The sequence below is a fragment of the Lagenorhynchus albirostris genome, chromosome 7 (assembly GCF_949774975.1).
Source record: "Lagenorhynchus albirostris chromosome 7, mLagAlb1.1, whole genome shotgun sequence".
Classification (NCBI taxonomy): Eukaryota; Metazoa; Chordata; class Mammalia; order Artiodactyla; family Delphinidae; genus Lagenorhynchus; species Lagenorhynchus albirostris.
In genome coordinates, this window is record NC_083101.1 from 79,771,151 (window position 1) to 79,988,586 (window position 217,436).

A 217,436-nucleotide genomic window follows, 5' to 3' on the forward strand; every position below is an offset into this window, starting at 1 on the left:
ATAATTTTGACCTCACAAACCCCATGAAAGGATCACAGGGACTCCCAGGGGCTCCCAGATCACACTGTGAGAACCATAACCTTGGAGAAATAGCTAATTTCAGGTTCGAGTTAAGAAATATAAAATAAGCCTGGAACAGCTTGTCTTAGCAGAAAGCAGGGAAGTTTTTAAAGACTAGTAGGGTCATGTCAAAAAGATTCAGGAGAGAACTTCAATAGACTTACGTTGGTCAATAAGTATAGTGACTTCAGTGGAATGAAAAATATCAAATACATTCACATACATAATTTCATGATTTTTTAAAAACTTATTGATCACTTCTTGATAGTATTAGGGAACCAACTCATTATTTTGAAAACTGATAAGTACAGGAAAAATCAAGCATTTTTCTGTCCTCTTTATATCTTAAAGTAACATCTTAAAGTAACAAAATAGTTGATGAGGGGAAATTTATTCAAAGGAACATAAAAACCTAATAAAAGAAGAATGGATGCAGTTAGAATATCACTGTTTTGCAACCGTTGGTTTATTAATCAATCAATGCCCCTGATTATCTGGAGGTTGACATCCCAAAAAGAGAGCAACTGCGCCTCCTGGTGGAAGACTGCCTCACTGCCTTGTGAAGTAGCCTTGCCAAACAAAAAATTGAACTTGAATCTGATCAAGTTTCTCAATCTAACCACTCACTTAAAGGAAATATAGGGGAGAGAGAAACTCCTTATATGACACCAAAATGATACATTCAGACAAATCTATATTGTAGAAACTTTAGACACGCAGCTTAGTTTCTTAAACAAAAATATATGGAGGGGAAAGAGAGAGAGAGAACCTATAGATTAGGAGAAAAAACTTAATAAGAAAACAAACAACCCAATTTAAAAATTGGCCAAAGACCTTAACAGACACCTCACCAAAGGAGATATACAGATGGCAAGTAGGCATATGAAAAGATGCTCCACGTCATATGTCATCAGGGAAATGCAAATTAAAACAATGAAATACCACTACACACCTATTAGAATGGCCAAAATTTGGAACACTGACAACATCAAATGCTGTGGGAGAGGGATGTGAAGGAACAAGAACTCTCATTCACTGCTGGTGGGAATGCAAAATGGCACAGCTACTTTGGAAGACTGTTTGGAGTCTTCTTCCAAAATGAAACATTCCCTTATAATAAAAGCCAACAATTTTGTGCTTTGGTATTTACCCAAAGGAGTTGAAAACTTACATCAACAAAAAAACATGCACACAAATATTTACAGTAACTTTATTCATAATTGCCAAACTTGAAAGCAACGAAGATGTCCTCCAGTAGGTGAATGGTTAAATAAACTGTGGTACATCCAGACAATGGCATATTATTTAGTGACAAAAAGAACTGAGCTCTCAAGCCTTGAAAATACACGGAGGACTCTTAATTTCATATAGCTAAGTGAAAGAAGCAAAGCTGAGAAGGCTACATACTGTATGATTCCAACTCTATGACATTCTCTAAAAAACAAAACTATGGAGACAATAAAAGATTAGCGGTTGCCAAGGGGGTGGTGGGGACACCAACAGGCAGAGCACAGAGGATTTTTAGGGCAGTGAAAATATTCTGTATGATACTATTATAACAATGGATATGTTATTATACATTTGTCCAAACCCATTGAATTCACAACACCAAGAGTGAACACTATGGACTTTGGGTGATTATGATGTGTCGACATAGGTTCATCCTTGTTTAAAAAAAAAGTACTATTCTGGTGAGTGGTGTTGGTAATGGGGGAGGCTACGCATGTGTGAGAACAGGGGATATGTGGGAAATCTCTATACATTTCTCTCAATTTTATTGTAAACCTAAAACTGCTCTAAAAAAATTATTTTTTAAAAAAAGGAGACAATGAGAGAAATTTGAACACTACCTCAATCTTTTATGATATTAAGAAATTTCTGTTCATTTTTATGGGTGGTGATATTGTGGTTATATTTTTAAAGGGGAGTTCTTATCTGTTAGAGATACCTTCTAAAATACTTATGAAAGAGAGGGTATGACGCCTGCGATTTCTTCTAAACGATGGAAGGGGGAGGAAAGAAGTATGGCGAAAATAAAATTAGTAATGAGTGGTAATTCTTGAAGCCGACTGATAGGTAAGTAGGGGTTCATTATTCTCCTCTCATATACTATTTTGCATATGTCTGAAATTCTTCCAAATAAAAGAATTTTAAAGATTTATGCAGCTGACTTAGGTTAGGCTCTCAACTCTGTCATGATGAGATCCCTACTGAATACACTGTAATGGCCTATATGGGAAGAGAATCTAAAAGAGTGGATATATGTACATGTATAACAGATCCACTTTGCTGTACACCTGAAACTAACACAACATTGTAAATCAACTGTACCCCAATAAAAAATTTTTTTAAAAAAGAATTAAAGCCACAAACAACAACAGCAAAAAACAAGTGTAAGTCCCTGAGTGCTAATTATCTCCAGAAGGGCTGTGTTTAGGTCCGCAGTGAGGCATTTGAGAGCCCAAATAAGCGTTTCCATTGTGAGTAGAGTTAAAAGACCCCTAGCAGTTTCTTGAATCTGGGGCCTTCATGCTGACTTGCTCTGGAGCCCTACCACACTTTCCCCCACTTTCCACCATCACCACATTTAAAAAGGAAAACAAAGAAATGAAATCAACATTGTTTTGGAAAATATATTCCTATACCACTGGCTACTGCCTAACATATTTCCACCCCTTCCCATTTACCTATGGCTGTGAAATCCATCAAGATGAGTTTAAGAAAAATAAAGCACAATTGGGGAGCATGTCCAGCTCAACACACCTAGGAAATGGACTCACAAAATCAGACGGTTGGCAGCACCTGGATTAACTACTTGATATTCCCACAAGAGGTCACTCTAACTTTCTGAAAAATCATAAAATCAATTAAATTAGGTTTTATATAAGGTCTAATTAACCAGCACATAAAACTTGGAAAGAGCTAAGGCATGGTGGACAGGGAAAAGAAGGGGCCAGGGGATAAAGCGAGAAGTTGTCTTCTGTCAGTAAACTTACCTCTTCAACATTGGATCTGTCTAATAAGGGTCTATACTTCCAGCTATGTTTTTATAAGCCAGTTCAGTTTGACCCCTGCAAGAGTGCACTAGTTGGGGAAGAGATGAGATTGAGGCCATGGATTTCAGGTGATGTGGGACAGAAGGCTGAACTGTGTGCAGGACCTCCGCTCCCTCCCAACACGTACACACACACACACACACACACACACACACACGAGTCTGAGTCTGCCAGCAGGAATTGAGATGAGCGTTCCACATCAAAGTTCCCTTTCCTTCCTTCAGTCAAAATTTAAAAACCCTTGTGCTGTCTTCACTTTAAGTACTGCTTAAGGCTACTGTTGAAAAAATATTTAATTTCCCTACAAATTCCTTTATCTCCCAGTAAGATTCTTTCATCTTGTACTTCTGCTTTAAAGAAAAACACTGTATCATCCTACCATACAAGGCATCATTATTTCCAAAACGGCAAAGGGGAAAAGGATGCTTGCTTATGTTGGTCAGAAAAATCTGTGAAGCTGCTTAAGAGGGGGCATTCTCCTACAAATCCCTATTCTGAAGCTTTTTTTTTTTAAACCAATGTTTTAGGGGTGTACAGAAACTAATATAATGAGCAACTTCATGGTGAAGTTCATTACTAACAGAGGCAGAATATCACACACCGTGTGCCACAGATAAAGATCAGATCAGAAATAAATGAAAAAGAAATGAAGGAAACAATAGCAAAGATCAATAAAACTGAAAGCTGGTTCTTTGAGAAGATAAAAAAAATTAATAAACCATTAGCCAGACTCATCAAGAAAAAAAGGAAGAAGACTCAAATCAACAGAATTAAAAATGAAAAAGGAGAAGTAACAACCAACACTGCAGAAATACAAAAGATCATGAGAAATTACTGCAAGCAACTCTATGGCAATAAAATGGACAACCTGGAAGAAACGGACAAATTCTTAGAAAAGCACAACCTTCTGAGACTGAACCGGGAAGAAATAGAAAATATGAACAGACCAATCACAAGCACTGAAATTGAAACTGTGATTTAAAATCTTCCAACAAACAAAAGCCCAGAACCAGATAGTTTCACCGGCAAATTTTATCAAACATTTAGAGAAGAGCTAACACCTATCCTTCTCAAACTCTTCCAAAATATAGCAGAGGGAGGAACACTCCCAAACTCATTCTATAAGGCCACCATCACTGTGATACCAAAATCAGACAAAGATGTCACACAAAAAAAGAAAACTACAGGCCAATATCACTGATGAACATGGATGCAAAAATCCTCAACAAAATACTAGCAAACAGAATCCAACAGCACATTAAAAGGATCATACACCATGATCAAGTGGGGTTTATCCCGGAAATGAAGGATTCTTCAATATACGGAAATCAATCAATGTGATGCACCATATTAACAAGTTGAAGGATAAAAACCATATGATATTCTCAATAGATGCAGAAAAAGATTTTGACAAAATTCAACACCCATTTATGATAAAAAATCTCCAGAAAGTGGGCATAGAGGGAACCTACCTCAACATAATAAAGGCCATGTATGACAAATGCACAGCCAACATCATTCTCAATGGTGAAAAACTGAAACCATTTCCTCTAAGATCAGGAACAAGACAAGGTGTTCACTCTCATCACAATTATTCAACATAGTTTTGGAAGTTTTAGCCACAGCAATTAGAGAAGAAAAAGAAATAAAAGGAATCCAAATCAGAAAATAAGAAGTAAAACTGTCACTGTTTGTAGATGAGATGATACTATACATAGAGAATCCTAAAGATGCTTCCAGAAAACTTAGAGCTAATCAATTAATTTGGTAAAGTAGTAGGATACAAAATTAATGCACAGAAATCTCTTGTATTCCTATACACTAACAACAAACAATCTAAAAGTGAAATTAAGGAAACACTCCCATTTAACATTGCCTCAAAAGGAATAAAATACCTAGGAATAAACCAACCTAAGGAGACAAAAGACCAGTATGCAGAAAACTATAAGACACTGATGAAAGAAATTAAAGATGATACAAACAGATGGAGAGATATACCATGTTCTTGGATCGGAAGAATCCACATTGTGAAAATGACTGTACTACTCAAAGCAATGTACAGATTCAATGCAATCCCTGTCAAACTACCAATGGCAATTTTTACAAAACTAGAACAAAAAATTTTACATTTTGTATGGAAACACAAAAGATGCCGAATTGCCAAAGCAATCTTGAGAAGGAAAAATGGAGCTGGAGGAATCAGGCTCCCTGACTTTAGACTATACTACAAAGCTACAATAATCAAGACAGTATGGTACTGGCACAAAAACAGAAATATAGATCAATGGAACAGGATAGAAAGCCCAGAGATAAACCCACACACATATGGTCACCCTATCTTTGACAAAGGGGGCAAGAATATACAATGGATAAAAGACAGCCTCTTCAATAAGTGGTGCTGGGAAAAGTGGACAGCTACATGTAAAAGAATGAAATTAGAACACTTCCTAAAACCTAAACTTAAAGTGGATTAAAGACCTAAATGTAAGGCCAGACACTATAAAAATATTACAGGAAAACACAGGCAGAATACTCTATGACATAAATCACAGCAAGATCCTTTTTGACCCACCTCCTAGAGAAATGGAAATAAAAACAAAAATAAATGAATGGGACCTAATGAAACTTAAAAGTTTTTTCACAGCAAAGGAAACGATAAACAAGAGGAAAGGACAAACCTGAGAATATGAGAAAATATTTGCAAATGAAGCAACTGACAAAGGATTAATCTCCAAACTATACAAGCAGCTCATGCAGCTCAATATCAAAAAAACAAACAACCCAATCCAAAAATGGGTGGAAGAACTAAATAGACATTTCTCCAAAGAAGACACACAGATTGCCAACAAACACATGAAAAGATGCTCAACATCACTAACTATTAGAGAAATATAAATCAAAGCTACAATGAGGTATCACCTCACACAAGTCAGAATGGCCATCATCAAAAAATCTACAAACAATAAATGCTGGAGAGGGTGTGGAGAAAAGGGAACACTCTTGCACTGTTGGTGGGAATGTAAATTAATATAGCCACTATGGAGAACAGTATGGAGGTTCCTTAAAAAACTAAAAACAGAACTACCATATGACCCAGCAATACCACTACTGGGCAAATACCCTGAGAAAACCATAATTCAAAAATAGACATGTACTATAATGTTCATTGCAGCACTATTTACAGTAGCCAGGACATGGAAGCAACCTAAGTGTCCATCGACAGATGAATGGATAAAGAAGATGTGGCGCATATATATAATGGAATATTACTCAGCCATAAAAAGAAATGAAATTGAGTTATTTGTAGTGAGGTGGATGGACCTAGAGTCTGTCATACAGAGTGAAGTAAGTCAGAAAGAGAAAAACAAATACCGTATGCTAACAGATATATATGGAATCTAAAAAAAAAAAAAAAAAAAAAAGGTTCTGAAGAACCTAGTGGCAGGACAGGAATAAAGACCAGATGTAGAGAATGGACTTGAGGACACGGGAACAGGGAAGGATAAGCTGGGACGAAGTGAGGGAGTGGCATGGACATACATACACTACCAAATGTAAAATATATAGCTAGTGGGAAGCAGCCACATAGCACAGGGAGATCAGCTTGGTGCTTTGTGTCCACCTAGGGGGTGGGATATGGAGGGTGGGAGGTAGACGCAAGAGGGATGAGATATGGGGATATATGTATAGTTGATTCACTTTGTTATACAGCAGAAACTAACACACCATTGTAAAGCAATTATACTCCAATAAAGATGTTAAAAATAAATAAAGGACTCCTTGTGTGTTAAACGTGTGCCAAGTACTGCTTCCACTAGTGGCTCAGGTGAAGGGTTTTCCTATATCCCACTCTGCCCAGCCTGAATATACCTGGAACACCAATTACTATATGGAGTCAGGCACATAACCACATCTTGTAGGACATCTTGGAAAAGAGTTAACTGAGAATTTTAATTAGCCTGAAACAACACATGATAACATAAGTAAATGCCTCGTGGCTAAAGCTGACAAGCCCTGTTCCATTTCTCATACTGTAAACACTTCACACTGCAGTCACCATGTCTCAAGCTGTGGGGAGCATCTCTGTCCAAGCTTCATCATCTCTATCCACAGCCCGCCTTTCTGACCCCATCACCTCAAACCCTATCTGGAAGCACTCTGTGCTTCTCCTTCCAGCTGTTCTGCTAGATGTTTTCAGAACTCCTCAACCATGTGCTTACTCTGAAACCTGGAGAAGAGTCAGACTGCTCCCCAGTGTCTCTGAAGGAAATGTGGACCTTATTGCCCTTCTCTCACATCATCTTCTTTCTTTCCTCCATTGTTTCTTCTCTCCTGTATTTATCAGGGTAATCAACAAAAAATCCTCAAGTCTCATTGGCTTAAAATGATAAAAGCATATTTCATGTACATGTCACAGTTGTTATAGGTTGATCAGAGGGCAGGGGTAGGCTCCACACCGACATTGAAGTACTCAAGTTGATAAATGTTCCTGTTGTCCACGGGGGCAATGACACCCACCAGATGGCGATTGATAGGGAGACTAAAGAAACATGGAGGTTGGTGCAGGGTATCTTAAGAGTCAGGACTGGAAGGGCTGTATATCTTATCCATCCACATTCCATTTGCCAGAACTCAATCACAGGACCCCATTGAATTGCAGGGGATGCTGCGAAATGTAATTTAGCTAAGTTTCCAGGAACAGAACAAAATGTGTTTGGTGAACAAACCCTCCATCCCATTTGGTTAGGGAGAAATTTGTATATACCTCTCCTTAGGGGCCTGTTCTCTCCAGTCAGTCCAAGGAAACACCCTTTGACACCTCATACAATTCCAACAATGTGTTTGATCGTTCATCTGCAGTTACATTTGTAACAAAGGTCTTTATCACGTCATACACTGTCTTGTATAATTCTCAGACTGTCTCACATTTACATTCCTTAATTCTTCAATGAGATTTCCTGGTGGAAGGGGTGGAGGAGGTGGAGGGGTGGGGAGGCATGAGAGGAGGCTGGCTAGAAGGGGCTGTTTTTCATAGGAAGAGAAAAAAGTAAACAATTTAGAACTTTTAGAAACAATTGAATGTGTACCCAAAGATTATGATATCAAATTAATCAACACAGGAATTTGAGTGTAAAGATATTTATTTCTGAGCAGACTATTTATATAAGGAACAGTTAATTTGGATTTAGAGGCGTTACAAAGAATTTTTAAATTTTTATTTTGAGATTAAAAAATTTTTATTTTATTTAAAAAATTTGAATGTAAGATCTTAGAGGATGCACCCATTTTTTCATAGTTAGAGAATTCCACTAGATGGCCCTGTTTCAAAATATTACAAAGCTGGAGATGAACGGCTTCCTGATGAATTGTAACTCTCATACCTTTTCAAGTATTTAGGGCACTTCATTATCAATTGTAGCTGGTTTTCCTAAAATACTATTGATGTGGCAAATCTCATCTTTTAGTATGACATGTAAACTATTTTGGTGAAAGAATTTAGCCCAAAGTTTTCTTAACAGAGCGTATTTTGTTCTGAACAGATCATTTAAAATGAACAACCTGGCAACACTGAAATGACAACCTGTTCCCCAAAGTGCAGAATCAGCAGTGATGTCGGGAGAGTCCACAAAGCAGCCCAAGCTGTAAATTTCCTCTGCTCCAAGTGGATTTTAAAACCAATACAGATTCTACTCCTTTTTATTCCAGCTCTATTTTGAGACACACATTTCAAAATCCCTAAGGTTATTGTGCTATGTTATATGGATTCTGACAACTCCAAATAAGTCAAAACCATCCAATTAGAATATGCTCTGAAACTAAAATGGGATGATTATACTAAAAAGCTGCAAACCCAGTATTTAGCAACCAGAGCCTGGTAGTTGCCATTATAAGGCATCTCCAGAATTGCTGACGAGAGAGAACTAGTATCTCTTTTTTCTATCTGAGCATCCATTAAAACTGGTGTCCTTTGTATCAGGAGCTAGCTCTCAGTGCAAGAAATGAGTTCATCTGATTAAAAATAAAGAAAGTCAAGGAAATGGATAGTGGTCTTTGACTCTCTCCTTCCTGCCCTTCTCCAACCTTCAGTCTTGCTCAAAGGGACCAATGGTGGGGTCTCCTACCACTTCAGCTCTCATAATCCCTCTAACAAATCTAATAATAGCAACACTGGTTTGTTCCCAGAAACAAAGGAAGCCAAGACCAGAGCCTTCTTCCTCCCCTGCTACCATCCTTCAAAATGCTTCCTATACGTAAATGGTGCTGTCACACTACACTCAACATTACTAAACCATTCTAATATATATCCACAATTGTAGACAAGAAATCAGAGCAGTACATTCAGGTTAGAGTAATTTCCCACCAGTACTGCAGTCATCTGAGTTATTTTAGACATTATATTGAAAACATTTCCCATCCTGGTTCTTCCAAACTTATGGCAGTCATATATATCCTTAACCATTAAATTCTAGACCACAAAAAATCCACATTTGTGTGTCCAGAGAGTTGAAGGATTAAGTTTGGCCAAGCTAATGTGTATGTAATTCCACCTCTGGCCACAATGAAGTAACAGGTACTGGATTTACCTTTCTGCCTTAAACAGAAAATCAGACAACAAAAGTAATGGTTTTCAGACATTGGACACTAGGCAACATAGGACTATAATCCCCAAGAGAAGGGAAATGAATGAGGCGAGCACTACAATTGCTCCAGTTTTCTGCCTGGAAGAAGTTTCTACGTTGTACAACACAAAATGATAATCCAGAGTGCAGCAGTCTCACTGAGTTGAGGAGATAGAGATTGAAGTCTGCGGAGGCCAAGGCAGCTGGATTTTCCTTCCAAGAGGAGGGGGCTAGCGGAGAGAGAGCTCTGAAGTCTTCAGCTGGGTAATGATTTATGCATGTGTGAGGGAAAGAAACCCAAGGAAGCCATACACCAAACAGTGCCTGCAGCTCACACAGTTCATGTTCCCTACCAGCAACAGTGAAAACATCTCAGAATACAAGAGACATCAGGTAATGACCTGAGGAGCGTATTGCCTTCTTGGTAGTAGGGCTACTCTGGATTCATCCTAACAAAGCTTTAAAGCAAGCCTTGAAACAATCCAACTAATTCCAAGTAACATAATTATATATCAGGAAAAAAGTCCAACACTACGTAAGGCACACAACAAAATGCATCATCCAACAAAGTAAACAACATGATGTACAGAATTCAATTTTTTAAAAAAATCACCAGGCATGCAAAGGAGCAGAAAAACTAAGATCTATAATGGGGGGAAAAATAAGTTTCATCACCAGAGCCAAAAATGACAAAAGTGGAATTAGCAGAGAAGGATGTTTTAAAAAGCTATTGTAAAAATGCTCCATATATTAAAGAAGGTAGAAGAAAGTTAAGAATGAACAGGAGGAGACTGAAAGATATAAATAAAGAACCACAGAATTTCTAGAAAATAAGACAACAATCGGTGAAATGAAAAATACAATGGATGACATTAGCAACAGCTTAAACATTGTAGAATAAAAGATCAGTGAACTTGAAATACAGTAATAGAAACTGTCTTAAATGAATAACACAGAGAGAAAAATACGGAAAGAAATAAACAGAGCATCAGTGTCCTGGGAGACAATATCAATATGTGAAACTGGAGTCCCACATAAACTGTAACAGTATAAACACAAAGACACAGATAGATTAAAAGTAAAAGGATAGAAAAGATAAACCATGAAGACACCAGTATTTTCAGACAAAGTACATTTCAGAACAAGGAATAATATCTGGAACAAAGAGAGACATTTGATAATGACAAATGTGTATGTACCTAATAACAGAGCTTCAAATACATCAAGAAAATATTCATAGAAGTGGAAGAGGGACTTCCCTGGTGGTCCAGTGGTAAAGAATCCGCCTTCCAATGCAGGGGACGTGGGTTCAATCCCTGGTCAGGGAACTAAGATCCCACATGCTGCCGGGCAACTAAGCCCATGTGCCACAACTACTGAGCTCACGCGTCTCAACTAGAGCCTGCGTGCTGGAAACTACAGAGCCCACACACTCTGGAACCTGCGTGCCACAACTACAGAGCCCACATGCCCTGGAGTCTGCGTGCCACAACTAGAGAAGACCCGCACACCACAACTAGAGAGAAGCCTGCACACCACAATGAAGTGCCCGTGCGCCGCAACGAGAGATCCTGCATTGCCTCAACGAAGATCCCGTGTGCCGCAAACCAAAAAAAACCAAATGCAGCCAAAAAAAAAAAAGAAATGGAAGAAAAAACAGATAAATATATAATTATAGCTGGAGACTTCAGCACTCCTTTGTCAGTAGTTTATAGAACAAATATCAAGATAATCAGTGAGTACACAGTGAGTAATCAAGTACCAAACAACTTGATCTAATTGATATTTATAAGACATACCATGCAACAGTAGCAGAAGACACATTCTTTTCAAATGCATGTGGAATATTTACCAAGATAAACCATATTCAGGGTGACAAAGTAAGTCTCAAATTTAAGAGAATCAAAATCATACAAAATATATTCTGTAACTGCAGTGGAGTTAAATTAGATATCAATAACAGAAAAAAAATACTGGAAAATACCCAACTAGTTAGATACTAAGCAGCACATTTTTAAATATTCCATGGATCAAGAAAGAAATCACAATAAAAATCAGAAATTTTTTTTTTGAAAAATTAAAAAACTAGGAACACTTTTCACTGAAAGTAAAAAACAAAACACATCGACCCAGCAATCCCACTACTGGGTATATACCCTGAGAAAACCATAATTCAAAAAGAGTCATGTACCACAATGTTCACTGCAGCTCTATGTACAATAGCCAGGACACAGAAGCAACCTAAGTGTCCATCGACAGATGAATGGATAAAGATGTGGCACATACATACAATGGAATATTACTCAGCCATAAAAAGAAATGAAATTGAGTTATTTGTAGTAAGGTGGATGGACCTAGAGTCTGTCATACAGAGTGAAGTAAGTCAGAAAGAGAAAAACAAATACCGTATGCTAACAGATATATATGGAACCTAAAAAAAAAAAAAAGGTTCTGAAGAACCTAGTGGCAGGACAGGAATAAAGCCCAGACATAGAGAATGGACTTGAAGACATGGGGAGGGGGAAGGGTAAGCTGGGACAAAGTGAGAGAGTGGCATGGACATACATACACTACCAAATGTTAAATAGACAGCTAGTGGGGAGCAGCCACATAGCACAGGGAGATCAGCTTGGTGCTTTGTGACCACCTAGAGGGGTGGGATAGGGAGGATGGGAGGGAGACGCAAGAGGGAGGAGATATGGGGGTATATGTATATGCATAGCTGATTCACTTTGTTATAAAGCAGAAACTAACACACCATTGTAAACAATTATACTCCAATAAAGATGTTAAAAAAAAAACATCAAAATTTGTGGGATACAGTTAAGGCAGTGCTCAGAGGGAAAGTTATAACATTAAACAATAATATTTAAGAAGAAAGGCCTTAAATCAATTATCTAATTTTCCACTTTAAGAAATTTTTTAAAAAGAGCAAATAAACTAACGTAAGCAAAAGGTGAAAAAAGAGCAGAAATTAATGAAAGAGGCAACAGAAAGATAGTAGAGAAAAATAAATGAAACTAACAGTTGGTTCTTTGAGAAGATAAAAAGCAAATTATAAATTTCTAGCCAGACTGATGAGAAAAACTATAGAGAGGTTACAATTCACCAACATTAGAAATGAAAGCGATGATGTCACTACAGATCCTGCATACATGAAAATGAAGATAACAGAGTGTAATGAACAATGCCATGCCAATAAATTCAACAACTTGGATGAAACAGAAAAATACTTTGTAAGACACATGCTCCCAAAACTCACACAGTAACAAATAAATAACATGAATAGCCCTATATCTATTAAGATAATTGAATTTGTAGTTTAAAAACTGCCCACAAAGAAAATTTCAGCTTAATATGGCTTCACTGGTGAATTCTATAAAACATTTAAGGAAGAAGTAACATCAGTTTTATGCAAACTCTTTGAGAAAATAGAAGAGGAGGGAACACTTCCCAAGTCATTCTATGAGGGATAACAAAACCAAAGACATTAAGAAAAAACACCATTATAGACCACCATCCCTTATAATATAGATACAAAAATTTTGAAGAAAATTTTAGCAAATCACCTCCTCTAGTATATATTGGATTGGCCAAAAAGTTCGTTTGGGGTTTTGTACCATCTTATGGACAAACCCAAACAAACTTTTTGGTCAACCCAATAAAATGATAAAAAATCATGATCATATAGGGCTTATCTCAAGAATACAATTTTGGTTTATTCTCTAAAAATTGGTCAGTGGAATTCATCATATTAACAGACTAAAAGAGAAAATCCAGGGACTCCCCTGGTGGCGCAGTGGTTAAGAATCTGCCTGTCAATGCAGGGGACCCGGGTTCGATCCCTGGTCCGGGAAGATCCCACATGCCACGAAGCAGCTAAGCCCGTGTGCCACAACTACTGAGCCTGTGCTCTAGAGCCCACGAGCTGCAACTACTGAAGCCTGCGTGCCTAGAGCCGACACTCCACAACAAGAGAGGCCACTGCAATGAGAAGCCCGCGCACTGCAACAAAGAGTAGCCCCCGCTCACTGCAACTAGAGAAAGCCCGCACACAGCAACAAAGACCTAACGCAGCCAAAAATAAAATAAAATAAATTTATTAAAAAAAAAGAGAAAATCCATAATCACTTCACTAGACAAGGAAGAAACATTTGACAAGATTTAATGCCCATTCATGATTTAAAACACAAATACACACACACACACACACAAACACACACACACTCTCTGGAAACTAGAAGAAGGGAACTTCCTAAACCATATAAACAGCATCTATGAAAAATCTATGACTAACATCATACTTAATGGAGAAGGACTTAATGGTTTCCCTTAAGATTGGGAATAAGGCAAAGATACCCACTCATATCATTTCTATTCAATATTGTACTATATTGTACTAAAGGCCCTAGCCAGTGCCATGGCTAAGAAAAGAGATAAAAGGTAAACAAATCAGAAAGGAAGAACTAAAACCATCTTTATCTGCAGCCTAATAAAGCTACTAGAAATAATAATTTAACAAGATTGCAGGATACAAGGTCCTATCACTTGTTTTTCTATATACCAGAATGAACAATTAGAAATTTAAATTAAAATCATGATTTATAAGAACACCAAAATCTTAAATACTTAGGCATACATCTAATGAAATAATTGCAAGAGCTACACACTGAGAAACTACAAAACTTTACTGAGAGAAATTAAAGACCTATATAAATGTAAAGATACAGCATGTTTATGGATCAGAAAACTAAATATTGCTAAGACGACAATTCTCTGCAACTTGATCTATAGAGCCAACACAACCCCAGTCCAAATACCAGCAGATTTTTAATAGGCATGGCAACTTTTACAACTCAGTAATAAGAACACAAAAAATCTGATTTTAAAAATGGGTATAAGATCTGAAACAGACACTTCACCAAAGAAGAGTTATAAATAATAAAATGCTCAACATCATTAGGCATTAGAGAAATGAAAACAACAACAACAGCAAAAAACCCACAACACAATGCAATTTAAACAGAATGATAATGCCAAATGTTACAAGGATGTGGAGCAATCACAACCTCATATGTTGGAGGTGGGAATGCCTAATGGCATAGCCACTTTGGAAAACAGTTTGGCAGTTTTTTAGAAAGTTAACATACATTTACTTTATGAACTGGCAATCCCACTCCTAGATTTACCCAAAAGAAATGAAAACATGTGTCCATACAAATATGTATAGCAGCTATATTCATAACAGTCAAACCTTGGAAACAACCCTAATAAATCAGCTGGTAAATGGATAAACAAATGGTGCCATGTCCAGGTAACAGAATACCACTCAGCAATAAAAGGAACAACCTAGTGATACAAGCAGCAACCTGGACGAATCTCAGAAGCATTATGCAGAGTGAAAGAAACCAGACACAAAGACTAAATACTGTATAAGTCCACTTATCTGAAATTTTAGAAGAGGTGTAATTATAGGGATAGAAAGCAAATCAATGATTGTCAGGGGCTAAGGGCTGGGAGGTGAGGACTGACTGCAAAGGGACACAGGGAATGTCTTGGCGTGATGAAATGTTCTGTATTGTGATTGTGGTAGCGACTGCATAACAGTATGTATCTGTTAGTACTCAGTAAAGTATATACTTTAAATTGCTGGATTTTATTGTGTATAAATTATACCTCAATGAAGTGTTTTATTTTTGATTTTTTTTTTAAATATAGAGAGGTGAAAAATCCACAAAGTCCACTGCATAGGGATGGTGACAAAAATATACATACATCCTTTGGAATTCCAATGCTGAGTTCCCTAGACAATTGGAATCTTTAATCTGACCTATGCTGGTAGGAAAGGAAAGTGTAGAGCGAACTAACTAAGGTACAAAGGGTATCCCGGTATGCGACCTACTTTAGATGCTTGAGATGGGGTGGGCTGGGGAAGAAAGAGACGTGAATTTGGAATGCAATGCTAAGATAAGCATCTCCCAGCCAGCTCTACAAAGCAAGTTAATTTGTGGTTCCCATTTAATCAACATATACACCTAGAGCACCTACTATGAGTCCGGCAGTGTCAGTCTCTTGGCAAAACATAAAGATGAATAAGACAAGGCATGTGTCTTTAAAGGCAAAACCAGGATTACAGTACAAAGTCATCAGCGCAAAGTGCTGCTGAAATATCGAGAAGGATGTATCTACTCATCTAAAAAACATGTATTGAGTCCTAATTATATTCCAGGCACTGTATGAAGGGCTTTGAACACAATGATGGGTAAAATAGCCACAGAACTCCCTCTCCCACAGATGAGTCGGCCATTAATAAAGGAATCACACTGCACTACTCATTGGGATTCTTGATTATAAACATGACACTGACTCTGGTTAAGTTAAGCAGAAAAATGACCTCCTGCAAGAGTATCAGATGACTCACAGAATTGATAGAAATGTTAAAGAGCCAGACTAAGGCAGGAACCAAGAGAGGCTAGGCATAGTCAAGACTCTGCTACAGGAACTAGCATCTGCCTCTAATGACTGCCACCCATGGGTACTTGCCACCACGACACTGAACTCTCCCTCTGCCCAGCCTCTAATCAGCCCTGTGCTTTTTGCAACTTTCCCTCAAGATTTATTTGCTTGTCCAGGCTTAGATCATGTGCCTGCCTGGATGTGGGGAGAAGAAATGGTCTTCTCCCCCTTTGGTTTTTTGTACTAGGGGGCAGAGTCTTAGTTAATGGGTGAAAAGGATAGAAAAGAGTGCGTTAACAAAAAAAAAAAAAAAAAGCACAACCTAAAAGTTGAGAATTATGTTTTATTTGGCAGACTTTCAGAGGACTTCAGGTCCGAGAGGCAGCCTCTCAGATTGCCCTGAGGGACTGCCCTGAAGAGGTGAGGGAGGAGCCAGGATTTATAGGAGTTTTGCAACAAAGACCAGGTAGTGGGAACATCAAAAGATTACTGTTAATTAAAGAAAACCAGACATCTCAAGTTAATGAATTTAGCACTTTTCTATGTATGGGAACATGCAAGAGACTGGGCTCATTGAAATAATTCCTTTGATATACATCTTAGCTATCTAGGGCCAGTATCCTTTTCTTTCCCATCCTGAGTCCCTTCAGGATGCACCGTTGGCGGTGGCTGTAGTGGCTGAGGGCTTGATGGTGGGCATCCTCTTTGTTTCCACCCTGAGTTCCCTCAGGTTCACCATGGGAGGCAGTGGTAGTGGCTGATGGCTGCAACATTCTTTGTTTACCGATATGACAGGCAACATTTTGCATTCGCCAGTGTTCCAAGAAGAGGAAACTTCATGTTCTGAGGTCCCACGGTAGGAGGGAGCATGATGCATATCAGGCACTGAAAGTAGGGTGGACCATTCAGCATCTTGAGGGCCATGTTTGAAGGTTTTGACTTTTCCAAGTGCAATGAGAAGCCATTGTGGGATGTTAAGCAAGGAATGAGATAATTGAATTTGTGTGTCTAAAAGATTACTTGCACTCTGGAAAAAAAAATGGAAGGAACAAGAAAAGGAAGTAGAGTGATCAGTTACTTGGCTACTCCAATGATCCAGGCTAGAGGTTGACTCAAGTGGTGGCAGTAGAAGTGGAGAGACAAGGATAGTCAAGAGTTCTGTAGAAGGTATATAGGACAGGCTGTGATGGTAGCCAGATGTGGGAAGTGAGAGAGAAGTGGATCTAGGATGACTCCTAGGTTTCTGACTGGCATAACTGGACTAATGGTGGTACCAACCATTGGGAAAGGGAACACAGCGAGAGGACCTGTTTGGCAGAGAAAATAATGTGTTTTAGTATTCAACCTGTTTACCATGAAATGGCTTCAGACACCCAAAAGGCAATATCAAGTAAATGAGAGAATCTCAGCCCAAACGAGTTAAAAAAAAAAAAAAAAGGATAATGAAGGGTTAGTAATGCACAAATTGCAAGGTAAAAAGAAATCATGGAGGTAGGTCATCAGACACAACTGGAGTCAGAGTTGAAATAATATTAAGGTGATTCATTTTCTCTCCTCATTGCTCAGAAAAAGTAATATTAATCCATTCAAATGAAAAATATTTCTTAAAAAAAAAACTATGACCTCAAAAAGGTCCCAGAATCAAGTAAGAAAGAAAGATGGATGGACTGAATGACCTTCAAAATGCCATCCAGCCCTAAGGTTCTATTATATTGTCTAAGTTTTGAATTGTCTAGAGTGTTGATTTATTCCTATTCAAACAAATTGTTTCCATTTTTTAACAGTAATAGCTTTATTATTACTATTACTATTATAATTATTATTATTTCAAGCAAGCTACCTCCATTTCCCTGATGTAAATTTTCAGAGGCCATAACGAAACATTAGATAAAAGCATAAAGTTTGAGGGCAGAGGGAATTCCCTGGCAGTCCAGTGGTTAGGGCTCCACACTTCCACTGCAGGGAGCATGGGTTCCATCCCTAGTCAGGGAACTAAGATCCCGCATGCCATGCAGCACGGCTAAAAAAAAAAAAAAAACAGTTTGAGGGCAGAGAGTTCTGGGTTCCAATTCCATCAAACATTAATCAGTTACGCAAACCTACACAATATATTTCACTTTTCTGAGCATCAGTTTTCTAGTTTTCAAAATGAGAATAATAATAGTGCTTATGTCATAATTTTTATGAAGATTAAAAGTGTTCTTGAATATAAAAAAGGCAATGTCAGGTAGGTGGTTGTATATATGAGCCTGGAACTCAGAGAAAAAGTCTGTGTGAGAGATATAAATTTGTGGATCATATTTATGCCAATAATTGAAGCCTTGTTATGAATGACATCACCCAGGAAAAGAGTAGAGATAATGGGCAAGGCCCAGGACTGTGCATTGTGGAACTCCTGAATTAGACTTCCTGGGCATTATCAGAGTAGAAAACTTCTTAATGAGGTTTGAAATTATGAGCAATTATCTAGGTGAAGAAGAAAGGAAAGGGTATTTTGACAAAGTGTGAACAGGAGGAGAGAGGCCTGAAGCTACATGGAGTATTCTGGAAAAGGAGAGATGTTCAGTGAGGCTGGAAGGTACATGAGAGAGTGATGGGTGCTGAGGCTGATATGGTAGACACTGAGTAATTGTGCATACCAGGAGTTTAGACTTTCCTGTAAGGCATCCATGAAGTTTTATGATCAGAGTAATAGGGTTTGTTTGTAAAAACAAAATTTACCCAACAATGCAGAGGCCAGCCAGGAGAAAGAAGAGCTTGGAAGCAAAAAGAACCAGTCAGGAGGCAAGTACAACAATCCACCCACAAGGAGGTTAAGTGTTCCTCTAAGGTAAGGAGACATATGTGTGACATATGTGTGAGATGTTTTGGAAGTAGCACCCACAAGACTTACTAATAGACCGTGTGTGAAGGAGAGAGGGGCATTAAGAGGGGCATCCAGGCCCCTAGAAAGTTAGGTTAAAAGAAATGCACACATCCAACAATAAGTATCATTTGTTAACAGGCTGCCAAGAGAATCACAGCAGAACCATCAACTCTAATTAGGTGAGGTCATCCTATGAAGTTAGGCTATTGGTAGGTCACAATCTGTGGTGCTGTGAGATCCATTTTACCTGAAGTTCTTGGATGATACAACACAGGTGGTGAAAGCAACAATGTTGGGTTATAGCCTGTATGATCAGGTGGATGGTGGAGCCATTAACTGAAACAGGGAATATGACTGCTAGCAACTCAAAGAGCTGGTGGCCACTGCACAAGAACTTTGCCAATAAAGGAGACATGGGGAGTAATTAAGATTTCAGGAGCAACCAGAGGAGGAAACATACACATGGATGTTTAGGAAAATAGAACAGTGCCTGTCTTGGGAGAATTGAGCCAGAATACTGGTAGGCAGGGGAGTCAAAGAGTGAATTCCAATACTTTTTGTTGGAGATGTTGAACCAATGAGCAAAACAAATTTGGCAATGTCTAAATGTTGAGGGGGGTTGGGAGCAAGATGACAGAGCAGGGTTACATTAATCTATATTTATATTTAAAGTAGGTTTCTTTTCATGACAAAACTACAGCTAACATCATACTCAATGGTTAAAAACTGAAAGCATTTCCTCTATGATCAGGAACAAGACAAGGATGGCTGCTCTTGCCACTTTTATTCAAGTCCTAGCCACAGCAATCAGGCAAGAAAAAGAAATAAAAGGAATCCAAATTGGAAAGGAAGAAGTAAAACTGTCACTGTTTGCAGATGACATGATAATATACATGAAAAATCCTAAAGATGCCACCAGAAAACTACTAGAGCTCATCAATGAACTCAGTAAACTTGCAGGATATAAAATTAATACACAGAAATTGGTTGCATTTCTGAACACTTACAACAAACTATCAGAAAGAGAGATTAAGGAAACAATCCCATTTACCATAGCATCAAAAAGAATAAAATACCTAGGAATAAACCTACCTAAACAGGTAAAAGACCTGTTTCCTGTACTAGGAAAACTATAAGACTCTGGCGAAAGAAATTGAAGATGGCACAAACAGATGGAAAGATATACCGTGTTCTTGGATTGGAAGAATTAATATTGTTAAAATGACCATACAGGGCTTCCCTGGTGGCGCAGTGGTTGAGAGTCTGCCTGCTAATGCAGGGGACGCAGGTTCGGGCCCTGGTCTGGGAGGATCCCGCATGCCGTGGAGCGACTGAGCCCGTGAGCCACAGTTGCTGGGCCTGCGCATCTGGAACCTGTGCTCCACAGTGGGGGGGGCCGCGATAGTGAGGGGCCCGCATGCCGCGATGAGGGGTGGCCCCCACTTACCGCAGCTGGAGGGGGCCCTCATGCAGAAACAAAGACCCAATGCAGCAAAAATAAATTAATTAATTAATAAACTCCTACCCCCAACATCTTCTTTAAAAAAAAAAAAAAAAAAAGACCATACTACCCAAGGCAATCTATAGATACAATGCAATCCCTGTCAAAATATCAATGGCATTTTTCACAAAACTAGAGCAAATAATTTAAAAATTTGTACAGAAACACAAAAGACCACAGATAGCCAAAACAATCTTGAGAAAGAAGAACAGAGCTGGAGGAATCACACTCCCTGACTTCAGACTATAATACAAAGCTACAGTCATCAAAAAGTATGGTAATGGCACAAAAACAGCCACACACAGATCAATGGAACAGAATGGAGAGTCCAGAAATAGACCAATGCACTTATAGTCAATTAATCTATGACAAAGGAGGCAAGAATATACAATGGAGAAAAGACAGTCTCTTCGATAGGTGGTGCTGGGAACACTGGACAGCTATATGTAAAGGGATGAAATTAGAACATTACCTAACACCATATACAAAAATCAACTCAAAATGGATTAAAGACCTAAATGTACGACTGGAAACCATAAAACTCCTAGAAGGAAACATAGGCAGAACACTCTTTGACCTAAATCGTAGCAATATTTTTTGGAAACATCTCCCAAAGCAAAAGAAATAAAAGCAAAAATAAACAAATGGGACCTAATTAAACTTAAAAGCTTTTACACAGCAAAGGAAACCATCAACAAAATGAAAAGACAGTTTACTTAATGGGAGAAAATATTTGCAAATGATATGACTGATAAGGAATTAATATCCAAAATATATAAACAGCTCATACAACTCAACATCAAAAAAACAAACAACTCGATTAAAAAATGGGCAGAGGGGCTTCCCTGGTGGCGCAGTGGTTGAGAGTCTGCCTGCCGATGCAGGGGACATGGGTTCGTGCCCCGGTCCGGGAAGATCCCACGTGCCGCAGAGCGGCTGGGCCCGTGAGCCATGGCCGCTGAGCCTGCGCGTCCGGAGCCTGTGCTCCGCAACGGGAGAGGCCACAACAGTGAGAGGCCTGCGTACCGCAAAAAAAAAAAAAAAAAAAAATGGGCAGAAAACCTAAATAGACATTTTTCCAAAGAGGATATGCAGATGGCCAACAGGCACATGAAAAGACACCCAACATAGCTAATCATCAGGGAAATGCAAATCAAAACCACAGTGAGATATCACCTCACACTTGTCAGAATGGCTACCATCAAAAAGGACACAAATAACAAATGTTGGCAACAATGTGGAGAAAAGGGTACCCTCATACACTGTTGGTGGGAATGTCAATTGATGCAGCCACTGTGGAAAACAGTATGGAGTTTTCTCAGAAAACTAAAAATAGAACTACCATACGTCCCAGCAATTCCACTCCTGGGTATATATCCAGAAAAGAAACGAAAACACTAATTCAAAATGGTACATGCACCCCAGTGTTCGTAGCAGCATATTTACAATTGCCGAGATATGGAAACATCCTAAGTGTCCATCAACAGATGAATGGATAAAGAAGATGTGGTATATATACATATATACATTTGTGTGTGTATACACACACACATACACACACACACACACACACATACATACAAAGAATACTACTCAGCCATAAAAAAAGAATGAAATTTTGCCATTTGCAACAACATGGATGGACTTGGAGGGTATTATGCTAAGTGAAATAAGTCAGAGAAAGACGAATACTGTATGATACCACTTATATGTGGAATCTAAAAAAATACAACAAACTAGTGCATATAACTAAAAAGGAACAGATATAGAGAACGAACTAGTAGTTACCAGTGGGGAGAGGGAAGGGGGAGGGCAATATAAGGGTAGGGGATTATGAGGTATAAACTATTATGTATAAAATAAGCTATAAGAATATATTATACAACACAGGGACTATAGCCAACATTTTATAACAACTATAAATGGAGTATAACCTTTAAAAATTGTGAATCACTATATTTGTACACCTATAATTTATATAATATTGTACAACTACTATACTTCAATAAAAAAAAATAATAAAAATTCAGGTGGTCAAAAAAATAATAAAGTAGGTTTCTTTTCAACAACATATAGTTGGGTATTTTTTTTGATCCACTCTACCAATCTTTACCTTTTAACAGGTATACTTAGACCACTGACATTTTAAAGTGATTATTGATACAGTTGGATTAATATCTGACATATTTGTTACTATTTTCTATTTACTGACCTTATTATTAGTTCTTATTTTTGTCTTCCACTCTTTTTCTTTTTGTGGTTTTTTTTAATAAATTTATTTATTTTTATTTTTGGCTGCATTTGTTCTTTGTTGTTGCTTGTGGGATTTCTCTAGTTGCAGTGAGCGGGGGCTATACTCTTCGTTTTGGTGCTCGGGATTCTCATTGCGGTGGCTTCTCATTGTGGAGCATGGGTTCTAGGCTCACGGGCTTCAGTAGTTGTGGCACGCAGGCTCAGTGGTTGTGGTTCGTGGGCTCTAGAGCGCAGGTTCAGTAGCTGTGGCATGCAGGCTTAGTTGCGCCATGGCATGTGGGATATTCCTGGACCAGGGATTGAACCTATGTCCCTTGCACTGGCAGGCAGATTCTTAACCACTGTGCCACCAGGGAAGTCCCTCTTTTGTGGTTTTATTTCAGCATTTTATATTATTCAATTTTCTCTCCTGTCTTAATAATTATATCAATTATAATTGATATCAATTTTACTTCTTTTTTTTTTTTTTTTTTTTTTTTTTTTTTTTTTTTTGCGGTACACAGGCCTCTCACTGTTGTGGCCTCTCCCGTTGTGGAGCACAGGCTCCGGATGCGCAGGCTCAGTGGCCATGGCTCACGGGCCCAGCTGCTCCACAGCATGTGGAATCTTCCCTGACCGGGGCACGAACCCGTGTCCCCTGCATCAGCAGGAGAATTCGCAACCACTGCGCCACCAGGGAAGCCCCAATTTTACTTCTTTTTTATTGTTTTTTTTTTTTTTAGTAGTTGCCCTAGAGTTTGTAATATACATTGACAACTAATCCAAGTGTACTTTCAAATAGCACCATATCTCTTCACGGGTAGTGCAAGTACCTTATAATAGCACAATATTCCCAAATCCTCCCTCCCATCTCTTGTATCATTGCTGTTATTCATTTCACTTATGCATAAACTATAATCATCAAATACACTGATATTATTTTCTCAAACAAACTGTTATCTGTTAGATAAATTAAGAATACAAAATTAAAGTTTTTATTTTACCTTCACTTATTCCTTCTTTAATGCTCTTTCTTTCTTTATGTAGATCTCAGTTTCTGATCTATATCATTTTGCTTCTCTCTGAAGAGCTTTTTCTATTTCTTGCAAGGCAAGTCTACTTGCAACAAATTCCCTCAATTTTTATTCATCTAAGAAAGTATTTCTCCATTTTTAAAGGATAATTTCACAGGATACAGATTTCTAGGTTGCTGTTTGTTTGTTTGTTTTTTCTCTCTCTCTCACAACACTAAATATTTCGCTCCTCTCTTTTTGATTGCCTGGTTTCTGAGGAGAAGTTGGATGTAGTTCTTATCTTTGCTCCTCTACCGGTAAGGTGTTTCTTCCCTCTAGATTGGTTTGCTGCAGTTTGAATAAGATATGCTTAGGTGGTTTATAGGCAGACGGGGGAGGCTATCCTATATGATGTTTTCTGAGTTTCCTGGATCTGTGTGGTTTTCTGTCTGACATTAATCTGGGGAAATTCTCAGTCATTATTGTTTCAAATATTGCTTCTGTTCCTTTTTTTTCTTCTCCTTCAGATTTTCTCATTATGTGTATGAGAGAGGCAACCCAGGACTGAAACGTAGTTCTAATGCCACATGATTTTCGCCATGCTGCTTTATGAAGAGTTTGTTAGAAAATACTTAGTGTTAAGCCATAAATTACTCAACCTGGAAAACTACAGTGGCATAATATAAAGTGAGCCTGAGTGAACAAACAAAACAAAGCAAACACCTGTGTTTAGGGCTCTGAGAAAGGGATGGGGGTGGAAAAGAGATTACAATTACTGAGCAGTTAGAATACATGAGGTTCTGTGGTCTGGTCTTTACAAACTTTTTCTCTTTTACTCCTCCCAACAGCCCTGTGAAGCAGAGATTATTATTTTCATGTTACCAATGAGGCTATGAAGCACAGGGAGGGTTAATTAACCCTTGGCAAAACTGTCAACTTAAAGATTGGCTCTTATGCTTTTGTTCCTTTTTACCTATTTCCCACTCCCTTATCCCCAACATTTTGATCCTCCTCCTTCTTGATACCCTGAAGTAGGTGAGGCTTCCTTTGAAATTTGAAAATATCATCCTTGACAATCTCAGAAAAAAAAAGTTGATAGAAAAATTAGGTGCTTTAACCTTATCTCTTGATTGGCTTGATTTTATTGTCAAAGAAGTGTGTGTGTGTGTGTGTGTGCACGTGTGTTTAAAATGGGCTCTATTTTCCTTGTTTCCTTCTTTCCTTCCTTCCGTTTTCTTCACACACACCCCTCTTTATTTTCTTTTGTGTTTAGAAATGTCTGCCTTTTGCCTTGCAACTCGAAAGACAATTTGCCTTGGTATAATATCATTGGGTCTTACATTCTTTCTGGCAGAAATTGTAGGTACCGCTCACCTGTCTTTTGTGGAAAAGTAGGGGGACAGCCTGACCTTTCCCCATTGTAGGTAGATAGGCTTTTCTGCTTGAATGCCTCAGGAAACCTTTCTTTATCCCTAAAGTTAAATATCTTATTCAATGTCTATTGTTTTACATCAAATAATCTCTGGGTATATGGTGTACCACCATTTCAATAGGAGATTTCATTCTTTCATTTCAGGGGAATTTTCCTTCATTGTATTTCTGAATAATTTTTATCTTCTATTGTTGAGTATGCTATTTCAGGGACAATAATTATCTGTATTTTGTATCGTCTAGATCTGAACATCTTATTTTGTCTCTAATTGTTTTAATTTCTTTGTAGTTTTCTGCTGTGTTCATTGTGATTATTTTAAGTCATTCTTCAATGCCAGTAACTCTTCAGTTGTGTCTAGACTGTTCTTTGATTTCTAATTTATTTGTTAGATCTGCAACAGTATTATTTTGGTTCTGATGGGTTTCCTCAGCCTTGCAAGTCTCTTTCATCTCTTTCTGTTGTTTCAGCATTTTGTCTTTGAGTTCTTATTTATTGATAGCATATTTTAAAGTTTTTCTTTAGCACAAGACAATCTGGGGGAGTTTTCTTCTGTTTTGGGGGTTTTGTTTTCTTCCAGGCTGTTTCCTTTGTGTCTGGTTCTGTCTCTCTCTCTGGCACATTTACAAGGTTGACATGACTTTTTTTGGGGACATGCCATTTATTTTCATTTTGCTTAAGCTGCAGTTGGGCAGTTCTGTATACTCTCCAGTCTCTCTGACCTACTGTACTTCTCCTTGACCTTCTTTGTACCTTTCCCGGAAACTATCAGCCCAGTGGATAGCAACTTGGGGGCTGGATGTCATTTTCTATTTACTTTCCTGCAGCAGGAGACTTGAGAGGGGAAGGAGAAGAGCTCCTCTGGACCTGCCTGCAGCCCTTGCTGGGATCTTGGACTGCATTCTCTCTTCTGAGTCCCAGCGAATGTCCTTTACCAGGGCCAGTCTTCCCAGTGAGGGCCAGGAATCTCCTAATCCATGGCCTCTGGTTGGCTCCTCCAACTCAGCAATGACCTTGGAGAACTGGCAGACCCTGTCAACCCCTCTTTCCTCAGCCAGGATTTGCGATGGTGCAGAGTGGCTCCTATGCTCAGAGTTTCCACAGTAACTCACCCTTCTGGCCAATTCTCTTCAAATCAAGGTGAATTCAGAGTATCAGAATTTTGTTGACTCACCTCTCTCAGTTCTCTTTCTGAGGAGCGGGCGTGGTACGCAAGGTTAAGAGCTACTTTTCAAACTTTATTACATGAAGTTTTATCCTTTTTCAATTTTGATTGCTGCTGCTGAATTTTTGGCCTTTTGAAAAACAATATTTTTGTTCATTTCATTAGGTATTGAGGGAGAAATGTTCTCTGATCTTATTTCCTTTACCCCAAAGTTTCAGAACAACTTTGCAGCAAGCACTACTGGTGATTCCAAGTGGATGGTTCATGAACCAAACTTAGAAAAAAAACAAAGCATGAAATTCAGAGTCAAGGTAAAAATAAAATTAAGGATGGGGTGGAAAGCAGAGAGCCTTATTTTGTATTGGCTTTAAATAGTGAGAAGGTTCCTAATATCATATTTACTTAAATAATAAACTTATTATACTTAAGAGCTAAGAAAAAAGCCAGGACACTTTGCTTTTACCTTTCCCAATGTTAAAAAGCACTGAAGGTGAATAGGGGCAGGTTAAAAGCTTCATATATTAAATACATTTAAAAAAGAAATTCAAAGCATTTTCACAATCACATAAGGTATCAGAGTGGCATTAAAATGTGTCCCAAGTACACAGTATCCTTTCCCAAGATGTCTCCTTCTAAAAGCAGATGAGCTGAGCACCTCTGACTTTACCATACTTTGCATTTATTTATCTTACAGAGTGAAACTAAGTCTTTTATCACTTTAAGAGATTAATTCTGTGTGCTTACTTCAACAAGACTTGATGTTTCCCATTTGTGCTCAGCCACATTTTAAGCAACACCCTGGGAGACAGTCAGTGCTGTGTACAGGGATTTCACTGCACAGTTCACATAGAGATAAGCAAAAGGGTGGATAAATCCTTAGGTGCAGCTTTAATTTTGTTGCCAGAAAAAAAACCTCAAAAAACCAACCAGTGTTCAGAGTCCATCAGGCTTAGCTTCTCTGATGTGCCTCTGCGAAGTGCATCAGGCAGCAAACAGCACATATTGGGGCTTGACCTCCCTTGAATCACAGCTGCCAGCCAGACGCAGGAGGCTTGGTCCTTGGAGTCCAGCGACCACGCTGCCCAGTGTTGTAGGTCACCGGTTCTTGAGAGCTGCTTATCCTCCTTTCAGCACTTGCCAGATGTGCTTCACCATTAGCTCAAGTCTCCCTGTGTTCCTTAGATGATTCACAATGACTGCTCCACATGTCACCTTAACCTAGTGAGCACATTTGCAAGAGCTGTTTATTCATTTTAAAGTGTACGAATGCCTCCTAGTCACAGTGACTAAAGAGACTGTGTGAGCCAATGGCCAATAAATACCATTGATTTCCTCATATGCTTCACAATGACTAGTTAGGTATAGTTATGGGGGCAGGGTGGCAGTGGTTGAGCTCCTGTCTCCACCACTAAGTTTTTTTTTTTCCTTTAATTTATTTATTTGGTTGCATCGGGTCTTCCTTGTGGCGTGTGGGCTTCTCTCTAGTTGTGGTGCACGGGCTTAGTAGTTGCAGCACATGGGCTCTCTAGTTGTGGTGCGAGGGCTCTAGAGCGCGCGGGCTTAGTTGCCCCGCGGCATGTGGGATCTTAGTTCCCTGACCAGGGATCGAACCCACGTCTCCTCCGTTGGAAAGCAGATTCTTAACCACTGGACCACCAGGGAAGTCTCTCCACCACTAACTAACTGCATGACAGAGCTAGGTACTTATCCTCATCGGGTTCCATATCTGTGAAATGGGGATAATAATGGCACCCATTGGGAAGATTTAAAAAAAGCTAATCTACAGGGAATTCTTAGCCCTGTGCAAATGACACAGCCACTGAACATGATTATCATCACACTATTTTATTAGAGAAGTCTGGTACCAAAGGTTCAAGATTATACATTTTAAATTTCTATTGAGTTGCTTTAGCAATGAACACGAATATAGTGAAGTACTTCTGAAACCATATGCCCTTTATTTTCAAGTTTTAAAAATTTATTTTTAACTGTATAAAACCACCACCTGGTTTTATGGATGAGGACTCAAAGAAATACAGAGACCTCCCTGGGGTCACAAAGCTGACTAGAAGTAAAGTCAATACTAATAAACCTCTAGTAACCTTATTTTGAGTCCAGTGCTCTTTTTAATACATTACCTTGACTTTCTTTGTGTGATCATATTCATCAGTGGAGGCTCTCATATTGTAGCCATGTTTCTATAGGGACTTTCTAGATGTTAGTAACTTCACATTTTACCTGTTGTAACAGAGAGCCTCAAAATAGCCCTGGGTTAAACAAGACATTTACCTCTCTTGTTAAAGTTCAGCTAAGCAATCTGGGCTGGTATGGTGGCCCTGCAATCATCAGAGACCCAGGCTTCTATTTTGATGCCCTGCCCACTTCAGCAGATGGTGTCCATCTTTGGTCCAAGAGGGCAACTCCAGCCTTTACCATCATTTCCACTTTCCAGGAAAGATGTGGAAAAGGGTAAAAGTCGGCTCACTACTTTTTTCTAAGAACACATAACATTCTGGCTCACAATCCATTCACCTGAACTTAGTTATGTAGCCACATCTAGCTGCAAAGGAGGATGGGAAATGTACTTTTTGGATGTATCCACCCGATAATTCTATTTCTATGTAAAAAGGGAAGACTGGATATTGGCGTATAATTAACAGTCTCTGATTCACACACACAATGAGCTTTAAGTAGTTTGATGTTTTTACAAATGTACGGAAGCTTCTAGAGTTTAATACAACAGCTGGAAGGTATACATAGGTCCTAAGTGCCTACAAAGGATAATTAATCTATTTCTTAAAATATGGTTCAGGACTGCAGCTTCCATGTAAGGATCTAAGAAGGTGGTATGGGGTTCCACACAGCTTTTACAATATTTACAAAGCCAATAGATGAAAAGATAGATACTAACAAGTGTTGGTGAGAATGTAGAGAAACTGTAACTCTTGACTCTGCTGCTGGCAATGTAAAATGGTGTAGCCACTCTGTAAAACATCTGGCAGTTTCTTAAAATGTTAAACATAGAGGTATTGTATGACCCAACAATTCCAATCCTATTTATCTGCCCAAGAGAAATGAAACATCATGTCCCATAAAGATTTGTATGTGAATGTTTATAGGAACATTAACATGGATAGGAATATCCAAAAAGTAGAAACAACCCAAATGTCCATGAACTGGCAAATGGATAAATAGAATGTGGTATATCTATGTAGCGCAGTACTATTCCAGCAATAAAAAGTAACCCAGTACTGATATATGTTCCAACATGGATGAATCTCAAAAACGTTGTGTTAAATGAAAGAGGCCAGATACAAAACACCACATATTGTATAATTTAATTTATATGAAATACCCAGAATAGGCAAATCTATAAGGACACAAAGTAGGTTAGTGGTTGCCTAGGGCTGGGGGTAGGAATGGGAGTAGGGGTAGGGTGGGGTGGGGTGCGAGAATTCTGACTGCAAATAAGCTTGAGGGTGTGTGTGTGTGTGTGTGTGTGTGTGTGTGGTGATGGAAATGTTCTAAAATTTTGATTGTGGTAATGGTTATACAACTCTGTAAATTTACTAAGAATTATTGAATTGTACAATTTTAAAACGCCAGTGGAAGAAGCATATATATCCTTAACTGGCAGGCACAATAGGCTAAATGAGCAAGGCCAGGCTGGGCCAGGGACAGTGTAGGTACTGGAGGTACCAGAGAAGAAAATACTTGTTCTCAGCTTGCAAAGGGCTCAGATCTTAGGTTCGTGATTTTTTACTTCTCACGTGTCCATCCTCATAGCACAGCTGCCTTCTAATTTGATAACTTTACCTCAGATGAGGTCTTTTGTTTTCTGATAACCACACTCAGGCCTCTTGAAATATACTCTTAAATAAGTCTTGCTCCTACCAACAGCTCAGCAGTTGCCTCCAGCTAGATGCAGCCTTCCATGCGTCTAAGCGTGTTTTTCACTTGTTGTGTAGCCTGAGAAAATCTAGAATTTGAGGACACACCTGATTCGTGGCTGGGGAAATTAAGTGGTTAAAAACAGCCACAGCCTGTGCCACACTCAGGGATGGGAAAACCGAGAGTCAGTCATGCTGGACTTCTGCCTGGAGAATAAACATGTGACAGCTCCAGGGGATGTGGGGTAGAGTGAGCCAAGCATGCAACAAAAGCATGAGGCAGAGTATATTCCCAAGGTCTCTGATGGCCACTCATGATCCTACAGTTTCCATGAGACCAAACCATGCTGATATTCCTAATCTTTTATTCATTGATTCATCCTTCACATATTCAGCAACTAATATGTTTTTGTCCCCCCTATTGCCAGGAGTAAGGATGCTCCTAAGAGCCTTGACTTGGCTTCTTGTTCTGCCTGCCTCTCAAGCTCAGGTCTCATCTCAGTATCTTATAAATTCTCCTTTCATGTTTTTTTTTAATTTCAAGGAGTCTGTATCCCCTTGAATTTTATGAAAAAAATAAGATGAGGGCTAAAATTAGCTTCTTGTACCTGCAATATACCAGAAGGTACTACCTTCCCACATTTCTTGAGCACTTTGTTCCCTTCCTTAATATTACAAAGTACTTTCCAAGTTCACATACAAAGCCACAATGCACAATTTTAGACTTAATATGAAAAAAACATTAAATGACTGTAACTAACTCAGTTATCCAATCTGCATGCCAATAACAAAATTAAAAAATGATCAGAGAATTCTTTCCAATGAAACCTCCTGGCCCAGATAGCTTCATGAGTAAGCCTTTCAAATGTTCAGAAATCACATGATTCTCATCCTTTGTAAACTCCTTCAAAGATAAAAATATGGAAAACTACCTAATTAATTATTTTAAAAAAATTACCTTGGTAGCAAATTACCTTGGTACCAAAACTTAAAACAATAACTCTAAACAACAACCAATCTTATACATCAATATGGATGCAAAAACCTTGGGTAAAATACTTACAAATGAAATTAAAGAACATTTTTAGGGACTTTTCACCATGTCCAAGTAAAATTTCCCCAAGAAATGAGAACATACTAATAATAGCATTTGAGACAGACTAAAGATGGCCACAAATTCTTTGACACTCCTCCCAATGAGAGGTAGGGTCTATTGGGCCTTCCCTTGAATCTGGGACAACCTGGCCACACTGACCAGTTTAGAATGGTGGACGTGACACTATGACAGTTATGGGTCTAGGCTTTGTGAGGACTGGCAGCTTTCATTTTGGTTTCTTGGATACCTGAACCACCTGTAAGAAGATGGACTTCCCTACTGGGGAGTCCACATAGAAAGGCTCTGAGAACTACATGGAGAAGAACCAGGGTCTGGCTGCGTACACCCTTCTAGCTATCCCCACTAAGAGGCCAACAATTAATGAAGCCATCTTGGACCCTCCAGACCATCCCAGGCATGGCTCCATACCATCAAGTAACCCCCCTCAACATCATGTAGAGAGAAGAGTCACCTGACTGAGTCCTGTCCATATTCCTAACCCACAAAATCATGACATATAATAAAACAGTGGTTGTTTTATTTGGGGTAGTCTGTTAAACAACAATAGATAACTGGAACAATGGCTCAGCAACATGTGAACGGACATTCCACATAAAAAGAAAATATCTAATCTATACATAAAAATGAATCTTCAATCTTGCAAGTAGAGCATAGGGAAACCAACATTGCTATACTACTGTTGAGTGCAGAGTCTGTGTGACCTTTTTGAAAGGTAATTTGGCAATATGCATCCAAATATAAAATTTTCAGACTCATGATGTAAAAATTTCACTTCTAGGCATTCCTTCTAAGGAAATAACCCATTAAGGGCACGATGATCTATGTACAAAGATATTTTCTGTAGAGTTATATGTAACAGAGAAAAATTGGTAGCAGTCTAAATGCTCATCAGCATAGGACTGGTTAAATAAAACACACGCATCCCTCCAATGGCATTACACCAGTTATTAAAAGAGATGCCTGGAAGATATAAACCAAGTTGGTTATATGTCTATCCCTGAGGCCTAGAGTTAGGGGGGGACTTTCACTTTCTGCTTAACATTTTCCCCTTCCCCCAATCATATATTACTTTTATAAAAGAATAAAGAGAAAGTATTTAAATTTGAAAAAAAACAAAGATACAGTATTTAAAAGGAGTCCTCCATATGGTTCAGCCTAACTGGACTTCTGCTCTGGGGCTTGGAACTCACCTCATAGTATCTGTTATTTCCTCTTGGGACCATGCAAGGACCAGTATTTGGTAGAGACTAGGATTCAATCGTTCAGCATCTGATATCCCAGCCATCTGCCTCTCAATTTATAAATATCTTTTGGCATCCAGAGATATAACTATGTACGTATACATGCCCTCTACAGTTAGAATTTGTAAACAGAAAAATTTTGCACCCCTTAGACAGCCCTGGAATTAACAACATAATATGAAGACTTTTTCTTTACCTAAATTTTGAATCTATATCATTAAGCAATGTCTTCACCATCTTACCTCTAGCTCCTTGATTTTGTTTCTCTTACGATACCAGTTCCCTGTCCCTTACCTTTGTGTCTTCCTTTCCTGTGCTTTACACATGATGCTCCTGGAGGCTCTGACTGGAGACACCCCACTCCCTTGTCAACTCCTATGGCTTCAAATCTCATCTCTATGTTAGTGAGTCCTGTTCTCTCCATTGAGTATCTCTAACCCACTTCTAAGAATTTGTCCTACAGCTATACTTTCAAATGTCACAAAGACATATTCAAGAATTCTCATTACATTATTTCTAATAACAGCAAAAACAGTCACAAAGGTAGAAAAAAATTTTGTTATTGTTAGATGAGTCAAGTAAATGATGCTACATTTATGGAATGTGATACAATTCAACCATTAAAAACAATTGATTTACATTATGGAAAGCTATCCAAGACCTATTTGTGGGGAGAAAAATAAGATGCAAAGCAATATACACAACATTATCACATTTCTGTTTCTAAAAAATGATAAATAATATACATACAAACACATTCAGTAAAATTCCACCTTAGTATGATAAGTAGAGTGTAAAAAGTTCAGCAGCCCAAGATGTGAGTTTCCTTTACTGTGAGGTTAATAAAGTGATGCCATCTGGAGCTGAGGTCCAGTTTCGAGACCCAAATCCAACCTAGTCCTAACTTCAGTTTGGCGCCACCTGGTGGCAGAAACCGACTCCAGCTTAAATATTACCGGCCGGCAGCTTCTAGAACAGTTGGCAGTGCTTCCAAAAATCCTCAGATTCATTGGCTCCCTTACTTAGGGGAGATTGGGTAGGAGCATAATGAAGGTATGGGAACCCATTTTCGCCTCTCCATTTCCCTAGATAGGGTGGCTTGTCACGTGGCCTTCCTCCTACCTCCCCACCATGTCCCACCACCTCTCCCAGAGCCTGGGCTGAGCAAGAACAGGAGGTAACCACATTTATGTCAGAATCTGAGCTCCCTGGGCCATTCTGCCGGTAATAATAATATATAAAATTATATTATAAAATATAAAAACCACACAGGATGGCTATCAAAGTGCTGACCCTCCCTGAGGGATGCAGTGTTGCCCCCGGGGGGTAGAGACTGACAAAAAGTTTCCCACAGTCATAACTGGAGGCTGTCAACCTTCTGTGATGTCAAGTGGTATAGGAAGGATATCAAGTGACCTTACCAAACAAGCTAAAGGAAGCATTTATTGACTCAGAGACTCTCATCCAAAGATGACCCATGTCCCAAGCTTGCCAGTTATCATCTTCACCTCCCACTGGACATCAAGAACCAGGGAGATATGAGGGAACTAGAAGTTCTCGGTGATGCAGGAATGTGCCTGAAATCACATGCACAATGGCCACCTGGCTCCACATTGGATACCCGGACCACAGTTACTTCATTTTTATTTTTAAAAGCATTCTTTTCTTTAATGGTTAAGGCAGATGCAGAATGCATGTTTAAAAGACTACAAAACTGGCTGTTCTAGTTAGCATAAAGTTTAAGCCAAATCATGTATAAGCCAAAATGACTTACCCATATCTCAATATGTGAAAATTGCTTCCATCAGTCTTTTTCCTCATTTATTGTACTTGTAGAAAAATTTCTTTGCTTCTTGTTCTTTTGTGCTTAACAACATATTGAGAATTGCTTCTCCTTTTCCTTGTTTCCTTTAGGAAATTAATAATATGTATTAAATCAAATGACCTACAGATGACTTAAAAAAATCATCTGTTAGCAACAGTTAATCATGAAAATAACTCTTTAGACAAAGTAGTTAGTTAGTTTAGTTTTTTTTTTTAAGGTAATTAGTATACATATACCATGTAAATAGGAATTCATAGGGAATTCTTTCTGGAATTCTTCTGTTATTCTCCACAATCTTATTTCTCATAATTTTTCTTTATTGCAAAATTCCATTTAAAAATATAAATATCATCCATTAGAGTGGTGTTAATTAATCCATAAATAGAATCTATTCTTTCTAAAATCACTCACGGTTTACAAATATTCACATGTAAGTTGACTATACATTTGTAAGTCATGTTTTACTTCTATGTATGGGGAATAATTGATTTTTTAAATTATTTTGTTTAACTCAGCTCCAAAGTATGTTAGCTTCCTAATCTATAAATTGAAGCACTTCCAGAATATTCAGGAAAGTCATCTTCTAAAGCATATATATGCATTATTAGTGATTATTTGCATGTATCCCATGTGTAAATATTTTGGGATGGCTAATTGATATATGTATAATGAAAGCAATTTCTATTTTAGATTGATAAGCAAGAACTTATATCTAACTTTATGCATAGTCAGTATTCCTCACTTTGTATATACATTAAAATTTTATTTTAATAACAGCAATGAAAATAAGAAAAAAGCATGAATTACATTGAGATTAAAAACTCAGAAAAAGCTTGCCTGGGCTTTTTGACATGAAGTATGCAGGAAGATAAAACCCAGAGATATTATTAGTGAGCCATGCTGCTTTGTTTTAAAGAGGCATTCTTTTTTTTAATATAATAAGAAAGTACTCTTAATAGCAACTGACTGTAGGCTGCTAAAGAGTTTTTAGAATTAACACATTTTTTTTTCGATCACTTAGGATGTGAACTTTCTTCTGGAATTGCAGAACGATTGGCATATATGGAACTGAACACTGAATGGCAAACCAATATAAAGTATTTTCGAAAAAGAATAATAGAGACAAAAATTCAAAGAAAGTTCAAACTCCTAGACTAGTTCCAAGGATCACACATGAGGCACACAAAACAAGCAGCCTCCAACTTTGAGAAATGGAGATGGCTGACCCCTTAGGCAGGTAAATCAGAGCCCCGCTTTCCCGCCCCCCGCCTCCCAGGTGGAGAAGTCTTGAGGATAGAGTGGCAGAATTTCTTTCTTTACTTAATAAAATAAAAACTTACACATCTCCAAATATAATTTTAATCATTTTTTCAACAATAAAGTGCTTACCCCTCTATTTATCCAGTTGTATGCAGTCCATTTCCCTTCTATATGCTAATGCTTTCATTAGCACTGAGATTTCTGCAGGATCACATGCACATGTTGGTTATCTGAGTGCCTGTATCCTTTTCTGGGTCATATAAAAAAGTCTACTTGACCCTGTGACTGACTTTTTATTGATTAAACTTCTATATAGATCCTCTATTATACACTAGTTTCAGACAAAGAAATGTACCAGCAAGAAGGTCATGTTTCTGGGACTTCCCTGGTTGTCCAGTGGGTAAGACTCTGCGCTCCCAATGCAGGGGACCCAGGTTCGATCCCTGGCTGGGGAACTAGAGCTCGCATGCCGCAACTAAGAGCCTGCATGTTGCAACTGAAAGATCCTGCATGTCCCAACTAAAAATCCCACATGACGCAACAAAGATCCCACGTGCCGCAACTAAGACCCGGGGCAGCCAAAATAAATAAAATAAATAAATAAATATTAAAAAAAAAAAGACGGTCATATTTCTTTGCTTTTCCAAATCAAGATAAATTGAGCTTGAGAACCTCATTCTCTAAGAAGTCATTATTAGTCATTTAGGGGTGATTGAAGAACCTCTGGCTTACAGGATCCAATAAAAAGGAGGATTCTGGCTTGGTCCTTGAGAAGGAACCTGGTGATCACCTGTGTAGTGTTAAGAAAGAGAAGTGCAGAGTACTGTGAGGGCAAATAATATAATTGGTGAGCCATCTGAGGGGTCAAGGAAAGCAGCCCTGAATAAGCGGCATTTAACAAGAGACATGAAGAAGAGAAGGATTTAGTTGGGCTGAGGTAGGAGATGAGGGAACAAGGAGCACATTCTAGGAAGAAGGAACACCATGTGGGAGACCTGGAAGCAGAACAGAGACTGGAACTGAGAGAAGTCCAGGGTCCTCTCAGCACATCGATGTCACCCAACAACCAACATGAACTGAACCCCCCAGGGCGGGCCACCCCAGACTATAAAGACACAGGAAACCTGGCTCCTGCTCTCAGTCTGGGCATGGAGCTGGGAAGAAATGAGCTGAGGGTTGTAGAGAGGTAAGCAAGCAAAGTGGGAGACATGAGGGAGTACCAACGCATTCTGAGAGGATTTGGACAAGAGGGGATGACAAGTTTGACTAGGAAAGGGCGTTCCCAGGCAAAGGGAACCCCACATGTGCAAGGAAAGGCCCACCAGGTCAGGGAACTTCTTGCAGTCTGAAATGCAGGATGGAGGGTGCATGAATGGTGGGAATGGAGAGGGAGACAGAAGCCAGATCAGGAAGGATCTGTGTGCAAAGCTCAAGAGTCTCAACTGTAGCCGGTAGGTCAGTGGTTCTCAGTGGAGGTGACACCACCTCCCTGGAGGCATTCTGGACTTTGTGTGGGGGATGTTTGGTTGTCAAAATGATGGGAGGGGATGTGCAACTGGTATTTATTTAGTGGACAAGAATCAAGGATGCTGGGCATCCTGAAATGAGAGGGACACTCGCACACAATGAAGAACTCTTCTGTATTCAGAAGGATTCAGGAGGATTCACATGGGCAGTACATCTGTTTATAATGGTCTGAGCTGAGAACCTAACTCCTCTTTTTGTATAGAACCCCAAATTTGTTGTGGTGATGGTGGTGGTTGTGGTTTTGTTTGTTTTGTATGAATTTCGTACACTAGATTTTTCAGGAATGAAACTTCCTTATAAATCAGGGAACTTTGTTTTGTCTAGAGCTTTACCAAGACTTGTCTCCATTTTGGAAAATCTTGTCACCAGTGGCAATGCTTCTTGTGGTATCTGAGCTGCCAGTAATACACAAATGCTCCGCTGTATGTGTAGCTGTCACGTCCACGGCATTTTGGCATTAGCCCTTGACCACTTCACTATGTCCTCCCATGTAGTCGTGGGCAAGCATTTGTGGTTGAAATGCATACAATTTTATTTTTCTTATTAGTCATCAATTTAATACACATCAGTGTATACATGTCAATCCCAATCTCCCAATTCATCACACCCCCCTGCCACTTTCCCCCCTTGGTGTCCATACGTTTGTTCTCTACATCTGTGTTTCAATTTCTGCCCTGCAAACCGGTTCATCTGCACCATTTTTCTAGGTTCCACATATATGCGTTAATATATGATATTCGTTTTTCTCTTTCTGACTTACTTCAGTCTGTATGAAAGACTCTAGGTCCATCCACCTCACTACAAATAACTCCATTTCATTTCCTTTAATGGCTGAGTAATATTCCATTGTATATATATACCACATCTTCTTTATCCATTCGTCTGTCGATGGGCATTTAGGTTGCTTTCATGACCTGGCTATTGTAAATAGTGCTGCAATGAACATTGAGGTGCATGTGTCTTTTCGAATTATGGTTTCCTCTGGGTATATGCCCAGTAGTGGGATTGCTGGGTCATATGGTAATTCTATTTTTTAGTTTTTTAAGGAACCTCCATACTGTTCTCCATAGTGGCTGTATCAGTTTACATTCCCACCAACAATGCAAGAGGGTTCCCTTTTCTCCACACCCTCTCCAGCATGAAGTGCATACAATTTTTATCATAAATCATTTTAAGATATTGCCTTTACTTTACAGTTAAGGTACTAAGCTTAGTTTTGTGTTTGTAGAATGGTTATATTACCTACAAATTTTATTTCTGAAGAGTAGATCGTTTGGGAATATATACTTGAGAGAATCATTAGGTAGGTAACAAATGAAGCTATGTGTGTTGATGAGACCGAGCAGAGACCACATATAAAACAGTGGTCAGTTTTTGTGGGGTTTCAGACACCTTTGAGAATTTAATGGAAGCTATGAACCCATTTCCCATGAAAACAAATAAGCACACAGATCCCAAACTAATCACACAGTGTCAGTGGTGTACTCAGAGGTCAGGGGAGCCTAAGCTCAGCATGTAGCTGGAAAGGAGTGTTTCTGGCATGCTTTCTTCTCAGAGATGTAGCGCTATTCTGCCTGTTGTATACATTACAATACAGAGATCAGCTTACCTTCCCAGAAGGAGAATCTTCTCCCTACCCACATGAGCAGATATATTTTGTTGAATGAATAATAATTGTAACTGAGCCCTATGGGGCCTTCCCAGGACAAACTGTCCCCCGTGAATATCGCCTTCCTCTTGCTTCCTTCCTCACAGCGCCATGGGCCAGCAGCACCTGGTCGGTGGCAAACACTTGGGACTGTCCCTGAGACAAAGGTGCTCAGGTTGCTGCTGGACTGAATCCAAGAGCTGCCACTGGCCAGGAGCCAATGTGCCATGGGTGAGGTGCCCACTCGGGACTGCCATCCCATCTGGGGTGCCAAAATTGTTACCCAGCCAAACTTGGGTCCCTTCACCCACAGGCAGTAAAGCCAATCTATTGACAACAGGCTGTGGTAAAGGAAAGGGTACTGTTTATTGCAGGGCGCCAAGCAAGAAGTTCAGGCCTTTTAAACATTAGCTGCCTGAACTCTGCTTGGCGCCCTGCAATAAATGCTACACTTTTCTTCATCACAACCCAGCGTCAATAGATTGGCTTTACTGCAAGTGGGCAAAGGGACCCAAGTTTGGTTGGGTAACATAATCACCTTGAGTGAGGTCTGGAGGTTCGACTCCTCCTGGGGATGCTTGAGTAGCAGTGGATGGCCGTTAGAAGGCTGGATTCCAATGACCGAAAGCCTACTGCTTCACTAATTGGCGATTCCCCATTCAGTGATCCTCAGAAGACCCACCTCACCTCTGACTGCTGCAGCCTTTTTTACTGGCCAAACTCATCGCTGGTTTTGCTCTTTCCTTAGGACTTTTTTCTTCAGGAGGCCCCTAGTGCACCGTGTTAACAATCCTCCGGATGGAAATACCGCAAGTACCTGAATCCCAGCAATGAACACCACTTGGGCTCAATCTAGAACGTTCCCTCCATTCCTCTTTTTTCCTACTGTGCGCTCCACAACCACCAAGATCATAGCTGTGATATGTTAAAGTACGTATGCTAGTGGAAACTAGAATATTTGGGGGAGATTTATAATGGAAACATACAAATTTTTGTTTTCTGTCATGTTACATTGTCTACTCTTTTTTCAAGTGAAAACAAAATTTATCAACTACAAAATTTATCATTCTCCAAAGTGATTCAGTCACCACTTAGCATCAATAAAAATGAACGTGATTCTATCATCCACATGCAAGTCTTTAAACATTGTTAGATGTTTCATTTCTGTGGAATCCCAACCATAATGTTATTAAAAATCAATGCCAATACCCCAAACTAAACAAACCAAAATCAAATCAAAACCATCAAAACACAAGAAGAAAGAAGTACTTGCATTCTGGGGAGAGGGAGAGAGGGAGGATGGAAACAAACTACAGTTAGTAACAGACAATTTAACTGTATTATCTTTAATCTCCTGAATTCAGTTACTGTTTAAATGAAAACATGAAGTAGCAAAAACATGAGAGTCAAACAATAGAATCTTTCCCACTGAGAAAAAGAAAGTAAATGTGGGAAACTTCTTCCCTCAGAACAAAACAGATACTAAAAAAAGCTGATCGTCACAGCGTGGCGGCGGTAAGGAGGATGCAGCGGGAAGGGTTGGGGGTGCTGGATAAGTAATTTGGAACTACACAGGCTCCCCTAACTCTCCTGAGTTCTGATACTTCACTCCCACCCCCAACAATCTGCCCATATTTAGATACCCCATGATGGAAAGCTACTGTTACTCACAGAAATGAACTGACTCCTCTAAGCATACTGGGACAGAAGAGACAGCCACCAATCACTGTTCCAGGGTATCTGTGTATAACATCTACTTCTTTCCTTACAGGAAAAAAAAAAAAGAAAGAAAAGGAAAAATAAATTCACCAGGAAGCAAAATATGCAAAGACCAATATATATCTTTGAAACTTGTAATTAACAGTTGATTTTTGTTCTTGGATATGTATCCCTTTAACTTAAATAATTTGGCATAGCATCTAGGACATAGTAGATGTTCAATAAATATTTGCTGAATACACGAATGAATGAAAATATATTACATAGCTGATATTCTTAAATTGAGGACATCAAGGTTATTATTTCTCTTCCAATGAATTAAGTATGACTCCTGCCAGAGTAATTTTAACTTGCATTCAGTACACTTGAGGACGCTAGGAACTACATTTAGTATCTTTAAAAAAACCAAATCTGTACACAAAGCAAACATGTATTGGGCACCTACCACGTCTAAGGCTCTGTGCTTGGCCATGGTGGGTCACTACAGAAGCGCAAGACAAGGTCCTGTCCTCAAGTTACAAGTCTACTTCTCCCTCCTGCTCCAGGGGATGTAAAACATCAGCCAAATTAGTGAGGCAGCTGAGCCCACGGCAAATGCCCTTCATGTGAGAACATCCTTGGCTGTCTGGCCATATCAGAGGGGACCATGAGCCCAAACACGGATGACAGCAGGAAGGACCAAAGGAGCACTGAATCAGATGAGGAAGTAAGAGAGCCAAATGGAAGGGAGAAATGTGAAGTGATAAGCCTTCTGCCTTCCCTGAATTAAAGGTCCATCATTCTCTGGCTCTCAAAAAACTTCCATATGTTCTGTCAGCTGTCCACAGAGGTGACTGAAATGTCAGACCAGTGCTGAAAGGGTCAATGTGGCTTTTTAAAAAGGAATTCTCCTTTTAAAATAAGATATAATATTAATACTTGTTAAATATTATACTTATTTAATAATTTAATAATACTTATTAAATAATATACTCAGCAAATATTAGAGTACTATTTCACTGTATGTTTATAGCAGTTTGTTTATCCATTTACCAATTGATAAACATTTCCATTTTTTGACAAGTATGAATAAAGCCACCGTAAACATTTGTGAACAGGTTTTTGTGTGGGTATATATCTTACTTTTTCTTGGGTAAGTATCTGGAAGTGGGATTTCTGGGTCATATGGTAAGTGTACATTGAACTTTTTAGTAACTGCCAAGCTGTTTTCCAAAGTGTCTGTACTGTTTCACACTAATACCAGTGATGCACGTGAGTTCCAATTGCTCTGTATCCTCACCAGCACTCAGTGTTATCAGCAGCTTCTTTATTTTTTATTTAATGGGCAGTGGTATGTTGTTGTGGTTTTAATTTGCATCTCTCTGATGTCTAATGATGTTGAGCACCTTTTCATATGCTGAGTGGATAGGTGGTTTGGAACTACATTAGTTGGCATTTGTCTTGAATCTTCATTTGTTTTATAACCTTTGATACTTTGCTGGACAAATTAAAATTACATTTGGTGATAATTTAAGACCTAGAATGATGTTATTTTCCTCCACAGTGTATTTTCCCCCTGCAAAACACCTGAGTAGATTAGCAGTCTAGGACCAAGATTTGAGTTTTTGTGCAGATTGGGCTAAAATCCAGATCCCATGCCTCCAGGATGTAGCCTTTGAGTGTTTCAAGTCAGAAAAAGGGATATTATACTACGGCCTCTCTGTTTTTGAAGGAGATGAATGCCAGTTTCCAAATCTTCACGCATCTGAGTCCTCAAAAGCTTAGCTTTGTGTCTCAACTGCTTCCAGTGAGTTGCCAAAGAGTCTCAGAGCCAAATTTCAGCTCTTGGCCTTTGGGTTACAGAGTGGGTCATTTCCCAAGGTCTCAGTGAACCTCTGCTTTTCAATTTTCTTCTCATCATCAGTAAATCATCCTGTCCAAAGAGGCTTTGACTCACCTCTTTAATGCTAATTGTTTCCTTGTTCTAATCTCTTAATATCTCGGTAGGTCTCTGATGCTTGTAAGAATGTGTGTGTGTGTGTGTGTGTGTGTGTGTGTGTTTCAACTTTTTAAATTGCCTTCAACTGGGAGGCTTGGTTGGAATCATCTAGTATGCCAGTCCTGGAATCTGGAATATAGGCTAATATTCTAATGGGGAAAATAAACAAGTAGATATATATTGTGTCAGGTGGTAAAATGTGCTATAGAGAAAAATAAGGTGGAATAAAGGATACAGGAAGACAAGGGAGGAGGGAAAGAGTACTCAAGAAAGATATTTCCAAAATGATAACATATGAGCAAATAACCTTGAAAAGTGAGAGAGGTATTTGTTCTAGGAAATCTGGGGTGTGTCTGGAACAGAATACGTACAAGGAGGCAGGCAACAAGAGATAAAAGTATGAGGTAGCTGAGGGCAAGGTCATGTAGGGCCTTGCAGGTCATACTGCCTTTGGATTTTACTCAGAATGAGATGAGGAGCCATTAAAAGTTTTGAGCAAAAGAGTAACTTGATTTTACCTGCAATTTAGATCATTGTTGCTTCTATGTGGAGAACAGACTGTAGTGGGGGGGAGTCCAGTTGGGGAGTTTTTTTTTTTTTTTTTTTTTTTGCGGTACGCGGGCCTCTCACTGTTGCGGCCTCTCCCGTCGCGGAGCACAGGCTCCGGACGCGCAGGCTCAGCGGCCACGGCTCACGGGCCCAGCCGCCCCACGGCATGTGGGATCTTCCCGGACCGGGGCACGAACCTGTGTCCCCTGCATCGGCAGGCGGACTCTCAACCACTGCGCCACCAGGGAAGCCCCAGTTGGGGAGTTTTTGAAATAATTCAGGTGAGGGAGTGAAATACAGTGGAAGCCTAGACCAGGAAAATTAGCAATGGAAGTGGTGAAAAGTGCTCAGATTTTTGATAAATAGTATTTTCAAGGTAAAGCCAATAGGATTTACTGATGGAGGTGGAGTGTCAGAGGAAGACAGAAAATAAGGTTTTGGCAGCTAGAAAGACAGAGCTAGCATTTCCTGAGATGAAGGATGTCGGTGGAGAATCAGGAGTTTGATTTTGGACAGGTTGAGTTTGAGATCCCTACTAGATATTTAAGTCAAGATTTGAGTAGATGGTTGACCATGAGACCTCAATTTAGGAAAGAGGGCTAGAAATGTAAATTTGGGAATCATTGGTGTATAGATGCTTTCAAAGCTAAGAGACTGGGGATGGTATTACAGAGGGAATAAATAAAGAGCAAGAAATGAAAAGGTTTTAGGGCTACACCCTGAAATTTTTAACACTTAGCAGTCAGAAGATAAAGGGGAATTGACCAGCCAGTGGAATAGGAGAACCAAGAGAAAGTGATGTCTCAAGCCAAACGAAGAAAGTGTTTCAACAAGGAAGCATGGTCACCAGTTCTTAGAGGTACCAGTAAAGCCATGAAGTGAGCAATGTTCAGGTCATTGGGCTATTTCAGTAGAATAATGAGATTAATAAAGTGAAAATGGTTCTTCTTTTTTTTAAAGAAATAACCTTTATCAAGCTTAACAGAAAAGGTGCTATTATACCAACATGAGATTTACTAATTTTCCTCCAAGGCAATTAATGTGAATTTCATTGATAAGCCAGTTGCTCAAACATGCTTTACTTATTTGGAATAATCTCATCATCAGTTAAATTAGGGCTTTTAGCACAAAAAAGAATGAAATAATGTCATTTGCAGCAACATGGATGGACCTAGAGATTATCATACTAAGCCAAGTAAGTCAGAGAAAGACAAATACCATATGATATCACTTATGTGTGGAATCTAAAATATGACACAGATGAACTTATTTATGAAACAGAAACCAACTCACAGATATAGAAAACAAACTTATGGTTACTAAATGGGAAAGGGAGTAGGGGAGGGATAAACTAGGAGTTTGGGATTAGCAGATACAGACTACTATATATAAAATAGATAAATAACAAAGTCCTACTGTATAGCACAGGGAACTATATTTAATATCCTGTAATTTATTATTAATTTTTTCAACCATAATGGAAAAGAATATGAAAAAGAATATATATATATATATATATATATATATATATAAAAAAAAAACTGAATCACTTGCTATACACCAGACACTAACACAACACTGCAAATCAACTATACTTCAATAAAAAAAAATTACGGCTTTTAGTATCCTAGAGAGAGACATACCTTTATTTAAGAAAGAGAGGGCAAATTTTAGAAAAGTAAATCTAAGCAATAAATGTCATTTGACAATATTGGCATTAGAATGGCATTTGTTCTTTTGAGCAAAACCCAAGAAAAAGAATTCTAATAAAACCCTCTTGGCAGCAGTAAATAACAGCCTTGAATGGTGTCAACTCAACAGATAGGAGTGCCTCCCCACCCACACCATGAAAAATGCTCAATTATTTGAAGTACTATTTCTTTGGCCTCAGAAATAGCTTTGTTTACTTTAATTTCTGAATTTTTTTCATATTCTCAAATTTCTCATATTTATCTAATATTCTCATATCTTGTGATATGAGAGCAGGTGAGTATTACGTAACTTTTGAGCTCTTATACAAAAGTAACATTTGGAATCTTAAAAGAACACAAACAAGCTTTCATGTCTACAAAATCTCGAGCATTTTCATAAACCTTAAGTACTACAATTATTTCTAAATTGTGTATATCTCTATAATTAGTTCTTTCAAACTCTGGTTTAAACATAATTTATTTTCTTTTCTCCACAGAATTACATTTATTCTCTAAATGTCTATGGAGAATAAGAAATTCAATTTTCTTTCATCAAAATGACTTCTTGATTGTCTTTCCATTAAAATTTTTGTTTCAATAAGATATCAAGTAAGTTTAAACTATAAAAGATATTTAAAACTGGGAAGAGTTCCTTTTTCACGCACCCTTTATACCTTTTGTGGACACAGAAAATCTCTTGGTTTGAGGAAAAATGAGGTGAACTAGTAGCATGGATACAATATAACATAGTGGTTAAGAATGACAGTGTTGGACTCACACTGGGTTTAAGTCCCAGGTCTTCTGCTACCTAACTTTATAACCTTGAGCAAGCCACTTAATCTTTCTTAACCTCATTCCTCATCTGCAGATGAGGATAATAATACCTGCCTCGTGGGGTTATTATGATGATTTTATGAGATAATATAGGAAAAGCACTTAACACAGGGTAGGTACTGAATAAAAGATAAGTACTCATCATCATCATCATTATCACTACCACCATCATTAAAAGTGAACAATCTCCAAAGTCAAGTAGTCAAAAAAAAAATCTAGAGTAAGCATGATCATCACCAAAGGTTGGAATTTGGTTTCACAAGGAAGGTACTTATTTATATTAAGGCTTTAATAATAAAACACACTAAAGGGGAAAAGTCGGAATGATTCATTGCATTCCTTATGCTGGAGGCCAGGTGTTTTTACATGCACATCTCAGTTAAGCCTGACAACAACCCCAGAAGGGAGTTTGTATATGCCCATTCAACAGATGAGGAAATTGAAGCTCAGAGGGGTGAAGTGATTTGGCCAAGATCATGCAGCTGTTAGCTTGAAGAATCATGGCTAAACTTCAATTCATTTGACTACAAAGCCCTGCTTCAACTAAACTTCCATATTAGAGTTACTTTGGGGACTATCCAAACTGGACCACTCATCCTCATCCAGACTAGATCTGAATCAAAAGCATGAGCTTGTGGGTAGCACAGCCTTTATCAACCGTCAGCTCTTATTCTTTTATCCACAATCCAATCACACCAGAAGAACCCCAGAATTCAGAGGGCTAGTACCACAACTGCTGCCTGCATAGCCTGCCTCTGCCGGCTCTTCTCTGCCTGGAGTTGAAACATTTCAATACCCTGGACTGAGCAAATATGGTGGAGCCGGGTCTGGGCTCGTGGAACCCCCTGCAGTCCCATGAATGCCACCATGATAATTACCAGTCAACTTTGGGTTGAAGAAGTTGCTTGATTCAGCAAGGCTGGCATTTCCCCTGCACAATTCTTTCCAGCTTGTTGGCAGTGGTATCCAGGAGTGGCTGGAGAATTCTGATAACCGCTTGCTGGTTGATTCCAGGAGAAGAGCTCGGATTCTGCTGAAGCCTCATCAGAAGGTGGAGAAACACTGACAAAAAGAAGTTAATGATGACCACTCTGGAAATTCTGACTACCTCCACAATGCCCTCACAACTATTTATAAAGCATCACCTTGGAGCTAACTGAGACACCTGAAAATGAAACAAATTCCATGAATGGAAATTAACAGTCAGGCTGTGACCCATTTAAGTAAGTAGTTATGCCTCTTGCCAAAGGCCTGCCAGAGAGCACACCCTGCATTTTAATGGCTTGGTGCCTTTGTTTTCATCGCTTTTAGATGGAAATGATACAACTGTCTCCTAATCCCCTTGCACTACTGGGCCCTCTTCTTTCCTTACCTTCATTCTTGGTAGCTTTTTCCGAATATTTAACTGCTTCATAAAACACAATAAACAAAGAACTGAAAAAGGTGACTGGCTCAAATAATTGTGGATGTTGACACGTCAAAAGTTATACTTACCAGGCAATATAAAAGCCGTGAACCTTGAGTGAAGACATTGTATATTTCTATAAGTTGTGGGCAAAATTTGGCACTCTCAGGGTGATTTGTAAATGTTCTTCAAGGCCTTCCAAGCTTAGGATCCAATCAACTTCTCCAGTTGCATCTCCATTGTTATTTAATCCCTTGTCTAGCACTGTCCAATAGAAACATAGTGGGAGTGGCTTATGTCATTTTAAAGTCTCTAGTAGCCATCCTAAAAAATTAACAGAAACAGGTAAAATCAATTTTAATAATATACTTTAACCCACTGCATCCAAAATATTTCAACATGTAATCAATGTAAAAAGTTCAAACTTAGAAGTAGGTAGTCTGCACAGTAGCCTAAATCATTGGCTTTGGATTCTGAGAGACCCTGGTTCTAGTTCAGCTCTCCTAGTGACAGGAATTGCAACTTTGGAGAAGTCTCTTAAACTCTCTACACATCATCTGCATGATGGAGATAATAATATCTATCACCCAAGCCTGGTGAAAGAATTTACTTAGATAATGTGCAAAGCTCCTGCAAAATTCTCCATAAATGTTGGTGATTATACTTGCTATCACTACTTTGGTGTTTTGATCATTCTAGCGCAGCCATTCCCATCTATTAAAATATTTAGAATGGCTTCTTCATGTCAGTGGAAATTTTCTTTATTGCCACAGCCAAACAAATGGCAATAGAGAATAGTATTTCTTCCAACTCCAAAGGGCTCCCTCCCAAAACAGCCACTTAGAAACAAGAGCTGCTGAAAAGTGATGGTGCCCTCCCTTCTCAGCCCATAGCAGGAACTGGCTTGTGTAGCAACATCAGTGTGAACTAAGAAGAACCAAGCCCCAGACACATCCTTTGCCAGGGGGCTCCCGGTGGAGTTCTTGCAAACTGTTCTACAATGTGCTGTGGGTGAAATTCAATTCTAAGCTCTAGTTGTGTGACTAAAAGCCTAAAGAAGCAAAAAACTAAAAAACAAAAGCAAAAACAACAACAAAAAACAAAACAAAAAAACAGCCTCAGAGTCTTGCTTGCTTTGAAAGACTTGTTTGCTTCTGGCAACAAGATATGTATGGCTCCAGGAGGGCCAAAGGGGCCAAGAGAGGCATTTCCATTTTGTAACTTTCTTACTAGCCAAACATAGAGGAGAGGTTTTCAAATAAATGTACCTTCATGAGGAATAAGAAATCACAGTAGAAAGAAAAAAAAAAGAAGCACACGGTTGATTGGCCATCTCTGCTCAGCAACACACATTTAGATCAGCAGTTCCCAACTTTGTTGGCACCAGGGACCGGTATCATGGAAGACAATTTTTCCATGGATGGGGTGGGGGTGTTCAGGTGGTAATGCCAGCGTTGGCTCGCCCGCCTCCTGCTGTGCAGCCCGGTTCCTAACAGGCCGTGGCCTGGTACCAGTCTGTGGCCTGGGGTTTGGGAACCTCTGATTTAGAGGTCTTGTCAGAAAATGGTATGTGCTCATAGGACCCACCTTCCTCGAAGTCACACCTTTACATGATAAGCTTATTCTGAAAACAGTATTGCTCATTTCCATGCGGGCTTTGCTATCACACTGGTCAGAGCACTTGGATAAGCTTCATTGCTCAGGATCCTGGATCCTTGACTGATCAGGTGTCACCCAAGGAACTGGTGCACAAAATAGATAACTTAGAGGTCAAGAGCCTGGCTTTGAGCCAGACAGACTCACCATTAGAATCTTGGCCCTGGTTGTAATTAGTTTGTGATTTTTTTTTTTCTTTTTGGCTGCGCCGTACAGCATGCAGGATCTTATCAATAGTTCCCCCACCAGGGATTGAACATGTGCCCCCTGGATTGAGAGCACAGAGTCTTTTTTTTTTTAATTATTATTCTTTTTAAAATTATTTATTTATTTATTTGGCTACGTTGGGTCTTAGCTGTAGCACGCGGGCTCTTCATGGTAGCGCACAGGTTTCTATCTAGTTGTGGTGCACAGGCTCCGGAGCGCACAGGCTCAGTAGTTGCAGCGCACGGGCTCAGTAGTTGCAGCACGCGGGCTCTAGAGCACACAGGCTTAGTTGTCCTGTGGTATGTGGGATCCTATTCCCCGACCAGGGATCAAACCCGCGCCCCCTGCATTGGAAGGCAGATTCTTAACCACTGGAATGCCAGGGAAGCCCTTAGCTTATGATCTTGACAAATTATTCTCTAAGCCTCAGTTTCTTCTTCTATAAACTACAGAATAAAAGATATCTACTTCATAGGATTGTTATAAGAATGTCTATAAAGTGCTTAGCATAGTGCCTGGTACATGGTAAGATTTCAATGTTCAATGTTTTCCCATACAAGACTGGTGGGAGTATGTCTTACCAGTGTCCAGAAAATGAAACTAGAAAATTGACAAATGACAACAATCTATCCAATCCCCAAAAATTATACAACCAGAGAAGATTGCAGCAAGACCACATCCTGGCTCCACACAAAGTTCCTGAAGAAGAAAAACACCTATGCTGAAGAAGCACAGTCTGGTAGAGCTGGAAGTGCCCTTAGAGACCATTTAGTCAAAGTGTTTATTTTCCAGATAAAGAAACGAAACCTCTGAGAGGTAAAGTAACTTACCCCATGTCAAGAACTAGACGCAGGGTCAGAGTTCAAATCCAGATTTCTTGATTTTTAATTCTGTGGTAAGTTCAGGTGTTTTTGTGGTTAAAACAACTCCTAAACTGGCAGGACATGAATCACCATCGTAAAAACCTCCTGTATTTCTAGTTCATCCCATTAACTATTCATTTGAGATTGTATAATTGTATTCCAAGATGCTCTTTCAATAGCAAACAGAGAGCAAGTGCTTATAAGAAGGCACCTTAAAAGGAAGTGTCCATTCTACCGACCCTGCAAGCCATCACCATCATGGCAAAAATAAATAACCAATACAAATGTAGACAGGGTTGGGATATAGCACCCCTGAACAGAGGGCTTGATGCAATGGTCCCTCAAAAAGCAAGTATCTTTATGCTCATTACAGACAGTCCAGAAAAACACCAACTCATTTTCTGCAAGGCTTCTCCAAGGCGCTATGAAATCAGACAGCTATATCTGTGGATGATCTCAGTGCTATTGTCTGGGCTGTGAAAAGTGGGAAAGTTGTTTATTGCCATCCTCAGTGCCTGGCCTCTGTTGGCTCTCTGTAAATATTCACAAGTGAATGAAGGAAAGATCCATCCTAATGGCATAACCATGGATCTTCACCAGTGTCATGGGGATAATGTATGTTAAGTATCTTCAATCATTTCCTCAGTAACTTCTGAGTAATCCAGGTGTTATTTTCTTTCTTTCCCATGCATCCATCTGCCGTAAAGATAGGTCAAGGGTCATATTGTCCTAGGGAAGGAGGAGGTCAGTACCACACCAACAAAAGTGTTTTTAAAAATTTAATAGTGATAAAGACTTGAAAGCCAAATGTTGCAGAGAGAAAAAAAAATTATAAATTCTAAAATCTCCTTTTTAAATAAGAGACAATGATTATATGTCTGAAAATACATAGTTTTTCTCTAAGCTGTGGGTAGAGTGGACTCAGAGGTAACCCAAGGAAAGTTCCTATAAGACAGGAATAGAAAATAAATTTCTTAAACCAAAAGAAGAAGAAAAGATAGGCGAGAGGTCAGATGCTAGGGCCCTGGCTTCCCCTACCCACCTTTGCTTCAAATTGGCACCTTAAAGGCTGTGCAAAAGAAAACTCCAGAAAGTTTGTGAGAAGGAAAACCAGAGGCATTTGTGCCCCACTCTGAATTTTGGGATTTGGAAGGAGATTGCCTCACAGAGTACACCGTGTCAACGGGGGGGTATGACAGCAGCACAGAGGAAGACAAAAGAGAAGTTATACAAAATAAAGGAGCTATACTTGTTGCACTGCTCAGTGTTTATTTTGTTAAATTTTAACCCCAGTTCACAAGTAGGTCCGCTTAGGTTTGACTGGTTTCAGGAGTGCCCCTGAGGCCCAGGTTTAGGGTCTGTAGCCTGTGGGAAGGATTGCTGTAGATTGACACTTCTGTTCCCGATGGACAAGATTCTGCCCAGGATCGACTGTCTCACAGTAGAATTAGTCAGCCTGTTCTTCCTTTGCTGTCGGTGTTACCATGTTCACCTCCCTTTTGCAGCAGCGTGGTATAATCATAGGCAGATAGACCTGGGTGCTCAGCCTGGCCCTACCAGTTAGTTGTTAATTGTCTGACCTTGGGCAACTTTCTCTGAGTCCCCAATTGTTATTATAATAAAATAACAAAATAATCATGAATAATTATAACACTTCAGGGTTTACTAAGTGAAAAACCCTTTACAAAGCATATAATATACATTATGTCATTTAATTCTCACATTCAGCATGTGCGAGGTAGGTACTATGTTTAGCCTCACGTTACAAAAAAGAAAACCTGCCCAAAGCTGCACAGCTAATAAGCAGCAGTAGGAATTGAATCTGGGTCTGGCTGACTACAGAGCTTGGTGGCTATATAGGAGGACCACATGACAGGGCAGATGTCCCAAGCACCTCAAAGCATAAGGACTCCTTCTATGTAATTTCCCTGCTAGTCTGTGTCAGTAGTTGGTCCTGAATAAGATCAGCATTGATCCTTGTGTGATCTAGGTAACTCTTTTCTGTGTGTGTATACAACTTTTATACAAGTCCCACATTTATTCTGACAAAAATATTTGGATATGTATCTATGACTTATCACTTTCCATTAGGCTCCATATTGGGGCTGAGGTCACATCATTGCAAGCTCCCCTCGATCTAGAGTCAGATGAATGCGTGCAGCAGTGTACCTTAAAGCCCATGACAGCCGGGCGGTTTCCCAGCTGCTGAAATTAGCCTGCAGGATCTTTGCAGGCAAAGGTGTTACTTCAGGACAGCAGTATGGCAAGTGATCAGAACACAGACCCTCCCATCCTCTAACATCCAAATAGCCCATGCTCCTGTTTGACACTATTGCATAGGTGGCCTGTATAGAACGCAAGCATCTATTTATTTGCTAAATCAACAAATATTCATACAATACAATTCAGGAACTGAATGATAATGACCTTCTTTTAATACATCTAAATGATAATAAAACAAATTATCTTCTTCATAGGACTGTACCACATTTTAGTTAGCAAATCATTTATTGTCAATGACTTCATTACCTGCTAAATTCTTCTGTGGGAATCATTTAGAGTTACTGGTAATAATGCTTCTTAATGAATTACTATGAGCAAAGGTATGACTCAATAGCCCAGAATGGAAAGAACTTTCTTTTCTACCTTGGGAATATTCAAAACAGAAGAAAACTTAGAATGTATTTGTTCCACACCACAAACCGCCCTGTGGCATAATTTACAAATCAGGAAGTAGGCTCAGAGAGTCAATATCATTTTCAACGTCACTCAGTAGGTTAGAGGTACAGCCAGGGTTCCTGCCTTCCTGGGCAGCAAAATTATGTCACTTCACCACACTGCACAACTGCAGCAGTAACTGTGAACAAGTAACTCACTACTCCACATTTGGGGAAATGGAACTTAGAAGTTATTACTCAGGGTATATTCACAGAAAGAATTCAATTTATTGAATAGAAAGTAGAGATGTGCTGGAATCCAAATTCAAGAGGAATTTATTGAACCTTCAACATGCCAGATACCCAGAATCTCATTCGACTGTACCACAGTTCATGAGATTGATATAATTGTCCCATTTCATAGCAGAGGAAATGGGCTTAGAGAGGGCATGAAGTGACCCAGTTCACACAGTAAGTAATGGACTTTGTGACTGCAGCCCAGGTCCTTTCTACTGCCTCACAGTAACAGTTTATTAAAGCTTCCATAAGCACTCTCAAGGGGGAGAACTCAGGAGCTCCTTGGCTCTATAAATGTCCAGATACTACATCATGCAATATATCCACTACCCCTTTAAGGTAAAGGCACAGCATTCAGCTCATGGCCCTTACCATTGAGGAATTAATCTTCCTTCTTGTTGATGAACTGAAATTATTCAGAAAGCTCTCGGATAAAGTGTGACTGCTGGCACGAAATATAATGCTAGGTGGAATAATAGCAAATTACAAACTCAAGCATCTTCCCTACTGTTCCAGCTTAGAAAGCTTATTACGACACAGATAAATCCTCCAACTAGCTCAGAAAAAATATAAACATCAGCTCCTACATTTTACCCATATTGATAGCTGGTCTCATGTCAAATGGGTTTGCAATTTAGTGTGCAATAGTAAAACCTCTAAATCTACCATCTTTGGCTTGCATTTGATTCCCCTCAAATGCTCAAAGTCTCCACCATTCATTCCCATGCCAGCTGGGAAGCTGTAACTTTTTATGAATCTCCCCTGCCTCTTACAGATCAGCTTCTTTTTTTGCATTTATTGTATCAGGTTGTTATGTATGCTGGAAACCTTTAAATATTTCAAGTTGTAATTTAGCAAACTATAGAGAAGCCAGAAATAGAAGTTGGGATTTAAAAAAATTTTCTTATAAGAAAGAGTTAGAAATGCACTAACCCAAAGAGGAAAAGATTGAATCTCCTGCACAAATTTGGGGACCTGCTGGATATACTGTTCTTGCGAGGTGAACCCTGTTACCCATAGCATGTAGCAGCAAAGGGCATATCATAGATATTGCCCCGTTGTCCCTCCTTCAAAGTTTCTCCTGCCAGAGCCAATGCCCTTCTCTTCTGCTTTTTTTCCCCTAACTTCCCATTCCCTCTGCACCTCCAGTGCAGTACAGTTATGGCCGTAACCCCAGCCACTGGTACAGCTCTTCCCATGAAAACCAATGACCTTCCAGCTGCTGAATCTATTGGACATCCTTCAGTCCTTATCATACTTGACTTCTAGGCCATACTGTCTATTGTTTCCTCCTTCTTAAAACTCTCTTCTTGGGCTCCCCTGGTGGCTCAGTGGTTAAGAATCTGCCGGCCAATGCGGGGGACACAGGTTCGAGCCCTGCTCCGGGAAGATCCCACATGCCACGGGGCAACTAAGCCCATGCGCCACAACTACTGAGCCTGCACTCTGGAGCCTGTGAGCCACAACTACTGAGCCCACGCGCCTAGAGTCCGTGCTCTGCAATGAGAAGCCACCGCAATGAGAAGCCTGCACACTGCAAGGTAGAGTAACCCCCGCTCGCCACAACTAGAAAAAGCCCACGTGCAGCAACTAAGACACAACGCAGCCAAAAATAAATTTATAAAAATAAAAACCTCTCTTCTTTAGGTCAATAATTATTATTATTGTCATTATCGTTATTATAAGTTTGCATCAGTAGAGTGCTTACAATATATAAGGTGGTGTGTTAAACATTTTACGTGCATTCTGTCCTTGAATACTCATAAGCCCATGGGGTAGATGTTATTATTATTCCTATGTTAAGATGAAGAAATTGAGTCATTGTCTTAGGTGACACAGCTAGTAAATGACAGAGCCTGATTTTGAACCCAGGTTTTCCTAATTCCAGAACCCATGTTCATAAGCATTATGGTACATTGCCTCATAAGGTTTTCAAGAGAGTAAATATATGGAGACCTCAGCGCTATTAAAGCTAGCTCTAGATTGCAATTAGTTTTTCCATTTTTGAGCTGGAGCAATGTTCAGAAAATAAAATCTCTTTTTTTGTGGAAAGAAAACTAGATAATCCTGTATCAAAAATGATAAAATGTGAGAGTAAATATAGACTGTAAAAGTAACATCAAATGAATTCTAATCTTTTAGAAACAAATTAAAGTAAAATGGAAAAGAGTTTCATTGTCTGCAAGACTTTTCCCCACATCTTGTTTAAAATGGTATTTGGTTTGCTGTCTATGGCAGACTCTGGAGATGTCTGTCCACACCCCTTGCCCCATGATCCCTGCCTCTTGGTGTTCACATCTTGGGTAATTCTCTCCCATTGAGTGTGGGCAGGACCTGTGACCTGCTTCTAACCAATGGAATATAGCAAACATGATGGGATGTCAGTTCCATGACTAGATTACATTTTATGAGACCCCATCTTGCTAGCATACTTTTTCTAGAGATTCTATCTGCTGGCTTCGTGAAGTAAGTGGCCATGGTGGGAAAACCCGTGGGGAAACTGAGGGTGACCACTTGGAATAGCCAACAAGAAACTGGAGCCCTCAGTACTACAACTACAAGGAAATTAATTCTGCCCCAAATCTGAGTGAGCTTGGGCAGATTCTTCCCTAAGCAAGCCCCCAGATGAGGATGCAGCCCAGACGATGCCTTGATTGTAGCCTGAGCAGAAGACACAACTAAGTCAAGCTGTGACTCACAGAAGCAGTGAGATAATAAATGTATATGGTTTTAAGCTGCCACCGTTGTGGTAATTTGACATGCAGCAATGGATAACTAATACACAGCCTCACTCACGGCCTTTCCCAAAATTCCACAAAAATTATTATGGAACGACAAACAAAAAACTGGAAGAAAAATATAACAAGACTGAATGTCAATTTATTCAGAATCTGGAAGAGACTGTCTCTAACTACAAAGCCAATGGAACTAGGTTGAAAAGAATCTGTTCTATGTCAATTGTTCTATGCACTAAAAGAACAGTAATTGTTATCTATTCCTGCATAATAAATCACCACACATATTGTATGATTCCATTTATATGAAATGTCCAGAATAGACAAATCCATAAAGACAGAAAGTAAATTAGTGATTTTCAGGGGATAACAGGGGGGAAGAATTAGGAGGTACAGGATTTATTTTTGGGGTGATGAAAGTATTCTGGAATTAGGTAGTGGTGATGGGTGCAGTTCATGAATATACTATTAAAAACCACTGAATTATACACTTTAAAATGTGAAAATGTAAATGGTATATAATATTAATTTTATCCCCCCAAAATTAATAAAAATAAATAAAATAAACATTTATTGTTTCTCAAAGATTCTGTGGGTCAAGAATTTGAGAGTGAAAAAAAAAGAATAACATACAAAAATTAATCATAAGGAAGAGAAAGCTTTGTAGTATAAATACCAGGTCATGAAGAGATGTGACAAACAATAAAATATATGTCTATCCATTTAAAAAAAAAAGAAAAAGAATTTGAGAGGGATTGGCTGTGAGATTCTGACTTGGGGTCTCTCATAAGTGGTCAATATGTCAGCCTGGGGCTACAGTCATCTGAAGAAGCCTAGACTCAACTGGACTAGAACTAGAGAATTTTCTTCAAAAGTAGTTCACTCACTTGGCTATCAGATTGGTGCTGGTTGTTGGTGGGAGGCCTAAGTTCCTCTCAATGTGGTTTTTTTTCACAAGGCTGCATGAGTATACTCACAACTCAGCAGCTGGCTTTCCCCAGAAAAAGTGTATACAGCAGAAACCAACAAAACCTTGTAAAGCAATTATACTCCAATAAAGATGTTAAAAAAAAAAAAAAAGACAGCAAGGCAGAAGATGCCACATCCTTTATTTCCTGCCTCAGAACACACATCCTACACTTTTGCAGAAAGTAAGAGGTTTTGTTTAGATTCTTACCACTTTTCTTTCCCTGTTAAGAAAGCCAAGGTCTTTACCAACTAGAATACTGAGAATACACCCATCTATTGTAGGAACTATATATATATATATATATATATACACACATATATATATACATATATATATACATATATATATGTATCTATATACATATATATATATACATATATATATATGTATCTCCAGAATATTATCCTCTATCACCTGTTTATTCTACTTTTTCTACATTGTCAGCAAATATAACTCCCATGAACCGTGTAAACATGAAGAAGTGGGGAATGGAAGAGGTTAATGGCCCCTTTTGTGAGTAAGATTTCCTCACACATTGTTCAAAATGCATTGGTTAATTCAAAACCAAAACCAAAACCCAAAGTGTAAAAAAGGAGACATTTTGGCCAACTTCTGCAAGCTTCTGATGACTTCAGGCTCCTCCATGAAATAATGCTTTGTTTCAACCCAGTGATTGCCTCTATCCTTGGAATTATTAGGAAAATTTGATGAGAAATAAGATCTATGATTCACGTGAGTCTGCTTTGACTTTTGTGTTAGTATAAAGATTGAAAGGGTAAACCATGTTCCAGACAAGCCTAATAACAATAATAATATCACTTACTATGGGTCAGGTATTGTGCTATGCATTTCACATCCACAATTTCATTGAATCCTAACAACAAACCTAAGCAGTAGAGTGCTATCATTATCCCACTTGATGTTGAGGAAACTGAGGCTAGAGAGAGTCACTTGACTAAGGTCTCAATTCAAGAGCAGAGCTGAGATTCAATCTATGCTATTTGATTTCCAAGCTTGAGTCCTTAACCAGTATGCTTCTTGCCTCCTTTTTTTTAAAAAAGATGCAGGCATAGACATATTCTGAAAAAAGTTTAGAATTATATGGATATAGAAAAAAACCTTACAGGTGTTTAGTAAAACAAACATGTTGTACATAATGGAACCAAAACCAGGCTGGCATCCCCCGTCTCTTTTGCAACACTAAGGGCCAGAACACAATGGAATAACATCTTCAGAGTTTTTAGGAGAGAAATGCTCCAACCCAGATTTTAAAAATTCACTCAAATAGATGTGAAGGCAATCAAAAGACAATTCATGTCTGTGAGGGCCTAAAAGATTTTACTTACCTATCCTCCTACAAACAAGCAAGCAAACAATAACCTTTAAGATTAAGAGGTGAGTCAAGATTAAAGGGAAAAAATAAAAGATGTAAAAGAATTAGCAACAGCATTGAAAACATTTTGAGATAAATCTAAAGAATTGTAAACTTCACTACAAAATGGAATATGCTTATTAAATTGTAATTCTGGAAGAAAAAAGAATATATAATATAAAAACAATTTCATTAAATTCCAGATTACATGAACAAAGACTAGAAATGGAGATGAGAAAAGGAAGTGTTAATTCTTCATTCATATACAGAAGAAAATCTGAAAATACCATTTCATTTCTTACTTTGATAATTAGAAAAAATATAGGTTAACACTGTTTTTGAAAAAATTAAAGGAGACCTATTAGTGATCTTCAAAAACAGAAGATAATAAAAGGAAATTATAAATGACAAAAGACCATAAATATGTACATGCTGACTAATTTCTCTAAGACTCATTCCCTCATCTATAAATGGGACTAATAATACCTATCTGAGGAGTTGTGAAAATCAAAATGGCTAAGGTATATAAAGCATTTAGAATAATGTCTGGGTATTGTAAGTACTATATAATATTAGTTGTATTATAGTATTATACTGTATTTTAAAATATTTTATAGTAATACAGTGTTATCATATTAAAAGTCCTCTACAGTAAGCAGATGTTAATTTTTAAACTGAAAGAAAAGATAAATGTTACTTAAAAAAAATTAGACAATAAGTTTTAGGGCAAAATTTCCTTTCCTTCTTCCCCTTTACTATACAAAAATAATCAACTTTAAACACTATATATGTTAATGTAGTGGCCTAAAATTTGGGTGTGGATTTTAAAAGAATCCTTTCCCATTGCAATTGCAAACCCTCCATTTACTTCTTCAATGTTTCTACATTGCCCTTGGTTAGATTCCATTTTTCTTCTTCAAATTGCTCCCAAGGGATTAAAGGCAACAAATGTGACCTCGTTAGCTCCTAGAATTATAAAATATGCGTTAGTAATTCCGACACTTTGGCATTATGTTAGGGTTCCTCCCCCCAAAATGTGCCATCTCCTAACATCAACATTACTCAAAGAGAGTCTGAAGACTGTGGCCCAGGAACTCACATTGTAGGGTAATTATAAATACTTGGAGAATCAGTTTGATAGCAATAATCATGACATAATTATTGTATTTTCCACACATTTCTTTGTCAGATTAGGTGCACAGAAATAAAGTAGGGGAACGTTCAGACAATAGGAATACAAATGTGTGTGTACCTACACTCCACCCTACCCAGTTAGGACCTTCGGATGGAGACAATGAATACCTGCAATGTGAATCCAATCACATCCTCTCTTCTGGCTGTGTTGCACACTTGGAGTTTTAGTTTCCAAAGGATATAAAAGGAGAAATGATGGGGCAGGTGTGGGACAGTTTACACAACTCTGCCTATCACAGAAAACAGCCCCCTTGCAGAGAGAGGTAGCCACCTGTTTCCCTAGTAAAGACATCTCAGAATTATGGGGAAAGAGAATAAGGGGCAATCAAAGCCATTTTGTAACTTTATCCCTGGGGGCACATGCATCAGTGTTTCTTTTCACGGAAATTCTCTCTAGCAGAAATTCGCACTAGACCACAGCATATGGTCTTTTATTTTCTGGTGGTGTCTTTTTTGTGCCTTTTCTTAGGCATTTTATTGGAAAGCTTTGGGAGGGCATATCAAGTACGACTAACATGGAATCATGGAAACTCATGACGTCATTTCAAACCCTTTTTTCATGGGGCTAAAACTTTAAAAGACACAAACTAACTTTAAAATTGTGGTTTAGGAGACCTCCCTGGTGGCGCAGTGGTTAAGAATCCACCTGCCAATACAGGGGACACAGTTTCGATCCCTGGTCCAGGAAGATCCCACATGCCACGGAGCAACTAAGCCCATGCACCACAACTACTGAGCCCACGGGCCACAACTACTGAAGCCCACACACCCTAGAGCCCGTGCTCTGAAACAAGAGAAGCCACCGCAATGAGAACCCTGCACACCACAACAAAGCGTAGCCCCCGCTCGCCGCAACTAGAGAAAGCCCGCGCAGCAACGAAGACCCAATGCAGCCAAATAAATAAATAACTATAAAAAAATAAAATAAAATTGCAGTTTGGAATTATACCTCCCTTTTGGTTCTAAGCTTCAGCTTAGCTCTAATACCCTGGAAGTAGAGAATTATGCTAACATCCATGTACCCTCCATGCCTTTAGTGATTTTATTGATTTTTTAAAAACATTTTCTCTCAGTCATCATCTTTTCACATTGAATCCCAAGCTTTTCAACTTTGTTCTCCTTCACCAACACCCTACTGCCTGTGATCACGAATGCACTTCTTCCCAGGATGTTCATATGTGGGTGCACTCGGGGGGCTAATAATTGGGTGCTCAAAGAGATATTCTAAAATATTAGTTCAGAGTTTATTTAATGCCTGCAGGAAGAAAGTGGCTTCTATTAATAAAACCACTTGCTTTATATTAATATACCACTCAATTTATATTAAAATGTAACACCATCAAAAAATATTGAGGTGTAGCAGCTGACAAAATATTAATGTTTGAGTATTCATAGCCTCTCCCACTTCCTCTTCTAAGGAGGGTGGATTTGACTTGCTGGATTGGCGGCCAGGCTCTCCTTTGCTCTGCAGCACCTGAGAAACAGGCACAGTGGAGGAAAAAAAACGTAAAGGAACCAGAGAGAGTTGGTTATTCTCTATAATAAAGGGCTCAAGAAGAAAGAGAAGGAGAGAGAAGAAGACCAATCACATGGTTGGTATTAAAAGGAGTCTGAGGGAGAAAATAAAGAGGAATCATTTACTTCAGAAGCCACTGACAGGGTGTGTGTGTGGTGTGTGTGTGCCTGTGTCTACATAAAGGAGACAAGGAGATAGAAGGATGTTCTCTCTTGGAATTTTACTATTTATTAAGGCTATTCTCCCACCTTAGCATTTTGTCAAAAGATACTGTAAAAAGATGAAGTGCTTCCGATTATATTGTCCTAACCCTGGAATGTATTTTTTCACTCAATAACACCACAGGGTGATAAGTCTAGGTGGAGCTCCAGATACGTGAGGTTACAAAGACAAGGCACTTACTAGATACACTAACCATAAAAAACAACTTAATGTCTTTGGAATTGCCCTCATCTCACTGTTTTTCCATTTCTTATGATTAGACAGCCATTTGCCACTTGATTTTCACTAATAAAAGCAATAAATGATAACTTATGTAAATAAACATACAGTTCAAAATATATTTAAAAACTTGTTTTTTCAGTTTTCTAATAGTAAAATATTCCCTAATTTTTTGGTAATTCTTTTTTTCTCTGTAGATTTCCTTTGTGACTTTTCAAAACCAGACAGCTTCTTGAGAGTCATATTTTAAATTTATATATTTTCAAGGCAAGTTTACAATTTTTAGGTAATAAAATAAATGACCTATTCCAAATAAATAGCACCATGCCATGTGTCATGGGTTGAATTGTGTTCCCCCAAAAGATATGCTGAAGTCCTAACCTCCAAGGCCTCAGAATATGACCTTATTTGGAAAGAGGTTCTTTTCAGAAGCAATTGAGTTAAAATAGGTCATTAGACTGGGCCCTAATCCAATATGACTGCTGTCCTTATTAAAAAGGCAAATTTGGACACAGAGAAAGATTTGCACTGAGGGAAGATTATGAACAGACATGGAGAATGTCTGGACTTTCCGGACACCAAGGTGCAGCCGGACACCAAGGTACATCCGGGGCTACCAGAAGCTGGAAGAGGTGAAAGAGAATCTTTACCCTACAGGTTTTAGAGGGAGTAGGGCCCTGCTGACACCTTAATTTCAGACTTGTAGTGTCCAGAACTGAGAGACAATAAATTCCTGTTGTTCTAAACCACCCAGCTTGTGGTACTTTTTTATGGCAACCCTTGGAAATAAATAAATCATGTATTAAACAGTCTTAGCATTTTGGTCAACTACAGTGACTGCCACGAGGGAACTATGGGCTGGATGTTCCTACGATTGCTGTGGTCTCTCAGTGCACCAGGTAATTTGCAGTCACTCACTGTGAAAGTACTTGGCAGCTCAGTGTCTTCTCTGTAAGGAGCTTTTCCTTTTCTCTTCTTTTTTCTTTCTTCCTTCTTTCCTTTTCCCCTCCCTTCCTCCCTTCCTCCCTCCCTTCCTTCCTTCCTTCTTTCCTTCTTTTCTAGGTTCAACTTGATTATGCACTCTCCCTCAGCAAGAGTGGATCAATTTGCATTTTTCTAGTTATGTAAGGAGTTGCTTATGGAAATCTGAATTAATAGAGACCACATTTTCAATGCCTTCTAACTTAATTTTAGCATTTCAGCCCGAAGCCTGGTTAGCCTCCTGGCTCATTGTCAACCACTTAACATGGCTTTTGGTTCACCCCATCCCCTCATCTCAACTCTGGGGCAGGGCTCAGGAATAGGGTGAAAATGTCCATTCTTACCAATTTTTTGTTAAATTGATATTTTAATTGTTTTAATTATGCCCAAGCAAAATGTTCCTGGATATATATCACAATGGCTAAGTCAGAATAACTTGATCACTATGTCAAACACCTGCCCCAAACTAGCAGTGTAACAGCAAGATAGCAACACTGGTGTCCAGAGACACTGGAAGTGATCCAGCTTCCACCTCTACTATGTCTGCTGCCTGAAGATTGGGAGAAAAACAACATTTTGTGAGATGCCTTAGGGATCTTCCTCTACCCCAACACACTCCCTCCCCCACCCCAGACACACTCCAATCCCAAGATCTGAAGTGAGGCCTTAGATTGTGCTAGAATTCTGGAAATCCAACTAGAAAATATCAAGACATAGGAAATGCCGTACTCCAACTGCACTCCAGGCTAGTGCTACTGGGTGGTCACACCAAAACAGTTACAAGGCAGTAAGTGATTAGTGTCGGGAGGACTGTAATGATCTGTATTCAACCATCTGGGTACCAACTTCACAGTCTTTACCATAGTCCCCTATGACCTGTACTTTTCTTTAAATCAACTTTTGAAGTAGATCAACTGCAACATATCCATTGCTCTTCTCCCCTCTTGGCATCCATGCCCCTTGCAATGTGACTTTGTAGCTTCTCCCACTTACAGGGAGGGAATGGCCTTGGGAGTTGCTCCAACCAATAGAATGCAGCAGAAGTGATGCTGTGCCAGTTCCCCATGGCCTCAAGAGGATTTTCATGATTCTGCCGCATCAGTTGGACCCCTGGCTCTGCCACAGGAAAAGCCTGACAACACTAATGGGGGATGATGTGCCACATGGAGGAGAAGGAAGGGACTCCAGCTGACAGCCAGCAACCCCCAGAGGCCCAACCATTTAGCAAACCTGCAGCTGACTGACCACAGACACATGAAGGAACCCAGCTGACTTCACTCCAACGGAATCCAGCCCAAACTACCGACCCATAGAATCATGAGCTCAGTAAAGTATCCTTTTAAGCCATTGTGTTGGATTAGTTTGTTTTACAGCAATAACGAAATGATACAGCTTTCAATTAAATCGCCTTTTAAAAAACTGTGAAATCATGAGTCTGATACGTTAGTAATACATTTTCCTATAACACAATAAAATGAATACATAATTATTAAATTCTCTAACAAATATTAAAGAAGTTAGGAAAAAGAAGAAACTATTTCAGGCAAGGTGTGTGGTGAAGAAGACATTTAGAGAGGAGAGGAATTTAACTAGATTTCGAAAAACATGTCAGGAACAAAAATGTGGAACAGAGAGGAGAGGATATTCTACAAATAAGAAGTGTATCTGTGGGATAGTGAATAAATAAGCTTGGTTGAGACATTTGTTTTGGTTTTGTCTCTTTGTGTAGTTCTAAAACTGGAAAAAAGAATTTGGCTTTGAGAAAAAACTTTAATGGAGGCTAATGCTTTCAGTTGAATAACAACAACAACAAAAAATCACCATCTGTTCTTTCAAGCTGAGGCCAATGCATTTCAACACATTCTTACCTCACTTTTAACCTAAAAGGATTGATTTTTAAGGATCATAACTCTCTTTTAAAGTTTTTTTTTTTGTCATAAGGAACAGAGAATGACTTGTCATTCCTACATGAAGTAGTTTAAGACCCAGCGTTAAGGCAGGGTTCTAGAGCTGGTAATAATGTAAATAGAAAACTCAGGTGACCAGAACTTAGGGCACCAGCTGATGCTCTTATTCAGCAGCTAAAGAGCTGTGTTACTTTGGGCAAGTGACATGTCTCTGGATCTCAGCCTCCTCATCCATCAAACACTTGAGCTTAAACCAAATGATCTCTAAGATCCCTTCCAGCTCTCGAATTCTGTCATTCTCTGTCAGTGATTCAGCAAGACAAGTAGTCATCAAGAGATGGTCAAATTCAGTGCTGATTCAGTCCCCTGGGCAGGAAGTACTTCTGAGTTCTTAAGGGCAGAACATAGTGTGGAGTCCTGGTTGCCAAGTGATGCTCAATGTATAATAGCTCAGTGTAACTTAAGCTCTTCCCTGGTGTGTGTGTGTGTGTGTGTGTGTGTGTGTGTGTGTGTGTGTGTGTGTGTGTGTGTGTGTGTGTGTGTGTGTGTGTGTTGGGGTGAGGGTGAATAATGAAGAAGTTAGGGTCTTATGACTATATTATATTCAGTCTGAAAGATTACCATGTCACTAAGAAGCACTTAGGATATTATTGGAGGTTGATTCACTCTTTGCTGGCAAATACTGGTTGGGGTAAGCAAATTTCCAAAGCCAGAACATCCTTAAAGGGAGCTCCCATGATCCTGTCTTGGGATAAGGCACAGCATTCAAAACAAAGCCTAGGGTCACTGGTGTGAATGACAAATGGGAAAGGAGAAGGAGAAAAGAAAGCTGCCTTAAATCACCACTTGTTCAACATCCATTCATTCAATCTAGTCCTTTCTATATAGCAAGGAACAAAACCAACAAAAACTTCTGCCCTTATGGATCTTACAATCTGTTCCCAAATATTCCTTCTGAGACTTGTATGTTATGCACACATCTGTTCTGTGGTGTTTGTTGTTTTGTTTGTTTGCTTGCTTTTGTTTTCTTTGGGTGGACAGTAAAGAGTTGGCAGGGTTGGGGGTAACTTTCAGGTGGGGATGATTGGGGGACTGAGAATATCTGAAGGATGCTTACTTGGTTTTCAAAGTCTGACTCAACTCTTTTGTGCATTTAATCACCAACAGAGATATAGAGAACCAGATACAGAGAACCAACTGTACAGAAGCTAGGCTCTACAGTTTAAAAAAGTAAATAAACCAGATTCCCTGCCCAAAGATATTCACAGCTTAGTTTTCCCTAGTGAGAGAAAGAGACATGAAAATACATGATTACAATTTGATATGATCTACCTACAACAGGATGCACAAAGAGTAGACTCCAAAGAGGGAAGCAGTTAACTCTGCTGGGGAAAACTTCAGGGACCTCTTCCCAGAGGAGGTTTGGTAGCATGGGTTTTGAAGAATGAGGAGAAGTTTTGTTGCAGGCTGAGGGGACAGCAGGTGCACAGTAACAACAGGGAGGGGGGCTGCATTATGTCTGGCAAGTGGTGATGGTTCTGTGTGGCCAGGGCAAGCAATCATTCTCCACCTTTCTGCATATGAAGATCATCCAGAGAGCTTTTAAAACTACAGATTCCTTGACCCTACCACCAGCTTGATTAAATCAGAATTTTAGGGGTGGAGCACGGACCTCCATGAAATTTTAAAATTAAAATTTTAAAGCTCTCCAGGTGATTCTAAGGTGCAGCCAGGGTAGAGGACTATTAGACTAGAAAGGTACTTCTCAAATTTTAATGTCACAGGAATCACCTGAGGCTCTTTTTCATGCAGATTCTGATTCAGTAGGTCTGGTGTGGGCCAGAGCACCTGCATTTCTCACCAGCTTCCAGGTGATGTTGATGCTGCTCGTCCACAGAACAACTGAGGATGTGGCTGGATCAGTAGTTTCCAAAGTATGCTGCCCAGACCAGCAGCATCATCTGGGAACATGGAAGAAATACAAAATTTCAGATCCCACCTCAGATGTACTGAATTAGAAACTCTGAGGATCGGAATCCAGAAATCTGTTTTTTCAAGCCTTCTAGACAATTCTGATGCAGCTTCCTTCAAGTCACGATACTGTTAGAAAACCACTGGGCTAGAGTATTAAAAGGTTGGGTAATGGTGTTGAAAAATACTAGAAATGCACATGGGGGTCCAATTACAAAGAAGCTGGTACATCAAGAGTTAGAATGTTATCCCATAAGCAACAGGAAGCCCTTGGACAGTTTTAGGAAGTGGAGTAATTTAATTTAAAGTGATGTTTTGAGAATGATCTCTCAGGTGAAAATGTCCCTTTGAGACACTTCCCAGCTACGGTACAAAATGTCCCAGTTGCCTTGATGCCATCAATGGTCCTTTCCATCCACCTACCCAAGGCCACAGGCCCCTACAGAAAACGCAGCCCAACTTCCTGGTTTCTGACCTGCCACTTGTCCATGGATTCTCCCTCTCTCCTGAGTCCCTTTCAATGATTACTTCCTCTGGTTGTTCATCCCCTTTGACTTGACTTTTCCTGGGGCCAGGGCCTCTTGGGTTGTCCCTCCTTGAGTGAAGCACTGCATTCCAGCACCACCCCCATTCCCATGCCACAGCCTCCTCCCACCCTGACCTGAATGCAGTGCCCAGGCCCTGGCTTGTCTGGGAGGAGGCACTAGACAGAAAGAGCTAAGAGTCAGGGACTGTGAGTCTGGCTGGCAGGGACTTGCTAGGTGACCAAGGCCAAGTCACTTACCTCTAGGCTTCAGCTGTCTCATTTATTTAATCCAGGCTCAGGAACTGGATTAAACAATCATTAAGGAGACCCAATATAAAGCTCTATAATTCCATTGAAAGCCTTTGCTGGGCAGGATTACTTTACCGAAAATATATTGTGCAATCACAAGTCTTTTTTCCTGGACATAAAAGAAGTTTACTTTAAAAAAATATACAACCTATCTTTATAAGCTCAATATCAAGGTATAGAAGGATAATACTTTAGAAATATTAATGTCTTGCCCCCAGATTTTTCCCCTTTGCCCTTCTTTCCTGTTCCGGTAAGTAGACAACCCTGTGCTTACTGCTGTGGGGAGAGAAGTGACACATCCGAATAAAGGAAAAAAAGGGTGTCATCACTGCTTTGGTTTCCATAAGTCTAAGCCTTTAGGGCAGAGGCTGCAAAGTGGCAGCCCTTCGGGCAAAACTGGGCCACAGATGTTTTTATGTTTGATCTGCAGTGATTTTTTTTTTCCCAAAATAAGTTAATTTCCAACATTTAAAAATCAGAAAGGTTTACATAAGGTGAAAATTTCCAGCTTCTTCTCGAAAAACAAATTGGAAAATTTGGCAACTTTGGACCTCAAAGAGAGGTCCAAAGCACCCCCTTTCCTGGATCAATGAGTCCTGGAAAGAAGCAAGAGCACAGATGCTTAGCTTGGGTAAGGCAGAGCCATGAGCAGCTCCAGGGTCTCGTCGTAAAGATAGCAGGGAGGTCTGCCAGGGCCAGGACCAGAGGATAGACAACTCAGGGGTGACACTGATGGCCAACAGCTCAATGAGACAAAGGGTGGATCTCAGCAGATGACCTTGTGGAAAAATGCCACTAAGGATAGATGCTTCTTATTACACTCCTTCGTCCTAGTTGGGCACCCCATCCTAGGGAAGCACCCGGAATTGAGGTACAATCCCCTGGGGCAGAGAGAGAAATAGAAAATCTCAAACATAGAGATTAAGTCTCTGCCACAAGAATGGAATGGGGGCTCAGATAGAAATTAATTTTCATTTTAGAAAAGTCAAAGAAATGCATATTTTCTGCATGCCTCAGTTTGGGACTTAGATATGTACCCATGATAAAATAATGAGGGATTTTACTTATATACTTGTTTTTTATGTGTACACATCCTTTTAAAAATGACATCAGGTATGAGTGAGATGGGTGGTAAGAGAAAACAATTGTGGCTGAATCTTCTATTCCAGAATGAGATGAAAAATTGGTTCATTCTGAAGAGTCTGGAGATGTATTTGATCTTTACACCTGTGGTTCTTGACATGTTTGGGTCAGGGACTCCTTTGAGGAACTGATGAAAGAGAGAGACCCTTTGTCCCCAAAAACATACAGAGACACAAAATGTGTGTGCTTAATTCCAGAGGCTTCAGAACTCATCCCCTATGGAAGCTCATCCGTGGACCCCAAGATAAGAAGCCTTCCCCACAGGGGCTGCGTCTGTCTGCCACTCTTCCTGTCCCCATTTTCTTCCAGGGGATTTCAGTGAAAAAAAACATCCTCAGCTTATTTGGAGTACAAAAAAAACCGCCACCCACAGTCTGTCACCCTGGCACCCTCACCATCTGCAGCCTTCAAAGCCCTTGCCCATTCCCACCCCCCGTGGAGCCGTAGTGCACAGGCCTCTTCCTGTAGGGCTGCTGCATTCTGAGCTCTGCCCGAGCACCCTCTTTGGGACTGCCTGACACCGACGCCTGTTATAAATAGAAGGGGATGAGGCCCTGAGTGCTCACCTCACTTCTGGCAGAAGACGCTTAGATTTGCTGCCTGTCAGGAAACTCACTCTGAACACAAAAGCATCCTGAGCAAGAGCTGCTCAACCAGAAGGGATGCAGAAGTGTGTAGCTGAAGGTGAGGCAGACAGCAGAGCCCACCAACTGGGAGCCACAGCACACTGTTCAGTCGATTCGACTAAAGCAGGCGTTCGTCCAGCCACCAACCACATTCACTGAGTCTCCTTTGCGTGGAGAATTGCTTTGGCTTGATGGCACCACAGAGAAAACAATGAAGGCCGGTGACACGAGTCTGGAGGAACCACTCACTCATGACACATGCATGGGACGCTATGTGTGTCAGGCACTGGGCCAGGCTCTCTGGAGTCCCAGGTGAGCCCAACACCTCCCCATCCCCCAGAAGCCCTTGTCTTTCTGCAAGAGGGTGGGACCAGACAATGCTTACACCATAGACTTACTCCACGTGGTTCCACTAACCTCCTGTGAGGCCTTCAGCAAGCTGCTTCCTTCTCTGAAGCCTCATTTTTCTCATTTGTAACACGAGGGTGTCGGACATGAAGATCCAGGAGGTTCTCTTCCAGGTGGTAAAAATTCTCTTGTTCCTTTGGCCTACGTACAAAGCTTCTGCAGGAACTTTTATTGTGATCTTCAAGCCACTAGATGGCGATTGCACTTAGTTTAGGAGGAATGCTTACTTAGGATTACTGGTTTTAAAAAAAAAAAAAGATCTCCCAGAAAAGTGGGTTGCTTAAAGCAGCAAGGAATTATGTAGAGTTAGATGGATGAAATCGAAATGCAAAGCATCTATTAGTGTCTGCTACCCATATGATAAAATACGCTTCCACAGCCATCAGGCCAAGCTGTCTAACTCATCTGTGCTGACTCAGCCGGCACCGTTTCCTGGTGGTGGGTCTGGAGCAGGCAGCAGGGTGCTCCGCACCGAGGCCAGGAGACCTACTTATAGTCCCAGCTCTTCCTCCACGAGGCTGTGGGACTTGGTGAATCACCCGTCTTCCCTCTGCCTTGGTTTCTGCATCTTTAAAATGGGGAGGGGCTCAACCATACTCTGTGAATTAGCCCTACCTCTAGCATTCTATGGGTCTCTGGATAAGACTCCCAGATGCCAGTAAATAAAGATTCCCAGCACTAAATTTGGAGGAAAATTCCAATATTCTTGACCTCTAGAACAAGAGGAAGAAGGCTTAGTGCCACATACACATTTACAACACAGCATGATGCCACTATTATTACCTGCCCTTTGCCAAATTAAAGGAGACATCTCTTTAAACCTGAAATCTGCTTCTGAGCAAGGGAGCGTGGTGACAGGACCAACCTGTCTGGCAGACAAACTGTCTGACCCCAAGACCAGAACTGGGCTCAGGCAAACGGCTCGAATTCCAGTAGAAAGTCTTCCAGCTCCTTTGCCAGGTCACCACCATTTCTTTCTCTCTGTTGTTACTCCACACTGGCTTCATTTCCCCCCAGTTCCCTTCCTCTGGGTGCATCAAACTTCACTCTGGTTAGGGGAGAAACCCATGGCTCTCAGAACAGAAAATATCCCTTGCTAGGGCCCATAGCCACAAATGAGCTAGTACCCCGAACTAAAACCATTTTTTTCAAACTGTAGTCCGCTGACTACGTGTATCAGACTCAATCATGCTAAAACTGCAGACTCTGTTCATACCTAGCTCTACGAAGGCAGGATCTCTATGCGGAAGCCTGGAATATGCATTTTCACAAGCATTCAGCTGAGACTGAAGTTTGAGCCCCATTGTCTCACCACAAGGCTCCTCACCATGGTCAAGGTTAACTGAGTAACAGGCAATTTAGTGGAATTCTAGGCACTGAAACCTAACAGTGTATGTTTTGAGAAGACATGCATGGCATTTGTTGAAACAGAAAAAATGTCAAAGAGAAAGGTTCACAGTAGATCACATGGGGCTTCTCTGAGTGGCAGTGCTTTTGTAGAATCCAGGCCTGCTCATCATCCTTAAAGGTGCAGAATTTTACATTTTTCTTCCCAAATGCATCAGAACCAGGGGCAGCAACTCACTCTAATTAGCCATCTCACAAGAGACAGGTAAATAAATTAGGATATTATTTCATTAATTACAAGGAAAGACAAAACTGCTAAGCAAACTGGAATATTCATGTTAGCATGCCAGCGAGTTGCTCTTTTTTAGAAAAGTCTACATAGGCAGGCAAACTACCATTAGCAGATGGTTTGATGAGCATGGACTAATGGGAATTAGATGATGTTAATGCCTTGAGATGTGGGGACCAGCGACACAACCTCCATAAAAAGGAGAGAGATGAGAACAGACCTGCCATTTAACTAAGCCCCTACTATGCACCAGACACCGTCCCTATTTTTAATCTTGCAGGGATATACTTGGCAAAGGAACAAGAACCTTCTTGCTAGCTGGTCTGAGCACCCTGTGTGTGGAGACCCAATGATAAATCCTTGCTCGTTTTTTTTTTCTTTTGCTATTTTTCATAGACCCTGGCGGCCATTACACATGTGTCAACTCCATCTTTATTCTGTCCAGTTATAAAACAATTAAACAGGATTCTTGAGACGCACTTAGTCCTATTGACTAATTAAATTTCTTAGGTTAATTTGCTCTGCAAATGGGATTCTAATCCATTACCCGAAGTTCTGTTTGCTTTTTCAACCTAATCTGCATACTTGCTAAATATATATTTTAGCAAAATGAGGCACAACAAATGAAATATTTGTGTTCCTACTGAACTATGTTCACATTATGTACACATTTAATTCTTAGCGTCTCTTCCAAAAGCACAATGGAAGCAACCTTAGAGGGAATGGAGGCGACCTATACCTTATTTACATGCAATGCCCACCTAGCCTGTGCATCTAACTACGTTTCCAGCTCAGCTCCAAACTAGGTCACAACGGTGTGCAGAGCCTCCCTGGCATTCTCCATCATCCCATGGGTCCAGTTTGTTACCATTAGTCACTTGTCATGTGGGCTTTATTGATGTGACCTGTCCTCTTGAGGTTTATAGGTTAGAATTTTCTTATAATCAACTTAAATTTAGGGGAATGACAAAGCCAGAGATAGCAGATCTATTGAAGGCTTGCTTATCCTTATAACAGCTGCTGGCTGAAGTAGAAAACACTGGCTTCTTTCCCAAGATTATACATTTAAAATACAAAATATAATAGTAATAATATACATATAAAATGGTCAAAGCGTGAGAAAAATAATTCTCTTAAGACTTGGTCCACATGTTCCTATGTCAATGAAAAGAGAACTGAATTATCACATGGAAGAGAGCCGAAGGCACAGATACTACAAAATAACAAATAATTTACCAGACATTTATATTTTCATTTGTAATGCACTTTTAAATTTTACAGTACAACATGGAAATAGAGGTAGAGTGTTTTGGAAACACATTTTAGTGTAGGCATTCTCTGATCACACTTTCCTGTCTTTCCAGACCTTCTTTCCAGCCCTCCTCTGACCCTACCTGTTGTCTTCACAAGATCTTCATCAACTTGAGTATTCTGTTTTATCTCAGTCTTTCACTTTGCATCAGTCCTTTCCTGCTTTATCTTTTCCCTCTCCTGCCCAGACACCATGATCCATCACTTCAAATACTTTCTACCTAGAAAACCCAGCTTCCTCATCCTTTTGTTCTGCTGTTTCTCCTGTCTTATAAATCCCCAACACTGAATTAACCCAAATGGATCTACCTTCTCCAGCTCTACACACTGGTAGCCAAGCATTAGAGTAACACACACAGATGGGTAGAATGGTTCATACATTAGGATATACATTTAGGATATCCAATCTCAACTGGACCCCCAGTTCTTTTAGCCAACGTTGTCTGTTTCACTAGTCAGTTTCCTTTTTCCCCTCTTTTCCATGGTAGGTTCAAATTTTTGCCACTTTGCTCATGCTCCCTAGCTCACCTCAAATATCCCCACTCTCTTTAACTGATAAAATTGAGATGACCCAGCATGAAGTCCCTCAGTTCCCTGCCCCTGACTCACAAGTTTATCTGTACCCATATCCTTCCTTCTCTCATGTCTTGGAGGATGGCTGCTTCAAGGCCAGTATCACCACAGTACTCTTGAATTTACCCCATTTCCATCCAGAAATTTGTTCTATCAATGATTCATTTATTCTGTTTCTTCAACTTTTCCCTCCTTCTGGTTTATGCTCGTTATCACTTAATCATGTTCAAGTCTCTTCAAACCTAAGAAATAATAAAACACCCACCGTCCTGCATGCCTCCTCCATCTATCACTCTATGTCTTTTCTCTTTTTACCCAGACTTCTGGGGTCATCTGCATTCAGCTTTGCCACTTTTTGCTGTCCATCCAATCCTCCAACAAATATGATTTAGCTTCTGCCCCTACAAATCCACAGAAACTGCTTATCCTAAAGCCGTCAATGACTTCCTCAGTGTTAAAGCCAGTGGACAGTTGGTTCTTTCTTACTTGACTTCTCGAAGATATTTGACATCATTGTCTGCTTTCCTTTTTGAAATCCTCTTCTCTAACTTCCTGTAGGTGTGTAGGCTGCAGGTATTCTAATGACTTTCAAATCATATCTCCAGCTCAACCCTCTCCTTGGAGCTTTAGACCCTCATGTCAAACTGCCCACCAAATTCTCCAGCTGGATCCAAATGCAACATATCCAAAATGGCTCTCATTTATTTCTCTCCCAAACCCTTCTGTGTGCCCCAATTGCCAAGTCAGAAGCCTGGGAGTCATCCTTAACTTCTCCCCCAACCCTGCCCTTACGTAAGCCAATGGTTGCTAAGTTCTTTCTACTCTACTTCTTAATAGGAAGGCCTCCTTTCTGACCTACCTATTAAAAGGATCAACTGACTATTCTCCTGCTTCCCATCTCACCTCAGAGACATCTTACATGGCAATTAGAATTCTGCGGTTCCTTACCCTGCTCTTCATAAAGAACTTCCATTCACCGGATGAAAACACTGGACTTGGGAATCATGAATCCAGCTGCAGTGAAAGGTGGTCAGTGTCAAGCTGATTTCTCTTTTCAGTATTTGTGTTGAACAAATGGGATTTCTTTCAAACTAGATCATCTTGAATTATGTATCTTTGAGCTCCTTTAACCAGAAAAGTAAAAGAAATAAATGCGCAAATGTTCTGGAGGAGATTGGGTCATGAAAATCGTGAAGTCATCTGGTGGAACTATGCCAGGTAATTCTAATAAGAATGAATCTCATCGGTTCCCTCTGTAATGGAGGAGCTTGGGGTTCTAAACCACAAAGTCCCATCTTTGTGCTCCAAGTCAGATGCGAAGATAAACCAGAGGACAGGAGTGTTCCTGCCACCCCCTCATCCATCCTTCTGGCGCATATGGGTGGATGATCATGCCACCCCTCACAGCTCTACTCTAGGTCACCATGATGCATTTCCCTAGACCCATCTGGGAGGTGTTTCAGAAGAGAAAGGTCTACAGGACTTCAATATTTATGAAACATTTCATGTTAATCAGACTCAAGTTTCTGTATCAGAAAACATTTTAAAGGAGCAAAAATGAACTAAATATCACTCAAGATTCCTTTCAGCCCAAATTTCTATTAATATTTTATGTCAATTATAGTTCAATAAAAAACAATAAGTTTAAAAATCTGGGGCTTCCCTGGTGGCGCAGTGGTTGAGAGTCCGCCTGCCGATGCAGGGGACGTGGGTTCGTGCCCCGGTCCGGGAAGATCCCACATGCCGCGGAGCGGCTAGGCCTGTGAGCCATGGCCGCTGAGCCTGCGCGTCTGGAGCCTGTGCTCCACAATGGGAGAGGCCACAACAGTGAGAGGCCCGCGTACCACAAAAAATAAATAAATAAATAAATAATCTGTAAGATTAAAATTGAGAAAAAAATTCTATGGTCTCTTTAAGTCACTGTTTTTTAACTTTGGTGACAGTGGGCATGGGAGAGGTGTTGCAGACTCCTTTGAGAATACAATGGAAGATATTGATTCTCTTTTCTGGAAAATGCTTATATATACACACAACTTTCTGTACAATTTCAGAGGTTTCATGCGTCCCAGTTCAAGACCTCCTGTCTGTATCTGGGCACTTACTAGGCATGAATTTGAATGTGACTGAAACTTCTTTTTCAGTAATCAGATAAACAAAAGATTCCTACTGAGTACCCCTCAACAGTATGACCCAGTTTCCCAAACCTGTTCCTCTTCCATTTCCCAAGGATCTTGCCGTGGAATTCCCTGGGGTGCCCAGCTCTCAGCTCAACGAGAAGACTGTTCCTGCGTTAAGCCAGTGTGTCTTGGACAAAAGCCTTTGCAGGACTTGGTCCTTCTCCTAGTTCCATGCCCAGGGCTGCGGGATCAGCCACACCAGGAAGGACAGACCAGATTCTAGCTCTCTGGAGGGACTTTCCTCTCCAGGGGGACACTGAGGGTATTATTAAAGTGACTCCAGGTTTCGAAGTGGGACAGAAGTGGGATGGAGGAGGGTAGGATGGTTCCAGCTGCTCCCCTCCTGAAGAGACAAGAAAAAATAGGTCTGGCTTAGCCACTGGTTTCATTCAGGGATGGGGGCCCAGAGAAGGGGAGCACTGGTGCTGTTAAGACAAAGTTTTTGGAGTTTTGGAGGTGCTGGCAGTTGGGCTAAGCAGGACATGTAGAACTGCAGCTTGCACTAGGGGGTTAGCACTGAAGTTAATATGCTCCTCACACTTAAATGTTCTCCGTGCTCAGATCACTCCACCTCCCTGAAAACATGGAAGAATGTCTGAGGCGCATTATTCTCACTGGTGTATTACCACCATTGCCACGTGGGCTCCAATCTCTTTGTTACTAATACCCACTCCAGTTCCCCACATCCTTCACTTTCTGGGAACTGCCCTCTACATGATTTCCTGGTGGCTGTTTATTTACTACTTGTATTTCCCTACAATTCGAAGGCTTTTTCAAGAATTCCAATAAGTAGTCAAAACTTCTGATTCCTTTCTAATTCCAAGCCATGAGAAAATATTTTCTATGTCATAACAACTAGGTAAACATAAGTTGCAATTTCTCCAATTGATGAGAAAGTTCAATTTTGTTTCATATTATTTCTGCAGAATCACAGAAAACAAAATGTTGGTTGAATACCATGGGGAAAAACAAGAATTTCAGCAGTTTCACCTAATTCCATTACATCATAATTTCCCCAATTCACCATTTGTCATAGCATATTACAAAATGTCACCACCAATTTCCCTATTTTAAATACTATGGAGAAAAGAGAATTTTGTTGGATGCCTGGAGAGAAAACAGAGGAGAAACTTGTACAAGAGAAGTGTCACATACAGTCATTGTGTGTGCTTGCCTCCTACAAATTCTGATAGGTGTAGAGGAAAGATTTTGACAGTGTTTTTGTTCATGATGTTTATTTTTTTTAAAGAACAAAACTGCCAACTTCAGTTTGCATCATTGAACAAAATGTGTTCAGCTTATTATATAGAATGCAATACTCATGAAATAGATACTTCCTGTGGATCTCAAGAGTGGGGCCTATCTGCCTAGAACTCCCCACCACACACACACACACACACACACACACACACAGACACACACACACACACACACACACACACACACAGACACGCCTTCACTGGCTCATTCCAGGGCATTCTTCATTTTTTACCAGATTGGACAAATGATTATAAGCCCAATGTGGGTGGAAAAGAGACTCCACCACTGAGGACATGGCGCCAACCTGTTTGTGAAAACAGGAGGAACAGTGGGAAATTAGCAAGCATAAGTTTTCAACAGAAACTATGTCGTTCTCTTCCTGCCCCAATCTCCAGGGCACTGCAGAAGCAGAAGCAGCCCCAGCCTGAAGGAAGACTAAACCACTATTCATGTATGAAGCCATACAGTGGTGAAGAGCACAGAATGTCTAGATTTGACTCCTAACTCCAGCATTTACTACCTGTTGGATCTCACAGATTTCAAATAAATTGTTTAATCTCTTTTTGCCTCAGTTTCTTCATTGGTAAAAGGGAGATTAATAATGAATAATAATAATATAATATCTGAGGAATAAATAGGATGCATAAGAAATAAATGAGTTGTTACATAAGTGGCACCTTGCGCCTAGCACATAGTATGCAGTGTAAAAGTACTTGCTTTTACTGCCTCATATGTTGAAACTATGTTACTGGGACAGGATAATATTTTGAATTACAATCACTATCTTTTAGCAACCCTAAAAGACAGCAATTGTAATTCTAATCTGTGATCCCTTCCCCTTTCACTCCCTGGGCCACCATTGGCAAGGGGGAAGTTGACATTGGGCATGATTCCTTGGGAAGAACACTTGCAGAACCAACTGCCCTGATGCCTGAGGCCGGAGGAAAGAGATTTAAGTGGTGTTCAGGCCTGGGGTTGAAGGGGGCTCTTTTTTCAGAGGAGGAAGAGATGATAAGCTCCACCCCCATAATAAAAGAAACAGAGCCTTGGAAAAGAAATAGCATTTTTTAAAAGAGTGGCCCTTTAAAAACATCTTGGGCTGGGGGAAAGGAAAAAGTGGTGCCCAGAGGGGACAGAGATGGAGATGGAGAGGGCCGCAGGGGCTTGCCCGGTAGGAGGCCAGTGTGCCTCCTTGACAGCTTGATGTATTTCAGGGCCAGAAACTGCTGACTATCCCTATCTAAGTTAGCACATTCTGTTGTCTGCCTCGTCGTGGGCGTTGAGTTATCCTTTCCTAGCTCCTCGTCTGTATTGTATTCACTTTCCTCCCTTTAAGACACTTCTGTCTGGGTCTGCATTCTTAATAATGAAGTCAAAATGTCCTGTTGTCAGGGCTTCCAGAAGGGGAAAAAAAGCCCAGCTGATGACCAAGTAGCAGGGAAGGCAGCTGGAATTGCACTGGGAAGGAGGAATAAAGTCAAGCTGCACTCCATGAAACCTGGAAAAACTCCATCAACTTTTCCAGTTTCCCTCCAGTCTCCACATCCCCAAGGACCTCATTGTCCCTAAAGAAAGCCGTTAGTGTGCACAGGCTAATGAGGCCCTCCAGTCACCGGAACAGAGAGGAGCATCCGGGCATCCGTTTCTGCACACGTAGCAACTGGCTGTGGAAACACCTGGTCCACATAGCCGCCTGGGGCTCCAGCCAGGGCGGTGCTGGCTACTCCAGCCTGGGCTGCCAGAGGACTCCTGCTTAAAGAGACACTCTGAGGAGTAAAGACACTCAGAAGGTGTCTTTCGTGGGTCCTAGCCACCAGGTGGGACTCATGTTGCTGTCCAGGAGACACTGTCACAGTTTCATCCTTGACAACATATTCCGGGGAGGTCTTCTTGGAAGTGCAAAGGAGGTTTTCATGAAAGCCAAGGTAAAGACACTAGTAGGGAGCCACTGTTTATTTCTGAAATAAGAAATTATTCCCAGATTATGGTAGGGGGACACATGACTGGCATGGCAACCCCCATTTAACCATGGAGTCACCCCCATAGACTAAACTTGTTCAGTTGCTGCCCACATTTTCTCTGATAGAAACCACTTGGTGAATGAGGTGGCCCAATCCTACACTCAGAGAAGAAGCTGTGTAGAAGCCACTCATCTTCCTGTGGAACTGCCCTGTCCAGGGAGTGCTGCATGGCCCTGCCTTGGCAGATTTGTCTCATGATGGCACCAGACCATCTCTACTTCCACAGAACATACACCATGAGCTCTAGTCAATACTTTGTTAAGTCTTGGGAGTCAACGCATCCACCCAGTGTCGCTGTGATTCCAGAGTGGCTACCTCACAACTCTAGGCAGTGCAGGAAGACTTACAAAAAGAACACAACTTTGCTCTCTATAGGAGTATATAGTTCCATTACAGTTGTAACTATGAATTCACCAGTGGGTGTTCAGGGCTCTTGTACAGCCTCTGTGAGCTGTACAAGAGAACAAGTTTCTCCCTGAGAAACATCCATCCTTGGCCAAAGGTCAGCCCCTGGACCAGTAGGGATGCTCCCAGGTAGCACGTGCCTCCCTAAGGGTATGTAATGAGGTGAGCAGCCAGCTTTCTGCAGTGAGGCCCAGCTCTTCTCTCCTTTTTTTCCAGACTGCAGCACAGGCTTAAAAACAACCAAAAACACAGTTTAGACTACACAGCACACATGGACATGAACACACGGGACATGGCATATAGAAACCGGGGTCCTGCTGGGCTGCTTCAGCCACACTCATGGCCCCCAAGGAGGCAGGGTGCGTTCCTGGGCTTTGCCAGTGAGGGGCTCAGGCACCCAGCTCTCCAGCCTGCCAGGGGCTCTGCCAACTGCTCGAGGGTGGGTCCTTTCCAAGAACAATGCTTGGTTCCCCCTCCTCCTTGGGGGTGTTTTGTCCACTTGTTTCCCCAAGGTCAGCTGGCATAGAGCACACCCTCAGAGGACATGTGTCCCCTAGAATGCCCCGTGTCTCCTCTACCCTCAGCACCTTTCCTCTGGGGCCGAGGGAAAAGCCCCCTCTGCTGATGTCTGATGTCAACACCAGCTTCCCACACCAGGTTCTTCCATTCCCAGGTGGGCTTAAGACTTCCCTGGCTCAGACAATAGGGGTCTGAACGTAGCCCAGGTTATGTTATACTTCACTCATTCCCACATTCATTAGTTCATCAAGTGTTGTGAACCTGAGCAAGTCTGGTACTTAGAACCGGAACAGTCATGGTAGAAATAAGGCTTCAGGTTCAGAAATCTTGGACACTTGGCGTTTTCACTTACTTGAACTGTGTGCTGGAAGTAATGAGTAAAGCACGCCCCAGCCTGAAGCTGGGTGGCTGCTTTACCTCAGTTCAGTTCTGAGCACACCAGTATTCTGGGTTCTCTTTTTATATTGAGCATCACCCCAAATCCACCCCCTTTCTTTTTTTTTAATTAAAAAAATATATTTATTTACTTAAATTATTATTATTACTTTTTGATGTGGCCCACATTTTTTTAGTCTTTATTGAATTTGTTACAATATTGCTTCCGTTTTATGTTTGGGTTTTTTAGCAGTGAGGCATGTGGGATCTTAGCTCCCCGACCAGGGATCGAACTCACACCCGCTGCATTGGAAGGTGAGGTCTTAACCACTGGACCACCAGGGAAGTCCCCAACCCACTTTCATTTTTCCAGAAGTTATTTGGGGGATCTATAGGGGAGACAGTCCCTTGTATTCATAAGCAAACAAACTTATGTGCTGCATTTGAAAAGTAACTCAAGGTTTTTTTTTTTTTTTTTGAAAACCAGGGAAACAACAATAAACACAGATGAAATATAAATCTGAAAAGAGATTCAGATTTTTTTTTTCATATCAACACTATAAAACTGTTTATTTGGGGAAAAAATACAAAATTTCTAGACGAATAAAGTCACATCAGCACCTACCAGAATAACTCCCGCCCACTTGCTCACAATCCAGAGGATTCCCATTTAGGGCCGTGGCCTAATTTGCAAAAGATGCTAAACACAAATCAAGTTTTTAACAATGCGCTAGTTCCAAGAGATCACACTGGGAGGCCACAGCATTTCCACCACCTAGAAGTTCAGGCTCCCAGCCTCTTCCACATCCTTGAACTTCAGGAAGAGAAGAGAAGGAGGAAACGCCCACTAGACCCAAGTCTGGGGCAAGGGAATACATTTGGAAAGAAAAGGAGTCATAGCATATTTTCAGAAGAAGGATAGGGGTATGGCATTGAGGCAGTAAAATAGGTATTTGTGTTCGGTGCGTTTTTAACTTTTAGAATACATGGCACAGAGCTCTTTTGAATTCTGAGGTGTTGGGTTCCTCATCACAGCACGGGAGGCACCTCGGAGGAGATGCAGCCCTGGACTCGGGGTCAGCCTCCAGATGTCTGCAGTGATGATGCTGAGCAGAGAGAGAGCAGGACCCTACCATCAAGGGGCTCACAACCCAGGAGGGGAAATGCTTTAAAATCGAAGTACAGACACCTACCAGGAGATTCACCCTGACTTGTGCCTCAGAATCTCTAGAGACATTATTTAAAAGTCATGCCTAAGCCCCACCTGGTCTTCTGAATCTGAATCTCAAGCTCAGATGTCACCTCTGCTGCCAAGATTTCCTGAAGCATCCAGACAACGTAGCTCCCTCACCTGCATGCCTGTACCTACTTTCATGCTGGCTTTTACCCTCCTTACCTGTGTGTCCATCTGCCCTCCATCTCCCACTGGACCCTGCCTGGTGAGTCTGAGAAATACCTATTATACAGCCAGAAGGCTTCTTCCAGAAAGTGGTTGTATATTCAAAATTAAAGTTAAGTTTTTACAGTAATGATTGGAATCATAGGGGATATTTTCTTTTTTTTTTTTTGCGGTATGCGGGCCTCTCACTGTTGTGGCCTCTCCCATTGTGGAGCACAGGCTCCGGACGTGCAGGCTCAGCGGCCATGGCTCACGGGCCCAGCCGCTCCGTGGCATGTGGGATCTTCCCAGACCAGGGCACGAACCCTGGTTCCGTGTCCCCTGTGTCGGCAGGCGGACTCTCAACCACTGCGCCACCAGGGAAGCCCGATATTTTCTTTTTAATTGGGATGCAGGCATTCCATTGTCATTTCAGAATTTAGGAGCAGACGTCCTAAGATTGCTGTTATTTACCCTGAGATAGACTCATTAGTCTAGGCAGTGACCATGGCCTAAATCTTTTTCAGCAGCAGGACCGAAAAGTGAGCCCGGGGGAGGGAACAGCTGTCAGGCTCTGACTTTCTCTCTTGGCCAATGACTCACCTGCAGCCACATGTGAGGGCCGGCCCAGGCAGTAGATGGGACTGTAAATGTCACCCAATTGCCAATTTTCCCATTTCAGAAAGACCTAGAAATGGAAAAACAGACTATGATAAGCCCTAAAACCATATCACATCTCTTCTCTCCATACAGTTTATGTTCAATTGCTAATGTCATCCAGCAGTGACATATACTATTTCTCCTCAAAACCCCTCTGGTAGAAAATGTCCCATGAGGTCACCTTCTCAGTCAGCTGAGTCAGGATCACAGAATTCTGGAAATGTAAAGCTGACAGATCTTCCTAATAACAGGAGAACTGTTAACATTTCTTGAGTATCTACTATGGGCCAGCTACCTCATGTATTTTATTTTATTTAATCCTCACACTAATCCTGACACGTAGGTTTCATTGTTTTCATATTTTAGATGGAAGAAAACCGAACACTGAGATTTGGGAAGGCAAGGTGATTTGCCCAAGGTTACACATCTAGTAACCCAGATCCGTTATAACCTAAAAGCCTGTTTCTCAAAGTGGGGATCGTGTACAGGCAGCTCTCCCAGAGTCACAAGAAGCCACTTAAACACAGCACATTCTCTGAAGTGCCAATTTTACTCAATGGTAAATACTTTGAGACTGTTTATATTAAAGAAAACATGCATTTATTATGGAGTAGGAATATGAATTGGCATAAAATTTAAAGAAAAAACTTTAAGAAATTTACAGTTGTGGCAAGCTGCTTGGGCTTTGTCCCCCAAACCCTTGGGGCCCCTCACCACTTTCCTCTGTCATGAGGAGTATTCCGGTGGAAAGATTTAAAAGCAGAGCCTTAAAGATTTAAAAGCAGAACTCTGAAAGCGTGGCCCCACGTGGAAGGTGGGGAAATGGCTTGCCATCAAACAGCAAAGAGTAGTGATTGCATTTTGCTGTGAGTCTCAATTTCAACGTCCATCTCTGGAGGAATATAAATCATACAAGTCCATGGGCTACCAAGGGCCTTCCCACCTGACTGATAATCTCAGCAGATTTCCGAAGCTATCCAGTGTGGGGATAAGACTCTTATCACTGAATGCATCAGTGGCAGGCCCAACCTCCACCAACACACTTCTTGTCTCTACCCCTCCCACCCCAGACTTTACTTTCCTTAAGCCCTAGGTCTCTTTTTCATAAAAACACCCAGAATCATCTTTGAGGTGGTTGCAATCATCAGGCACCTAATTCTAAGCTAGGCAGGCCAGCATACACTCTGATGAGGCTTGAATTCCTCCGGCAAAGTTAATCAATGAAGATGAAAGGAAGAACTCCAACCAGGCCCTCTGCCCAGTTGAACTGGGCATACCATCACCTGGCATCCTGACATCATTTGAAGTTAATAGGTATAGCCAAGAAAACCACCAAATAAGGCAAAGAAGGGCATGGCCTGGTTGGACTGTGGAGAGGGGACCCTGACCCAGAAGAAACAGAAGCAAAGCCCTTGAAGTGGCACCACATCTAGAAGTGCACTGCAGCCAGTCTGTACCATGCCCAGCTCTCCAACACATCTGCTCCCCTGCCCACTGACCCTGTGGTCCTTGCCATTCCCTTTGACTGGGAGACTCATTGTCTGGCTAATTCCTACTCACCCTTTAGGACTCAGCTTTGATGCCACTTCTTCCAGGAATGTTTCCCTGATTGCCATCAGCCTAGGAACTTCCTGTTTACTCCCATAACCCCCCACACTTCCCCCATCTTAGCGCTTACCAGACTGCATTGTAATTGCCTATGTACTTGTCTGGGAGTGCCACAAGAGCATGAGTCCCCAGAGACCATGCCCAGCACATGAATGTCTTCGGAATGAATGAAAGTTAAGCACATGCCACAAGTCCTCCAGGATATCATTAGGCCACAGGGATGCACTTTCTGGGACCTCGAAAGCCCACAGTAGTAAGAGAGCTAAGGAGGGTCAGAAGCACATCCAAACAACTGAGCATCACCCACAGGCACTGAGGACACAAACATGAAGCAGAAAAGATCTTTGCACTGGAGAAACCCGGTTTAACAAGGGAGACTATTAGGGACACAATAGCGAGCAAAGATTGTTCAGGACAATGTTGAAATGGAGACAAATGTGAAAACAAACTGGGTGAGCAATACCATTGCTTGCATACTAATCTTATTGCTCTAGAACATCTCACTAGACAAAGGTTTTGGGAGGAAACATTCATGAGAAATTTGATATATATAATATGCTATTCATTTGTAAGATACTTGAGAGTTAACAAAACTCTTTCATATATACCATTTTTATTTCATTTTACTCATACATCAAATATTTGTGGGGGGGGTTGCTTCTTTATGCTACACTAACATTTAGTGTTGGGATAGTTTGGAGGGTTCAAAGATAACTACCTTCAAGGAGCCTGGAGTCAAGTGGAGGAGATACTAGTAACCGTAATTCAAGGCAGATAGAAGTGAGTGCTGAGTAAGTCAGGATTGTTTTTGTTGTAAGTGTCTTGATCTGGCTTAACTAACAAAGGGAATGTATTTCTCACATAATTAAAGTAACTAGGGGTATCTTTAAAACCCAGGTTTAACTACCAAATGTAAAACAGATAGCTAGTGGAAAGCAGCCGCATAGCACAGGGAGATCAGCTCAGTGCCTTGTGACCACCTAGCTGGGTAGCTTAGGGAGGGTGGGAGGGAGATGCAAGAGGGAGGAGATATGGGGATATATGTATACGTATAGCTGATTCACTTTGTTATAAAGTAGAAGCTAACACACCACTGTAAAGCAATTATACCCCAATAAAGACGTTAAAAAACCCCACAAACCCCCCCACCCAGGTTTAGCTTTATCCAGGGGCTTGAATAATGCACACGAGTCATTTCTCTCAATCTCTTGGCTTTCCTTATGCTGGGCTGGCATCGCATTCAGGCTCCATCCATGTAACTACTCACAGTTTCAGGCTCACATCCTCCAAGGCCCAATTTGACCGGAGAACTGAGCTTCTCTTCTCCCACAAGTTTTAATGAAAATCAGGGCTTGATTACCATTGGCCTGAGTGATGATTGTGTACCCTCCCATGAACCAATCACTGAGCCATGAGAACAGAATTAGCTGACTGGTAACCCTAGGTCACATCATCCCACCACCCCCACCTGGTATGGGGTCAGGCCCACTCAAACCACGTGGGCTGAAAGGAGGATGAATTTTAAATAGTCAAGTGTCATAAAAGACACTCTGACAAAATGCTTGAGACTTAGTCCTCATAACAGCTTTGTGTTTCCACCCATTTTACAAATGAGAAAAATGAGACAAGTAAGAGCAAGAACAGGACTAGAACCCGGTCTTCTCATTTAGTCCTGTGCTCCCTCCATTTTCATGTATCAGGGGCACTCTGGGAATTTGTGAAGGGACAACTCTTCCTTGTGTGAGACTGTCCCAAGCATTACAAAACATTTCACATCCATGGCTCTAATACCAGTGACACTTGCCTCCTAATACTGTGACAACTAGAGCTGCTCACACACGTTTTAAAGGTCCACTTGGTGGGGGCAGCACCTCCCTCATTTGAAAGAAACGGAATATTACCCAAGTGAACCTGCCTATCAGGAGTTTCATACTTCTCAGAGGTCCTAAATATAAGCTCTCACATTAGGCTTCAGAAGTAGTCTGAACTCTTGGTTGGACACCTAGAGATCATCTAGTCCAACCCCTTGGACCAGCAGTTCTGGCCTGAAGGAGAAGGATGAGCGGTGGGCGGAAGGAAGAGGATGGCTGGGAAGGTACTCCTGGAAGTGAGTGTGGAGGGCTGGAGGGGGTAGGTCATCCTCCTTATCAGAGAACAAAACCACAGAATTAACACATTTTAGGGTCAGGACTCAAGCTGTTTCGTAGGGAAGACAGTATTATCCTCTCTTACTTGAGTGAGATAAGAAATTATGGGCTTGTGAGAGGCAGAGTGTTCAATTCTGGACACTACTCACTAAGAGAGACATAGCCAAACTGATCTGCACTTGGATGGAGGCAAACAGGAGAGGTGGGAATTTGAAACCAGCTCATCATACAAAGAGCAACTAAAGAACAGGCAAAGTTGTACCCAAGAAAATACTCAAAATGAGACAGGAAAGTGGCCTCCTAAGATACTGAAGACAACCACCCAGGAGTACACTTGGAATTACTCTTTATAGCTCAAGTGGGCAGAACCAGGGTTGATGGAGGCACAGAGAACACTGGAACAACGACAGATGTCTGCTAGTAGAGTGAGCTGTCTGGGAAGATAGCAAGTTCCCCACTGCTGGAGGTATCCAAGCACACCCTGAGGTGCTGACATGGGTTTGAAGCTTAGCCTCTCAAACTTTCTGAAGCAACACAAACTGGATGAAGTTTTAGCGCCCCGTACACTGCTAAGAGAGATGAAGTAGAAAGAGTGGGTTGTAAGCTATGCTCAGTTTCTATTAGAAAAACTGCAGGATAGGACCCCTTCCTCCCCTGCCCAAAAAGCCTATCAGAACATAGTGTGACAGACATTATTGTAGGATAATCTTGAATCTGTTCTAATTTATGAAGAAAAAAAAAGGAAGTCTTTAAAAAACTTTCATACTTTATTGATAATGCAATACTTCTGTGAAAACAAGTAATTTACAAGTAATCACTTCATAAAGAACTGCTGGCCTAAGGGGTTGCACTAAATGATCTTTAAGGTTTGTCCAACCAAGGCTGAGTCTAAACCTAAAACTCCGTGGGCTCCAGTGTCTGGAGGCTGTTTAGTAATCTACCCACAAGAGTTCTGGCAAGTATGGCGTGTACTGTTGTGCTTCTGACTATCTCATGGGCAGTCAGAGCCTCACAGATGTCCAAAGACTAAAATAAAGTGGACTTTACACATCACACTAGAACTGCCTGGGGAAGTAGTGGTAAGTTTTACAAAGCAATTGTGGCCTCATGTCACTCCCTTTTCTGAAGAAGTACAGGTTTAGATGGCTTTCTTTGCAAAGGGTCATCTCTGTCTGTTGGCTGAACTCTGAGATGGAAAGACATTTCCTTCTAGCAACAAAGCCATTTTAAATCAGAAATGCTGTGAGATTGTGGGACCATAGGTCAGGTATTAGAGAGACTGAAAAACTCCCATCTCACCTGGAAATGCCCTCACAAGGACCTCTCCAAACTTTGATCTTCAAAGCCACAGGAGCCAAAGTAGCTGGCCATTGCATATTTTCACGACATCAAGTGGAAATGTTGTTCTATTTCATCCTCTAGGATTTGGCATGAATTCTAGGTCTCTGGTTTGGTTAAAATGCAAAAATGCAAGTTTCCGTGGGACATCAGGTGCATTAGAAATTTTGGGGGTCAAGGTACAGAAATGTGGAAAAGTGGGACTTGGTCTTTGTCGAGAGACCCAGAGGTGGCTGCAGCTTACTCTTTTTGTTATCAAGAAATTAAGAAATGCATACCTTACTGCCCCCATTATCCCTTGCATCACATCAGCAAGGTCATTTTTTTCCCACTATCACAATGAAGTGGTATCGTTGCTGCTTAGTTGCGAGGGCTCATGGGAGCAAACATTCTTCTTAACAGAACTATAACCTTCTGGATGATGCTATCCCCAACCTTGTTGCTATGGTTAGAGTATGTGCTGCCCTTCTCTTTTTAACCTTCTGCTGCAGCATACATATTTGTGATATTCACAGTGCTTACTGCAAAACTGAGAAAAATGAATATTCATGCTCATGCATTCAAGAAATACTTATTGTGCACTAATATGTGCTTACTTGGTATCTCAAGTTGATTTCACTTATCTGAAAAAAATCTTGCTTACAGATGGATTACCTTTCTATTATATTATTTACCAAATGTTCCAAATAAATATAGAGGCAGAGGCTCCCTAAAAATTATATAAAAATGGAAGCAACATATCCCAGGATTCCACAGTCAACCCTTTTTCCTTTCCTTTCTCACTCTACACTTCTCCCTGGAGTATAACATGTCCTTTCATGGTTATAATTACCACCTAAAGTCTACATCATCTGTCCGTATATCAGTGATGAATTTCAGATCCGTGTGTCCAACTAACTAACCAGTCATCTTCAGAAGTCTGGCAAGAAACCAGATTCATGATGTTCCCAAACCAGAATTCATCACTTGACAACCACCACCCCCTCCTTCTCAGCTTCACCCCGTCCTCCATCCCTTCCCCTACGAACAACCAGTTTCCCTCCTTGTACTCCAGGTTTTAGCTGGTGGTGCTGCCATCTACCTATCAAAAACATTGCTGCCCCACTGGACCCTTTTTCCTTCACCCTCCACATTAAATCAAACAACAAATCCTACTGATTGAACCTCCCAGAGAGCCTTCACAACTCTTTTTCCCTTTCATTCCCACAGCCTCACATGAGGTCTCAGTGCCTCTCACCTGGACTATTTCTCTGACTGCTATCTTGCTCTTTAGCTAAAAACCTCAGTGATCTTCCTAAAACACCAATCTCATCATGTCACCCTCCACCTGTCCCCACCCCAGATCCCACCATCCTCAGCTCAAAATGCTTCCAACCTTCCTCATCACCTGTGCAGTAAAATCCAGGAGCGATCTGATCCCTGTGTTTTCTCCCACTCCCCCTGCACTTATGCTGTGCTTTAAGTCTACCCAGCTTTAATAATTCCCATATGGCCAGCATAGTTCTGGCCACCATATCATTGCCCTTGTTTCCTCTGCCTGAAAGCATTTCCCATTTCATCCATCTTGTAAATTCTTGCTGGTGTTTCAAATCTCACTGGTGTGCAGCCTCTTCCTGAAAGCCTTTCCTGACTCTCTTGCTCTGTGTTATGTCTGCATCTTACACCGCATCTGCTATTCTTATCCCACTGTTGTCACTGGGGATCCTCTAGGATGCCATGAGCTTCTTAAGAGCAGGGATTGTGTCTTAGTCTGTCTGCCTCTGCAGTTCTAGGGACTGTTCCTCGCACACCATAGAAGCAAATGACTTATAAAGTGTAAGGAAGATGCTCTCAACTAGACCCCCAAGGGGAGGGAAGGGAGGGAGGGAGACAGATTTTTTTTAACCATCAATAATTTTTCTAGTCCTTTAAAGATGGAGGTTTGCATTCACCTCTGAGGGCACCATTCTTTTGTTTTTGTAAAACTTTAATGATCCTTTGTGCAAAAGTGAAGCTATGATCCTTAGTTGCAATGAAGAGCTTCTAGACAGTGAGGAGCTAAACTGCTCCACATGAAGATGTAAAAGGTAGTCTTTATTGACGATAGTCATCTGAGATGATTATGCTGTTGAGAGACTGGCAGGGTGAGGGTGAGGAGGGCCTGGGAGTAGTGCTAGTGGAGTACGGGTCTGCAGTGGGCAGGCAGGAACTTGGCAAGAGCACTCATTTTGTAGGGATGCAAACTGGCCAGCAACAAGGCCCAGGGCTGGGGGTAAGAGGAGGGGTAACGGGGAGGGGAATCCCTGTGGAAGAGAATGGCCAAAGGACCTAAAAAAAGACACTTGTGGTGTTCAGTTTTAAGGCGCCCCTGACTCCCTGTGTCCTTTGACCCTACTCTTTAGTAAAGCTTTATGAAATTTCACAGCTCCATCTTAGTTGAAATTTGGGGAATTAATACAGCAGCCAGGGTCCACTGTCACACAATCAATACAAAGATCACTAAAATAATCTAAAATGAAGGCAAGAGTTTATTACCAACCAGGCAAAGGAGATTCATGTTCCTTAAGAAAAGTCAGTGAGTGTCCCCCAAGCTAAAGATGAAGGGATAGATATAATATGGAGAAGAAGTTTTCCCAAATTTCTGATTAGTTCAAAAGTGGATTGTAAAGTCCCCCTTAAGGCACAGGTGCAGTTCTCAAACAGATCCAGAAGAGGCTATATAAGGCTCTAGAGGTTTCAGTGTCACTCAGTGTCACTTGAATTGGCATGCTCAAGGCTTGGTTAAATTTTTCTTTAATATTTTTCTTGGAGTAACAGTAAACAAGTAGCTTATAACAGTCTGAGTTTTGACACAGAAAGTGGCCATGGTTCGAGGCCAGATGTCAGGCCAAGGTGAAAAGCAACAACCAGGGTAAATTTTGAAATGTGTAAGTGTTCCTGAGAGATTCCAGGGCACCCTGGAGAGGCTCGCCTGATAGAATATTAGGGGCTTAGGTGACGGATATTTGGCTATTAAAGGAGAAAGACTCCTGAACTTGGAACAACTAGGGCCATCAGGGTTATATATGTCACCACCACCCCCCCAAAAAAATAGTTTTAAACCCAGTTCTTCCCTACAATTGGTAATATTGACTCTTACGTTCCTTTTCAACTGAACTCAGGGAAAATATCACATCAGAGTTAGAGGTGGGAAATTAGATCTATTCTACGTAAAGACAATCATGTTAGTTACACACCAAAACCCACAGATGCTGATTTTGTCTATTTAAGCAACACAAAGCTTCTACAATTTTTTTTAGAAATCATTATCATTTCCTTTCTATGAAAAATTACCACAGAGATATTGTTCCTTTTTTTTTTCCCAACACAATTGAAATTGTACATGGTAGGGAAGTTTTTAATTAGTCTGTTCTGAGCAGGAACTGTGTGTGCTCACTGCAGTAGGAGCCTAATAAATTACCTCATAATCTCAATTGGAGGCTTTGTGTTGGAAAACACTCATTAGTTTGTACCACCAGCCAGGGGCTTCCCGTGAAAAGGGCTTAGAGACATGCTGCAGTAGGTGTAGATCAAGTTGGTTACAGCAAACTTTCAGGGCAGTAAAAACAAACATGCCTGGATGGTGAGGGAAGCCAGGTGGATCTGAGCTTTGATGTCTGGAGACCAAGGAACTTTGGAAACTCCATGCCAGCCCCTTCTGCCCAGTCCATACTTTCCTTCTCATAAAGCTCTTCTCCCACCCCAAAAAGGGCTTTTCAATTTTCAAATCATCTCACTGCCATTTTTTTGAGTGTGAAGAAATCAAATGTTTGTAAATACTTGTCCCAAACGAGTAAGGAAAGTTTTATACAGTTCTATTCAGATAGGTAGATACATATGTACATACACACATGCAATACAGATAGATGTAGAAAATGAATGGGAAAAAACCCGATATTAGCCCAGCTAGTAAGATGGGTCCTCTCAGAGGGAGCACCGTATTTGATATGTTGGTAGGTCACTTGGAGTAAGGGTGAGGTCCCAAGAGGCAGGCTCTTAACGATAAAAGATGTTTCCTAAATTGCTTTCTAAGGAGAGAGGGTCTTGCTGATTTCAGGGTTTTAATATGGTTTCAGCCTGATGGTTTGGTACATAAGTTTGGGAGGTTGCTGAGGTAGACCTGTTCTGAAAAATAGAGGTGAGAATTTGCAACTGGGGATGTAGGATTCAGGGAGAGAGGAATGAACCAATAACACGAGGCTTTGTATGCAAGAAAGGAAAGAAGGAAAAATCTATTTCTTAGCAGAGTGCGAGAGCTGCAATGTCTAAGGGGGATTCTGAAGTTATTTGCTGGAGGAGGTACACGGTAAATTCCTTCCACGTAACCTAGAAAACTACTTCCCAGAAGCAGACCCTGCGGCTAGGATGGTGTGCAGGGGGTTTATGAAGGGAGACCGGTAAGGAAGCAGGGAAATGAGATGGGGAAGAGGGAAAAGTCAAGCCAATATGTGAGCCAAGCAAAGTCTGTCAGCCTGATCCTACACGGGAACTCCAGAATCTAAGTTCAGCTCAGGGTTGTCCCCACCAGAGGCGGGGAGCTGGGCTTCCACACTCCTGCACTTGTCAGTCACTGGTCAAGCATGGGATGGAGGAAGGGAATAAATCCCCCAGCGCTCCGGGCTCACTGTGGAGGGAAAGTGGCTCCAGTAGCCCAAGGTCGGTCTATTTGAGAACCCGCAGTGTTCTCGGAAGAAGAGTTGCGCAAGTGCTGACTGTTAGAAGCCGAAGGGGCAGGTGGGGATCGGGGGAGAGCACAAAATGGTAAAAGGGGAATCTGAGGAGATCTGATAGAGCATTGATATTGTTCACTACAAAAATCTTTAATAAACCCTACATTTGCTCACCAGTGCTTGTGCTTGAGTCAGTTCTTCATGGTGACAAAAGCGGAACATCCAGTAGGCATCCAGGCCAGATCTGCAAGGAGTAAAAGCAGAGACTGCGCTTGTGGGTGCAGAGGGTGGGGAATACCTGACATCTGGGTCCATATGCTTTTAGAACCAATCTCAAAATTAAATCCAAATATATTATGTGTACACATGAAGCGACATTGCTTCATGATGCCATAATGAAATGGAATTCCTGTTATCAAAATGTGATTTATATATGGGAGGTACATCTCTGATGCCATAATGAAATGGAATTCCTGTTATCAAAATGTGGCTTATATATGGTAGTCACATCTCTGACCATTTCCGCTGGGAAAACGGCCATGGCTTCTCCTTGCCCAGCTAACACAGTGAGGCAATCCCCTCCACAACCCGGCTCTGGCCTCTTGCTCCGGCTTGATCTCAGCCACACTCCTGCCACGTGCTGCTTCACCCACAATCCATGCTGTCCTTTCACAGTCGCCACCAAATAAACCTTAACATGCACCAGGCACCGGGATAATATGGGTTATAAGTGTCACTTAATCCTCACAATAACTCCATGTCGTAGGCACTATTTTCTTTATTTCACAGAGGAGGAAACTGCAGCTGAATGAGGTAAAGTCCAAGTTCTCTATATGGGTCAGGGGTGAGCTGCATTTGGACCCAGGACCAGGTGACTGAGTCAGTACTTTCAGTTGCTCTGCTTCCCTCCTCTGTGGACATTTTCCCCCTTCTAAAGCCCCTTCTCCATTTCAGAAGTTCAGTACCCTACCACCTTCCAAGACCCAGTTCCAATGCGTTATCCTTCACAAAGCCTTTTAAATTAGGCAGAACTCTTGGAGGAAAGGGATAGAAATCCAATACACAAAAAAGGAAAATTATTGGTTTGAGTGGTTGGGAAGAACACTAGGGTGGCGCATGTTTGAAGGGATTGCCACAGAAACTAGGACCTAATCGGGACTTAGTGCAGCTAGAATTCTCTCTACCTCAATCTTTTATCTTACACCCCCCTCTCAGCCCAATACCTCAGCAGTCTGAGACACCTCTCTCTCTCTCTCTCTCTCTCTCTCTCGTTGAACATTTATCAGCCCAGAAAGGCCTTGATTGGCCCTACTTGGGTCATGTGCTTATCCTTGCCTTAATCACGGTGTCCAAGGGAATGGAGTACTACGATCAGCCCAGACCAAAGAGTCTGGTTTGTAACCTAAGGAAGTGGGTGGGAGAAAAACATCTGGGCAATTCACAGCAATAGCTTCTACTGTTCATTACACCATTTATGAAGATCCAGACAGAATTACTCTGCTCCAGTTTCTCTGGCATAAAACAGCCATTTATCATGCTCTCAAATTCTGTGGGTCAGGAATTTGGATGGGACACAGTGGGGATGGCTTTTCTCTGCTCCATAGAGTCTGGTGCCTGAGATCAAAGACTAACCCAGCGGCCAGATTTACTCACTCTCCTGTCTGGCAGTTGATTCTGGCCATCAGCAGGGGAGCTCAGTTCTCTCCATGTGGCTTCTCCATGTGGGCTCTCTGTGGGAGTTGGTTGGGGCTTTATCACCGCAAGGTAGCTGATTTCCACAGCTGAACATCCTAAGAGAGAGACAGCCAGGTGGGAACTGGATTGCCTTTCCTAACCTAGCTTCAAAAGTTCTGCCGCATTCAATTTGCTGGAGCTTCACAAGCCTACCCAGGTTCAAGGGGATGGGAAATAGACTCCACTCCTTGAGGGGGGAAAAATTCTAGAAGAGAATGTGGGACCACACATACTGCTGTAACATTTTTGAAAAATAAAGACTGCCACACATTTTTTTCCTATGAATTCTCTTTATATATGTTTGTCATATATTCCCTAAATTATTGTGAGCTCTGTGAGATATTCATATTTGTATTTCTATGCAGTGCCTTGAACAAGACCTTCTGTACAATAGGTCTTCAGATATGTTAGTAGGCTATGAATCTCTGACATATTGGCATCACAATTTTTCCACCAACTAGCTGTGTAACTGTGAGAAAAATGACATAACATCTCTGAGACTCAGCTTACAAACTGAGGGAGCTTAAATAAAATGGCGGTTTCTAAACATTCTGGTTTAGCAGCAAATTACAAGTCATTTTCTTCAAATTACATCTAACACAGAATCCTAGTCTGTAAAAATGATTTTTTAAAAAAACAGATATGGAGAAAAGGGAACTCTTGTGTACTGTTGATAGGAATGTAAATTGGTGCAGTCACTATAGAAAACAGTATGGAGATTCCTCAAAAAATTAAAAATAAAATTACTATATGATCCAGCATTCCCACTTCTGGGTATCTATGCAAAGGAAATGAAAACAGGATCTTAAAGAGATATATGCACTCCCCTGTTCACTGCAGCAGTGTTCACAAAGCCAAGATATGTAAACAATCTAAATATCCATCAATGGATGAATGAAGAAGTGGTATATATATATATACCACATACAATGGAATATTATTCAGCTGTGAGAAAGAAGGACATCCTGCTATTTGCAACAACATGGATGGGCCCTGAAGGCATTATGCTAAGTAAAATAAGTCAGAGAAAGATAAACACTGTATGATATCATTTACATATAATAAATGGTGGGATCTAAAAACCTGAACTCATAGAAACAGACTAGAATGGTGGTTACCAGGAGCTTGAGGGGTGAGGGAACTGGGGGAGATGTTGATCAAAGAATGTAAACTTCCAGTTATAAGATAAATAAGTTCTGGGGATCTAATGTACAGCATGCTAATTATAGTCAATAATACTGTATTGTATACTGGAAAGTTGCTAAGAGAGCACATCTTAAATGTTCTCATCACAAAAAAAGAAATGGTAATTCTGTGAGGTGATGGGTGTGTTAGCTAACACTGTGGTGGTAATCATTTTGCAATATATAAGTGTATCAAATCACCTTAAATTTACACAATGTTATATGTCAATTATATTTCAATAAAGCTAGAGGAAGAAAACAGAGATGCTTTTTGAAGCAGGTGTAAGAGGACTAGAGAGCTACCTACTTCCCTCCCCTCCCCGTCACTGCTTTGGCTGACCCTGAGACAGTATTATGGAGCTGGTGGCCATCTGCTACTTTTAATCTTCTAGAATCTCTTCTGTAAAAAGAATCTACCCATTTTCTAGGGAACTACTCAGATCTCTGTCTCTCTTTCTCTCTCTCTCTTTCTCTCTCTCTCTTTCTCTCTCTCTCTCCCAATCTATTTGACTCACACAGGGCTGATCCCAGACCCCAGCTCTAGAGATGGGAATGTGACCCACATATGGCCAAGCAGAGTCAGTATGATTGCCTTGGAAGTGAGCATATGATCTATTCAGGGTCAATGAAACTTAATTCTAAGGGTTTTTTTTTTTACTGAAAATATCAGGAAGGAGGATGCTCTTTGCTCTGGAGCTGCTGCTGACCATCTTTGCTGCTTTATGGGAGAGAATCTGACTGAGAATTAAGCTCTAAAACAGAGGGAAGATGAAGTAAGAGACAAGGGTAAGGGGAACGGGGAGGGGGTGACTTAAGAACACATCATTTAAGCAACTGGTTCCAAGCATGCCTGATGCTAATATAAACCCTGGATTTTTCCAGACAGTTTGAACTGTTTTTATGTCACTGTAGAGTGAAAGAATCGTGGCAAATAAAACTGCAGGTTCTGTGAAACACACTGTGAAAACCACTACAGTAAATGATCTCTAAGGTCCCTTTCCATGACATGAACCTCTGAAGCTGTAGATCTTTCAGCTTCTCATCTTTTGTTGCTATAGCACCGTAGCATGGAAAATGCATTGGTTTCTCTGAAATTGCAGAATATCTGGTGGTGAAGAGGACACCAGGAAAATGCCTACAGATACAGGCAAGGCTCACTTTTTATCATACTTGACGTTTGTTCCAAGGCATCCTGGACTCTCTGTTTCTAGGATTGAGCTTACTAGATATGGAAGCTTTTTTTTTTTTGATATGGAAGCTTTTAATCATACATAAATTCTATATTAAAAAGCCGTATGTCTTCTGTAGGAGGAACCACATCAATGAACCTTCAAACTATTGTTGATTGTGGAATGGGGGAGCAGGGCATATAGTCAAATACCCATTTGGGCAGAAGAATTAAAAAAAAAAGACACTGACCAAGCAAATCTGATGGGCTAGCTTGCTGCCTTCTGCCATGGTCCTTTGCAAAGCCCGGTTCACGGGGGTGGGGGCAGTGACATCCCACACACACCCCTAGGCATGCTTTAGGGGTTGAAAGTAAACCCTGATGCACTTTGGCACTTCTGTTATGCCTCCTGGAATGCCTCTTTGCATTTTTCGTACCCTACAGGCGGCCACTTGTAGATTTATATCAAGAACATAGAACCACACCAAAACCAGGGACGAATCTCTCATCTCAGTCAGTGCTGACCACTGTGGGATCTGATGTCTTTAGCAGAGGATGTTACCCCAGCATCTCAGGGACCAGAGCAGTCTTGGTGCTGAGTCACCAGCTAGTCAAGTTAGATGCTTTGCCTCTGAGTGATGCTGCCTCTACTCATTTTCCTGTACTTATTTCAAAGAGATTTCATAACAGAGAAAGATTACCACCAAAGAAGATGATTTTTAAATGGTATTTAAATAGGCACCCCTGCTCTTTTTCCATGCTTTTCTTAAGTTACCGTTGTGCCTTTTCCATTTGCAAATGATACCACCGAAACTTCTGTGTTTTAAATTGAGTCCCTACCACTTGCAGGAATTCCTCTCTCTTTTTTGCCTTGCTGCCTCATCCTGACTGGAGTCAGATTCTGTTATGCCACAGTCATTTTCAGGAATGCAGATGGTGCTGCCAGAGGCCCAGGATTATGATTTTCCCTTACAGAACAAGATGGTTTTCAGGGCAATTGTTCTCAGAAATCTATAACCCAGAGTGAACCTGAGGAGGTGACGATGAGGCAAGAGAGAGGCCTGAAGGCTCAGCTGCAGGGTCTCCTCGCCCTGGTGTAAAAGCCCTTCCTCACTGTGAAAGGGGACTAGGCAGGGCCCAGCACATAGTAGGTACTTAATAAGTGCCAAATGAAAGAATGAAGGACCAGAAGGTGGCATAAAATGTGCAATTTTGTTCCATTTCAGAGAATTTACATAGGAATCCAACAGTGGAAGAAAGAGAAACAATTTTGATCACCTCTTGTCCCTATGGGGATGCACTTGAGGGTTCAAAGATAATTTTCTAAAGGAATATCCTAGATCCTCACCTCACTGATGCTGAGAATCAAAGAACTGGATTTTACATGCACAAATTCTCTTTTAAATATCTACAGTTGGCCTGAAGATCTCCAAACTGAGTTTTTCTGAGCATACTGTGGAATGTTAAGACGTGTTGTTTGGAGAAATGATTCCATACTGGAATGAGTTTGGGAAGTAACATGGTAGACAGAAGTCAACAGGCATCTTTACTGCAGGATTTCTCCAGTCTCTCAGACTTCCGCACTGCAGGAGTTTAATAGTCTTTAACAGCTATTGCTCATAGTAAATCTCCAAGGGGGAATCCAGTGGACAGTGCTGATCAATATTTTGAACACAGAATCCCTTTTATTTAAGTTTTTACTATTACCATCTGAAGGGTCTTTGATACACACTTTTGGAAAGGCTGTCCTGAAACGAAGTTCCCATTGTGTTTCTTTTTATTTCTCCTATGGAATATATTCAGCACAAGGGAGAGTCTATTCTCTTCCCCTGCTCTATCAAGTCCTTTCCTTCCTAAGAATATAAACCTAAGACTTTAAAAAGTATGTTGGTTCTCCCGAAGTTATTTAATGAAATACAAATAAAAATACTGACAGAATTTTTTTTAACTAGTCAAGATAATTCTAGATGGAAAAGCAAAAATAATGTTGAGACAAAGAAAGTGTGGGGTGGTCATCATCAGATGTCAAAACATATTTTAAAACTATAATAATTAAAACTGCATAATACTAGCACATGACCACATCAACAGATCAATGGAATAGAATACAAAGTCCAGAAATGGACCCAATATGTATGGCACCTGAGATCAGTGGGGAAAAGGTGAGTCATGCAATATAGAGAGTTGGGATACTGACTAGCCATGGAGACAAAAAGAAGGTTGGCTCCATACTTAACACCTGATGCTGGAATATATTCCAAGTGTTCTTAACAGACAAAAGATTTAAGTGCAACAACTGAAATCATAAAAGTACAGGAAGAAATCATGGAGGAATTGTTTCATAATCTTAGAGTAAGAAAGACCTAACTATATAAAAAATTAGAAGCCATAAAAGAAAAAAATGATAAATTTGACCCCCTCCCCCAAATTTAAAGGTTCTACACGACAAAACCCAACATGAACAAAGCCAACGAACTGGAAAAAATTGTTTGTAACTCCTATCACAGTGGAAGATTCAATCCCCTGGTATAAAAGAGCTCCTACTGGTCAACAGATACAAAGACTAAAAATGCAATAGAAAAAAAGTGAGCAAAGGATATGATCACACCACAGAAAAGGAATTATAAATGTCTCTTATAAAGATGTTAAAAAAATGTCTCTTAAAACATCGAAAAACATAATCAACCTCATTCATAAAAGAGATGCGATTTAAACTATACTGAGGTATCACTTATCATAGGATACGTAGTGAACTGCTCTGTGTAAAGAAAAAAGAAAGGTGGGAGAACAGAGTATGGGCTGGCATATATCGGGTGGGCCAAAAAGTGCCTTTGTTTTTTAAAATAAAAGTATTAGACACATTTTTCATTTTCACCAAGAACTTTATTGAACAATGTATTCACCCTTTTGTTCCACTACCTTCTGTCATTTTCCAGGCAACTTCATCTAATTCCATCTTCCCAAAACTTTTTATCTTTTTGAGCAAAGAACTGTTTCAGGGTGCCTTTTACAGTCTTCCAGGGAATTGAAATTTTTTCCATTAAGAGAATTTTGCAAAGACCAAAATAAATGGAAACCCGAAGGTGCAATGTCTGGTGAATACGGTGGATGAATCAGAACTTCCCAGCCAAGATGTAACAGTTTTTGCCTGGTCATCAAAGAAACAGGCAGTCTTGCGTTATCCTGATGGTAGATTATGCATTTTCTGTTGACTAATTCTGGACACTTTTCATCGAGTGCCACTTTCAGTTGGTCTAATTGGGAGCAGTACTTGATGGAATTAATCGTTTGGTTTTCCGGAAGGAGATCAAAATAGAGGACTCCCTTCCAATCCCATCATATACACAACATCACTTTCTTTGGATGAAGACCGGCCTTTGGTGTGGTTGATGGTGGTTCATTTCGCTTGCCCCACAATCTCTTCCATTCCACATCGTTGTACAGTACCCGCTTTTCATCACCCGTCACAATTTGTTTTAAAAATGGAATGTTGTCATTACGTTTCAGTAGAGAATCGCATGAGGAAATATGGTTAAGAAGGGTTTTTTTGCTTAACTTATGTGGAACCCAAACATCAAAGCGATTCACATAACCAAGCTGGTGCAAATGATTTTCAGCACTTGATTTAGATATTTTGAGTATGTCTGCTATCTCTCACGTGGTATAACACTGATTGTTCTCAATTATTGTTTCGATTTGATCGCTATCAACTTCAACTGGTCTACCCGACCGTGGAGCATCATCCAGCAAGAAATCTCCAGTGCGAAACTTCGCAAACCACTTTTGACACGTTCGATCAATCACAGCACCTTCTCCATACACTGCACAAATCTTTTTGTGCGTTTCAGATGCGTTTTGATCTTTCTCGAAACAATAAAGCATAATATTCCGAAAATGTTGCTTTTTTTTCTTCCGTCTTCAATATAAAATGGCTACACAAAAATTCACCAATTTTGATGTCTGTCTTTATTTATTTACATCTTTATTGGAGTATAATTGCTTTACAATGTTGTGTTAGTTTCTGCTATATAAGAAAGTGAAGCAGCTACGTGTATACATATATCCCCATATGTCCCCCCTCTTGCATCTCCCTCCCACCCTCCCTATCCCACACCTCTAGGTCATCACAAAGCACCGAGCTGATCTCCCTGTGCTATGCGGCTGCTTCCTACTAGCTATCTATTTTACATTTGGAAGTGTATATATGTCAATGCTACTCTCTCACTTCATCCCAGCTTCCCCTCCCCTCCCCATGTCCTCAAGTTCATTCTCTATGTCTGTGTCTTTATTCCTGTCCTGCCCCTAGGTTCATCAGAACCATTTTTTTTTAGATTCCATATATATGTGATAGCATACGCTATTTGTCTTTCTCTTTCTGACTTAGATAAGTCTTTTTTTAAACGCACACTGATATGACAGCTGTCACATACAATCTAACAAAATTGTCACAAATGAAGTTAACAACAACTAAGTGCTACTAGAGCCATCTTACGGAAAAAACCAAATGAACCTTTTGGCTCACCCAGTATATGCCTGAAATACATCTGCAGGTTTGCTCAAGAAAAGTCTAATCCTGCTGCTTGTGGTGAAGCTGGGTGTTTGAGAGACTGGGAAGGAAGCGAGACTGTCTTTTCTATTGTACCTGTAGAATTTCAAACATGTGAATGACTTTGAAGTATTTAAAAGACATAAAGAAACAAAATTGGGTCTAAAAAACCAGATTCTTATTCTCTTCTGGCTACTCCGCTTGGCTCAGCTCTGGCTGGCCTCTGCCACTGCCCTCCCTCTGGCTTCCTGGGCTCCTTCAAGAACTGCAGGCGCTCCTCAAATTCTTCATGATGCCCAGAGCTGGCTTTGTAGCTCGTGAAATGAAAGTTGTCTTCAGAACTCTGTCAAATGGTTTCAGAACATATTTTAATGTGATGTTTCTGACAGAGCAGCTGTAGCTTCATTTAGCAGAATATTTGAGCATTTATATCTAAATACAGCAGCTGGGTTCCTAGAACAAAAGGTGGTGAAAGGATGGAAGTGTGAAAAATGTGGAAAGACACTGATTTTTCTGTGTGGCACATATTAAATTTCAGAACTGGAGTTTTACGTTATTCTTCTGATTGGATTTTTATGTATTGTAAGTAATATTTATCCCAATTCTAATACATAGGTGTAAGTTTTGCTTTTTTGTTTCTTGCCTTTTATCTGATAAAATCCGATTATTCTCCTGACAGCACTGGGTGAAGTGTCATAGGACGTTAGATCTAGAAGGGACTGGAAAGATCATTTAATGGTGCTTGGCATTAAAAAAATCTGTTTTCAGGGAATCAAGGGAATACCACGTGGCTTCCTCCCCTCTGTATTTAAACCGTTGCCCATTTCTGATAAGGCTCAATACAACAATCCATTTCAGATTCTGAAAAGACTTGCGGGGTCATGATAGTTTCTTAATACGTTAAGCTCCGCAGGAGGGTGGTAAAGAGAACTAAAGGGAGACTCAGAATTGCAGAGACCAGCCTGGCTTAGAAAATCATAGGAAATAACAGGAGCGCCTGCCAGCACCATGGGAGCAAAGTCAGTTCAAACAAACAAAAGTGACAGGGATTTATACGGGTTAAGCCTCCTTCCGCATTACACAACCATCTTATAGTTCAACCTCTTTTCATTAAGAAAAAACCAAAACACACCCTTTAATGACCATTTTCAACTCCCAGTCTAACCCCCTTGCATAACTATAATAATCCTCAACCATTTAAGCAGCAAGGAACGAGGGGAGAAAGGAGAATTAAAGCTACAAGTACAAGCTTTGCTCCCAATGTGTAGGAGACACATTCAATCGTTCTTCTTATTGGCATCTCACATCCCCTGCTATTCAATACCTGCCTTTGACATTGCAAGTGTCCTCAGGTGGATCCAGGCTTTCCTAATATTTTGACACATATCAAATATGTCCATATCAACTATGGAATTTCTTCTTAGGTGTTCACATCTCATTTCTGTATCATAATTGTTTGAGAAAAGAATCTGCTAACAACACTAGCCTGAAGTCTGCTGATCTAGACTGTACAAGCACTATAGGCAGATTATGATGGGACCACCCCACCCATAGGCAGGGACGTGTGGGGCTTTAGAGAACTCCAAGCCCCAAGGATGGAAGAACACTACCTGCCGAGGGTCTGAGATAGCTCTTGATCTCAGATCCTCCATCCTTAGGCTAGGTGCTTACCCCTCTTCTCCTTTTGAGCCCCCGCCTCAACCCCCTTTGAAGTATTCCCAACAGGATGAACCACACTTAGTAATGATGGGAATTCTGTTCTCTTGTTCTCATGTAAGGATTGTCCCAAGAGGAAGTCATTTGGAGCAAATACTGCCAGTTCTCTCTACCCTTACACTGGTTCCTCCACGTGGGAGAAAGAGTCACTTTTCTGAGATGAGATGGGAAGATCCTGACTTCCATGGTCCACATTTCCCAGAGGCTGGGCCCCTGAGTTAGAATGAGGGCAGTGCTGGCCTTTACCATCTTACTTCCTCTGGCTGTTTGGGACCGTCTCTGAGCCTGTGCCTGGTGGATGCCTGTGCTCTGGCACAGGAAGCAACCAAGTGCATCTCTGTTCCCTGGCTCTAGCTCTCCAGCTTGCCTCTTTCACTCTGCTCCCCTCTTTTTCTGGGGTGCTCTCTCTTTCTCTTGCTTTTGACAAGATGTGAAGTAGGCCCCCTTCAGGCAGCTGGCAGGGTATGGGGCCTGGAGTTCACTGTGTAGATTCATCCTTTCCCCCAAATGACTTCTCTGAAGTTCTCTAATCTGTTTCTTCATCAAAAATGGGAATAGTAATTCTTTTCTGTGGGTTTTTGTAAAGATTAAATTAAATCACACACATTAAGTGCTTAGCACATAGTCAGTGCCCAATAAATTGAGCCTATTAATATTTCTGTGTAGTTACAACTGGCCACACAAGGGGTTCTCCTTGATCTACAGGACTATACTAACTGCAAGGACAACATATGCAGTCACACACAGAGAGCTGCAGCTGTGGAAGGCCCAGCCTCTGTTTGCCGGAGGCATGCAGGGTTGTGACCCACTCACATAAAGAAGAGGGTTCTGGTGGCAGCAGGAGGTGGAGGGATGCAGCTGTGTGAGCTCTGAATCTGTTGGTCTTTGGGTGGTGGTGGAGCTCCTCAGAGAGGCTGGCACAGTGAGGAGGGGTTGCTGAGCCAGGGCAGCCCTTGGCAACAGCCTCCCAACCAAGGAATGAGAACAGCTGAGGGGGAGGCACTGGCAGCCATGAGGTGTGAGAGGACAGGGTGGCCATTGCTAAGGCACCAGCTGGCATTTCTGAAGCGGTTGTGGAGCAACCTGTTTGCCAACTAAGGCAGTGCTGCTGAGGCGGCTCAGTGTGGCCTTGGCCTAGACCCATTTGCAGAGGACAATGGCTGCAACACTGAGATCCTGATCAGCTTCAGGAGCAGTGATGAGCACCACTGATATGAGCTCTATCTGTGTGGACCACAGGGAGGACAACTCAGGGATGCAGGTGCGGTAGTGATGGTCAGCAGCTCCTTAATTTAGTTCGTGAGTGTGTCTGTCTCCTGGGGCTGCCACAAACTGGGTGACTTAAACAACAAAAATTTATTTCTTCACAGTTCTGGAGGCTAGAAGTCCAAGATCAAGATATCAGCTGTGTTGGTTCCTTCTGAGGACTGGGAGAGAAATGTTCCGTTCCTCCCTCCTAGCTCCTGGTGGTTTGCTGGCAATCTGTAGTGTTTCTTGGCTTGTAGATGCATCATCCTGATCTCTGCCTTCATTCTCTTTTTCTTTTTTAAAAAATTTTTTATTGGAGTATAGCTGCTTTATAATGTTGTGTTAGGTTCATCAGAAAAAGCTACAAAGAACAAATGCTGGAGAGGGTGTGGAGTAAAGGGAATCCTCTTGCACTGTTGGTGAGAATGTAAACTGATATAGCCGCTATGGAGAACAGTACGGAGGTTCCTTAAAAAACTAAAAATAGAATTACCATATGATCCAGCAATCCCACTACTGGGCATATACCCAGAGAAAACCACAATTCAAAAAGACACATGCATCCCAATGTTCATTGCAGCACTATTTACAATAGCCAGGTCATGGAAGCAACCTAAAATGTCCATCAACAGACGAATGGATAAAGAAGATGTGGTACATATATACAATGGAATATTACTCAGCCATAAAAAGGAATGAAATTGGGTCATTTGTTGAGATGTGGATGGATCTAGAGACTGTCATACAGAGTGAAGTAAGTCAGAAAGAGAAAAACAAATATCGTATGTTAACGCATATATGTGGAACCTAGAAAAATGGTACAGATGAACTGGTTTTCAGGGCAGAAATTGAGACACAGATGTAGAGAACAAACGTATGGACACCAAGGTGGGAAAGCCGTGGGGGGGGTGGTGGTGTGATGAATTGGGAGATCGGGATTGACATGTATACACTGATGTGTATAAAATTGATGACTAATGAGAAACTGCTGTATAAAAATAAATAAATAAATAAATAAAATAAAATTTTTATTGAAGTATAGTTGCTTTACAATGTTGTGTTAGGTTCTACTGTACAGCAAAATGAATCAGCTATACATATACATATATCCCCTCTTTTCTGGATTTCCTTCCCATTTAGGTCACCACAGTGCCTTCATTTTCATCTATGTCTGTGATCAAAATTTCCCCTTTTATAAGGACATTAGTCATATTGGATTAGGGCCCATCCTAATGACCTCATTTTAATTTTATTATCTCTATAAAGACCTTATTTGCAAATAAGGTCACATTCTGAAATACTGAGGGTTAGAACGTCAACATATCTTTTTTGAGGGACACAATTTAACTCACAACAATGAGCCAGCCTCAGAGAGAGCAGTGGGGTCATTCTTGGAAGTCTGTAGGGTTATCCTTTAGTGCAGAACACCGCATCCATGGGGGGTTCCATTCCCATCGAGTGGTGAGACAGTGTACCCAGGCATTTAGATAGGCATGTACCTGAGTATATTTATCAGCAACTCTGGCCTCTACCCATCTGATGCTAGTAGAGGCCCCCTCTTCAGTGCTGACAATCAGAAACATCTGTAGACATTGCCCCCAACTGAGAACCTCTGCTTTAGATAATGACAGAATTGAGCTATTCCAACCATCAAAACTTTAAGAACCACAACATACAGAAAGAGTAACACTGAATGAAAGTATTTCCAGATGATCCCCAACTCCAATTCTAAAACGTTTATCAGGAGATAAATTTTTAAGCAAGGGGTTAATTTGATTATCAACGATGTCTACAATCATAGCTGCCTTAGACAAAATAGACTCTGCTCTAGGAACAAGATAGAGAAATTTGTGTTGACCTCCTATCCTAAGCTATAATTGGCTGGAAACCACGGGTCAAGAATCAGGCAGAAGACATGTGTAGCAACAGGGATGGACGTCGAGATTATCATATTAAGTGAAGTCAGAAAGAGAGCGACAAGTACCGTGATACCACTTATATGTTGAATCTAAAATATGACACAAACTTATCTACAAAGTAGAAACAGACTCACAGACATAGAGAACAGACTTGTAGTTGCCAAGGAGGAGGGGGTGTGGGGGAGGGATAGGTTGGGAGTTTGGGATTAGCAGATGCAAACTATTATATATAATAGAATGGATAAACAACAAGGTTCTAGTGTATAGCCCAGGGAAATATATTCAATATCCTGGGATAAACCATAATGGTAAAGAATATGAAAAAGAATGTATATCTATGTATAACTGAATCACTTTGCTGTACAGTAGAAATTAACACAACATTGTTAATCGACTATTCTTCAATAAAATAAAGTTTTTAAAAAAGAATCAAGCAGAAGAAAGAGTATAGAGACATGGAGGGTTTCTGGGTCTTGCTGGTGATTCCTTTCTTGCAGGGCTGCCCAGATTTCCTCCGTAATAAAGTCCTGGAAGCCTGGAGGGATAGTTACCAACCAAGCAACCTAGTATTTACTGAGCACCCTAAAATGGTGCAAGGCATTTCATAAACAGGTATTTTACTTCTATTTTCTTACTCAATCCTCTCAAAAACCTTAGGAAGTGAATATTATTTTCATCATTTTAAAGATAAGAAAACTGAGACTCAGAAGGATTAAATACAAGTTCCTATAGCTAGTAAGTGGCAGATCCCAGTTATAAATCCAGATGTTCTGGCTCTAAACCTCATGCTCTTTATGCTACACAAAACTGACAGGCAAAATTGGAGAACCTCCTCCTCCTGGGATCACTCTTTTCAAGATAGTCTGAGTTGAGACCTACCCAGCTACATGATTCCACTCAACTAGGAGAGAGTCAATTCCCCTCAGCAGGCTTAGGTGGGAAGATCACATGTTCTCAATATCCCAAGGTCCCAATATCTCCACTTGGGGAAAGGGACTAGTATAGTCTCCTTAGAATTGATCCTCAAGGGATCTGGGCCAATGTGGGACCAGCAGTAACATTCTTCAGGGAAGATCCAAGTACACAGTGGAACCTCTGTTCTCCAGGTCCTTTTTCTGAGGTTCTAAAGGACAGGACTTTTGTACAACGCTGTTAACCAGTCATCAGTTACACTGGCACTGAATCATATAGGGTATGAGTCACGCTCCACCCGTTCTACAGGCCAGTGGTTCTCACACTATAGAGTGCATCAGAATCACCTAGAAGGCTTGTTAAACCACAGATTGCTGGGCCCCACCCAAAGAATTTCTAATTCAGTAGGTTTGGGGGTAGGCCTGGAAGTTTCCAACAAATTCCTAGGTGATGCTGATGCTGCTGGTCCAAGGACCACACTTCTTTTGAATTTTACCTTATTAAGTCATGAATAAGGAAAACCACTCCATGGTAGTTGGAGGCAAAGTCCTCCGGCCTTACTCCATGCCAGAATCCAGGTTATGCCTTCACAGCCCAATGGACCCTGGTCAGGAATTCAACAGATCAGGATGAGGAGAGCATAGGGCCTCGACTCCATCCTAACAGGAATAACCATCTCCTCAGAGTGGGGTTCTTCTCTTTCCTTCGGGAACCCAGAAAGCCAAGAAGTTCTTGTCCAGTCACAGAGCAGCATTTCCCACTGGCAGAGCCCAAAGGCCGTCCATCACGGTCTCTCCCTGCTCCCTGCCAGCAGCCCCCAGCAACACCCCATCCCCTCCCTGGCATCACTCCTCCCCTTAGCACCCTCCCCAACAACTTTCTCCCCAGGAGCAGGGTGCTGTTCTGGTTCACCGCTCATCTTGCCGAGCATACTGGAGCATACTGGAGGGAGCTGTGGACAAGGGGGCGACGTTATTACTATGAAAGGCAGTAATTGTGTAGGCAAAGGACCAAGAACACTTGTTGAAAAGATGGTCATCCAGAGAGGCCAGCCCAGCAAGTATCAATACTTGGGTCAGATTCAGGACTCAAGAATGGTATCAAAAGAATGGTGTTTAAACGTCACCGCTGTGAGTCCCTTGGAACTTCTGGGGCTAGTCCTCAGCCATCCTGCTCCCTGATAAAATAAGGACAAGATGCCAAGCTGATACTTGAGTTGCTCCTGACTGAGTAGGGATTCAAGTGTCCAGGACTGAATAAAAGCCCCAGCCTTTTATTTCAATTGGAAATCAAGGCTACACTCAAAATGTCACATCATAACCTGCTTGGCATGTTAAAGATATTTTATCATGTCATCAGAGACTCTGAATTTGCTCTACTGGCAAATGGCTTGCAGACAACAATAAGTTAGAATCTCTGTTATCTGTATATCATAACCTGTCTGGTAAGCCAGGGAATTCTTCCTTCAGGTGATACATCTTGAAGTATGAAGAACCAGGTGAGAATGCTAGAGGCTATGGTAGAAACTGTTGAGAAGGTGGAGCAGTAAGCAAATCCATCAAACTGTAGTTTCAGCTTTAGTACTGGTCAAGCCGGATTTAAGACTGAAGCTGATCCTGTGTCAAAGAGAGGCCTCCTACTACACACTTCCAGTTCTGGGCGTGGGAGTCTGAGTCGGAACAGCTGGGTCTGGAGAGTAGGTACTTCCCCTGCCTCCAGTGTGGAGTGCCGCAGAGCCTCCAACACCCGCAGACTGCAGGAGAGACTCAAAGAGAGAGAAGACAGCCTGCAGGATGCTTCTAGAACAGTGACATTGGACTATGGTGCAGGTTAGAGTCACTGGGTGCTTTTAAAACCCCTCATGCCTGAGCCTCACCCCACATGGATTATCTCAGAATCCTGGAGGTTGGACCCAGGCACTAGTACATACTTTAAAGCTCCCAGGTAATTCCAGCATGCAGGCCAGACTGAGAAACTGTGCTCTAGGGCTAGGCTTTAACCCATGTGTGTTTACAAAAAGTAAAGGTGAAGCAGAAAAAGAGAATGTGCGTTGCTCCAGGTGGGCAGGCCTCAGAGATGCGGCCAAGACACAGAAGAAACATTTACTCAGTGAGTCTCCTCAATCAGGTAAGTCCTTCCTGCCAAGAGTGGGAAGAGACCGGCAGGAGCTTTGTCCCCAGGGTTTCTGTTGGCAGAAAATGCCTACTCTGTGGGCCAAGGCAAAATGTGAGGAGACAAAGAGGATTCTGACACCCCCCCGCAACAAGTCATAAAAACAGCCATATTTAGTGAACTCCTACTGTGGCCAGGAGCTGTTCCATCTACTTTCACACATTTAAATCTAGGGACAGTCCTGTGAGGTGGGTCTAATTATCCCCATTTTACAGAGAGGAATGGAGGCTGAGAGAGTAGTAAGTCACTTGCCAAGTTCAGGGATTAACTGAATCACGGTGGTGTGTCTGGCTGCAGAGTGTGTGCTTGTCCTGTCATACCCAGCTACTTCTTCTCCAGAGCAGAGAGAATCAAGGTCCCCAGAGAGGGGTGTGTGTGTGTGTGTGTGTGTGTGTGTGTGTGTGTGTGTACAGCAGGGTGAGGATCTGTGCTTCATTTGGGCACTTCAAATGATGCAGTTCTTCTTTTAAATACCTGCACATACACCACTCAAAAATACTGTCTTTCCACTAAATGAGGCACACAAAGTTCTGGTCTACCTGGAAAACTGCAGTGATGTCCTGTGTATGGAAAAGTCTGTGATCTCAAATGATGGGCTAAGTGTTCCTAGAACTAGGAACTTAGTCAACCAGAAGCCATTAGATTAGTGGTTTTCCTCTTGCCTTTAGGGGCTACAAAAGAAATTCCATTTAACAGGCATTTTCACTGAAGCTTCCTAGAGTGTGAGAGTCTTGGTGTTTGGGTAGCGACTGCATCATCTGGGCTCCTGCCAACTGCAGTGTGTGAGGGCTCCTTGTCAGGGACCTGTGGACAGTTTTGCCAAGGGGTATGCCATTTGCAAGTCAGCAAAAGGAAGGTCCCAGAGTTTACAGAAAAGACCTTAGGATCAGGACGTTCGCAGTTTTTCAGCACTGGCCCCATGATCTGAAATCCATAATAATGCTGAGTTGAGAGGATGCGAGCTTGGAGATGTGATTCAAATGTGAGTCAAAGATCGTGTAGGCTCTCGTCAAACTTACTTTTCTTTTGTCAAGAATCCTTCAGAATGCTCCAGTTTCATGATGTCACTTTAGTGGAGTTAAGTTTCAAACAGTACAGAATTATAGAATTGCTTACTTTAGGCTTTAGTTACAAGGCCAATCTCTGAAGAGGCAAGCTCGTTAGGGGACCCTAGAGGTAATCAGGGCAAACAGCAGGAGGCAGGTTAGAAACCCCAACCTCTTGGTTCACAGTATTGAGCATAAAGCAATTAAGCAGTGAGCCCTCAAGTTAATCCTCACCTCCAAATTCCAGGGGGATGTGTAATTATACCACACAGCAAATGTGCAACGAAAGATCAGTTTTCTCTTCATTTCCTAACAAAAAGTGACTCTTTTCCCCTCGAGAGATTTGTAATGCCTCATCCGCTGACATGGTGAAAAGGGAAAGGCACTGATGCTGCAAAGAAAAGGCAGCTGTCCAAGAGAACACACGGAACCCTCTGGCTAGAGGGATGGAAAGCAGAGGCTGCTTCTGGTCATTCCCATTAGTGGGAATAGAAGTCTGCAGCATGTTACCAAGAATATGGCATGGAGAAGACAGTGGGAGAAGCAAATTCATGGAGCACCTAAAGATGGTACTTTCGGCAAACTGTAGGTAAGGGATTAAGAATTAAATAATAAGGACACTGAAGAAATAAGAAAACAGTCAGCATAAAACTGATATAGGGCATGTTCTTGTAGGACCCAAAAGAATCCCCAAACATAAAAGAAGAAAAATAATCCAGACCTTAGTTACTGGGCTGTCACCACTTTCCTGAGGAGATGCTACTGAAAATTGGTACCAGAATCCATTGTGTATATTTTATAATACATCAATACCTTATGAAATTCTAATTAAAGAGTCAGAGTCATTCTGAATAAACCCATTCAGGTCTTCATAAAATTCCAAATTAAAGAACCCCTTCAGGTACCATCAGGTGGAGTGGCTCCTGACCTGAGGAAACCCTACCTAGCTCTTACAGTTAAGTTGTTGATGCTCAGCCAGAATGGGTAAAACTAAGCAGACAGCCCCCCTAACAGACTGTTTCCTAACAAGGCTTGTTTCTGCCTCTGTGTGATACACATTAAACTGGTTAGTTAAACAAATGTTAAGGTCTAAACATTACAGGCAGGCTGACTCTAAGGTCAGGAGGTAGCTGGCCCATGACCACATGTGATATGGTGAGGGCTTAGGATGAACTCCAATAAACATTCAATGTGGATTCAGATGTATTAGCTATTAAGCTCCACAATAGTAATTTATGGGTCTTAAAGATAGTTCTTTTTTATATTTTATTTATTTTTTAATTGAAGTATAGTGGATGTATAAAGGTAGTTCTTGAAGTCACCAAAAGTGATGACACCCAAACCCTATGGCCAACCTGAAACAGAACAGCTGAAATATTGGGAATGAAGAAACTAGCAAACTCCAGTTATTCTTTGAGTTTGTTTAGGTACATTCAACTAGGAGATGTTGTATACTAAATACTAAAGATAGTTAGTAGAGTCTTTTCTTCCTGGCTTATTGAGGTTAAATTGACAAATAAAATTGTAATATATTTAAAATGTGCAACATGATGATATGATATACATACACATTGAGAGAGGATTCCCACCATCTAGCCAATTAATCTATCCTTCAACTCACATATTTACCTTTTTTTTTTTTATAAGAACACAAGTTCTACTCTCTTAGCAAACTTTAACTTAATTTAGTCTTGTGTTTTTCTGAACTGGCCAAATCAGTCATAAGAGTATATTGTTATGACTGGTCTGTAATTGTGGAAATTTTTGCCAACTGGTTCATGGATTTCTACTAATTCTACTATCTTGATTACCCATAGGCATGTTTTCATTGCCTCTTTTATCTCTTAGTCTTCTCTCTGGGTATATTCAGTACTTTTCTCTTTTTTTTTAAACATCTTTATTGGAGTATAATTGCTTTACAATGGTGTGTTAGTTTCTGCTTTATAACAAAGTGAATCAGCTATACATATACATATATCCCCATATCTCTTCCCTCTTGCATCTCCTTCCTACCCTCCCTTATCCCACCCCTCTAGGTAGTCACAAAACACCGAGCTGATCTCCCTGTGCTATGCGGCTGCTTCCCACTAGCTATCTATTTTACATTTGGTAGTGTATATATGTCCATGCCACTCTCTCACTTTGTCCCAGCTTACCCTCCCCACCCCCTTGTCCTCAAGTCCATTCTCTATGTCTGAGTCTTTATTCTTGTCCTGCCACTAGGTTCATCAGAGCCATTTTTTTGTTTTAGATTCCATACATATGTGTTAGCATGTGGTACTGGTTTTTCTCTTTCTGACTTACTTCAGTCTGTATGAAAGACTCTAGGTCCATCCACCTCACTACAAATAACTCAATTTCGTTTCTTTTTATGGCTGAGTAATATTCCATTGTATATATGTGCCACATCTTCTTTATTCATTTATCTGTCAATGGACACTTAGGTTGCTTCCATGTCCTGGCTATTGTAAATAGAGCTGCAATGAACATTGTGGTACATGACTCTGTGAATTACGGTTTTCTCAGGGTATATGTCCAGTAGTGCGATTGCTGGGTCATATGGTAGTTCTATTTGTAGTTTTCTGATGAACCCCCATACTGTTTTCCATAGTGGCTGTATCAATTTACATTCCCACCAACAGTGCAAGAGGGTCCCCTTTTCTCCATACCCTCTCCAGCATTTATTGTTTGTAGATTTTTTGATTATGACCACTCTGACTGATGTGAGGTGATACCTCATTGTAGTTTTGATTTGCATTTCTCTAATGATTAGTGATGTTGACCATCCTTTCATGTCTTTGTTGGCAATCTGTATATCTTCTTTGGAGAAATGTCTATTTAGATTTCCTGCTAATTTTTGGATTGGGTTGTTTGTTTTTTTGATATTGAGATGCACGAGCTGCTTGTAAATGTTGGAGATTAATCCTTTGTCAGTTGCTTCATTTGCAAATATTTTCTCCCATTCTGAGGGTTGTCTTTTCCTCTTGTTTATGTTTTCCTTTGCTGTGCAAAAGCTTTTAAATTTCATTAGGTCCCATTTGTTTATTTTTGTTTTTATTTCCATTTCTCTAGGAGGTGGGTCAAAAAGGGTCTTGCTGTGATTTATGTCATAGAGTGTTCTGCCTATGTTTTCCTCTAAGAGTTTGATAGTGTCTGGCCTTACCTTTAGGTCTTTAATCCATTTTGAGTCTTGCTGTGATTTATGTCATAGAGTCTTGCTGTGATTTATGTCATAGAGTGTTCTGCCTATGTTTTCCTCTAAGAGTTTGATAGTGTCTGGCCTTACCTTTAGGTCTTTAATCCATTTTGAGTTTATTTTTGTGTATGGTGTTAGGGAGTGTTCTAATTTCATTCTTTTACATGTAGCTGTCCAGTTTTCCCAGCACCACTTATTGAAGAGGCTGTCTTTTCTCCATCATATATTCTTGCCTCCTTTATCAAAAATAAGGTGCCCATAGGTGCGTGGGTTTATCGCTGGGCTTTCTATCCTGTTCCATTGATCTATATTTCTGTTTTTGTGCCAGTACTGTACTGTCTTGATTACTGTAGCTTTGTAGTATAGTCTGAAGTCCAGGAGCCTTATTCCTCCAGCTCCATTTTTCCTTCTCAAGATTGCTTTGGCTATTCGGGTTCTTTTGTTTTTCTGGGGTTTTATCTTGTTCCTTCATCTGGTATATAGCCCTCTGCCTTTTCATCTTGTCTTTCTGTGAATGTGCAGGGTCTTTTGTGTTTCCATACAAATTGTGACATTTTTTGTTCTAGTTCTCTGAAAAATGCCATTGGTAGTTTGATAGGGATTGCACTGAACCTGTAGATTGCTTTGGGTAGTATAGTCATTTTCACAATGTTGATTCTTCCAATCCAAGAACATGGTATATCTCTCCATCTGTTTGTATCATCTCTAATTTATTTCATCATTGTCTTATAGTTTTCTGCATACAGGTCTTTTGTCTCCTTAGGTAGGTTTATTCCTAGGTAGTTTATTCTTTTTGTTGCAGTGGTAAATGGGAGTGTTTCCTTAATTTCTCTTTCAGATTTTTCATCATTAGTGTATAGGAATGCAAGAGATTTCTGTGCATTAATTTTGTATCCTGCTACTTTGCCAAATTCATTGATTAGCTCTAGTAGTTTTCTGGTAGCATCTTTAGGATTCTTTATGTATAGTAACATGTCATCTGCAAACAGTGACAGCTTTACTTCTTTTCCGATTTGGATTCCTTTTATTTCTTTTTCTTCTCTGATTGCTGTGGCTAAAACTTCCAAAACTATGTTGAATAACACTGGTGAGAGTGAACAACCTTGTCTGGTTCCCGATCTTAGAGGAAACGGTTTCAGTTTTTCACCATTGAGTACGATGTTGGCTGTGGGTTTGTCACATATGGCCTTTATTATGTTGAGGTAAGTTCCCTTTATGTCTATTTTCTGGAGGGTTTTTTTAATCATAAATCAGTGTTGAATTTTGTCAAAAGCTTTTTCTGCATCTATTGAGATGATGCTATGGTTTTTCTCCTTCAGTTTGTTAATATGGTTTATCACATTGATTGATTTGTGTATAATGAAGAATTCTTGCATTCCTTATCCAGTACTTTTTAATTTAATTTGGATATTGTCTATTTTTTAGAAAACTGTAGAGGCTCTGGATGAGTCTTTAACTGCTAGCAGGGAGACTAGAGGCAGATCACTTTCACTCAGGCTTGGGTTTCAGTTTCATAAGGCCTGACCTATTCCTGGTTTCCTTTTACTCCATGGAGGTAGTACTTGAAAATCCTAACTAGTGTCTTGGAGTGTTTATCAGCGTCTCTTCTCCTTGGCAGAAGGTGAAATCCAATTTTTGTTTCCCCAGCACCACGAAAAACTTTGTTTAGCAACCACCTGTTTCTGATCAGTGAATGCCTCTGGGATAAGTGGTTCAGATTATCTCACTTCTCTGTAGGATTTTGGGCTTTTGAATTTTTGCTGTCTCTGTAGCCCTAAACTCTAGTTTTTGTGTCTCCAGCCATGAGAAACAGGTGAAAGTTCTGGTCAAATTCTCAGCCTCTTAGAAGTCACTTTCTGCCTGGTTTCTCAAACTCTCCATCCTTGCTGCTTAAGAATCAAGAAGGAATGTCTTGAAGGGAAAAGAAGTTTAAAACATCAGCCTCACCTCAGTGAGTTTCCCTTCTATTCAGAATTTCCTCCAGCCCTGGCTATCTTCATATCTCTCCAAAGTCTTCAAATATATATATATATATATATAAAATATGTTTGGTTTTTTTTTGTGCGGTATGCAGGCCTCTCACTGTTGTGGCCTCTCCTGTTGTGGAGCACAGGCTCCGGACACGCAGGCTCAGCGGCCATGGCTCACGGGCCCAGCCGCTCCGCGGCATGTGGGATCTTCCCGGACCGGGGCACGAACCCGTGTCGCCTGCATCGGCAAGCGGACTCTCAACCCCTGCGCCACCAGGGAAGCCCAATATTTCTTTTTTAAATTCAGCTTCTCTAGTTCTTTTCCAGTGGGAGATTTGATTGGCAATATGCTAGCCTACCATTACCAGAAGCAGAATTCCAAACTAAGTCTTTTACACTACATTTACATTGCTTTACATTGTGGATCCTGTAGAGCAAAGGCTCTTGACCTAGAGGACTGCAGATGGAGTTCAACAGACCCATTAAGTCTTGAAATTGTTTGTAAAAGTGTTTGAATGTGTGTAAAGTCTTCAAAAGGGCCCACAATCTCAGGAGTTAAGAACTACTGTGTAGAGTATCTATAAATATTTAATTTGCATTAAGTAAACTTATTAATTACCTATATTAGATGAATAATTTATTCAATACCTAATTTAACATAATACTGCCAAGGTCTCATCCTAGAAAATGGGTCTGTATACCTAATTATCTAAATACTTGATTCGAAGCCAGTAAATATTTTTCTATTATAAAGTTTCTTTTGCTACCATTAAATAGCACCATTATTATAATGGCATAGACCTCTTTAACACTTGAATGAAGCTCATTTCTAGAACTGTAGTCTAGATTTAGTAACCTACCCATAAGACTGACATTGTTCTTTAGGGCTGTCAGACACAGTGATAGCCAACACAGTTCTATCATGATGGTGAGTCCATGATGTCCCTGTGTTTCCTTTGGGAATCATGTAAGGATTGTTTTCTCTTTATAAACAAACTATGCTTTATTTTCACAGCTTCTGATAATGTATCTTTTGCATTAACACTGTGGATCCACTTTAAGCTTATCTGACCTCTCCTTTTGGATATGCTCTTTAGAGATTTGTTGTAGAAAATATGTGCACACAAGTCTCTATCTCCTTTACATGCCTGGAAATCGCTGAATAGGAGTAGGCTATGGGATGGCGAATCCACTGAAAAATCAGCAGATTCGCAAAAACAGCAACTGAAACAAACAGGGGAAGATTTCCATAGACTATGTCCTAAAGACAGATGTGTCTTAGAGAACAAGACTAAGAATACAACACATGCCCTTCACCCCCTTAGGTCCTTGCAAGTTCTAAAATGTTATACTGTCTCATATCCCCTGCCGTGCTCTGACAAGTCTGCCTTCCCAGGGCCTCTGGCCTAGTTGAAGGCTCAGCTGATGGCTGGGGTCCTGCTGCCTTTGGACAGATCCACCTCTTCCCCACACACCTCCAGCTTCCCCAGTATAGGATGACTGCCTGCCCTCCCTGGACCCCTTGCCACACTCAGACCTCCTACCTGGACTCTCATCCCTGAACCAAGGATATAAAGGGGAGCCAGGGGGATATGGTGGCAGCACTGGGACAGGGTCTGGCAACTAATAGGTACTCAAAGAAATCTGAATGAAGAAAGGAAACAAATGAATGTGAGAAGAGGCCAGGGAGAAAGTGAAACTCAGGAGCTGGCTTCTTGGCCTGTGGCTCCTATTCCCCTCCCGACCCTGTCTCCCACCCCCACCCCCAAACTTCTCTCTGCTAAAAACCCTTCGGGCCTCTGGGAATTCTCTTTCTAGGATTTGGCTCCCTTACAAATATCAATATCATGGCCTCCTTGCCTCCTGGGCCTGGGGGAACTTCAAAATCCTCATTTCTAGGACTAGCTCTCTACTGTTCTCTTGGCTTGGCTTTGATCTTGTACAAGGTTTACATTGCCTGCTCAATAGCATTTCCAGATCTAGAATTCTGAAGGCATTTCCTAAGCACTAAATGTTTCCTGGAGTTACACTTGGTTCTCCAAGAGTTTTCACTACGTGCCTTTCCCTGTGTAGATCTGGAGATAGACATTTGACATACATTTGGGGCCTGGAATAATAGAGATTTAATTTATATTTTTTAATATATTCCTCTGGGTCTACTCAGACAAAATCATGTGGTGGTACTAAACAAACACTAGAGAGTTTAAGATGAATAAGATGTGAAGCCTATTTTCAAGAAATTTACCACTTTGATACCACATCGGAATTAGTCAGAATTCTTTTGGCTGCAAATGACAAATGGAAATTTTTTTTTAACTTTTATAACTGAATTGTGGAAATTTATAGCATGAAAGTCAACTAAAATCAGAAACAGAATGTTTTCTGGACTCTTTCTTAAGTTATCATCTCAGCCTCTGTCTGTATATCAGCTTTCTTCTCTTAGGCTTCTCCAAGTCACTGGAAACATGACTGATAACAGCAGCCAGGTTTGTATCACCCAGCTTTGTCAGTCAACCTGACCCAAGAAAAACAATCCCAGGAAAAGATTTTTGGTTGACCCACCTCGGGTCAAGCACCCATTTCCAGAAAAATTAGGTATGATAATGGGATGGGTAGTATAATTGGCTCAACTCGGATGTCCATCTCTGACCACTCAGCAGTGACCAGAGGACCGAGAACTGTAAGAACACAGCAGATCTCATTCAAATTGTATGTCTAAATTAACTCAACAGACAAAAATATAAACATCCATTACTACTTCCATAGGACCAAGTTCCTTCCACTCTTAGAACATTCTAGATGGGGCATTTCCTAGAATGGTTATTTATTTTTCAATGGGCTGTAAAATTTTCCAAATGTACGTAGATGCCTCTGATTGCAGAGAAAAATCTGGATCTTTTCACTGTGAACACTCCTCTGACCTCTAAACTTGCTCACTGTCCGGCTAGAGCCCTCCTGGTCTAGGGCACCAACCACTGACTGGGTCAAATCTCTGTTTTCTGGCCTTGGGAATGGAACATAAGAAGCAAGTGTCCTTATATCTAATAGGCAAAGTTCCAATTTCAAGCCCCTAAGTTGCCTTGGGGACTCTGGTGGAGTGGCAGACTGTGAATGACAAGGAGATAGCAGATCCAAGTTCTGGCCAGATACCATTGGTCAGGTCACTTCTCCTGATACTCAGGGACCCAATATTTGGGTCAGGGCACAGATAGGATGATGGGGATGAGCACATACACCTGAGCTGTGAAATGCCATGCAGACCTAGGATGGCTGTTAATACAGGCCTAGCTGTGGTCCCTTCTAGAGCTTTTCAGGCTAACCAGTTGGCCTCATGCCCAGGAGCTCCCTCCACTTTTAGGCCCCATGCCTGTCTGTTCTGCCCAAAGCTGACTTGAACCCCTCTGGTCCTTGGGATTGCGGGTGGGGGAGCAGAGGACAATTCTCACCCTTAATCTGAAGTGGGCTAAGCCTAGTCATGTCCACTGTTGCCAGGGTGTAGGACTTGGTCCTTGGCTAGGAACAGATGCCCTGCCATCCCAGGACTTGCTGCTTTAGAATGAACAGAGAGTGGGAGGGTGAGGGGGAAAAAGGAAAAGTTTATCATCTGTTCAATCTGGAGGACAATGAGAGATCAAATTTTTGGCATAAAATGTTACCAGAGGAGAATGACAATTTAAAATTTTTTTCTAGTAGTAGAAAAAGCTCAAGACTGGGAGACAAGGGGCCCAAGTTTTACTGTTCACTCAGCTACTAACTATCAATGTAACTTTTGAGAGAGTAACTTCTCCTCCATTTCCTCATCTGTAAAATAGAGTGATTGGATCCAGTAATTTGTGTATTCTCCTTCCAGCTCTAACATCCAATGATCTGGATACCTGTGCACAGGAAGGAGTAGGGTAGTAGAGAGGAGAGCTATAAAGACTCAGCCTAGATCTGTTGTTCCTGAACTTGGTCACACCCTCCCCCACAGTAGCAGAATTTTTTCCAGGGGTTCTTAAATCCATACATGAGCCAAGCGTCATCTGCAGACTGAATTAAAAACATTTCACACATATACGTACTATTTTTAAATTTATAGGGGTGCTACTGGGATTAATTAAATTCATCTTAAGGTAAGTGTTCATTTTAAAGGTAAGTGTTCCTCATTATAAAATTTTTTTAATCAACAAATACCAAAAGAACAACTACCATTGTTCTTGGGTAATCTTTGTTTTTTTGTTTACAAATACTTACAAAATGGAGAACCACTGACAACGAGGAAAACTTACTGTATGGAGAGCTTGTGCCTGGGGATGTATCGACTTAACTATTGCCTTCGGATTGTGAGAAATTAAGGCTAATTTAAGTTTAGACAAAATTCTACTTAGGTTTTAAACTCTAATCCCAGGGTCACCTCCTTTGTGAAGCCCCCCTGCGGGGTCATCACCCCATCCCACTCCAGCAGGATTAGACATAACATCAGCCAGGGACCCAGCCGGAAAAATGACACACTCGAATAAGGATCATTTGACAAAGACTTAATAAAGGACTATTTACTGAGGATGAGCAGTTTATAGGGAAAAACAAGGGTTAGCACAGTACCCAGGATGCTAGAGCAGGGCTGTCACCAGTGGAGGCCTGGCAGGCAAAGGGAAGAGTGGTTGTTGGAATTGGCTGGTCGCAGAGGGTCATGAAGAGATGGCTGCATTCAGTGGAGCTGTGACTCCTGTTGGAGTGAGTGATGCAGCCTGCTCAAGTCCATCCACACTGCAGGGAGGAAACCAGGGGAATAAAAACCCTACTCGCTCTCCTTCCCCAACCCCTGTCATTTACTGCTGCCCACCATGGACCAATGCAGCCAGAAGCTGGAAGACAAAGGAATCTACTGGTGAAGTTCATGCAGGTCAGTCTCCTAGGACAGAAAGCGGGGTGAAGAAAAGTAAAGAGTGGACCCGGAGGAGCACACAGAAGAGGTCCCTACACAGTCACCCTCTTTCCTGAGCTCCCACAGCGCTCTGTACTTAACCTCTTTCTAGCACTTTCCATATTCAGTGGTAATTATCAATTGACATTTCTATCTCCCCACTACACTGCAGGTTCCCTAAGGGCAGGAAACATGTCCTGTTCACTGCTACAGTCACAAACCACTCACAATGTAGATCCCTAAGAAGTATTTGCTGAGTTTTGATTTGAAGCAATGGTTTTGAAAAACAAGTACCATATGGCCAGCATAGGTGGCATCTGCTGATGCTGCTGAGTGTTCCTGGGACCCGTGGGTCCCAGGAACACATCTCCTTTCCCAGAGCTCCACATGAGATGAATGGAGAAAATCGCACTATTCAGGTGTTTGTGAAGCTGAGGCCAATGAGGGAATATGTCAAACAAACCGCTGGACTGATGCTTAGGATTGTAACACAAGTGATTAACTCTAAGCTCATGGAACAGATCTGAATCTTCTGAACGTTTCTGAAGGGCAACTTCTTTTTTTTCCTTCAAAGTGTTTCCTATTATATTACCCTTTCTTGTTTCCAAAGTCACAGACATTGAAGGGATTGGGGAGAGTGCATGTGAGAAAAGGCCAAGATCTCTCTGACTCTGGAACAAGAAAGTCCTGATCCAAAAACTGTGACCACAAAACAGTGTTTCTGGAAGAACCTCTGAAAGGTTGAGAGATGACAGGGTTCTCTGTACAGAATTCTGCCCATCGCAGGTGCAGTCACACTGACCGATGGTCCTTCTTTTCCTAAACCCCTTTCCTCAGCATCAGGTTGGGACAGTTTGCAAATGGGATGCAGATTTCCAGTACAATGACTTGCCCCTTGCTTCTGGCTGGGAACGTAAGCGGAGAGAAATGTGACAGTGCCATCAAGTAACCCAGGCACAAGCCATAAGGGGGAGCACAAGCCCCAGACACATATTCTCAAGAGTAATATTTCAAAATGCTTTAAATTCCCAAGACTAATTTTTGGTTACATGGAAGGAAGTGCCGTATTAGAGTGAGAAAGACTCCATAATCATTCTGTAGTTCTGTGAGAAGGTGGAGGAAAAATGTTTCGCATGGGTGGGTGGTTCACACGATCCCTAGAGATGAGTGTTGGCCAGAATGAAGCCCCAGAGTTGGACTAGGTCCTACGCTAGAGTGGTACGTGGAAGGCAGAGCTGCTCAACCTTTTCTTTTGTAGGTCACACCCAATATGTCCACACAAGCCTCCTTCTCTAGTCTAGCAGTAGAGTCATTGCTACAGAGGACAAATCAGCAACACTCTGACAAAAGTACACTCTGATCAATTGCTGAAATGCAAAGGAGAAGCCGGAAGTAATAAGGAGGTGTATGTCTATAAGATGGAGGGATGGACCATTACACATAGTATCAGACTGTTGACCAGTGGCCAGAGAATGTAGAAGGAGACTCCAGATGCAAATTCTTCTCCCAACTAGGTGCAGAGAGGCACAAGCCATACATCATTCTAAACAAAAGGGAAGAATCAGGCCCCAACCCAAGGAAGAATCAGAGGGAAGAGCTCATAATGCTTTGCTCAAGGCACTACAGAACCTAAGTAGTTGGAACCAGATGTCCACCTAAATCAAGAAGGTAGAAGAAAGGAAAACAGAAAGATAGCAAAAGTTAATGAGATAGGAAAAAATCCACTAGAGAAGATCAGCCAAGCAAAGCACCAGTTCTTTGAAAAGATTCAAACGTTGATCCAAACATTGATAAGCCTGTGGTAAAATGATTAAGATGGAAAAAGAGAAGGCATAAGCAATATCAGTAATGAAAAGGGAGACATAATTATGATGCTGTGGATCCTGAAAAGAGAATAGGAATGTATTTTAACTATATCATGCCAATAAATTTGAAACTTTATATGAAATGGACAACTCCTTGAAAAATACAACATACCAAAGCAACTCAAGAACAGCTAGAACATGTCCTATAACCTCTAGGAAATTAAATCAGGAGTCAAAAATCTCTCACTCTCAAATCCCAGATCTGTTAACTTCATGAGCAAGTTCTACTGAACTTTGGTAGAGCCAATAATACCATCATACCCAAAGTTTCTCAGAATGTATAAGGCCTGTATAACCATGGATCTGAAATATGAGTAGAACAATGCAACCTGTTTAAATAAAATATTAACCAACTAAATCTAGCAGGTTATATTTTATTCACAAGTATGAAATTGATTATCATTAGAAAATCAATTAAAATAACATCACATTAATAAATTTTTAAAAACTCATATGATCATTTCAACAGATGTACCAAAAAAAGCATTTGAAAAAAATTCAACATCATTTTTATCATAAAAACACTCTTTGAAAAAGAAGAATAGAAGAATAGTCTATTGATCTGAAAAGGTCACCTGTAAAAAAAAAAAAACTATAGCAAATATTATTCTACATGTGAAATGTTAAATGCGTTCCTTTTGAGATGGGAACAAGAAGACAAGGATGCCTGCAATTACATCTATTCAATGTTGTACTGAAGGTTCTAGCCAGTGCAGAAAAGCAAGGAAAAGAAATAAAAATTACAAGTATTGGGCAGAGAGAAACAAAATTCTCATTAGTCACAAATAATGTAATTGTGTCATAGAGATTCAAACAATTCTACAAATTATTTTAACTAATAAAGGTGTTAGCAAACTTTGGATACAAAATCAATTTATAGAAATCAATTGTGTTTTGATATAATCAAAGAAACAAAAAATTAATATCATTTACAATAGAATTTTTAAAGTACCTAACAAAAATGTGTGAGACTTTAATAGAGAAAACTATAAAACTTAATTTAAAATAATTTGTCTATCTGATAGGTGTGTAACGGTATCTCACTATGGTTTTAATGAATTTCCCTAATGCCTAATCAGCTTCTGTTTATAGTCATTGGCCATTTGGATATCTTTTTTTCTAAAGTGCAAGATCAAGTATTTTGTTCATTTTTCTATTCAGTTGTTTGTCTTTTTCTTATTGGAGCTTCTTTATAGATTCTAGAGATAAGTCATCTGCTGGTTATATGTGTTACAAATATTTTCTGCTCTTTTCACTGTCTTTTATGATGTCTTTTTGGGCACTTAGTTTTGTTTTGTTTTGGGTTTTTTTTTGTGGTATGCGGGCCTCTCACTGTTGTGGCCTCTCCCGTTGCGGAGCACAGGCTCCAGACGTGCAGGCTCAGCGGCCATGGCTCACGGGCCTAGCCGCTCCGCGGCATGTGGGATCTTCCCGGACCGGGGCACGAACCCGCGTCCCCTGCATCGGCAGGCGGACTCTCAACCACTGCGCCACCAGGGAAGCCCGGGCACTTAGTTTTAATGTCAGCAAATTTTAATATTTTATTTTAAGGTTAGTGCTTTTTATGTCAATTCCACATTATACAGTATTACACAGGCCTTAAAATTTACATTTGTATACTTGCAAATAATTTACAATGTAAAGTTTGCATTACTTTATTAAATGAAAAACAGGGAAATATGTATGTATATTATAAAGATCCCAAGCATGTATTAGAACTCTTGGAAAGAGCTGGGGGTAAATAAACTTCCACGCCACAGTAGCTGTCTCACAGTGGTACCTGAAACATGACTGATGTTACGTTTTCTTTTTATATTTTTCTATCCTTTCCACATTTTCTATATTAAACTCATTGCTTTTAGAATCATTAAAACTTTATGGGGGTAAAAATGAGAATGATACCTCCCACAAAATGAGGGGTTCCAGTAATCCCTGCACTTCCCTTGGCTGGTTTCACACTACCAGAAGTTAATTTCTGGCACACAAAGTATCCCAGGCTCTTCAGAATAGACTCTGATAAAAATTCAATCAGAACCACTTGAATTAGTTCTCGGACATGAATAGTATTGCCAAGCCCTTGATTTTGGTTCTCCAATGGGAACTGTCAGTCAGAGAGGGAAAAGGGCAGAAAGGACAGAGAGTGATGAATTGAGGTGTCTTGCAGCCTCCCCATTTTGAATCACAAGATACCAAGAATTTGGCAGTGTGGGCTTTTTCTGCAGGTCATCTACAAATGCTCCTTCTCCTCTTATTTATGATTGGAGGAAGTTAACACTAAGACCTATGGGAAATTACAGAGGAGGTGGGGAAGGCAACGATAACCTAAATAATAAATAGTATTAATAAATAATAAATTAAGAACTTAGACTCTGGTATCCAACTTATTCACTGCATGGTCTTGTACAAGTTACTTAACCTCTCCATGCCTCAGTCTCCTCATCTCTAAAATGGGGACATAATAATGCTACTCCACAGCATTGTTGTGAGGATTAAATGAGATAATATATGTAAAGTGCTTAGCACAGAACAGCTCATCAAAAGCATTCAGTAAACAGCTATTCCCATTGCCAGTCTGCATGAGGCACTCACATATGTCAAAGCAGATGCTTATGCAGGGTGTACTACTGGCCAGCACTCCAAGAGCTCACATATATTGTCTATTGAATATCGCATCTAATCCGCATGATATCTGGGAATTAAATATTATTGTCCCGATTTTACAGCTGAAAAAAAAATGGAAGATCTGAGGTCTGTAGCCTTAGCCGAGGCCACAGAGTTCCTGAATAGCAGAGCAGGTCAGCCCCAAACTATCTATGACTTCAAGCTCACTCAAGTCCTCCTTCTTGGCAGGAGTGCTTCTGGGATGTTTGGAGCCAATGATGGCTAAACTGCCTCACCCTGAGGGGACTGAGTGATTTACCTCACCATCTGCCCTCAAATATCCCAGTGGGAAGAGAAATTGGAGAAGAACATTTCCCCCAAGGCTCACAGAAATTCTGCCTAAAAAAACCACAGTCCCCCTAACCAGAGTATGAAATCCTCCCAAAATACTTCATTTTACACCTGTAAGGAATGTCATTTCCCCCAATTCCCTTTCTCAGCCTTAAGCACATCCTCAGATCCCTGGGGCTTTTATGCAAAGGACTCAGGGAATTCAGGTGGGTTCTCCTGGGCTGCCTTTTCCTCCAACGAGGAGATTTTGCACATTGGAACGAATAAGCTTCAAGTTACACAAGGAGTAAGACTAACATCTTCTGCTAATAACGCTGTGAGTGGTCTGAGTTCCCAATGGGCTATTATTCATAGCAAGACATTGACTTTACTCTGAGTCACAAAAGTACTTGGCTGATCTGAATTAATTAAGCCACATAAATCTCCTGAGGGCAGAGAGAACCTAGGAAGAAAAAGAGGAGGGAGAATGATGGGAAAGTGTTATCTGATACTGAGATGAACCTCTCCCAGGGTCTCTTATTTGCAGCATGTGGGATCTAGTTCCCTGACCAGGGATGGAACCCAGGCCCCCTGCATTGGGAGTGTGCAGTCTTAACCACTGGACCACCAGGGAAGTCCCTAGATGTACTAGAGTCTTATTGGCCAATCTCCTTTTGTTGTTTTCAATTTAGGGTCCTTCCAATTTTTCACAATTAAAAACAATACAGTAGTGACCAACTGTACAAACACCTTTGCACACTCATCTGATTATTTCTATAGGATAAATTCTTAGAAATGGAATTGCCAAGTCAAAGACTATGGACTTTTAAATGGCTTTTGATATAACCTGCTAAATTTCTCCCCCAAAAAGTGATGTCAGAAAAAGTTCCCACAAGATTTCTGAGGTGGTTGATTAATGACTTCAAATAGTTTCCTTGCATTTCACTCAGCCTCATTCCAAAAGAAGCTTATAGCACAGTCAATTGCCAAATGGTACATTTACCAAAAGTCTGAAGAGGTTGGACAACTTTCTGTAAGTTGTGACAGTTTTGAAGAAATGAGGACAGGCCACTACTGGAAGCAGTGAGATAAAGAGACTTTTTCATTATTATGCATCTTCATTTTGATGAAGATGTCATTTTCTTTTTGTAAATTTCCAGTTTTGGATAGTGACTATTTCTGCATGGTGAAATTATGGGATATTATTATTCTTTATTTTGCTTATTTGTATTTTCTAATATTTTTACAATGTCCTTATAATAGTAGCACAGGGTTTCTCAACCTCGGCACTATTGACATTTTGGTCCAGATAATGCTTTGTTGTGAGAGGCTGTCCTACGTGGCACGGGACATTTAACAGGATCCCTGGCCTCACCCACCAGAAGATAGTAGCACCCCTGGTTGTGACAACCAAAAGTGTCTCTAGATATTTCCAAATATCTCCTGGGGGGGAGGTCACAAATGCCCCCAGTTTGAGAATCACTGTCCTAGTAAAAAAGACAATACTAAAAATAATAATAAACCTTATAGTACCCTGCACTAGACACTGTTCCCGCTGCTTCAGGAGTATTATCTTGTTGATTCTTTTCAATGATCCTTTGAGGTGGGTACTATTATATTCATTTTACCTATAAGGAAACTGAGAAAAGAGAGGTTGAGTAACATGCCCAAGGTCACACAGCTAGAAAGTATAGGAGCCCAGACTGGAACCCAGCCAACTCCAGAGCCTGTGCTCATAATCATTTTCTGCAGCTGCCTCTCACTGAAAGTTTTTTTAAAAGACTCTTTTTAGCCATTTAATTTTTCCAGAAAAGCTTATAAAATATTTTCAAACACATAAAATAATACAATGAACATCCATACACTCATTACCTACATTTAACAACTACCAAGACTTTGCTATACTTGATTTGTTTGCTGCTTTCTGTCTGTCTCTGTCTCTCTTTCCTTTCCTTCTTCCTTACCTTTCTCCTTTCTTCCTTTCTATTACATCATTTCATCCCCTACATAGTTCTAAAAACTATGGATATCTTCTTTCATAACCATAATGCCTATTACACCTACCAAAATTAACAATTATTTGATGTCAATACATATTCAAATTGCTCTGATTATCTCAAAAACATTAAGTCTTGAAAATGTCCAGCTTTGGACAATGAATAAGAAGGATGAAGTAGTGCTTCCCCACATATCGTGAATCCTAAAGGGAAGAAAGATGTACTCATACACGTACGTTTCATAGGAACTCTCCACATGGTTGGGGCTGAAAATGAAAGGAAGACACACAGCTCACAGCAATAAAGATCGCACTGCTGGTTTGGGGATATAAGTCCTGACACGAAGAGGAACACAACTGATGGTTAAAGCAGCAGGGAACTGGGGCTAGCCTTTGGACTTCCTCTACTCAGCTTTCTCAATGCATATTTATGGTTTCATTTTAGTGCTTTTTCTTTGGCCCATTAAAAAAAAAAAACTTACTCTTTCTTTTGCTTGTCCTTGAAAAACAGTGGAAATTCTTCACAAGCCTGTGCTGAAGGACTAGCCTCCAAGGGCGTGCAGACAGCACACACTGGTCTTACTTCATTTGAGGGCAACAGGTTGATGAGTGAGCAGGATTCTTTGGGGGCCATTGGGAACCACTGCTACCGCTTCACCCTCAGTACCACCTGCTGGAGTGGGTTAGGGGCAATGAGCAGGACCCTCCTCGTATTAGTTTCCTATGGCTGCTTAGTGGCTTAAAACAGCACACCTTTATTCTCTTAAAGTTATGGAATAGGAAGTCCAAAATCAATTTCAATGGGCCAAAATCTAGGTGTTGGCAGGGCAATGCTCTTAGGGAAGAATCCATTTTCTTGCCTTTCCAGCTTCTAAAACTTCATTCCAGGGAATTTCCTGGTGATCCAGCAGTTAGAACTCCACGCTTCCACTGCCCTGGACCCAGGTTGGATTCAAGGTCAGGGAACTAAGATCCCCCAAGCCACCTTGGCTCATGGCCCCTTCCTCCAACTTCAAAGTGTAGCATCTTGCTTCAGTTGTCACATTGCTTCCTGATTCTGTGTCACATCTCCCTCTGCTTCCCTCTTTAATGAGTCTTGTGATTACAGTGAAAGCCTACCAGGATAATCCAAGATAATCTCCCACCTCATGATCCTTAGTTTAATATCACATCCGTAAAGCCCTTTTTGCCATATAAGGAAACATTCACAGGTTCAGGGATTAGGACATGGATACATTTGATGGCCACTATTCAACCTACCACACTCCTCTTGAGAACAACTCATTTTGAGACCCCAAAGCCTTTTACATGTGTTTTTCATTTGATTATCACAACAATCCTTCAAGGTAGTCAAGGTTTGAGTTTCCCAGGAAGCAAACCCTGAGGCAGGGAGTTAAGTGCATATAGTTTGTTTAGGAGGTGATCCTAGAAATCACAGAAAGAGAGTGAGGAAGTGAGACAGGAGGGGGAAGAAGCCAATAGAGAGTGTGGAATCAAGCTGTTACCACTGTGGGAAAGTGGAGCTCAATCCCCCAGGAGACTCAGACAGTATAGAAACTTTGGTTATTCTAACCGGGGGCTGAAGAAGCTGGGGTTTATCTACCAACTCCCCAGGCATCCTCTATGGAGGGCTGCTTTGGAGGCATTAACTCTCCAGCACTTCCAGCTTTCCATGCCCTAGCAGCCAGTGTTCTCCTGCGGCCAGAAGGAGACCTCAGAATCACAGGTGTCTTCAGCAAGCAGCCTGGGGAGGTAAAGGCCCAAAGGGTTGGCCAAGCCACCAGCAGTGTCTGCTAGGATCCCCACCTACCAATGAGACTCATTCACTCTTTCAACAAGCATGTGTTGAGTGCTTGCTTCCTCTGGACCCCACAGTGTGCCAGGTCCCACAACTTACAAATGAATGAAGCTCCCTGCACCTGAGAAACTCAGTGTGTACAGTGTGTAAAGAGACAAGTTATCATACATGGTGGTAAATGCTATGCCAGAACTGTAAGTACTTGTGTCTGGTGCATAAAGAGTTTGCAATAAAAATTGATTTTTAGAAATAAGGTATTATAAAGTGCAGAAGACCTCTGTCTAAGGGACCGATATCTCTCTCCATCATCAGAGCCAGACACCAAAATAAGACACAGAGATGAAATAGGGTAAAATACAAAGTGACTGGGCCAAGGTCACCTAGCCTGTGAACCACAGAGCTAAGTGTTGAATATCAGGACAAGAATCCACATTTTCTGATTCCTAAGCCAGGATTCCTTTCACCCCACCTAACAGTCTCTGGGAGATAAGACCTAGCACCTGACACAATACCCAGTACATAGTAGGTACCTGGTGTCCTTGTGAAATGGAAGTAGAGCGTTCAGCTGACCATGAGAAAGGAAAATATAATCCATTGCAGGAATGGGAAGGGACTTTTCTTAGGGAGAAAGTCTAAAATTTTAGTGAAATTTTTGCTGCTAGAAAATCAATTTAATTTAACAGTCTAGGTTTGTTTGCTTGCTTTTTTCAGGTCCTGCTATTTTCTTCTCCAGTGTTTGGTGGTGTCCTCAAGCTGCAAAGAACAGAGGAAGAGGCTGTTCGGCCTTGTACTCTGGGTCAGGGGTCTACAGAGCGGGATTCACATACCCCAGGGTGAGCCCCAGAAAATAACTGATATACGAGAAGAAAACTCTGGGACTGTGTTCATACTTATCTCTAATAATTGGAGCCCAAACTTTGCTAATGTTAAAAAATGGACTGACACCAGGGCCCCCCTCAGAGGGTCATGTGTCAGGCACAAGTGTGAGGTAGCCTGAAGGGAGAATGGGAAGTTCCACTCTTTTTTTTTTTGTCCACTTGCTCTTTATTCTAACATGTTGCAGTGTGTGTGTGCCCAGGTAAATGGATATATGGGGTCTATTATATAATTTAAATTAAACTAACCTCACAAAATGGACCAGAGGCTAAAAAGGATTCCTGCAAAGAAACCTTACACTGAAGATAATACTAACGTAAGCACAAGTGAATAAGAAAATGACAGAGCTGACACTTCTACTCCTGGTACAAGCTCTTTGTCAGCCACACTAGGAGGTAAAAACAACGATGAGCTAATCAGATCTGGCAAGAGGTCAGCTTCAAAATTCAGAAATTATCAATACTACCTGAAATACAGATTTACAGCCACTATAATAAATGCTGAAATCTATATTATGCCTCTGTCTATGATAGGAGGAAGCCATCACAATAAGCGAGACATTTTAAAACATTGTCTATGTTATCTTTATTGTATTTTTTGTCTTCTATTTCATGTATGTTTTAGAAATACATAATATATTAGTATGGCGAGGACAATGAAAGAATTTGGAAGCAAACTGTCTTTTTAAAAAAATATATTTATGTATTTATTTGGCTGCACTGGGTCTTAGTTGTGGCACATGGGCTCTTAGTTGCGGCATGTGGGATCTAGTTCCCTGACCAGGGACCAAACTTGGGCCCCCTGCATGGGAGCACCGAGTCTTAACTACTGGACCACCAGGGACCAATCTTGGGCCCCCTGCATGGGGGCACAGAGTCTTAACTACTGGACCACCAGGGAAGTCTCAGAAACCACTTGTCTTGATGACCAAGGTGCTACACACAATCTATTAGCCCAGTGCTTTGCTTCTGATAGTGGCACCATGGGGCATAGTGGCGGGTTAGTAAATAAGCACTAAATGAATGACTATCCTTTCAGGTGACAACCACAATATATTAGGATAAGGCTAGGACATAGAATTCAAACAAGTTAGAGGAATGGGGTTCATTATAACAAGAGGCTGAGCAGATGCCTGCATGGAAAGAAAAAACATCTTTCAATATCAAGGATCCCAACCAAGTTTCCTTCACAGTTTATACAAATATTAACTGGTAAACTGAATGGCTAAAATTTAGAACACTGATAATACCAAGTATTGGCAAGGATGCGGCACAAGTGGAATGTCTATACACTACTGGTGAGAGTGTCAACTGCATAATTGCTTTGGGAAAGTGACCATATCTAATAAGGCTGAAGAGATGTATAGCAATGACACAGCAATTCCTCCCCTAAACATATATACAATAGAAATGTAGAAAACAACACTATTCTAAATAGTCCAAAGTTGGAAGCAACCTATAAAACCATCAACTGTAGAATGGATAAAGAAATTGTTGTAACTGATACAATGAGAATGAAGGAACTATTGTTATATGCCATAACACATATGAATTTCACAAACATAACATTGAGCCAAAAATGCCAGACCAAAGAGTACTAACTGTAAGCAGTACCATGCCAAGCAATATAGGAGCATAAGGCAAAAGGAAAAATCAGTAAAACTGATTGTGATGATTAATTTTATATGTCAACTTGGCTAGGCCATGGTATCCAGATATTTGGTCAAACATTATTCTAGATGTTTCTGTGAAGGTATTTTTTAGATGAGATTAACATTTAAATCAGCAGACTCTCAGTAAGGACACGAGCATATAGGAATGGTTCCATAAAATGATAGCTATTGTGAATTGAATAGACCATGTCTAAAAAGTGATTCTTGAATGAAATACATCCTGTAGCTAGAAAAGTAGTGGTTGGCCAAAAATTTCATTCGGGTTTTTCCATAACATCTTATGGTGTTTGGCCAACCCAATATGATGCTTTTCCCTTTACTGAAATTTACAAACCCAGTGACCATCAATTACAGTAGATTTTAGCCTTCTATGGTATATCCGTGCTGATGGAGATGGACCATTCCTTGTGTAATGGCCAAGGCAAAGAAAACCTGAGACACAGAAGGACTCCATGTGAGCTGAGAGCAGGATTTGGGTCTCATATGTTCTCAGACAGTCCACACCTTAGTCAATGCCAGAACAAAAATAATGAGTTTTTTGCAGTGAAAACAAAGCTTTTTTTTTTTTTTTTGGGCGACTGGACAGGGCAACTTGAACCCTGGGCCCTCAGATTAAATCCCCACATGTCTTTTTAAGAGGAATTTATACAGCATAAATGATTGACTTGCCAATGGTGTGCTGAAAACAGAGAAAAGAAGGAGAAAGAGAAGGAGATTTTTAAAATTAATTTTGAGTTTTTAAAATATTGCATGAAAATATTATTTATCTTGATTATCTTGATTATTGAGGGCTTTGGGGTACTCCTTTGAATTTTACACCTGAGGCTAGTGCCTCACTTGCCTTACCCTTGTCCTGGCTCTTCATTTATATAAAGCTTATATAAAGTTCAATAACAGGCAGAAGTAATCCATGCTGCTAAAAGTCAAGATAATGGTTCCTTTGGGGGGGAGGGGAGGAGTAGTAACACATGGGATAAATGGGGTGCTAAAATGTTCTCCTTCCTGATGTGGGTGCTGGTTAAATGTGCATGTTCTCTTTGCGAAAATTCATTCAGATGTACACTCATTATTTGTGCTCATTTCTCTATGTATATGATACTTCAACAAAAACTAATGTAAAAATTAGACTAGTGCTCCCATTGTCCACCTCTATCATCTCTTCCAAATTGGTAATAAAAATTTAAATCAACTGCCAGTTTATCTTTGGGGCATCACTTTCAGAGAAATGCCTATCCTACCCAAGACCCCTTGGATTTCAAGGAGGAAAGAAACCACTCACGCTAACTCCAAACAAGGGGACATTACTGAAAGCATATTGGGAAATCTCAACAATCTGAGGGGCAGGAAGTACTGCTGTCCTTCATGAGAATCTATATATTGGCATCTTTAAGGGGCACTTAATAAATGGCACCCCTCTTTCCAACACAGTGCTGAAGAAATTGAGAAATAAAGCAAAGCAGTGGTCTATGGAGGCCAAAATGCAGCCTTTATTACTGATGGAGACCAGATTGGAGTTTGTGGCTTTTAGTCTATTAAATAAGCATGCTTGCTAATTCCAACCACAGAATTCAGATCACTTACCCACCTGTCTTAGTCCATTCAGGCTGCTATGACAGAATACCATAGGCTGTGAGGCTTATAAACAACAGAAATTTATTTCTTACAGTTCTGGAGGCCTGGAAGTCGAAGATCAAGGTGCTGGCTGATTCGCTGTCTGGTAAGGACCCACTTCCAAGTTCACATATGGCTATCTTTTCACTGTATCCTCATACAGTGGAAAGGGTGGGGGAGCTCTTTGGGGCCTTTTTTTTTTTATAAGGGCACTAATCCCATTCATGAGAGTTCAACTCTCATGATCTAATCACCTCCCAAATGCCCCTCCTAATACCTCCTACTAACCATCATATTGGGGGTTAGGTTTCAACATTTGAATTTGGAGGGGACACAGACATTTAGTCTGTAGCACCACCCCATTCCAATTACACTCGACCAGTAGAACACGCTTTCCTTGTGAAGGGTGAGAGCTGAATCCTGTTCCTTATGGGCAGCTCACTCCCAGGAGGAAGAACAAGCCAAGCATGCTCAGTTATCTTCCTAAATTCAGCAGGTGATGAGTAACTCCACTCCCTAGAGGGAAGACAGGCCAATATTGTACTAGGAAAAATCCCTCATTGTGGAAACCAGGAGTAGGGAAAAGACCTTCCTCTCTAACACTGTGACTCAGAAACAGAACCACCAGGGATTGAGATTCTCCTTTCTCTCAAGGTCTGAGTGTTCTCTCATCTCAACTTCTCTCAGTGCTTCCCTCATTGTCCCCTGGCTTCCCCTTCTCACTCACGGTCTGATATGGTGGCCTCATTCTCTAAGTTTGTCTCACTTTTCAGCTTGGCTCCCTGAAGCTGACACACTTGCCCTCTCAGTGTCTCCACTCCAAATTTACAGGAGAAGAATCAGACTGTCCCAGCTCATCTTCTAAAGCCAGGCTGCCCAAGACTCAAGCAAGCAGCCAGTCAACTTATTCAGCAACTTGGTCAGGAAAGTTCACTCACTCATGCTAACAAAACTCACAGGAGGCTGTATGTAAATCAGGAAGCCACTTTACTGATTTACAAAGGGAGAAGTTACTTTCCAGTGACTAATGTCTACTCATGTCTATGGAAAGATTATAGTGGAAATTTGAATTAGTGATGATAATAAATTGATAATTTTTAGGTGGGCTAATGCTTTTTTTTGGCTAAGTGGCATAGGTTTATAGTTTATTTTAAAATAATTCAATATGAGAAGTATAAAAATGAAGGGAGGCAACTACTTTGGAAAATAGTTTGACAGCTCTTTACAAAGTTAGAGTTATCATGTGACCCAACAATTCTACTCCTAAGTATCTACCCAAGAGAAACAAAGAATATGTGCACGTGAAAACATGTACGTAAATGTCCATAATGGCATTATTCATGATGGCCAAAAAGTTGAAATAACTCAAATGTCCATCAACTGATACATGGGTAAACAAAATGTGGTATATAACCATACAATGGAATATTATTTGGCAATAAAAAGGAACAAAATACTAACACATGCTAAAACATGGATGAATCTCAAAAACATTATGCCCAGTGAAAGAAGCCAGACACAAAAGAACACATATGGTATGATTCCATTTGTAAAAAATATTCAGAAAAGGCAAATCTATAGAGAAAGAAAGTAGATTAGTGGTTGCCTAGGAACAGCTAGGACCAGGGATGGGAATGAGGAGTGACTATAAATGGGCACCTGGTTGCTTTTTAGGGTGATAGAAATGTTCTAGAATCAGACGGTAGTGAAGGTTGTACAACTCTATAAATACACTAAAAGTCTTTGAATTGTTTAGCTTAAATGGATGAATTGCATGGAATGTGAATTGAATCTCAATAAAGCTATTTTTTTAAAGGAAAAGGGAAGGAAGTATTGGGGGGAGGAAAAGGAAAGAAGGAAGGAAGGAAGGAAGAGAGGGAGGGAGAGAGGGAAGGAGGAAAGAAGGAAGATTTTTGTCAGCCATGATGGTCATAGTCTTCACAGTACCAGAATGTCTGAGAAGCCAAAATTATCATCAGAATGTTTGATGAGAGAGAAATAGAAGATCTTAAAAGATTTTAGATGAAGGATATTCTGAAACCTAATAAGCCACCACTTCCCTACAGCCCCCATCTTTCCTCTGAACAGTGCTGGATAAACACAGCAAATGTCTGACTCATTGGTTCTCTCTTTTCTTTGGTTGGTGGTGAATATCCCTCTCTAGTTACACACTCTGAGTCTATATGATAAAATATGATGGGATTAGTATTTTTTCTCTAAAAATATATCCAAACTGCCCTAATTATGATCTTTAGTGTTTCCAAAACTCTACAGACACAATTATTTGAACAAGCTCTTGGTTCCATCCCATAGCCGGACACTCTTTCATTATGTACGAAATTTTTTACCACTCAAATGGTAACCTTACTTCCAAAGTCTTGGGGAAACCATCACTCTCAGGCCCATGTAGCCCTTATAGTATATTGAGGTACAGCATTATCAGGGTTTTTTGGCAACTCTAGTTAGATTATATGCATTTCATTATCAATTAAATTTCATTAACTTTCTTTCAGAGATTTCTGTTCTGTTGATAGTTTTTTTCCTGTTTCCCAGGACTGTGATGTAATTAATCTCCAAATACAGACTCACACAAATCTCAAATCCCATTTCTAGATTTTGGGAGCCTGAGGGAGGAGAAGTATGTGTGTTTGGTCTGTCATTCCGATCCAACCTGCAACTTCATTTATTATGATTATATAATATCCCAGAGTTTTGATATAACATAATTTATATAACCATTCCATATTTTTTAATATTAAAATTACTGTTGTGATCAACATCCCTATATATAAATCTTCTAAAGGAACTCTTTTAATGCCTGTTGAATAAAATAGTGAAATGATTTGGTGGTCTATGTTTGGGTTTTCATAAACATATATATTATCAAAAGGTTAAAGACCCTGAATAGCCAAAGCAATCTTGAGAAAAAAAAAAACAAAGCTAAAAGTATCATGCGCCTTGACTTCAGACTATACTACAAAGCTACAGTCATCAAAACAGTATGATACTGGCACAAAAACAGACACACAGATCAATGGAATAGAATAGAAAGCCCAGAAATAAACCCATGCACACATGGTCAATTAACCCATGACAAAGGAGGCAAGAAGGAAAAAACAGTCTTATATTCCCCATTGTATGTATTCCCCACTATATACAATGGGGAAAAAACAGTCTCTTCAATAAGTGGTGCTGGGAAAACTGTATAGCTACATGTAAAAGAATAAAATAATAACATTTTATCACACCATACACAAAAATAAACCCAAAATGGATTAAAAACTTAAATGTAAGACTGGAAACCATAAAACTCCTAGAAGAAAACAGGCAGAACACTCTTTGACATAAGTTGTAGCGATATTTTTTTGGATCAGTCTTCTCAGGCAAAGGAAACAAAGGCAAAAATAAACAAATGGGACCTAATTAAACTTAAAAGCTTTTGCACAGCAAAGGAAAACATTGACAAAACGAAAAGACAACCTACGGAATAGAAGAAAATATTTGCAAATGATATATCTGATAAGGGGTTAATACCCAAAATATACAAGCAGCTCGTACAACTCAATATCATAACAATAAAAGACCTGATTAAAAAATGGGCAGAAGACGAGAATAGACATTTTTCCAAAGAAGACATACAGATAGCCAAAAGAAACATGAAAAGATGCTCATCACTAATAATTAGAGAAATACAAATCAAAACCACAATGAGGTATCACCTCTCACCTGTCAGAATGGCTATCATCAAAAAGACCACAAATAATAAATGTTGGTGAGGATGAGGAGAAAAGAGAACCCTAGTACATTGTTGGTGGGAATGTAAACTGGTGCAGCCATTATGGAAAACAGTATGGAGCTTTCTAAAAAAACTGAAAATGGAACTTCCATATGATGCAGTAATTCTACTCCTGGGTATATATCTGAAGAAAACAAAAACACTAATTCAAAAATATATATGCATCCCTATATTCATGGCAGCATTATTTACAATAGCCAAGATATGGAAGCAACCTAAGTGTCCACTGATGGGTAAATGGATAAAGAAAATGTAGTACATATATACAGTAGAATATTATTCAGCCATGAGAAAGAAGGATATCCTACCATTTGTGACAATATGGATGAAACTGGAAGGCACTATGAAATAATGAAATAAACCAGACAGAGAACATACAGTAGTATGTTATCACTTATCTGTGGAATCTAAAAAGTAAAACAAATGAATAAATATAGCAAAACAGAAACAGATTCACAGCTATAGAGAACAAATCAGCAGTTGCCAGTGGGAAGAGAGACTGCGGGGGTGGGGGGGTAAGATAGGAGCAGGGGATTAGGAGGTACAAATTACTATGTATAAAATAAATAAGTTACAAGGGTATACTGTACAGCACAGGGAACATAGCCAATATTTTATAACTTTAAATGGAGTATAATCTGTAAAAATATTGAATCACTATATTGTACACCTGAAACCAATATAGTATTGTAAATCAACTATACTTTAATAAAAAATTTTAAGGTTGGACATATCAGTGCACTGTTTAATCTAAGGACAAGAATGAGAAAACCAGATCAACCTTCAATTTGGGGAGCAAACCACATCAGAATTCTCTACTTCCAACTCTTCATGATTCCTAACAGTCCATTTTCTCATCCTTTCTTTATTCCCTTACCAAAGATCCTGTACAGAATCAAAGGAAAGACAACATGCAGAAAGATCTAAGCTATTGAATAAGCTCAGCCCTGGAGAGCAAATGGATGTTTGGCTGGAACCACTCAGATACCTAAAAGGTTTTCATCTTTGGAACCATCAATCTAACACTGTCACTTGTACTAGCTTTATTCTTTAACTTGCAAAACAATTTGTGAAAATTCTAGGATTCCTTTGTGAAAATTCTAGGCTTCCTTTTCTGCACAACCTAATGAACTCTAATGAGCTGCAAGAGTTTTAAAAACTCTGTTAATTCAGCACTGGAAAAACAACTGAAGCTACTTTACACCTCTGGAGGCCCCAAGTGAAATAAGAAAAGTTAGAGCTGTAAATGTATTCTTTAGTAAAGATCAGAGTTACTGGGCTTCCCTGGTGGTACAGTGGTTAGGAATCCACCTGCCAATGCTGGGGACGCGGGTTCGAGCCCTGGTCTGGGAGGATCCCAAATGCCACGGAGCAGCTGGGCCCGTGTGCCACAACTACTGAGCCTGCACTCTAGAGCCCACGAGCCACAACTACTGAGCCCACATGCCACAACTACTGAAGCCCGCATGCCTAAAGCCCATGCTCCGCAACAAGAGAAGCCACCTCAATGAGAAGCCTGCACACCGCAATGAAGAGTAGCCCCCGCTCGTTGCAACTAGAGAAAGCCTGAGGGCAGCAACGAAGACCCAGCATAGCCGAAAATAAATAAATAAAATTAAATTAAAAAAAAAAAAGATCAGAGTTACCTCCCAAGAGCTAGAGAAGATGGGAGGAGGTACAGAGGAAGTATGAACACAACCAGATAAGTAGGAGCTTCTCAATACAACGTTTGTTAAATAAATGAGTCAGAATCATAGCCAAGAAGAAAAAAATATCAAACCTCTAACCAGGTGCATCAAAACAATCATGTTTAGGGCTTCCCTGGTGGCACAGTGGTTGAGAGTCCGCCTGCCGATGCAGGGGACACGGGTTTGTGCTCCCAGTCCGGGAGGATCCCACATGCCGCGGGAGCGGCTGGGCCCGTGAGCCATGGCCGCTGAGCCTGTGCGTCCGGAGCCTGTACTCCGCGACGGGAGAGGCCACAATGGTGAGAGGCCCCGCGTAACGCAAAAACAAAAACAAAAACAATCATGTTTAAATCAGAAAGGGGGAAGACAATATATTTATTATTTTCTAGGTTGAAAACAGGGTTATAAGAAATCTCAAAAGTGATTAACATAAATTTGGGAAGAACCATAAGATTTAACTCCAATCCAACATGAAAATCTACTTGCGGTCCTTCAGTTTTCATCTTTTCTCAATTCGTCCATATCCTTTTCTCTCCTGTGAGGAAGTGCCAGAATGAGAAAAAGGGGCAGGACGAACTCAGGGAAAATATAAAGCTGAGAAAATTTGAATTTGTTCATTCAGTCTTTCAAGTCTTCATGTATCATTCATTCAACTACCATTTACTGAGTGCTTAATATGTGCAAGAGATTATTCTTTCATTAAAAAAAAACCTTTTTCTTACTATAAGAGTAGAAATTTTGAAAATTCATAAAAATATAAAGAAAATAATAACAATTTATTTAATGTTCCACCACCTCGAAATAACCACTGCTAATAATCTGAGAGTATTTCATTTTGGTCTTTTTTCTATTCTAACTTTTTTTTTTTTTTTTAGTAATCAGGGTCCTATTTAATATAACATTTTTTCAAGTTATTTTAATAGAATTTTGATTCTTAGGTTTGTTTTCATTAGCATTATATTGAGCCCATTTTCATGGGTCATTAAAAATCTCCAAAATATAATTTTGTGGATATATAATATTTCCTCAGCTGACCGTGCATATTCCCTCCAGTGGATGCAACATACTGTAATAGCCTTTCCTCTGTTATTGGCTATTTCAATGTTTTCCAGTGTATTACTACTAGGGCATAGTAAATTTTTTTTGCACATAAATATTTTTTGTGCCACTGATTATTCCCACAAGAAAGATTGCTAGAATCGTACTGCCTGAGTCAACTGGATCATGATTAAGTCCAACAGCTCAGCACCATCCAATAGAATGTTATGATGGTGAAATGTTTATATCTGCACTGTCCAGTGTGGTGGCCAATCACCACATCTGACTACTGAGCACTGGAAATGTGGGTAGTACATCTGAGAAACTGACTTTTTAATTTTATTGCAATTTAACTAATTTAAATGTAAATAGCCTCCTCTGCTAATAGCTATGATATTGGACAGTGCAGCAACAGGAGGTCTAAGGTCTTAATTTGTTTGACTTTTGGAGACTTTCACAAAATGGCCCTGATTCTGTTTCCATAGCACTGAGTTCAAGAAACTATTGTGCAGGTCTGGAGAGTCTGATGATAATGAGGATTTTGTTTATGCCTCATGAACTGGGCCTGTTCTTATATCAGCTGGTTGGTCTCAGCAGACATGAGGCCAGACTATGAGCAGGCCTGGATCTGCCTCATGAAAATAAGCCTTATGAATACATGGTGAACCTAGACAGAAACACTTTTGTTTCCAAAAGGCTTAGATGTGACCTTCCCTTACTCAGACATTACCATCCCCAACTGTGTGCCTGTTGGTGAAGCTGTGGGGACTTCCTTCTATACCTTGACATCAGTAAATGCTGATTAATTTACTCAGAGGGTGCCTGGGTCTGTTTTTTCCATCAATACATACCTACTTCTGACATGTTTCAATATAATGGTCATGTAAGAGGTATGAACTTCTTCAAAGTTCTTGAGATATCTGGACAGCTTTCTTCCACACAAGAGTCAGTACTGATATATTCCCACCACCAGTATATGCAAGTGCTCATCTCAGAGCACCACCTCCCAGTGTTGGCATTATTTTTTTTAAAATAAATTTATTTATTTATTTATTTTTGGCTGTGCTGGGTCTTTGTTGCTGCACAAGGGCTTTCTCTATTTGCAGCAAGCGGGGGCTACTCTTGGTTGCGGTGCGCGGCCTTCTTATTGCGGTGGCTTCTCTTGTCGAGGAGCAAGGGCTCTAGGCACGCGGGCTTCAGTAGTTGTGGCACGTGGGTTCAGTAGTTGTGGCTCGCAGGCTCTAGAGCACAGGCTCGGTAGTTGTGGCACATGGGCTTAGTTGCTCTGCGGCATGTGGAATCTTCCCGGACCAGGGCTCGCACCTGTGTCCCCTGCACTGGCAGGTGGATTCTTAACCACTGCACCACCAGGGAAGCCCCAGCATTATTTTTTTTATTTACAAATTTAATGGATAAAAAATGGTATAGAATTGTCATTTAAATTTACAAATCTTACATTTCTACAGGCAAAGTGCTAAGAGAGCTCCCATTTTTAAAAAAGTTTTCTCTCTTGACCCCACACCTCCACATCTGGCTATCATCTCATTTCTCTGTTCTCCTTAACAATAAAACCATTTGAGTTATCTTCACTCTCTGCCTCCAGTTCCTCTTCTCCTTTTCTCTTGTGGACTCATTTCAATCAAGACTTCACCTCCACCCACTCTACCAGAACTGCTCTTGTAAAGGTGACCAGTGACCTCCATGTTGCTAAGTCCAGTGCTCACTTTTTAGTCCTTTTCATACTTGACTTATCAACAGAATTGATGCAATCGCTACACCCTCCCTGATATGCTTTCTTCTTTTGGTTCCTTAGACATCTCTTTACTTTCTCACCTTACTGGCCACTCCTTCATAGTTTCTTGTTCTGGTTCCTCCTCATCTCCCCAGCCTCAAAATGTTGATGTTCCTTAGTACATACTTAGTACTCAAACTTCTCTAATCTATTGATGCCTGCTCCCTAAGTGATCTCATTAGTCCCAGGGCTCGAAATGCTAACCATATCCCAACAGCTCCCAAATTTATATCTCTAGCCCAGACTTCTTCCCGAAACGTCAGACTTGTACATCAACTCTATCACCATCTTCACTTTGATATATCAAATGAATACGTCCAAAATCAAGTTCCTGATTTCCCACCTCAAATTCCAAATCTAGAATCATCCTTGATTACACAATTTCCTCACATCCCAAATATATTAGCAAATACTATCAGCTTTGCATTAAAATACATCAGAATCTGACCACTTCTAGCCACATCCATAAGCCACCATCAACTCTCACCTAGATAATTGCAATAGTCTCCCAACTGGCCTCCCTGCTTCTGCCCTCAACCCACCTTAAATCTATTTTCTACACAACAGCTAGACAGAGCTCTTTAAAATATGAGTTGGGACTTCTCTCTCCTTTCCCCAGACCCTCCACCCAGGCCTGTCTCTAACATGTGTGAGGCCCCACGCAAGAATAAAATGAATGCTGTCTTTTCTTTTCCCTCCTCTGGTTCTGTTCTGAACCATGAAGAGGCTGGAATACACAGCCCATCTTGCATGCCTGAGTTTTATCTGTACTCAAAATCATAGTGGCCCCCTGACTGTCCCACAGGCCTAGGAGTGTGCACACCTGTAGTATGGTCAACCCTTGGGAGGATGGACCAAGCAAAGAGCTGTACACAAGCCCTGGAAGCTGGTATGGGGCTGTTTGGGTGGGGAATTTTAAGGTCCCAGGTACCCATCACATGGCCTAGAAAGGGGGGTAAGGTCTCCAAATGGGGCATCACCTCAGCAGATTCTTTGGCCTAGAGAGAGGGGGCACAGCCAGGGGAGCCAGAGAGAAGCTACTAAAGTGAAGGCTCAGTGCAGGGTCTCTGGTGCCTGGATTCAATGGACTGGCAATGTCCCAACTGGAAGCTGCCCTGCAGCCTGAATCCCAAAGTGAAGACAACATGGAGCAAGGCTGCAGCTGATCCATGAGAGACAAGTAGGATGAGCATACAGCCTTTGAGATCTTGAAATCTTTTGTTGCCACAGCATAATCTATCCTATCCTAACTAATATACATATCTTGCTCTGTGAATGTGAGTGACCATGTCTTACTGAGTTGTATCTCCAGCACCTAGCACAGTGCCAAGCACATAATATATACTCAAGTAGTACTGAATGATTGCAACCCTTCTGGATTTCATCTGTATGATTAAGGGAGTTAGAGTAGATATTCTATAAGGTATCTTCAAATTCTAGCGTCCCATGATTTAAATAATTTCAGAAATAAAAGGTTCTGCATTTCCTTCTCAAACACCCACATACATACAAAGCCTCATTACAACCTGAATTTCCCTTTTCTTCAGATGAAAAGCTTTTGTACGTGGCTGTATATGCTTACAGCATTGCGAGAACTGCTTAAGGTTTTAAAATCCTAGTGCAATCAGCCTGTACAGGCAAGAAATTAAATACTGAGGATGCCTTTTCTGTCCCTGAATATTATAACCCTGAGTGATGTCTCCCACCTCCACCCACTTTTGCTGCTGACTTGCGCAAGTATACCTGCTGTTCGAAGACCATCTGAAATTACCTCTAAGAAGGAACTGCTTTGAGAATGAGGCTTATAATTAAACAGTAATTGAAGTTTCCTGCGGTTTTATGCATGGGTCTTATCTAATGCCTAAGTAGATGAACTGCCTGGCTTAAAAGTCAAATGGAATTAGATGCTTGTACGAGTGAGAGGAGGTCTCTGTTCAGCAATGTTGCTTCTTTAGGCTCCAACTAGGTTTCCAGCACTATTGTCAGAGCACCTGCACAACATTAACGACAGTTCAGCCCTGCAGAAGTGACTGTCGGAGAACCACGGAATAGTAGAGCTGAAATGCACCTCAGCTAGCTCTCTGCCCAAAGCCCTTGTTTCACAGGAAATTGAAACCCAGGGAGGTAAAGTGATTTACCTCAGGTCACAGAAGAGGAGAAGATCAGGGAATTTAGGGGGTAAGACTACGATGATTTGATTGATTTACTGGACGTAGCTTGTTAGAGAGACAAAGGAATAGAGGACAATCCCACAGTTTCTCGGTTGGGGGAATAGGAAGAATGAGGGAGTCAAATGAGGAAGAGCCTGTCTGAAGGAAATTTAATGAGCAGAGTTTAAGCTGTGTTGAATTTGAAGTGTCTGTGTGCTGTACAGACAGATATCAAGCAGACAGTTAGATACTATAAATCTGAAATTGAGGGAAAAGGACAAGGCTAAAGAGATAAACATAGGGGGTCATCAGCATAGCCAGCAGAATATCAACATCGAAGGGCTTTGTTCAACATAAAAATTAATAAAATAAAGAGGAGTTTACAGAGTAGACTACAAATGAGTGGCTAGGGAGATAAGAGGGAAATCAGGATAGAAATACATTAGTAAAGGCAAGGGAAGAGAGGGCTGCAAGAAGGTAAGTGTGTTCGATAGTTGTGGCACATGCTTCTGGTTGCTTCTCCAAGATTCATTGTTCTCTTTTTCCTCGCTAACAAAACCCTGATTTTTTTTCAAAGTGGCAATAAATCTGGTCCAAAAAACCCCCCAAAAACAAAATCTTGATTTCCCGGGTTCCTTTGCACAGAGGTGGCCCCTATGACATCCTTCTAGACAATGAGATATAAGCAGATGTCTATCTATTTAGTGGGGCTGCCAGGAAAACAATTATTTTCCTGATACAAATGGCCAAACAGCTGGCATCTCACGTTTGCTCTTTACCTTTTCTCCTTTCTTCCTTCCTTCCTTCCAAAATAATGATTCTATGTCCAGAGGTACAGCAGCTGTCTAATGAGCATGAGTACAAGAGACACACAGTAGATGCTGGAGTGGAAAATTGAGTCTGATTCCTGACCCACTCAGTGGAAAGAGTGGGAAACTTGGGAGTCAGCCTTGGACTCCTACTGCCATCTCACTTCCTTTGATGCAAGACACTTGATTGTACCCTTAAATAGTCTTCAAATTCACTTTCTTCTGACCACCCCACTAGCCCTGCATCGTTCAGGCCCGTGCCATGTCTTGCCTGGCTTACTGAACTGTCCTCCTGCTTCCACATCTACCCTTTCCAACCCGTCCTCTAACCTGCTGTCAAACATGGAATACTTTTATGTTGATCCCTGCTTAAAACAACACCAAGACGATTCTTCACTGCTTAGTGGATAAAGTCAAAGGTCCTTAGCCCCACAGACAGGCTCTTTATGATTCGGCTCGTGCCTTACATTGATGATCACATACTATGAAAGTACATATTTCATCCATTTTGTGAACCAGAACCGTGTACCAAGCATTGCACTAGGAACTTTACATTTATTTAGTCCTCATTATGTTTGTTCCTTCACATATTTGATAACAATATTCTCATTTTACAGATGGGTCAACTGATTCTCAGAGAGGTTAAGTCACTTGCCCAAGAACACATGGCTAGTTTAAGTGGGGAAGGCCTGGATGTCAAAATTCTTTCCACCAAGGCAGGGCCTTGACATGAAAGAATGTACCATTCCCTCCCCCCTTCCACCCCTGCCCCTCCACGTCTGGTTCCTCAATATTCCCCATCTACCCTAAATGAGCAGTCTTGTTGAAGAACCCAGCCAAAGCCAGTCTTGCCCCTGGGGCCAGAGGAATCCAGCCCCTGATGTGGTGGGGAGGAGACAGGTTCTCCACACCAGCGTCAGCAAAGGACAGAATCGCACAAAGCTGGAGCTGCTTCGCGGGCTGGGCGGCCTGATCCTCCCAGTCAAGGCCCCTCCTTCTCCTTGTTAGATGGGTGTTGGGCGCGGGGATGGGGAGCCGGGGATGGGGAGCCGGGGCTGGAGAGCCTTTCTCCTTTCACCCAGCCGGCGTGGCTGGCACCACGGCCGTGTGGGAGTAGGATCCGAGCTCCAAGGCCACCCCCTCCAGGATCCAGAGCTGTAAGACCAGGGGGAAGGACTCTGGTGACTCCCCCAAGGCTCGAGCAAGACCCGGCTGACCACTAACTCAGTCTGGGCGCTTCCCGTGCGCTCCAGCAACGCAGCCCGCTTCGCTGCTAGAGCGCTTTTGCGCGCCACTGCTGCCCAGCGCGCGAACCCAGAGAGGTCGCGGGCAGGAGGACCCGGGAGGAATGCAGCCCTCCGAGCCCTGAGAGCCTCGACGTTCTGAGACGGGCGGTAGGGGAATCTCTGGGAGCTGCCATAGGTCGGATCGGGTCACCCAGATCTATAACTGGAGAAGGATCCAGGTCCCCGAGGGGCATCTCCAGCTGGCGCCTCTGGGCCTCGGACCGCGGACTCGGAGCCCAGGCTGCCCCGTGGGCAAACCGGCCCGAGTTCCAGTCTCCGGCACGCGGCAGCCTCGCACCCCGGTCCCTCCCGGGCACGGAGCATGTCCAGCCGCCTTACTCAGCCCTCACGGGCAGCGGCGGGACGAACTCTGGCTGCTCCAAGCACCCCGACTGGACCCTGGGCAGCCTCTTCTGTCCGGCTGGCCTCTCCCCTGGGTTTAGCCCCCTCGCGCCCCCGCGCGTCCTTCTTTGTTTCTGAGCTTGCTCTGAAAGTGATGTAACGAGGCCAGACTCGCGCGCCGCTTTCCCTCTTTCCTAGGCTAAGTCCTTCCTCCCTCCAGCACCCGGCGCTCTGCGCGCAGAGCTGGGTGCTGGCCTGCGCCGCCGCTCAGCTCCGAAAGCCCTGGAGACCGACGGGCACTGCTGGGAAAGACAAGCTCCCACGTCCCACCTCCTGGATGCAGAGTCAGTTGGAAAACCAGGCTTTCCTTCCAGAAACAAGGGAGAGAGCCGAGGAAACAGCTGCTGTGGAGGTTTCTAAGGAGACTCAAACTGGTGTTTTTTCCCCGCGCTCCCGGGAGACGGCAGGAAACCTCAGGTACGGCAGTGACCCCAGCCTGTGGATGACTATATGAGAGAGAGGCAGGGGCTGCAATAGTAAGAAGGAGACAGATAAACAGAGAAAGAGAGAGAGCAACAGAAATAGAGGGAGAAACAGAGACCAAGACTGACAGACAGTAGAGTGTCAGACACAAAGAGTAAGAGAGATAGTTGGTGGTTGGGAAATGGACTTGGGTGCTTTGTTTTGTTTTGTTTTTAACCCAGTGCGTTTTCCTCTGACAGTAGGGAGGAACATTGCTCCCTGGCTAGCAGGCAGTCCGCAACCTGGATGGAGTGAAAGATGCGGCCTGATGACATTAACCCGAGGACTGGGCTGGTTGTGGCCCTGGTGAGTGTCTTCCTGGTCTTTGGCTTCATGTTCACTGTCTCTGGGATGAAAGGAGAGACTCTGGGAAACATCCCCCTCCTGGCCATAGGGCCAGCCATCTGCCTCCCAGGCATCGCAGCCATTGCCCTGGCCAGGAAAACTGAGGGATGCACCAAGTGGCCCGAGAATGAGCTGCTATGGGTCCGCAAGTTGCCCTGCTTCCGGAAACCCAAGGACAAGGAGGTGGTGGAACTGCTGAGGACCCCTTCAGACCTGGAGTCGGGCAAGGGGAGCTCAGATGAACTGGCAAAGAAGGTGTGCCTCAGGGGGAAGCTCCCCCTCCAAGGGCAGGGCGAGGTGCCTATGGTCAGCTCCATCACCACCCCCACACCCGCGGAGGAAGGAGAATGCCAGAGCCGGGTCCAGAGAGGGCATCGGGAGGAGCCGTCCAGACACCTGGATGGCTACTGTCCCTCAGGCAGTTCCCTCACCTATAATGCGTTGGATGCCAAGTGCTCAGCCTGGGACAGGTCTGAGTGCCCTGAGCCTGAGGACAGCATCTTCTTTGTGCCCCAGGACAGTATCATCGTTTGCTCCTACAAGCTGAACAGACCCTATGAAAGATACTGTTGTTACATCAATCAGAGCCAAGGCATATGGGACCATGAGACGATAGTCTAAGCTTTGCATACAAGGGTCACTGTGTTAAAAGCAATATGACCATACTCAGCTCTCAATGGAAGGAAACTGCCCTGCTCCAACAGCCTTCACAGTGTTAGAAACTGACCTGGTATGTGATGGGTGTGCAAGCCTCCGGTGCCTGAGAGCCATGTAAATAGGCATGTTGGGGACACATTTTAGGGAAGGATGATGAAGGTTAAGGACACTTGAAGAGGCAGTGGGTAGGAAAGGAAGCAGTTCCAATTGCTTTTAAACAATTTAAACCATGTTGGATGTTTTGTAAAATAACCCAGAAAGTGCTACCGAGTACCTGCTGAAAGCAAGATAAATCTAGAGTGGGCTGCAGATACCAGGCATGAAATGATACGTGGACTATTCATAGGGAAACTGAGCTGCTTTCAGTCTAAAGAAACTGAATGAAAAAACTATTCAGTGCTTCATTGTATGAAATGATTTTCGTCTGGTGAAGCTTTTCACACTTAGTATTTGCTGAAAGAAAAAAAAATTAAGATAGAATAGCTACAAACCTCCTAAGGTGCAATGGCTACTGGAGAAAGGGGAGTTAAAGACAGTTGAATTATGTAATTGAGTTTTATGGTATTATCTTCAGACAAGACCAGGGATTTTAAGTAAAGCAAAATAAGTGTGACCAGTTGTGTGAAAAACTAACATTTTTAGATGGTTATGTTACTTCTGAAACTCTTCATTTAATTTGACTTACTGGGTCTTTATCTGAAGTGTTTTTTAGCATTTACTATCATTCATGTATAATTTCCTCATCAGGTGCAATATGACTTGATGTAATATTTTCATAGATTAGAATTTGTTTTCATCAAGTCAAAATGGATTTTACATATATATACAAGTGTCTTTAACGTTTCTGGGAGATGTTATTACTATTCCTATATGCCTTTTAAAATTTGAAGTCTGTGACGTCAATACCATTAGTCTTGAACTTTATGCAGAATTTACATGAAATGCAGTGGTTAAATTTCTGAAAATGTCATTATTTGTACACTTGTTCAACACTCCCAAAGACTGTAGATGCCAATGAAACAAGAGTTAATCCACTAGATTTAACTAAAGCCCAGTTTTTATTATGTTCACCTGATCAGTGAACATTACATGACAAAGGTCTGTTTTATTTAATTTTTTGCTGCTGAGAAAAAAAAAATCACAATGGGATCCTAAAATGTATTTCCTACTTCATTTGCTCACTGGCAATCAACCAAAATACCATTTGATCCCTGCTGAAGAGAAAAATTAAATTATATATAGAAATGGTGGTATATTTCATTTTAAAGATCAGGATAACTTTGCATCCTTCAAAGAATGATTTATTTTTTAATGATTGTATAGTTTCAGCCACTTTCTCCCAAAAGGGGTGAGCACAAAAATTTTGGGCATACCTCTTTTGCGTATTTCAGATCCAACTCTGTAATTCTTTAAGTGTGGCATTTATTCTGTCTTAAGAATTGTGCCCTTAAAAATCATAATTTTCTAATCAAATTCAACATCAAAATTGTAATTTTATTTTAGTATGACTTAAGTGTTGGAAAATGAGATGTGTGATCCTGAGCAAATTTTACCTTCTTGCACCTCAGTCCCTGAAATGGGAAAAGTGGGACTGACTGACACCAGATTATTTCTATCATTCATTCCCAGTTTGAATATTCTATGGCATTATGACAAAGGCACTTTATATTTTGCCAGGAAATGAATTACAGCAAAATGCATGCCAAGGTTATGCAATTCATAATAACAATTATGCAACATGGATTGAATTCTTGTTGCTATTCAAAAGAATTTTGTAGATGTATGAAAGTGGATTTGTTTTATTACCAAATATTATTTATTCAACAAAATATACTTCTGGGAATAAAATGAAGATGTTAAGGGCAAAATATTTTTAAGAAGAAAATTTTCAATATTAGTATACCCCAAATAATCAAATACATACCCTTGTACTAAATGTAATTTACTTTGGATTTGGAATGGAGGGAAAATAGTTTCCTAAAATCACAATACCTCTTAATAATTCTACTGCATTTTGAAAGATGGAAATCATGTTTCTACGAAGGTAAAAATTATTGGATAACTCTTAGGAATAAAAATCTTCTCTAATTTGTCACTTGTGGACATCTTTAGAGGTGAGGAGATAGCAAGACATCAGAGAGAGATGTTCACGCAGACTCAGCAAATTCTACACAGGGTCTGAAAAGAGATGGTTGTAGTGTTAGGTATGGTTTGGGGTTTGGAAAAGTTACTTTCTGATTTCTTCAGTTCAAACTCCTTGATACCATACACACACACACACTCCAATTTCCAAATCCAAAGTCAACTACTAGTTTAGAGAGATAGCGTATTTTATTACATTTTCAAGTCCTATTTCAGAAGAAACTTTAAGTTTCTTCTTCCATCTACCTACTTAAGATCCTTAAAGTATCTAAGTATGCATTTGAGGGAATTTTCTGCAGTGCTAACATAATGGTGTGCAAGTGCTGAGCTGGGAGGCTTAACTTTGACTGGAAAGAATAAACTGTGTGATTGTGTGTGTGAATTTTTCTTAACATCTTATATTAAGCCACCCCCACCTAACACGAAGCAAGGTAGCCTAGTGCCCCACATCAACACTTGTTAAGTGCTATTCAGGGTAAAACTGTCATTCTTTTGAACAGAGGTGGAAGAGAAGAGAAAGGGGTCTGAGCTCTTTAGAGGAAAGCAGAGCAAGCAGTTCATTCCAATCAACAGTGTTAGCAAATGGTTAACATGAACAGAACTGACATGAGTATTGTTCCTGGTATCCTTTAAGAGCATTCAGACAAATATAAATTTAACTCAGTATTGGTTATTTTTTATTTTCTGTTAATCCAATTAGTCATTTCAACTTGATTTTAAATAGGCATTTTATTTTTGAAGTCTTCTCTACTGAATTTCTCTTGCTCTATATTCCTATTTATATTGCACACGGTATTCTTTTTCCAAACTGTTTCTTGATTCCAAAGTGTGAATGTAGCCAAGATAGCTAAGCTGGAGCTTATTTAAACAACTGTTTCAAAATTTAGTTTCCACTGCAATCATGGCAAACAAAATCCAGATACAGTCAAGTTCAGGCTCTCTTCCAAGCCCTACTAACCAGCTCCTTTGAGAATGTTTTCAATAGTTTGGATCTTAATAGCCACGGGGCTGGCAAATGTAGAGAAGGAAGATTCATCCTTTGAAATATTTTTCCCTTTTGTTATCTCCAACCTCTACTTATTTATTAGTATCTCCTTCCTGTGTCTACAGCATCATTTATTTGGTGAATTTGCTGCTTTACTAGTACTTTATAACATTAAAGAAAATGTTTTTGAAAATACACAGTCCCACTATCCTAACAGAACTACTATATTTCCATTTTAGTATTGATATATCTTCCAGGCCTCCCCCACCTTACATATTATAAATGTGCTTTTTTTCTTTTCTCTTTTAGTTATATCCTAAATATGTTTTCATGTTTCTATGCAGTGTTCCTAATTATCACTTAACAATTGTGTAATATGCCATTTTAGTGAAGTACCATAATTTATCACGCTGTTCCTTACTGCTAGCCAAATATCGAGTGTTATAGATGGTTTCGTTGTTTTTTCTTTTTTCTATTGTTGGTAACACAGCTACACTATTTGTCATTTGCCCACAGAGGTGAAAATGTACATTTGAAAAGCTGTCTCCTTATAGATGAGAGTGAGGAGGCAGAAATGTGTAAATGGATCAAATGCTCAAATTGTTGGTTTTTTCTTCACTCAGATAGATGCAAGACATAGGCTAAGAAACAAAATGATGCTTCTTCAAAAGGTCCCACATCAGGACCAAAGCCAGTATTTTTAAGAGTGAGATGAGACAGAGCCAGTATTTTTAAGAGTAAGATGAGACATTTCCCCAGTTAAGATACTACTTGTGTGTAACTCAAAATCAGATTACAGTGGTGTCAATCTTCAAGAGCATAATGTTGAATAAGCAAAATGAAAAACAGATGTAGACATAGACAATAATAATTACTTCATAATATTTCAAAAGCATTTTCTTAAAGTATCTCATCATATATTTTATAATATATTTAATATGTATGTATATTGTTACCTATTAGTGACTTTCAAATGAACTGAATTTCAGGAATTCAATAGACTCTATCCATGAGTTTTCTGTTTCAGTTCCTCACTGGAAAAATTAAACTGAAGTTGGAGATGTGGATAAATGCTTGGTTCATCCAAATATCTCAATAAAGGATTGAATTCCATTTAGCCTCTTGTCCAGATAACATAAAATCATGTAAACAGCACTGAGCTAGAGATCATGTCTTTGATTTCTTACCGCATGCAGGGTCCCTCACTGCATGGACACCCTACAACAAAAGAAGTTTATGCATGATGCTGTCCAGATACTCACACAAATAGCTGGGCACTGATATTAGATCTCCATGGTCTTTGGCAAGTTATTCTTGGGCCTGACCCTTGTCAGAGATCCTTTATTTTTCCCTTTATTCCTTCTCCTGATCCCATGATAGAGCCTGCAGACTTGGTATCCTCGATGACAGACCGAGGCTTAGTGTGCTTTATCCAAAATAAGGTACAGAGTTACAGAAGGACATAAATCTATTAAAACATCTTTTGTGCTGCTCTTTGACAAATCTATCCTTAGAAAGTTAAATATAACAAATATTTTTCAATTAATCACTTTCTTATTTTTCATAGTAATGAACTATTGACTGTGAGACAACTCTAGTCTGAGACAAGACCACATCTGTTTAGAAGAATTAGGCTTTTGAAAATTACCTGCCTGTAATTCAACGTGAAAAGTATGGACAACTACTTCATTGTAAGTGATTAGACCAACTCACAAAGGCCCACCTGGCCCTGTGCTCTTCCATCCTAACCTCCCACCCTCCACAGCAGATCTCTTTTGCTGTTCCCTGACTACCCTGTGGCTGACCACCCTGAGCCTTCGCCCCAACAATCTTCTCTGCCTCAGATGTCCTCCCTGTCTTGGCCCCTCTACTGCTTAATGCCCTAACATCCTTCAAGGGGCAGCTGCCACATCTTCCACAATCCTTTAGATTTTCCCACTCAGAAATAACACTTCTATTATTCTCTGGTCTGACAACATCTCCACCATTTATCATTGTGCATATTAGTTGAGTATGTGCTTGTCTCTCCAACTACAGTGTAAGCTTTTTGAGGGCAGGAGCCACATTTTATTCATCTTTCCACTCCACTCCCCCCACCCCGGGGCACATACACACTCTGCCTTGCTCAGTGAAAACTCTCAATTGCAACATTTGGGTCACTCTCAAAGCCTACTTCCCCTTTCTAGCAGGAAAAAAGAAACAACTCTACCTTGTTGATTTGAATTAAATCAAATTGAATATAGTCAGCAACAATGTGGGTTAAAATAAGCTTCTGTGGGTTGAGACCCTAACTTTTATTTAGCATATTGTTTCTCTGGGGAAACCACACCTTACATAATAAGGAGAAGAAAGAGATAAACCTTTGCAGAACAGCTTCTCCTCTGTCCATGGCTGACCTGACTCTTCACTGCCTGCCTTCTTCTGTGAGTCATGGGCCGTACTGCACATGTGACAAGAACTGGTGGTCCCAAGAGCACTTGACAACTGAGCTTTTGAATTCCTGACCAGAAAGAAGGTGAATCAATGTACTTGGGGGTAATCCTGTAAGTAGGTCAACAAAAAATAATTCCAGCTTTGACTACTGTCTCGCTATTATGCTTCCATCCAATAATTCTTAACAGGACCTTCAAGGCCACCTAGGTATTCTCTTGGTCAGTCTTAGGGTGCCAAGTTGCAGACCCTCACCCTCACCTCTTCTGAAACTTCCATTCTTTGTAAAGGCTGTGAGATGCTCAGAGACTGTGGTTGATGATTTAGAGAAGCCCTGGCTTATTCTGGAGCAAGATGATGACATTGTTCAGCAATTCCTCTGAGCAGTATTTGAGGCCAGTCTTAATAACTTCTGACCCACACAATTTGTCCTGTGAATTTCCTAAATTATCTGACTGGCTAAAAGTGGGATTTAATTTGAGATACTCTTTTTCTTGACCACGCGAACATCAGGTCTCCTTTAACAACGGCAAGAAGGACCTCCTTTGAATATGAGTGGGGAAGGGGGCAGCAAAGGGAAAGCATGGCTATGGAATTGTCAGCACAGGGAGAAGGGCCAACAGTCCCTGATTAAGCCCGTCACTGCTGACGCATCCACCCCCTCCATCCCCTGACATCACCGCTTCTCATCTCTAACAGTCATAAATGCTAGAAAATGTACTAGAGGATACACCAAACAGAAATGTTTTAAAAACAAAAAGAGTAAAAGGAAAAGGCAAGCGAATTTTGATACATTTTTTAAATGGCTAAGAAAAGAAATACACTTAAGAGTGTATTCCAGGGCTTCCCTGGTGGCGCAGTGGTTGGGAGTCCGCCTGCCGATGCAGGGGATGCAGGTTCGTGCCCCGGTCTGGGAGGATCCCACATGCCGCGGAGCGGCTGTGCCCGTGAGCCATGGCCGCTGGGCCTGCCCGTCTGGAGCCTGTTGCTCCGCGGCGGGAGGGGCCACAGCAATGAGAGGCCTGCGTACCGGGGGGGAAAAAAAAAAAAAAAAAAGAGTGTATTCCAATAAGGGCCAAGTTTAGCTAAAAATATCCTGCTGGGCTGAGTTAAAAGGAATATAAAATAGTATCCAATAAATAAGAACAAATTAGTTTAAAAATTACCCAATAATAGACAAATAAGTATAATAAAAACTAGGAAGTTAAAGGAGCACCAAGTGAATGCTGTTAGCCAAAGTATTAGAAATGTAAAGATAGTAAAATTAAATAATTTTGAATTTGTAAATTCAGTCAACATGTCCCACTGAAAGAAGAATGGGATTTCAGATGCGAGCAGTTATACCAAGGCCAGGACTAGGAGCCCAACAACATGTGCTCAGCTGAGGCAAAGACAGGCAAGGAACAGGGCTGGGCTCACTTCTCCTCCCAGATAGGATTTCCCCAAAGCAGGCTCTCATCCTTCAGGTGGCAAAAATATACAGCCCAGAACTGCCACTCCCCCAACAAGCCTGAGGTCCCTCCAAAGCTCACCTCTCATTCTCCAAGCATTAGAATAGAGGTCAGCAGCAAACACATTTAGGGGCAATGGGCAACATCACCCTATAGAGGTCCTAGCTCTTGTAAGCCTTGCCTGGTCTCTGTCCTCCCCATCTCCCCCTTCCACAAGCCAGCCCAGCATCCATTCCTTCACTCAACAAGTCCTGGTTAAGGGGTGGGTATGAGTCGGGCTCTGTGCTGGGCCTGGGATGCAGCAGTGAACAGAACAGACCAAGCTCCTATCTTCATAACACTCTCAGCCTAGCAAGAGGAGGCTGGTGAGCACAGTGATGGTGTCAAGGGCTGAGATAAGGTTGTTACAGCAGCACTTGGCAGGCACACCTAACCCTCACCTTGTTGGGGGAAGGTAGTGAGCAAGAAAGATGTCTAAAATGATCCTACATCCCATTCCAATGTGTATGTGTGTGTGACGGGGTCCTCATATATCCAAGCAATTCTCCAGTATCAGCTAGGTGTCCTAAAACTCAACTCAATTCTGACAGTATCTACCCAGAGACAGCATCAGATACCACAGGTTAAGGGCTCAGTCCTACAAGACTGCCCCTGTTTCCACTTCAGATGTCAGAAACCAGCCCAGGTTGTCACTTGTCCTGATCAAGCTGCTACAGATTGAAGATTCCAAGGACCCCCTCTTGGGTTCAATTAATTTGCTAGAGAGGCTCACAGAATTCAGAGAAACATTTTACTTAGTAGATCACTGGTTTATTATAAGAGGATATTACTCAGGAACAGTCAGATGGAAGAGATGTATAGGGCAAAGTACGGGGAAAGGATGTGGAGCTTCTATGACCTCTCAGAGAGTACCACTCTCCCAGACCTCCCAGACATGTTCACCAACCTGAAAGCTCTCCAAATCCCATCCTTTTGGGTTTTTATGGAGGCTTCATCACTTAGGCATGATTAATTAAATTATTGGCCATTGGTGATTGAACTCAACCTCCAGCCTCTCTCCCTCTCCCCTCCCCTGAGGTCAGAGGGGTGGGACTGAAAGTTCTAACCTTCTAATCACATGATTGGCTCCCCTGGCAACCAGCCACCATCCTTAGGTGACCTAGGAGCTTTCCAAAAGTCACCTCATTAACTTAATGAAAGACATCTTTATGGTGCTCACTTAGGAAATTCCAAGGGTTTTAGGAGCTCTGTGACAGAAATCACAATATCACAGATCACAGAGGGAAAATGTCTGACATGAGACCTGAAAAATGAGTAGGAGGTAGCTGACTAAAGAAAAGAGGGAAAGAGTGTTCTGAGCCAAGAAAACAGTACATATGAAGACCGAGAGGGGACAAAGAGAATGATACACGTTTGTTTGGAGAAATGCAAAGGATCACCAGATGGCTGGAGAGGGGGCCAGGTGGGGAAGGACATGTCATGGGTTGAGACTCTCCTCCCCTACATTAAGGCTGTGCTGGCCCCAGAGACCCCCATGCTGGACTGTCAGAGATGGAAGAAAGCTTAGAGATAGATAATCCATCAGCTTCTTATTTCACAGAGAAAGAATCCCTGGCCAGTTTGCTTGTCTCCAGCACAACATAAGGAAGGAAGATTAGACTCACCTTGACTAGAGCTTACAGGTTTAACTGAATTCTACCTGTAAGAAGAAATAATTCAACAAGCAACTGTTTGGTTTGGTTGCTATTAAAAGGTGAGGTTCTTTTCCAGGGAACAAATAACTAATCAGACTAAGCAGTCCCCCTTTCCAAACTGTTGTTTTGCTATTGCATGGACTAAAATAACTTGGAGCTCTTAAACAAAAATATCTGATATAAACCCAGCTTCTAAAATCACCATCTCTGTGATACTTATTATTATTATAGACAGATTGATACATGGGAAAAATTTTTTCCATTGTGGACAAGCCAACAATAATCATGACGTTAACCAGATTTACATCTGTATGATCAAAATTTTCTGTGCCTCCAAATGTCCCTAATTTTCCCCTTACCTCATCTGCCTGGAACTCAGGTCCTTTGTACCTCCCAGCACAGATACATCTATCATTGTCAACGAGTGTCCCATCGAATGTTAGTTCCTTGAGAGGTGAATACATGTTACAGAATAAAAGGTTTTGATAGTCAGACAGTTTGGGAATTGCTGGGTTAAACCAAGATAAACATATTTTTTTACTGTCTGTATCCCTAACACTCAGAATAGGATCTAGTCCAGAGTGGGCACTAAATCAGTACGTACTGAATGAGTGAATGTAGGATTCAATAAAGCCATTTACTCACGTGCTCTGTGACATCCAAGAAAGGGACTCAGTATGCAGCATTCCCCTGGGGCTTCCCTCGGGACTAGTATTCTGTGAAACATACTTTGTGAAATCTTGCCCTAATTCCTAAACCTTGAAGCACTAATCCTGACTAAGAAGCCAAATTTCCAGAAATCAGAAAGAATGAAGGGTCAAAGGAAAGAGGGGCAAGTTACATAACCCCCAGAATTACCCTCATTTTCTTGGCCCTTGCCCTTTACCCACGAGCAGTCTCCCCAATAAACTGTGCTTCCCTCCACAGGGAGAATTTGGGTAATCAGGGCAAAGATGTATCTGCCGGACATATTTTACCTCCAGATGTTAACTTTCCAGGTCCCCAGGTTTGCCCAAGGAGGGTTGCCAGGTCCTGCCTTCAGCTCCAAAATTGAATTGGTCTTAGATACCAGAAACTGGTGAGGAGTTTTGATAAGAGTTCTAAGAAGCTTTATGATGCAGAAGTAGTGTTACAGAACCAGCAACCCATGGGAAATTGTAATCCCAGCCTCCCCTATTCCCACCCCAGAAGACCTTGAACCAGCATTCTCACCGTCAACCAAGACCTGAGCAAATGATGCTTTGTGTCCACCTAGAGGGGTGGGATAGGGTGGGTGGGAGGGAGATGCAAGAGGGAGGAGATATAGGGATATATGTATATGTATAGCTGATTCACTTTGTTATAGAGCAGAAACTAACAGACCATTGTAAAGCAATTATACTCCAATAAAGATGTTAAAAAAAAATTAAAAACAAACAAGAATGACCTGAGCAAATACCATCAAGGTAGGCCAGTGGTTCTCAAACTCTAGCATACATCAGAGTCGCCTGCATAGCTTGTTAAAATCCAGATTGCTGGGACCTACCCCAGAGTTTCCTATTCAGTGGAATTTACAGTTCAGAGAAATTCTCAGGTGATGCCAATGATGCCAGTCCCTGGTTGCTTCCTCACCACTACATGTTCTTTCAATTGTTTTTTTCTTTTCACTTGTCAGTACATTCATTTTTTTTAATCTTTATTTTATATTGGAGTATAGTTGATTAACAATGTTGTGTTAGTTTCAGGTGTACAGCAAAGTTATTCAGTTATACATATGCATGTATTGGGTTGGCCAAAAAGTGCCTTCGGTTTTTAAGTAAGAACAAGACACATTTTTCATTTTCACCAAGAACTTTATTGAACAATGTATTCACTTCTGTTCCACTACCGTCTGCCATTTTTCAGGCAACTTCATAATTCCATCTTCCCAAAACATTTTATCTTTTCGAGTAAAGCACTGGTCCAGGTGCCTTTTACAGTCTTCCAGGGAACTGAAATTTTTTCCATTAAGAGAATTTTGTAAAGACCGAAATAAATGGAAATCTGAAGGTGCAATGTCTGGTGAACATGGTGGATCAATCAGAACTTCCCAGCCAAGCTGTAACAGTTTTTGCCTGGTCATCAAAGAAACATGTGGTCTTGCGTTATCCTGATGGAAGATTATGCATTTTCTGTTGACTAATTCTGGATGCTTTTCGTTGTTTGTCACTTTCAGTTGGTCTAATTGGGAGCAGTACTTGTTGGAATTAATCGTTTGGTTTTCTGGAAGGACCTCAAAATAGAGGACTCCCTTCCAATCCTACCATATACACATCACCTTCTTTGGATGAAGACCGGCCTTTGGTGTGGTTGGTGGTGGTTCATTTCACTTGCCCCACGATCTGTGGAACCCAAACATCAAAGTGATTCACATAATCAAGCTGGTACAAATGATTTTCAACACTTGATTTGGCTATTTTGAGTATGTTGTCTATCTCCCACGTGGCATAACATTGATTGTTCTCAATTAATGTCTTGATTTGATCGCTATCAACTTCAACTGGTCTACCTGACTGTGGAGCACCATCCAGCAAGAAATCTCCAGCACGAAGCTTTGCAAACCACTTTTGACACGTTCGATCAGTCACAGCACCTTCTCCATACACCGCACAAAACTTTTTTTGTGTTTCAGTTGTGTTTTTACCTTTCTTGAAATAATAAAGCATAATATGCTAAAAATGTTGCTTTTTTCTTCCATCTTCAATATTAAAATGGCTATACAAAAATTCACCAATTTTGATAAGTCTTTTTTTAAACGCACGCTGATATGACAGCTGTCACATACAATCTAACATAATTGTTTCAAATGAAGTTAAAGACAACTAAGTGCTACTAGAGCCATCTTATGGAAAAAAATGAATGAACCTTTTGGCCAACCCAATATCTATTCTTTTTCAAATTCTTTTCCTAGTTAGGTTATTATAGAGTATTGAGCAGAGTTCCCTGTGCTACACAGTAGGTCCTTGTTGGTTATCTGTTTTGAATATAGCAGTGTGTAATGTCAATTGATTTTAAAGCCACAAGCCCAATGCAGACCCACGGGTCCAGCTATGGCCATGCAGTAGAATTTGGATATAATGCCTGGTACACAATAGGCACTCAGTAAATAATTTGATATAGTTAATGAATAATTATTTATCTAATCCCTAAGACTGAGGTTCTACTTTGGGGAAGTGTACCCTTCCTTCCCTGAGGTAACTAGAGGCCAGTCCTTTACCCGAACTCGCTCTGCTGGGCTTGTGAACCCCTCCCTGCCTGTCTCCAGATCTTGCAGAGGCCATGTGCCTAAAAGCCAGACCTTTTGACTAGCAACAGGAGATAAGAGGGCGCCCAAGTGGGACAGGCCCTTTTTGGACCCTTGAATTTAGACTCATGGCCTGCCTGGTGAAAGCCGACTCTATCATGGTGCAGTCTGTCCCAACCATTCCTGGTTGATTGCTCTCCCTGCCAGACCACTCCTGAGCTCCTAGCAGGACACTGGCTGAAGCTTCACAGCCATTATGGGATCACAGGACAGGAATCTAAACCAGATTCCAGTACAACTTTGAAATAGAGACTTAGACTAGAGATCCTGGAAGCTTTCCCAATCAGCCAGAATAAGGAATGGAAGCTTTCGCAATCAGCCAGAATAAGGAATGGTTAACTTTATTATTTTCTTTTGTACTATTTTAATCAGACTCTGATGGCTAATTTCATTCTTCCCTCTCTGTGACTTGTATTTGTGAACTGTGTGGAAGAGAAAATTGTACTATGGCCCTGGAAGTGCAATATATTCAGGCTCTGATGGATGATGGGGGAAGTAAATTCCAAGAATAAAGATTTTTCTAAGAAATCCAGAAAGAGAAATTAAAATCTATTGCGTATCAATACCCCAACACTTTAATATTCTCCACAATCCCACATTACTGAGGAAGTCCAGGTAGCTGCCTATGTATAGGCACCTGATAGAAGAGTGGCCCATCTGTGCTAAACCACAGCCTTCCTACTCCTTTTCTGTTGCAGTTTCTATCACTGTTTCCCTTGGAAACCAAAGGAGCAACTGCCTGCAGAAACATCTCTCTCTCCTCACTCATCAGTCCCAAGTACTAGCAGCCTGTTTTCTTCCTCATTGAAAACATCTGATGTTGGGGGATGGCGTGCATGTGGGGGACAATATAAAATTATTACTACACTGGGTCAGATAGGTTGTGCATTCCATCTAGTATTCTTTCTTGGATGCTTTCACTTTTCCTCTTCAGTTTATGATATATCATCAATTTCTTCTCTGTGTTGTAATGATTTGTGCACACAAATCTTCTCCACTAGATCTTAGGCTATTTAAAATCTAGGAAAGACATGGGTTTCTTTTTGGCATTCCAAACAGAGCCCTAGCGAAGCCCTTTGCTTGATAAAAGTGAGCTTAATTATGTAATTATTGATTAATATGATTTTAACCCAGTGATGAAAGTTTTAGCATCCATCAATGATTCTTGCCTGAATTGATTATTTCTTTAGTAGTTACTAAATATTCATTTTTCTTCTCTCATTCCACTTTCATCAATTAGAATTTTACCTTAAGAAACAACTCTTCAGGACTTCCCTGGTGGCGCAGTAGTTAAGAATCCGCCTGCCAGTGCAGGGGACACGGGTTCGATCCTTGGTCCTGGAAGATCCCACATGCTGCGAAGCAACGAAACCCGTGAGCCACAACTACTGAGCCTATGCTCTAAAGCCCACGAGCCACAACTACTGAAGCCCACGTGCCTAGAGCCCGTGCTCTGCAACAAGAGAAGCCACCGCAGTGAGAAGCCGCGCACTGCAATGAAGAGTAGCCCCTGCTCGCCACAACTAGAGAAAGCCCACACGCGGCAACAAAGATCCAATGCAGCCAACAATAAATACATAAATAAATAAAATTTTTTTTTAAAAGTAAAGGGTTGGAGGAAGATATACCATGCTAAACTAATAAAAAGAAAGCTGGAGTAGCTGTATTAATTTCAGACTTTGGAGCAAAGAAAATTATCAGGGACAAAGAGAGCTTTGTGGATTGAATTGTATCCCCTCAAAATTCATATGTTGAAATCCTAAATCCCCAATATGACCATATTTGGAGATAGGACATATAAAGAGATAAGTAGGTTAAATGAGGCCATAAGGGTAGGACCCTGATATGATAGGATTAGTGTCCTTCTAAGAAGAGATACCAGAGGTTCTTTTTCTTTCTCCAAGTATGCTCAAAGAAGAGGGCTTGTGAGAACACAGCAAGAGGGCAGCCACCTGCAAAGCAGAGAGAGAGGCCTCACCAGAAACTGACCACACTTGCACCCTGACCTCAGATTTCCAGCCTTCAGAACTGTAAGAAAATAAATATCTGTTGGTTAAGCTGCCAAGTCTATGGTATTCTGTTATGGTAGCCCATGCTAACTAAGATGGAGGGGTGTTACATAGTGATAAAGAGGTTAGTTCTCCAAGAAGAATAACAATTCTTAATGTGGATGTACCTAACAACATAGTGTTAAAATACATGAGTAAAAAACTAACAGAACTGCAAGGAGAAATAGATAAATCCACTACTATAGTTGGAGACTTACACCCCTCTATCAGAAATAGACAGATCCAGCGGGCAGAAAATCAGTAAGGACATACCTGAACTCAACAACATCATCAGTCAACTGGATATAATTGACATCTATAGACTACTTCATCCAACAATGGCAAAATACACATTTGTCTTATGCTCACATGGAACATACACCAAGATACACCAGATTCTGGACCATAAAACACACCTTAACAAATTTTAAAAAAACAAAATTATATAATGTATGCTCTCAAACCACAATGGAATTAAACCAGAAATCCATAACTAGATAGCTGGAAAATCCCAAAATACATAGAGATTAAACAGTGCATTTCTAAATAATACATGGGCCAAAGAAGAAATCTCAAGAGAAATTTAAAAATATTTGGAACTAAGTAAAAATAAAAACACACCTTATCAAAATTTGTGGGATGTAGTGAAAGCACTGCTTTGAGGAAAATGTATAGAATTGAATGCATATACTAGAAAAGATCTAAAATCAATAATCTAAGCTTATACCTTTAGAAATGGAGCAGCAAATTAAATCCAAAATAAGCAGAAGAAAAGAAACAATAAAAATTAGAGCAGAAATCAATGAACTTAAAAAATAAGAAATCAATAGAGAAAATTAATGAAACCAAAAACTGATTCTTTGAAAAGATCAATAAAATTGATAAGCATTTAGCCAGGCTAACTAAGGAAAAAAGAGAGATAAAAACAAATTACTAATACCATAAACGAAAGAAGGGATATCACTACAGATCTCATGGACATTAAAAGGATAATAAAGGAATGTTATGAACAATTGTATGCTCACAGATTGGATAACCTAGATGAACTGAACCAATTCCTTGACAGACAATTTGCCAAAACTCACACAATATGAAGTAGACAATATGAACAAGCCTATATCTATTGAATAAATTGAAACAACAAAAAATAACTTTCTAAAATAGAAAGCCCCAGACCCACATGGGTTCACTGATAAATTCTTCAAAACATTAAAGGAAGAATTATACCAATTCTCTACAATATCTTTCAGTAGGCAGAAGCAGAGGGAATACTGCCTAAATCATTCTATGAGGCAAAATTACCCTAATACCAAAATCAAAGACTTTAAAAGAAAACTATTGACCAATATCTCTCATGAACATAGATGCAAAAATACTCAACAAAATATTAGAGCATATCTTAACCAATGTATAAAAAGACATACACATCACAATCAAGTGGGATTTATCCTAGGTATACACAGCTGGTTCAACATTAAAAATCAATTAATATTGATTAATTGATTTAATTAATAATTAATTAATTTAATCAATCCATCACATCAACAAAACTGAGTCATTTGTTGAGATGTGGATGGATCTAGAGACTGTCATACAGAGTGAAGTAAGTCAGAAAGAGAAAACAAATATCGTATATTAACACATGTTTGTGGAACCTAGAAAAAGGTACAGACGAACCGGTTTGCAGGGCAGAAGTTGAGACACAGATGTAGAGAACAAACGTATGGACACCAAGCAGGGAAAACCACAGTGGGGTGGGGATGGTGGTGTGCTGAATTGGGCGATTGGGATTGACATGTATACACTGATGTGTATAAAATTGATGACTAATAAGAACCTGCAGTATAAAAAAACAAACAAACAAACAAAACAACTAATACTAAACTTTCTTTGGGTTATTTGTATGGAAATATGTTAATATAAATGTTTCAGACATTTAAAAAATCAATTAATATAATCCATCACATCAATAGGCTAAAGAAGAAAAATCAGATGATCATATCAGTAGGTGCAGAAAAAGCATTTGACAAAATCCAACACTCATTCATGATAAGCACACACAAATGGGGTTGGGGGGATTTCCTTAGCTTGACAAAGAACATTCACAAAAAACCTACAGCTAACATCATACAGTTAACATGTCACCATCACTAATGGTGAGAAACTAGAAGCTTTCCTGCTAAGATCAGGAACAAGGCAAGGATGTCCCCCCCTTACCACTCGTTTTCAACACTGTACTGGATGTCCTAGCTAATGCAATAAGACAAAGAAAGGAAACAAAAGGCACACTGATTGGAAAGAAAGAAATAAAACTGTCATTGTTCACAGATGACATGATTGTCTATGTAAAAATCCAAAAGAATTGACCAAAAATCTCCCAGAACTAATAAACTATTATAGCAAGATTAAACAATACATAGGTAATCTATAAAAGTTGATCACTTTCCTATATACCAACAGTGAATAAGTGGAATTTGAAATTAAAAATGCAATACTATTTGCATTAGCACCCAAAGAAATGAAATTCTAAGGCATAAATCCAGCAAAATATGTATAAAATCTACATGAAGAAAATTATAAAAATTTGAGGAAGAAAATCAAAGAACTAAATAAATGGAGAGACAGTCCCTGTACAAGGATAAGAAGACTCAGGACTTCCCTGGCAGTCCAGTGGTTAGGACTCCACACTACCACTGCAGAGGGTATGGGTTCAATCCCTGGTCAAGGAACTAAGATCCCACATGCCACATGGCAAGGCCAAAAAAAAAAAGGTTAAGAAGACTCAATGTTGTCAAAGGTGTCAGTTCTTCCCAACTTACTCTATAGATTCAATCCATCCAAATCAAAATCCAGCAAGTTATTTTGTGGTTATTGACAAACTGACTCTAAAGTTTATATGGAGAAGCAAAAGACCCAGAATAGCCAACTCAATAGTGAAGAAGAACAAAATCAGAGGACTGACACTACTTGACTTCAAGACTTACTCTAATTCTATAATAATCAAGACAGTGCAGTATTGGTGAAAGAACAGACTGATAGACCAATGGAACACAATAGAGAGCCCAGAAATAGACCCACATAAATACAGTCAACTGATCTTTGATAAAGGAGCAATAGTAACACAAGGGAGAAAAGACAGTCTTTTCAACAAATAATGCTGGAACAACTAGATATCCACATGCAAAAAAAAAAAAAAAAGAATCTAGACAAAAACTGTATACCTTTCACAAAAATCAACTGAGGAGATTCATTCAAAATGGAGGAGTAGAACGATGTGCACTTACTCCCTCTTGCGAGAGCATGAGAATCACAACTAACTGCTGAACAATCATCGAAAGGAAGACACTGGAATTCACCAAAAAAGATGCCCTACATCCAAAGACAAAGGAGAAGCCACAATGAGATGGTAGGAGGGGTGCAATCACAATAAAATCAAATCCCATAACTGCTGGGTGGGTGACTCACAAACTGGAGAACAATTATACCACAGAAGTCTGCCCACTGGAGTGAAGGTTCTGAGCCCCATGTCAGGCTTCCCAACCCGGGGGTCTGGCAACAGGAGCAGAAATTCCCAGAGAATCAGACTTTGAAGGCTAGTGAGATTTGACTGCAGGACTTTGACAGAACTGGGGGAAAAGCAGACTCTACTCTTGGAGGGCACACACAAAGTAGTGTGCACATCAGGACCCAGGTGGAAGGAGCAGTGGCCCCATAGGAGACAGAAGAAGACTTACCTGCTAGTGTTGGGGGGTCTCCTGCAGAGGCAGCGGGTGGCTGTGGCTCACCATGGAGACAAAGACACTGGTAACAGAAGTTCTGGGAAGTACTCCTTGGCATGAGCCCTCCAAGAGTCCGCCATTAGCCCACCAAAGAGCCTGTGGGCTCTGCTGCTGGGTCACCTCAGGCAAAACAACCAACAGGGAGGAAACTCAGCCCCACCCATCAGCAGACAAGCAGATTAAAGTTTTACTGAGCTCTGCCCACAAGAGCAATACACAGCTCTACCCACCACCAGTCCCTCCCATCAGGAGGCTTGCACAAGCCTCTTAGATAGCCTCATTCACTAGAGGGCAGACAGCAGAAGCAAGAAGAACTACAATCCTGCAGCCTGGAATGAAAACCACATTCACAGAAAAATAGACAAAATGAAAAGGCAGAGGACTATGTACCAGCTGAAGGAACAAGATAAAACCGCAGAAAAACAATTAAATGAAGTGGAGAGAGGCAACCCTCCAGAAAAAGAATTCAGAATAATGATAGTGAAGATGATCCACGACCTTGTAAAAAGAATGGAGGCAAAGATCGAGAAGATACAAGAAATGCTTAATAAAGACCTAGAAGACCCTGAGAAAACCATAATTCAAAAAGAGTCATGTATCAAAATGTTCATTGCAGCTCTATTTACAATAGCCCAGAGATGGAAACAACCGAAGTATCCATCTTCGGATGAATGGATAAAAAAGATGTGGCACATATATACAATGGAATATTACTCAGCCATAAAAAGAAACGAAACTGAGCTATTTGTAATGAGGTGGATAGACCTAGAGTCTGTCATACAGAGTGAAGTAAGTCAGAAAGAGAGAGACAGGTACCGTATGCTAACACATATATATGGAATTTAAGAAAAAAAAATGTCATGAAAAACCTAGGGGTAAGACAGGAATAAAGACACAGGCCTACTAGAGAATGGACTTGAGGATATGGGGAAGGGGAAGGGTAAGCTGTGACGAGGCGAGAGAGTGGCATGGACATATAAACACTACCAAGCGTAAGACAGATAGCTAGTAGGAAGCAGCCGCATAGCACAGGGAGATCAGCTCAGTGCTTTGTGACCACCTGGAGGGGTGGGATAGGGAGGGTGGGAGGGAGGGAGATGCAGGAGGGAGGAGATATGGGAACATATGTATATGTATAACTGATTCACTTTGTTATAAAGCAGAAACTAACACACCATTGTAAAGCAATTATACTCCAATAAAGATGTAAAAAAAAAAAAAAAAGACCTAGAAGAATTAAAGAACAAACAGAGATGAATAATACAATAACTGAAATGAAAAATACATTAGAAGGAATCAATAGCAGAACAACTGAGGCAGAAGAACAGATAAGTGACCTGGAAGACAGAATGGTGGAATTCACTACCATGGAACAGAATAAAGGAAAAAGAATGAAAAGAAATGAAGACAGCCTAAAAGACCTCTGGGACGATATTAAACGCACCATCATTTGCATTATAGGGGTCCCAGAAGGAGAAGAGAGAGAGAAATGACCCGAGAAAATATTTGAAGAGATTATAGTCGAAAATTTCCCTGACATGGGAAAGGAAATAGCCACCCAAGTCCAGGAAGCACAGAGAGGTCTAGGCAGGATAAACCCAAGGAGAAACATGCCGAGACACATAGTAATCATACTGACAAAAATTAAAGACAAAGAAAAATTATTAAAAGCAACAAGGGAAAAACGACAAATAACATACAAGGGAACTCCCATAAGGTTAACATCTGATTTCTCAGCAGAAACTCCACAAGCCAGAAGGGAGTGGCATGATATATTTCAAGTGATGAAAGGGAAGAACCTACAACCAAGATTACTCTACCAAGCAAGGATCTCATTCAGATTCAATGGAGAAATCAAAAGCTTTACAGACAAGCACAAGCTAAGAGAATTCAGCACCGCCAAACCAGTTCTACAACAAATGCTAAAGGAACTTCTCTAAGTGGGAAACACAAGAGAAGAAAAGGACCTACAAAAACAAACCCAAAACAGTTAAGAAAATGGTCATAAGAACATACATATCGATAATTACCTTAAATGTGAATGGATTAAATGCTCCAACCAAAAGACACAGGCTCGCTGAATGGATACAAAAACAAGACCCATACATATGCTGTCTACAAGAGACCCACTTCAGACCTAGGGACACATACAGACTGATAGTGAGGGGATGGAAAAAGATATTCCATGCAAATGGAAATCAAAAGTAAGCTGGAGTAGCAATATTGATATCAGGTAAAATAGACTTTAAAATAATGTTAAGAGACAAGGAAGGACACTACATAACGATCAAGGGATCAATCCAAGAAGAAGATATAACAATTATAAATATATATGCACCCAACATAGGAGAACTTCAATACATAAGGCAAATGCTAACAGCTATAAAAGAGGAAATTGACAGTAACACAATAATAGTGGGGGACTTTAACACTTCCCTTATGCCAATGGACAGATCATCCACAGAGAAAAGTAATAAGGAAACAAAAGCTTTAAATGACACAATAGACCAGATAGATTTAATTGATATTTATAGGACATTCCATCTGAAAAAAGCAAATTATACTTTCTTCTCAAGTGCACATGGAACATTCCCCAGAATAGATCACATCTTGGGTCACAAATCAAGCCTCCAGAAATTTAAGAAAATTGAAATCATATCAAGCATCTTTTCTGACCACAACACTATAGGATTAGAAATCAATTACAGGGGGAAAAACGTAAAAAACACAAACACATGGAGGCTAAACAATATGTTACTAAATAACCAAGAGATCACTGAAGATATCAAAGAGGAAATCAAAAATACATAGAGACAAAAAACAATGAAAACATGACGATCCAAAACCTATGTGATGCAGCAGAAGCAGTTCAAGAGGGAAGTTTATAGCAATACAATCCTACCTCAAGAAACAAGAAAAATCTCAAATAAACATCTTAACCTTACACCTAAAGGAACTAGAGAAAGATGAACAAACAAAACCCAAAGTTAGTAGAAGGAAAGAAATCATAAACATCAGAGCAGACATAAATGAAATAGAAACAAAGAAAACAATAGCAAAAATCAATAAAACTAAAAGCAGATTCTTTGAGAAGGCAAACAATATTGATAAATCTTTAGCCACACTCATCAAGAAAAAGAGGGAGAAGACGCAAATCAATAAAATTAGAAATGAAAAAGGAGGAGGTACAATGGACATTGCAGAAATACAAAGCATCATAAGAGACTACTACAATTAACTCTATGCCAATAACATGGACAACCTGGAAGAAATCGACAAATTCTAAGAAAGGTATAACCTTCCAAGACTGAACCAGGAAGAAACAGAAAATATGAACAGACCAATCACAAGTAATGAAATTGAAACTCTGATTAAAAATCTTCCAAAAAACAAAAGTCCAGGACCAGATGGCTTCACAGGGGAATTCTATCAAACACTTAGAGAAGAGCTAACACCCATCCTTCTCAAAGTGTTTCAAAAATTTGCAGACAAAGGAACACTCCCAAACTCATTCTACGAGGTCACCATCAACCTGATAACAAAACCAGACAAAGATACTACAAAAAAATAAAATTACAGACCAATATCACTGAATATCACGAATTTAGGTGCAAAAATCCTCAACAAAATACTAACAAACAGAATCCAACAACACATTAAAAGGATCATACACCATGATCAAGTGGGATTTATCCCAGGGATGCAACGATTCTTCAATATACGCAAATCAAACAATGTGATACACCATATTAACAAACTGAAGAATAAAAACCATATGTTCATCTCGATAGATGCAGAAAAATCTTTTGACAAAATTCAACACCCACTTATGATAAAAACTCTCCAGAAAGTGATCATAGAGGGAAACTACCTCAACATAATAAAGGCCATATACAGCAAACCCAGAGCAAACATCATTCTCAGTGGTGAAAAACTGAAAGTATTTCCTCTAAGATCAGGAATCGGACAAGGATGTCCACTCTTACGACTATTATTCAATACAGTTTTGGAAGTCCTAGCCATGGCAATCAGAGAAGAAAAAGAAATAAAAGAATCCAAATTGGCAAAGAAGTAAAACTGTAACTGTTTGCAGATGACACGGTACTGTACATAGAAAATCCTAAAGATGCCACCAGAATACTACTAGAGCTAATCAATGGATTTGGTAAAGTTGCAGGATACAAAATTAACACACAGAAATCTCTTGCATTCCTATACACTAACAACAAAAGATCAGAAAGAGAAATTAAGGCAACAATCCCATTCACCACTGCAACAAAAAGAATAAAATACCTAGGAATAAACCTACCTAAGCAGGTAAAAGACCGGTACTCAGAAAACTATAAGACACTGATGAAAGAAATCAAAGATGACACAAACATATGGAGACATATACCATGTTCTTGGATTGGAAGAATCAACATTGTGAAAGTGACTGTACTACCCAAAGCAATCTACAGATGCAGTGCAAGCCCTATCAAACTACCACTGGCATTTTTCACAGAATTAGAACAAAAAATCTTAAAATTTGTATGGAGACACAAAAGAACCCAAATAGCCAAAGCAATCTTGAGGTAAAAAAATGGAGCTGGAGGAATCAGACTCCCTGACTTCAGACTATACTACAAAGCTTCAGTAATCAAGACAATATGGTACTGGCACAAAAACAGAAATATAGATCAATGGAACAGGATAGAAAGCCCAGAGATAAACCCATGCACCTATGGTCAACTAATCTATGACAAAGGAGGCAAGGATATACAATGGAGAAAAGAGAGTCTCTTCAATATGTGGTGCTGGGAAAACTGAACAGCTACATATAAAAGAATGAAATTAGAACACTCTTTAACACCATACACAAAAATAAACTCAAAATGGATTAAAGATCTATATGTAAGACCGGACACTATAAAACTCTTAGAGGAAAACATAGGAAGAATACTCTTTGACATAAATCACAGCAAGATCTTTTTTTTAAATAGATCTTTATTGGAGTATAACTGCTCCACAATACTGTGTTGGTTTCTTGACCCACCTCCTAGAGTAATGGAAATAAAAACAAAAATAAACAAATGGGACCTAATGAAACTTAAAAGCTTTTGCACAGCAAAGGAAACTATAAACAAGATGAAAAGACAACACTCAGAATGGGAGAAAATATTTGCAAACGAATCGACGGACAAAGGATTAATCTCCAAAATATACAAGCAGTTCATGCAGCTCAATATCAAAAAAACAAACAACACAATCCAAAAATGGGCAGAAGACTAAATAGACATTTCTCCAAAGAAGACATACAGATGGCCAAGAGGCACATGAAAAGCTGCTCAACATCAGTAATTATTAGAGAAATGCAAATCAAAACTACAATGAGGTATCACCTCACAGCAGTTAGAATGGGCATCATCAGAAAATCTACAAATGACAAATGCTGGAGAGGGTGTGGAGAAAAGGGAACCCTCTTCCACTCTTGGTGGGAATGTAAATTGATAAAGCCACTATGGGGAACAGTATGGAAGTTCCTTAAAAAACTAAAAATAGAATTACCATATGACCCAGCAATCCCACTACTGGACATATACCCAGAGAAAACCATAATTCAAAAAGACACATGCATCACAATGTTCACTGCAGAACTATTTACAATAGCCAAGACATGGAAGCAACCTAAGTGTCCATCGACAGATGAATGGATAAAGAAGATGTGGTACATATATACAGTGGAATATTACTCAGTCATAAAAAGGAACTAAATTGGGTCATTTGTAAAGACGTGGGTGGACCTAGAAACTTTCATATGAGTGAAGTAAGTCAGAAAGAGAAAAACAAATATCGTATATTAACGCGTATATGTGGAATCTAGCAAAATGGTGCAGATGAACCAGTTTGCAAGGCAGAAATAGTCAAAGATGCAGAGAACAAGCGTATGGACACCAAGGGGGGAAAGCGGGGTGGTAGGATGAACTAGGAGATTGAGATTGACATATATACTCTAATTTGAATAAAATCAATAACTAATAAGGACCTACTATATACAACAAAATAAAATTCAAAAAGATATATAACATTAAAAAAGAAAAATCAACTGAGAATGGATCACAGACCTAAATGCAAAATGGAAAACTATAAAACTTCTAGAAGATAACATAGGAGAAACTCTAAATGACCTTGGGTATGGTGATGACTTTGAATACAACACCAAAAGCACAACCCATGAAAGAAGTAGTTGACAAACTAGATTTCATTAAAATTTAAAAACTTCTCTCTACTAAAGACACTGTCAAGAGGATGAAAGACAAGCCACATACTGGGAGAAAACATTTGCAAAAGACATATTTAATAAACAACGATTATCCAAAGTACACAAAGAACATTTGTTTTTTTTTAACATCTTTGTTGGAGTATAATTGCTTTACAATGTTGTGTTAGTTTCTGCTGTATAACAAACTGAATCAGCTCTATGTATACATATATCCCTATATCCCCTCCCTCTTGCATCTCCCTCCCACCCTCCCTAACCAACCCCTCTAGGTGGTCACAAAGCACCAAGCTGATCTCTCTGTGCCATGCAGCTGCTTCCCACTAGCTATCTATTTTACAGTTGGTAGTGTATATATGTCAATGTTACTCTCTCACTTCATCCCAGCTTACTCTTCCCCCTCTCCATGTCCTCAAGTCCATTCTCTACATCTGTGTCTTTATTCCTGTCCTGCCCCTAGGTTCTTCAGAACCATTTTTTTTTAAGACTCCATATATATGTGTTAGCATACAGTATTTGTTTTTCTCTTTCTGACTTACTTCACTCTGTTTGACAGACTCTAGGTCCATTCACCTCACTACAAATAACTCCATTTCGTTTCCTTTAATGGCTGAGTAATATTCCATTATATATATGCGCCACATATTCTTTATCCATTCATCTGTCGATGGACACTTAGGTTGCTTCCATGTTCTGGCTATTGCAAATAGTGCTGCAATGAACATTGTGGTACATGACTCTTTTTGAATTATGGTTTTCTCAGGGTATACGCCCAGTAGTGGGATTGCTGGCTCGTATGGTAGTTCTATTTTTAGTTTTTTAAGGAAACTCCATACTGTTCTCCATAGTGGCTGTATCAATTTACATTCCCACCAACAGTGCAGGAAGCTTCCCTTTTCTCCACACCCTCTCCAGCATTTATTGTTTGTATATATTTTGATGATGGACGTTCTGACTGGTGTGAGGTGATACCTCATTGTAGTTTTGATTTACGTTTCTCTAATGATTAGTGATGTTGAGCATCCTTTCATGTGTTTGTTGGCAATCTGTGTATCTTCTTTGGAGAAATGTCTATTTAGATCTTCTGCCCATTTTTGGATTGGGCTGTTTTTTTTTTTGATACTGAGCTTCATGAGCTTCTTGTATATTTTGGAGATTAATCCTTGGTCAGTTGCTTCATTTGCAAATGTTTCCTCCCATTCTGAGGGTTGTCTTTTCATCTTGTTTATGGTTTCCTTTGCTGTGCAAAAGCTTTGAAGTTTCATTAGGTCCCATTTGTTTGTTTTTGTTTTTATTTCCATTTCTCTAGGAGGTGGGTCAAAAAGGATCTTGCTGTGATTTATGTCAAAGAGTGTTCTTCCTATGCTTTCCTCTAATATACAAAGAGCACTTAAAACCCAATAATAAGAATACAAACAACCTGATCTTAAAATGGGCCAAACAACAGGTACATGAAAAGGTGCTCATCACTAATCATCAGGGAAATGAGAATCAAAATCACTATGACACATCACCTCACATTTGTTAGAGTGGTTAATTATCAAAAAAGCAAGAAATAACAAGTATTGGCAAGGAAGAAGAGTAAATGGAACCCTGGTGCACTGTTGGTAGAAACGTAAGTTGGTACTCTAATTATGGAAAACAGTATGGAGTTTCCTCATAAAATCAAAAATAGAACTACCATATTATCCAGCAATCCCACTTCTGGGTATATATCCGAAGGAAACAAAAACACTGTCTCAAAGAGATATCTGTGTCCCCATGTTAACTGCCACATTATTCACAACAGGAAAACAACCAGTGTTCGTCTACAGATGAATGGATAAAGAAAATATGAGTGGATAAAGGAAAAATATACATATATACCTAATGGAATATTATCCTGCCATAAAAAAGAAGAAAATTCCTCTATCTTCGACAACATGGATGAACCTGGAGGGCATTATGATAAGTAAGTCAGACACAGCATGACAAATACTGTATGATATCACTTATGTATGAAATCTAAAAAACCAAACTCATAGAAACAGAGAGTAGATTGGCAGTTGCCAGAGGCAGAGAGTGGGGGAAGTCAGTGAAAGTGGTCAAAGGGTACAAGTCATAAGCCATAAGATGAATAATTTCTGGGGATCTAATGTATAGCATGGTGACTATAGCTAACAACACTGTATTATATATTTGAAAGTTGCTATGAAAGTAGATCTTAAAAATTCTCACTGCAGGCGGAAAAAATAGGTAATATATATTTTAACTAACCTTACTGTGGTAACCATTTCATAACATAGATCTTCCTCAACTTATACTGAGATTAGGTCCCAACAAACCCATCTTAAGTAGAAAATATCAAGTCGAAAAAGCATTAAGTACAAATACCCTACCAAACATCATAGCTTAGCCTAGCCTATATTAAACAGGCTCAGAACACACGTTAGCCTACAGCTGGGCAAAATCATATAACACAAAGCCTATTTATAATAAAGTATTGAATATCTCATGTTTTTATTGGATACTGAACTGAAAGTAAAAAAAAGAATGATTGTATATTTGCAGCAACATGGATAGACCTGGAGATGATCATACTAAGTGAAGTCAAGTCAAAAGAGAAAAACAAATACCATGTGATATTTCTTTTATGTGGAAACTAAAGTATGACATAAATGAACCTATCTATGAAACATAAACAGACTCACAGACATAAAGAACAGACTTGTGGTTGCCATGGGAGGAGTGGTAGGGAAGGGATGGGTTGGGAGTTTGGGGTTAGCAGATGCAAAGTATTATATATATAATGGATAAACAACAAGGTCTTACTATATAGCACAGTGAACTATATTCAGTATCCTGTGATAAACCATAATGGAAAAGAATATAAAAAAGAATGTATATAAATATACATATAACAGAATCACTTTGCTGTACAGCAAAAATTGACAGAACATTGTAATTCAAATATACTTCAATAAATACATACATACATACATAAAAATGATTGTATAGGTAGAGAACAGTTGTAAGTGTATCAGTTGTTTACCCTTCTGATTGAGTGGCTGAATGAGAGCTGCGGCTGCCACTGCCCAGCATCACAAGAGAGTATCATATTGCATATCATTAGCCTGGGAAAAGATCAAAATTCAAAGCTGGAAGCATGGTTTCTACCGAATGTGTATCACTGTCGACCCATTTTAAGTCAAACCACCGTTAAGTCAGGGGCTGTCTGTATATATACATCAAATCATCATGTTGTACACCTTAAACTTACACAACGTTATATGTCAATTATATCTCAATAAACCTGGGGACATTTTTTTATTTTAAAAAATGTTTTAAAAGTGGGTGGAAGACCTTAACAGACACTTCATCAAAGAAGATATGGTGGGATAGGGCGGGTGGGAGGGAGATACAAGAGGGAGGGGATATGGGGATATAAGTATACGTATAGCTGATTCACTTTGTTATACAGCAGAAACTAACACAACAATGTAAGGCAATTATACTCCAATAAAGACGTTAAAAAAAAAGAATGCAAGGTTGTTGCTGCTTACAATTTTGTTATTTTTCTGAAATCAAGTTTAATAAATATATTCTTTAAAAATAGAAGACATACAGATGGCAAATAAGCATAAGAAAAGATGCTCCACATCATATGCCATTAGGGAAATGTAAATTAAAACAACAAGATACCACTACACACCTATTAGAATGGCCAAAATCCAAAACAGTAACAACACAAAATACTGACAAGGATGTTGTGCAAAAGGAGCTCTCATTCTTTGCTGGTAGGAATGCAAAATGGTACAGCCACTTTGCAAGATAGTTTGGGGATTTCTTACATAACTAAACATACTTTTACCATACAATCTAGCAATATACAATATATGATCTACAGAATATACAACAGCGAGATTTCACCCTAAGAGTGAACACTATGGACTCTGGGTGATAATAATGTGTCAGGGTAGATTCATCAAATGTAACAGATATATCACTCTGGTGATGGGTGTTGACAATGGGGATAATGTTTGCATGTGCAGGGGTGGGAGTATATGGGAAATCTCTGTACCTTCCACTCAATTTTGCTGTGATCCTGAAACTGCTCTAAAAAATAAACTCTATTTAAAAGTAAAAAGAAATTACCTATTTTAGCTGAACGGAGAATATTACAAAACATTTCTGCTCTCTGAAAGCTAATAAGAATCTACACAACTCTAGAAAGTATATCCTACATAATGGGTTCTTAAACTGGAATTCGTGACAAAACTCCATAAAAATATATGCAAATGTGTGTGTGTGTGTGTGTGTGTGTGTGTGTGCGTGCGTGTGTGTGCGTGCGTTCACACATACATGCATCTTGCCCCCTGGGAAGAATTACAAAACTTTTATTAAGATTCCTAATGCATGATCACCACCCCTTTCCCCCTTCCCAAAATCTTAAGGATCCCAGCCTATGACAGTCAGCTCTGAGTACCTGCTTCTGACACCTTCATTTTTCCCCAGTGGCTGATATGCAGTCAGCAAATGGTACCGTCACACGGTCCTTCACCAACCTCACACAAGACAGCAGACTGTAGGCTACCTGCCATTCTCAGATGTCAACTGATTACCCCTGACAGAGGGTTGACTCACGTCCCTTCACAGGGGAAGCTGTACTGTGCTCTCAATCTACTAAGAATTCTACTAAGTCCCCCTTCAGGAGTTTCCTTAGGTCCTGGCTACATGCTAATATACAGCAAGGGATCTGAATGGACCCACAGAACATCTGCCAGATGCCAACACTTCAATACTGACACATTCAGACAGTCAAGGCATAAACCTTGGTGAAGGCAGAACACAGCCAAGAAGTCCATTTGATTTTGACTTGGGACAGGCCCTCCAAACTTTGGCAAGCCCTCTATCTACTTTGACCAGTGGTCAATAAGTAAGTGGTTAGAACTATTTCATTATATCTCAAAACTTGACAAAAATGGTACTTTCTTCTAAATAAATCCACATTGACTAATTAAAGTGCCTATGCCATTGGCTGGGGTTATCCCAACTCCATGAGGTGATGGGGTTTGCTCCTGCTAATCACAGCCTGTAGTTGTCAGCTACATATGACTTTTGATTAATAAAAGATTAGGGAACAAATTAAGCACATTTAATAAGTATAGTTTTACGAAATTGAGTTATTTGTAGTGAGGTGGATGGACCTAGAGTCTGTCATACAGAGTGAAGTAAGTCAGAAAGAGAAAAACAAATACCATATGCTAGCACATATATATGGAATCTAAAAAAAAAAAAAAAAGGTTCTGAAGAACCTAGGGGCAGGACAGGAATAAAGACGCAGATGTAGAGAATGGAGAATGGATTTGAGGACACAGGGAGGGGGAAGGGTAAGCTGGGATGAAGTGAGAGAGTGGCATGGACTTATATACACTACCAAACGTAAAATAGATAGCTAGTGGGAAGCAGCCGCATAGCACAGGGAGATCAGCTCAGTGCTTTGTGACCACCTAGAGGGGTGGGATAGGGAGGGTGGGAGGGAGGGAGTCGCAAGAGGGAAGAGATATGGGGATGTATGTATATGTATAGCTGATTCACTTTGTTATAAAGCAGAAACTAACACACCATTGTAAAGCAATTATACTCCAATAAAGGTGTTAAAAAAATAAAATAAGTACAGTTTTACAGGGAAAACGTTTTTTCAGAAAAAAACATTCACAGATACCTTGATGGAAGTCCAGAGATGGTATCACTTGATTACTTCCAGCCATTTTATTTGCTGAATCTTCTCAGCTCAGCTTTGTAACCAGCACAGCCATCCCAGTGCCCTGTCTGACCTGGGCAGGCATTGGGCAGACATAACCCAACCCCTCTACAGCCTAGCCTTTGGTTGTTGGGGTTACCAGCTAGCACTGCTGGTACCTCCAGACCTCTGTCCCCATGATGTCAACACTACCAGCTATAGCACCCCAGACATCTGACCCTGCTACCAGACCTCAGGACAAAAGCCAAACTTGTGGCCCAAGGGGACATGAAAACAGGAGTTCAGGACATCTACTTCTGCCTCTTTCACTAAGTGAAAGCCAAATCGGTAGACTAATTGGCAGTTAGAAGTTGTCCAATCCAAAGAAATAAGGTGAGCTAATGTGCACTGCAATGTGGAAAGAAAGCAGCACATTATACACATAAGAAACATAACATACTTCACAAACAGACAAAATAATCACCCAGGATGAGTTGCCAGATGAAGTTGCTAGACAAAGAACAACTAGGCAAATATACAAGTGACAATTTGGTGAGTTGACTGAAAGAAGTAACCACGACAGGTTTAAAGAAGGGAGTGGTTTCATCAGGTTTCATGGAGGGGCTAGTGTTTGGGAAATGGAGCCAGCACAGCTGGGGAAAGCATGGTGAACAAAGGGGAGAGCAAAGGCAAGGGCGTGAATCCCAAGAAGCAGGCGAGGTGTTTTGGAAACAAGAAGCCATTCAGTTCCCTGGGATGCACAAGGAGCAAACACTGGAAAAAGAAGGTGGAGAGGAATGTGGGGCCCACCTTAGAGAAGCAGGAACTGTGGCATTAAAGGCCATACACTCCCAGTGCCACACTGCATGGGCTCAAATCCCCATTCTGCCTCTTGCTAGATTTGTGACCTTAGGTATAACTTCTTTGTAGCTCGGTTTCTTCAGCTGTAAAATGAGGACAATAATAGTGCCTGCCACATAGGGTTGTGAGAATGAAATGGATTAATGTGTGTAAAGTGCTTAGAACAACGAGTGTAGTTGGCCCTTAGCAAATGCAGCATGAGAGACAGGCACCAATGTCATGACCATGGGGATCTGAGAAGCCAGAGTGAAGTGTCTGCACTCAATTTGGACAGAGAGCCAGGGAAGTTTTTCTGAGCTGGGAGGCGATTAGATTAGAACTGGATGTTAAGAGGATAAGTCTGGCAAGCTGTAAGGGATGAAATGAGATGGTGGTGGGGGCGAGGAAGTGGGTGGGAAGTAAACATAGTGCAAGTCATGGGCACCAGACGGTGAAAGAGGGACTGAGTTCTCTCCCTGAAGATAATGTGGGCGGTTCCGAGGGGACCTTGGATGTGGATGGCTGTCTTCCCTCAGAGTCCTCCTCCTCATCCAAACCACCTGATTGAAACGTAGAGGAAATTGGAAAGTATTTAATACCTGTAGCAAGAAGCTTCTACCAGCCTGAACCAAAGGATGGAAAGCAACTCTTGATATAGCAGAAGGAAAACTGACCTCTAAAAGCTTCCTGTGTTCCTTCTGTAGCCTGAACTAAGACTGAAAGGAAATTGAGTCCTGTTTAAAAGGACACACAGTTCTTCATGTTAACAGATACTTTCCTCTTCAGAAGGTACTGAGGATTGCTAAAAGCTTCTGCACAGCAAAGGAAACCATAAACAAAATGAAAAGACAACCCACAGAATGGGAGAAAATACTTGCAAACAAAGTGACTGATGAGAGATTAATCTCCAAAATACACAAACAGCTCATGCAGCTCAATATCAAAAACAAACAAACAACCCAATCAAAAACTGGGCAGAAGATCTAAATAGACATTTCTCCAAAGAAGACATACAGATGGCCAAAAAGCACGTGAACAGATGCTCAACATCGTTAATTATTAGAGAAATGAAAATCAAACCTACAATGAGGTATTACCTCACACCAGTCAGAATGGCAATCATCAAAAAGTCTACAAAAAATAAATGCTGGAGAGAGTGTGAAGAAAAGGAAACCCTCCTACACCGTTGGTGGGAATGTAAACTGGTACAGTCACTATGGAGAACGATACGGAGGTTCCTCAAAAAACTAAAAATAGAGCTACCATATGATCCAGCAATCCCACTCCTGGGCATATATCTGGAGAAGATCATAATTCGAAAAGATACATGCACCCCAATGTTCATTACAGCACTATTTACAATAGCCAAGACATGGAAGCAACCTAAATGTCTATCAACGGAAGAATGGATAAAGAAGGTGTGGTATATATATATAATGGAGTATTACTCAGCCATAAAAAAGAATAAAATAATGCCATTTGCAGCAACATGGATAGACCTAGAGATTATCATACTAGAAGTAAGTCAGACAGAAAAAGATAAATATCATATGATATCACCCATATATGGAATCTAATTTTTTTAAATGATATAAATGAACTTATTTACCAAATGGGAATGGACTCACAGACTCTGAAAACAAACTTATGGTTACCAAAGGGGAAAGGGGGGGAGGGATAAATTAGAGTTTGAGATTAACATATACACACTACTATATATAAAATAGATAATCAACAAGGACCTACTGTATAGCACAAGGAACTCTACTCAATATTCTGTAATAATCTATTGTAGAATCCGGAAAGGAATCTGAAAAAGAATGGATATATGTATATGTATAACTGAATCACTTTTCTGTACACCTGAAACTAACACAACATTGTAAATCAACTATACCTCAATATAAAATAAAAATTAAATTAAAAAAATAAAGTCTACCAAGTCACACACACAAAAAAGTCCCCTTCTACGGGCTTACTCCCAGACTGGGTTCTCACTGTAACTTACTTCTAGGAGATAAAACAATTTCAATACCTATTAAGATGCAAAAGATCACCTTTCCCACCCAAATATAATATCTCAGCAAGGTAAATTATTCAATTATCAATAAGCGAGTCACTACTGAGGCCTCACAGGACAGCTGGGTTTTTTTTTTTTTGGTTACGCGGGCCTCTCACTGTTGTGGCCTCTCCCGTTGTGGAGCACAGGCTACGGACACGCAGGCTCAGCGGCCATGGCTCACGGGCCCAGCCGCTCCGCGGCATGTGGGATCTTTCCGGACCGGGGCACGAACCCGTGTCCCCTGTATCGGCAGGCGGACTCCCAACCACTGCGCCACCAGGGAAGCCCAGGACAGCTGGGTTTGACTGGAAGCCTGTAGGAGAACCTGACCTAGAACTCTGGATAACAGAGGGGCCATGAGTAGGGGGCAAAAGCACACAGTGCAGAGGGAGTGGGAACAGAGGCCACGTTAAGGATGGAAGCAGATGTAGAAAGGAGAGCAAAGGGGCTTAGGGAATGCATTTGTCAATCTCAAAATTTTGTTGGAAACCAGCCCTAACATGTTTAATGAAGCCGACATCTGCCACCCAATCTATACAACATGGACCCTCACTGTCACTTGACTCAGCACTCTCTCCTTCTGGATGCATGTACAAGCCTGCCAGGGACCTCTACTCACTAGGAAAAAGGAAAAAGAGAGAGAAAGAGACAGCAAGAGAGTGTGAGATCAAGAAAGAGTGAGAGAGAGACCAAATGATTACATACAGTTTTACTCCTCTGTGATTTCAGAAGGTCTGAAGGGAGTAGATGTCTCCCTTCCCATTGGCCCAAGAAGCCACTAAAATTACAAAACTCAGGACTCCTTTACATTACATGGGAAGACTGTGACAGGCTACATGGCTAGAAAGAGTAAAAAACCAAGTGTAATACGGAAATTACTTTAAGCTGAGTTATAGAGAGGTTTGCTGTTAACAACTCTGGGAATTAAAAGTTTCTCTCTGGTTCTTGAATGGAGATAGCAGTGCCACAGACCTCTTTGGGAATGCAGCAAACTTCTTCCCTTCTGGTCAATATGTGACCATTCCCTACCCTCCTCTTTTCCACAAACATTTAATTAGGGAAGAAATAGCCAACTCAGCCAGAAAGGCAGTCATCCTGTGATAGACTGGCCAACTGATTGGACATGACAGAGCACATTCTCAGCCTGCTCAGGAAACCCTGGGGTCCCTGGGGGCTGGCATCCCCAAGAGACTGCTCTTTAATTGGCTCCCCCACATTGCTGAGAGCTCGCCCAGCATTCAGGGCAGAGATGACTCCTTCACGGGCACCACTACATACTGGCTGACTAATGAGTCACGGTCACCCGCATACATTCACTGATGCTGCTATAGCTAACGAATCCCACGTGTGCTGCCAACCCGGAGGGTAGAGTCAGACTTGGGTTCTGCAGCTACTAGACCCTTCCAGCAGAGATAAAAGAGGATGATGACCCAGTAAGTCTGGGGACTGACATCTTCTTTTTTGGACAGTTACTAAGCAGGCAGTATCCCCACATAAAAAATTAGTGCCTTTCCATCAAATGTGGATCAATAACACCCTCCCAGCCCAGGGGTCAGAGCCTCGGCCTCTCATTGACATGGAAACTGGACTTTGGAAGCTTTCACTCTAGATTCACTTTGATACACTCTCAAAAGAAACATTATCTGCCTATATTTGCTGATCAAATCCAACTGAATTCATCGTGATTCATTTCAACAGAGAAACTCTCTTGCAGGCAGGGCTCTGTGCAAAACGAATTTCAGAGTTAAGCCACAGGAGTGAGTTGCTTTTTCTTGGGCTTTTCTATGTGGGTTACCATGGTACTCCCTTTGAACATATTTCATATTTTCAGTACACAAAAATACCACAGAAACTATTTGGACAATGTCTGGAGGGAACTGCCCACAAATAATGCACATGCATCTCACACTATTTCTCTGGTGGAAGGAGAGACAGCCGTGTCCCTTTCCTGGGCTCATCTCCCCCATGGATGGAGTCAAGGACTGGCGGACTGAAAACCTCTCTCACTTTAAGTGAGTCTCACCTTCTGTCCCAGATGTAACCATGTCTGAATTAATTTCAATTACTTTAATACAATTAATTGCATTGCCTTGTTCATGGGATTGATCCTCTTTTAAACTAAAACACTCCTTAGAAGGGGAGTGTCCTGGGCGTACCTCAGTGGAATGAGTTCATGAATAGACTTCTATTATAGGAGGAGTCCCAGGCAATGGGAAAGGACTGAGTCCAGTGGCTAGGAAATAAAAAGATGTTGAAATAGAGGGAAAGGATCTAAAAAGGCTATGTGGGAAAAACCAGACATACTTTGCCTGTTTCACAATTTTGCCAGGGATTGCTGGCCCTTTCCAAGCCAACCCCAAAGAAGGAGTTTCCCAAGAAAGGTGTGATCTGTTCATAATGATCCAGGATTGGAAAAAACATCTACTGTATAAGCCAAAAGAAACATGCAGGTCTTAAACAGATACATAATTCAAAAACCTTACATAGGCTAATACTCGATCAAAAGTCAAAGGATTTCCAAGTTTGTTTGGGACTTTTCCCCCTGTGGCAGAGACAGTACATGCAATGCTAAAAATTCTACCAGTGAGTTTACTGAAGGCAGTGACCCACAGGACTTCAATGGTTAGGTTCCTTGTAGTGCTTCTCTCACTTGCATGCTCCACGGATACAGGTAGCCGATGGCTACCTTAACTTGTAAATTCCCACAACACACCAGTATGTAGTCTCTAATTTGCTGCAGGAGTTGGTATGCATTTTCAGAGCTCAGGGACAAAGAGAATGAACACAGTTACATAAACCCAGTCAGCATTCTCTGCTTTTGCCTTGCCCTGAAAACCCAAGCAACTCTAAAGCATGACCAAGGAAATTCAACTCCAAGAATCTCGTCCAGTGAAGAGGTACCTCGAGGCACATCCCAGCAAACATCCCGAAGTGCTTCACGTAACATCCTATACCTGGTTAGCTTTTCCCACAGTGGTTAGGTGGCAGGGGCTGCTGACCTGGGAAAACCCTGCATATTCTAGAGAAAATTTGATGTCTACTCTTTTTGAACAGTTCTCCAGGAATGTCTGACCTTTTCTTATCATATGCCTCCCTCTGGCAGCCAGATTTTGACTACCTAAGGTAAGAGTGATTAGAGCAGCAATAAAGATCTAAAATGCCCTGAAAATCCTGTACTCTCACCTAACCGTTCCTTACCTCCACAATGGTAGGAATCTACCTCGCTGGGTGCATTCCACATCAGGAATTTTGTCATAACCTGTACTATTATTGAGTTAACATTTTTCTTTAAGTGGATTCAATTTAATTTTTTTAAATGAAGAGTAGCAAGGCTTATAAAAGCATCCTCATACCAAAATGAGTTCCCTTTTTTCTTGACCTAATCAGAAGGGCTGCCTTCTGAAAGAACTGAAAATCATTTTCTCACGATTTGACTTAACGATATTTAAATCCTTGTCCCTTGACCACCGAAAATCACCTAGTAGTATGACCCCACACTTGGGGGTGGGGGGCTCTAGGGAAAGCCCAAGCACCTTCCCCCACACCTCTACACACACACGCGCGCACACACACACACACACACACACACACACACACACGCCATCTTCCATACGCATATCACCAAGGAGAAGCTCTCATCCATCCTCAAGTGTCGCACTGGGCCATAGCAATCAGTAGAGGTTGGAACTCAGATGTTTAAACCAAAGGAGTTAAGTCTAGTGAAGTGACCCCTCTTCTAAATCTCTTCCAGATCACTTCTGCTTGCTCCTCTCTCTCCCACCCTAGTAGGTGGTCAGAGAGGCCAGAGGTTGCCTCCTACTTATCAAGGCTCTCACACTCACTCTTGGCCCTCATAAACAAACAAAACCAGGGGGTACCTAGAGGAGGCATGGAGAGGACAGCTGATGCCAGCTTGTTCTAGGCATCACAAAAAAAGGATTCTGTTCTCCCTAGGAGTCTTTTTGGATCTTCTCTTACCCAGAGCCTCGGGATCCTGGGCTGAGGGCCAACGGGCCAAGGAGGCCTCACCGTGCCTTCACCTCATCTAAGCTTTGGGACAAAGGAGCCTCCTGGCTCAGAAATGATTCTCCTCGGTCAGAAGGATCTAAATGTCATTGTTTTCCTCTGACACAGTCAACCTTAAACCCTGATAACAAGTGACAATACTGAGTGGCCCTAACTCATGTTTTTATTATCCTGCCCACCTGATTAATTTTCACTAAGTCAGAAAAGAAGCAAATTTTGGATAATTCCAATCAGAGTAAATGGTCCCTGAATAATTGTGTTAATTGTACAACCCAATCACAAATGAAAAAATATAATGAAAAGTGGATTATTTTCCATAAAGCAGATAATAAACTTGAAATAGCACTTATCATTTTAAAATTTTATATCAAAATTCTCTTTTGAAGCCCCATAATGACTTTTTATCATATTAATAATTATTACCATTTGTTGGCACCCACTGTGTGCCAAATACTGTGCTAAGATTTTCATAGCATCCCTGAGAGGTAAATAGACCCCCTTCCCCCATTTTATAGATTAGGTAACTGAGGCTAAGGAAGATAAATGCATGCCCAAAAGAACACAGCTTATAAATTGCAAAGCCAGGATCCAAGAGCCTGTGCTTTAAACACCTCAGTAATATCACCCTAAATCCTAAATTTCACCCCACCACTAGCTCTCCCCTGCCATAAAGATAAGTCATGGGAAGCAGAAAATGGGTGAGCTTAAATACTACTGTCTGTTTATAGCAGAGAACACATTTTCCTAAAAGGAAGACCTTATTTTGAGCTTTTACTAACCCGGTAGAAGATTAGAGAGAAGGCTTTTAGTAGATTCCTAATCTTTTGCTACTGAGTCTTTTAGTTAAAGAGCTTCCAATAATAAAGGAAAGTGGTTTGGGAAAGGGCATAGGTACCAAGTATCAATTTTTTTTAAGAAACTGAAACAACCTGGGTGGTAATGCATTATAACACTCCCACTGGAAAGTTTCCAGTTGGTATTTGGCTCTCGACCAAGTTGGCCTTAATATTTCTCTTGGATTGACTAAACTTTAGACAGGCTTCTTCCTGACTATAGGCCTCTGACCTCCCTTTTCTTAGAGCATTTACTTTAGAAAACTTACAATGCAAATTCTGTCTCTGTGCCTTTGAGATATAAATCTTCTCCCAGCTTCTTGCCTTGTTTACAACCCAGGAAAGTGTTTCTCAAGGAGCTGGGAGCCATCCCGTTGAAATGTAATCATCTAGAAAGATAGCACCCTATCTACTAGACTCTGTGAGAGGGTAGGAGCCTAACTTCCTTAAGTACAAATTAGCAAACACTGAAGGCCTAATTGCATTGACCAACGCCCCCCAACATCCTCAGTACTCCTCCATTCGCTCACCCCAGCACTCAAAAACTCTCCCCTTTTTGTTGCAGCAGAGTTCAGTTCAGTCTCTCTCCCCTATTGCAAAAGTCTTGAATAAAGTCTTCCTTGCCTGTTTAACTCTATCTGGTGCAATTTTTCTTTGACACTTTGGATTCACTATAACCTTCACTATTCACCCTTTCCCCTTTGGCAATGACTTTGTGCTTGTAGAGATTCAGGGCCTGCAGATTCTCTTACAAGATTAGGAGGTAGAAATGAATGCTTGGAAGTTACTGGTTACTCAGGTTACAGGTACTAAACATTGTTGACCCATGTCTTCTACTCCCCTGTGACCAGCTGTCAGGGAGACTAGTGAAATCATCCCAACAATCATCCCCAAAAAGCACCATATTCAGCCTTGCTCAGACATCCACCCCCATCACCATGACTACTTTTCTACTCATTGGAGTTTCACTTGGGTTCGTGGGCAAACACCCGCTGCACTGAACTCAAATAGAACATCCCTGGAATGTTTGGGACCCCACTATCTTTAAGACCATGAAAAACATGCAGATTACAATCAGCTCACTGAAACAACTTTATATTTCACAAATTTTCCATCCAACTTGCATTGTCTTCTGTACAGAACCCCAGTAGATGTTTCCCCACCCCCCAAGTCCTACTCTTCCCCATAAGCTTCACTGCCTTTCATCTGAGCAGTTGACCTATTGATGCTCTGAACTGGATCTATTTAGATTGGATATGGAAAGTTAAAAGAAAAAGGTTCCAAAGACTTTTTTAGAAGGCAGCAGGCAGAGGCATTGCCATGTAACTTGATGTGTAGAAAATCACACCAACCAGTCCCTTGGCAAACCAGATCTTTAACCCTGTGCCAGCAGGGGCATCTCACCTTGGCTGGTTCACTCTACCAGGGAGGCTTTGTTCACAGTGTCTCCAAATAGATAGTATCTAAGCATTTTGGTCCCAACAACTCCAGTAAGCACTGGCCTGGTCAGTGAGAAAATTCGTGGAATCAGAATCTATAAGCCTATGAAGCAAGTTGTAAGTAAGCTTAAGGTAAGAAAACCACTTAATGTGTATGTACTATGTGCCAAGTGCTTTGCATTCTCATTTTATTTGATCATCCTAATGACCTTGAGAAGGAAGCACTATCACTCCTGTTTTAAGTCACACGGTTAAGATTCAAACTAGTATGTTTAATTCTAAAGCCTGTTCTCCTTCCACTGTACAAACTACACTTAATTTGGAGGAGTATCTAATCAGTCTTTAATTCTTATTTCTTTGTTACTGAAAAGAATGCAGCCATTTGTTTAGCACTGAGAGAATATGCTCCATGGTTCAGATAACAAGCATCTTACAGGAGCCATGCAATTAACTGAGAGAGAAATTGAAGGAGATTTTGTTGAGAAGTTAATGTTTGGTTTAGACATGTAGAAACTGATGTCCATGTGGGACATCCAGATGGAGGTATCTCAGGGACATTTGTCAATATTGGTCTGTAGTGTAGGAGAAAGATTCAGAGTAAATATAATGATTTTAGAGTTTTTGTCTACAAAGAGTTGTTTGTAAGCCACAGAAGTGGATAAAACTGCCCAGGGACAATGGAAAGAGTGAGAAGACAAGAGGGCTGAGGAGAAAGCTCTGGAAGCAAGAGAAGAGAAGGAACAAGTGAAGGAGACCTGGGGGAAGGGGTGGCCAGAAAGGTGGGAAGAGGGAAAAAAGGAGTGGTGAGTGGGGAAAGGGGAGGATGGAAGAGATGGTCAATAGAGTCCCCTGCCTCAGCCAGATCAAGTGAAGTGAGAACTAGATAATGCTGCAGGGCGGATGATAACTTATATGGGTTGAGGAGTTCCAGAAAGTTGGAGATGGTGGAAACAATCAATGGAAATGACTCTAAGGAATCCAATGTTGTAATAATAATGAGTCATATTTATAGAGTGCTTACTAGAAGCCAGTCACCATTTACATTGGTACCTCACTTAATCCCCATAGCAACTCCCTGAGGAAAGTACTGTTATCATCTCCACTTGATGGATAAGGAAAATGAGGCACAAAGAAGTGAGGGAACTTACCCAAGATCTCAACTCTAGTAGGTAGCAACATCAGGATTTGAACCCAGGCAATCTGCTTTCAGACCCCAACTTTCTAATCCTCAAGCTAAATTGTCTCTCTCTGTAGAAGAAGGAAGACAGGACTAATGTTAAGTAAAGAGTGATGTCAAGAGAGGTTTTCTATACATGTTTGATTTTGGATGGGAAGGTTTTGATTATGGGTCTAGAGTGAGAAAAGGTATCAGTGAAGAAAATATTTATAAAGATCCAAGAAAGAAAAGAAAATCAATGGAACGAGGTCCCAGAGGAAGAAGGTGGGATCAGAAACAATTCCTTATCTATTATTAATTCCTCCAGCCCTTAGTGAATGCCTGCATGCCAGATTCTGCTTGGCATTAGGGATTCAGTGGTGAACTACAGAGATGGGGCCTTGACCTCAGGAAGCTTCCAGCCTAGCAGTGAGGAGATATGTGAAAAACAAGAAAACAGACCAACAACATAAACCATGGTACATGTGATGAAGGAAACGAATGGGGTGCTGGGATAGAAAACAACCTCCCGTAGATGGTGACATTTAAACTGAAACCTGAACTTTGGGAAAGAGGCAGCTTTGTGAACACTGGAAGGGAGGGGTCAAGGTGGAGAGTAAAGGGAAGAGTGGAGTGAGGGGCCACAAGAGAGGTAAGCAAATCACCAGGGGTGTTTTAAAAATACTATTGGCCCAGAAATCAGAATGTCTGGTGGAGGTGCCAGGGCATGGTTATTTTTTAAGTTCTGCAGTGCAGCCTGGGTTGAGAAATACAGTTTTAGCACAAACATTTCTTGAAAACCACAATAAAGAGTTTGCTTTTTAGTCAGGATGTAACGGAAAGCATCTGAAGAGTTGGAAGCAGAGATATGACACAATCACATTTATGTTTTTAAACAATCAAGAACACTAAATAGGAAATCAGCTTTATGGGGTGAAAGTGCAGCTCTTTTTTAAACAGGAAAGAAAGAAGGAATGAAATACTTTTATAGACAAGTTGACAGGTGAAAGGGAGAGTTCACACCTAAAGACCTCTACAGTCTCTAAGAAAGGAGAGATGGAGTTCCCTGCCGGTCCAGTGGTTAGGACTCCGCACTTTCACTGCCGAGGGCCCGGGTTCAATCCCTGGTCGGGGAATTAAGATCCCACAGGCGACGCGGCGTGGCCAGAAGAAAAAAAAAAGAAAGAAAGAAAGGAAAGATACAGTCCCACCTGCAGTGAATGAAGGGCATGGGGATGGGGCTTGAAGGAGAGATGGAAGGTCAGAAACAGCCAACAAAGGGGAGCAAGAAAGAAAGACATCTGGAAAAGTAAAAGACCTAAAGGGTAGCACTGGGAGCTTCAGAAGATGCCAGGAATCAACTCTTCTGGTGGAGCCTTCATTGTGGGGCAAGGTTATGTAATCGTCTCTACCACGCAGAAGAAGAGTGTGAGACTGCTAGACCAGTTAAGAGGGGTGAACCGTAGAGCAAGAGCAGAGGAAAAACGAGGGAGTTGAGGATTCTCAATAAGAAACCATTATAGAGATTGACTGTGGATTCCAGGCTGTGTCAGAAAGCAAGCCAGGAATGTTGAGTTAACCTGGAGCAGTTGAGGTCCGGGAGCTTTGAGGCAGCTAAAGAACAAATAGATTTAGTGACAGGGAAGAAGAAGGATGTAAGCATGTGGACACTGGGTGGGGTTTCTGAAAAAGAGCAGTTTCAAGCAATGGCAAGATCTGGGTTGTGACCCCAGGAGCAGAATTGGCAGCATCCAGTTCACCCATTGCCTTCTTCAGGGAACCTTGCAAGCAGACAGGCTTTTTTTTTGGAGTATAACTCCTTCACAATACTGTGTTAGTTTCTGTTGTACAACAAAGTGAATCAGCCAAATGCATACACATGTCCCCATATCCCCTCCCTCTTGTGCCTCCCTCCCACCCTCCCTATCCCACCCCTCTAGGTCATTGCAAAGCACCGAGCTGATCTCCCTGTGCTATGCGGCTGCTCTCAGTAGCTAACTATTTCATATTCGGTAGTGTATATATGTCGTTGCTACTCTCCCTTCGGCCCAGCTTGCCCCTCCCACCCCGTGTCCTCAAGTCCATTCTCTATGTCTACATCTTTATTCCTGCCCTGCAACTAGGTTCATCAGTACCATTTTTTTTTTTTTAGATTCCATATATATGCGTTATCATACGGCATTTGTTTCTCTCTTTCTGACTTGCTTCACTCTGTATGACAGACTCTAGGTCCATCCACCTCACTACAAATAACTCAATTTCATTTCTTTTTATGGCTGAGTAATATTCCATTGTATATATGTGCCATATCTTCTTTATCCATTCATCTGTCGATGGACATTTAGGTTGTTTCCATGTCCTGGCTATTGTAAATACTGATGCATTGTGGTACATGTATCTTTTGTTTATGGGCATTATTTAGCTTCTGAATTAAAATTATAAGTGCTCTACAGCCACCAAGTATCAGAGTGTTATTGTGAAGGGATGCCTGGGGAAATGGCTTCAGGTCACATGCTTGATGGTTGCCTGGCATCTTCCCTGAAGCACTTAAACCCTGAATACAAACTTCTATATTATCTCAGCTGGTGGGAAAGTTCTATTTAGGAACAATGTCCACCATTATGCCATCAAGAAACTAAAATCACTGTCTCCATTCAAAATGTCACTCTGTTGCTGACACCCAATTCTTACAACCCCTGGTTATTTCTCAATCTTGGATGAAATGCCTGTCAAGACCTCGGTTGGCTTACTACAAGATGATTATCCATGGGTTGTTGGTTTATGTGTTTGTTTTTCCAGTCAACTGGAGGGTTAGCTGTGAGAATTAGCTGAAAATCCAGGGACCGCTTTGGAGAAGTGAGGGTGAGAAGTAGAAACTGAAGCCCCAAGCACCTGGCCGTGAAAGGCAGCAGAGTGAAGAGTTAAGCTCACTGACCTGGTAGTCAGACCTGGCATCAAACTCCATCTCCACCTGCCAGCTGAGTATGGGAGATGAATCCCATTCTCAATGTCCTCTTCTGTACTATGGGCTAATAGTGTCTACTTTGCTGGCTTTGTTACAAAGATTAAACAAGATCAATTATGTAAAGCACTAAACACAGTTCATTAAACTGTAGCTATTGTTATTATTAAGTTCTCAAATTGTATGCTTAGGACAATGAACCACTTCCAAGCCATTGCTGAGGGGTTTGAGCCCCTCTGGAAATCTCCCCAAAGCAATATTTGCAATGGTATGCTAGTAAACCAGTAGGGAAGAGGGTAAGGGGGAAAGGAGAGCCCTGATTTGTAGTGGTTACTGATTTCCTTGGTGTAAATAGGTCCACCATGATTAATTTAAAGTTACCAATGTGACATCACTGAAAGTACATTTGACTCTCAGGAATCAGTATGAGCTGGCTCCCATACACCACTGAATGTTTACCTGGGAATTCCCCCCAAGGGTCCTTGGGAATTCATTTATTCATACACACACACACACACACACACACACACACACACACACACACACAAACAAACACCTTTCTATTATGAGCCAGTCATCTACTGTGCAAAGGGGATTTTAAAAATGAACAAAGAAGACATGGCCCTTCCTTCTCTGGAGCTTGTAATCAAGGAGGGGATGGACAATTAAACAGCCAGTATGCTGTGAGGTAGGAGCCATGTGGGGAGAGCAATGTGACAAGGAAGGTCAGGAGGGGCACTTCATCCAGACAAGTGTCCAGAAAAGGCTCCTAGACCAGAGGAAAAGCAGAAGCCAGCCAGGTAAAGTGAGAGCTGGGAGTGTGTTGAACAGAGGAAGTGGTGGGTGCTGAGGCACTATGGCCTGGAGGTGTGAGAGAGCAGAAACTAAGAGGAAGTCAGCATGGGTGGGTGCAGCAGAGAGGGTGGTGAGGCCGGGCTAGGAAGGCTAACAGCATCAGGCCATGCAGGCCCAGGACGTTGTGAGTCGTGTTAGGGGAGCCAGAGTGAGACTATTGGTTTGCCTCTTAGAAAGATCATTCTGATGCAAAAAAACTATGTAATTAAAAGGGAATTCCCTGGCAGTCTAGTCATTAGGACTTGGCGCTTTCACTGCCTGGGGCCGGGTTCAATCCCTGGTCAGGGAAGTAAGATCCGCAAGCCATGTGGCACAACCCAAAATAAATAAATAAAATAATTTTTTAAATATTTATTTATTTATTTAGCTGCTCTGGGTCTTAGTGGTGGCATGCGGGCTCTTAGTTGCGACATGTGGGATCTAGTTCCCCAACCAGGGATTGAACCCGGGCCCCCTGTATTGGGAGCGCAGAGTCTTAACCACTGGAGCACCAGGGAAGTCCCTAGAATAAATTTTTATTAAAAAAATTTTAAGTGAAGAAAATAGGGACTTCCCTGGTGGCACAGTGGTTAAGAATCCTCCTGCCAATGCAGGGGACATGGGTTCGAGCCCTGGTCCGGGAGGATCCCACATGCCGCAGAGCAACTGAGCCTGTGTGCCATAGCTATTGAGCTCACATGCCACAACTACTGAAGCCCGTGTGCCTAGAGCCAGTGCTCTGCAGCAGGAGAAGCCACTGCAATGAGAGGGCTGCACACCGCAATGAAGAGTAGCCCCCACTCACTGCAACTAGAGAAAGCCCGCGCGCAGCAACGAAAACCCAACGCAGCCAAAAATAAATAAAGAGATTTTTTTAAAAGGAAAAAGAAAATAAAGATCAGCCTAGCTACAGTGTGGATAAAGGAGTGGTGGGGAGGGATGGACAAGACCACAGCCAGGGAATCCACTTGGAGGCTGTTAATATAATCTGGACAAGAGGTGATGGTGACCTGGCCCAGGGTCTGGTCAAGATGGAGAAAAGGGGACAGATCTGAAAGATGGTTAGGAGATAGAGCTGCAGGACCTGGTGACTGATAGGAACGGGGTGTGAGGGAGAAGGGGGGTTGAGAACGATTTTCAGGTGTGTGACTTGGCCACTAGGTGGGTAGGGGTGCCATTCTCTGAAATACTGAAAACCAGAGGAGGAAGAGCAGTGCTGGAGGAGGAAGAATATGGCCTCAGTATTGGACAAGTTGAGGTGGAGGCACCTGAGGGAGTGGGACAATATCCCTGGGGCTCAGGAGAGAATCCTGAGCTGGTGATAAAGCTGTCAGAGTCTCTAGCCCATAGGTCATAGCTTAAGCCATGGGAATAGTTGAGATCATCTGTGGAGGTGTGTAGAGTTAAAAGAGGAGAGGCCTAGGGTAGAACTCTCAGGGTCATCAACATTAAGCCCCTGGACGAAAAAGCACCTGTAGGAGCCTGAGGAGGAGCAGTAGAAGTCAAAGGAAAACCAGGGAAATGAGGAGTCATGAGACTCAAGAGAAAACTCTCAAGAAAGAGGAATCATTCAGCTGATTATATCATTTAACCCTGATTATAGCAAAAGCCCTGAGAGGAGCTGAGACTTGTTTTGGCCCCTCCCTTTAAAAACCCAGTCCTCCAGGGCCTGCCTGCCGGATACCTGCCCAGCCGATGGATTCCCATGGATGCCTAAGCTACCCACACGGTGGTTTATGAGATGCTGTCCTGGCCACTGCATTCAAATTGCAATGTACACTTACTTAATAGTGTAAAAATTTATATTATTGTGGGTTTTTTCTTTTCTTTTCTTTTTTTTGTATATTTCTGTATCTACTTTACCTTCCAGAAATAAAAGTTATATAGCAACTGTCAAAAAAAAAAAAAAGTTAGGGCTTCCCTGGTGGCGCAGTGGTTGAGAGTCCACCTGCCGATGCAGGGGACGCAGGTTCGTGCCCCGGTCCAGGAAGATCCCCCATGCCGCGGAGCGGCTGGGCCCGTGAGCCATGGCTGCTGAGCCTGCGCGTCCGGAGCCTGTGCTCCACGACAGGAGAGGCCACGGCAGTGAGAGGCCCGCGTACCGCAAAAAAAAAAAAAAAAAAAGTTAAAGTTAAATGCTGCTGAAAGATCAAGACAAGGAGGATTGGGAAATATTACTGGAGGTCCCTGCTGACTTTGGCAAAATTCATTTCAGAGATGTGATGGGGATGGATGCCAAATTGAAGGGGCCAGCAGAGGAAGGATGTGAAGGCAGCAGGCACAGGCAGTCCTTCAAGAAGACTGATAGTGAATGGGCGCAGAGAGATTGGACAGGAGCTGGATAGAAATGTAGGTTGACAGAGGGTTTTTCTACTTTGTTTTAAGTTTAGAGAGACATGAGCATGTTTAAATGCTGACAGGGAGGAGCCAGTAGAGAGGGGAAGGCTGATGGAGCAGGAAAAAGATGTCACGGGGGCCAAGCTGGGCCTGAAATGGATCCCGGGTCTCCAATCACATTTCCAGGGTGGAACTAGAGCCTAATGGTCTCAGAGCATTTCAGAGTTCACTGTCCCACTGAGAAGGAGAAGGAAGAGAACGAAGAGGAAGGAGGGGACACTGAGGAAAATGCATAAGTTAGACAACTAGCTACTCACCAGTTTGTGAGTAGCTAGTACCAAGCCTCAGTTTTAGTCAAAGCACTACCATTTGGGGAAAATGTGACTAAAACTTACTTTCTAAGTTATCCATGAAACAAAGTTCTTGGTCTTTACCAAAATAAATCTTTAGATCCTTTAAATGCTTAGAAAAGGGGTCCAAACTGGCAGTCTGTAGGTCCAACCTGCCCAGCAGACAAATATTTTGCCTAAATAGTGTTATAAAATTCAGGAAGTTCCACATGAAAATCTAGACTTCTGAATTCTCCTGAAAACTTGAAATCTGGAAACACTGGGACCACGTGGCATCCATCAGATGAGCTGAGTGGCTGCTGCCTCATTAAAAACGGGCAAATGCCCTCCAGACTGTCCTAGCCTCACCTTGCCACTTTCCTTTCCTGCCTAGAGGGGGACTCTTCCACTCAGGCACCAAGCTGGGTTAGATGGCTCTGTTGTGTGTTCCAGCCCTGCTTTATTATTAGGCACCTTCTATGTGTGGGTCAGAGGGCTAAGGCACTGGGTATACAACAGTGACTGTGACACTGTCCCAGCTCACGGAGCATGGAAGCTGGAGAGGCTGGAGGAACCCTAATCTCAACAATACGGGGCTGCTGGCACCCTTTGACAGCATAGATTTAACTTTACATTTAGAAAATACTCCAGCTGTCTGCTCATCCCACACACCCACCAATGAACAAAAGCCCAGTCAGAATGGATGTTCAACTAGCTATAGAAATTTTGACACGAATTTCCTGGAGTTTGACGTTGTATTGCAGCACCTTGCTTTAGGAGTCAGGCCAGACCACTGCCTGCAGAGCGCAGCAGGGAGCGTAGCTTAGCACAACATAAGAGAATTTCAAAGAGCACTGGAATGTTTTTGTTCATAGCAGTCTCATTCTATTCCTTCCTTTTTCTTTACAAGTTGAAGTCATTTCCGAAATTGTGCCAATATCTGACCTTGTCTTTGCCAGAAGACAACTGAAGAGAGATTAAAACAATAGAGCAGGGCTTCCCTGGTGGCGCAGTGGTTGAGAATCTGCCTGCCAATGCAGGGGACACAGGTTCGAGCCCTGGTCTGGGAAGATCCCACATGCTGCGGAGCAACTGGGCACGTGAGCCACAATTACTGAGCCTGCACGTCTGGAGCCTGTGCTCCACAACAAGAGAGGCCGCGATAGTGAGAGGCCCGTGCACCGCGATGAAGAGTGGCCCCCGCTTGCCACAACTAGAGAAAGCCCTCGCACAGAAACGAAGACCCAACACAGCCATAAATTAATTAATTAATTAAAAAAAAAAATAGAGCAGGTACGACCCATAGGGCTCAGATTTATTTGTTTTACTAAACTTTGGGATTGACATATATATATTAATATGTATAAAATGGATAACTAATAAGAACTTGCTGTATAAAAAAATAAAATAACTAAACTCTTAAAAAAAAAAAAAACCTCTTGCAACTGATCATTTGGCCAATGTAAGCGTGTCTGGCTGCCTGTGTCCCCTGAGGATACTATTTTAAGGAGAAGGTGCTCCTCGGAACAGAAAGGCTTTTTCACTACTGAGCTCTCCCCTATTCCTGATGCAGAGCGATGGGGAAATTAAATTTGATAAAGTCTTGATGTGAACTGAAAAAGGCATTGCACACATATGGAAGACCTTTATCTTTCGCAGTAGAATTACTTTGCATTGAATAAGAAACAAAGATGAAAACAGCTCAGGCCCCAAAGAATTTCATACAATAAGAATATTCCTGTTTTTTCCACCTGAAAAAAGAATACTCCTGTTTTGAGAACTAGTACTAATCAAAGACTCTGAAGGGGTGTGGAGTCAAGTAAAGGACACAGGCTGGTCTAAGTTTGGGGCTAAAACAATTCCAGGATTAGAAGGGAGCTCACACTGGCTGCTCTGTTGACAGAGTGGTCCTCCCTCCGAGCCTCCCTTCCCAATCAAGACAGCAATATAGCTCAGTGCATTATGGATCAGGGACCCTGTGTTCACCTGGTACACACCTGCATTTGAACCCCAGCTCTGCTACATACTAGCTGGGTGACTTGTGCACTTACTAGCGGTCAACCTTGTTACCTAATATTTCTAATCTTTGGTTTCCTCATTTATCAAACAAGGCAATTAATATACATTTCAGAGGGTTGTGATGAGAATAGAATAAGAAGCCTTGCACAGTAGTTGGTCCATAGCAAACATTCAGCAAGGGGCACCAAGAAACTGAGCGAACTCTTCTGAGCGTACGGTCAAATAACACTGGGAATCTTTTTATGATATTAGTTATCAAAATTTGACAACTGAATTCCAACATTCTTAGCCTAATTTTCAAACTATTAAAGTGCCCATTATGTAAATCTAAAGAAACTCTACGAAAGCTAAACAGGGTTGGGGGGGGGGGGTAGAACACATAGACTATGGGGCAAAAGGGCAAAAAGACAGGTGTGAGGGAGGAGAATTATTTTTCACTGTTTATACCCTTTTGCACACTTAGAATTTTTTTCAACTTTATTGAGGTATAATTTACATACACTAAAATTCACCCATTTTTAAGTGCACAGTTTAATGAATTTGGGTAACGTATTTAATAATATAATCGTGTAGCCATTCAATCAAGATATACAACAGTTCTAGCACCCTAAAAATTCCCTTTTGCTCCTTCAGTCAATCCCCTCCTCCACCAGAGCCCCAGTCAATCACTCATCTGCTCTCTGTCATGACTGTTTTGTGTTTTCTAGAATGTCATACAAATGAAATTATACAGTGTGGAGCATTTGACCTTTATGCTTAGTATATATTTAAGATTCATCAAAAAAATTCATCTACATTATTGCATGTATTAATATTTCATTCCTTTTTATTGCTGAGTAATAATTCATAGTATTGATATAGCCCAATTATCCATTCACCAGGTGATGGACACTGGGTTGATTCCAGTCTGGGGGTACTATGAATAATGCTGTTGCTGATATTTACATACAAGTCTTTGTGTTGTACCCTTTAAATTTTGTTCCAAATGCATGTATTCCCATTTTTAAAATTAGGGTGTGGGAAGACTCACCTCTCTAAATAACTAGAACCTGGAATAAATGAATATAATTACAGTTTGACTGACCAAGATTTATATAACTTCTCTTCACATGCAATACTTGGTGTCTTTTTATGTACTATGTATGTAAATACACAAGCACTATTTGGCTTCCTCTAAGCAATAAATCTTGTTGATTTCCCCAGTAGACAAGATCAATCAAATCACTATGATGATATAAAATGCTTCCCTGTGGCCTTAAGGATATTTGATTTCCTCTAAAAAAAGTATTTAACAACTACATGCAACAACACATAGGAGATGGGAAATACATGCATTTGGAACAAAAGAATACATAAATTCAAATACCGGCAAAACGAATCTATGCAGATAAAGTCAGATGAGTGGTTACCTCTAGCAGGGGTCAGTGGTATTGACAGGTACAGGGAAGGAGGGCTGCGGGGGTGTGATTGAGTCTTACGTGCTAGAACGCTACCATCATCTGAGTGCTAGTTCCAGATAAAATTCACACTCATTCATCTGAGTGCTGATAGATAAAAATTCACCAGACTGTGAAATTAATATTTGTGTACTTTACTATCTATATGTTTACCTCAATAAAAAAAAAGTATAAAGCAAATAATAGTAATAATCTTTAATCTTGGGTCAAATGAGATCGTATGTATGACTACCTAGCATCATACCTGACACATAATAAATGATGCTTAATAAATGTTCATTTATTTTTCTTGCTTTCATTTCCAGTGGAAATGTTTGCCCAAATGTTAAAATTGCAATCATGAAGTTTGAATATTCACTCTTTTTTTGCCTGCATAGATGGGGTCACACTGTCTCTCCTGAAAACTGATGCATCATGGGGTATGGGGAGAAGCACAGGGTAGGCCCTTCGACCATCCTGTCTTGCCTCACCTGAGTGGATCCCAGCACAGATTTTCAGCTGGACATTGGGCTTATGTGTAATCTCAAAGGTCTTGCACATAGCAACTAGGTCCAGGGCTGTGCTTGCTACTTTCCCAGAGTGGAGGATCCCACTGGCCTTAGGCACCCCAGATACCACCACGTCTAAAAACAATGGCACCCTTAAGTGAACTCAGTGAAGCAGACTATCATTTTTTTAAGGCTGCTAGCAGGGCCTTGCTATTCCAAACCTTTACCTAGACCTTCCTAGACTTACCCTTGCAGTTTGAAAAGTTCATGTAGGGCATGGGTTCCAGGAAAACTTCCAGGAATGGGTCTTTGAGAGCCAAAGTCACCAAGCTTGGGTGATTTGGACATGAGCCAATCCAACAAACCTTTCTGGTCCACAGTGTGAACAGATTGCCTCTTGGCAGCTGTTGGTCAATGTTTTTATGTTCAAGTAGCATTGCTTTCCTTGTCTTTTTGAAAAAGCCTTGTTCTCTCATACGCAGTTTCAAGACAGACAAAAGAAACAGTTTGAGGCAAGCAGCCATGTTTGAGTCATTTTCTTATATCTACCTGTCACACCAAGAATAGGGACTCTGGGCCAAAGTCACTGAGGGCCACAAGAAATAATGAAATGATATATCAAATGTTAATTCTTTGACTTCCATAAGACCACTTATGCAATGAGAGGGATACTTATGGAGTAGCAGCCCAGTAGCTTGGAACAGTCAGTAGGGCTTTCAAAGATATGGAAAACTCATAAAGGTCAAGTCCTCTGCTCAGTGTAAACAAAATGGATTTCCTGGCTCAAAGATGAATGACCTGTCTTTAAAAAGCTGACCTTATTTAGAGAAATGTGACAAAATCTCAGAAGCTTGAAACAGTATAATCTGTAAGTGGTTCCCCAGAGTGCGGATCCAGGGTGTTAGAAGTTCCTGCAAGATATGAGGCTGGAGAAGTTGGAGGGGAGAAGGTTGACACAGCAGGGTGAGCAGGATCCGAACATGGTAGAATGGTAATGGGCATTGATAAAATACAGAATGAGAACTTACACACTGACCTTGAACATATGTCTGCTCTGCTCTGCTGGAGATAATAGCTGATTGTTTGGGATTTTAATCAAGGAGGTGATGCTGAATGATGTTTTCAAACTTTTCTGACATCGTTGTTTAAATAGGTAGGCAAACACGCTCTGCTCTGCACCCTCACTCCATTTCTGCCTCAATGCTGAAGGGGCTGCTTCTAGACACCATCCAGTAGGCATGCATGCACACACACAAACACACACACACAATGGAACATTATTGTCATGACGATTGAGGCATGGTCTAAATAAAATACATATCAAGGCCACATCTGAATGAAGCCAGTAATTCAGACATTTTGCTAAAGACATTTTTTACTTGTTTATCTACCCAGCAGCAACAAAAACCCATATGTCTACACTGCAGACAGTGCTCCTCCCTAAGTGCTGAATCCTGGGATCTTAGGACACTAAAATCAAAGCACTGGTATTTAAGGCATCAATTATTTTTCAAAAGAGCTCACTGGATGGGGTTTGCCCATCTCTTCCAGGTTGTAAGCCGTCGGGGGTCACAGGAAATAGACCACAGTAAAAATAACTGCCCAAAGAGTCTAGCACTGAGTTCTGGTTTCTGGGAAATGTTTTAGGTCATTTTGATTTGTGGGAAACATTAAGGTGCACAAATGTCAATCCACTACTTTTTTTTCACTTGCAAACATTCTGAATCTCAGTATGAATTTGATTGTCTTAGGGTCTAATGACTCATTTAGGTAGCAACTTATCTAAATTAGAGCCCAAGTAATCAGAAAGAGTGAGATACAGCTAACAAAGGTGCCTAATTTACAATCAAGGGAAAACTTAGCTCAGATCATTTCAACAGAGATTTATTGAATTCCTTAGACACTAGGAAAATTACCATCATTATTAATAAGGATTTTCTGAGCAGTTACTTTGTGGTGGACACCTAGGCTACAGAGACATATAAGGCTCGGGGAAGTCTATAAATATAGCCACATCACAGGGTCACACAAGGCAAATATTCAACTAGTTAGAAAAACTTGGGACAAACAAATAAAGTTTTAGTGGGCAAGACTTGAGCTGAGCCTCATGAAAAGCGTAACATTTAAGCATCCTAAAAGTAAAGGAAGAAATATTACAGATTTTTTTTAAAAATGCATGAATCCATGGGATGGTTTGGGTGTTGCCTTTTTTGGCAGGTGATGTCCTATAGAAGAGCAACGGAAAATAAGGCTGTTTAGTGAAGAATTAACCTTACCAAAACAGAAGTCTGGCCTATGCCCTTAGCTACTAGGAGTTGAGTTCTAGACCTCTGGAACATCCCGGAGGGTCTTTGTTGCTGGGGAACTTTGGCTACCAACAGTCTAACAATGTGATTTTTAATAGGTTCTCAGGGCCACACAGTGTCAGCCTGTAGTCAGGCTGAGGTATCAGCCTGACCTGAAATAGCTGGAGACTAAAGGTCAGCCATGTAAGCAGTATGTGAGCCCAAATTAAAAACTCTGGACACCACAGGCTCAAGTGAGCTTCCCTAGTGGGCAATACTTAGGGTGTATTGTCATACCTGGTGACTGGGAAGATGTGATGCTATCTGTGACTCCACAGGAAGAGAATGAGTGGACCCCTCCTGGACTCTGCTCTAGGTGTCTCTTCCCTTGGCTGATTTTAATATGTTTCCTTTCGCTATAATAAAACTGCAATAATAAGTATAGCGCTCTTGAGTTCTGTAAGTCATTCTAGCAAATTATCAAACCCAAGGGTGGTTGTGGGGACCCCCAAATTTGTAGCCAGCTGCTCTGAAGTGAGGATAATCCTAAGACCACCAAACTTGTGGCTGATGTCTGAAGTGAGGGCAGTCTTGAGGGGACTGTTCTATCAAAATGGACAGCTGGCAAAACTCACAGCAGTGTCTGAAGAAGCAGTTATGTGGGGCACTGTCTGCAAGCCTAGAGAATGTGGACATGATGTTGTGGGCAATTAAGTTCTTAAACAAAAGAACAAGATATGCAAAGTATAGTTTCACCTCATAATCGTGCAAAAGGCAGAGGCAAGGAGACTAGTTAGGGGGCTGTTTTTTGTCCATATGTGGGAAGATGAAGGTCTGGACCAGGGCTAAAGCTGAGAAAGGGGAAGGTTGTGTGAATAATAACGTTTATGAGGGCATATGCTGCACCAGGCATCAGAAGTACTCCATACGCTTTGTATGTGTGTGTGCTTCCTTGTTTTGTATTTCTTTTTAATATTCATGGTCCCTGCTTTATTTGCATTTGGTCACACTTTAAAATAAAACACACACACGCATATAACTTGGAAAATACTCAAACATTAGGAATTAGAACGGCATTAAAAAGGGGACTTACAGGCTGAAAGACTATCCTGGACTTCAGAACAAAACAATACCAATCAATTACTTGAAATTCCTTTGTTCAACACACAAAGATATTTTGCTTTTAATGGGAAATATTTAGGGACTAGATCTAAGTTTCTCCTGCTGCCTGAGGCAGGGCCTGGCTTCTCTTCATGTGCTTTTTTTTTTTTTTTTTTAACATCTCCATTGGGGTATAATTGCTTTACAATGGTGTGTTAGTTTCTGCCCTACAACAAAGTGAATCTTTGTTGTAGGGCATACATATACATACGTTCCCATATCTCCTCCGTCCTGGTCTCCCTCCCTCCCACCCTCCCCATCCCACCCCTCCAGGCGGTCACAAAGCACCGAGCTGATCTCCCTGTGCTATGCGGCTGCTTCCCACTAGCTATCTACCTTACGTTTGGTAGTGTATATATGTCCATGCCTCTCTCTCGCTTTGTCACAGCTCACCCTTCCCCCTCCCCATATTCATGCGCTTTTAATCCTCAGAACAATCTTATAAGGCGGGTCATGTTATTATCACCATTTTACAGATGAAAAAATGGAAGCATAGAGAGATTAATTAATTTGCCCCAAATCACCCAAAAGGCAGAGCTGAGATTTGACCCAGCTGGAATCTGACGGCAGAGCCTGACTCATAACCATTCTATCTCATGAGCTCTACCACATGTAAGACACTGTGGTAAAAGGATCAACAGTATTTGCTGGCCAACTGGATATAAGAGGAGAAAGTCAGGAAGAGTGAAGGATGACTCCAGGGTTTAGCACATTGATAAAGGGAAAGACATGGATGCCCCCGAAGGCCCAATTCTTCTATTTTACCATAAGCAGAAAGAATGTGAGCCCAGGTCCAAATCTGTCACTAACAAGGGGACCTTGACCGAGTCCTTGCGCCTCCAGCTCCTTGGTTAGAGTAATCCCTAAATTCTCTACCATCTGTGAGAAGCAGCATAGTGAGCAGGCAGCAGCATGAGCTCTTAGATCAGACGAGTTTGGGTCCTGGCTCTGCATTTACTATGTGGCCTTGGGCAAGTAGCTGAGCCTCAGCATTCTCATCTTGGAAATGGGGATCATAACATCTAGGTCACAGGGATGCTGTGAGGATATTTACTATTTTGAAATAATCCATGTGAAGCCCTTGGCACAATGCCCGGCATATGGCTAAGCATTCGATACATGATGGTTTTATTGTGAGTATTCCAGCTCTAACATGCTATGAGATAACATAGAACCACCATTCCAAATAATTCCATCGGCCAAACTCAAAGGTGAATAATTAATGTATCAATCCTTATTAATAAAAATATAAGAAAAACTAACATTTTTTAGACACCCTTATGCAGCTATACATTCTGTATTCTTTTGTGTGACATTTACTGTTGTCTGGTGCTGTGGTAATACATTTGATAAACATACCAGTCCACAGTGACACATAACCAACTTGTGCAACAACAATAAAACAGATAATATTATAAAATGAAGATTCAACATCACATCAAACCTTGACCAAAACACAAATGAATCAGCACTCCATAAAGTGTAACAAAGCAGAACCTTGGTTAAAATCAAGCCCTACAAATTAAGGGAAAAGTTTAGAATTAAGGATATCTGCTGTCACAGACCTATTTGTCTAGTTTGAGGCTATGAAAATATAATACCTATTTGGTTTTCAAATAAAATTGGAGACATTTAAAAGTCGAAAAAAATAAAATAATAAATAAAATAAAATAAAATCAAGCCCTAGATGCCTAAATACTTAATCCATTTTTTGTCAACTCCCAGCAAAATTTACTTCAAATTTAGCCAAAGGATTATTTCAATTTTCTTTTCTTTTTTTTTTTCCATAGTGGCCATCAGAGATAGTATTATGACCTCATCCACATTTCTGTATAATGAGCTTACTCTTGGTGAATGTAGGAAAATCCTTTAAATCTAAGGATTATTGAAAATAAGCATCCCTGCTCACCATGAATCTAGTACCCTATATTTACCCATTAACTGAGATCAGTTAAAAATCAACATATTTGGGTCTAAACACCTGTTCGTTGATTCAGAGTTAGAGGCACAGAGATGAAAAGCCCAACCAGAGATTAAAAAGTGAAAGGCATAGCAAATGTACTTAATTACATGATCATGTATGATAGCAACTTTAATTTCATAATGCAGTGTTTTCCAGTAATGAAAGGAAACACAGGGATTGTATGAGTACAACAGTTCCATCAACATTAACCTCAGAATGCAGCATTTTTCAGTAATGAATGGAAAGAAAAGGAATTATGTAGTTGCAGTAAAGCACACAGTGATCTGCATGATTAGGAGGTCGCATAACGAAGGTAAAATGGGAGAAGCATCATTCCCTCTTAACGGGGTTACTGGTCTCAGTTCTTCTATTTATCACTAGTTCCCTGCAGGTAGAGGTCCTGTCTGTCACGTTCAACCTTATAACCTCTAGAGCTCTAGTGCTAACACAGAGCTGGCACATATTGGATTCTCAATAACTATGCATTGAATAGATGAATTTTAATATTTTCTAAATCTATTTTCAGTTTGCCTCGGGGCTAATGAAAAATTCCACTGTTCCCTTCTCAATTTATATAATTAAAATTGAAATTAGAAATTTTAATGATTATTGATATCATTTTATCTAATTATTGTTCCATGTTTGCCATCTCATATTTCAAGATCCACATCCTTCCCTCACTGGCCATGGAGAAAGGGAAAATATCAATGTGGATAAATGGGCAGTTAGAGCTCATTGAGCTAAGTGCCTGAGAGTCCAACCACAAAAATGAAAGCATAAAACCAGTTGCTTCCCCTTATTATCAAATAAAGATGGTTCTCAGATCAAATCAATAGACATTTTCTGGGTGCCCACTAAGAGAAAAGCCATGGGCCCAATGAAGGCTACTAAGAAGATTTACTTCCTAAGATCTTATAACTTAGGAGAGTTAGAAATTTTACATAAATTATTTGCTTCTGTTAACTCCTGGCTTTGTTCCCAATGCAATTCAATAACACTCCATATCTAAGGGACTACCCATTCATCCATAATCACTCACATGCATCTCTGATCATCTCCATTTTGTAGACGTAATACTGACCTATAACTTCATCAAAGGTGGTGTACATCTTGTTCAGGAAGTCCACTACCTGATTTGGCATTCTGGTTCTGGAAAGCTGAGTGAAGCCCACGATGTCACTGGAAATGGGCAATGAGGTAGAAAAAAGTTAAATCAGGCAAAATAATTGGTAAGACCCCATTAAGCAATGGTACCTCCTTGTTCAGCACAATTTTTTGAGGCTCTCAGAATTCTAAGCCAGGGATCCCAGGACCCATGGGCCAGTTAATTGCTTTAGAAAATATTCCTAATTGTTTCATATACTAGGTTAGTTTTTCTGCTTGGTTTTGGGTTTGAGGTTTTGGGGGTTTTGTTTTTGTTTTTGTTTTTGTTTTGCTTAGTTTGTCTTAGACTGTATTGGTATATTCAAAGCTAGGCAGCTTTGTTTGATGAGAACTTCATCCCCTAACATCTGGCCTTGCCCTGTTTCTGCCAATCAAGTGACTGGGGTTATATAACAAGAGATTTACATAGATTGAGACAGCTGTGCAAAGCTTATTTAGAGAAGTCCCAGGTCGAGGTTAATTTGCTTACCAGTTATCCTGATTCCTACCTATATTCTAGGTCTTTTATTTGGTTGCTAGTGGGGCTTTCATTTCTTCAGATAAATACTCAAAGTTGGAAAGAGGCTTGTCTGCCTTTTCCCCACCCTAGGAGAGAGTCTCCATCAGTGCCAGGGCACAACTCTGAGTGTGTCTAAACTCTGGGCTCTCTTTCTCATCAGTAAAACAAGAAAAGTCCCTTGACCCCCAGATTAGGACTCACCGCTTTGAGTGCCTGCAGCAAACTGCCCTTGTGCAAATCGTTTAGAATGTTTCAACCTCACAGCTTACAACTTCAATTTACAGGTTTTTGTCTGAACTATCAAAACTTGCCCCCAGGCAGGCAACCTCGGGTACTGCCTCATCACTCCTCTGGCCATTGTATCCTTTGCTATGGAAGGCAAGAACGATATGGTCTATTTACTTCTTTAAAACACATTCCCTAAGATGAAGCAGTATACTTTCTACATCAATTTCCTACTGTTTTTGCTAAACTGAATGCCTTTTAGCTCTAAGAAATTGATTTAAATTTTAAAATAAAAAGTGGTGGGGCTGGAGGGACTTAACCAAATCACGCAAACGTACCTTATTAACAACGTGCCTAAGTGGTAAACTCACTGCCACTTCACTCAAATGCCTGCATTTTCTTCTTTTGCAGATATTACTTACTCTCCAGCTACTAACAGTCATACACAAATTGTATAATACTGTAGATTGCTTCATCTCTCTGACTTTTGAGTTGAAACCCTAACTCCAGCTATGTTAATTTACCTGAAAAGAGGGATGCACTCAGGTAACTCTGCACTTGGCAAGGTCAGCCTTCTCTTAGGTCATCAGCAACTTGTTTCAGTAACCTGCCTGTTTTCAGGTATGAATTAGAATGGTCAATTATCCTCAAGGAAAAGGACACACAAAGCCCAGTCCTCATGTCTGTAGCATCATTTGTCACCATTGGCATTCTCAGTTGTTCTGCCCTCCACACTCAGTAGTAAGGTGTTGTTTGTATTGCTTGCCTAGCCATAATGGATTTGTACCAAGCCCGGCACATTCCCTAACCTGAACTCTCCCGGGACCAGTGTTGAGTGGGGTCATGCGTACTGTTAGGGGCAGAGAAACAAGACTTAATTGGGGGAATGGAAGCTCTGCTTGTAATCCCATTCACACTGGGCTTTACTGACTGAGATCAATGCCTCCCTGAACTGGAGATGCTATTATGGAAATCAGGACCTCTCAGGGTGAGTTAAGCAGGCTCAGCTGCTACCCTGCAGGGATTTGCAATTTTAGTTGGTGCCAGCAGTGAGTAGTGTTAGAGAACTCTGGGACTTTGAACTTTGGCGGGGCGGTGGGGGGAGCTTGGTTCATGGAACATTATGTTCCCAACAGCAGGCTATCACCTTCTTCACAGGGAGTTTGGTGGTACGTGAACAATTGTACCTGCCTCCTCTAGTCTTGGGAATAAGAAAACAATCTAACATTACTTGAATTTTTAGGCCATTAAAAGAAGCAAACCAACTAAGATCTCCATTCTGGCTAGAAGGTGAAAACCATCAGAGTGATTTACTGGGCACATTTAGCGCTCATTCCACTTGCAGGAAGCTTGGGACGCCCCTGGAGGGATAAAGGATGAATATTTATTGGAGTCTAATAATAGTGGGAAAATCAAATTTTGTATTTTTTTCAGTGAAAGAAATAGGGTGATATTTTTGTATTTCCCTCAGGAATTTCTGTCTCAATAGGCCATTTTTGATATACATATTCATAATCTACCCTGGTAATAAGCTAAATACTTATAAATGCATCATGATCTGGCTATATTGCCGTTTCTTGTATTTGCAGTTAACTGAAGAATACAAAATGTAGTCAGGCTTCCAATCAGTATTTACAGAGCAGCTACCATGTCACAGGCACCAGGAACACAAAAATGAATAAATTTCAGTCCCTACACACTAGTAACACATAATCCTATTAGATAAACAGAAATGCACACAAGTAATCCCATATGTGTGCTAGCTGAATATAAAACCCTGGCTTCCTCTGGCCAGGAGAAGCCTTAAAGGGTTACACAGGAAGTACTGACTATCTCTGCCCAAAGGGGCCATTTCAGGTAGATTTAGAAAGTAACTCATTTCCACTGAAAGGAAGAGACTAACTCCCCTATGTCTATGGAGCAGGATAGTCAAGGACTCCAAAGGCTGATAAATAAACCACTCAGATTAGCTTGATTCTTCATTTTTGAGCCCCCTTTGAGAACGTGGATAAAAAAACATGGGCCCTCTCCTAGGAAATGCATCAATCTTGCATGTGATTTCAGGGCTGCACAGACTACCTCAAGCCCAGACCTGGACTGTCTAGGGCACCAAATTTAGGTAAGCAGACGAAAGCCAACAATAACACCGTGGTAAACATCAATATTTAGGGGTGAAAAGCATTTAAGAGACGTTGACCAGAGAAGAACCATCGAAGGAAACAGTGGTATCATCAGAACTGGGACGGACTCTGGGGACTGGTCATCCAGGGCAGCATCAGTCACCACTGGTTAATAAAACATCAGTGCAAATGCAACGAGATGGAGAAGACTACACTCACCAAAACCGCTCTAGAGAGGCTTACCATATGTGATTGAAATGGAACACTTAGATAACCCACTTGAGAGGGGAGAGACAGCCCTAAAGCACACGCTGTAAAATAAAATATAGTCCCTTACCTGCCTTAGAAAGGAAGGCAGATCAGATTAACCACAGAAGTTTGGGTTTTGCTGAGCACAGTTTGCAGGTTGGGGGCCAAAGCTGAAATGCGTGGGGTGTGGGAACCTGGGAGCCTTCAAACCTACACAGCTAGTGCTCAGCCCCTCCTCTTCATCATCATCGCCACCATCGTCATTATCATCATTATCAACATCATCACTAACACTTATTTTGCTCCAGGTACATTACATGGACTAACTCACTGAATCCTCACAACCATTCTGTGATGTAAAATTAAGATCGCCATTTTACAGATGGGGAAGAGGTGAAGAGTGGAAGAGCTGAGATTTAAATTCAGGGAGTCTAAATCTAGAGCTCTCTTTCTTAGCTACATTGTGAGACAGACAACATTTAAAAAAATAGTTCTGAAAGGACAAATTTTGGTCTTTCTAGGATACTCATATGCCTTGGTTTGAACCCATATGTCTTAGAACTTCCTTGAGTCAGAGAAGATGGGAAGAGAAACAAAAGCGCATAGTGTCCTAGAAGCCAAGGGACAAAAAGAAAAGAGTGATCAACTTCTCAAATTCTTTAGAGACATGAACTAGGGTGAGGACTGTCAAATAACCTCTGGCAAAAGGCATGACCTTGGGTGAGGGCAATCCTTGCAGAATGATGAGTGTGGGTGTCATACTGAGATGGGTTGAGGCACAAATAACAGGTAAAAAGAGATCACTGAGCATATATTACTTTTTAACAAGTTCTTCACTGAGAGGACAGAAAACAAATTTACTTCAGGATAAGGAAGCTCAAATTAACCCCCCCCAATCCCTAGCCCCTACCTTCCCCCCACACCCCCCCCACCTTGCTCTTCTGTAGGAGAACTAACATTTTCAGCACTTCTACTAACAGCCAGGCACTAAGTTCCTCATATTCATTATCTCACTTCATTTTCACACGAGTGTTATTAGGATTATTTAGAGGTTCAAAGAGATTGAGTCACATAGCCAAGACAGAGGAAGAAACCAAATCTGAACTCAGGATGGCCTGCTTCCATAGCTCTTGGAATTTCATCTACATGAAGAAAAGGAAAACTGCATATATTAGTAAACTGAGGTGAAGGAGCGAAAGCCAAAGGAGATCCTGGAGGTACAGGGTATGGTGGTAAGAGGAGATCATCATGGAGCAAAGGTCCATCAGTTTTTTCCCTTTCTATTAGGTCCTTCCTTTAGATACTACATCTCCTAAATTTAATTTAAAAAGAAAACTCATTGACTGCCTCAGATATGGCCTCATTTCTCTACACCTTTTCGGAGCAAAACTCCTTAAAGTAGTTGCCTACACTTGCTATTTCCACTTCCTCTTGTCCTATTGTCCCCTAAGTACTCTCCAAAGAAGACTTTTTCCCCTCCAAACTCCACCAAAACTGCTCTTGTTAAGGTCACCAGGAACCTCCACAATGCCGCATCCAGTGGTTGATTTAAGAATCAACCCCGGGCTTCCCTGGTGGCGCAGTGGTTAAGAATCCGCCTGCCAATGCAGGGGACACGAGTTCAAGCCCTGGTCCGGGAAGATCCCACAGGCCGTGGAGCAACTAAGCCCGTGGGTCACAACTACTGAGCCTGCGCTCTAGAGCCCACGAGCCACAACTACTGAGCCCATGGGCCACAACTACTAAAGCCTGCACACCTAGAGCCTGTGCTCCGCAACGAGAAGCCACTGCAATAAATCCACACACCGCCACGAAGAGTAGCTCTGCTCGCTGCAACTAGAGAAAGCCCACACACAGCAACGAAGACCCAATGCAGCCAAAAATAAAATTTAAAAAAATAATAATAATAAAAGAACCAACCTCATCTTACTCAACCAGCAGCAGCATTTAACACAGTCGGTCACTCCCTCCTGCGGGAGACACTTTCCTCCCTTGGCTTCTGAAACACCACCTAACCTTGATTCCAGCTGCTCCTTCTCAGTCTCCTTTGCTGGCTTGTCTTCTCTCTCCCTGACCTCAACATTGAGGGACCAGAGAGCTTATGACTAACCTTGCTCCTGCTGCCTGTTACTTTTTACTTTATCTTCTACTTCTCTGCCCCACTATCCCACTCCACTGACCCCCTTGCTGTCCCTCCTACTCCAAGCATGCTCCTGCCTGTGTGCCTCCTGTCCACCATGCCCCAATGTCCCTCACTTCATTCAGGGTGCTGACCACACCATAGAAAACAGCAGCTGCAGTCACTCTCTCACTTCTAACATGGCTTTATTTTTCTCCCAGCACTTATCACCACCTGACACATTATATAACTATTTGTTAGTTTGTACATTTCCTGTCTTCCTTCCCTAGATTCTGAGCTCCCCATGAGCAGAGAATCAGTCTGTCCTGTGTATTGCTGTATTGCCTGCCTAGTACAATGCCAGCACGTAGTAAATAATTAATAAGTACTGGGTCAATGACTAAATGAAAGGAGGCAGAAAGATGGGATCCAGAACCCAAGTGGAGAGGTTAGCCTCAGAAAGCAGAAGGCATATGCCTTCCTCTGAAAAAAGAAGAAACAAGGCAGAGATAGGCCTTTATTGGATAAGTTTGGTAATAGTTGGAAGTGGGGAACATGGGTCAGTTTCACACGTTAGAGCCCATAATTAGGAAGGTGGGATGGTGGAACAAGGTGATCCATTGAGAGTGAGGACAGATGAGATTAGGAAGGAATGTAAGGAAAGCAGTAACTGTTAGGAGTTACCATCAAGGCAACTGGGGATAAATAAAAAGACTGCCACACAGCTGTAGTCTACATGGCCGAGAACACCCAGGTCAATGTCTGGAACTAACACACCTGGATCTCAAGACAGATGGAGGGTTAAAACTCCAGGTTTGAAAGTCACTGGCATATAGGTAGTGGTGGAAGCTGAGAGCAGGAGCTAAAGCAGAGAGTTTCTGAACAAGTAAAGTGCACGCCAAGAGTAGACCCCAGGAAACTGTCAACAGCCAAGGTGTGCATGATGGTTGCAGAGCCGCTGAAAAGACTGTGAGGAAGCCAGCTGGGCAGCAAGGGGTGAAGAGGAGAGAGGAAGTAGGGAAATCCAGAGAGGAGAGAGCTTCAGAAAGAAGGGAGGAGTCAGAGGTGTCAATGCTGGAAAGTGGTCAAACAGAAGAACCAATTATTCCAACTGGTTATTAAAGAATTATGGGTCTGGCAATTATCTTATTACAACTGATTCCATTGCATTAAAACAATGCTTAGTTTACTTGCTGAACTGCTAGTTAGTAGTTTTCCAAGCAGGGATACAAATCAGTATCTACCAGTGAGCTTTTAAAATACTAATGACTGGGCTTCCCTGGTGGCGCAGTGGTTGAGAGTCCGCCTGCCGATGCAGGGGACATGGGTTCGTGCCCCGGTCCGGGAAGATCCCACATGGCGCGAAGCGGCTGGGCCCGTGAGCCATGGCCGCTGAGCCTGCGTGTCCAGAGCTTGTGCTCCGCAACGGGAGAGGCCACAACAGTGAGAGGCCCGCATACCGCAAAAATAAATAAATAAATAAAATAAAATACTAATGACTGAATTTTCCCCCTGAATAATTATAGCAGAATATCCAAAGGGTGGGGTCCAGGCATGAGTTTATTGTGAAAGTCCCAGGGGATTGTAACGTGCAGCCAGGATTGAGAAGTTCCTTGGTAGGGGAAACCAGGCTTTCTACAATAACCGCGTGGGGAACCTCCATGCCTGGCACATACTTAGCAACCCTAGCCCACCCAACGGGGCAGAGGATAGAAAACTTTGGTCCTTGAGATAATGGGAACAATTTGTTGGGATGCTGGGGGACCTTGCCTAGGCACCTAAGCCTGGGGATATAATGGTCACCCTCTCTGCCAGGTACCCAACTGCCTATTTGCTTGCTTGGTTTAGCAGAACCTTCAAACAAAGATCCTGGTCTACCATCATCATCATCATCATCATCATCATTATCATATCTATTGAGCTCCTCATTGTACCAGGCACTTGCTAAGAGCATTACATGCATTAACTCATTTAATTAACTCCTTTAATATGACACTCCTCTGAAGTAGGTACAGCTTTTAATCCCTATTTTATGAGATAAAGAAACTGAAGCTCATAAAGTGACTTGCACTTGCCCAAGGATCATAAAGCTAGAAAAAGGCAGAGCTGGGACAATAATCCAGCTCTGCCTCACTCCAGAACCCAAGCTCTAAGCCATGCCTACATCAAACTTACACCATACTCCACTGCCGGGGTTGGAGTCCTCTACCTGCCTGAGCAGCTCCCCTGCAGCTTCCTAGTAGGGCTGCTCTTCCAGCTCCACCTCCCCCTAGGCTGGGCTCTTCCTTGCCAGACTTATGCACAGTTTCCCCAAATCCAGTGCTGACATTAAATCCTTTCCTTGGCATTACAGGTAAAGATGTGTCTTCTCCCTTCAACCTTAGACACACATTAACTTCTTTTTAAGGGACTCAAGAGTTATCAAAATTCTAGTGCAAATGAGAACTGATCCTTTAAAATTCATACAATCAGAACACAGGATTTTAAAACAAAGATGTAAAACTGTTATTTCCATGGCTTCAGCAATTAGCTTTCAGAAAACAGCATTCCAGAAGAACAAGTCAAATGTAAATGCAAGAACTAACTAAATCAGCCTTTATTATTGACATCGTACCTCAATAAGGCAGGAGGTCCGTTTTTTGGTTTTCAGGCATTAGGTATTGGGTCCTTTCTGCCACAAATACTTCTGGGTGTTTCCTGTACTTCTCCAACTAAGCATCCATCACGAAGAGAAATTATTTTATGGGAACACTTTGCTCCCTGGGTATTAATCTCTGACTCTTTGAAAGCTCCTAGAAGGCAGGGGGATTTCCATAGGGGGCCTTGGCTTATAATTATCATCCCCTTGGGATCCAGTAAGCAAGCCAGCTCTGAGGGGGTGCACCACTGAGACTTGCTCTGGTAAATCCATACCTGAATGGGTGCAGTTAGTGAGGACTGGGAAGTCACCCAAGCTTACCAGAGACATCATCAGATTCACTGGACAACTTTGCTGGGATTCATCTTGTATAAAAGCGTCTTTACTTGTTCAAATTGGGTCTTTAGGATGGGTTGTTTTCCTGTGCCTCCTAATCAACTGTAGTGATCAAGAGGAACAGTCATGCACTGATTTACTGATATTCTGAAAAGAACTACAGAAATGAACAATTTGGAATCATCTATTCCTGGGTTTCTCTATCTTTTTTAACCTTAGCTCCACCAGCCAGGAAGATTTGGTTGAGCTTTACATTCAGTAGCTACAACTGCTACATCAATATGATTTTTGTTCATTTTACAAATATGAAATTTGATAATATCACACAAGATATGTGCTCTTTTAGGGGCTCATCCCCAGTTCTGATATGCAACCTGTGTCTGCCCCTTGGACTCACTGATGTAGTATCCTTTTTTACCTTAAAGCTAAGGAAACTAAGGGAATTTCCTGGCGGTCCAGTGGTTAGGACTCCACGTTCTCACTGCTGAGGGCCTGGGTTCAATCCCTGGTCATAGGAAATAAAATCTCACAAGCTGCGCAGGGCGGGCAAAAAATAGTAATAAGGAAACTAAAGCCCAGAGATCCTCAGATGCCAGAGGCCTGAGGGTTTAAGCTCACAAGGGCAATTAACGCCATGGCTGGGACTAGATCAATGAACTCTGTAATATCACTGGCTGGTCCATTCCACTCCACCACTGTCCTATGAACTGCACCTAACCCTTTCAAATTCACAATTCTCATTTCATGTTTTGGTAAATTAATCCTTATCAATTATACAAATTATCATAAGCCCATGTATATGTGTAAATCCCAAAGTGACAGGTATTAGGGCTCCATAGCTGTATCTGCTATCTGTGTGCTGCATATGAACATGCTTGCTTTATTTTCATCATCACATGTGTCACTTGGTCACTATGTTTTATGGCACCAGAGCTCTGCAGGAATGCTGGGCTCCCAACTTGGATTCTGCCCTCTCTCTTCTCTTCTCTCTCCACGTCTTCTCCCTGGGAGGCTTCACCCTATCTATGGCCACATTACAGCAAAGAAAGTGATGGTCCCCAAATTTCTATTTCCATCTGAGCATCTGTTTCAAGTTCCTGATACATATTCCAGTTGCCTACTGGGTCATCTCTACCTGTACGTGGGTTTGGAAAAGCCAGAAAAATGCCAAGAAGTTGTTATTGTTACTTGAGGCAACAGGCTACTCTTGCTTTGTTTTGTTTTTTTAAATAATAACTACCACTTATTTTTTTATAAGCTAATTCATTTATTTATTTTTTATTTATTTATTTTTGGCTGTGTTGGGTCTTCGTCGCTGTGCACGGGCTTTCTCTAGTTGCGGCGAGCCGGGGCTACTCTTCGTTGCGGCGCACGGACTTCTCATTGCGGTGGCTTCTCTTGTTGCAGAGCACGGGCTCTAGGCACGCGGGCTTCAGTAGTTGTGGCACGAGGGCTCAGCAGTTGTGGCTCATGGGCTCTAGAGCGCAGGCTCTGTAGTTGTGGCACACAGGCTTAGTTGCTCCGAGGCATGTGGGATCTTCCCTGACCAGGGCTCGAACCCATGTGCCCTGCACTGGCAGGCGGATTACCAACCACTGCACCACCAGGGAAGTCCCCAGGCTACTCTTGTTGATATATCTCTTTCCAAGACATAACATGAGCTCGTGGTTAGTAGATGTAATGGCTTCAGAGTCAAGTTCCCTGTCCCTCCTCACCCCCTTACCTCTGCATACCCTGAAGGGCAAGGACAGAGATTCTCAGTCTTCCCTGTAATCAGCTCCTCAAGAGGGAGACACAAGGATGCCCCACAGAATGAGGCTCTTCTTTCTGTCAAAGGAGAGAAAAGGAATGAAGAAAAGTAAAAAACAACTTAGCATTGGAAATAATCAAAACAGAAGCATGTGCCAAACACTCTAGAGCAAAATATAATTTAACTTATACTCCAATAAAGAAAAAATATATATATATGTAATTTAACCACTCTGAAAGCTACACTCATTTTCAATGATTTATTTATTCATTCACTCAACTAACATTTACTGAGCACCTAACATGTGTCAATCATGTCCTAGGCACTCGGATATAGCAGGGAGCAAAGCAGACAAAGGTCCTGCCCTCAAGGAGTTTATAGTCCTGAAGTGAGAGATAGCAATCCACCAAACATACAAAACTTGTCAATTTGTGATAAGACAACAGAAGAGAATTTAGGCAAAGGAATCTATGTCAATGATGGACCATAGAATCTAATGCAGGTGAGGAGGAAAGCAGGGTATGAGAGGGAGTGAATTGCAGTCGGGTCAATGGATTGGACGTCCCAGAATGATACATTGGTGAGGTTGGAAAACTAAAGGCAATTTGCTAGAAAAATAGGAGGTGGAAGTCAAAGAGTGAGATACTGACATGGATACTGTGGAGGGGATGCAGCGTGGGGTAATAATGATATCTCAGGTGTGATATAGAAATGGGTAGTTGAGGCAGGTAAAGGACAAGATCAAGAGAGAAGATGGAGGTCAAAAAACTGACGGGTATTGGGCACATCGTACTCATGGATATTGAGGTCACGCAAAATTATAAAGGAAGTAGAATTGGAGAGAGAGAAACAGGGAGCCCAGGGCTGAATTTGTGTCCTTCCACCAGAGAACTGAATGGGAGTAAGGGAGCGAGCTAGAGCCTTGAATAGCTCTCTCAATCTCTCTAGGTCTCAGCCGCCACATCTGAAAACAAACTAGCACAAATAAACAATCTATAAGGTGACTTCCACCTAACAGCTCTAGTTTTGTATGTCCCCAAAGGGACAAGCTGAGATGATTGATTCAACCCCTTAGCCTCCATCTGACAGGTAAAAAGGGGCATAGGGAATGCTAACTATCGAGTTAGCAAGTATATCAATTTATCTGTTAAACAGCATTTGGAATTACACTGTGCATTAGGCATTCCTTTATATGATCCACTCTGGAGCCCTTACTAAGTGCATTAATTAACCACGAAGGAAAGAAAATTCAATTGTGCCACCAATCCCTGTCTCTCTCTTCTTTCCGCCATGTCATTTCCACCATTTAAAAGCTGTCAGTGCTCCTTTCTGATCAAACATGACTTTCTCAACCTGGCGTGTAAGAATCTCCACCAGTGGGCCCCTCCTAGACATCCATTCATTCCAGTGCTCACCATCATGGGCTGGCCGACTCTAGCACTGCTGCTCAGGCCCTCTACTCCTCACTGCCCCTCACAACCCACACCCCTTGTCCCTGCCCTCCACACACTCACCTCACTCCCGTAGAGGACAGAGTGATGTCATCCTAGCCCCTGCCATTGACAAGTTCCATATATGTTTACTGATCGGTACAGAAATGACCTTGCTCATCTGCCCTTGTCTGAGAAAGTCTGCTTTCAGATATTGATGACAAATGGTGACTAGTATGAGCCAATCCCCACGAAGAGTATTAGTTCATTGTTTTGTTTTGTTTTGTTTTTAGTCCCTGTGGGATTACACTTAAACTGCATGGTTGTTGCTGAAAATTAATTTGCTTAATCATATATTAAAGCTATAACCAGTTAATTGGGCAGTAACTATATAATTGGGGGAAATAGGAATAGTGAGCCCAAATACTGTAGTTATCGGTATAAAATAAATTCTCCAGTACCGTCAACATTTCACGATTCCTCTGATCTGAGAGTTGAGGCAGATTTTCTCATCATATACTATCATCTCTCCTGCAATTCCTCTTTGCATTTCTTTAAAAGTACCAAGATCAGTTGATATTGTCTGTTCTGGTTGAAATTCCCACATCCCTGATTTATCTGTTAAATGGCATTCAGAATCACACAAAACTGTTGGTCAACATACACAGCTCCCAAGGGTTTTACATTTTAAATAATGAAATGAAAAATTATTTCAAAGAACCATATCCCACCCTCACTCACCTCCTATTTCTCTTATAGATAATATCTTTGTGACAGTTTTGGTCTCTGTCGAAACTATATAATTTTTGTGATCTATTGGAAATCATAAACCTGGAGGGAAATTTCTTAAAATAAATAAACAAAACCCAAGGACAAGAGGAATTTATTTAAGGATTCACATCCTGGGGAACAAAATCCACACTCAACATCATTACCATTGGAATATGGTCAAAAGAAACAAATCCCAAAGGATCCCTGTGTTCCAGATGCAGTGAGAGAATCTTTACTCCTGCTCTCCTTCAACTCAATCTGCCTACGCTTGGATGGGGGAACTCACCCTAATAGCCAGAAACACTTTACATATGGAATTTTTTCAGTACTTTTTCAAACCATAAGTATATGCTATTCAAAGATAGATACATACATAGATAGATAGACAATATATATCTTATTCTCTCCAAAAAATATATGATCAAATCAGACACAACATCGTTCTCTGCTAGGGTAGGACATACTGTTCACTTCTAAGCAATGGAGAAGCAGACTCTCTGATGGTTCACTTGAAAATATGTCCAATAGACTCTTACCAAGACCAGGTCTCTTCGTGTGGCAGTCTCCAACAAAATGATGGCATAGCTGCAAAAAGACACACAGGTCATTTTGATGTGAAATCCCTCATCCAGAGAAAATTAAAAATCCACACAGATTTTTAATGTGTGGCTCTGTGAAATGCAGAGCCACCGTTTGCAGGGACAGTGGACACATTGCTTCAGGTAAGCTCAGCTATACACACATTTGTGAATGCTATGGGGTCGTAATTATCCAGAAAATAGTGAATGTTTCTTCCAAATAAACTTGATTCGCCCATACGTGTCACATTTGAAAATAAATTTAGACGTTCATAGGCTTATCTATAATTACAGACCAGAAGTTATTTGTTATGCTACTTACATTGCTAATACCTGCTAGTCCATGAATATCAACCTGAACTCTTTTATTAGTTATACTTGGTAAGAGATCATGTTAGAAATACTTTTCCCAGATGCTCATATTCCTGTTACATTTTCATTGTGGTGTTATATAATCATATCTGAGTGTTTCCTTCTGGTACTTCTAAACTTTCATTTTTCATATTGAAAATTTCAAGCTGCCCCCAAATTAATTTTGGTTAAAGGTGTGAACTAGGAACCTAATGTTATTTTTGCCAAATGGTTAGACAGTTGTCCTGAATCCTTTATTCACACAATCTCTCCTTTTCTCTCTTATTTGAAATTCCATTTTTCCAAATACTAAATTATCATATCCACTTTGGCCCATTTCAGGACTATCTGCTTACTTTTCTGCCTCATTCCTCTCCACTCCTACCTCCCACTCCACCCTCATCTCTAAGCTCTGGTCATACTTAATCGATTTACAATCCCAGACTGGACCATCCTCTACTACATATTTCACACATTGTTCTCTCTCTTTGGAATGACCTGTCTTCTCCCCTTCTCCTGGCAAACGTCCACTTTTCCTCAGCTCACCTCCACTGGGAAACCTCCCATGGTCCATTCATACCCTATGCCCAGTCTAGACTAGATGCTATCCCCATGTACCTGACACTCCCCTAGGACTTTCATCAACACTTCCATAACTCTGCTTATTTGTCTTTCCCACCAAGCCAAGACATTCTTGAAGGCAGGGAATATTTCTTATTTATTTTTGTAACCTTCACTGTCCATCACAGTGTTTGTTATATAAATTTATTAGACCTAGCAAGTGCCTACTACTTGCCTGTAGCTACACTCTTTAGATGTTAAACAGGACTTTCTGTCAGCATCTCCAGTCAGGTCTCCGCTGAGCACCAGTGGGTGAGCCTGGTTCAAAATCCTGTTCCCTCTAGGCATCCTTGTCTAGATATAATGACCTACCCATTCTCATTCATGCCCCAAGATATAACACAAATCTTCTTCCTAGATAATGCATTCAGATGGCAATAGATCCTTAAGAATGTTGATGTAACCTTTCTATTTTTATTATAGAAACTGCAGTTTAAACCTATGCAAGTAAATTTGTGTTAAATTCCTACAAAAAAAAAATGTTGATGTAAAGAGGGCATGGTTCAGAGAGATCAGCTCGGTGCTTTGTAACCACCTAGAGGGGTGGGATAGGGAGGTGGGAGGAGGGAGACACAAGAGGGAAGAGATATTGGGATATATGTATATGTATAGCTGATTCACTTTGTTATAAAGCAGAAACTAACACACCACTGTAAAGCAATTATACTCCAATAAAGATGTTAAAAAAAAAAAGAAGACAGCATGGTTGCAGGATTT

The 217,436-nt window shown here is 41.0% G+C and overlaps 1 protein-coding gene and 2 long non-coding RNA genes across 5 annotated transcripts; 1 reads left to right on the forward strand and 2 right to left on the reverse strand.

Moving 5' to 3' along the window:
- Positions 1 to 33,952: 33,952 nt before the first annotated feature.
- Positions 33,953 to 47,384, reverse strand: LOC132522960 (uncharacterized). Of its 2 annotated transcripts, none has more exons than XR_009541391.1 (4): positions 47,172 to 47,384; positions 46,556 to 46,739; positions 40,578 to 40,665; positions 33,953 to 34,554 (listed from the first exon to the last, which is right to left on the reverse strand). It is a non-coding gene; the product is annotated as an uncharacterized LOC132522960 (long non-coding RNA). The 2 variants fall into 2 exon arrangements; XR_009541390.1 differs by having other exon boundaries at positions 40,578 to 40,670.
- Positions 47,385 to 92,616: 45,232 nt separating this feature from the next.
- On the reverse strand, positions 92,617 to 215,754 carry LOC132522961 (uncharacterized). Of its 2 annotated transcripts, XR_009541393.1 has the most exons (4): positions 215,706 to 215,754; positions 212,942 to 213,045; positions 202,950 to 203,047; positions 92,617 to 92,747 (listed from the first exon to the last, which is right to left on the reverse strand). It is a non-coding gene; the product is annotated as an uncharacterized LOC132522961 (long non-coding RNA). The 2 variants fall into 2 exon arrangements; XR_009541392.1 differs by lacking the exons at positions 92,617 to 92,747; positions 202,950 to 203,047 and adding an exon at positions 211,215 to 211,320.
- Positions 145,102 to 145,809, forward strand: TMEM215 (transmembrane protein 215). The gene has a single exon (XM_060153528.1). The coding sequence runs from the start codon at positions 145,102 to 145,104 to the stop codon at positions 145,807 to 145,809; it is 708 nt and encodes a 235-aa protein (XP_060009511.1).
- Positions 215,755 to 217,436: the final 1,682 nt, after the last annotated feature.

What these genes read in the sequence shown, in the direction of transcription:
- TMEM215 (XM_060153528.1), top strand. Translation starts at nt 145,102, where the DNA reads ATGCGGCCTGATGACATTAACCCGAGGACTGGGCTGGTTGTGGCCCTG.